Raw genomic sequence first — 248,887 nt, forward strand, 5'->3', positions numbered from 1 at the left:
CAATAAAGTGCATTTGCATGCCGGGCCGCGAGCTACCTGTTCACACATTCTCCTCTGGTCAAGTCTCGCAATCGCGCTGTAGTGAGATTGTATGTGACATGTCGATGACATAAGCGGCGAATGGTGAGTCGGACCGCAGTACCGAATATGTAAATGCACGGTAAAGGTGCGCACACTGACACTGTGCGTCCACACACTGCTCTACTCGCGCAATTGATCGCGACGCCGCCGCACTAGGTCGCTTGCCTTTGCAATGCGATGGAGGTCGAAACTGCGGCAGCGTACGCGCTATTGCATACTTACCGACAAAATAGGGACCGATGGGCATGAACGAGGAACATGCGAGTAACGCGGCCACACTACGTCTCTGCCTCCGTTCCTCGCTTCTTCCCATGCCACACGGGCAGTGTGTGGACGGGGGGACACGTTCGAGACGAAGCGTGAGATATTCGTTTATACGAGTACATTCCTCACTACTTTCACGTCGCTGACACTTTTGGCGAGTACACGGTAATATCGCGATTACTTCAAATAGAAGTACTTTCTCTCTTATAAATTATTATCTATTTGTGCATTATTAGCACTGTCATCTGCTCTACCAATAAAAACAATATACTATTATTATGTTATCATTATTCCTAATCCCAAGCGATTACGAACAAAATTAGATTTATGAATTGTTTAACCTAGTAGATTAAAGGGCAACTATTTAAAACGATTTTATTTTATTGAAAAAACCATCGATCGTAAATCGGATTAAAATATTTTCTGTATCGCATCACTAGTAGGTACATTAACGAAAATAATTATCCGTTCCATGTTATAATTAAAAGCCTGTTAAACGAAGACAGTATTTACCCTGAAAGATTTATTTACCATGAAATTCATGCACGATCGGGATGCCCAAGTTTTATTTTGTGAGTGTTCGCGTAGTAAATTAATTAAAAATAAGAGTTTGTCTTGAATTCATCCACCAGGGATGTAAAAATACTAAAAAATAAAACAAAACCAAAATATTGTATTTTTCTTATGGCAAAAGATTTCACTCGTAAACTGTGCCTTCGTTCATACGAAGTTTTAATTGAAAGATTGAGTTTTAATATCAAAATATAAATATTCTATCTATACCTACAAGATATTTTACTTACTATTTCCTGCTAAGCCAAAGTGGGTTAGCTAGTTTATACTATACAATTTTTTCATGTAAATAACAATATCGTTTTATGAGTGCTTATTTAATCTGCTAAATTAAAAAAAACGCGTCTGTGGTGAGGTACCTATCATGTCACTGAATCAAATGAGATGAAAATACTATTTAGATAAAATAACCGGACTTATAATTAAGTAGGTACCTACTACTGAAAGTACTTATATCTACTAATGTATTTTAGCTCTTCCGTGCAGCCCAAGCACAATCAGTGCGACAACGCTTTCTCACGGCTCTTGCATCGATAAACAATTACACAAGCCGCGAGTAAGTATTGTCGTATTGACTGCTATTAGATAGAGTGTGTCTAATGAAAGATGATAGTTGAAACCTGCAACACTATGGAAAAAGTCACTTTTTGTTTTTATAAAGTCACCTGGTTTTGATACTAGGTAGATTTATTTAATAAATATATTTTATACTCAATAAAATTCTGTAGGACTTATAATTATTAGACCTGGTCTACCAATATAACCATTTAAAATGTGAAATCTAACAGTGAATGAAAATCGCGTGGCATCGACAAAATTATTCTGAAATAAGTTTTTTATTTAAAAAAATCGAAGTAAGTATTTATACCTATATTATTATTGATGTAGTCCAGTTAAAAATCCTGTGTTTCCTGCTATGAGAATAAAATCATGATAAACAATCAGCGTATTATACTTTACAATCTATAAGTACCTATATTAAAAGTATGTACCATCAATTATTATTATAAGTGCAGATTTTTACGGTTATACTCATACATATTTATTCGACGTAAGCCCGACTACTTTCAACATATAGGTATACCTACTTACAATTATAAAACAATCCGAGTAGTAGGTAAGTATAGTAACAATACTTACTGTAATGTATGTGATAATTTAATGGAAATCACTCACGATATTTTAAACGTTAAAGTATCAATAGTAATTATGTTAGAAATAGACCAAGTTTTATCAAGCCGCAATTTCTTACTATCAGTCAGCTTTCACTAGACAGACTCTTATCAGCTGCAGTGACCTATTAGAACGCTCTTTTACTCTAAGTAAAATGATATTTCCGTAATGTATCGAACTGATTGGCAATCGTGAGTGCAGTGATGGTAATATCGCTGGGTAAAAATACCTATAAATTCATATTTTTATGACTCACAAATAATATTAGTAAGCAATTTGAGTCAGGTGAATTAAATTCACATAGTTATTGTTTTTTATTTTTTAAGTGAATTCTAGTCTTTTATTAATAAATTCACCCTCAAAAGTTGATGGTGTGATTTGATTTGGTACCATGCGGTGGTACACGTATTATAATAGTAAATTATAAGAATGTCCAGAAAGTGAGAAATAGAAGTAAACTATTAAGCTTGATATTTAAGACTATCAAATTATTATACTTATCTATAAATATATCACAATAATACCTATTTGTAAATCTTTCAAAAACTTTTTGCCTTCATTGTTACTAACCTTTTAAAATATAATCTATAAAGAATATTCTATTTAAACTGAGATTATATGTAATATATTAAATTTAAAATATTAATAATTGATATATTTATGCTTTATAGGAACGGAAAGGTTAAATTAGATCTTTCTATAAATTGTATCGACTTAACAAGTATAGGTAAGTAAACGTGATGTAGGTAAGGGGCAGAAAAATATTCGTAAAATGAGCTCACGATTAATATTTAATTGCGAATTAATTTACCTAAAACTAAGAAAAGAATAAACGTGCCTAAATTATTATTATGAATAATAATAATTGGTATTGAAAGATTTTTGAGATGGGCAACATACCTTAGTGCTAAAATATTATATTTATTTTGAAATGTATGTTTCCGTTGAACCTGTACTCTGTTATATATACTTCTGAGGGTTGTGGTGTTTTCTCAGTGTTAGGAATATATAATAGTACCTAAGTTCACGTGTCCTATATCAGTATTCTATCTTTTGAATCGGTATTAGGTACCTATTAAATCTTTTATCAACTTAGAACTTGTTACTTGACTTTACCAAGTTTGTGCTATATACCTTGTGATCTCTTTCTATAAATTATATATTCTTGACTGCTATTCTATGTCTAAGGCGAGAATAACGTGCGACAATACTATTGTTACCTTCTATGCTAGCTGCAAATAGGCGTTACTAAAGGTTTTTTCATGTACCTATAAGATCGCTGGGGAACTGTCGAGGGGGTGTGCCTACATGGTTATGTTTGTATGTTCTTATGTACGGTCTGCTAAGCGAAAGGTTGACTAAATGAATCAATATGCTTCCGGATAGAGGGGAAAACTTCGCCCCTCATTTGCACTACCAAATAGGTCGATAAATCTTCTACTGCACAGGTACAAGATCAGAGATCATTTACAAGAAACTAACTGCACCTACTTACAGCAGCTAGCGAAGAAGGTTCTTTTAATAACTCTAAGTAGATAAAAATATCAAGTTTGAGCTTATCCTAAAGTACATATAATTATATATAATATGATATAATAATATACCTACTAATGATTCTAATTGTTGTTATTTTCATTATTATTATAATAAAGTATGGTCGGCAAGAACATCGACACAATTCAAAATAGTATAAACCTAAACTAAACTAATTATGCAGAATTTACAGAAATCGCTGATATTTTAACGTGAATAATGATGCAACGCTTATTTCGTGCAAAGCGTTCGATAACACTAATTAGTACAAATTTTCAAGAATATTGACATATTTTGTAATTTGTCGATATTTTCAGCTGTGTTATTTTATATTAATACGTCTGCATTTTGTAGTAGGTAAGATTGATTGAATTATATAAGAAGTTTAGAATAATAACCATAGTCTGAAAGAGGCCCTTAGGTATGTATTAGGTTTGATATTTCTATAAAGCACCGCAACATTCTTTAAATATTTGTTTTTATATTATAAAACATCTTTAATATCATAAAGTTATACCGACAATAAATCAGCAACATTTTGATATTTTCTCAGATAACTTAGATAAATAATCAATAAAATGTTCATACTGTGAAATCGATGATTTTTAGTTGCGTCGATGTTCTTGCGGACCAGCGATAATATATATTAATCTTTTGTACCGGAACTGTTACTTTAGAATTATTTGTCATAGCTATATTATAATATTATCTACCTGAACATCTATGACCTGGACTCTGCAACTCAGATTTCATAAATGTCTCACTGTTGTCATTACTGTATTCGATGTAATATCATTACTATGAAACTATGTAGACAGGGCAACATTCACTCCTACTCCTACTCATATAAGCATGTGTTATGTATCCCATAATATATTTCCAGTAGATTTTATTTAGTAACGAACGCCGCTCACCAAAACTGGTGGTAGGTAGCGCATGTTATTTTATACCAACCTAAGATTAATATTAAAAAATAAAAATAATTATAATCGAAATAATATATTGAATGTTTTGACTTATTATAGATATATATTTTGTTGTCACTCGCCGTTCGATTTATGTATACGTGGAAGTAGAGAACAAATAAATAAATTACATTAAACAAAGACTTACGCAGTTTTATTTTTATTTAGGGATTTTTAAAAACCTAAATCCACGCGGGCGAAGCCGCGGGTATCGTCTAGTTATTTTATAAAAGGTGAAAATATATCTGCGTACTGTCCCCAATACAAGGAAGAACGATCAGCGTGTATGAAGTTAGGATCATAGTGGCTTTGGGAGATAACAGGTAAAAAATGTGTAAAAAACCTTACATCGAAGTAAGTAAAATTCTATGATAAATAAAGTGTATTTTTTACATGTTCTTCGGAATAGTATTAGAAATGACGTCACGCATTGCGAAACACTCAGTGACTGCGCAATATCATCATAACCCCTATAACACTGTAGTTATTACTGCCGTAGTAAAGCAAAACACTGGCTCTCTAGTCTCTACTGAGCATGGATCTCCTCTCAGAATGAGAAAGAATTGGCCGTAGTCGACCACGTTTACCAAGTGCGATTTTGCAGACTTAACACACCTTTTAACATAAAAGAGAACTCTTAGGATGCAGGTTTCCACGCGATGTTTTCCTTCACTATTAAAGCAAGTGACTGATTAAAACGCACATAACTCCACACAGTCACAGTTGCGTGCCCGGAATCGAACCCCCGACCCGGCGAAAAGATCGTGCCGAGGTCAATATAGGTTATCCACGCTTACTAAGCTGTTCGATGATTGCATCTAGAACGAATATACAGGACAGGCTGTAACCAGAATGCTAGCAAAGAGTTAGCGTTATTATACTACTTACACACATCCCAATGCCAATAACCTTAATAAGTATTTTGAAGTTTTAATGATTTAGTATTTTTCAATCCCGCAATACATAGCTGCAATTTTTTTTTTGTTCAGACAGATGTTTTATTTGCAATATATTGTAAACTTTCACAAAATACAGGTTTTTTCCGCGTTTTTGACGCGACAACGTCTTATAATTCGATAGAGCCGGCTGTACGCACGAAAAAACATGACTCATGCGGCGTTACCTCGCTCTGAGGCGTTCCTGTAAGGCTTGAAGTGCAAGCGAGAGCGCGGAACGAGCGACAAAGAAGCACAATCGGCCTTTGTTGTCACGTCGTCAGTAAACCGACTTTACAGACAACCAATTTTTTTTTGTGGTATCTTATCCATAGACATACGAATTTTCTGATCTTATCAGTATTATCACCTATCTTCGTTTTTGCTAGTTTTGGTTACATTCTATATACACACGTGCGTTGATATAGCACACACGAGACATTGTCATATTTTGCATCATCAGCGATATATCGATATCTATATTTTTTTTATTCATTAGAGGCAAGCGCTTGACCACAATCACACCTGATGGAAAGTGATGATGTGGTCTAAGATGGGACGCGTTCACCTAGAAGGTGCCTATTCACTCTTGTTTTAAAGATACCCGGATTGTAATTGGTAGGAAACACGGATCGCGGAAGAGTATTGCAGCCAAGTGGCATTTTCCACTATATTTTATACTAGAGGATGCCCGCGGCATCGCCCGCGTGGATTTCGGTTTTTAAATCCCGTAGGAACTCTTTGATTTTCCGGGATAAAAAGTAGCCTATGTCCTTCCCCGGGATGTATCCCATGTCTGTAGCAAATTTCATTAAAATCGGTTCAGCGGTTGGGCTGTGAAAACGTAGCAGACAGACAGACAGACAGACAGACAGACAGACAGACACACTTTCGCATTTATAATATTAAGTATGGATTAAGCGGTAATAGCCTGGTGGTTAAGGCGTCGGCCTCCTAGTCAGAAGGTCCGGACGCTCCTCTAACGTTTCGGAATCATGTGTGTTTGCGCCGAAATCTGCAGAATGTCAGGCGTGCAGTTCTCCATGTTCTCAAAGGTATATGAAGTCTGATAATCCGCACTTGACGAGCGGACTTGGTGGACTACTTATGGCTAAACCTTTTATCTTGAAAAGTGATCCGTATTCGGAGAAAGTCGTCGGATTGATAAAGATGAATTTACCTATAACAACTTACGTAAGTCTGGCTGGAAAAGTCCCGGGGGTTGATTCCCGGTACGTAGGTAGGTATGGTCAATTTGTTTTTTTTTTAATTGGCTCAGGCCCTGTCTGGTGAGAGGCTATCAATTGAGCCACTGCCACACTTCTGGCAAAGCTGTTCAATTATTAAGCCATCGGATGTGATACCGTATAAAAACATTATAATCTCCGATAAGAATAATGAGCAGTCTACAATTCGTCTCCAAATTAGTCCGCTGCTTTTTAGATTGTCGTGAATCGTCACTTAACATCAGGTGAGATCGTAGTCAAGGGGCTGATTTCTCGTCAAATAAAATATTTTGAAAGCGTTATCGTCATTGTCAACCGAAGACATCCACAGCTAGACACAGGTCTCTTGGAGGGATTTCCATACACCACGCCAGCGGCTCTCTGCGACTCCTTTGGCGTCGTCTTTTTATCTTTGACGTCTACCCTGTTTTCATCTGGCAACGATACAGACTTTTGCTGAAAACGCGCCAACCCTATAGCTGAGATCTAAAGAGCGCACTTTAACTTTGCTCAGACTTAAGACACTGTCAAAACGAGACAGCTCTACCAGCATACCGCTGGCATAAATCTGTCTTGTTTTAACTGAAACTTAGTCTATTAAGTAAAGTCAAAGTACGCTCTATAAATTTTCTTATCTTTCTCAATACAACCAGCACCAACAATTATAGATTAATATTAGTATATATGAATTATAATTGATAATTATGATGAATTATAGATTAATATTAGTATATATGAATTCGGTAAACTATGTATTTGTAACTTCTGACTCGGTATGCGATTTGGCGTTGCTGTAAGCATACCGAGGACATCTAGAAATCTAGATGTACTAATTTTCTAACGCTGCGCTTTCTGGTGCGAGGTAATACCTTGGGACCCCAAAGGTCTATTGGTTTTCGAATAATGTGCCCTGCCCAGTGGCACTTCAGCTTCGCAACCCGTATGGCTATGTTAATTACACTGGTTCTACGGATCGCCTCATTTTTAGGGTTCCGTAGCTCAAAAGGAAAAACGGAACCCTTATAGGATCACTTTGTTGTCTGGCCATCCGTCCGTCGTGTCTGTCAAGAAAACATATAGCGTACTTCCCGTTGACCTAGGGTGAGATTTATAGAGCGCACTTTGACTTTGCTTAGACTTAAGATTGAATTAAAACGAGACAGATTTATTTGAGAGATATACATCTGTTTCTTTTTAACTTTGTCTTAAGTCCAAGCAAAGTCAGAGTACGCTCTATAGATCTCACACCTAGAATCAAGAACTTTGGCAGGTAAGTAAGTCTAATAGCACAAGTAAAGGAATAAATCTGAAAACCGTGAATTTGTGCTCACATCACAGAAATAAAAATTAAATGTTTTAATTTTCAAATTAAGATAACTATACCAAGATGGGTATCATATGAAAGGGCTTTACTTATACATTCTAAAACAGTTTTTTTATTTCGTTTTAAGCTTATTAGTTTTTGATTTATCGTGCAAAATGTCGGAAAAATACCCAAGTACGGAACCGTCGGTGTGCGAGTCTGACTCGCACTTGGCCGGTTTTTGATCACGTAGAGAACGTATTGCACTCTCCATCGCCCGCTGAGTGACTCAGAGCTTACTTATGAGCTTTGAGGTAGACGCACTCGACGATTCAAAAGTACCTACTTGTAAAGGTTTAATTGAATAAAAATATTTAGAATTTTGAAAGCGTGGTCCACTCGAATAAACTTACAATAGGCAACCTGATCAAACCAACTAAGTATCTTACTAAAAACTTCAGGGCGCGGTTTAAAACGGAATAGACGTATTAATCTCTGTTCAAACCGCATCTAAAGTTTTTGTGGTAAGACAGATATTTTATTAGAATTAGAAAACTGAGTAGGTAGGTTTGCTTAAATAAAACACTTATTTACATGGATTCTTTATTTATTAACTAAGTGAGCCACTTATAATAAAAAAAGGCAAGTGACAACAGTACCAAACGTTTTAAAAACCTATCTAGAATGGGCGTTTATCCATTGGGCGACAATGACACCGGCATGGCATACTTAACCTAATGACAACGCATTAACAATATTATATATGTAGTAACCTCCGTATGTAGTGACGCCGACCTCTCTCAATCATTATCATCAGAAGCAAATGCGCGAAATTATATTATGGCGCGAATTTTGCACTTTCCGACCACACGGTCGACGGCTTCCAAACAATTCTTTGTCGTGCCAGCCAATGGAAAATCGCCCAGGAAAAGAAATTATTCATTCTCTTTAGTCACTGATAAAAATGAGTACAGATTAAATAATCATTTTTTTCATTCAAAAATTAAATATTCAAGATAACACAATAGGCTAAAATTTCTTCGCAATAAGGTTCTCTCTTATATAGAATTTACGAGAAATGTTGTCCGAGAATACACCTTATTACATTACAATTACTACATTATTAAATTATAATTAATTTATTTTAATATGGTATGTTTAAAATGAAATGTATAATATTATATTGTATAAATGTTAAAATGGTTTGTTAAAAATCATAATTCATTCAGGGAAAATAATTCTTCGAAGTTATCGAACGTCACATGATTTTTCAAGAATGGTCCTATTTACGCAATAAATTACATTTATTTTAATATGGTATGTTCAAAATGAAATGTATACTATTATATTGTATACATGTTAAAATAGTAGTTATAAATCATTATTAGTAAATTCAATCATTTTTATACAGGGAAATTTCATACAATGAAAAGAACTCTTCGAAGTTTTGTTCAAGAATAGACCTATTTACACAGTAAATTATATTTCATTTAGTTTAATATTATGGTAGGTACGTCAAAAATAAAATATATAATTTATGTTAAAATTGTATATCAAAAATTATTAATATTTAATAAGCAAATTTTTCACGCAGGGACCAGAACACTTCGAAGTTATCAACTGATTTAGAATGACAATAATTGAGCTCATATAAATGTATTTACGACATCGATGCTACTATTACATTTAATGTTTATCTGGATTATAATGATAAACTCTCTTAAATGGCGAATACGTGAAATGCAAATGCTCAAAATAGTCCAAAAACAGTTGTCCGAAAAGTAAAAATTAAAATTATCTTCATATTTTTCTTGAGTTAAAAGCAAAAATACAAAAAAAAGATTGGAGACAATAATAATAAAATTACAATAATCTTTTTCATTAGTTCACATTGGAAGATGAAAAATAGAAATAATTATGTAATAAGTGATTACATATTTATTTTTATTTGCTGGTGCTGGTTTGACAAGGTAGAGGAACATTTATAAAACAAATATATTTATAATCCAAGAAACATTGCACATAGTCTTACTACGTTTCTTACTTCCTTGGATAATAATTCCTTCCTCGTAGAGAAAGAAAAATTTAGAGGTACTGAAGATTTGCATTTCAAGCGATTACTGTTACTAATGAATATATTCATACTAATAACATAGAATTATTATATTTCGTAGATATATTAATGTTAGTATTTTGATTGAATTCATTAAATCTAACATCCTGAATGTATCGTCAACAAATTGTACTATAGTATACGTAAACACATCGACAATGAATGTCCAAATACATATATGGTATAAAAAGTACGGGCTGGGTTAAGGTGGTTCCACATAGGTATACAGGAAACATCAAATTGACAAAAGTTCACGTTGAGAGCTGGCACGTACATACGGCTCTTTTACGTCAAAGCAACAACATATGCAACAATGCCGCATACTATAACAAATGAAAGCATTAATTTTGCGGCCCAATACGCACGCGGAACTCTATTTTATGCCGATACAATATCGAGCTGTAGAAATGTAATATAACGGCACGATAGTCAGGCGATGACTGTTATATTTTATTATACCATGCAGCTCTGGGGCATGCCGCAATGTTGCTATGGCGTAAGTATTATAAATATGAAAGTGTGTTGATTTGTTTGTCTATCCTTGAATCACGCCACTACGAAGCAACGGATCGACGTGATTTTTTGCATGGATGTACCAGCTAAAGACCTGGATACTGATATAGGCTAGTTTTCTGGAAAATCAAAGTTTCTATAGGATTTTAAAACCTAAATGCACGCGGAAATCGCTAATAAGTTAATGAATTTACAATATGCAACTTATAGATGTGCCCAGTGTGTGCGTATCAGCTCTGCAGCGCGTTGTATTAGTATCGATCTAAGGTCGGACAAATCTAACATCTACGGATTACATCTATGGTCAAAATTTTACAATAATGTTTTTTGAATATGGCGAGTAAAATCTGTTATCAATTATTTTAAATACAACTATATTATGTAAGTTTAAATAGGTTATGAAGAATTTATTTTAAATAAAATCTCGCTGTTTACAACATTTCTTACTATGGAAGCCTAACTGCTCGATCCAGGTAGGATCGCAACCTTAGATACTGAAGTATTCAATATATTCAATCTCAAAAGTAGATCACTTTTGAGATTGAATATATTAGACGCCCAACTCTTTAATGTTATTACGAAATTGCATGATAAAAAGACTGTATAAAAAAATTAAAATCTATATACAGGGTGTTTGGTAATTAGTATATAATGACGACACGTACCCATGCTACTTTGATCTGATGAACACAATGCTGAAGTTTAATGACGAAATAAAATTATAAAGATTTCCATACAAAATTTAAAAAAAAATTATGTCAAAGTTTTCATGACCCTACCGTGCCCTAACTCACTGAGATCGTTGGCCACGTTAGTTAGGGCACGTTAGGGCCATGAAATAAAATAAATTTATAATTTTGTATGGAAATTATAATTTTATTTCGTCATTTTACTTCAGCATTGTATTTATCAGATCAAAGTAGCATGGGCGCGTGTCGTCATTATATACTAATTACCAAACACCCTGTATATATTGCTCTAGACAAAAAATCAAGTAAAATGATGTGAGAGTCGAAAACAGACGTAATCTGTTCATATAGTAAACTTACATAATAAAGTAGTTTTTAATTCACAGTAATATAATTGTTTACGTTTACAGACAACACATTTTTGTGTATTGGTTAACAAGTTAAAAAGTTAACTGTTTGAAATAATGTACTATAAATTGAATTCATCTATAATGAAAGTGATAAAATGAAATAATTTTTTAAGTCATAAATTGTCAAGGTGTAAAATAAAATAAAACATTATATACAGTGTGTATTATATAAAGCTATTAATGACGGTGCTTTTAACTTTTTAACTTGACCCAATCGCGAGTACTAGTTTTTGGGAAGTCCTTTAATCACCGTTATTTTCCGGCGACCTCCGCGCATTAGTCCTAAAAAAAAAGAAAACAATTGTTATAAAACCTGCCAAGCGAATTAGCGTTAAGCTGGCGTCTTGTAAAAAAGAGTAACAGCATACATACAAGAAGTATGAACACAAAATTTATCAATTTTACTCTGAAGTTATAGTATCGAAATTCACAAAACCACTTTTATGAACAGTATTGTTAACTGGGCTGTTAGATCCATAATATATCATAGAATTATGTAAGTACTAAAGTGCGTGTGCATTTGCGTGCGTGCGTGCGTGTTTTTGGTTTTGTTAAAGGGTTGATGATGATGTTACCTGGGCTGGTTGAGGAAGCGCGCGGTGGCTGCGAATCGGCGCGGCTCGTAGTCGCGGCTGGCGGCGGCGCGCGCGCGAGCTATGCTGCGCACGTGCTCGCGGAACGTGGCGCGCAGCTCCTCGCCCGGCACTGCGCCTAGCGGCTCCGACACCTCGTTCACGCTCTCTGCATCGAGTTTGTAAAAAACACTTTAAACAAATGTGGCTTGGCCAAGTACGTAAGCCAAGTGCGAATGTGTAATGCCGCCAACAGTATCTGGAGGGAGATCGCAGGGGCGCAGCGAGAGAGGACTCACGACCACGACTACTCTGCTTAGAGTAAATATGAGAAGAATCTAATGAATGCTTACCAGTGATGAAAGCGTTCAACGTTGTAGGCGGTCGGGCCTGACGCACGCAGCGGCGCTTCTTGGGCGGCATGCCTGTCAGATAGGCGTCGCTGTACGGTTCGTCGGGCTCGGCCGCGCGCTGACGCTGCAGATCGCGCGTGAACGCGGGCACCCACTCCTCGCCCCAGTGTTGCGCTATGTGCGCAGGTGGCACCTACAACAATGGCGGAATACAACCCGAGCCGACTTGAATTCGGCGGAAACTACACAGATCAACACATAGTGTGCGTCCTGAGTGACGGCGCACCGTGTATGGCGGATTGCGGAACGCATTCACACGTCGTACCTGTCCTTAGTGCACGAGGGGAATAGTACGCCCGCTGGCAGAGATTCAAACGTCGAACATTCAGTGCGCCGCCACTCATGAGGCCGACATAGGGAGGACACCCACGGCGACTTTTTGCAGCGATTCAGTAGCGATACAGTCACAAAAAGACCGCGATATAGTCGCTATAATGCTACTGCTTGTCTTATACTTTCGCCCACGTAACAATGATTTTACATCGCTACCTATCGGGCTACAACATCAATACAGAGGCGACACAGCACAGATACTGACATGCGATATAGTGACTACCTCTGAACGCCTGTGGTTACAAGATGGACTCGGTCGAGTCACGTTGGTCATGTTCTCTTGGTTGCTGTTTTTATGGAAGCGTTATCGAAACACGCTGTTGAATCGCTGCAAAAGGCGACTTCATATAGGTATTTAAACATTAAGCCGACCGCACTTTGGATGCTTTTCTACGAATCGAGCCACGAAAAATCCCGAACCTCCGAGTATTATTTAAGAGCGCGCAGACTGTGTGCGAATCAGTCGTACTTATACGTGCATGATTTTTGATTTTTTGACGTCACAAGTCAAAAAATCAAAAAGTTATGATAAGATGTGACTCGGCAAATGATAATATGAAAATGGAATCTGCTATGAAAAACTCAATCCATAAACTAACAGTCGCGCAAGTTAAAACCAAAAACCACTGCTGCGATTGACTGGCGTAATTCATGATATTACCGACGAGCAGATTGCGGATGCAGTAGTCAAACAAAACTCGAATATCATTGCAAAAGTTAGCCCAGACGATAGTCAAATTAAAGTTACACGGAGTGTTCAAAGGGAGAACCAAGGAGGTTAACAACGTAATTATTGTAGTCACTTCCTGCTTGTGGAACCTTTCAAAAGACAGAAAACTACCTGTTAGATATCAGGTGATAACCTCAGATCAATCCCTCATAGTTCATTGTTTTCAATGCCTAGGCTTTGGTCATGTGGCGCGAGATTGCCGCAATAGAGTTGCATGTGGATATTGTGCTGATAATCATGGCACTAAGCAATGCTGGGGGCAAGAGATGCTAGACCAAAATGTACTAACTGTAAGAAAAATAGCAGGGAAATATCGGACTACTTTCACGGCGCAGGATGGCGCAAATGAGATCGGATAGCGAGAGATGCTATATCTTACTGCTAAATATGTAACACCGCCTAATAGCAGTCGTAAGAGTACAATTAAAGTAGCGCAATGCAACTTCGGGAGAGTTGACTCCGAAAGTCCGAAAACAATTTGAACTTGGGATTTTTAAATGCACTTTCGTGCGGTGAAAATGGAGACAGAATAATTGATTAAATTGGTTTACGTAAATAAATGTTAGTAGTGGGTTCAAGTTGGGATCAAAGAAGAGAATTATCTTGAAGATACAGATTGTTCATCATGCACCAAAGAGGACTTCATAAAAGACCAGTATTTATATGTTTACGTACAATGCGAATTCGCCTCCAAAGTGCGGTTGATCTTATGGTACATTCGAACGCTACAAATACCATCCATGCTGATATGGCATTTGTTTCACACATAGTTAGAAGTAAAAGAACGAAATCGCATCATAGATTCATGCAAGTGTTCTAGATAACTGTAACAGCGAGGCATTGAAAAAATGTTGTTCCTGTTTTGTCAATTTTACGAATTATTAATGTTATCGGCGTTTTATAAATTACTTTTCTTTGACTATTATTTAACTTCAACTACTTGGTTGCAATCACACTTAACAAGAAGTGATGATGCGGTCTAAGGTAGAACGCGCCTGCCTAGAAGGTGCATATTCACTCTTCTTTTGAAGATACCAATATCTAGCGGGAAAAAATTGAAGCCGGAAGGGCGTTCTATATTTACTTGTAGCAATGTGTATTAGAAATGAGGAATCAAATCGCTTGAATGATTTCAAGCATTGTATAAAACAAAGCTACGATACTGGAAACATACTTTTAGTTAATTGTATCTTGTTCTAATATAAGATTGTTAAAATATAAGACCAAAATACATTATTAAACATAATTATTGGCAGGTATCTGTTATGGAAAATATTGACATAATACGCAATCATGTAAAATGCATACATCTTGCCAGTAACATAAATAAATAGATAACACGAAGAGAAGAATTTTTTTTTGAATTATCAACACAAAAGACAGAAATCACAAATGAACTGTCATCGTTACCTTACTAGAACAAATTCCTCCCAAAGCTCGAAAGGCAATATTTAAGGCATACTTCAAAGGACATAACGATTAATAATAAACAATGTATTTAAAAATCCCATACCATACAAATTTTACAATCCATTTTTCTCAGTCAAACAAAAAGAACTGACGTACTCCAGACTAGCGACAATTAAACAGTCATTAACGTATTGCTTACTATTAATGATACGCGATACTTGATGGATGAATATTTATAAGTAGTTTGCTGGTAGTGATGAATTTGAATAATTGGTTATCAAATCTTTAACGGTACTATCGTAGTTCTATTGAATTTAACACAAGTAACCAAATTACGTGTAAGTATGTAGTCAAGTTAGTAGTTCAATTATACTACTAATTAAAGGATATTCAACTAATCAAATATAATTGTATTATACTTACGAAAATTAAGTCATCCGTAGAATTTTCCGTAGTCGAGCCGGACTTTGGTTGTCGACTGGGCCTGAAAATAAATGACTATGAATATTGAAAGAAATATAATTAATTTATGTTTAAAATGTAATATTTCACGATTAATTTAGTCATATCCGAACTTTTAAAGCTGCGTCTACGTTTGGCGAACCGAGCGTACGGACGAGTTATAAGGTTACATCGACAAAAATTGTGATTCCTATTGTTTTTCGGGATATATTCTATTCATATGTTAAAAGGGGGTATTAGCTATAAAAGGTGGATTTCACTACTTTAACAAATTCTCATAAAATCGAGATATACACAGGCAAAAACCTTGACCATTGACGCGATTGGCTGGCGAATGGCGTTCGCACGCGATTGGTTGATCAGTCGGCGCGAGTGCACGCGACCGGATTCGCCAACTTTCCCCTACTACACTGCTACAGATCCAAGTTGTTTGCCGGGCACTACACATAGTTTCATGGTTTAAATTCACTTTTACGAGCCTCAAATGAGCTCGTTTTGATCACGTCTCGAGCATTCAGTTCGCAGTCAACGCGTTCCGTCAATTGTCAGTTTTTTGACGAACACAAAGGCCTTTGTATCGCACTCGCAGTACCTATGTGGACGTGTTTAGTGGCCGTATGTTCGACTCGCCAAGTGAGGACGCAGGTTGAGGGGCATAGAACACACTGGCTCAACGCGCTAGGCGAATGCATTTGATCAACAGGACTACTAGTTCTGTGTTGTGTTGTCTTGCTGTTGGAGGTACGATCATCATATTTATTGCTTCCCAAATAATAAAGCGCTTAAATACGTATATAAATATACCTACAAGTATAAATGCGGTTAGCATGCTTGTTTGCTTTCTACACTAAAAAAATATTCGTAGAAAAGGGTTTTTTTTAAATAATACTGTTCATCCTACGTGCAATTCTATTTCCATTTAACACTAGTGCTATTAATATTATGACAAAATTATCACTAGGTGGTGCAAAGACCGTGAAAAATTTTTAAAATAAGGTATTTATAATAAATCAAAAACACCCACATAGTATACAACCCACGTGTGACCAGCGCAGGCCAGCATACTGACTTTTGTGGGTTTGTATAAGACATCAAAGAATCCTAGCATAATATACAAGCGGCGATAACACGATATCCGGCATTCGCCGAAAGCATTGGGCCATGTGCATTGGGCAGCAATTACCTGTACCGGCCCCGGCTGTGCATAGTTGAGACGCGTCCATTTTGGTCGATACGGGGGCTAACCAACCCATTTGGAGGGCCAACCGGGACGATCGGACCGAGCGGAGCAGGTGCTGACCCGCTACTTTGCCCCTCCGAGGCAGGACGTGAAGTCTCTTGCCTAATTTCAGTATAAATCTTAGATTAGACGGGATTTCAGAACATCTTGTTTCATATCAAAGGCTTACCCTTATGGTATTTAATGCGCCGTTTCGATTGACTTCTTACCTGAATCGTCCACGAATGGAATCGACGCGTACTGGCTGTAATTCCTCAAGGCCAACAGGCTCTAGAGGAGGACTCGGAGTCGCTCTATGAGCAGCGCCTGCTACGTCCGCCACAATGCTATGCCCCGACCCGGGGTAGCGAAGCAATTCCTTCCTAATATTAGTATACAGCGTTAACATGCTTTTAGCTTTAACAACCCACACGCAATTGTACTTTTAACAGGTGCGTCATTTATTTAACTAAAATAGCAAATAAGCGACGACTCAAACTGATCACATATTAGAGGCGAGCGGCACTTACCGCAAGGGTTGCGTTTTTCGATTTTGAAAATGTTAGATAGAAGCTTATAGGAAAAAAAAATTCAGGATTTCAGCACTGGGAACGAAAAGTGTGAGTCAGAACCCTCGCGGCTGTGCATTACTGCTATAATCTGTGATCAGCTTTAACTCTCAAATAAAGTACAGATCAATTAACAAGAGCTGGGACGTTTACAGTATTCACACAAACGCAATTTTAACATACAGCATGTTCTAAAAAATAGATTCAAAATCGATTCATATTATTTTGATTGGGCACAACCCAAGCTATTTTCGGCGCATTGCGTGCCACTACTTTTGAGATAAATAATAACCCTTTAAATAACATATCTCTGTAAATGTGGGTAGTTTGAAATTCTTCATAAAATATAACTTCCATCACGAGTTTATGTTTTGCCAGATCCAATTTTTTACAGAAAACATTTATTCTAAGTTCAAAATAAGCAATTATCGGTTTACTGGCGGATGGGTTTAGAAACAAAAATCACGCTGAATTTCATAATAGTAGTAAAAAAAAAAAACAAAATCTTTTTCAATCACGCTAATATCCCGTCAGCGTGCGAGAGAGACAGGCTTTTCATCACACTCGTTTATTCAGTCTCTACCCAAGTGCAATGTGTGAAATGTTGTACGTGTCAGCTTTTGTTAACACGGCTGTATTTACCTGAACCTGCCACGGTTGTGCATAGCGGAAACGCGACCGCGTGGATCATAAGAGCCGCCGTCGTTTTCTTCAGGTACTTCAGACCAATCCAGACCACTGTCGTCTTCGTTTACCTGACTATACTGCTCAGCGTTACCGTCCGTGCCGTATTGGGGTTCATCCCTCCTAATGTAGCATGAAATGTTAAGCAAACCGCTTTTATGAGATGTCAAGCCTCAGTTTGAATCTAATGTGTAAATGGAACAAGCATATCACTTATTTTGAACTGTAACTTCTTTAGGCACGTTGGAGATTTCGGGATGGATAAGAACTTTAAGTCTCGTCAGCAACATGCTAGTGTTACTGTGGCATATGTGGCACCCCCTTATAGCGCTTTCCAGTCAGTTTCAACAAAAAAAACACTCCAAAAAGGCAGAGCACGCCCGCGAGCCAACACCAACACAGACGAAGTCCTACTTAATGTTTGCGATTAAGGAACACATTTCCTTATACCTTCTTATAGGTATTTAAAAAATTGTTTTTGCTGTGGGATATATTTTAATAGTATATCTGTAGCTATAAGTATGACATGTTATATGCGTTGACGTACCTATAAGTTTTAATACTACAGTTAATTTGAAAATCCGAAAAGAAACAGTGCTTTTTCATAGTTTTAATTTTTCACTTCTGTCAGCAATACCCATTGACTGCCAAGTTTTTTCTTTTAGTGTTTTGGTTTTACAAAATCTAAATTTAGATTTGACAACTATATACATGTGCAGCTCTAGTTTTCTAGAGTCCCTTACATAGCGACGAATAATGTCACTAAATGTTGTCTTTTGAAACAAGATGGCGCAGTTTTTTTAATGCTTCAGCGCTATGTGAAAAATGCTCACAAAGCGTCGAAACCAGAGCTTTTGACTGGTAATCTACGTTACTGAGAAAAAATTTACATGTAAAGTTGTTTTGAGAAACTAAAGAGATAATACCTGAATCGGCCACGATTGTGTGTAGGGGAATCGTCTGCCGGCATCTCGATGTTTCCAATATTGTCCGAGGCATTCTGAGCAGAGCTCATATCCTCACTATGTATGCATGAAATTAAGTATACAGCGTTTATGAAATGTCAAGCATACGAGTAATGAGATATGGATATATTTTACTTTAGACCGTGAAAACTACTATTTGTTAGTTACAATACAACTATATAGTCTTAGAAAGAATCTATCTCCTTACAGTAACTAATTACTTTGTGAAAAACGCTACATGCAATGACTCGAGTGCCTAACTGCCTTCTAGTTGATGATTTTATACCTTATTTTTGTTAACGGGGGGCTCTTTAAGATATCAGACTGTTTAGCGAAAAAAATCGGGTTACGTAGGATATTTACCTTGCAGAAATAAATTACATCCCCATGTATGTATGCCTGGTATCTCCCACTGACTATTATTCAAGATAATTTCTACCTCGTACATGCAAATTGTGAAACCAGCTTCCAGCAGTGTACATCAAAAATACGCGGGTTCTTTATTCCGGGGTTACTTTCTCGCACCTAGACAATGTGAGAAACTACTACTATGGACGTTATTCAAGTTGCTGATAATTTCTTAAAAGGTTACAATACATTGGCAGTTCTTCTTTTGCTGGTGACCCACCTGTAAGTTTTGTTTAGTATGTATGGAAAGAATACTCACTTCACTCGGCCTCGGTTTTGGGTGACGATGACGCGAGGTACGGCCCCGGTAGCAGAAACGGGCGGAGAGACATCGGGCGAAGAGTTCGCAGCGGGTTCTGTGGTTTCACTGACTGATCCCTCAGTGGGCTCGACGGTGGGTGCCGCAGGTGACGTTTGCATAGCATCAACTTGGGGTGATAACTCCATAGGACTTGAATCCTGAAAGAACCAAATATGAAATACGAGTTGGTATATCAATGGCTCGCTGCGTGAATTTGTTTTTCAACAAGGATCTTTGGCCCGTGGTCAAAATCGGAACTAACGCGGCCATCTTGTGATGTGTCACGCTGTCCCTCTGTATTTGGTGTTGCTAAGTAAAAAATCTGAAATTTACTATGTGCTATCAATGGTTTTTATTATTTTTTCTCGCTGTGAAAACAGGGTTTCCAATTTCTCATTCAGTTAAAATTAGATAAAACTTACTCGATTTTTAACATAAACATTTTCAACATATTCTCTAAAATTGAGGGGATTTTATTTGCTGGCAGCCTTTGTTCTACAACTACGCCCGTCTGTCAATGTCATTCAAATGCCAAAAGATCCTTGTCGTACTGTATATTCGTGCATGAGTACACGTAAGTGCATGCGTACTGCGTACGTCCATGCGTGCTTGTGTAGCTGAAGAATCCTGGTTAACTGTATGTGTTTATGGATTTGTATGGATATGTGGATGTTTTAATTGACTGATTATTATTTATATTATAATAGTTTCCAATTGATTTTTATTTTTAGTGTTAGAGTATTTAGATTCTTCTTCTTTTAAGGGGCAGATGTTATACACCTCACGAGCATTCGCCACTTCTCTCTGCTGGCCGATAATCTGGTACATTGTGCACGGCACCACCCACAGCGGACTTAATTGGGTCGGTCCATCGCGTAGGCGACCTCCCTCGCACTCTAGTATCCTCTGGAATATAATACATAATTGCTTTTACCTGTGCTTTCTGAGTCTCCTCCGTGTCCTTTGTGTCTTCACTATCCTCAGTGTCTTCTGTGTCATCCGATTCGTCTATGGGCTTCTCTGGTTCGTCCGCTTTTGGTGATTCACTGTCCGAGTCGATGCTCCTTAGGCCTCCAAAGTACCTTGGCTGTCTCGTACCAAGTGGTCGTGGTGGTTTATTGACTCTAGGCTGTTAATAAATAATTACATAAATTAGTATATGGGTAAAAGATACAACGGGGACAGCTGATTGATTCAAAAACCGAGTGAACCATAAGAGGTAGAGAGTTGAAATTTTGACAGAATGTGTATTTCTATTGTCAATTTTGAGAGGAGACTCAACAGCGAACCAGTGATGGGTTGATAATGATATGAATAATAAAGCTCACTTACCGAGCACGAAGCCTGATCTCTGCGGCGTATAAACTGCGGGTAGTGTATCTTGTTGCTCTCCACGCGAATGATCGCAGCGTTCAAGTTCTCCATGGCAAGGCTGTGCAGCAGATCGCGGACTGGTTCGTCCACATTTTGAATCAAATCGGTCTGTAGAACAAGTTATAGTCATAGCACACAATACATATCAACTGTTTCTATAAAGCTGTCAAAATTAGTATTTTTTTTTTAAAGAATATTAGTATGACACTGGGCATTAAGTTATAAATTCAGTTTGAAAACATAATTTCGTTTGTGATTGACTCAAAATGGCCCGCAGTCACACTGTCGTTTCGTTCGTAGGAGATTACGTAACAGAGAGAACCCTTTAGTAGCTTTTTTTAGGAATAAAGTATAGTGCGTATTACTACATAGAGCTAGTCGATCTTTCCAACTGTACTCACCAGGAACGAGCGATATATCTTCCTCAGTCCCTCAACTCCCTCCAAGCAGCAGTACGATATGACTCCGCAAAGCTCGTAGAACATGCGCGGGAAAACGATGCGGAATCGACGCGAGAACACATCGTTGTTCTCCATATACAGAACCACCATCGCTTCGTTCAGAAAGCGGATGAATACCGCCTTCATGGATGCAGTCACGTCGACGTTACGACGCATTGGGGTGATTGTTGCCTGAAAATATAATTTTATAGGTATCCAGAGCGGTTTCATAGGTATATGTACGGGTAATTGGAAATACTTATCATAAAATTTTAATAAAAGTTTGATCGCTTAAGCGTTGAACTGAACACTACTTTGATTTATTATCTATGACACCAAATGTGTCCAATTTATATTTGGCAGAAAAATATCCTAACTATGACACAGACGCGAAAACGGTCAAAAAAAATTGCTTATCAGTTTTGTTTACATTCGCTCCATTAAATAAATAGTAAATAGATGTTGCCGCTGCTCACAGTAGTTACGTATTCCACCGGCATCCTCATGAGAACCCAGGCACTGTCCCCAGGCAACGTTAGTATGTCTATGCGCTACGTATGGAAATTCGCCGACGCAGTAAATAGCATCACCGCCAATTCCGCTCGCATCTGTACGTGATCTCAACGTAAACAAGAGGAAGAGAGGAACGTACTATAGGATATTGACTTAGTTACGTAAGCGGAAGCATCCAGATGCTTCCGCTTACGTAACTAAGTCAATATCCTATAGTACAAAACAAACTGTACTTACAATGCGCTCAATAAATTCAGAGTGTCGCTCGAAAATGAGGTCAGCCAGCTGTTCCTGAGTGCCCACTTCGTACTCGCCCTGCATCATGTCGCGCATGTACACCTGCAGACGCTGGCGGAGAGGCAGTAACTCATCCGGATCAAGAGTGCGTCCTACGGAGAACGAGGTCGCCTCGCGCTGAAAATAAGGCAACTGGTAAACAGACTGTTTTACCCGTTGTTAGGGTTTCCTGTCTGTGTGTTGTCTGTCTGTCCATCTGTCCAGCTGTCGTGTCTGTCAAAAAGACCTATAGGATACTTCCCGTTGACCTAGAGTTATGAAATTTGTCAAATTTCATAACTCTAAGTAGGTAGATTTATAGCACAAATAAAGGAAACAAACCGAAAACCGTGAATTTGTGGTTACATCAGAAAAAAAAGTGTCACGAAAAGATTAATTTACTAAATCGCACATAGATGGCGCTGTTGTCATTAACTTTGCTGTGTTGCACATAAAAATATTAAAATATCTTATACTATGGTACAGGACCCTTCATATGCGAGTCAAACTCGCACTTGATCAGTTATTTTACTTTATAAAATAACAATTTAAAGGGAAACAAAGCACGTTTCGTTTAGTAACCATTTTGGCGGCTGTCCTTTAGTTGCATAATCTTTAGATAATCAAATAGATAACAAAAGCGGCAAAAGTACTTGTATGTTCTGCTACAATATTCATTATTTAACCCTGCTATATAGACAAGTATTTATAAACTCAGGCACTTACCAGTGTCACTATAGCAGCGATCATCAATGACTCTTGGTCAATTGCATGCCTATCGAACCTCTCAAACAGAGTTTCAACGTTGTTCTGAAAAATTTCACAAGATTTTTAAATACAATACAGGATAAACTTCAGAATCGTGAACTAAGTGAAGCAATGATGTAATGATCTAAGGAACCATAGCTAATATATACATATCAAAGAATGGAATATCTTACCTTAGTCTTGCTATAATACACATGATGCACAAACAAACTTGGTGATATAAACATGGTGGCATATACAGGCAAAGCACGGCAAAGAAATAAGTATAGCCAGTGGTAATGGAAAGCAAGCAAAACGAAAAAATTTAAATTTACAATAAGTTGCCAAAAGACTTTTTTGACTGCTTGGCACTCTATAAATAAGATAACTGACACGTATAATAACGATCAGCCAATTATGTTAAATGCTGTCAATAATATTTGAAAGTTTAAAAATTGTTTACTTTTAATATAAGTACAGTCAAAAGCCATAAGTCGTTTAGCACCTCAATGATCCTATTTGTGTAGCACGGTTATGCACATGCGCTAGGGGTGTGGCGCGTTCATAGAAAAAGGTCATTAGTGCGACAGGTTTTTGATGCGATAGTTTCGTGGAATGGCTACTCGAATTCTGAGGCCAACCGTACTTATAAAATTGTTCTTTATGCCAATAGTTAGGTCATATTAATTGTGATGGAAAATGGTAATACTGATAAGTAATACTGATAAGTAATACTGATAAGTAATTAATAATAAGTTTTAGTAGAATTTTGGATATTAATTAATGATTTATGTATCATCATGGTATGGCAGATTGTGGCTCGAAACAAAAAACTATGGTATCTACGTTCACTTTTACGTGCGTGCGGATTGCTAAAATGCGCGTGCAAATAAAACCTTCGTTGGCCGTGCACGTGGATTGATGTGTCAAGAAAAAAGCTAATTTCATTCTATCAAAATAGGTATAATGCATACATTTTGAGAGCTCGCTCGCACGCACGCACTATACACTTTTTGATAGTCAATTATCGCATAAGTAAGATTTATTGGTGTAATGGTGATAACTAATTATGTTTACTTAAAACTAAACAAGGGTTCTAAGTGCGCCTTGGGTGGCTATCACTGAGATTCAATGCCTATGACGTCATCTCAGTTAGCAACTGTGAACTGACGTTAGCGAATTGAAAATTTGAATTCGACATTTAATTTCGGAATATTTTTTTAAATACATATCAAAAATTGCGAAACCCGAAGGATTTGAGATATGTATTTACTCAGTACTGAAGCAACTGTTAATGCCATCGAGTAGCGATACTTTGCAGCTATCGAAACTACTTCCAAAGGCCCATATTATAATGCAGCTCTTTGAACGAGAAATGACATATTGCTTTTTATTATATTGCACATAACAGGACATTTAATTTATTAGTGGGCAACTAATTGTTTAGATATAGGCACTGAGATACGGAATAAAGGACTGGTCTGAGAAAAGCTCACAATAAACTCAGCCGGATATTCTTTACTATCATCATTCCACGATAGCACTTAAAACCTATTAGAACTACCAAAGCTGCTAAAGCAAATCATTCTCAAGTTTTTTATCATAAATAATACAGAATTTTTCAGGACAGAGGATAGCAGAAGAAATAGGATTTTTCAATACGTTTGTTTTATAAAAACTTTTTAAAAAAAGTTGCGTAAACTTTAAGCGTTTCATAGTATATATAGCATGTATATGTATGTATAATGTAGATATATATAGTATGTATAGCACCTGTATTCGAGTGGAGCTATTATCGCGTAGGAGAGGTCCGCCAGCCTGGCTGCTCTCTTCCCTTTAAAATAAATTGCCAATTACTGACAGTATTCGCAGAGCACTTAGGTTTATCAAAATAAATCTATTTCTTTTTCGACACAGAATTTCTTCAACTGCATCTTAGATTGCATTGTCGTCAACAGATGATATCGTGATCAAGGACTAACTTGTCATCAATATAAACCCGGCCTAGTGCGAATACGAGTTCCGCTCCCAGGGTGCCACCCTACAAGTATACGTGTATAAATTATCTCTACTTCAAATGAAAGTTTGTAATCGTAAAAAAATATGTTTTTATGTAATACTAGATTATGCCCGCCACTTTATCCGCGTGGATTTAGATTTTTGAAAAATCCCGTGGGGTCTCTGATTTTCCGGGATACAAAGTTGCCAATGTCAATTTCCGGGATGCAAGCTACCTGAGTATCAAATTTCTTATAAATCGGTTAAACGGATGGGCCTTTAAGAATCCCTTGGGAACTCTTTGCTTTTCCGGAATAAAAAGTGGCGACGATAATAAATGGTCGTATTATTTTATTGCGTGGACAGTCTTTTATTTCAACGCCAATTTCATATAAATTTCAACTTGATACTTCTACGCGTACCTGAGAAAAAAGGTCCTGACTTCCAAACACATAAAAAAATATATTTAAATGACATACGAAGTGATCCTATACGGGTTACTTTTTACCGACCTCTGCGACGCGAAGGCACCCTAGTGTCATTTTGAGGTACACAACTCTAGAACTAGATACACACCGACGTCTTTGCAGTTGACGCCTAGCGTGAAGACTGTCGCACGGCAAGAACCTGTCGTAAACCAGGTTGAAGATGGACACGGTCTGTGAATGGGCCCTTGGGCCACGGCTACGAGCTTCTGTAAAAACGACACATATGTAAACGAGAGATGTTATTCCAATCATCATACCCACAAATGACCCACAAGCGCTAGTGACACGATAATTTTTTCCTTGGATGAATAAGTTTTTTTCACAATGTTTCTTGTGACAGATTTGCTAGTATTAGTAAGTACCAATACTTGAACAGGCAAAACTTAGATTTGCAAATCGATTTAATAAAATCCGTTTATATTTCCGATACTACAACATTCGAATCTTATAAAACATTAAGTGTTATCCTGTCTATCATCCGTCATACAAAGATGACACTCAATCTTCTATCCATTAATATTCGAGTCAAAGTGTCGAAATATAATCGATGTATCATGTCAATGAACTAATATGATAAATCAATATTTAAGAGCAATCATATAGTACGAGTATATAAGATATGTTTGACTTTTTAGTAACGTTTGCGCAATAAATACTGGCACTAACATTACATTGCATCTATGGAAGCTGAGTTATTAGAAATCTAATGCCCCTGTTTGATCAGCAATACCATACAATAATAAATTTCTTAACATAATAATTAATTAGCTGCAATTAGAAATGACCATAATTAATAAACTTCATTCTTCTTCAAATCCAAGCCTTGCATTGAAGGTACCTAAAGAAAATACGTAGAACACATACCTGCTAAAGATGCCACGGAAAATCATCCAAGACCGTTATCCTACTTATATTATAAGGCGTAAATACGCATGACAGGAAAGGGCCCTACAACTGGTTAATGAGGCCAGGTACAAATCTAATTAACTCGAAATCTAAATATTAGGAGAGCTCCATTTTGGCGGACATCATAAGCGCGCATTTTCGCGACGCAGTCCGACAAACATTGAATAATCAGAAGCGGAATTACCGCACTGAATTTAAGCCAGATTTGTCCCTAGCCTAACATAAAACATCAAATGGCATTGAAGCTCGTAAAACAGAAAGTATAGATTGACGGATTCATCAAGGAATAGAGCCCGACATGCAAGCACATGTATTCTACGCCCGAAACACGCATGCATATGCAATAATCCAGTAGCTTTAGACGTAAATTTAACTTTGATGAATAACTACAAGATGAGTTACAGGCGTCAAAAAGTCGTCAAACCAATCCTCTCAGCCTCGATTACTACCTACCTACTATATTTTGTCCGTGACGACGTATCTTCAAAAAACGATACTTTATCTAAGAAAATAAACCATCTATAAAAATATTAACTTTTTTTTTCTCTCTCGTCTGGCTTTACAAAGATTAGCCAATGTCAAGTTTGTAGTTATTTGTAACAAGTTAGGGAAACTATACAAGTATGACCCCGTCTGTGCCGGCACTCGCCGACACACGCACGGCACCCCCTTAGAGCGCTTTCCAGTCAGTTTTAACAAAAAAAACACTCCACAAAGGCAGAGCACGCCCGCCAGCTAACATCAACACAGACGAAGTCCAAATATTAACTTTGCCTTTAGGTGCATTTATAAGGTCTAGTTTTCTGATTAGGAACAAACACTATTTTAATAAGAAGCTTTTTTTCTTTAGTTCAAATATGTGAATAAACAGGTGAACACCGATGTAAGAAATAGTGACGCAAAATGTGCGTCCTTCAATATGTTCTTACCGCTAACAAACGTCGAAACCGTTATATTAGTGAAAAATAAAGTAAATTCAAACTTGGTTTACATAACAAAAAAAATTATAATATATACCTACCTATATATTAAAAAAAATACTAAGGGACATTTTATTTAAAAATTCGATGTGTCTGTACGCACATATTTACTACTCAAATTACACCTAAAATTGCTAGATTATATAAACATAAAAGCAACATCGTATCGTGTATCATTTTGAAAACTTTAACGTGCCTATCTCAAGAGATCCGTCAATACTCTTTTACGCATCCAACGTCGATGAATTATGATTGCCAATAATAAATGCTCATTAATTTCAAAGGCTTTTTTTTCTAATTAGTCCCTTGCTAATTACTTACGTACGACTAATACATGGCTAATACACATTTTTGTAAAAAAAATTGACGAAGCCATATGGTTTGTGTAAATTTTTCTTAGTGAGAGCCTTAAATTCTGGCTATACATACGTTGCCTTGGTTGGTTGGCGCTTGCCGAATTCGCGTTTGCGTTTTGCTCGGTATTGGGCTGATTCTCTTGAGATTGTTCCTGGGTCGGAGTCTGATTTGGGGCCTGGGATTGGTTTTGAGCCTGAGGCTGATTTTCAGCCTGGGACTGGGTCTGGGCCTGGGCTTGGCTTTGGCCTTGGCCTTGTCTTTGGCCTTGGGTCTGACTTTGACCCTGGACCTGTTGCACTTGAGTGTGCACCACCCCTTCCATTCCTGGGACTAGACCCTGACGGAACACTGAAGCCACAATGTTGTGTAATATGTCAGCAGTCTGGGCCAGGTACACTGAAAAATTTCAACGCACATTACAATCATACGGTTTGTAACTGATCATGCACTGTCGCATAGGCGCATGAGCGGCAATTTCTCGTTGTAAATTCAATTATAATGCGGATGATGTTGGCAACTGCGGCATTTATTTCTGAAATTTAAACGTACGTTGACGTTTTGCGCCTCTAGCGACAGTGTGCGATCAGCACAGTAATGGAAAGGAAATGCAAAAGCAAAAATAAATATTTTGTAGGATAATTAAAGACATTTAAGCGAAACAAAGATTTAATTTTATTTAAAATAATTCAAAATAATAATTTGATCACATCATTTTACAAAATCGTTTCATATTATTGTTTGAATTTGCAATTATTATTTTTTACAAAAAATATCGCTCATAAAATATTTATTAGAGTCTATTTCTCTTTAATATATTAAGTATTCTTATATCCTATTATTATTAAAATATAGCAAGGAAGACATTAGTATTGCATAAACAAAATAACTTTAAAATTATTTTTTTACATGCAATTATCTAAATTATTCTATTCAAAATTTGATCACAGTAGTTTACATTTGCAAACAAATCAATATAAATCAATAAATTATATCAGTTTCTTCTTAAAAAATATTTCCTTTCGACAGCCTTAAAAATCACTTTTCAGTAATCACTTTTCAAATTGCAATTTAATAAGCATAAATGATCATGGAGATGAATTCGTGAGTAAATACGTGAGAATGAACCCACATGTTAGTCTGCAAAGAACAAATATTTTTGAAGCATAATGAATTTATAGGAAATATTTTCAAACTATAAAGCCGGGTCTGATGCGCCATGTTACAAACAAAATATTTTAACTATATATTTTTACTAAAGCGAACTGTGAGTGTTTAACATTAAAATCGCCGGATTTGCCAGATATTGCCATATTAGACGAGATGTGGCTTTGGCGAGTAGAAATACGAAATAAAGGACATTACCCCCTTCCCGCCCCCCCCCCCCCCCCCCTTCCCTATCTCCAGGCGAACGCTGTAAAGTTACCTTTTTAACTCAACAAACAAAACAGCGAACAAAACAGCATAGCATAACACGATTACATGGCGCAGCGCACCCGGCTTAAGATTTGCAACGCATGAAACAAAAAATACTAACTTTGCGGTCCAGATAATGATCGAGGCTGATTATTACCTCCGCCCTCGGTCGGCTCAGAGCCCTCAGCTGCCGAGTTGTTGTTATTGGCACCCCCATTGCCCTGTGGGATCTCCTCCATACTCATCACGACCTCCACTCCCTCGAGGCTGCCAGCCTGTCTCAGTCCCCTTATAATATTCTCAAACTCTACAACAGAAAATGCGCACAGTAACACAACAATCCATTGCCCCACGCAGTGTAGCTGTAACTAAAGAGATGCAACATATCTACACCATTTCAATACAATAAAAAGCTTCAGTCACCAATACAACCAGACAAACTTTTATATGTTATAGTTATTCATATTTTCAACTCTCTTTTTAGTAAACCTTTGAGCATTTCGGCAAGTTGTATTGCTGTTCGAAGAGGAGAGTTCAAAGTGTGATGGATTATGCGTTTAAAGCCTTATCACACTGGATATCTGCAAGTGGGTACAGTTGTTGCATTTCACGAGTGTGCGTGGCTTGCTTGTGTTTAAATCTTTGAAAAGAGCAACCGCCGAGTTTCTTGCTGGTTCTTCTCGGTAGGAAAGGCATTCCGAACCAGTGGTAGATGCTTTTGACGATTCAAAAGAACTTGTAAAAGTCTAATTGAATAAAAATATTTTGAATTTTGAATTTTGAATCGTATCGGTATAAGAGTAAATTCCTTCCTCGCGATTGATTGGTCCGACAGCCACGCACACTTACGTCCGTGTATACGACGCGATCACAAGTAAAATTCATGTGTAAATGAATTGTAACAACTATATACTTTTATACACTACTTTATTACAAGCTGGATACAGCTTTAGGATGAAACATGTAACATAAAACGGGTAACACAAAACAAGCATGCATTAAAGGTAATCAAGCAAAATACATTTTGATATATAGTTGCGATATAGATCACAATTTCATTTAGTTACCTACAGAAAATAAAGCAGGATTCTTTTTAGATTCCCGTGTCACGATTTTCAAATATTTAATAGACTTTATGTTTTCAAAAAGATACCTGCCTCATCATTTTACACAATTCCTCAATATCCCCATTTTCTTTTAAATATAAATATATAAAGGTTTGATTGTCTATAAGATAGTTATTGGATATTGTTTTTATTCTAAGATATATGCCAGATATGCGTTGCGAATTGCAATGCATCTTTTGATTGAACAGCTAACGCGATTGTGCGCTGTTGGTAACATGTCACTTTCACGCAAGTGCCAATAATTACTGTACTAGGTTTCAACTCAACCAGATGAACGCTGCGCGAACGCACAGGTTACGAGCGAACATCCAACATTATCTCAATATATAAAAGAAAGGGTTGTTGAAAATCCAACCACTAAGGGGGTAAAATAGGGGTTTCAAATTTGTTTAGTTCACACAGACAAAGTTTTTTTATTTATTTATGTACAGACTTAGTGAAAAGTGAACATTTTACACCACACTTTGTGGTGTAAAATGTGGATAAAAACTGAGACTGGCGTTTGTAATTTGCAGCCCAAATAGACCGTAGTCTGTGCTAGGGCTGACATAAAATTGATAAAATTTAAAGACAAAAGTTGCAGGTATATGATAGTTTTTTATATATGTATGTATAGAAAGATAAACATCGAATAGATGGTTGCTGAGTAAAAAAATACACAAGTGTTATATGCCCTGATCCGAGAGTCCTAAAAAGAATCCTCATGTTAGTGATTACTTATTACTTATTCATGTACCGAACGCACTTGTACCGCCACCTTAGCCCATGCCCCTTGCGCGTGTTAAGTAGCATTAAATCCTAGGGTTTCCTCTTTCCCTAACTGAATAAAAAGGAAAATCTAAATATCAACGTACAGCTCGGGCTGAGGGTAGCTATTAAGATATAGACATCCGCTAAGAAAGATTTTTGAAAATTCAACCCCAGGGGTTTAACCAGGGGTTAACAATTTGTGTAGTCCACGCGAAGTCGAGGTACTAGTAAGACAAAAGTGCAATGGTTGTGGTATTGAACCTGTGAGCTTTCAGATTTCAATCCTCCCCATACCGTTAGGCTATGAGGCTAAACTTTTTTTTATTAAACACCTAGGCGTGCTATGGGCTTTGGTGGCGGGCGACAAGTGTTTTGGCATTTATCATATCGATATTAGAACTGCATCACCGGGTTGCCTGAGCAAATATCTTACCGAACATGATTTGACGGCGATCGTTTGGTCCATCCTGATTGGGTTGAGCAGCATCGTTCTGGTTATGCTGTGGCTGGCTTTGGTTGTTTTGGTTTTGATTATTGGGATTTGGTTCGCCCTGATTAGTATTAGTACCGTTCATAAAAACATTTTCGATGTTGATCGGTATAGGTACCGCGGTTTCAATCTCTACTTGATATGTGACAGGATCAGGCTGAATGTTTATATTGACAGTCGGTTGGGTAGTGTGCCTACCGGCTAGTCCGGCGCTGGTCTGGGCCTCTTGAGCTTCAGTGGGCTGCGCTTGGCCCGACCCGTTACCGGGCGCAGTGACATTTACCGAGCGTCGTGTAGGTACCGTTTGCACCACGTTTATGTGAGCCTGCGGAGAATGTTTGCTGTTGCAGACAATATTATTTTTATTTTAGATTAAACAATTTCAATACCCTAACCAACCAACAATTTCAACCTAACATCCCAATTTGCGACTCCACAATGGTGGAGGTGCGCATCAGCGGTCCTGATGGGATTCCAGCAATTGTCCTGCGGAACTGTGCCCCAGAATTGTCTCCTGTACTGACACGCCTGTATCGTCTCTCACTATGCAAAGCTCGAGTTCCCAAATCCTGGAAGATCTCTAACGTACAACCTGTGCCAAAAAAAGGCAGTCGTGCTGACCCGGCTAATTATCGACCTATTGCCATCACTTCCATACTCTGTAAGAGCATGGAGCGCATAGTAAATAAGAAGCTCCTAGCATACCTGGAGATCAACGACCTTCTCTCAGACCGCCAATATGGGTTTCGCCAGAAGCGGTCTGCCGGAGATCTTCTAGCGTATGCCACCCATGTCTGGGGTGAGGCTATAGAGAAGCATGGAGAAGCACTAGCTGTCTCTCTAGATATTTCTAAGGCTTTTGACCGGGTCTGGCATGACGGCCTTCTTAGCAAACTTCCGGCATACGGTCTTCCATCGAGCTTGTGCGACTGGATATCTGACTTCCTGAGCGAAAGATCCTTCCGAGTAGTCATTGATGGCTGCTCGTCTGAACTCATGGTTACCAATGCCGGTGTTCCTCAGGGGTCTGTTCTCTCCGCTACTCTCTTTCTGCTGCATATAAACGATCTGCTACGACCCGGAATCGTTGGGTACGCAGACGACAGCACAGTAATGGAGAGATACATATCCAGCCCACGCGCTAGTAGTTCGGAGATCAATGAACTCAGGGAGGCAATGGTACTGCGGTTAAACTCTACCCTGAAATACGTTTCAGATTGGGGAGATGCCAATTTGGTAGAGTTTAACGCTACTAAAACGCAGGCGTGTTTACTCACAGCAAAACGGAGTCCTTTTACCTTGACTCCCACTTTCCGGAATATATCTATTAATATCACTGATCACATTGATCTCCTAGGTCTCGACGTCTCGGCTAACATTAACTTCGGAAGATCCATAGAAGCCAAAGCCAAGACTGCCGCAAAAAAACTAGGCATTCTTAACAAGGTCAAGCAGTACTTCACGCCGCGCCAACTGATTACTTTGTATCAAGCACAAGTCAGGTCGTGCATGGAGTACTGCAGTCACCTCTATGATGGCTCTGCTAAGTACCAACTAGCAGCTCGTCGAGCTAGGAGACTTATAGGCGAAGACTCTCCTTTGATGGCGAAACTTCAAAGTCTCGATCACCGCCGTAAGGTCGCCGGCTTATCGGTGTTTTATAGGATATATTTCGGAGAGTGTGCACAGGAACTTTTCGATCTTGTCCCCCCTTCACCATTTTACCACCGAACCGCAAGACGTCGGGCGAGTTTCCATCCTTATGTCGTCGACATTCCATCTACACGCACGAAACGTTTTGCGACTTCATTCCTCATACGCATGGCTAAGGTTTGGAATACTCTCCCGCGATCTGTGTTTCCTACCAATTACAATCCGGGTATCTTTAAAACAAGAGTGAATAGGCACCTTCTAGGTAAGCGCGTCCCATCTTAGACCCCATCATCACTTTCCATCAGGTGTGATTGTGGTCAAGCGCTTGCCTATAGTGAATAAAAAAAAAAAAACAAACCTACTCAAGTATAAATTCATATTTTTCTATGGACTTATTCATATGTACCTACCGGCAAAGGATAGCGCATCAAATGTGAGCGGCGAGTTTTAGTTGGTCATGAGAAATACGAATCCCTACTTGTGGGAACGAAGAACGTAAAAACTTACATGTACCGGCAAAGGATGGCGCATCAACGCTTCAGAGGTGAGCCGCGTGTTGCCGTGGTTCATGAGGAGTCCGATGTCGCTTATTACGTGATAAGCGTGCGAGAATGAGTGGTACAAACCGGCGCATATGTCCGCCATTCGCTGCCTATATTGCAAAACGTGTTCGGAGAGATGGACCTGTAAAAACGAAACGAGTTACAATCATTATCAGAACTTCACAATCTCTGTACTGAATTTTGACGACCTCTGGCGCAGTGGCAAGCGCTGTAACTTGTGGGGAGTCCCGGGTTCGATTCCCGGCAGGAAACACAAATACACGTTCAAATACCCACTCACACACATGGCCTGTCAATAAATTTAAAACAACGGTATATTTACCTCCGGATCGCTGGCGTCACGTAAGGTGTTGATGTAGAATTCCCTGAAAACCCCGAATTCGGCTTCCAACTCGTGCACTTGTTCAACGATCTGACCGAAGTCGCGTGGCGGGGTATGGTAGCCGGGACGCATCGAGCGAATCCTGTGAAAAACAGTCCAGTATTAACATAATCTACTGTTAACAGGGAAGGTTTTGCACCACCTGCTGTCTTCACTCAAAACTTCGATGTTACCTCGAATATTTTTTTAAAAACCTAGGTTCCTAATAGAGTAACAAGGAAAACATGGTTTCGTTTGTGATAGGTCTGTCGTTTAACAAAACATAAAGATTTATGTTTTTGTTAGTTGCATGATAGTTATTGTCTTGATGCCATAACTCAATATACTTAGTGAAGTACTGGAGGTCTTCTCATTACACACCTCTGTAACCAGCCCCAATTCCCACAGGTTGCTCACTCAAAAGTGCTAACGCCCACTGACTATTCTGACTTTGTCATTTGTATGGGATTGCGTAATAGAGAGAGCCCTATGAAATTAAGTTCTCTACGAGGATAGAGTGTAAGTCCACATTACTGCTTTGCATTAAGGACTGAATCTTATTTTTCAAAAAAAAAACTTACCTGCGGCCTCTGCCTCGCCTGCCACCTTCGATTTCATGATCGAGCTATAAAAATAAAATTAGTCATTACATACAGAAGCCCAACAAAATATACTTTTGAATTTGTAATAAGAAATTATTATTAAATATCGTATTTAGTGACTTTAGTGCAAAGTTTGCTACAAATTTGTAAATTCAAGTATGCCAAAAAATATTTAAGTTTCACACAAATCTATCCACAAGTTCCAAATCTCAATACAATGAGTAATATAGCAATTATTTATTGTTATTTACATATGACTTTGTACTTTAAGGCCGCGCTCTCAAAAAAATCAAAAATTTTTAGATTTCAAGTGCCACCACAATAGGAAAATCTTTCACATAATTGAATACATGTTTAAAATAAACCAATTTTTCGTATTGACATTTAATGTATCATATTCAAAAAGACTATTTTGTTTATTGCGTGGCTACTTATTGCAATTTGGAGTGATGTTTATTATTATTTTTATGTTAGATAACATTAATGTATTGTTACCAAAACTACATAAATAGATTCGTTAAAGAACATAGTTTATTTTCACATAAATTTTTAAATGAAGTTATGCTTTATTCCATACAAAAAATCGTGTCAAACTTGCCATATAATTTGCAAAAATTAGTATTAATAAAATTAGTATTAATAGTAATTTTTTTCGAGTAAATCAGATGATTTCTAAGGACAGATTTAGGGCTTCAAAGTTGAGTCTGTTACTGTTTTCATTAAAACTAGGCGCGGGAGATTGATCACTACAAAATAAATAAAATAATTTTCGCAAAAATGTTACATTAACTGTCAATACGAAAGATTGATTTATTTTAAACATGTATTCAATTATGTGGAAGTCTTTCCTATGATGGTTAATTTGGAGCTCGAAAACTTGCATTTTTTGGTTTAAATGAGAGCGCGCCCTTAAAAAGTACCATGCTAATTAGGTTTTAATTTGTACACAATCCGCTAAACTGATAGATCTAATAGTAGTGCCTCTTTTTCCACATAGATAGACAAAGACAGCACTAATTTTAGACCTGTAAATTAACAACCCAATTCATTCCAATATCTGATACTTCACCCAAGCGTTCTAAGTAAAATATTCCATAACCGTATGATCCCATATGATTGTTATATTTCGCAATTCATATTGCATTCACCTTCTTTGTACCATGCCTTTCAAGACCCCTATTCATAAGCCATCGTATGTAAAGAATGAGACCAATTAACTGCTTTTGATTCCTATCGGTTATTAGAATAGAATAGAAAATTAAATCGAATGCTCAAGTTAATCTACCATACTAATTATATGTATTGTTATCAGACCCAGCAGGCTATTTAGGTACAAATGATGCTGATTAGTTTACACGCCAAGCTGTAAAATGACAAGGCTCAAATAAGTATAATCTATCTATAATTTTTTAGATAATTATAGATAGATTATATATATATATTATATATATTAATCTATATATAATTTCTTAGAGCTTTTTTGACCGAAAAAGTAAACTTATTTTAGAGCCGTCAATGTAGCTGAGTTACTTAGATTTTCGTGCAATAAACTAGTATCTTTGACCTCAATACACTGAAGTTAGATACTCAACAGACCAATGAAAAACTTCACAAATTCGGTAAATATTGATGTGATGATTCCAAAAAATTATCTCTTTTATCTCAATCTAATTTAGATGTTTGGATAAACATTTTTAGAGCATCTTACTAACGAAGGCCATAGTAAACTTTATTGTCCACATACACCCGCGAGTTAATTGCAAATATCGCACTCTCGATACAATGTTCCAAGGGCATTTAGGGCCGATTTCTCAGTCGTCAAATAAATTTTATGTAAGGAATAAAGACGTTTCAACAAATTTCTTATAGAAAATATGTCAAACCTCAAATTTATTCCTCAGATAAAAGTTATTTGACGAATAAAAAATCAGCCCTCAGTGTGTTAAGTTGAAGTAGCTGAAAATTATGTGACGTCACATGGCTAATAAATAATTGTACCGATATTTTACTGAAACTATCTAAAATATAGTAAGAATTTTTGAGACTGTGTACCAATGCTAGGTAAAAAATGAACATAAATCAACATTCAAAATGTTTACAGTTCCTCATATCTAAAGTGCAAGTAAAAAATTTAAGTTTGTGAACGTCAAAATAGACTGTAACTTGTATTATTACTAATTAATAATTAATTAGTAACAATAGTTAGATTATTTATTAGCTCTGTGAAGGCACGAATAATATTTAAGAATCATCCATGAAACACATCACTCACTTGAAAAAATAATGATAATATGACATTTATTAAAGACAGGGTGAACTGTGTAAGTTAATACGTCCGGATGTGACAAGTTACAATTTACGTAAATTTACGAGTACAAGTAAGTGGAACTAAATTCAAATTCAAAATATTTTTATTCAATTAAATTTTTACAAGTACTTTTGAATCATGAAGTGTATCCACCACTGGAAAACCCTAATTAATGTCAATCTGCTGTCGAATGTCCGTCCTTACGTCACGGGACTTTAGGTCATAGACGTAATGAGACGTTACAGGTCTGAAAATGTGTAGAATCCGGAACCAAATATTGAATTTAAAATTCAATTCAATTATTATTTTTCAGGAGATCTCGTTGATTTTTCGGGAAACAAAAGAGTGTCAGTCCATCCGCGGGATGCAAGCTATTCATGTGCCAAAATTCGCCAAAATCGATATAATGCATGAACAATGAAAAACGGACAGACACACTTTTGCATTTATAATATTTAGTATGGATGAGCCAATTTCAGTGACGTATTGACCAATTGAGATGGGAGAAAGGAACTAGAAAGCTATGCACATCAGGTTACTATTAGCAAATATGGATTGCAACATAATAAAAATATGACGTAAAACTCCAAGCGAATGGAGTGGTCAAAAAACTACGTAATTAATGGATGATCCTTTCTGAATAAAGGTCAGTATATATAAAATAATGGTATGCTAACATTTGCGAATAAAATTTCCACTAATGGAACCTTTGAATTTTTTTTTTCTGTACACTACTATTTTTTAACTACCATAAAATTTTAAGGGTGAATATAGGAAAAAAATGTGTTTGAAAAAATGTGTGAAAAATATGTTTTGAGTGTGCAACCGGATATTTTTTTTGAAACTGCATAAACGTGTTAAGTATATCAATTCATTCGATGAAGCAGATTTTTTACGGTAATTAAAAATTAGAGGTATGGACCTTGTACCGCCGGGTTGAATGCTGACCGAACCCGGCGGCATGTGTGGATCCAGAATAACACCTCTCACGAGTATATACCGACGTTTATTCTTTGTACGTGCTACTGCGTACTCTAAAGCCATGCGCCCCACAATCTAAATGATAAAGATTGGTTGATAATATTTACGAAAACAATATTATGTATGATAGATACTTTCCAACGCTAAACGATATGTTACAAATATGAAATACTTGCAACTAAAGGCGCGTGATTATTTATAACTAATGAAATCTGAAATACAATAATCAAGTGGTCAAAAAGTCGTGGATCAAACGAAATAGGGAGATAGAGGAGGTCATTTCCAGCAAAAAAATTTCTACAGCATGGCCATATTTAAATTGCCCTAAGAGTTATGAATATTTTTTGGTTTTTTTACAAAATACCAGATTCTCTTACAATTAGACTAATTAAAAAAAAAATGAGATAAAAAACAATAAAACAAACGATGTTGTGTCATTACTAGATAATGTATCAGCACTACAAACCTTCTATTGAGGCTCTGGCTACCAAATTACAAGAGCAATTAATTTTTTTCCAAAATTTTTAAAGCGTTACCAAAAATTTAATGTCACTTTAAAAGCGTATGTTTGTCACTCCTTCACGCAAAAAGTACTGAACGGATTTGGCTGAAATTTGGAATGGAGATAGATAATATCCTGGATTAGCACATAGGCTACTTTTTATCCCGGAAAACGTAACGGATAGCGTATATGCACCTAATAAGTATATCCTTTCCGGAAAACCTACCAGTATCATGATTAATGGGAAGGGTTACGATCTTTAGCAATGATGGATACGACGCAAAATAATACACGTAACTTATTATTATTATTCAGTGAAATTCAGTTTTAATTTTGATTTACTATTTAATATTTGGTAAGATTTTAAGCTGAAACCTGATGACCTAAATAGCCGATATACGTCATCAAGACTGAAATCAATAATGCTCGTTAAATGGACCAAGTATAGAATGTGTAGGTGTCACCACCCACATGCCCGCCCGAATTCAACACCTAGGTAGGCTCCAGGGGGGGTAGGTAAAAGCATTTCCCAGGGAGAAAAATGCTGGCGGATATTGTTCCGATCTCTGATTTTGCATCCTGAATACACTATAAACATGCGCACTTTTATGTTGCAAAGTACTGATTGAGCGAAAAATCAACCAATCTTAACCAAATAGATCGCGACTATGATCAACCTGAAAGAGAAGCGGTCTATGATGTTGGATGTGACACATCACCTCTTGCGCCATGGAACTACACGCTCCAGTGCTCGTTGACTCCAGTGGTTCGTCGGGTGGATAAGTACGTGCTTCCTATAGGCACAACAGTATAATAACCATAAACAAATATGCAATATACATTTATCCGCGAGATCTTCCTTTGAAGTTATCCATAATAATTCAAAAATCAAAGTCAAAAAAATTATATGAAAATAAGGAAAATTCTTTTATATTTTTCAGTTAAATACAGCACATATTTTTTTTAGTATACGTACGTACTAAATAACTCCGTTAAATCTGCACCGTTTTCAATATTTTTTTCCGAAATGGTATACCATCAGACGGTTCCGCTTAAACAAAAATAGTTCTCTCCATGGGATCTCAGGGAATCTATCCAGACAAACTTGTAAAGTAAACACGAAGTTTCATTTAAATCGTTAGAGCCATTTCGGTGGAACCAATCATATCCATATCCATAATCAATATTATAAATGTGAAAGTGTGTCTGTTTGTCTGCTAGCTTTTCACTGTCCAACAGTTTAACCGATTTTGGTAAAATTAGGTACATAGCTTACATCCCGGACATGGACATAGGCTACTTTTATCCTTGAAAATTAAAGAGTTCCCACAGGATTTTTAGAAAACCTAATTACACAAGTTGCAGGCATCATCTATATTTATAAGAATAGCTCGTTTAAAGTTTAAGACATGAAGTTCTTAGGTGAGTGAGGACAGAACTTCAACAATCAAGTACAAAGTACTTGCGATAATGTTAAAGATTTTTAAATATACTTTTCAACCACACATAATACCATGGTCAAAAAGTGCTGTCGGTTGGTTTTTTATATAACAATAAAATTAAAAATTTAGTTATCGACTCATTAAAATTAAAAAATAATCCATAATTATAAGTTTATGCTGAATTATATACAAAAAATATTTAAAAAAAAAAGTATTTAGGTATTTAATCTATTTAAACCCCAAGATGATGTGTTCTGTTTATGTGCCCTTTTAATGACACTTCTCAACCCTTTGTTTAATAATTCATATAATCTTACATCACGTTGGATAATTCTTAAAGCAGATATGTGCGTTCTTATCTCCGCAATCACAACGCGAAGAAACTCCAAGCGGGATGCTGTGGGTGAGAGGTTGGGCCCAGGCTGCTCCTCAATCTCTATTCCATGGGCGGTGGCTGCCAATGCCTGTGGGAAAATTAACTATTATCATCCATACTTATAAAAATTTATAACACCCCCGACAAGTGAAGGTTACAGTAATGACTAGAAAAGAGCTGATAACTTTCAAACGGCTGAACCATACTTACCACAAGCCTTCTGAGCTGTTGCCGAGACATGTTATTTATATTTAGAGATGGCAAGTTTATCGGTTCTGAAGTAATAGTGGAACCGTGACTTGTGTATGAGTTATCTCGTTCTCTGTCCCGCATGGCAGACATCTGAGCCTCCACATATGGAGGCGCCCTTTGCACCATATGAATAACTTTGCCGTGTACACCTACAACATTAAAACAGTATAGTAAATGGAGCACAGTAATACACTGGAAATTCTTGCAGGCTCTTCTAGAATATAGAGATAGAAAAGTAATTAAAGTAAAATCTAGAATATTCCTTTCGAATCAGTGGTAGTCTCGACATGTCACAATAAGGCCTAATTCGCACGAGCGTTAAAAAAGTGTTGCGTTAAAACCAGGCGTTGCGCTGAAATTACAAAATACGCGTTAAAAAAGCGTTGACGTGTGAACAGATGCTCGGGAATGCATTTGTTCTATTTGAACGTTTTTAACGGTCGTTAAAAAAGCTCTCGTGCGAATGAGGCCTTAGGGTCTGCGGAGACTACAGGCTATTGTCCACGGAGGGCAAAAATTGATCACTTAAGAACTCCATCGCATAACACAAATGATGGATTAATAGTAAAGGCGAAAAACATAGTCAAAGATGACTGACTTTTATCTTCCGCAGACAAAAAAAAAGGTCTACATAACATATTATTAAGAAGAATCCGTACAAGTATTGCAAAATTTACTTTTCCTTCATTGATTCATCACAATTGCTGGTAAATGAAAACTTTGCAGCTGTACCTATGTATATTGTATGTATGTTATAGACATACAAAAACCAAGTACACTAGTTTTATATACTGTACCATAGTCAGCTAATTTTTTTTCATCTTGAAGGACCCTTCCACAAAATATGAGACGCTGAAGTCCAATTTCAACGCCCATCTGGTCTAATACTTTTTCCTTAAGCTGCTGTACAGTAATCTGTTAAAACAATAAACTTATTTGTTCTACAATCTTTGTATGATAAATTTATAGAAATCACTAACTAATCAGTGAACCAACTAATTAACTAATATAATACCGAGACTGTAAGCTCTATAAATCAGATAGACGTACATAAATAAATGATGTTATTAAGCATTGAAATACTTTAGAATTTAGCATCTCAATAAAATAAATAATATCATTTAAAGTTTTGTTGTTAATAATAACAATGAAATGTTTAGTTGATGAATGAGATTTAGAATTGATTGTTTAATAATGTGTTTTTGAATAGTTATAGTTAAAGACTGATTGTGAGCTAGGTATTTTTTGTCTTAGAAAATCTTAATCCCACAGGATTATTAACAAGTGTAAATTAAAAATTTATAACACCCCCGACAAGTGAAGGTTAGAGTTACTAGAAAAGAGCTGATAACTTTCAAATGGCTAAACCGATTTTCTTGGATTATAGCTAACAACACTTTCGATCAAGCCACTTTTCAAACAAAAAAAAAATTAAAATCGGTTCATTAGTTTAGGAGCCACAGACGGATACACAGATATGCACATGTCAAACTTATAACACCCCTCTTTTTGGGTTGGGGGTTAAAAGCCTAAATGGCAAATCTACACAAAGTCACTGGTATCACCTAGTATAATATAGCATGTTACATATTAGTACATTATTAGTACATATTATTATAGTATTATATTTCGCATTAGCATTTACTACTTAACTTTCGCCTTATGCAGTTGCATTTATGTAGTCCCCTAAGTTTCTAAGTTATGAAAGATTTTTTTAATCATTGTTTATATATTATTATATTTATATTAATCTGTACTTAATATCTGTCTGTAACCTATTTGATCAAATTTATCATAGAGATAGCTTCAATCCTGTATGATAGCTAACTTCATATAGGACTTGTTTTTACCTTGAATGGCTTTTAAAAACCTAAATCTAAACTGACAAATTTGCAGGCATCAGCCATGTTTTAACACGCTGACATTATATGTTTACTTTTAAAAGTACCTAATGCTTACTATAATTTTAAGTTTTTACCGAAGTAAAGACGGAGTTGTTTACAGACTACACAAAGCTAGCAGGATTAACTCAATTTGAGTATCAATTATTGTAACATACATGTACATGTTTTTTTTTTAAAAGAATATTAGTCATGCTAATCATGACTAATACTCCCCTTTCCCCTCCAATTAAACGTAAAGCTTGTGCCAGGAGTGGGTACAACAGTAGTGCAACGGGTGGGGCACACCTTTTGGAATTCAGTCTGCTCCTCAACCATTGAGCTATCGAGGCTCTGTATGTTGATAATGATACTCAATATTTTATTTATGTTAAAATCTATCTATCTAACACAGAAAACATATTAATGCAAAGCTTAAAATATATTGCTAAAGCAGTTGTACTCTCAATTTCAATTTCAAATCCTTTATTTATTCCTTACATTATCTCAATAGTTATTTACATATTTTTAAAGTTATACTTATACATTTCATATCTTATATCAATTATTAATATTTATGTTAGTCTTTTTATTTAGTATAGGATAGTGTATGAAGTGTGTGTGTGTGTGTGTGTGTGTGTGTGTGTGTGTGTGTGTGTGTGTGTGTGTGTGTGTTTGTATGTGTATGAGTGTGTGTGTGCGCGTGTGTGTGTGTGTGTGTGTGTGTGTGTGTATGTGTGTGTGTGTGTGTATTCATATCTGAATGTATACTTATGTGCCTGTGAATGCAAGTGTTTGTGAGTGTGGAATTGTGTAAGTTTAGTATGTTAGTAAATCTTAGTATATATACCTCTTGGGTATAGGCCTCCTCCAGTTATCTTTTTACAGGTATAAGCAAGTACATTGTAGGTACAAATTTTTAGAGATAGTTCTTAATAAGTTTGTATTTGTTTGGGAGGCATTTATCTTTATTTCACTACGTATAACTGGAGGGGTTGGTCGTACTCCTCCTCAGTGACCAGCCGTGGAGGAGGATTACTCTCAATTACAAACAATTTAGACTACATCATTGTTTTAGTGGTTAGGTTATTTAGCAGTGGATTATGAGCTCTTAGGTAGAGCTTAACTACATATTTATCGAAGGATCTAGTTGGCCACAAGCAGTTGTTTAGTATTTAAAACTATCTAGCCACAAGCTTTTCATTAGCTTTTAAAATTTGTTAAGAAAATAACCTTTTGGATAAATGGACACCACTGTTGATACAGTCGCTCCAGTGGTTGCATGTGGTGTGATGGTATAATATTGCTTGGCAACTAAAGCTAATTGGTTTCAGAAAACCAGTGCATATGTCAATAATCATGTATTTGGTTGACAGTGGTAGAGCCTTTTATACTTTATAACCTTTCTGATAACTTTAAATGGCATTTGATGCAAAGAAAAAAGATAATTAGAATAGGTGTAACATAATTTTAAAATGGCCGTCAAAAAATGCATAAAAACGCATTTTGCATGTAATGTATATTTTTAGTATCTTGATTAGGAGGGTACCGTCATTTACATCCAGAAACATTTGATACGAAACTGTGATATATTTTGCCTTGATTATGCTTTGGTCATTTGTTTAATAGCGTTTATATATTATAATGTAAACGAAATAGCGTTTCATCTACCTACTTTACAATATTTTCATGAAAAGCACTATCGCATTGTCTATTATATATAAGTAGGTAGGTAATACATAGATACATAGATGGCATTACGCATACCATTGCTAGAGCACATTTTATAAAACTCTCACATTTACACTTACCTCATCATCCACGGAAAAGCGGTGATCCTTTGAATCCAATGTTTTTATCGTGAATTCAATCATTTTGAAAAAAAAACATGGACAACCTCCGCAAGTTGGTGACACGTGATGAAGAACACCTACGAAATACACTAGTTTTAGATGTCGAAGTTGATTAATTTAGCACATAAGATAGTCTATTTTCTATTATTATACCCACGCTTATACGGAAGTTTTGTAATCCAAAAGAAACTATTAAATTACTGTTACTGAACCACGAACCTTCCTCACACGAACAAGTACAACAGGAACCACAACCACAGACAGACCATAAGCTATAATTGCTCACAGACGAATAAGATCTCCGTGGTGAAAAATGCAAAAATATTTTATTTTAATGTTGCTATCCTCATGTCTCATCAATCATTCTCAACACAGATTCTATGAATTTATAATAGATTTCCAAATGAATCCAACTCTAGATACAAGGAAATCCGCTAAAATCAATTCACTATTGAAATTTCTATCTATTTAAAATGTAATCAAAATAATATCATATCTAACAAACTAACTAGTTAGTTATCAAAGCTAAAAACTTATTCTCTGTATTTTATCTTGGGTCACACTCACAATAAATAATAATAATAATTATTATTTTATGGAACTTACGTAACAAACACCATTTACATAATCTTAAAATTTATGTGCAAAACGTGAATACATTATGTGACGCAAGCGCGTTTATATTGATCGGCGATAGCCACGTGACAACTGAAAGAAGAGGTTCCTACCTCGGTACTCTTTAAGCTATACCAGCTATTATTTTATTATCAACTCAATTAACAAGCTAGAGGCGATAGCCACACTATACTAATATTGGATGCTCAATCCACAGCGCGTGCTTTACAGAGGTCTTGAAGAAACAAAAATGAGAGAGGGATGGATTTATTCACTGTAGTGTACTAAAAAGAGATGGCTTAAAGCTATGTTAGCTGCAAGGAAGCAAAAGAGCATTTCTAAAATAAACTCTTCTTTTTCTTTATGTGCCTCTCTATTACTGAAGGTCAGCAGTCAGTTTTTTAAACTTCTCCTTGTCCATGGCTAGCCGGAATAGTTCTCCTACTGTTTTTATGCCAGTCCACTCCCTTATGTTACGTAGCCATGACTTCTTCCTTCTTCCCACCCCTCTTTTTCCAGCAATTTTTCCCATCATAATTATCTGCAGCAGGCGGTACCTATCGTGTCGCAAAATATGGCCCAGGTACGAGACCTTACGCTGCTTGATGGTTAATTTGTTTAAGTTGGTTGATTAACTAACTCGGTCTTCTTCTGCATCCTGGCAAGAACCTCAGCGTTAGACACCTTAGCCGTCCAGCTTATGTGAAGCATCCTGCGATACGTCCACATTTCAAATAAACTCATTGGATGTTATAATAACTTAATGATTAATCAATTATTTATTCATCAATTAACTACTCTATTTTTTCAAATATAATTCAATATCAATTAACTATTTTAGAATCAATTTTGACCAATAACATGTTAGACCTCCGTAGCTTCGTAATAAAACAGCAACGGGGTGAGTCTTTTGACGTAGCCCATTTCCAATCTTGATCTTTAGTCATCATCACTATCATCAATATCTTCATCATCCACCCCCTCGCAAAATAGAATTAAAATCCCACCGCCTACTTCTCCAAGAAAAGCTCCTTCGAAGAGAAAAACAAGAGTTAAAGTCCAGAGCCGTAAAGCAAGTAGAAAAAAAAAAACGAAAAAATTGGTCACGACTTATCAGGCTGCATCATGGACGTAGTCCTATAATAGCATAGTATAATAGCTTTATGGGCTGCATGGTACCTGAGTATATATTTTTTTTATTTTTGTTCACAGACTGTATATAAAGATTTTTTCCGAGCTGTTACCCCATGCTCGGACCTATCAAAGTCACTACGAGACCTATTTTAAGCCTATTTTTAATTATATATGTAAATACTGTAGATAAATTGTAATAACTTTAGAGTAGTTAGCAATTTTACAACTACATATTTTTAGAAAGGCCTATCCAGTAGTAATATCCAGGGCCAAATAAATAATACTCTTTGCCCAGCATAGAGATATGATTACATACTCTTTGCTCGAGGGTTGGTCTATAGTCTGTGGTTTTGTGAATTTTTGTGGAGCACGGTCGTAAAATTGAATTTTAATATAATAGTCAAAATTAAACATTGAATGAATTAAAGTGCTGGTTGTTCGCCATGTCTTGGTTATTCGGGTATAGTCGCCCCCAACAGCCACCTCCGGAGGATTCCCCTGCGGGCGGCGCTGGTTCAGCCGCTCCTCCGGTTAACCTAACCAGTGCCGAAAAGAAAGCCATGGAAGCCTATAGATTTGACTCTAGCGCTTTGGAAAGAGCTGCACAAGCCGCTCGAGAGCTGGAGAAATCGAGTAAGTAACGAGCTTTATCAGTCACATGTTTGTTAGCTATTGCATAATCAATAATGTTGTCTCATAACCTAATATCACACTATCGCTATCATTTTGTCCTGCTTTATGGAATACAATTGTCCACATTTTTATGCAATTCAGTTTTAAGTAACCTGTGTTATTGCTGGTAGTAAAGATTTACCAGATAAAATTAGGTATTGTGTGATTTACATGATGATGGTTTTCTTACTTGTACTTACCACATAATATATTTTACACATGATTTCTCATTACAAAACTCAGTCCAGAATTGAGGCAAGTCTTAATTATTAAGACTTGCTTCAGCAGAGTTTCCACTAAGGTGCTTTCCTGAGTATTACACATGTACAGAACCCTCGATGCGCAAGTCTGACTCGCACTTGGCCGGTTTTTTTTGATACAACATCAGCTTGCCAGTATGGGTGCATCATACTTACGGGATACTTACACTCGTTGTTCCTGCCCACTCGCCAGCATGTCAACTACCTCAAGGAACACCTTACCGGTACCGATACCTTGGACAGGGATGTATCGGGAAAGGAAGAAATGAAATCACAATAATTATGATCATCTGACAATCGCTGGTTTTAATCAGAACACACCACAGTCGCTACAGTGGTGACCCCAACGTGATATGAACACGCAACCTTCTGATCTGGCATGTTACAGACATTACCTAACACCTTGTGTAAGCATTCAGCGCAAAACACTGGGTGTTGAAACTTGAGATTCTGCATGTAAGTTTTCTCTGTAATGTAGATCTCCATTAAGAAATAATTTCTAGAAATTCCACCTGAGTGAAAAAATGTTAGGTCAGTTAGTTTAAAATAACATTCTTACACGTGCACAATCTTCACCAGAACATGCAAAAGATGCGCTGGAGCTCAGTAAGCTGCAAGAGAGTACACGCCAGCACGAGCAAATGGCCAAGATCAAGGAATATGAAGCTGCCATTGAACAGTCTAAAGTGGAACAGAGAAGAGTTGACTATGAAGAGAGACGTAAAACACTTCAGGTAAAAATTTCTTTACAACATTACAGCAACAATTGTTGCATTGCAATTGCAATGTAGGATTGGCACACCACAAATCACTCAGTCGCTCACCTGTGGACTTAGAAACTATTGTTCCTAAAACTCTCACACTGTAAAGTTGCATAACTTTTTCATTTGTTAAGATATATTATGAGTCTTTCCTGACTGTTATATTTTACTTATATTTTTACAATTCATTCATTCAAAATTTTCAAAATTCAAAATTCATTTTGATTGTTCCAAGCATACTCTTATCAGTTGCATCACATACAATGTGCACTCTTTTGCTGGTGACTGCTCTGGTGCAGTTATCCCATCCATTTCCTGTATTGCAACTGCAGTTCAACTGTCAACTACTCAAGCCGCTTGAGCAGTCTTCATTTAGTAATTCAATGATCAACTGTTTAGGTGCCTGGGATTTTGTTCTTACTATTTAATCATGGAGATGACAATTGAGTCAATATGTATAATTATGTAATGCTTCTCATTTGTCAATGTCAAATGAAAGTGTACAAGAGAATTAGAGAAACAAACTAAATTATACTGTAATACTATGTAACATTATGTAAACAACACCTGGAGAAAGTTCATTGAAGAAGACTTTAAAAGAGTGGGACTCTCGTGGGACCCTGTCAAGGCAGCAGCCAAAGATAGGGAGACATGAAAACAACTGCTGAGAACTGCAAAAGGGCTGCAGCCCTAAGATCCATGAAGGAATAAAAGGACTTCATTTTCATCATGATCACTATGTAAATAATAATATGTCTTGTTATACAATATCTCTTTGTTCATTTTGTACTTCTATATGCAGGAAGAAACAAAGCAGCACCAAATGAGAGCGCAATATCAAGATCAGTTGGCCAAGACTCGCTATGAAGAACAGTTACTTCAGCATCAAAAGTCACAAGAGGAAATATTGAGAAAGTATGTTTTCAATGATAATTTAAATGTGTACCTGAATGTACAGTTGATCTCCAGGTAAAAAGTAGAGAGGGTTATATCTAAGCATGGGTACTCTTCACTCGTAATGTCTGGGAAAGGTTGATTAACAATATTGAATAGACACTCGTGCCCCTGCGCCTTCACATTACGAAATAAATCGGTGAATCACCTAGTGTGCAGGTATAACATCTGAAGCTTTTTTATGTGAAATGAACTGTACTTTTTACGTGAAATGAACTGAACTGTATTTATCAAGCTTTTCGCTCAATGCTCGACGTAAGTCTCTTATAGGGACTTCCATACACCACAGTCTCTATGCCACCTGAATCCAGTGAATTCTTTATCCAAGTTTATTTGAATAAAAAAATCTTTCAATTTTTATATAGGCAAGAAGAAAGTGTAGCCAAACAAGAGGCGCTCCGCCGTGCGACCATTGAACATGAAATGGAATTGCGCGAAAAGAATAAGCTAAAAGCCATCGAGGCGGAGGCTAGAGCTCGAGCCAAGGCGGATCGAGAGAACCGCGATATCACATTGGAGCAGATACGGCTGAAAGCTGCCGAAAACAGGACTACTATATTAGAGAGCATACAGTAAGTTATTTATGCACACTTTTACAGTTCCATACCTCGAAAGGAAAAACGAAACCCTTATAGGATCACTTTGCTGTCTGTCTGTCTGTCTGTCTGTCTGTCTGTCCGTCCGTCCGTCCGTCCGTCCGTCCGTCCGTCTGTCCGTCGTGTCGTTAGGTATAGGATATATTAGGATAAGGTAACGTTTTAGGATAGGGTAAGAAGCGGCGAGACGCTAACCCGTCGGGCTCCTGTTCGGAAGGTTTCAATCCCAGGACGCACCTCTAAATTTTCGGATTTATCTGCACTTAAAAGTCTGCCAATCTGCACTTGGCCTGCATTGTGGACTATGGCCAAGCCCTTCTCATTCTGAAAGAACCTGTGCTCAATAGTGAGCTGGCGATGCTTGATTATGATGATGATATTTACCTGTACATTAATTTACCAGGACAGCAGGAAATGTGATAGGCACAGGCCTGAATGCTCTAGTGACTGACTGGGATAAGACATTGGCTGCTGTGGGAGGCTTGTCCTTGCTTGCTCTTGGTGTCTACACAGCTAAAGGAGCTACGTCTGTGACTGCTCGATTCATTGAAGCTAGGATTGGTAAGAATAGAAATAGAATAATAGCTCAATAGGCATAACTACCTGCAGACCCCAGCCCGATCTGTCCACTAGTTTGAACCATGCTTTGATAGGTCTGTCAGTCAGTTAGCTTTTCCTTTTATACAGGATCTAAGCAGATCGCTAGCAAAAACTTATTATTATAATACCTTTACAGAATCCTATGCCATTTGTCTTATTTTGTAGTTTTAATGATTTAGTACTTTTCAAATCCGCATTGTATAGCGTTCGAAACTCGGGTCGGGAAACAATGCCACACCTACGACGAGACATTGACTTTGAGTGTTCTATTTACAGAACGTTTGTTGACCTCTACCGTCAGTCAGATGTTTTTTTTTGCATTTTTTGCACTTTTTAAAGTTAATATCTCAATTGTTAGATAATCCAACTGAGAAATAAATTTGACAGATTTTCTGAGCAAAAACTGTCAAAACATCAAAATTTCTTAGTTAAAGATTTATTATTGGTGATTGGAAAATCGATCCTTAGAATATTTTTTCTCTTAGGAAAGCCTGAGTTAGTCAACGAAACTTCAAGATTTTCCTTGCTAGAAGCCCTGAAGCATCCTATTCTAACAATGTCGAAAGCGGTGGCGAATTTTAGGAAACCCTCGGATGCTCTCGCCGGCGTCGTTTTGGCACCAAATCTTGAAAAACGTTTGCGAGATATCGCAATCGCCACAAAGAATACTAAAACAAATAAGGGCTTCTATAGAAACTTGCTCATGTATGGACCACCTGGTACTGGAAAAACTTTATTCTCAAAGGTGAGTATTATGTCTTCTTAAGATTTTTACCTTTTTGCACGACTGCCCAAGAAAAGAGTAAAAATATTTTTAGGATTATGTATGATCCTGAATATAAAGATGAATACGATTTTCTTTGTTCCGCCATAACTTCTGAATACCTAAAAAGATGTTTATGTATTATCTTTAGAATCTTTATCGAAGTATAGAATCCTTATGTCATCCCAAGTGACACTGGTTAATTTTTTTTGAAAAAAAATCTATATACCAGAGCAGTTGTGTGTTAAAATTTTTTTAATGACTACCTGGCTAAGTTGATATATCCAAAATCCAAATTACTAGCTTTTGCCTGCGTCTTCGTTGGCGTGATTAAGTTATAGCCTAAAGTGTATAGCTTAAAGATCTTTGTATTTAATGTTTTTTTATTTCATTTTATATTATAGAAATTAGCTAAGCATTCGGGCATGGAATACGCAATAATGACGGGCGGTGACGTGGCTCCGATGGGAAAGCACGCAGTGGCCTCCATACACAAGATGTTCGACTGGGCCAATACTAGCAGGAAAGGTAAAAGCTTTCTTCAATACAATTGCTTGTAAAGACATTAACGCACATGTGCCATAATATATTTAAAAGAAAGAAAGAAAAAAAATCTATTGATTTCATTGTAGCCACACAATAAAATACTTTTAAGTTTGAGTTATCCCAGCGCTTCCACCATTCCACCATTTGTTCAAATGAAAATAAAAAATAATATAAATATGTGAGAAATATGGCCGCCAAACAGAACAGCTGATTAGATTAGTTTATAGGACCATGTAAGTTTATAAAGGTTAAACATACTGAACTAACATGGTACTTTAAAAAACCTATGTTACTGGTGATAATGTGATCATATTTTTATGATAAACGTGCACATTGAAAATTAAACCCTCGACGGCATGCGAATCAAGCTGGCCTGCTGCGGCTTGGGTATGTAACTTTGCACCTCAACTATAGTTTCCTAGACTAATATATAAATGTAGCATCCGCCTAGGGAAACACATCTTATACCCTGAGGAAGCTACTCTAAGTCAGAAAAGTGCTGCTGTATTTGGCGGTCACAAGTGTAGACAAGGACCTGTAAAAAGTGGCGTCGATCACAATGGATCAGAGATGGCCAAAGTGGTACAGAGAATCCTAGAATCTGTATAGTTGCTACTTTGCGCTTTAATTTGTAACATATTACATCTCTTATTATTTTATTATAGGTGTACTCCTGTTCATTGATGAAGCGGACGCGTTCCTTCGCAAGCGTTCGTCTGCCGCTATAAGTGAGGATCTGAGAGCGGCTCTAAACGCGTTTCTGTACCGTACATCGGACCAAAGCAGTCGTATCATGCTGGTCTTAGCGTCCAACACTCCACAACAATTCGACTCGGCGATTAACGACCGTCTCGATAAGATGATCGAGTTTGGACTACCGGGCCTGGAAGAGAGGGAACGACTGATCAGATTGTACTTTGACAAGTTTGTGCTTCAACCGGCTTCGGAGGGCAAAAGGTTTGTGGGTTACACCGTTATATTAAATAGCTTGAAATCATGACTGAAACAGTTGTATCATGTTGGTCTTAGCGTCCAACACTCCACAACAATTCGACTCGGCGATTAACGACCGTCTCGATAAGATGATCGAGTTTGGACTACCGGGCCTGGAAGAGAGGGAACGACTGATCAGATTGTACTTTGACAAGTTTGTGCTTCAACCGGCTTCGGAGGGCAAAAGGTTTGTGGGTTACACCGTTATATTATATAGCTTGAAATCATGACCGAAACAGTCGTATCATGCTGGTCTTAGCGTCCAACACTCCTCAACAATTCGACTCGGCGATTAACGACCGTCTCGATAAGATGATCGAGTTTGGACTACTGGGCCTGGAAGAGAGGGAACGACTGATCAGATTGTACTTTGACAAGTTTGTGCTTCAACCGGCTTCGGAGGGCAAAAGGTTTGTGGGTTACACCGTTATATTATATAGCTTGAAATCATGACCGAAACAGTTGTATCATGTTGGTCTTAGCGTCCAACACTCCACGACAATTTCTACTCGGCAATAAACAACTGTTTTGATAAAATGGTCGAGTTTGGACTACCAGGCCTGGAATGTAGGAAACGATCAGGTTGTACTTTGACATGTTTGTGCTACTGGCTTCGGAGGGCAAAAAATTAATGAGTTATGCACAATTTGAATAAAAATATATTCTATACTATACTGTTCTTACTGGCTCTGCTTAGTAAACCCACATTTCGGGCAGTGGTAGTCAGACATATTATAAAAGCTATAACTACATGTAGTAATAATTACTTAATTGGAGCTGGAGAATAAAACGGTGTAATATTGCACGAAATGAAAAACAGCAGCAGCAAAAAACTGAGTGGAAGCTGGCAAAACTTCGTTTTGATGGAAATCACGAACTTTGCACTTAATTTCAGGACAGTTTAGGCTGTTTTGTTTGATAATTAGTTCAGATTTGCATAGCCAAAAAGGTCCCAGATAAAGCTATCATAAATTCACAAAATTTTATTTGATCGATAACAATAAATAAATAAATAAATATACTTTTATTCGGGACTATAAAGTTAGGCGCAAACACAGTACATAGAATGAAAACACATAAAACATAAAAACTAATAAATTAAACTTAAAAACCTAAATATTTATCTAAAACATAACTTACTGAGCTTTCCATGCATTTCGGCCGAGACGACCACCGCTATTTCGTAGTTCTAATAAATAATAAACTTGTACTGCAAAGGCACGGTGATCCTCTGAGCCGAAGTGCAATAAAAATTTTGTATTTCAAATATTACCGCGAAAACCCTAGCCGCCATTTTGTTTAGGATCATGAGCTTTCGTGACGTCAGACAGATTGGTAAATACTGGCACTTAGGGAAATATGACTACAGTCCATGTGACGAAATCTTTAAAATGAATAATATAATTCATTGAGTAATTTTATCAACTGAAACTAACATTTATCGATTGCTTATTGCTAATACTTGTATCTTGTGTATACATTTTTAGATTTTTTTCGCTTGTTGTAAAATAGCCTATTGTTTTGATTTGTAGACGCTTGAACGTGGAGCAGTTTGACTACGGGGCGCTGTGTTCGAAGCTGGCGGAAAGGACGGCCGGCATGTCTGGTCGGGCCTTGTCTAAGCTGGGCGTCGCTTGGCAAGCGGCCGCTTACGCGTCTGACGATGGCAGGCTCACTGAGCAAATGTGCATCGAGATATGTGACGATGCAGTGCAAGATCATCGACAGAAGGTATATGCATCATTCAACCCATCGCCGGCTAATTACTGAGCACGAGCCTCTTCTCAAAATGAGCAATTAGGGCCACCACGATGACTGAGTGCAGATCAGCACGCTTCACCAATTTTGAGAGCAACAACCTAGCATTTATTTATTTGAAGACGAGATGATGCCTGCAACTTCATTCACGTTTAGGATTTTGAAAATCCCGCTAGAACTAATTGATTTCCCGGGGTTTCTAAAGTAATTAGATTAGCTCAAGTTAGGCCCACAACAAAACCCATTACCCTGTAGGTTCCTCCAAACGAGAAAGATGGTCCAGTAGGTAAAGCTGAATGAAGGGACATTGTGTAATCTGAAGTTTATCTAGATAAAGCGAAAACTAACGTATTCATTAATAGATACACTAATGTTCAATTGTTATATACATTTTGTAACTTGATTATTTATTCATCTCAATATTCTCTTGATTTTTCTAGATGGAATGGTTATCCGCTGAAGAAAAGACCCGAAGTATGATGCCATATCTCCTAGACCTACCCCCGCTAGATAGAGTCGAAGATAATGCACAGAAGGCGTCCATCAGTGAAATTACTGAAACCAAAGAGGAACCTCAGAACAAGCAATCTACGAAAAAAGCCAAAGAAACTGATTTGGAGAAGTGACATATCCATACAAAAAACAATATATTGCACACAAACAAAAGTGGTGACTGTGATAGTAAACAGTGCATATATGACTTTACTGTTACTAAAACTCAAACGTACGTTATGTTATCTAACAGTGACATGCAAATATTGCGTCATTTGTCTGCGAGGTTAAAAAAATAACCTCTTTTCCAATTTTATTTTACTGTGGTGTGAGAATATTATTATTATCTTCATGTTTAAAAATGATTAATGATTGATTGATACTATTATTTTTCTCCAATAATTTTGACATTGTTTTATTTCTGTGTTGATATATTATTACATTTATTATTTCTGATAAGTTGGTTTTATACGAGTTAATTTTATAATATTATTATTTTCATTAATGATTGACTGAAACAATTTTTAATTTCTCAAATAATTTTGACACTTTTTATTTCTGCATTTATACTTTTAAAGGATGTTGTGTGAGAATATTAATTATTATCTTCATGTACAATGACTGTTTGAAACAGTTTTTGTTCTCAAATTATTTAGTCATGTTTTTATTTCTGCCTTTATAAATAATAATTACATTAATTAGGGATTAAAAAGTTCAAGACCATTAATAATATTGATGTCAATACCAAGCTACTAATTTTTGTGATCGTAATAATTTTATAATCTTTTAGCTACCGGTACATAGACTAAGGTAAAATAAATCTTTCATAATAATACTAATTGTTTGTTTGAAATCTTTGAAAGTTTAAAAGATAATTTCTTTTTATCCTGATTTGTTGCATTTATCTTAAAACTAGCTATTGCTCGGCATGCGTTGCAAATCGTCGCTAAGTTCTAACACCACAGACATTTCTGGCGGTTTCAACATTTCGACGTCCAACAGAAACTCTTACAACCCAAACCTCTGGAAACAGCAAGTTTTTTCACTCTCCTGTGAAGTTGCTCATTTTGTCTAGAACTTAAGCGACGAAATGCTACTCGCGCACTACCTATTGTACGTCGATGATACTTTGTCAGAAACTTTGCCGCAGACAAACAGACGGACGGACAATGGAGGCTTATACTCTATCCGCGCTCCCGTTACAAAAACCCATACAAATGATAGACAAAAATATCGGTGGGCGCAACCAGTTCAAGTGCAACAAACGAAACTAGTTTTGTAATTGAATTTCGAATGATTTTTGAAAACATGTTTGTGATTGGTTGGTGGCTCAAAATGATTAAGCACTCTAAGATATTTGTCTCTATCATTTGTATGGGATTACGTAATAAAGAGCGCTATAATAACTTCTTGCCGCGGATAGAGTATAGTAATGGGTTCTGTTGGCAGCCTTTCAGGAATGGAAGTTATGGAACCCTAAAAAAGTCGCCACAAACATATTGTTTATACAATCGAATTGAAACTTTTTAGTTGTTGTTGACACTTGCCTGAAAGTTTCTATCACAGCAACGTATAATATGTAAATCCCAATGCAACGCATGCCAATCATTAGATGGTCCTTCATACAAATAAGTGGAAATGTATAAACGAATCTGGCTCAGATATATGGATGTTGTTTAAAATACCTACTTTGTTATTTAAAGTATATCACGCGACAGGTCGAGATCCCGGTCGAGTCGGGTACGAGGAGATGATCACCCCGATTGCCATCTCGACCTGTCGCGTGCTATAGGTATTGGGTTGTTGTCTTATCAAGTAGAGTATGTTAAATAGACTTAGAAATTTCTTGGTTGATTTTTATTTCATCTGTCCCAAACCCTTTCTCCTATTCCTATCCTAATCCTATTTTTAACCCCAGACCCAAGAGGGGTGTTATAAGTTTGATGTGTATCTGTCTGTGGCATCGTAGCTCCTAAACTAATGAACCGTTTTTAATTTAATTTTTTTTTTGTTTGAAAGGTGCTTGATCGAGAGTGTTCTTAGCTATAATCCAAGAAAATCGGTTCAGCCGTTTGAAAGTTGTCAGCTCTTTTCTAGTTACTGTAACCTTCACTTGTCAGGGTGTTGTAAATTTTTAATTTACACTTTTATATAGTAATCAGCTTTTAGAAATCGCATCAAGTGGGCAATCTTTTGTAACAGGGTAAATATGGTATTGATGTCTGATTGTTTTTTCAATAAAGTACCTACCTTTTACAAAAGATGCTTGAAGAAGCTATGATGGTTTGAAAATACGACGAAACGCTTGTAGGTATGAATTATTTGGAATGCTAAGGATGCAAATGTACTAATTTAATTTCCAAAGTGTTTGTTAGTAAAACCATTAAATTTTAAACATAGGTACCTGTTATAATCATATTATACTACAGTGCAATTTTTAACCGACTTCAGAAAAGGAGGAGATTCTCAATTTGTCTGCATCTTTTTTTTATTTGAAATGATTGGAGTCTATCTTCTAAAATTGAGAAAAACATCATTCATTACATTTTATTAAATACAGTATTTCCTACATAAATAATAACACCAATGTTTAACATCAATTTAATTAATTAATTTAATTCACATGTCATAAATAGAATATTTTATAAATACATTACAATATAACATAATTGATAATATACTATGTATGTACATATTTCAAACAAATTTGTAATAAAGATAAACAAAGACATCCATTTTGAATTCTACACATTGTAATGAAACTAAATAGAAATATATTTTATTGAAACTATTTTGCTATAATATAATAACGATTTCAATTATTATAGTTAGGTTATGTATGTTTCAGTTTCATCAAAAGAACTCAAGTATTGATTTACACAAATTTGTTTGAAAGAGAATAATATACAAATATCACCAGTTTAGGTACTCCTGTTACCAGAGCAACATGAGGACTGTGTTGGTGTCTCGTCTTCGACAACTAGAACTCTCGCTGGTCTGTTGTTTTCAGTCTGGGAGTTCTTTTCAAATCGGTCGGCCATATCTCGGGTTAATTCTAGAAATAGTTCTTCTACTCCTTGATTTAGTTTCGCTGATGTGTAGAAGTGTTTTGCACCGACCATATTGGCATAACTGAAAAAATATTAGCATAAGGCGAACAAAATAACGAAACAGTGAGGCTGCTTCTAAACTAACTAGTATCAGTATAGGGATACTGATACTATTTTGTGGAATCCACAAGACCGCTTAAGGGGCATGAGACCATGAGGTCGCTTCGCCCTTAAGCAGAGCTCAAACCCAGCAACAAAATTGCTTTGTCCTCAACAATTTAATTTCAATCACAATTGAAGTAAATAAAAATTTAAATCACTTATTGGCAGAAAGCCTTATAAAGTTATGATATAACAATTTATTTGTTAAAACTTTTTACCTTTCTGCTTCTTCCAAGGGCACCATTCTTTCATGTTCCAAATCAATTTTATTGCCAGCTATCACCAACACAATATCCGATCCAAGCATCTTTTTTAATTCCTTCACCCAATTTTTAACCTAAAAGCAAATGTTAAATATGTAATTTAAAGTAACAAACTGTACAGACAATGATTTAATTCTAATCCTACTAATATTATAAATGTGAAAGTGTGGATGTTTGGATGTTTGTTACTCAATCATGCAAAAACGGCTGAACGGATTTGGAATGACCCTGGACTACACACATAGGCTACTTTTTATCCCGGAAAATCAAAGAGTTCCCGCGGGATTTTGAAAAACGTAAATCCACGCGAACGAAGTCGCAGGCATCAGCTAGTAATATTATACATCCAAGATAAAACAGACAGATGGACAGATAGACAGCGGAGTCTTAGTATTAGGGTCCAGTTGGCATATTTCAGGGTTGGAACCCTAAAAATCCATAAAATATTTAGAAATTCATATAAGTACCTTTCCAAAAGATTCTTCATCTGTGATGTCGTACACCAGAATAGCACCATTTGAATTGCGATAATATATGGGGCCAAGTGCATGGAACTTCTCTTGACCAGCCGTGTCCCAGATAGATAAGTTGATGCGTTTCCCATTTATGTTAAGCTTCTTATTTAGGAATGTTGCCTGTGTACAAAATATACTGTCTACATATACTCAAGTAAATCCATACAAAATTGCATAATATAGTCGCTTAAGTTCTAAAACCATGTACATTTAGACACTTTTTGCTAGAAAATCGAAATGGGCATAGATAGTTTCAGTCAATCAGAAACAAGAAACCATCTGATAGAAATTCTTAAAGAAAGAAAGTAACAGCACTATCTAAACCCATGGAAACAGTGCATAAGTCAGTTTAGTTTTTAACTTACCTGTAGGGTGTCTACTAACTTTTCCCATTTTTGGTTTCGAAAAGATTTCGCACTTGCTAAAGTTACATTTTGACTTACATGGTGTTAGAATTTAAGCGACAAATGGTGTTCTTTTTTCACAACTCAAATCCTGAACCACGGACAGACGAACGGACAGACAGACGAACAGACAGATAGACCTTTTGAGGTACAGTACCGTAACAAGGTGCATTCCCAGTATTAAAACCCTGATCTCCAAAATAAGAGGCAGACTTTGTAACCACTAGGCTATCTCAGTACTTCCTGGCTTGATTCTTGATATGATTACACAATATTAAAACTCAAACAAGTTTAGATTTTTTTTGCCAATCTCTTTGCTCAGGCACTTATTATTATCTTTAATTAGCTTAACTAATTGTAATAGGACTTTCACTTGTAAGCAGATGATTTTGGAGAAGTTATATATTAGCTATGCAAATTGTTTTTATATAAATTTATGGACTATCACTAATTGGCTGCAATTGGACCTAATGGCAAGTGATGATGCAGCCTATGGAGCGCCCATGCCTCGAAGATGACTATACTTAGATACATTGAAATAGCTTAGTACTAACTACTATACTATTAAACCAGACATTTAAATATAATTTCACAATATATACATAGAATGTCTTTTTGTATAAAATCATTAAAGATTCATAAGAACGTAAGCATTGCTGACCTTTAAATTGGATTATATTTTCTATTGTCATAACATACCTGCAATGTTGTCAAGTGTTTATCGTTAAACTTGTCTTCAATGTATCGGAGAAGGATTGATGTTTTACCGACGCAACCCTCGCCCAGTAAAACCACTTTGAAATTGTGTGTCCCACTCGGTGCCGCACTCATTGTTAAAGTCTAGTTGTAATACTGTAGTAATTGGATACTTTTGATCACTTGCTGTTCGCGTTTTCACATCAAGTTAACTCATAAACACTTTGACAAATTGTTTAGAATTGAACTCTAGATCAATTTATTAGAATTGCTTACGTGTAATTCCCATTAAAGGGGCAATTAATGTACATAAAATGAGTAAAACTGGTTATTTTAACTTTGCAGTGCAATCATTTTCTCAATCAATCATGCGATGTCGTAAACGAAAACTTTTTAGATTGTCAATGTCAGTTGACATTTGACATTTTACAAATGTAGACTTTGACATTGACAGTTCTATATGTCTTTACCACAGAGTAAAGAATAGATTAGAATCAAAGTAGATTACACAAAAATAGACAATAATCTTGCCACTTCAGTCGCCACGGGTAACATTGTAAACGGATAATAATATGTGTCACTTCATTCACCACGGGTAACATTGTAAACGTATAATAATATCTGTCACTTCAGTCGTCACGGGTAACATTGTAAACGTGCTAGCATAAAAAATTAAAAAACCGACCAAGTGCGAGTCAGACTCGCGCACCGAGGGTTCCGTACTAGAGTCGTATATTTTCGACATTTTGCACGATAAATCAAAAACTATTATGCTTAAAATAATTTAAAATCTGTTTTATAATGTACCTACAGGTATAGTCCGTCAGGCCGTCAAAGTTCTCAGTTTTAGACCATCTTTGTGACGGGGTCTATCTATTCTTAAAAATACTAAACTAGTTAGGAATATTATGAAATTTCGGAATATTATGTATACCATATACCTAGAGTAAAATTTTAAGCGACAAATAATGAAAACAAACGACTTTTAAAATAGTTTGTGTGACTGTGATTAAAACAAACGAACATTTTTTGAATTATCTTTCACGATTTATTGCGATGGTAGATGTTCTAAATGTTGAACGTCGCAATCTGCGTTTCGTCCGTAGCACAATTAATATAATATCCATCGATAATCGAAATTCTTATCACATTTTTTATTAGCACAGTTCTAGATAATGGAGTATCGTCTAGTATGGGTCTTCAATCCCGCCGAGGGAATATGATACTGCAACTGTTATTCTCTTTAGTATCAACTTCTATAAGAGCAACGGTGTTGGGTCCATTGAAACTATATCCGGTTACAAAAGTCATAGGGTTTGGATAAAATATAATAATTTCTTTTATCAGCAACACTTTGCTATCCCTTTCGGCGGCCTGGCAGACTTGTCCACAGTAGGTAGTTTGTAGTAAGAATATAATTTGGTGATACAGACAACATTGATTTGGTTTCGGCATACCTCCTTCACAGCGAAGTCGTAATATGATATTTATAGAAATACCTCGGGAAACGTCGATAGCAAGAAATAATAGTACACTTGAAATCAGTGAATTCATGGCGATACGCAGTTTACTAAGCTATTGTTATTGATTTACGAACATAGGCAGGTACCTATATACTTACACATTATAAATAGGTACTTCTCTGACATGTTTATAGGTAGGTACCGATGCATATAATAGCGCGTGTGGATGCTCGTTATAAACATGGATTTATTCCAATTACCATCATAATATACTTAAACATAATGTTTAAACTGGTCTAAAACCCGGTGAAGTGCGAGTCGGGCCTCGCTCTGTTAAGGTTCCGTACATTATAATTATGAACATCATGTTTTGGGTGTGTGTACTGTGTAATATTTATTTTGCGAGCTACAACATCGCAATAAACCGTGAAAGGATACCCCCAAAAAATGTTCGTTTGTTCTGATCACAGTTTACAAACTTCCAGGATGAGTCCAAACTTACAAATTATGTTATAAATCGTTGTTTTCAGTATTTGTTGTTTAAATAAAGTATATGGCTCTTAATATACCTACCGAAATTTCATATTCCTAAATAGTTTAATTTTTGAGATAGCCCCTGTCACAAAAATGGTCTACTCAATGAGCTCTAAGCAATGATACCCTCCTTGCTAGGCAAATTTTCATGTCCTTTTTCATGTATGGGAGCCACTCTGAAAAAATAATTTAATTGAATTTCTAATTCAATATCTGTTTTTGGGTCAACGTTCTACACCAAATACAGACGGACGGACCGACGGACGCACAGCCGGATAGATGGACAGACGAACAGACAGAAAAGTGACATTAATAGGGCTCCGTTTTACCCTTTGGATAAAACGGAGCCCTATTAATTTGGAACTATTAAGTTTGGAACCTTAAAAATAGTTGATATCATACATATCGCCCATTTACGTATAAAATCATGTAGGTACCAACCTATGCCACTTTGTAGGTGCTACGATAGATTTATTTGAGCCATCTATTCATATGCATATCAATTTGACTTATTTTAAATTATTAATTTTGTTGATTGGTGTCAAGGAGCCTTAAAACATCTTTGGAACAAACAACTTCTACCATCTTTGCCGTCAATTTGATGGGAAATCTAAGATCGATATAGCTCCCTACTTATCTTCTACTTATCATTTTCACTGTTTAATACAATAGAATAGAATAGAATATATTTTTATTAAAGTAAACTTTTAGATGTGCTTTTGAATAATCAAAATAATATACCACTGGTAGAAAGAGACTGGTACAATAATTATTGTTAAGGGTGATAGATTAGCAGACTTCACACACCTTTTGAGAACATTGTGGATCAGGCATAATGATTTCTTCAAAGTTAAAGCAAGTGATAATTTATTACTTAAAACGCACATTACTCGTAAAAATTAGAGGTGCGTCCGACCCCCGATTGGAGGCGGACGACCTTTAGCAAATTAAGATATCCAAGCTTCCTAGCTAGAAGACCTCATATAAGTGGTTAATTATAATAAAATTCATGATTATCGTTCAAAAGTCCCATTCGAATTCTAAATCATGTTAAAATTAGTACAAATATTATGTTAAAGTTTTTGGAATCAGAGGGCCCTATGAAAAATTATAGAGTGAAAATTTATAAGTAAGTATGGAAAATAAGGATTATGGACAGGGGATGCAATTATTGCCCCACAAAATCAAAGAGTTCTCGCATTTTGAAAACACCTACCTTGCATTCCAGGGATGGGTTACTACAGATAGGCTACTTTTTGTCCTGGAAAATCAAAAGTTTCCACGGGATTTTAAAAACCAAAATCCACGTGAACAAAGTCGCGGGCATCATCTAGTAAGTAATATATCTTTAGTTGGTATCTTAATTTGTAGGTCAACAAAACCGATTCAATGATTCTCAGACAAAGTCGTTGGCAGCAGCTAGAGTACCCTGTATCTATAAACTTCAAATCATAATAGGTAACTGTTATCAAGAAAAACAATATCTATTGGTCTAATATGAACATTAATGTATTACGTATGTACGCAGGGCGCCGGCGCCGCTCGCGCATTCCACGCAATCCATAGAAAAGTGCATCCATGAATACCCTCTCAATGAACTCGAATTAAGACATCACGCGCCACCGCCTCGAAATAGAGACGCTCCATTCATAAACAATGCATATCAGCCAATTCTATCAGATTTGACTAAAGCAGCCACGCAACTGGATTTTGGCAAGACAAGCGAATTGACACAGGTTTTTGTGTATTAAAATAAACTTATACTAGTGCTTTTGAATCGTAAAGATATAATCTATACTAACAGTCACACACAACACGCAGCAAACCCACCACTGAGACACTACGTGCCTCCAAAAACCGTTAGAGGCATGCCGGAAACACAGCACGCCAACCAACTCGAGGACCACACTGTGACCGACGACGGTCCGCGCCGTCTCTATCATCCACATAAGTTCTCCCGAGGGCTAGGGTTCGCGGGGGGGGGGCAATTTCCTCAACATCTCCCACGCCCGTCACCAAACTGGACACGGACGGGAAACCGGTGGGGCAGTCAGTGATTCGATGCTACACCCTCCGTCCCCGGTGTAATGCTCATGGGTGCGACTACTGCGCCCTCTGCTCGGGGCACTCAGAGGGACGCGTGAACAACACCCCCTCCCAGGTCAATTAGCCATGGCTAACAATATTCCATAAAGAGAAATTGTTAACCAGGTTACCAGGGTACATCGGCCCTGCTGTGCAGTGCTGCTGTTACCCGCAACACTCAGGCACACGGGGAGGCTACCTGGCTGGTACCCCGGGGCGGTTACCCCTGCTGTAACTTTAAAGTTGAATAAATAATCATTATTTAATTTTGAAGTGTCCTCGTTTCAATGAACAGCGACGTGGTAGGCGTAGCTTTAACGCATTACCATTAAATTAACCATTCGGAATTCGATATTCTGACTTATGATTCCAGTGTAAGCGCAGGCGGTAAATCAAGATAACGCCGGCCAGCTATGCGGATGGGCAGCCCATTAAAATGCCAGTAATATGCCAACTTCAATTGCAATCAAATAGTTCCGATACTAAATAATAAGCAACTGACGTCTTTCGTGCGTAGAAGGTTACGCCAACGACGAAAATCGTATGGCGTCATCATCTTTCATATCAAAACATACCTACCTACCCAGCTGTTACAGTGGTACAAAACACTGTGATCCTTATTACTTACCTACTTCTTAGAATCTACTGCTTTGTAATAAAAATGTATGCAGAGCATTTAAGGTGAGCGATAGAGAGGCGCGACACTTTGCATATTTTAATATTGCAACGCAATATACTTACTCGAAATGTTACATGTCGCTACGCCGCGCCACCGTTGTACCCGTAAGTCATTCATGCCCTTCCAAGGAAAGTCCTACGGTTTTTTTTAAATCAGACTTTTGCAATGCAGGCTTTAACAAAAGCTGAGAGTCATTATTTAGAATTTTTAAAAACCTGAAACGCTGCGGAAAAATCATTTGTTATTTTTATCACTTCACCTTAGCCTGACCTGGTTTTGATACTAGATTTATTTTTACTACCTTTACTATAATATGATGCCCGCAATTTCATTCGCTTGGATTTAGGTTTTTAAAAATCTCATAAGCACTCTAATTTTTCGGGATAAAAGTTACCATCCTTTTTCCTTTTCTACCTCCTTGGAAGGGCATGAGCAGCACCACCTAATTAAGGACCTGGAATGTCCCTTATTAAAATAAAGCGAAAGAATAAAATGAAACAAAAAATATATTTTTTGATGTATTTATTAAGTACACATATCCAGTAGGTACTTACATTATTAGGTAAATTATTGCTCATGATACAGTATAAATGTTAAAATCTAAAATACTTTGAACTTAGGTGATCCATAGGATTCGTGGGGAATGCCCTGACTAGTGGAAACAAGAGTTGTTTCAAAAGTGGATTCATCGCTTGAGCTATCTGAACCCAAACCAGTAATGAATTCACTGGACCCAGTACCAAAATTAGTAGATCCAGAACCAATACCGGATGAGGAAGAACCCAAAGTAGTGCCAGAACTAAAACTGTTTGAACCAGAGCTGTAGCTACCAGAGGATTGACCGTTTCCAGCACCGCTAGAAAGGCCTAAGGCCGGTGAGACAGTTCCGGAAGAACTTAAGGCTTGACTAGGCTTATTAACTAAGGTGCTACCACTAATAAAGTTTGATGAAGGCTTATAGTTGCTAGTTGTAGAAAAGCTGCTACCCAAGCTAGAACCAAAACTACTACTAGAGCCAGAACCAGTGCTGCTACCAGATGAAACACCGCTATCTTTGTTCACAAATCCGGATGGTAAGCTACTGCCAGATACAATGAAAGAAGAGCTTGGACTAGAATTACTGATAGGCTTGGAAACATATACACTTGTAACCTTATCAGAATTAGAACTGCTCGATAATACCGTATTGCCAGAACTAGAGCTAGAACCATAATTACCGGAACCACCAATGTTGGAAGAGCTTAAGGCATTAGGGACTGGAACAAAAGTAGAGCTTACAGTAGTAGAAGGAAAAGTACCAGAACTTAAGCCAGTGTTGCCACTCGACTGCGAACCAACAGTACTACTAGAGGTATAACTGCTACTGAATTTAGAGCTACCGCTGGAAGTACTAGGCCCTGAACCAAAAGAGCCACTGGTTACGACACTGTTTCCTTTGCTAGGTGTACCAACAGCACCTAATAGTACGCTACTATCTGAACCTGTACCAAAAGCTGAAGAACCTGTTCCGAAGCTGACACTAGGCTTAGAGCTTACAATGTTGCCACTAGTAGCACTGCTACCAAATGGAAAACTACTGCCAGATGATGGAATGTTGCCAAGGTAGGATGAAGTAACAGGAACTGGCGTTACACTACTGCCTGAACTAAAGGTATTAGAGCCTGAACTAAAGGTGCTGGTAGGCTTAGTTATGAGTACACCAGTGTTGGATCCAGACGTGGAGCTACTTCCAGATGAATAGCTGCCGCTAGATCCAGAGTTTGATCCAAAGCTAGGATTTGAATCTGAGACAGTGCTGAAAGAAACACTAGGTTTTGCGCTGAAAGTGTTGCCAATAGTGTAACTACTACCAGAGGATAAGCCGCTACTAGCCTTATCCGAGCTACCTGTAGACAAAGTGCTACCAGTGCCTGAACTTTCACTCACGCTACTTTCAGAACTTCCAAAGCGATTGTCAAATACTGAGGCGAATTTATTAGGTGATAATGTACTACCAGAACCATATGATACACTACTAGGAGTTGTTGAAGAAATTCCGCCTATTGATGTTCCAAAAGAGCTTCCTGCACTAGGATTTTGTCCAAAAACAGAGTTAAAAGAGCCAGATGAGACACCACCCGAATTTTTATTAAAATTGTTACTTGTTGAAGAAGATAACACTGAACTACCGGTCTTGTAACCAGAACCAGATGTGCCTAGCACACCACCTGAAATTCCAGAGAATGTAGCTGATACTCCTCCTTTGTTATAGTCATTGACGATGTTGTCAATTAGATATTGAGAATCTTGTTTATCATTGTATTTAATGAAGAAAACATCAGGTTTACTTGGAGCTTTTGGCTCAAATTTAGGAAGTACAATATTTTTAGCATCCTCAGGTTTGTTAACAAGTACATATACAATAGTTTTTTCATCAGTTTGTTGTGGAACTGGTATCACCTGTGGTACTGCAGGTTGTTGCGTTGGTGCCTTGATGAAGATTATTTTATAATGTTTTTGTGGTGGAGGTAAAACTATTTGTGGCCTTGGCTTAAGTGGTTCAACATCTTCTGGCGCGGCATGTACGTAGAAGTGTTTATATATTTGTGCAGGTTGTTGTTGTATTATATTGTAGTAATCTTGGTAATTCTGAACGGCAGCGGTTTGGTACTGATTTGATGAAATAAATTGATTATTTGCGCTAGCTGTTTGGTAGTAGTTTCCTATATTATCTAAACCACTAGTATCTACCGTCGTCTGATAGTTTCCTTGGTTTTGTCCAAAAGTAGATCCTGGGTACACTCCTTGTTGATTCGCAAGATTGTAATACGATCCGCTGCCTAACGTATTGTAGTTGGAGCCAGAGTTTGATGGTCGTTGTCCTTGAAGATAATAGTTTGAATTTGAGCCTGTTGATCCAACTGTATTATAGTTCGTATCAGTTCCGCTCCCAGATAGACCAGAACCAGAACCAGCTCCTCCAATAGTACCAAAGGTATTGTAATTTGATCCAGTTACATAGTTAGTGCTTAAAGCAGCGGGTTTAGCTAATTTATAAGTAGAAGATCCAGAACCTACGCCAAATTTAGATGCTAAACCACTGGAGCTATAGTCTCTATAGTTATAACCTTGTCCGTATGATAAAGGTGATACAGTTGATCCTTGCCCCAATCCAGAGGAGCTGCTTGAGCTTTGTCCATATTGCCCATTGGAAGTTTGACTAAAGGTTGTAGAAGGTACAATCAAGCCTTGTCCAATAGATCCAGTGTAACCACTTGAGCCTTGACCTTGTCCATAAGATCCAGATAAACCACTCGAGCTTTGTCCAAAAGAGGTTTGTCCTTTAGAGATTTGACCAAAGGTTGTGGCAGGTGCTATTGAGCCTTGTCCAAAAGATCCAGATAAACCAGTCGAGCTCTGCCCGAAAGAGGTTTGTCCTTTAGAGCTTTGACCAAAGCTTGTAGCAGGTACTATTGAGCCTTGTCCAAGAGATCCAGATGAACCACTCGAGCTTTGTCCAAAAGAGGTTTGTTCTTTATAGCTTTGACCGAAGGTGGTAGAAGGTACTATTGAGCCTTGTCCAAGAGATCCAGTATAACCGCTTGTGCCTTGACCTTGTCCAAAAGATCCAGATGAACCACTAGAGGTTTGCCCAAAAGAGGCTTGTCCTTTATTGCTTTGACCAAAGGTTGTAGAAGGTATTATTGAGCCTTGTCCAAGTGATCCAATATAACCGCCTGTACCTTGGCCTTGTCCAAAAGATCCTGATGAACCACTTGAACTTTGTCCAATAGAGTTTTGTTCTTTATAGCTTTGGCCAAAGGTTGTAATAGGTACCACTTGTCCAACGGATCCAGTGTAACCACTCGTGCCTTGGCCTTGTCCAAAAGATCCGGACGAACCACTTGAGCTTCCAAAAGAAGTTTGTCCCTTATACCTTTGACCAAAGTTTGCAGTAGGTACTATTGTGCCTTGTCCAAAAGATCCAGTGTAACCACTTGAGCCTAAACCTTGTCCAAAAGATCCGGATGAACCACTCGAACCTTGTCCAAAAGTTCCTGTATAACCTAACCTTTGTCCAGCAGTTCCAAAGGATACAGCAGGATTTGAGGTGGTGGAATAGGTGGCTTTATTGTAATATTTATTGACTTGGGAAGATGAACCACCGAAGGGGTTGACTGGAACTTGATATTGGTAGCCAACATCTGCTACCACCACGCTTAGCGTGAACGCCAATACCTGCAAATAACGAAAAAACAATATTTTATTATATGTCACTTCAAAACTTTAGTATCTGATCGTGGCATCATTCCACACAAGTTGAAAAGTTGACGGTTTGCATAAAATAATTCATAAAACATCTAATTTTTGCTTTAGGTATGTTGTTTTAATTTTGCATGAATTTATTATGAAATTGAAATGATAAAAATATTCAAGGTTTGTTTTGACCTTATAGTTATTAAGAAAGGTAATCTATGTAAGTATATCTATTGTAAGTGTAACTTATATAGTGAAAGAAAAGCATTCTCCAAGAACAATGACCTTATATTGCATGCTAACTAAACCTCACGGGACTGGTTTAATAAACTCCCGGTTTTGGACCCGAGCGTCGAAAGTGAAAATAAAAGTTTGAAAGTGATTGTATGTATTGGAACCAAAAATACTCGTAAAAGTTTTTTTTTAACATCCCATTAATATTTAAAAAAATGCAAGGCACATTACCTACATTGTCGAATCATTCAAAAAGGTTTTTGTTAAGAGGGGTCTCTCCGTCACTCGCTCTATACAAACGTAATGTGACGTTTGTTTGTTGGAATGTAGGTTTTTTAAAAATCCCGCGGGAACTCATTGTTTTTCCGAGCTATACCTACCTATCTTACGCCAGAGGAAGATTTGATTTGCTAAACTTAATAAAATTTGCCAAACACATGACCATTCGCCGCAGGTATTCCGAACAGTGCAGTGTGGCCAGATGATTTGACTTTGGACTTTGAATTCCGACCTCCCTGGTGCAGAGGTTGTTAGCGCTGTCGTCTTATAAGTGAGAAGTCCCGGGTTCAATGCATGGCAGAGGTCAATCGGAAATTTATATTTTCTAAATTGTCTCTGGTCTGGTCTGGTGGGAGGCTTCGGCCGGGGTTACTAACCACCCTGCAGGCAAAGCAGTGCCGCCAAGCGATTTAGCGTTCGTTTACGATGCCGTGTCAGGTGATGAAACCGATCAGGGTTTAATGAAACTACCATACACCTTCTATGTTAGCCCGCTTCAATCTTAGACTGCATCACCAGTTACCATCAGGTGATATCGTAGTCAAGAGTTAACTTGTATAAGAATTTTAAAAAAAGATAGAGGAACCGTACAATGACAAGTTGTATAACTTTTGAACTCTCACATCTTTCTCTTGGTTGCGCAATAGGCGCAAAGAAACCTTGACATTGAGACAAGGTGAACGAACTTGAGACAGGTTAATTTAATTTTAATACTTACTTACTTTAAATAAAAACAGACGGAATAATTTAATGTTATAAATTAGAGAAATGGAAAGAATAATAAAGTGAGCTTGAAAACCGGTACCTATAGTTTATGGATTTTTAAATGTTAGGCAAGTAGGTAATCAATTCAAATCTTCGGCTTTATAGCCAGTCTGTTTATCCTTAGAGTTGGTTTTTTATTTTTTCTAGATATCTAATAGATAATAATATGTATTGTGAAAATTGAAAATTGTATGTATGTGTAAATCTTAATAAACATGTCATCCTTTAGCAGAGGACTCTCCGTCCCTTTTTTATAGTTTCAAATCTTCTAAAATTGAAGGAAATTCCTACTTTTTTTTGACTGTATCATGAATCGCAGAACTGGCAGGCATTGAGCCTTCATCCCTTTAGATTACTTAGATGTAGAAGATGCGTAGCTCGATGAAGCTACGAGGCAATTCTTCGCGTAGAATATCTCGGAGCCCCATTTAGGGCCAGCACAAACAGACTGAGTGAAATGTAGTCAAGCTTTTTTGAAACTATCTAAACTCAGCTTCATTTTCTTTGATATGTTGAAATCGGTAACTGGAAACAATATTCGAAGAACTCTCCTCCTCTATCAAAGGACTCCGACCCATCCGTAGTAGCCGCGCACCACCCGCCGTTATGCCAGTTATGCCAAAGTAAAATTGGAATACCTTCCTGGGTCAGGCGTGAGCGCTGTGGTCTTATGAGTGAGAGTTATTGGGTTTGATTTCCGGCAGGAGCGAGTACAAACCGATAAGGCGTATGGGTGTAACAAAATCTACCATATCCCTTCCAAGTTAGTCCACTACCATCATCACTTTCCATTAGGTGAGAGCGCAATCAAGGGCTAACTCGTAATGGAATAAAAAAAGCTTACTTAGTTTGAATTGTGAGGAAAGAGGCACGCCCTGATTAGGCCGGCATGCCTTGCGTTGTGCAATACTTAATTGCTTTGAAAGGCTCATAACTATAATAGGTAGGTGTCTGTGCCCGCGATCCAGCCCCAGACCCGTCACCCCCGAGTACAAGTTCAAGCCTTAATGACTAGATAGCTTAATTATATTATAATTTGTATATAATTAAAATCGGCCAAGTGCAAGTCGGACTCGCGCACCGAGGGTTCCGTACTCAACTTTTTTTTCTGACATTTTGCTCGATAGTAAACGATTATGCATAAAAATAGATAAAAATCGGTTTTAGAATGTACAGTTAAAGCCCTTTCATATGATACCCCACTTGGTATAGTTATCTTACTTTGAAAATGTAAACATATTTTTAATTTTTTTTTTAAATTATGTAACTACAAATTCACGGTTTTCGGATTTATTCCTTTACTTGTGCTATAAGACCTACTTACCTGCCAAATTTCATCATTCTAGGTCAACGGGAAGTACCCTATAGATTTTTTTGATAGACACGACGGACGGACGGACGGACGGACACACAGACAGACAACAAAGTGATCCTATAAGGGCTCCGTTTTTCCTTTTAAGGTACGAAACCCTAAAAACATCTATGTATGGATTGTTTGTCTTTAAGTCCGTAAGTAGTTAAAAATATTATATTTTGATGACATAATAAATATGTAAAACATTATTTAATTTATTAAATTACATAACTTAAAGAAAATACATAACATGGACTGCAGCGATTTTGTTTTATAAAATATTGATTAAAAAACTATTTACGTGTAATTCTCACTGTATAGGCCTAGTTCCGATTCTAATGCGGAATCTACGATAAAAATGTAGTCTAATAGAAGGTATATGTGTACCTATACACAATGATGATGTAATTGTTAAATTATTTTTTATTAACTCTAATACAATATTAGGTATGAGTATATGATCATAAAACAGTTCAGCTGTGCACTCAAATGATATTTTATTGATTTACTTTACATTTTGTATATATTAAAAATGATGATTGATGTGGTGACCTTTAGAAAATATTTAGATTTTGATTGAAATTTATTGAACATGAGTTTTCAACAGGATTTAAAGAATAGGTACCATAAAATTAATTCAAAATTAAATCTAGGGTTTTTCATGTACATACGTAGTGAGAGGCGTCTGTGGTTCTGAAACCCACCAAGAGCATCGCATTTTACCCAACCAAGGAAGTGTATAATATGTTTTGACATTATTTGTAAGTTTGTGAGTCAGTGCACTAGTTTCCTTATTACTATAAAACTACTCATTTCGATAAAATGAGGCATCGTTGGCTTTGTCCGCCTCCATTTGGAAGCCTGACAAAGCCAATGTAAAAATCTTGAATGACAAAAAGATCTTATATTAGAAGTAGAAGGAACATTTAGCTAAACCCATTGAACTCTTTACCCTATGTCCAGAATCCAGATATGTATAATTTGACCGATCCAATTACCGTTTCCGTATCGCCGACACGTATAATGACCGCGTGATGATACGCAGGCATGATACGTACGCGTTTTCGATACGTCACTCTGACATGATACGCGATACGCCACGTTCCAGGTCAAGTCAGCTTTTGTCCAATCATCTTAGGAGATACTGATACAATTAGATCGAGAGGTGACTATTTGATACGCGATCATGATATGATAATAATTATGGTGTAAGTTGAAAGTTGTGCACAATGAGATATGATATATTTTGTAAATTGTTTTTATTTAATGTAAATTTATGTAATTTAATTTAATGTAACATATTGCATGCTTATAAGCAGAATTTGGCTGTACCTTTTTGTCTTTGTAACATCTCCACTGTTTACCCAAATTCGCAATAAAGAAATTTGATTTGATTTGATTTGATTTGAAGCTAGATATGGTGCGACGAATGATACGTTGGTCGGAACAGGCAAATCATCAGAACAAAGCATCGGTGCCTGAGCTAAGATGAGGTAATATTTCTTCTCTCAAAATCATTTTTAACAACGCATCTGCGTGCAAAACTGGTGGAATGAAATCCTATAGCTTCAATCCCTAAAACTTAAGACCAATACAAAAAGTATGGGCGCCAAGGCTTGGCAGTTGCAAACAACAAAATAAAAAAGACCATTTACATTAATTTTCATTTGCTATCTTTATGAATATGGATATTTAATATTATATCGGATCTATTTTTATAGCAAATAGTCAACAACTTTGTGGTCAAAATGAGCGGTCAAGGTTGACGGCCAAATATTTTTTTTACAAATAAAGTATACAGGATATTGGAATTGTGATCGTTAATAAAGATCTGACCTTCGCATGCTTCAATGTTAATCTTCGAGCATCCGTAAAATGTTAACACTTGAGGGTATTCCCACACGTGTCATGATTTTTTTTCGAACAAAGAAAGATATTTTTCTCTCTCGTTCATGTATAATATTTTTTATTAATAAATATCTCTATATATCTATACATGTAATATTATGTAACGAACAGCCGTGCCTCCACCATGCATTTAGTTGGCATAATCGGAATTGTAAATAGAAATATTATCTGCTTTTCGCACGCTGCGTACCAACGTAGTTTGATTCTCATTTCAATATTCAAACAATTGAAATGAAATTCGGTAGAAACGTTTTCCAAATTAAAATATATTATGTGTCTATCATATCCCAGTTATTAGTAAAAATATAGTATAATTTCCAAATGACGCGGCTTACATAATTTGTATGTACCTACATATTATGTACATAGGCACATAATATGCGTATCTTTGAGCTCGAGCATCTTTGAGATCCACGCTGCGCTTTTCTGATTCCCACAGCACCGACTAATAGCCAAAATTATTAATAATCAATCCTATCTGTAATTCAGACATAAGTTTCTTTCCTGGTTGTTATTACAAAAATTATATTTTTTTTACACAAATTTTTATTTAATTTTATTTAAAGGTACACAAAACAGGTTGTAACTCTAGTCTTAAGTGTTCTAATAAATATGATGACTACTTTTCAAATCAGCAACTTTTTATCAAACGTGAAGACGCTCGCTTAGTATGGGAGCTAGTATGAAATACGCAAATGTGACGTCATACACATTTGACGTAAATTGACATACTTCTTAAGTTAAATCGATGGTTAGCTTAGCTGGGTAGCAAAGTTAAAACTAGCAGGAAATGTGGATTTTACGAATTTTGGAAGACGCTTTATTTAATAATTCCCCATATAAAAACAAGAGATTAGAATCTAAGTAACGACCTGTAATAGATGAACATAACATTAAATAAATATGTCTAATGCATTTAACAAGATTTATCCATTTAGACATAGAATTTGTAAAATGTAGGCTTAACAGTTTGTTTTACAATAATTTTTAATATAAAATAGATTAGGTATATAAAATAGGAGCTAGAAGTTCTGTTTGTTAAATTGTGTGCAAAAATTCCCATTGACTTTGATATTAATGCTACCAGTATCCGGAAATATTTGGTTATAAATTATAGTTTTTTTTTTTTTGTAACAAAAATGGTGTTGTAATGATCTTAAAAACATGTCTTTAAGGTTATCGAGAGCACTGCTGTATACTGGTATGCGGATGCAATCAGGATCTGAAAGCGTCGCATCGAAAAAGTTCAAGTTTTTCCTTTGTTTTCCTTAAGAGGAGTTTATTCGTAATGAGCTCCAAACAAACGTAATTTGGCTTTGATTTGAATACTAACTAGTCAAATTCAATGATATACGTTCTAAGAACTAATATCTGTGTATGTGTGTGTATTAAAGTTAGGTGGGCTCAAGAATTTGTATTTTCAAACCCTGAACGGGTTTACTATTAGATCTAGAAAATATTTACTTACGGGTAAACATTAAAAATAAATAATATCTTTCTGGAAATCTTGCAGACCACACACACAAGTTTTTAGGACGTGTAAATGAAATTGATTGTTTAGTATTTAAATGAGAACTGATCTAAGTTTGTACGGAGAGCGCTAGGGAAACTTCCACAATATTTTTATATTTCAATTATATGTAGGCGCCTACGTTGAGACTCGTATGTACTATGTCAATCGATATCTCTTCTTTGGTAATAAATTACGCTTTTTTACATTTATTTGAAGCTGGAAGATTCAGTCAATTATTGTCTAAACCATGTAAAATTTTTGAGTAGCAAGCCTAAAAAATCAAGCGGAACGGCAACGCGGCGCAAATGTAGATCGTAATACAGAACGCGCGCGTACGCGTGCATGATTCTGTATACAAGGATCTTTTTCGCACGTTGTAGTACGTTGTTTTGGCTTACCCGCAAGTGCGAGATATTTCGCGTTTCAATAAATCGTATGCTGGGCACACGTATACTCCGGTATGTTCGCTCAAACGAGTGGGCCACTTGTCAGTCAGTACAATATGAATTGGTATCTCTTGTACGACACTGGCTCGGTGACAAAAGGAACATGATTTTGTACGTCCAAAACGAGCTTACATGCGCAAAAAAACCCCGCCGCCAAATTTCCTGATTCTAGGTCAACGGGATGTACCCAATAGGTTTTCTTGACGACGCGACAGACGGACAGACGGTGAGACGGAAAGACGGACAGACGGACAGACGGATAGACAGACAACAAAGTGATCCTATAAGAGTTACGTTTGAAACCGCTGTAGTAGGTTTTCATACAACTATTCCCGTGTGTGTATTTCAGGCTTGGTATCAAAATAAACAGAAAAATGCACAGCAACAAAATCACTTCCTTTCCGTCAAAAATTAGGCGATACATTTTAGCGGAACTTTTCCAGAAATTCCTAGAATGGTTTTGTAGGCACTTATTTACACGTTTTTACATTTCAGAATTTCGCAAAGCAAATCAATCGCGTTCCTAGTATGTATATATATATTTGTGTTTCATAAAAATTGAATATTTTATTTTATATCCAATTCTTTTAAAATAAGATTATCTAATATCTAACTAATTTTAAATTTTAGTTTCGAAAATTTTTTTGCTGTGTTTTAAAAACACATGTTTTACTGTTTTTTAAACACAGCCACTCTTATAAATATATATAGTACACTCACTGGCACAATAATTAGTGGAACATAACGGAATAAATAAAAATGATAAGTTCAAGTTAAAAAAAAAAGAATCTGACGAATTGAGAACCTTCTATTTTTTGAAGTCGGTTAGTAAGAATAGATCAGTATTTTGAGTCCCTCTCATAATGCCAGTGCGTTTACTAATATTACGCATTCTAATTTATAAAGAAGAGCCATTTTAATAAATCATCTACTGGCTACTTAACTATGTATGGACACCCATCATTTTATTTAACACTAGCTGATCCACCCAGGCTCAATCGGGTATGATATGCCTGTATATACATAATATATAGCCTATGTTATGTCTGAATTAAGAAGCATTTTGATAGTGAAAGAACTATCAAAATTAGTTCAGTAGTTTCAGAATGTATTGATTGCAAACAAAAAAAAAAACAAACGTTTCCTCTTTATAATAATTTTAAATTAAACAAAGAAAACACTATTATTTTACAAAAAAATTGTGTTTCTATAGCAAAACATGATATTATTTTAGAAGTTATGCTACAAATATAAATGAAATTAATTACCTACTAGATTTAATATTTTTAAGATTGCGAACTGGACTGCAAAGTTAAGTTTGGCTTTTTTTTTCTTGCACTGTAGCATATATATATATATTCAGCAATAACTCTTAAAAGTGGTCAAGTGGTCTATTAAATTGGCTCTACAGTGTACACCCTCTTCATGTATGATATATCAAAGTTAGACGAGTATGTACGCACCAAAGTCGTGAGCATCGTTGATCCGGCGGTCTCCGTGTCACGCACAACAGACCCGAGAATGTGGTCTCGGAGTCGAAATCTCACTTATATAGGTTCAAGATGAGCTTTAACGTCCGATGCGTCAAGTACCTACAAGGTCATGTCACGCTTAAACCGGTAATAGACGAAAGCTCTATGAAAAGCGACGAAAGCTTTAGTTGACACCGGCTCTTCTAAAATCAATGGTTGACATGCTCGAATTAGGCTTTTTGTTTTAGCCCTTTTTTGCGATTGACTGTGATTTTACCTAATTTAAGGGTTCCGTACCTCAAAAGGAAACGAAACCCTTATAGGATCACTTTGTTGTCTGTCTGTCTGTCCGTCGTGTCTGTCAGGAAATCTATATACTTCCTGTTGACCTAGAATCATGAAATTTAATAAGTAGGTAGGTCTTATAGCACAAATCCAGGAATAAATCTGAAAACCGTGAATTTGTGGTTGCATCATTTAAAAAAAATTCAAATGTGTTTCAATTTTCAAAATAAGATAACTATACCAAGTGGGGTATCATATGAAAAGGCATTCTAAAACAGATTTTTATTTATTTTTATGTATAATAGTTTTTGAGGTATCGTGCAAAATGTTGGAAAAAATACCTAAGTACGGAACCCTCAGTGCGCGAGCCTGACTCGCACTCGGCCGGTTTTTGCAATTAACTGTAATTTTGCCTAATTTTTAGTTTCCTTCTTTATTACGATTATTGATAAAACACTCATTGTTACTATTATTATAAACCTTTATTACAGACACATTATAATTAGCAATTATAATTGTCACAATTTCATATAATCACTATATTTTCACAAAACTTATCGCTTTATTTTTCTTTTATGTTTCTCTGCAACTACTGAGCCTCAAATTGGAAAAAAATCTAAAAATTAGTATTTACAGATTACAGGAAAATTTATGAAAGGCCTATTAGTCTTAAATAACATTGTAAATCTGTCAATATTGTGCATGCAAACCATATACGTTCATGATGCAAACTCATATTCATATTGTACGGAGCCCTCTCTCTCTACGCGAGTTCAATTCGCACGCATCCGGTTTTTTTATATGTAATAATTACAAGTGTAAATTAAAAATTTATAACACCCCCGACAAGTGAAGGTTACAGTAACTAGAAAAGAGCTGATAACTTTCAAACGGCTGAATCGATTTTCTTGGATTATAGCTAAACACTCTCGATCAAGCCACCTTTCAAACAAAAAAAAATTAAAATCGGTTCATTAGTTTAGGAGCTACGATGCCACAGACAGATACCACCCCTCTTTTTGGGTCGGGGGTTAAAAATTGAGCATTATTTATTATGGCATAACGGCAGCGTCCGTGCCCTTCCAGTTTTTTTCTTGTATTTTTTCATCGTACCATTCTCAATTTTTATAAATCCCAAAATTGCCTTTACCGGCATCATCATGATGTTGTCAAATTTACAATGAAAATTACTGTTAAATATCACAAAATAAATAATAATTGATAATATATTAAAGAATATTATGCATTGAAAAATTGCTATTAATATATATTTCTTACGTTTATGATGATTATCTTAATCCTGATAAATGGTATAAGCTAGAAATTAATTCATTTTGTTTGTAAAATGATTCGAAGGAAGGTGAGGAGTGACGACATTCATATTTTAATTACCTTATTACGGGTACGATTGTCAAAACACATAAATTGCATATAAAAAGAACCACAATTTTTGTCTATTTCTAAGAAGTATTAAATTATAACATTTTGTTATGAAATAAATAAATTTATTTTAAAAATTTGTTCCCTTGGTCCGTGGGGTCTTAGCGCTATAAGGCTTTTTAGGGAAATATCAAAAATGTTAGTCGACATCACAGGAGACCGAAGAGTCCGCTACCTCGGACAAAGAATTAGTCTAGCCATTCAAAGGGGGAACGCTGCCAGTATCTTCGGAACCTTGCCTAAAGGGACTTCTTTTAATAATTTATTTTAGTTATTATTCTATATTTTTTAAGGTTTTTAGTTTAATTGTTTTAATAATTTAGATTTTAGATGTTCTAAAATTATATTATAATAATAATCATCTTTATTACAGATATTACATCCATTATAAAATAAAATTAAAATTTAAAAAAAAAAAAAATAGTTTTTATGTACCTAGGTGCATGATATTGTAAGCGATTATATTACGCATTCAATTAACAAAAATATAAATATCAGAACATCATCCTATTTATCATTTCAATCTATAGTCATTTGTAGATAGGCAACGTTGTTTGAATAAAATTGCATGGTAATTTTTGACAAACAACGTAGGTAGTTAAATAATTAATTATAGGTCTAATTCTTATTATAGGTAAGCGTTTTTAAAAGAAAATTTCTAAATATTAAAAAATAATAATAATAGTCAAGTAATTTATCAACAATACAGATTTGAAACCCGACGTATAAAGCTATCGTAAAGCGTACCGGAGGATCCTTTAAGAGTTTGCACTTTGCTATGTCCATTTCAATATTTTTCAGTTCCAACGAACTTCCCCTCATGCATGGTCTCTGCAACTTCATCTTGCGGATGGGATCTTTGCTGTCAGTGCAACGTTACTGACAATCCAAGATTTACCTACAGATCTATTCATGTTGAATTGTTTTTGAAAATGTACAAAAAACTTGCAGCTAGGCTTCAGCTAGGCTAATCTAATTAGTAAATACTGCACAAATCGGAAGCCCGTGCAATAGCTTACAAATTGTTATGCAGTATATTGCATAATATTATTATATAATAAAGCCTTTAATAAAGAATACTAAATAGTTTAGTTTATAATATTGTCGAGTTAATTATCATATTTTCACGGACGGGCCTTGACATCAATCTTATTTTGAACAATATTTAGGTAGGTAAGGATACTGTTGCCGGGTAGTAGATAAATAATTAGGTATAGGTAAACAATTAGGTATCATTTTACCTGCCTCAAACAAACAGTGATTACGTCTTTGTATTTTTAACCCCCGACCCAAAAAGAGGGGTGTTATAAGTTTGACGTGTGTATCTGTGTGTCTGTGTATCTGTGTATCTGTCTGTGGCATCGTAGCGCCTAAACGAATGAACCGATTTTAATTTACTTTTTTTTGTTTGAAAGGTGGCTTGATCGAGAGTGTTCTTAGCTATAATCCAAAAAAATTGGTTCAGCCGTTTAAAAGTTATCAGCTATTCTAGTTTTCTTGTAGAAAAGAAGGTTAGATAACCCTTAGGTTCATAATATTCAAGTGTCAATTGACAAATGTCAAGCTGTCAAGATGGACGTTGCCTAGATATACATAATTATTTATTTGAAAATGATTTGTCGGGGGTGTTGAAAATTTCTTAATTTACACTTGTTATTCTATATTTTAGAGAAAACAGTTTTCGCGATTTTTGGTTTCTTTTTAGGGCTCCGTGCCGAAGCATGCCAAGGGGTCCCTATTGGGTACTATGCCCCCGCTTTTCGTCCGTCTGTCCGCCCGGCTGTCTGTCAGCGGGCTCTATCTCGTGAACCGTAATACATAGAAAGTTGAAATTTATCCATATTGTATATTTCTTTTGCCAAAACAAATAATAAAAATTTTAAAATGGTCGCGATGAAAATTTTATAAAATTAAAAGTGTTTTATTTTGTACAGAAACCTTCGTGCGCGAGTCCAACTTGTACTTGATCAATTTTTAGTATTCTTCATAGTGAAATAAAATTGAACAAGTGTAAGTTATTCTTGCACAATCAGTGTTCCGTAATATAAAAACCCCGGCCAAGTGTTGGTCAGAATCGTGCTTCGAGGGTTCCGTACTACAGAAGAAGTCAAACAGTGAGAACTTTTGTTAAGTAACCAGAAAACTAACTTTGTTTGTAGAGATATCAAAAACTATTTTTGTCATTTTGCATGATAAATCAAAAACTGTCATGCGTAAAATAAACAAAAATCTGTTTTAGAATAAACAGGTAACGCCCTTCAATATGTTTGAAATTTCAAACCCCTAATTTTCCCCCTTTTTTATAAAATTAAAAATATTTTCGTTTCGTTTCCAATGATGTTGGGTCACTATTTTATACAACTATTCAAAATTTCATGTCGAAAGCTTTAATAGTTACTGGAATAATCGACTGTGACAGACAGATGCGCGGAGGATGGAGGAAGTCGCACTTTTAGGTTCCAATTATTTTTTCCATTTTGTTACGGAACCCTAAAACACTTTTTGGGAGTCAAAATTTATAATTTATTTATTGTAAACAAATATATTTTTAGTTTACTCTATGCCGAGACCAATACCAAGTTATACCAAGTTTACTTGATCGATTCGTGGGTAAAAAAACTTACGGAACCTTTACGGGGCGCAAGTCATCGTCCCACTTAACATACCTACTTGGAAGACTCGCTGAATATTAATTATTATAATAATAAATTTGACGAAAAATTTCATATCATCGGTGAATTTTTCAAACTAGTTTTCGACAAGAACCTGATATATATTTTAGTGTTTTTCTTTTCTTTTTAAACTAGTTTCTATGAAACGTTTTTAAAGAAAAACATTCGTAATCAGTTTTAAAAATACCTTAAAGCAGGCTTGGGTATAAATTAATGTATTTGAATTTATTAGACGATTTCGTTAGGTATTATTGTAACCTATAGCCTACATAGAGGATCACGAGGCTAAAGTTATACAAGTGTAAATTAAAAATTTATAACACCCCCGACGATCCAAAGTATTTGAGTTTTCCAAAACATCATTTTCAAATAAATAATTATGTATTTAGGCAACGTCCATCTTGACAGCTTGACATTTGTCTATTGACATAATATTATGAACCTAACGGTTATCCAACCTCCTTTTCTACAAGAAAACTAGAAAAGAGCTGATAACTCTTAAACGGCTGAACCAATTTTTTTAGATTATAGCTAAGAACACTCTCGATCAAGCCACCTTTCAAACAAAAAAAACTAAATTAAAATTGGTTCATTCGTTTAGGAGCTACGATGCCACAGACAGATACACAGATACACAGATACACAGACACACAGATACACACGTCAAACTTATAACACCCCTCTTTTTGGGTCGGGGGTTAAAAAACTATAGACAGATGATAACTCATATCCCCATGAGTGGCATTAGTAACATAACATGTCACAAGCAACAGTCTAGGTATATCGTGCAGCAAACACTCATGGTAGGTACGTGAATCAAAAACTATTATGCATAAAAATAAATAAAAATCTCTTTTAGAATGTACAGATGAAGCCCTTTCATATAATGATTTTTGTGATGAACTAACCACAAATTCACCACTATTTCCTTTACTTGTGCTATAAAACCTGTCTATCTACCAAATTTCATGGTTCTAGGCCAACGGGAAGTACCCTATAGGCTTTATTGACGGACCCGACAGACGGACAGACGGACAGATGGACAGACGGACAGGCGGACAGACGGACAGACAGACATACAGACTACGAAGTGATTCTATAAAGCTTCCGTTTTACCTTTTGAGGTACCTACAGAACCCAACTTATTAACAAGCTGTGATAGCCTAGTGATTAGGACGTCCGCCTCCTAATTGGAGGTAAGGGGTTTCAATCCCGGACACGCATCTCTAACTTTTCGGTGTTATGTGCGTTTTAAGTGATCGCTTGCTTTGACGGTGAAGGAAAGGTGAAGGAAACCTGCATGTCTAAAAGTTCTCCATAATGTTCTCAAAGGTGTGCGAAGTCTGTCAATCGTGGTGGACTATAGCCAAAACCACCCCCCCCCGAAAAGGAGGCGGATGTCTTAAATATTAGGCTATTTCCGCATTTTATCCCTAGAATAATAATATTCATAGTGCATAATTACCTATTCTTAGTTCCGTCTCGTCCAACCGTGATAGGTTTTGAGAAGGTAAACATAAATTAATTACCGATTTTATATTTCTGAGCGTAGATAACCATAATGTTATACATATACTAATATCCATAGTATACATACTAATATTAAAAATGCGATAGTGTGTTTGTCTGTCTGTCTGCTAGCTTTTGACTGTTAACAGTTTAACCGAATTTAACGGGTAGGTACAGAGTAAGCTTACATCCCAGGGACGGACATAGGCAGGACGGACGGGCTTTATCCCGAAAAATCAAAGTTTAACCATTTATATAAAATTTGGTACAAAAGTACCCTGCGTCTTTTTATCCCGGAAAATTAAAGAATTCCCTTGTGATCTTTAAAAACCTAAATCCACGCGAACGAAGTCGCAGGCTCTATCTATAGTCACACATAAAACATTTCTGTTTTCTTTGGTTCAACACTGAACGGGTCTTGTTGAAATCTGGCTTTTATCCTACAGTCGCATTTAAGAACTATTTATCTCAAAAAATAAGAGTATCTATTTAAAAAATATCTATACGTGGACAAAGTGACGGGCCTTAACGAGTCTTAAGTGTCAATTCAATTTCCTAGTGACATATTTATCTTTGTAAAAATTGTAATTATAGACACATAGTTAACAGCTGTATGTAAACTGTGACGATATGACGTAAAACTTGTTTTTATTATATGCTCGTTAATTTTTTTAACAAATCAAAGCATTTAGTTAGTTCCGTTAGCAATGCCATAGCTCATTCTGGCAATGCCACGTAGGTAGTAGCACAAGTACAGGAATAAATCTGAAAAACCCGAATTTATGGTTACACGATTTAAAAAAAAAAAAACGTGTTTCAATTTTCAAAGTAAGATAACTATACCAAGTGGGGTATCATATGAAAGGACTTAACCTGTAAATTCTTAAACAGATTTTTATTTATTTTTATGCACGATAGTTTTGATATATCGTACAAAATGTCTGAAAAAATAGCCAAGTATGGAACCCTCGGTGCGCAAGTCTGACTCGCACTTGGCCGGTTTTTTGAAATAAGGTATCGGTATGATGGTTGTGAATTAAGTCAAAAAAATCGTCCCATCTGAGAACTTCCGTGGCGTGCGTTGCGTATATGTTTAATTGACACCAAAGCAATGTTTAGTGGAGTAACTTCTTTCAAGCTATCCATGCAAAGTTTAGCTGGGTTGCTAGTGTATTAATAAAAATTGACAAGTAAAATTTAGATACATCAAAACCTTCCGATACAACTCGTGTACTCATTCCTACTAAGTTGATAAATAAAATTGACTCATCCATTAATTTTGAATTCATCGAATTAATTGCGCCATGGACTACCTACCGATTTCATACCGATATATGTCTATTAAGCGTGAAGTTTGACTGTTGACCTTCACCTTTTTTTATTTTTTCTCAATCTAACGTTTCCTTATGAAAAATAATGACTTCTAATTGAGCCAAATCTTTATATTTGTCGCAGTATTTTGATGAAACCAGAATTTGATCATAAACCTATTAAGTATCCTGATCAACAGCTGGAATATTGTGATACAAGTGTAAATTAAAAATTTATAACACCCCCGACAAGTGAAGGTTACAGTAACTAGAAAAGAGCGGATAACTTTCAAACGGCTGAACCGATTTTCTTGGATTATAGGAACACTCTCGATCAAGCCACCTTTCAAACAAAAAAAAAAGCTAAATTAAAATCGGTTCATTAGTTTAGGAGCTACGATGCCACAGACAGATACACAGATACACACGTCAAACTTATAACACCCCTCTTTTTGGGTCGGGGTTTAAATATAGTCTTATCCAGTTCATCCAAATCTGTAACTAGGTAACTATATTTCATCTGGCTACAAACAAGCTCGGCTTTTCATAACTGGTTATATAATTACTAATAAAGAACATATTTTAATCCGGGTTCGAAACAAAATAAGATTACCTATTAGTTCGTATTTTTGTAATCAAGTAGGTATTCCAAAGGTACATTTTGATAATTAAAATACCAAAGACTAATTGTCAATATTATGCTTGTGAATCCTCGGCAAATTTTAGATTGGGCCCAGACTGAAGTCAGAATAAAATGAGATCACTCGACTAACTCCATTTGTAGAAGTAGGTCGTATGTAGCCTAGGGCTAATTCATGATATTTGGTCCAATCCCGAGGTTATAAAACTCGAGCTGGCAGGTGCCAAATGTAGGCTATGAACGACTGTGTGACATGGTCCGTCGTGGCAGCGCAGCGTGACAAAGAAATTGAAAAGTCTTTGGTTTTAATCCCACTTATTAATATTATAGAGGCTAACTCTGACTGGGCTTGCCTCTCTGCTGGTGTACCTCAAGGCGGTGTACTATCCCCTCTTCTCTTCTCAATTTTCATCAATGAAATCACCAAAATTCTTACTTCTAACTACCACCTATATGCAGACGATTTGCAGCTCTATAGGCATGCAACACTGTCAGACTTGGATACCGAGATAACAGCTTTGAACGCAGATCTAGTTGCCATTAAAAATTGGGCTGACTCTTTTGGTTTATTAGTTAACCCTAATAAATCTCAGGTTATGATTATTGGAAGTAGGCCGCTAAGAAATCGTATTAACTTCAATGATTTGCCTTTGGTTTCTTATGATGGCACACCCGTTGCTTACACATCCACAGCAAAAAACCTAGGGTTGACTATGGATGGCAACCTCGCTTGGGCAGCACATATAAGCTTAGTAAACGTTTGCATTATTCGATCCATTCCTTGAAGAGACTGCAGAATTTTCTTCCGCTACGTACCAAAATCATGCTAACACATTCTCTGTTGCTTCCAATTCTCGACTATGCTGATGTGTGCTACTTAGACGCCACTGAAGAGCTACTTGACAAACTCGATCGGCTTCAGAATTTGTGCATACGGTTTATATACGGACTCCGCAAATTCAATCACATTTCCGACTACCGTCGTCAGCTAAAATGGCTCCCTATTCGCTTTCACCACAATTTGCATATTTTGACTGTTCTCAATACCTCTTCCTCTGGTTATCTGCGAGAGCGATTTCAATTCTCGCTCCCTCCTACTAGGCCTATGCGGTCGTGTGTCTCAAAAAATCCTCTCGTCACTCCCCATTGTAACACAGTCTTCTATAGCAAATCTTTCACCGTAGGTACTAGCCATCCATCTTTGGAACTCACTTCCTGAAAATATCAGAGAGAACTGCCACCGCTCAGTACATTCTTTCAAATACAGAGTGAAGCAGTATTACCTATCATTACAATAGAGTATTTTATTATATTTTATATATATTATATTTATTCGTATTTGACATATTATATTATGCATAAGTATAACTATTTATTATTATATTATTATTGTATGTAAGTATTTTATTTTAGTATTTATTGAAAGATATTTGTGTAACTATTATTGTATAGCACTTGTATTAACCATTTTATAAATCTAGTACCATGGGACCTATTCCACGTATTTATGCACCTTACTCACAATCTGCACGGGGAAGCTGGAAGAAATCTCTGTTTAGAGATAAGCATTTCCTTTGTACATAGATTTATTTATCATAACTTTCAATTTTGGTACATGAAAAATAAATATAATATATTAGTAATATATTATACTTTCACGCCAAAACTACTAGACGGATTTGGCTGGAAAAAATAGAGATAGATATTATACACTGGATTAACACATAGGCTACTTTTTATCCCGGAAAATTAAAGAGTTCCTACGGGATTTTAAAAAACCTATAACCAAGCAAATGAAGTCGCGGGCATCAGCTTTGCCACACTGCCTTATAACTGCTTCTCACGGTGCGTGATTCGGCGGGTTATCACACAAGGCTCGGATGACAACGATGACGCGTCTGCGCTACCACGGAGGATACTCTCCCCATGGTGCTTCGTCGGTACGGGTTAGTCTGCGGCCGTCCACAATATCACGCACCGTGGGCGGCCAGTATTAGACGGACCACGTCAGTATGCCATTTCATAGCCTATTTTTGACGCCTGCCAGTGTAGCTGAAGCGTCGTTTGTGTGCGTGCTTTTTTAGCTTTTGGGTCCAAGATAAACAGCAGTTGTATTTGGTTGTATTAACAGAAACCAGCTTTGCATTTGCAAAATGCATTATTACAGCAAAAATACCATAAATTCAGATGATCACAATTGAGATTGTAGCAAATGTGTTTCATCAAAACATTCGCGATCGGCAAGCCGGTTACCTTTTGCTTAAATATATGTTACTTCCTTTAAAACTTAAATGTTTATAGCATTATAGCACGATATTGCTACTACGAATCGCCATGATTTTTATTTTTAGCTTAGCTTGAATATATTTTTCTTATTAAAAAAATCAATATAAGTAAGCAAGGTAGGTATTGTCATCTTGTCTCTTAGAGTCTACAAGTAAGTGATCGGAGGGCTAGCATTTTAGTTTTATTTGAGTAGTTAGCTGCGTTATGCAGCCAACGTTCTGGGCACTTTGCCATACTGAGTATTTTTATCTTTACTTACTTTCGTCATCAACAACTTATCGCCGGCTCAGTACTGAGTACGGGTCCCCTCTCAGTATGAGAATGAAGGTCATGGTCCACCACTCTGCTGATCAAGTGCGGATTGGCAGATTTCACACACCTTTATGGAGGGACTTTCAGGTAGCTTTCCTCACGTTTTCCTTCACCGATAAAGTAAGTTCTATTTTTGTTTAAGACGCACATAACTTCAGGAAATTAGTGGTGCAGGTCCGGAATAGAACCCCCGGCCTCTCAAAAAGAGGGCAGACGTCTTAACCATCTGTTACCGCTCTAACTTACTTAAATTTCCTTTAATAATTTATTAATTATATATTTTATTTTAGAATATAATGGGAATGTCTTATGTTTACTGTCTTATTTACAAAAAAATGTAAGTAAATACCTTTCTTGTTTCCGATTATGTATATTTCCATCTACTCTATTTATGCATTTGTTCTTTCTAAATTCTACGCCTCCTAACATATTATTTAAAGCAATTTCTATGCTTGATTAATATTTATATGATGAAGTGCCAATTTTCATTTTTTAAATAACCCATTTTACAAAGCGATTTGTGATTAATACAATTGATGGATTATTATTAATATTAATAAAATTAATTACAAACACTCTTAAATATTTAATAGGATTTTCTTATCCGCAGAAGCAAAATCGCACCTAGCATAATATTGATGGCAAATTCGGTAACATATTATATTTGAACGAACGATAACGTGAACCAAAAGAGACACCCAGAGGTATCTCAGTAAGGAATTGAAAATTGAAAATTAGAGGCAGATTAACCCTTACGCGTACGAGGCGCTAGCATCAGGTCTTTGTATGGACCTCTAAATCTCGAAAAATCCTCTTTATCTCTATCCTCCATATACTGAGCGGCCACTGAAAAATCAGATTTGGGACATCTGGTACCTTAGATTTTCGCCATAAAGGTTTGTGTCTAAATTTGGCGAAGATCAGATAAATATCTTCGGCTAAGGAGAACGGAACTCCTCAATGGATAAGAGTTTTTTAACCAGGCATTGCATATTTTATTACATTACTACTAAAAAGTGTAAAATAATAATTTTTCAATCGGTACCAATGTGGAGGCCCAAAACAATGATAATAAGAATAAACGCTTCGTGTGGCTTATAATTGGCACCGGCTCCAAAAAATATTATTATAGAACTATGTATATTACCTAACTCTTGTATACATAATATATTCGGTAATAAATTAAATTATTTTAAGCTTTTACTGTTTGTGGCTACTGAAGTCGGTTTTTTTTAAATTTTAACCTCTGTTTTGCACGAGCCCAAGGCTTTATGAACCTCTGATAAAACACATTTTAAAGATGTGATTTAAAACATGAATACCATGGTAGTTACCAGCTAGTATTAAAAAAAGTTAATAATTGTATTATGTAAAGAAAGTTAAGGGTGAACGTACTATAACAAAATAATTTGAAATATATCATAAACGTTCTTCGATTATGCGAATGTTATCATTCACTACTTATTGGTTATTTTCTTGGAATTGTTATGTATTTCTCGTGATGTAATTTCGTTATCAGTCCCTATATGAGAACTACTATATACTAATAATAATAATATTCAATTTGACTTAGTAGTTCGTGGTTAATTAATTTGAGCTTTATAATCAAACATTTCAATTAGTAATATTTCACAGTAAGAACTACACCTTGGTCAAATACCATTTCCTCCAGCATCACACTTATTTTGTTACGTAAACTAGCGAAACCTTCCCGGAAGTCTCAATAACTAGTACGAAGTTTTATCGAGAGAGAAAAACCTGTCAAGTGCGAGTCGAACTTGCACATGAAGGGTTCCGTTATCCGTAGCATCGTACAAGATATGCCTTACACTTTTATGTAGCACTCCGCAGGTTAATGACGAACTGCGCCATCTATATATACTTATCTAATTTAATTAATTAATTTTTTAGTGAACATATTTCAATTTTTTTGTAATGTTACCGCAAAAATTTAAGGTTTTCCTTTATTTCTGCTATAAGACCTACCTATCTGCCAATCTTAATGATTCTAGGTCAAGGGAAGTACCCTATAGGTTCACACGACAGATAGACGGACAGACGGACAGGACTAGGAAGTTTAGATCTTGGTGGGTTTAGTGGCAAGGCATATGAAATATTTCGTCAAAGAATAAAGTTTAATTTTTTATATTTTCTTCTGAATAGTATTCATAGTAGGAATCAAGTCATGTATAGCCAGACACTAGTATTGCTGCCAAACATCCTTAAACTTTAATATATCTTAGGTGTCTAGCAGGGGGGCTGCCACGATACATGGCGTGATTTCTAAAACTATTCCGAATAAAATATAAAAAAACCGGCCAAGTGCGAGTCAGACTCGCGCACTGAGGGTTCTGTACTCGGGTACTTTTTCCAACATTTTGCACAATAAATCAAAAACTATACATTAAAATAAAAAAATATCTGTTTTCGAATGTACAGGTAAATCCCTTTCATATGTTTTTCCTTTTGAGGTACGGAACACTAAAAATAGACTTTATACTTTGAGGAGCGATTTTATTTGGCGACAATACGTAGAGAAACTTTCAGTTTTTGTGAAAAAACGAAGGTCTGACCCTAATGGGCTCTTAATCCATATATGTGTTTACAAAAAAAAATGTACGGTCTTAAGAATATCTAATAAGCACAAAAATGAATAAGGTATACGTAATAAATATGTATTTACATTTTATCATGTTTTCATGTTATAAAAATGTTTTATATTAAGCACAGATTAAGACGTGTTTAGATAAAATTCGTCATGATTTTATAAGCGGAACTTTTGAGGTTGCACCAATGCAGAAAAACTGAAGGAGAGTAAGCTCCAATAGTACGAAGAAGCGATGATTAACTAATAAAGAAAGTACAGAATATCCCCAAAAACAACGATGGAGACGAAAACCCCCAGCCACAAGTCCAATGCCGAGAGGGAATGACAACCCAAGACAGAAAATCCTATCGCTTACGGACGGCCCGACCCCAAATGAAATGGGACATGGGTAAGAGAAAGTAGAAGAAAAAGCAGTCCAAGCCTAGTTATTACTATACAGGCTTCAGGGAAGATCGGAGCTTTCTCTAGGTACTCAGCATGAAGTGACATCAAGTTGGGGCGCCTGTTTGAACTTTATCTTCACTACATAATGTAGGTAATAGGTACTTCTTTTGTCATTTTCATAGAGAAACTTCAGTGTTCTCTTAAGAGTTACGTCAGTAAGTAGGTACGAAATTCTAGTGCATGATATTTACAGCCATTTACCTATTTATTCAACAATGCAATAAATTACCTAAATAGTTAAGTTTATGTGAAACTTTAACCTGAAACAGCTTATCTGATCTGGGTTTTTCTATAGTACCTACCTTCAAGACTTTTAAGATAGACCCGGATTTGACATAAATTTTTTGCTATAAGTTTAAATTATATTTGTGGGAACATTAAAAAGGACCTACCCAACGTAGGTATTTTTTCAGTCCTTGCCGTTTTCGTTGTACCTAGTCGTACCTACTCTACGGTACCAGTCATGAATTATAAAGTGTACGTGAAAGAAGGTGTGATAATTGAATTGTATGAATGGTAGATAGCGTAGTAGGCGGCGCACGGTGGTGTGGAGTGATGGGTAGAGTTCGGTGGTAGATGTAGACGGGGCGGTCGAGTGGACGCGGCGATAGCGGCGCGGGTGCGGCGCGGTCCGAGCGCGCGTCGCGGGTGCGTGCGCGCACGGCAAGCCGCAGTAACGCGAACAGCCCCGACCGGCACACACGATGATCGCGTTCGCGCTCGTCGCCGCCCTGATGTGCGCGCTGGCCGGCCGCCTCGGCGCCGGGGCCAGCTTCCACTGCGCCATGCGGCGCGAGATATCCCCCTGCACTTGCCGAAGAGACGATGTTGGCACTGGCGCCATACTCGTCGTCTGCCAGCGCATCAGCACTTACGAGGACATCGCGCGAGCCCTCACCGGCAAGTTCAGCCCCGAGACCAAGATCGGTCTCGACATATCCTACTCTCAGCTCCCGGACTTCACCGAACACAGCTTCCGAGAACTCGGCCTCTCGATAACGAGACTCAAACTCAACTTCGACAACCTCAGGCAAGTCGTTTTAACAATGCCATCGACTGTGTTTTCCTTCTAACGAAATGTGTAAGTTCTTTGTTAGTGTAAAATGGTCTGACAAATTGAATCGTAATAATAAAACATCAAAACAGTGCGTGAGTTGAAAGAGAAACAACAGGTCTGTGATAAGAGAAGCGACAGCGATGAGGATCGCTTCGTTATCGAGAGCGTGGGCGGTACCCTCTCCAGGGCTGGCTGCGAATCCACTGGGTACCTACTTCGAAGCCACGGGGAAAACCGAATGATAAACTCGTAACGACTCTTTGTAATTTTTCCTCCACTGAAGTTGTTTATAATCATAACAACGTCGATTAATTTCTACGAGTCATGAACAAATGTGAGAAAATGATTATTATAATGAAAAAATATTCTAGAAAAAAAGGCAGCCAGTTATAACTAATCAAACAGCAAACTCAACTGTACCTAACACTTTATTCTGGTGATGTTTAGAAATCCAGATCTAATTTATCTAAAAAAAAACAATTAAAAAAAACAATCAACCCGACCCCTATTGGGAACATTATTTAAGATTCTGGTGATAGGTATTTCTAAACACAATAATTATTCATCTTGCTGTAGTCATCAATATAAATATATGTAGATTTTAATTTCTCTGATATGCAACTGCTACTGATTTATATGGAATATTGTGAGTCATATGAAAGTACCAGTAGGTAGATACTCAGTGCACCCGTTTGCGGGTCATGTACGTAATTACATATTAGATAAAAATCCTCGCTTTTTGTCTTCAATTAATCAGAGAGTGATTGTAAACATCAACTAATTATCCATGAGTTGGCAAAATGTCGATACGAGAGGAATATTTCATAGTAGTCTCTGAGTCGGAGTAAATTCCACAAACATTATGGGGATCACTTCTAGGAGACGCCGAGCGATAGGTTGCCGGGTTATCGCAGGTCGGTTCTAAAGCAGTAAAATTGAATGATATCACATTGGTCGTGTCATATTCACTATATTATTTACCCATTAATGGTGTACCAACAAATTATAGTGACATTGTTTGTCGTGTTATTGTTTGACAAATGAACAAATCCAATTAATTGCAAGTAGAGATGGGCCAAGTACGGTATTTCCCGACTAGCCGACTAGCCGACTAATCGGTTTCCAAAATACCGATCAGTCGGCCGACTAGTTAGCAATGCACCAAATTTATACCAAACAAACAAACAAACAGAGAGAAGAAAGTCATCCAGTTCCAACCTATGTTTAAAATTTCAAGTCTCTAGCTCTTCGGGAAGTTAGTTTAAAATCAATTGTAAAATTTGTAACCAAACAGAGGAAGAAACAAACAAACTAATAAATAACGAGGCATGAAAGCGAGTAAATATTGAATTGCCATTCAGTTTAAATCTAGACGGCATGTTTCAAATTTTAAGCCGCTAACTCGACGAGAATTTAGTTTTAAATCGGTTGCAAAATTTGAGAAGAGAGATTTGAACAGAGAGACTACAAAGCGAGTTATTGTCATCAAACAAATGTTGTTTAAAATTTCAAGCCAGTACATAAAGAAATAAGTTTAAAATTGATTGCAAAGTACCGAACAGACGAACAGAGACATAAACAAATTAACAAACACAGAAACAAGAAAGCGTGTTAATAATGCATAGTTATCCAATTTCAGGGTCATATTTCAGGCATGGCATATAAATTTCGTGAAGATCTGATGAATATCTTCGAAGATAGAAAATGGAACTCCTCAACAGATATAAGAGTAAATTTCTCGCGATCAGTGTAATAGCCTAGTAAACAGTGAGTTTTTAACCAGTCCTAAAATTGTGAAATTAAAGATTTTCAAAATTAAATACAAACCGACTTCAATAACCACAAATACTAAAAATTAAACCTGGTTCGCACTGACTCCAAAAAATATTATTGTAGAACTACATTAACTCTTGTACATGCGTAATAGATTCGATAAAAAATTAAGTTATTTTTGATTTTTTTGTGTTTGTGATTGAAATAGGGGGGTGCTTTTCGAAAATATTTTATTCACATAAGCTCTTATCTCTTAACTCTCACTTTTTATTTGTATTTACCTGTTGACCGGTTGCAGCAATTTCAATATTGCTGAATTTTTATTTATCTCTACTACACTCTCTCTACACAGTGTGGCTTTTTCTAGCTAGGACTCCATGGGGAAATTCAAAACCATAGGAGATACAAGAGAGTTACCTACTGTTTTAGGAATCAGTAAATCCTTTTTAACCGACTTCAAAAAAAGGATGAGGTTCTCAATTCGTCGGAATCTTTTTTTTTCTATGTAAATACAACTGACTAATTTTTTTAAATCCTCATCGACTCAATTTTACGTGAGGATCATTATATTTTCATTGTAGCGAAAGAAAAAAATCGGGACAACAGAAGTTTTTTAAGAAAATGTTTTTATACTAATTATTTTAAGTAACTAAATGGTAGGTCTTCTTATTATATTTTAAGACCATAAAAATCACTTTTTTAACACTTTTAGGCTTTATGAACACGCATACTTCGAAAATTGGGGAAAAAGTTCCACACAAAAAATGTTTTAGGGAACCTTTTGAAATTGAGCTTTTGAAATTTATGAATGTAGACGATTTTTGTCTTCAACTAGAAGATGTTTTTTTTTTAGTTGTTTCAATGTTCCGCAATTTTTTATATCGGAATTTTGACTGATTCATAGTTTACGAGTACCTTTGAGGTACCCGAAGCTCATTTTCCATGTGCAGCTCACTCTCTATATTTCCTGACCTAGAATTTTTGACCTTTATACTCATTGATTGAAAGTTTGGTAAAAAGGGAAGAATACAAAATTGTTCAAAATTGTTGTTGTATTGGGGAATGGATGAATCCGTTACTTCAAGACGCTATATAATTATTAAATTAATATTAACCTTCTATATTGGAGGTTAACAAATGTCAATACAAACACCTATTAATTATATTATAACTGCATTCCATACTCTTCCTGTATTATGGCTATTTCTACTGATTTTAAATATAAAATATAAATATACCTACAAGCTGTGATAGCCTAGTGGTTAGGAGTTAGAACGTCCGCCTTCTAATCGGAGGTCGGGGGTTCGATCCCGGGCACGCATCTCTAACTTTTAGAAATGATGTGCGTTTTAAGTAATTAAATATCACTTGCTTTAACGATGAGGAAACCAACACGACCATTTTATTTTACGGAGTTATGGATTTTGGAGTGTTTTAAACAATAAACACTTAATTAGTGAGATGGACTATGGCCAAAACCCTTCACATTCTCAGAGGAGACTCGTGCTCAGTAGTACTTCGGCGATGATGCTGATGATGATGATGACATGTTACCACTAAAATGCTGCAAAGACTAAATAATCCAAAAATGTAGCTAAATAACTAAAACAAATCGTTAAATTCAAATTCAAATTGGCTTCATAAGTGACATTAAAATACAGTCTTTTTATTTTTTTATCTTTTAAAAGGAGATCTTGAAGATGAAAGTTGAAAACTATTGTTGAAAAGATACTGAGTTTTGGAGCGCTACTACCCCTACATTGATGAAGCATGAAGGCGGGGTAGGCGCGCCGCAGGCAAGAGCCTCCGCTCATGTTTTTCAGATGTTTTCACAATATGCAATTGTACTATCAACGCTTGCAACAAAATATTTATTGTGCTACTTTTTATCATAGCTGGCAATCCAGTACTTGAATGGTACTTTATAATCAATCCTACTGTTAGGAAGATGTAGACGATTTTTGCTTTAATTTTCGATTAATAGTGAAGTTGTGACGGTTGTGTGCTTAATACGTAATTCTATATTACGATAGTGTGCAAAGCGCAAAGCTTTCATACAAAAGTGATCCCATCAGTTTTCTACGGTATTTGAATTTCTATGGAATTATCTAACGGATTCTGACATTTTGATAGATTCCTAATATAAAAACTGTCATGATCATAGACATACTAGTTTTCGCTAATATACTATCTCTATGGTCATAATGTCATTCGTTTGCGTGCCCCGTGTTTTTTTGACAGTATTTGCAACTTTTTTATCCTGAGGTAATTTTATGAGATATTTTCTTATTTCAGATTCTCAGAAAGTAAAATAAAAACGTGATTTGTTTATAAATATTGCACAGTTCCAATCGGTTACACATGTTTATTTCTTTACCACGGATTTATTAAAAAGCACGTTCTCAAAATTCTCTCGTTAGAGAGATGTTTAGATTCTGCTTTACGTAGATATTATGTCAGTTTATCAGGTTTCCTGGTTTTCCTTTTATTTATATTATATACTCGTAGGTAAATTAGCTGACTACACCCAGCCCATGTGAATTTTTGAAAATCTGTGAGTGGGTGGAATACCCAAGAATCGTATAATACGTACTTAAATTCTGCTCAAAAGTTAAAAATCAATTTTTGGGGATATAACTTTAAAATGACATACTTTCACACAAACTTTGATCCCCTATTTAATTCTCTTGGAGAGCAATTTCTGAAAATCCTGAACCATGTGTTTTGTTGATTTCTAACCAAAATATAAATTTTCATAGTTAAAGGTATAAACCGGCCAAGCGCAACACAGACGCGCGCACCGAGGGTTCCGTACCACAGTCGTATTTTCTCGACATTTTTCACGATAAATCAAAAACTATTGTGCACAAAAATAAATAAAAATCTTTTATAGAATATGCAGGTAAACCCTTTTCATATGATACCCCACTTGGTATAATAATCTTACTTTGAAGGTTGAAAATACTAATTATTTGTTCATGAACACATTTTAATTTTTTTTGATGTAACCACAAATTCACGGTTTTCGGATTTTTCCCTTAGCTGTGCTATAAGACCTACCTACCAACGAAATTTCACTATTTTAGGTCAACGGGAAGTACCTCATAGATTTCTTGACAGACACGACAGACAGACAACGAAGTGATCCGTTTTTTTTTGAGGTACGGAACCCTAAAATTGATTGACTTTCATACAAACTTTCATTCCCTGTTTAACCCCCCTTAGGGATGGAATTTCCTAGAATCCCTTCTTATTCGCTTGCGTCATAAATTGAAATTTCTGTTATTTCGAGTTTCCAACCCCTGCGGTTTTTGCTGTCTTCAAGTCTTTTTAACCCCCGACCTAAAAAGAGGGGTGTTATTAGTTTGACGTGTGTATCTGTGTATCTGTCTGTGGCATCATAGCTCCTAAACTAATGAACCGATTTTAATTTAATTTTTTTTTTTGTTTGAAAGGTGGCTTGATCGAGAGTGTTCTTTGCTATAATCCAAGACAATCGGTTTAGCCGTTTGAAAGTTATCAGCTTTTCTAGTTACTGTAACCTTCACTTGTCGGGGGTGTTATAAATTTTTAATTTACACTTGTTATAAATATAAATATTACGTGAGACAAATAAAATGTTATTTTAAGACATACATTACACGTGAATATTAAAGTGGGGTATTTATTATAAAGTGGTTCTTTATCGATGCATTTACTAACCAATGTAGCTTCTCATCGCCGTCTAAAGGTCACAATTATCTCTCTTCGGTCATCTCTTAATCTACAAAAACATAAACATACGTTCTATCGATCTATTTGTATACCTTAGTAGGTATGTTTAAAGCGAGGAAGTATTATGAACTGTATATTATATGACATAACATTAGAACATAGTAAAAATTATTTTAAAATCTGGAACTGGTACCTATTTTTTTTAAAGAATATTAGCCATTTTAATCATGACTAACATTCCCCTTTCCCCTCCAACTAAGCGTAAAGCTTGTTCTAGGAGTGGGTACGACAATAGTGCAACGGGTGGTTTGAACCGCTAACCTTTCGGACGCTCCTATAACCGCTGAGCTATTGAGGCTATTTTGAGAGTATCTTAAATGTTTTACAAGCTTTTCAAGTTTAAGACATGACAGTTAACATATAGAGCATATATAGAGCAAATATGGCGAGTGCGTTCTCAAAATGTATGCACTTTATTATAAGTAATTAGATTTATAAGTAACAAGTGTAAATTAAAAATTTATAACACCTCCGACGATCCAAAGTATTTGATTTAAATTTTTTTCCAAAACATCATTTTCAAATAAATAATTATGTATTTAGGCAACGTCCATCTTGACAGCTTGACATTTGTCTATTGACATAATATTATGAACCTAACGGTTATCTAACCTTCTTTTCTACAAGAAAACTAGAAAAGAGCTGATAACTCTTAAACGGCCGAACCAATTTTTTTAGATTATAGCTAAGAACACTCTCGATCAAAGCCACCTTTCAAACAAAAAAAACTAAATTAAAATCGGTTCATTCGTTTAGGCGCTACGATGCTACAGACAGATACACAGATACACAGATACACAGATACACAGACACACAGATACACAGATACACAGATACACACGTCAAACTTATAACACCCCTCTTTTTGGGTCGGGGGTTAAAAATCCTCAATCGCACTGTCGAAGTTTTTATGCACTGTAGGTTTATTATAAGAAAATCTGTTAATAATAATAATAATAATCCTCCGCCCGGTACAAATATGTATTTATGTAAATGTATATGTAGGTTTATTTATTTTTAACCGACTTCCAAAAAAGGAGGAGGTTCTCAATTCGTCGGGATCTTTTTTTTTTTTATTTTTTATGTATGTTCCCCGATTACTCAAAGAGCCCTGGACCGATTTGGAAAATTTTTTTTTTGTTTGAAAGGGTATACTGTGCAGGTGGTCCCATATAAATTTGGTGAAGATCTGATGAATATCTTCGGAGATGGAGAACAGAACTCCTCAATGGATAAGAGCAAATTGCTCGCGATCAGTGTAATAGCTTAGTAAACAGTAGGGTTTTAACTGGGCATAGCATATTATAGTACAGTGGGGCCACTAAAAATTGTGAAATAAAAAATTTTCAAAAGAAAAATAAAACCGACTTCAAAAACCAAAAACACTAAAAAGTAGAAAATAATTTTTGTTTAGCTACACATGTAATGTACCTAGGTATGAAGTCGGGCGAGCTTCACTCTTGGATTTCTAATTTTGTTTTAATATGCTCGCTCGACTTCATACCTAGGTACATTACATGTGTAGCTAAACAAAAATTATTTTCTACTTTTTAGTGTTTTTGGTTTTTGAAGTCGGTTTTATTTTTCTTTTGAAATTTTTTTTTATGTATGTAAGTATATTATATTCCCCTTGGCTTTTATATATATCTATTTTGTAACCGGGCGTGAGAGTAAGTTATATAGATAATAATAATAATAATAATCTTTTTATTTCAAGCTACTATGGCTCAATTTGTTAGTATACAGACACTTAAAAACCTAATGTTAGTACCTTAAACTATATTCGTGGCAACAGACAGAAATAATTACAAAGGTGGCCTCACCAACACTTTAACAATGTATTTAAGCATTGGTGAGTCCATCTTGCTCGCAAACATGTTCAGGATGCTGTTGGAACCTGAGCGCAGTCTTTTCAGCAGTGATGCTGACTTCTTCCGCATTATTGCAAAGAAGTCATCAGTCATAAAGAAGTTATAGTAACTGTCAGGAATTCAGTTTCGACACGGCGTGTCTCTACTCTCTACCTCGTGATCACACACAAATGAGTGATGAATTTTAGTTACATATATATTATATACTAGCTGTGCCCGAGACTTCGTTCGCGTGGAATAGTGAATTTTCGGGCAGCATTCCTTATGGCAGCGGCGCGGCTCTCAGCGCGCTTTTATATAGCCACGGACGCTCAGGCGCGAGGCGTGTAGTACGTACTCTGTACGTTAAAAATGTTCGCCGTGATTCTTTAACAGGGCTCTCTCCGTCACTCGCTTCCACTCGTTTCATACAATCGTAGTTCCAATTTCATTTGAATATTAAGCAACCAAAGTTCATGAAATTTTGCAGACATATTCTAGAAACTAATATTTGTGTCTGTGGTGTTTTAGATTTTTCTAAAAATATGTAGTTTTAAAATTACAGGGGCTCCAAGATTTGTATGAAAATTTTAAGACCGCGTAACTTTGAAACCGAATATTTTAACAGAAATCTGGAAAACCACAGACATAGATATTAGTTTCTAGAATATGTCTGCAAAATTTCATGGACTTAGGTTGCTTAATATTCAAATGAAATTGGAACTACGATTGTATGAAACGAGTGGAAACGAGTGACGGAGAGAGCCCTCTTAAATTGACATAACTTTTTTATTTATGAACTGATTGACATGAAATAAACACTAAATGTTAAGTGAAGCTTACAATGATATATTAGTGAAAATCGTATCTAAATCGAATAAGCCGTTTCTGACACACAGACAAACAGACAAACAGACAAAAAAAAAATTAATTACAATTTCGGGTTCGGCATCGATATAATAACAACCCCTGCTACTTTTTTTTATATATTTCCATTGTACAGACACCACTTTTCTACAATTTTATTATATGTATAGACTATACTATAGTAAGTAGGTCAATTATTAAGTTAGTTGCGGGATGCCTATGTATGATTAAGGGTCGTTACGTGGAGCAACTTACACGTAAGTTATAATGAGTTTAATAACGTGATTCCTGATTAATTTGGATACTTTGACAACCTTTTTAAAACCCGAGGGGTGTTATAAGTTTGACGTGTGTATCTGTCTGTGGTATCGTAGCTCCTGAAATAATGAACCGATTCTGATTTAGTTTTTTTTGCTTGAAAGGTGGCTTGATCGAGAGTGTTTTTAGCTATAATCGAAGAAAATCAGTTCAGCCTTTTGAAAGTTATTAGCTATTTTCTAGTTTTCTTATAGATATTTTTGTGTCGGGGGTTTTTTAAATTTTGAGTTATGCTCACTTTAATTATTTACGCAACTATTGTTCACAGAAGAGTAAGTATATATTTTACTTATTCACTTGGGCTGATGGCATTTTCAGATGGCAATATTTTTCCCTAACCTAACGGTTTTTCTGTAAAGATACGGTGTGGGTACTATACTCTATGAAATATAAAAACATTGTTTATCGATATATTATGTAGTACACACTCCAGTTATTTTCCCTGGCACAAATAGATAGGAAAAGAAATAACTAGGTAATTGTATAACTACAAAAAATGTATTGTGATTTTTACCTTCACTAACTGATTTATCCCGGCTTCACACGATGGCCGCGTATAACTTGGTGTGGTAGATGTTAAAACTGCGTTGAAATCTACCAAGAAGTTTTGATATTATGAGCGACTTTACTGACAAACAGTTGAAATCAAAGAGCTCCCACGAGATTTTTTAAAACCTAAATCCACGCGGACGAAGTCGCGGATATTCTTGGTACGAGTGAAAAACTTAACTGAAGAAGCGGCAAGAAAATCGTGTGACAATCGTGTACCAGTTTCAGTTACGATGAGCTAATAACGTACTAAAACTGCCGCCATCCTTAGCAGCAATAGCAGCATCTATAGGTCATTAAATTATACTTTTTTTAAACCCACAAATGATAACAATATGAGTGCTAAAAATATCTTCACACTTCGATAACAATACAAAAATAGGTTTAACTTCATGTATTAAATTTACACCATCATCATCCATTTGATAATAAATTGATAAAGGTTTATTCTATTTAGTAAGTGTCAACTTTTTTTAGGTTTTTAAAAATCCCGTAGGAACTCTTTGATTTTCCGGGATAAAAGTCTTCTATGACAAGTCAGTTTACGGTAGTACTTATGTAAGTTACCGCTGTAAAGGGTGTCATATAAATCAGTTAAACGGATATGCTTTTAGATCCCCATGGGAGCTCTTTGATTTTCCGAGGTAAAAAGTAGCCTATGACCTTAAAAAAGCGTTCAAATAGAATACATGCATTCCCAAGTATCTGTTCACACGACAACGCTTTTTTAACGCGTGCAACGTTTAAACCACCAACGCCGGGTTTTAACGCAACGCTTTTATAATGCTCGTGTTAATTAGGGCTAAGTTCATTTATAGTCAACTATAGTAATTAATATAAGTTCATAATGAGCCTCGATAGCGCAACGGTTGAGGAGCGGATTAAATTTCGCAAGGTCGGCGGTTCTAAACCCACCAGTTGCACTATTGTCGTACCCAGTCCTGGAACAAGCTTTATGCTTAATTGGAGGAGAAAGGGGAGTATTGGTCATGATTAGCATTTCAAAAAAATAAAAATAAATTAATGCTGCTCTCTTTTAGGACTATACGAATTTCGGCATTCCTGAATTTCAAAAATCTTTTCTGAGCGGATGTCTACGTCAATAGCTATCTGCAGCCGAATTTCAGCCCGATCTGTCCAGTAGTTTAAGCTGATAGATCAGTCAGTTAGTCACCATTTCCTTTTATATATTTAGGTTATTTATATAAAGAAATATATTTTCGCTGCGCGCCATTGCCAATGTGTCAATGTAGGTCTCAGTGGCCAGTACAACCGACTACCGAGTCGGACAGGCCCGAGCCTAGCGCTGAGTTTAATTGGTCCCGTTTTGTAATTTAATTACCCTTTGGCCTAAGCCAGCGACAATTATGAATCGTTCTCGACTGCGGCCATACATGTGCCACAGCGTGTACCTACTCATTTCCTCCTTTCCTCGTTACAAATATTTGAAATGAAATGTATTTCTTTCACGTAGAACAACCTGTGTCACTTATATTATGTTATACTAGCCAATTTATAATAGCTATGATGCCCGCGACTTCGTCCGCGTGGATTTAGGTTTCCGAAATCCCGTGGAAACTCTTGATTTTCCGGGGTAAAAATAGGCTATGTGCTAATCCAGGATAATATCTACCTCCATTCAAAATTTCAGCCAAATCCGTCTTGTGGTTTTTGCGTGAAGGAGTAACAAACGTACACACACACACATACACACAAACTTTCGCCTTTATAATATTAGTGTGAAGTGTGATAGTGTAATTACTGATTAGTGTGATGTAACTATCACCGGTCTGAAAGCAAACATTCTACTGAGAATTTAATTTACATTACATTTTTAACCCCCGACCCAAAAAGAGGGGTGTTATAAGTTTGACGTGTGTATCTGTGTATCTGTGTGTCTGTGTATCTGTGTATCTGTCTGTGGCATCGTAGCGCCTAAATTAATGAACCGATTTTAATTTACTTTTTTTTTTGCAAGGTGGCTTGATCGAGAGTGTTCTTAGCTATAATCCAAAAAAATTGGTTCAGCCGTTTAAAAGTTATCAGCTCTTTTCTAGTTTTCTTGTAGAAAAGATGGTTAGGTAACCGTTAGGTTCATAATATTTTGTCAATTGACAAATCAACGTCCATCTTGACAATGTCAATTGTCAAGATGGACGTTGCCTTGACATAATTATTTATTTGAAAATGATGTTTGGGAAAACTCAGATACTTTGGATCGAAGGCGCGGAATAGTCCAAGAAAATCGGTTCAGCCGTTTGAAAGTTATCAGCTCTTTTCTAGTTACTGTAACCTTCACTTGTCGGGGGTGTTATAAATTTTTAATTTACACTTGTTATTGCAAGATTGACGTCAATCTTCCATATCTATGCAATCTTCATCATCATCATCATGATCAACCCATCGCCAGCTCACTACTGAGCATGAGTCTCCTCTCAGTAAGAGAAGGGTTTCATAGTCCATCATCCTGGCCAAGTGCGAATTGGCAGACTTCACACATCTTTGAGAATTTTATGGAATACTCTCAGGCATGCACGTTTCCTCACGATATTTTCCTTTACCGTTAAAGCTAGTGATTTTTTTAACCGATTTAAAAAAGGAGGAGGTTCTCAATTCATCGAAATCATTTTTTTTAACCCCCGACCCAAAAAGAGGGGTGTTATAAGTTTGATGTGTGTATCTGTGTATCTGTCTGTGGCATCGTAGCGCCTAAACGAATGAACCGATTTTAATTTACTTTTTTTTTTGTTTGAAAGGTGGCTTGATCGAGAGTGTTCTTAGCTATAATCCAAAAAAATTGGTTCAGCCGTTTAAGAGTTATCAGCTCTTTTCTAGTTTTCTTGTAGAAAAGAAGGTTAGATAACCGTTAGGTTCATAATATTATGTCAATTGACAAATGTCAAGCTGTCAAGATGGACGTTGCCTTGATACATAATGATTTATTTGAAAATGATGTTTTGGAAAACTCAGATACTTTGGATCGTAGGCGCGGAATAGTCCAAGAAAATCGGTTCAGCCGTTTGAAAGTTATGAGGTCTTTTCTAGTTAGTGCAACCTTCACTTGTCGCGGGTGTTATAAATTTTTAATTTACACTTGTTATGTTTGTTCCCCGATTACTCGAAGACGCCTAGACCGATTTGGATTTTTTTTTGTTTGAAAGGGTATTTCCAGGTGATCCCATATAAAATTCGCGAAGATCCGATGAATATTTTCGGAGATGGAGATTAGAACTCCTCAATAAATAAGAGTAAATTGCTCGCGATCAGTGTAATGAATACTTAGCTTAGTAAACAGTGGGAGTTTAACTAGGCATAGTCATAGATATGTAGGCATAGCATATTTTATTACGGTAAATTATTAATTACATATTTTATTTTATCACTTAAAATTGTGAAATATTTTTTTTTTTTTCAAAAAATGACCGACTTCAATAACCACAAACACTAAAAAGTAAAAAATAATACTTTTAGTGTTTGTGGTTATTGAAGTCGCAAGAAAATGGCGGGCATGTAGGTAGGCCAGGCTCCATACTAAAATATTCAAACCCCTTTTTTAGAAATTTACTCAGTATTTGGTTGCTAATTTCCTGGTCGCTTATCATATTATGGATAATAGTTAAGGCAATCAATTCAGGCTCGTTTCAATCGCATTTATATTTCATTAAAAAAGTATTTTTACTTCTCTGGGGTTAAATCCGCGCTAAAAGACATAACAGAGAACAAATGCCTTATTAATTAGTGATGGCATAAGACAATTTTATTTTTACCTATCATTCATCATCATAAAAATAAAAAGGCAAGTATGAGTTAGACTTGCGCACCTAGGAGGGTTCCGTAGTTTTAAAAATTATCCTTTACTTAACTAGGCAATTGTTTCAACCGCCTCAAAAACAATTCTGTAAATATTTAGAATTTTTCCATGGTATTAGCATGTGTAAAGAATTTGTACACTTTACATAATTTCAATAATTTAAAATACGACTGTCCTGTAATAAAGCTACCATAAAATTATAGCCCGTGTCACTCGCGATGATGTAAGGATTCGAACAACTTACATCTAAATCTGTTTAGGTATTCAGAAGTTGTGGTGGAATAAAAAACTTACACACAAACAAGAACTTTAAAAATATTACACCCCTTTTTTGGGCAGTCATGTAATACGGGGTGAGAGTTTGCTGAGGTTTAAACAAAAAATGGGTTAAAGACTTGGATGACTACTTTTACTTCCTTCATGTATCGCTTTATCTTATCACTCAACCTCACCTTGTACGCACGCGCATCTTAGTACACTTTTCCATTTTTCTATATTGAGCTGAAACATGGACTTTAACAGGGGTCTCTCCGTCACTCGCTTCATACAATCGTAGTTCCAATTTCATTTGAATATTAAGCAACCAAAGTCCGTGAAATTTTGCAGACATATTCTAGAAACTCATATCTATGTCTGTGGAGTTTTAGATTTTTCTAAAAATATGTAGTTTTAAAATTACAGGCGTTCAAAGATTTGTATATAAATTTTTAAGACCGCGTAACTTTGAAACCGAATATTTTAACAGAAATCTGGAAAACCACAGACATAGATATTAGTTTCTAAAATATGTCTGCAAAATTTCATGGACTTTGGTTGCTTAATATTCATATGAAATTGGAACTACGTTTGTATGAAGCGAGTGACGGAGAGTCTGGAAAAAAATAAACGCCTTCAATGTGGTGCTGGAGGCGAATATTTAATATCACTTGGATTGAGCACAGAATCAACGTCTTCATTTCAAAAACGCTAGGCGTAAAAGCTCGACTATCTACCACCTTTCTGAGAAAATTACTCTAGAACTTCGGTCATATAGCCAGAAATGATGCAACAATACCTAACACGAAATATCGAATACAAGAGGCCACGCGGACGTAGCCCGAGATGTTGGACGGACCAGGTAAAGAAAGCACTTGACCTGGCATCTACTGTGCTTACAGGCTACGTTGGGAAAATGTCATCAATAGTGTGCTATCAGAAAGAAGCTACGATCTTCGGAAATGAGGGGGCGACGCAAGTTGGATGAGTATCGCTTATCATCATGGTGTGCTTTAACATTTTGTGGAATTGCAATTTGCAAAATTGATGCAACGTCAGAAACTTAGTAGTGCGTGCGCGCCGTCCATGCGACCATTTGGCGCCGCCCCTACAACGATAACCCCGGCACATTGACCCCGCGTGTGTGTTTACTAATGTGCACAATAATACTAGTCGCCTTGCACTTGCACCTGCTTGCGTGATTTTTCCGTGTTTCCAACACTATAGCACTTATAGGCGTTTGTAACAACTATAATAGATCACGAAATCCGTTCGTTCTAAACCATGCGGCTGAAGCCGTGGCCATCATCTAGTAATTCAATAATTAAAAATGATATTTTTAGAGTTCCAATATCTAGAGAAAAAAAGGGACCTTTATAGGATCACTTCGTAATCTGTCTATCTGTCGTGCCTATCAAGACCCGTCAATGGGATCAAAACCCATAGGGTACTTGACCTTGAATCATAAAATTTGGTCGGTAGAAATTTCCTGAAAGCACAACTAAAGCCAAAAATCCGAAAATCACAGATTTATAATAATAAAATCAAAAAAAGTATTATTTCTTGTGGGATGGTAAGAAACCACAGAAATCCAAATAAATACATAAGAAACCCATAAGTGCGCGAGTTGCAATTGAACGGTTTTCACCTGCCATCGGCAAAGCCAAAAGTCTATGTATGTATGTATCTATGTGTGTTCCAGCGTAGCGCCTAAACTACTTGGCCGATTTTCACTGGATTCGTTGCTATGGTCCGGGTGACATAGGCTACATTTTATACTAACAAAATCGTTCAGACAGATCACATCCAAAAAATGGGGCTCTCCAAATTTTTTTGTGCTATTGTATCAAATGTCAAATGAAAAAAGAAAAATACTGAGTTCATAATTTTTTTTTTTTTTTTTGATATTTCTAGGCTATCTGCAATCAGTCATTTGCCGACTATAATCAGATTATATGAGTGCGTATAAATATAATTAATATACCATAATATTAAAATTATACCAAGCGACAGAAACGCAATTTCACTATATATTATAGAAGATGAACATAACGCCCGCGGCTACTCCCGCGTAGATGTAGGTTTTTAAAAATCCTCTAGAAACTTTTTTATTTTCCAGGACATAAATTAGCCTATCAATAGTAGCCCGTACCTGGAATGCAAGGTATCTGTTTAACATTTAGACTGATGATTCTTCAAAAATCCTGTGCGACTACCACGATTTAGGAATGGAATTCCTTACAGCATCAGGGTTGAGGAGTTGGGTCCTCAAGTTTAACGACATAGTTAACGTATAGAGTTTAGATATAGTTTTATAGCTATACACACCTATATACAGACCTAAGTAATTAAACTTCTTTTCCAAAAAACGCGATGTTCATAGTTTATTTCAAAACTATAAGCCAAATGATAAAAATCATTGTCCTTTTATAGTGAACTAAAGGAGAGCGTTTTCACGAAGCTGGACTTACTCGACTACTTCAGCTTGGCCGACAACTCATTCACGGAAATGCCAAGGCACGTGCTTCGCCATATGCCGCACGTCAAGACCCTCGACTTCTGCAGGAATAAGATTACTAAATTGACAGAGGAAGACTTTAAAGTAAGTACAGGTTTTTCTCCTTTAGGCCATGGAAAAATGTAATCGAAAATCGCACGCCGACTTCTGCTCAAATACATATGTACTGTATGGACGCTATAATGCAAATGATGAAGAAAATTTTAGAGCGTGAATTCTGTTCAATTTGCTGTTTGTTAAAAAATTTGATAAGTGATTGCTGTATCTACCGGTCCTTTAACAGTAACGGAAAAAAATCATAAGGAAACCTACATGCATGAGAGTTATCCATAATGTTCTCAAGGGTGTGTGAAGTCTGCTAATACGCACTTGGCCAGGGTGGTGGACTATGGCCTAAACCCTTTTCACTCTGAGAAGAGACCCGTGCTCAGTACTGAGCCGGCGATGGGCTGAGGACGATAATGATTTTGAGAAATTGGGAAATTGTGGGAAAATTGCATTGAATTACCTACATAAAAATCTCAAAATTTTATCTAACTTGACACTATATCTTATTATAGGATATTCAAGAACTGGAGCATCTAGTAGTGGCCGACAATCAAATATCCAAGATCGAGAAGCACGCAATACCGAAGGGCTTAAAGCATGTTCATTTGGGAATCAATAAATTGAGCTCTTTAAATGGAGCTCTTAGGGATCTTGATGATTTAGAGTGGATTTTCATTAATGCTAATAATTTAAAATCTATCGACAATGAACTGCCTGTGGTAAGTACATGACTATGAACTACAGCTGTTATAAAAAAACTGTTGAAACACTTTGAAATATTTTGAAAAATTTCTTATTTGTAGTCATAGCGGCAACAGAAATACACATTCTGTGAAAATTTCAACTCTCTTCCTATTCAAGCGATATAGCCAGCTGCACGGCTCAAAATAATATTACTATAGAACGACATTACCTCTTGTATACATAATAATTATATTCGGTGATAAATTATACTATTTTTAACTTATGAATGTTTGTGGATATTGAAGTCGGTTTTTTTTGAAAAAATTTCATTTTACAATTTTTAGTGCCCCCACTTTATTAAATTATGCTACGCCAGGCTAAAAACCTACTGTTTAATAAGCTATTACATGGATAGCGAGCAAGCATATAATACTCTTATGCATTGAGGAGCTCTGTTGTCCATTTCCCAAGATATTCATCAGATGGCCCCAAAACCCAATCTGAAATGGGGCCAACCCTCTGAAGTCTGAGGTGGGGCCACACCTCTGAAGTATGACCTACCAAACAAAAACAGAATTATCAAAATCGTTGTTTTCATTGGAACTATAACAATATATCTAGAATATTGGAACCCTAAACATATTATAACTTTAGATCAAAATAATGATTACGATGTACCCATTTAAAATTTCAGAAAGCCAAAAGGATCACGCTGATACACGCTGCTCATAATGAATTGCAAACTTTGCCTCAAGATTTGCAGCAAATGCCGTCTTTAGAAGCTATGTTTTTCTATGACAATCATATCAAATCACTCGACGGAGCGTTGCAGAAATCGAAGAGGCTTACGAGGATAGGCTTGTCATTTAATAAAATTGAAAGTGTAAGTTGTTATTGTATGGCTGCAAATACACCTGTAGGTAAATTTTACTCATGTAAGTAGCTTACATGATTAACATACGAATTTACTATTGTTTAACACTCTTTTAAGTTTCATTTAAAAGTTCATTCTAGTAAAGGTCTTTGAAGATTTTGGCCTACCTAATAGTGCGCCATTTTTCTTTTTAGGGCTCCGTACCTCAAAAGGAAAAACGGAACCCTTATAGGATTACTTTGTTGTCTGTCTGTCTGACTATCTGTCTGTCTGACTATCTGTCTGTCTGTCGGTCTGTCCATCTGCCCATCTGTCCGCCTGTCCGTATGTCGTGTCTGTCAAGAAAACCTATTGGGTACTTCCCGTTGACCTAGAATCATGTTTGGCAGGTAGGTAAGTCTTATAGCACAAGTAAAGGAAAAATCTGGAAACCGTGAATTTGTGCCTACATCACAAAAAAAAGTCTGTTTAAATTTTCAAGGTAAGAGAACTATTACCAAGTGGAGTATCACATAAATTAAATGCTCTTTACCTGTAGGTACATTATAAAACAGATTTATTTTTATGCATAATAGTTTTTGATTTATCGTGGAATATGTCGGAAAAAATACCCGTGTACGGAACTCTGGGTACGCCAGTCTGACTCGCACTTGGCTGATTTTTTTTTTCAAAATAGCGGCGTCGCATAAAATCTGTACTATTCAATAGCTGACTGACATCATTAGTGCAACAGTCTAGCCACCAGTACAATATAGTTCATATCTTGGAAAGTGACACTTTGGAAGATTTTGTGTTATACAATACTGCTTTGTACCTATTGATGCATTGACTTATTATATTAGTAGGATAATTGTTGCCAGCTATTGATTAATGTAGGTTTTATACATGATCACTGTTTTGAAAAAAAGAAAATTGCGAACATGTAGATTGTAGGTAGGCATGCATACTAAAATATTCAAATCCCTTTGTTGTTAATTAATTACGTAAGCTACTTACGTGAGTAAAACTTACAGATGCAAACGCAGCCTATGTTTTACTTGGCAAGAGTTCAATTGAAATGTCTTTGTCTAACTGTACAAACTGTAATGTCACTTTTTTGAATTCATTTGTTTTTTATTTCCTCGTAAATGGGAGAAAAGTATAACTTGTAAAGCCGGCTCTACACTCGCACGTGAAGTCGTGCCGTTTTTTCACGTCGTGAATGTATGCCGCGATCCACGCGTGAACTGTGTCCCTCCACACTCGCAATCTTCGCAGTCTTGTTCGTGACGTAGACGATGCGTTCACGTTCGCGCGCCGCAAACCCTTTGTCGCGGACCAAAAACCGACACTGATCGGGGAAAGGCGCGAAGCGCGAACGCAAAGGCGTGAACAACATCTACACTCGTGATTCGCAGTTGTCGTGTCATTGTCGGTTTTTGGTCCACGACAAGCGGCGCAAACGTGAACGCATTGTCAACGTCACGAACAAGACTGTGAAGACTGCGAGTGTGGAGGGACACAGTTCACGCGTGGATCGCGGCATACATTCACGGCGTGAAATAACGGCGCGACTTCACGTGCGAATGTAGAGCCAGCTTAAGATTATGCAAGTCTCGGCCAAGACATGAACTAACAGATACTTAGTCAGTTAGTAGGATTACTCATCCTTCCAATATTGCTCGACCGTAATCCGGTCTGGATAGTAATGCACTAGATACTAGGTATTGATCAGTTATGTTATATGTTGTTGCAAATTTTTTATCTCAAGGAGCGTGACTGCAGTATTTGCCTGGAGCGCTAAGTTTACACCTGGTAATAAATGAATATGAATATGAATTTGTAAGAAAATGTTTATCTATTTTTACAGTTAGCTGAAGATGAGTTTGCTGAAACAGAAATATTATCTGAATTGGATATGGCATACAACCAACTTAGGATCCTAAATGGCTCTCTAAGAAGTCTGAAATCTCTGCGCTATTTAAATTTAACTCATAACTCCCTCACTGAGTTCTCCTTACAAGAAATTAAAGGACTCAAGCGCTTATCTGTAATAGATCTCTCTTACAACAAAATAAGCAGCGTAACTGGAAATATGGTAAATTATTTTTTTATGTTATTCACGCAACTCATCTAATCTAGCTGTTAATGAGGTATTGCATAAAGCTGAATCTATAATGCTTACCCTATGGCAAAAATAAATTCATGTACCTACTTCTTGAGATATTTTGACTCTATTAAACTATTAGTTTATAAGGAGAAAAAATTATAGGAACTTAAAATTAATAAAGAAAATTTTGTACGAGATATTATATACTGCCGCGCTTAATAGCCTACGATCACCGCGATTAAAAGCCTCATCAGGTGACAGAAGGGCTGGCTCATGTTTTGTGCAACGGATTAGTCTGGATGTCCTGCGCGAAAAAGCAGCCAGTATTCTTGGCACCATTCCAGGCGGACATTATTTGTATAGTAATTAGATAAGGCTAGCTTGAAGTTTTATTGTAATATTTTCAATAAAACCACATAAAAAAAAAAGAAAAACAACCGTCGTTTCTGCAGCCTACGTCCCATCAACTATGCATTTACATTTAACATGTTACAGAATCTTGTGGATGTTGAAACACGAGTATTGGAGTTGCGTTTGGACCATAATTATATTCTTAACTTGGGCGGAGCACTGATGGGTCTTCGTGGTCTGTTGACATTGAATTTGAGCAATAACCAGATCCAAAAAATATCACCTGATGATCTTATAGGCCTAGAAGATTTGAGACTACTGGATGTATCTCACAACCACATCACAACTTTGGAGGAAACCTCGAAGGTTTGTTGTAGTAGCGATGATGTGGACACATTTTGGCTTGCGAGCATTTGCGAATCACAAATTAATGCTTGCGAATACACACCTTGTTTTCTTATTGCAACTTGTATTAAATTTCTTCCAGACGTTTTTGCCGTCGCTTGAGGAATTGATCGCTCACCATAATAATATTACGATTTTGGACAAAGATTTTCATGGCCTGCCTTCGCTCTGCAAAGCCGATCTATCCTATAATAAGATTCAATCAGTGAATTTTGAAGTTGTTTCCAAATCAAGATGTACGATCAATGGAGTGCCCAGTATATTAAAGATTTATCTTCAAGGTTGGTTCAGTCTTCTCTCAATACTACATTTATTTCCGATTTTATTTTTATATGTGCGCACTGTACAGTGTCACTTTCTAGTGATTTAAATGATGTTTTGTATTTTTGTGTTGTTGAATTGCGAATGTACATTGTATTGTTTTATTTTGTATCTGCTGTTGCGAAATTTTGTTATATTTGCATACCTTAATGTATACACAAGCATGATTTATAATGTAACAACCAACAAACACTTTTACAATTTATAAATTCGCCTTATTAATTTGCTACAGATATAGTGGAGTCAATGGAGGCTTTTCGTCGGAAGTCCTCAGAAACAGCTCTGATTTTGATGAACTTGCGAGTTTAATCACAAAGTCGTTGCTTGGTACCTACATTATCAATTTACCACCGAAAATCCCAAATCCTTACGGCTTAGTAGCTGTACCTTGCAGCATCAGGATTGAGGAGTTGGGACCCGAATTAAATGGTATCGCTCGGTACCTAAAATTATATACTTATCACCAGCAACAGTTCCTGAATCCCTTTAGTTTAGGAGTGCTATACCTTGCATCACCAGGGAAGAAGAGTTGGAACTTGGAGTCTAATCATGAAGTCGTAGCCTGGTGCTTACAATATTAATTTACTATAAATAGTTCCCGAATCAGCATATCTTATTCAAAATATTTACGGGTTGAATAAAAAGCCAACTCCTTTTTGGAAGTCGGCATAAAATATAACTCACTAAAACATATCTTTGAAAACGAAATATTTGATACGTACTTTCAAAAAATATACATTAGCAGACGTAAACAAACATGACTTTTTTATTCAACTTAAATAGATTTTTTGTGCCAGAAACCATCTCGGGGATCCTCAAAACACCTCACCAAAGTTCCATTAGTACAATCTGATCAGTGGTTTAGCAGCGCATAGAATACAAACATATTTTTTTGAAAATTTAAGCGTTTTAAGAAAATTTTCCCTTGTGCTTTTATTTTATCGTTTCTTTAGCTAATTTTCAACTTATTACAGAGTTTTGTACTTTACTTTACCACTTTCTTTAGAGATAATGTGCAGGACAAAATATTCAGGTAACTTAAAAAAATAGCATTTTTGCCAAAGTAACCAAATAGAAATTATGAAACTGGTGCAGTTTCGGAACCCTAACTGGAGAACCTATGAGGAATATTTTTATTTCACTACTTACTAAGTAGTTAGTTACTACTAGTTATTATCTAGTTAATTGGGATGTCTGCCACTTAGAAACAATAAAAAGTTGGCAATATGCTTTAATTTTTCAAAATTAATTTTATAAGAAACAAATACGTATTTTTTCTGAAAACTATCAATAAATCAAAATCGGGCCCATAAATTGCCCATAGGTATTTGGAGGCCACTTGATAGCATTTGACTTCCTCTGGTAACTCTCAAAGAGAAGGTAATGTTTTACTGGACATCATGTATAAAATATATCATCATACATGTGGATTAAAAAATATTACAAATTATTTCCCCGCTTCAAAACTTTCCTGATTTTAAATAGTATTTAAAAGACAAAAATTAAAAAAAAAACATCAAAATCGAATTTCTGAGGACTTCCTAAGATTGGCTGTTTTACGGCTTCATTGACTCCACTCCACTAATAAGTAATATTATTGTTTGAGAGAATTAATAGAGATTGTGACGATTTAATTGCTGGCTGTTCTACTATGTAGTTGTTTATTACTTACTAATGTCGGTGTTTCAGATAATCCCGTGTTATGCGACGAGCGAATGTACGAGTTAATCACGATACTAGGAAGCTTGAACGCGCGAGTTAGCGGCGTATCAACGTGCGTTGCTACGCAAACTTCGGCGCCCGTTCTGATGCGAGCGCTCAATGATATAGTCCCCGCTACTCCCGTAATCGTCGTCACACAACTAGGCCCTGGAGTCCAAATCGTGGAAGGGCGAGAAGTAGTACCATCTCAGCTCGCGTATCAACGAGTGGGCGCGCTAATCGGGCACATCATACCCGAGAGCGACGGCGGTCTGGTGCTGGTAGACCCTCCAGTAACGCTGCCTCCAGAAAACACCAATGTGGTTGTCAAATGGCCGGATGAAAGGAGAGAAAAATCTCACCCTCTCGCGGATCACCTGCGTCTACGTGATCTGAACTCCTCGCCACAGTGAAAGAGTGTCCAGTGCCGGCTCCGCACGCCGACATCTAAGAACTGAGTGCTTCGCCTTACAAAATAATATGCTGCCTTTGACGTAAACTAGGGCAGAGTGTCTTCTGATATGTTTGGATGTATAGTTTGCACACAATTATTAGCCTTCGCCATGTATATAGGAGTCATAATTCGAGGCGTCCTTAACATTTGGAATCGTTTAACACGACGAGCGATGCACATACCTAAGATTATACCTAAGCATAGAATATTGAACATGAACGTGTAGATAAATGATTTATTGCCGATGTTTGTTTGTGTGATTGTGTTTCCGATGTATTCGTAGCAAGTTAATTTGATTACTTATGTCGTCTATTAGGCCTGTTTTATGCCGGAGCGGAGCAACAACGTGCGACAATTATGCATAATAAATATGGCAACATTAATTTTGGGGTCTTAACCAGAATGCGTAGTTTATTTTATGGCGAGACATAGTGCTGTAGAATCGTAAAATTATGGTGCGATAGTTTATCGACTACATATTTATTCTTGCTACGTTTTAAATGATTGTGCCATGCGGCCCTGTGACTTGTTGTAGCATGCCGCAATGTTGCATTTTGCTTGTTTTGGCGTAAATGAAGTTTTAGAATAATATTAATAAACAAAAAATTAGTGTCTCAAGGTTTATTTCGTGTAGAAAAGCGTCGCACTCTTCAACTATTCTAATAACATCACAAAATACTGTATAAATCGTAAAAGTTGTACCTAAAATAATTTATGTAATGTATATTATTAATTTTATTATTATAGAATAAAGATGTTAGTGTAATTTATATTGGTAATTAACATATTATGTAGGGGAAAAATAAAATATAATTATTATGGAATACAGGCTCACTATAAAATTTTGAGGTGTTTGATAAGAGTTGAAAGTTTGTAGGTGATGATTTTTCTGTGACGCCTGATTATACTTTTTAAAAGAAATAGCAATGCCAAGTGCTGACTTGTTTTCAAGTTAAAAATTGTGACAACGGAGCAACCTAAGTTTATCTGCAACAAATTGTATTCCGACAGAATCGTCTGGACTACATTAGATTAGATAGTTTTTTTGTAGTTTGCGATATTATATTGTTATTATTATTATTTATCATAGACTAAGCATCTTTCGCTGATACGTCTATATCGAAGTGCTTCGAGTTTTCCAAATGTTTGTCCAGTTTATTCTTGAACTGGTTAACAGAGCTTGAGGTAACCACACCCTTGGGCAATTTATTCCATAGGTATATGAACAACTCTCTTGGTCAGAACGTATTTTAATCTATTTGACGATGCCAATTGATAATTAATTTGTAGCTTCATATCATGCCCCCCTTAGTCTAGGATTGCTCCTTCCTGTAAACATGCTCTCAAAATTTGGGACATTATAATAATTATTTAGGATTCTCTATGTTTCAATTAAATCGCCTCTTTCTCGCCTGCTTTGAGGGCTGAATTCAAGCTTTGTAAGTCTTTGTTACTAGGGAATTTTTTTAGTTCCCTAGGCAACTTATTGGCTCGCCTCTGTGCCCTTTACAACAATTCTATAGCTATGCTTAACCTTAAAAACTTTAAGCTTTTATTAAGCACTTCCACAAAGTGTAGACTAATAGGTTATATTACTAGGACAGAAATAAATATCTTGCTTCTGAACATTATGTACCTGTTACCTACCATGATACCTACCATTAGGTTATGAGGTTGAAAACAATTTCGTATTTTTTTACTGTCGATAAACACGCGTTTTATGTATTTCTTCCAATTACTTGTATACCAATACCCTACATACGTAACAGTTACTCCTTTACCTATAATCGAAACTTGAAAAAGCCAAATATATTAATTGTTTGTAGCTATAATTGCCACTGTATGGAGATAAATAAGGATTGTAGTTGTTGTTTGGAATAAATAATACAAAAAGAGACGTCGTTTTCCTTAAAAATTATTCTTATCTCAGTTTTAAGAAATAGGTAAGTACCTACATGTTCCTCAGTATTAAGCATCGATTTTGGAACACTTTTAGTAGTCAACATGTTGTCAATAGCTGTGGTAAGCCTGAGCGTAGCAAAAAATTCGTAAGTCTATGGGTAAGCTAATGAAAGTTAAAACTAAAGTTACGAGGCTTCCAAACGCGCCGTCTGAAAAGAAGCCCGCGATAAACTCAGCCGGTTATTGTTTTTACTATCACAATTTCACTTAATTAAAACTTATTAGAACTATTAAAGCTGAAAAGGCAACTCATTCCCAAGCTTTTGTATTGTAAGTTGGTCAGTGGTAATTATCGTGAACACCTTCCACAAACGTACCTATTATACTTACCATCTTACCATTATGTTATTTTAATACTAGCTGATGCCCGCAACTTCGCCGGTTGGCCTCAGATTTTTAAAAATCTCGTATGAACTCTTAGATTTTCCGGGATGAAAAGTAGTCTATCTGTTGCTCTATAATATGGGTAGCAAAATCATAAAAACTCTCTTAAACTAATGTTACCTGTCGCATTGTCGGCTGTCGCCATCGTTAGTAGCCAAATGGTGTGAAGCTTGTGTAATAGACTACAGGCCCATGCCCAAAAAATTTATGGGTCATATGAACCACCAGGTGACGCATACAGGACGATATAAGAGCATAAAATAATAAGATTCAGCACTATGCCGTCACTTGTAAGCTGTCCAACAGAGTGCTGGTGAGAATTGAAAAGTGCAGGTAGAGTGAGTACATTTTGGTCATATATTTTTGTACGGCATTTTTACCATCGATAGATCCATGAAAAATAATAAGAAAGCGCGCAGTGCCGTAAAAAAATGGTGCGCCACAAATTCAGTAATTTTTTTTTGATTTTCTGACAATTTCCAGGGTAAAATTGGTCATTTCATTCTGTACGGCATTAGTTTCATACTGTTTCTATACAGCCTCTAATCCATTATTCCGCAACGCCGTACAAAAATCATGCGACAAGGGGAAAAAATTGAGGGTAGCAACCCCTTCTCTTTCCGTGGTCCGGGGGGTGATTGGAAAAAAAAGGCAGCGAGAATGGAGAGGAACAAAAAAGAAACCTACTCAAAAGTAGTTTAAATAAGTAGTGCGAGTTTCCCTCCACTCCCAAAGCCTCAGAGCCCTCAGACATATCAAAAAAACCAAACTACATACTCACAGCCTAAGCAAACTACACAGACAAAGACAGAAATTTCACACAATGATATTGTAAATAACTCTAAGCTTTTAGGAGCCATAGTAAACACTTTGGTTACAATAGGGAACTCTAATAATATTAAGACTACTAATCAAATCAAAGAAACATTTTTAGAACATTTAAGTAAAATATAATGGGTTCTCACCTAACTATTGTGCAGCATAATATCCAAAGTATTAACAATAAGAAACCCTTGGTTAAAACATTTTTGGAACAACATAATATTGATATTTTGCTATTAAATGAGACCTGGCAAAAAAATACAAGTAATCCTATTAGATTTAAAATAAAGTTTTTATTTATTACAACACACGGCTATCTTTTTTCAATATTATCCTAGCTAATCTTGGAAATATATAGCTTTAAAGTTTTCTGTTAGACAAAGAGCGCGCTACTGAAGTGTGACATCACAAGACAGTAGCTACATACAATTTTCATAAAAAATTGGTTTTAGAAAGATACAACCAAGTAGCATACATGCTACTACATATAATAATGAATATCAATAATTTTTGGCAACAATCAAATGACCAATTTAAATCAAAGTAGGGAGCAGTGTTATTTTAAAAATTAAAACTTGAGTGAAACTTTTTTGTCTTAAAATTAGCAATATTTTAAGTATCATAAAATAGTAAGTATAAAGCAAAGAATCAACATAAAGTTTTTGTACAAGTTGGCTGTGGCTAGTTACCGCTTGATCGACAAAGGCCTACTGCCAAGCAATTTAGTGTTCCGGTAATTTGAGGATAAACTTATTATCCCCTTCCAAGTTAGTTAGCATCCACCTAAGATTGCATCCTTAACACTGTTGAGTATGACCTCTACTTTGCAGATAGTGCTGAAGGAATGATTCAGCAATATCTGCTAAGTGATTCAGTACATTGGTTCTGTTGTTATCCGCCTCTATTCTTCTGCCTTCATTCGCCACCCGTCGTTCCTCCAATTGAAGACGGCGCTGTTCAATAGCCGCGAACTCCCTAGCTGCTCGATCGAACGGCGTTAGCGTCCGCCTTCGACGCGCACCCTCACGTCGTCGGTGAGGAGATGGCTGCAGTGATGGAGGTGGGGTGAGGCTCGGCGTGTAGGTGTGTGATGTGTCAGGAGCTGTTGGCTGGTCTTGGTTAATGGGAGAACGTGTGGGCGAGGGAATTACTAATAATGGAAGTGGCGGAGATGCAGGCGGTTGTGAGGTAACATCCCTTCCTGCAAATTCATAATTACATTCTATAAATATCCTATACTACTTATAGTTTTTATCTAATTTTTATCTACATAGAACAGCCTGTATAGTGAATAAGTCCGGTAACGAGCTGGCTAGCATCGCCTCGGTGCCGAGCGCCACAAATACCTACCTAATGTTCGTGCGCTGTGCAACCGAGTAGGTACCCTTCCTTGCATAATATAATATTATCTTATACCGACATAATATGGTAGTGAGTGTACTGAGTAGTCTCACCCGTATATCATACAGTTAATTTTTAGAGGAATGTGCAGCGCCCAGACAAGTCGCCAAGACTTCAGGGCGCTAAGAATTCAATGTAAATAGTTTTAGAATATTGTAAATACAATAAATAAAAATAAATAAATCAATCAAATTTATATATTTCAACAATGTGCCTTATAAAAACAAGCAAATTATTAAAATAGAAAAAAAAACCTGACTGCTTGTATAAATATAATAGGTAGTGTTTTCATACAAAATTTTATAGGTGAGGAGATCAATCAGTCAGTCAGTCAGTCACACAGGAAACAATGTGCATTAACTTATTTTGTTATACTATAAAACTAACACTATTAACACATACCATTTTCAACACCATCACTGATTCCAGGTACAGCTGGAGGGGGATATTATAAGACGTTATGTATCTACCAGATTTATATTATTATAATAGTTGATACTAATGAGAGAGTGAGTTCTATTAAGTACAGACTTGTGGAGCAACCCCACATCCATCTATTATTTTTTATATTATACTATGGTAACTAGTCAATTAAGATCTAATTATACTTACTAACATCAAATCCTTGTTCTTCTATCTCCTCATGCCCCTCCACAGCCAATACTCCAATAATTCCTAACAGCCTTGTTTCCAAAATAGTTAGATTCAGTCCTCTACCACCTACTAGGGCCACCACCAGTGCCGCTAGCATGGCGCCGAATCATGAGTGCCTTTTTTTTTTGTTTTCCACTTCCAGTCCGCCCATACCTTCAATTTAAGTTATAGTTTAAGCACAGTGTGTTATTAGGTAGTTAATAACAGCTATTTTAAATTGAAGTTTATATAAAATATGTACAAAGCACAGTATATCAATAAATCCCCTTTTCTATTTTTCTGGAGTATTAATTACCCCACCACCAATCGAGTTTAATAGGTTGCCCAACTCTTGCCATAAACGGTCGGCTCTTAATCGGCCTTGAGCACCAGGCTGAGGTTTGGACAAATCCCCGTGGCTGAAATATGAGTTACAGACTCAGTCACTCATTGTTTACAGTACTCATAAGCACCATACGCCTGTATAGGATTTCAACTTTCTTATACAATATGACGTATTGAACAAATATTTTAACTTCCCATGTATTCCAAAAGAGCCGAAAACTGCTCACCATTAGCCCGTGCTCTTGGTTCCATTTCTACACGAGAAAATAAAAACATTTTGTCAGATAATTGTATTTAACAATTTCGTATTCCTTAATTGCCTAGATGAAATCATAGGTATACATATTGATTGTTTTATAACATAAAAGCACTATTTTACTTACCCAGAAATATTGTGTAACAAAATTTAAAATTAATTAGGTTGAACTAAGTACTAAAAACTTCGAATTTTGATGATACATACAAATTTGTTGTTGTTGATAAATACAAGATACAAGTGATTGCAAGTGATTTGACGTTTGACGTTTCATAACGAAAGACCATAGACAAAAGTTATTTTTTATCGAAAAGACTAATGGAATAGGTGATCGCTAATCGCAGGTAACTTTGTCTAGCAGTCGAACGTCGCTTTCGTTAAAGCGATAGCGAATAAGAAATGGAATCGCTCAGAATCGAATGCCGTTTGTCTAGGCCCTCAGGACTCGTTTCTTGCTCGTCGCGTACCGGTTACCGACCAATAGCGTCACTAGTAGCTATGTGTGCGATACGCTATTGTGATCAATGCAGTGAATGTTTTTAAAAACATTCCCAATGGAGGTCATATTTGGAGATAGCTATTTGGATTTGGTCATATTTTCTTTTGCGTGGGAATTAGGTAGGTTAGATAGCCCGGACTTACTTATCTATCTTTTATTGATATCTACCTAGGTATTTACTGTTACAATTTAGGAATAGGTACAGGTGTTTTACCTAGCTTAGATTCTAAAATACCTATTTGATGCTTGCGTTTTTAACTTTTTTTGGTTTGCACCTTGTACGGAATCAAACCCGAGAATCACAGATCACTATATACCAGCCGAGAATGGTCTGGTCATATTGCAAACAATATGACCAACCTGACCAAACCAATGATACAGGACACAAAATATTATCTATTTCTGAATAAAAACTTCGGTTGACTTTGAAAAAACATGAAAATGTGCTTAGAGACTAATTAAAAATTAATTACTAATACGTATTTAATTTCTTCAATATGTAAAATCACAAAATATACAGTAAAATCAGGAAAATTTATTGTTTACGATGACGGCTCCATCTGTGTCATTTGGCTAGACTATCGAACTACGAGGACACAGTTCTGCCATTTATATCAGCTCTGTAGAACTACGTCGAAACTTTTGTGTTCGTAAATCGCTGGCCAATGACAAGCCAATTATGGATAATGCAGTAATATTTAGTTTGCTCAGTTTTAACTAGATGGCTTTGAAATCCTGAAAACGTTTTTTAAAAAACTTAGCACCGCAGACCCACCAGTTAAATAAATACTGTACGTGGACAGAAGGAAATGAAACGAATCGTAGGGAACCGCTGGATTCACGCGCAAAACAATATGTGAAAGGAAAGAGGGAAGTGAAATCCCGTACACGCCATGCTGGGTACCTACCTACTCATGTTTCTTGCAAATTCTAAGCAATATCCCAAGTAGGGAGATCCAGCGAAGACCAGACCTTCGTTATTTTACAAAAACTGAAAGTCCCCAACACACAGAGGACGATCAACGACTATGAAGTTTGGATCATGGTGGCTTTAGGAGATAATAGGTGAAAAAGGTGTAAAAAAGCTTACGTCAAAGTTTTTTACCTGCTATCTCTTGTTATAGGGTCAAAAGGTTATCAGATTTAAAACAAATTGCGTTTGCACGACAACTAAAATGTCTATAACGATCAAATATAGAAAGTTGAAAGAAAAATTTATATTCTTAGCACGGAGTTAGGTAATGTTGATTTGTAAACTGTCTACGAATTGTACGAACCAATAAACGTGACCATCCAAAAAATGGTCAAATGACAACCATTTTTTTTTTTTTTTATTCACTATAGGCAAGCGCTTGACCACAATCACACCTGATGGAAAGTGATGATGTGGTCTAAGATGGGACGCGTTTACCTAGAAGGTGCCTATTCACTCTTGTTTTAAAGATACCCGGATTGTAATTGGTAGGAAACACAGATCGCGGGAGAGTATTCCAAACCTTAGCCATGCGTATGAGGAATGAAGACGCAAAACGTTTCGTGCGTGTAGATGGAATGTCGACGACATAAGGATGGAAACTCGCCCGACGTCTTGCGGTTCGGTGGTAAAATGGTGAAGGGGGACAAGATCGAAAAGTTCCTGTGCACACTCTCCGAAATATATCCTATAAAATATTTACCTAATCAGAAACTGTATCAGGTGGTTGATCAATGATCAGTTGATCAGTCACTGACTAGATATTTCTATACTTACTTCTTACTTACTTACGATTTTTATTTTTTAGTAGGTATTAAAGGTAAATAAAATAAAATAAATATTTATTTAAAGAATAGTTATTCAAAAATACTTAATCAAAGATAAATAACTCCAAAAAAATGTTAGGTAGGTACTTAAGTACTTAATATTTTTTTAAACTCTGCTAGCGTAGACGGCATAGTCTGCTAGGGTTCTTCCTAACTTTTTTTTTTGAAATTGAATAGGTTTCAAATAAAAGAATGGAAACAGAAAATTATTTTTATTTATAATTATTATAAGACTTCATTCAGTAACTAAAGAAAATAGGTATTTATCACCTGAAGTATAAACACAAACTTCAAATAAATAGGTATCATTTAGATTAATGTACCTAGTACTACATTAATTCAAATAAAATTAATTAATTTAACTAGTAAGAGCTCCAAACTGGCATATCTGAGCTTTAAGCACGATTCATGTTGTTACACCAGGATTCAGAGGAAAACATCTCAAGTCTCCGTATCAGCATGTATAATCTTCTATCCCCATTAACTTACACTGTAAAGTTAAAATGGTATAATTTAATTTACGATACTGTACACATTACTAATGAACTGATTAATAAATAAAATCAGTCGAACTACAACAGATAATAAATGGTAACTATCTGGAAATCAGTGATACTTAGATTTATTTCTTCAACTGTGCCACCAAACTTAAATAGGTACACACGAAAAAACTATTCGCTTGACAGAGCATACTAATGCTCTGTACTATCTTTGTGTGTTACACTCCTTTTGATGGTCGGAATTGTTAAATTTGTACGATATAGGGTGATAATTGTTAGCTGTGCAAGGTATTTGAATTGATTTGAATGGAATGGATATTAGTGCGAATAGTCACAAAATATAGTTACTGTAGCATTGAATTCATGACATTGTAATTTTAAACTATCAGGCTTAAAAGGGTTAGAATCCAGAGCCGTAAAACTAGTTAATAAAAGAAAACTCTCTATTAATCTATGGTTACAAAATAGACCTAGCATCCACTTTTCCTTGTCTGTGTCCACTTGCATCTTTGCACATTGCGAAAAAAATTCGGAGAAGTAGACAGAGCTGTGGTGGTTTGGTGAGAATTTTTCATTAAGTGTTAGTCCTAAATTCCTGATCCCTGTTCACGAAGTAGTCAAATACACTTGTCTTAAGGTGGACACCAAATATACTGGCAAGAGAGTTTATATTATTGCGTCTCAAAAATAACACGGTGTCAATCGCCAAAACTACCTTCGCTTTTTAACATGTAACATCAGGACTCCTTTCAGAATGTCGGCTCGCAAAATATCAATACTTTACGATAACTCTCCGGATAGCCTTTTAGATCTGGCTTTGGAATGCTTCATTGACAATTTATCTATATACACCAAATGGGACCGTGAATGGGACTGTTGGGCCTTCAAGGAAGGTATAATATTGCCCGCAGAGATTTGTGAAAGATTTTTGAAGGTATATCAACAAAAGGATCGCGTTGACAATCGCTTAGTAGGCTTGTTCCGTGACCAATCACGAACTCGTTTGGAGAATCTGCACCTGCGGAATGCAACAATCTCAACCGAGAGCTTTCGCTATTTGCTGCTGGAGCACGATTTCATCAGGATGGAATTGCTGCATTGTGAGTACCTATCTTCTGAGTGGCTAGAATTGATTGCTCGATACTGTCCCCATCTGGTGAGCTTCAAAATTGGGCCAGCCGAAAGAGATCGTGATAATATGCCAGATCCGCCGCGGCTCATTCGGGAATACATGTCGTTCACCAGATCACCGCAGTTACAACAACTCACCGTCTATTGCAAAGGAATCAACACTTCTCCTGTAATATATCCGGGACCACTGCCTTATCTCACACATCTAACCGTGTGCAACTCCAATGTCCCGGGTTCAACCTGGACTTTCTCGACGATGATATCTCTAAGACATCTCGTGCTTCACAATGTGAGATGGACAAAGTTAGCGATGGATTCTATAACAACTCATCTGCGCTTTCTAATACATCTAGACATATCTCAGGCAGACGATCGATTAAACCAATACACCAATCCCAGTGAGGTTTTAGCTAGTATAGCAACAAAATTGGTATATTTAAAATCATTAGATATATCTGGTACAAACTTGGCTGGGACTGGCTCTGCCATCCCAGCCCTCAATGAAGAAGGTGCACCTGACTTAACGGAGAGTGCTCAAGTTGCTCAAGTCCGGTGTGACATACCAGGGCTTGAGAGCCGAGTCAACAATCCTCTGGAGTTCCTAGGCTTATATGGGACCCATCACGGTGCATGCCAGAGACATGACATCCCTGCCAAAGTAGTAAGTACACTGACTTCAAACTACAGTGGAGACTCCATTATCTGGACCTCAGTCATATGGATGCGCGATTATCCCGATTGTCAACTGACCAATTGTTTATGCCATATGACAATTACCAAATATTTTAAACTAAATTAAAGATGATTAAGATTGCAATAATTTAGTAATTAAAGAAAATATATGTAAGTAGATACATATGTATTACAAATTTTTATCTTTATTCTTGTAATAAACATTGATTTTTGTTGATAAGTTTGATTTGTGTTTGTGGTTTTGAATAAAGATCCTAGATCCATTATGTGTTAATAATATGTATGTTCAAAAATTGCTTTTCTTCATACATTCAATTATCCAGAATTTCCATTATCTGAATGCCTTACGACAACAATTAGTCCGACAACAATTGGTGCGGTTAATCGAGTCTCTACTGTAGTTGTTTATTTAAATAGATAATTTTTATTAGTTAATTAAAAGGAAATTTTGCAAATATGTTGATATTAATTTTGATATAATTAACCATGGTTTTTGAAAAACTTATAGAAATCTTTAATTGTCAGTCATTTCTTCACTCTTATATGTATGGTTCACCTCATTACTTTTTGATAGATTTCAGGAGACTCCAATGAAGAACAACTCCTAATAGCTGCCGAGGTTTTCATTGAGCGGCCTGCTATGTTGTCACGGGTACTCAATGACTTGTACTACAAGTTCCGTATAACGGAAAGATACAACGATTATGCCAGCCGCACCTTGTCTGTAGTGATTGATGCTATGGAACAACATGTTACAGAAAAACACATACAGATTCCGTGCAGGTAAAATAAATTTTCTCTGAAATATGTGTAAACTCTGTGATAAAATACTAAAAACGGGGAATTTTTGAAATGACTAGAGAAAATGTGGCAAATGCACTCATCAAAGTTTATGCATTATATATAAAGGAACATATCATTTTGATTGGTATAATATAGTATAGTTAAGATGACACACAGTGAGGTGGTTTGCAGACAAGCTGGTTATATAGCCATAGCAGCACCTAAAGTATGCGAAGGTCAAGATGGCAATCAGGGTATGAAGTGGGGGAACGCCCCGCACACCCGCACGGCACCCGAGCTATCCCGCACCGGGTTAGTGCAGGCACTGCGTGTGTATGTGTCCCTACCCCGATCGCAGTCTCAACCTGTCTCTTATTATATATATCCAACCTAGCGGTCCGAATATAGTCAAAGTTTGTTCTGTTGAATTCTGCCGGTTGATATAATCCTTCCTTGTCTCTGTGACTCCACAAAATTGCTCTGCCGACATCTCCATTGACCGACTTTCTAATCTTTTAGGCTGTGGTCTTATGTGTGATTTTCTTTTCAGTGCCATCCTATTCTATATAATGAAAGGAACAGAAAAGAATCGCATTGGAGTTAAGCTGAAGAAACGCATCATAATTTCGCTGCTGAATGGCATGGAAGCTTACCTAGAAGACGAGACCTTAATGCGAAATGGGTGCCTGACACTATGCCAGTTTAAGATCCCGAGCGATATGGTGAGTGGGAGAGTTACTTATGTGGGATTTGGGAATTTTTGATGGTGAATTGATACTGTAGATCTAGACACCAAGTAATGACTTCATGACTGAACTTCCCAACTCTTCAACCCTGAAGTTGCAGGGTACAGCACTCCTAAACGATAGGGGCTTAGAAATTGTTGATGGCATAATAATATTTAAGGTGCAGAGCACAGACTTTATTATTGAAGTTCAACTTCTCAATCTTGATGCTGCAGCGCTATGCCCACAGTATTATGAAGATTCAGGAACAGGATTCAGGGTAAATTATTATTGGAAGTACTGAGCAACAACTTCATGATTGAACTTCTAGTCCCAACTCGTCATTCCTGATTGCAGTATCAGTATCAATAACCAGTACCAGTATCAGGAATGATGCTGTAGGGGTACTGCGTTCCTAAACCGTGAGGATTCATGTGCTGTAGGTGCCAAGTACAGACAATGTTATCATAGAAATCCCAACTTCCCAAACATGATACTGCTGGTAACTGCACTCCTAAGTTGCGAGGAAATAAAACACTAAAAAGTTTAAATTTTGCATACTGTGAAATATTTCATTTCTTTTAAATCTTTACTTTTCAGCTGTTTGCATATGAACGCGTAGTAAGTCTTTTACTGAACGGCGTCGCCAACGTAGCTAACGATGGATTCGTACAACGTATTGCAATCTATCTCCTGAACTCTTTAGCTTGTCATGTAGATGGCCAGCAGAAACGTTTACTCGGCCATCACGATGCTATAGAGGTTAGTATCAATTGCATACTAAATTATAGCTCGCGAAAACCGGATTTGAATGTACACTGTACAGTCATAACTCTGATCTTGAACCATTTTTATTTTAACCAGGTTTATCATACTACTACAGCTTTGTTCTTGTGGGTTTTAAAAATCCCGTGGGAACTCATTTATTTTCCGAGATAAAAAGTAGCCTATGTGTTAATCCAGGATATTATCTATCTCCAAAATTGAATCTTTAAAGTATTTGCTCACATGCGATTTGTTTCTGAATCTCTCTAATCTATTATCCTATGTACTTATGCTCTATGTCTCTGTATATAATCATATTTTTTAAATCTTATACATATTTTTGTTTAATAAAAATGAACCCCCCGCGCGCCTGGCTCGTTGGCTCGTTGATATTACAGCGAGTGAGCGAACAGGTATTTGTGCCCTGCTCGTTAGGCTCGTTGGTTCGTGCATGTTATGCTGGTAAGCGGACAAGTATTTGTAACCGGTCCCTTAGGCTTGTTGGCTCTCTAACTCGCTGATCTCATATGCTTGTTGACTTCCCGTCCTACTGTGCACTCCGTTCGTGCACTTCTACCGTGACAGCTATGCTGAGTGTACTCATAGAGACGAAGAGAGATTAGGTATTTATACAAAAGAAAGGAATAGTTAGTTGAATATTCCCACACCCATATTTATACAAATTCTATTAAAATGACCTTTTAACAGATCTTATGACATAGAAATGAGTCAATTATTGATTTTATTAAACTACCTTCAACAAATCATATCATTCATTCCAAACAATATCAATTTTTAAAGATTAACAGTACCTACTGGAATTATTACAGAAAATGTTACACCTGATCGCCGACCGGCTTGATAGACGTTTATGCGACGATGTGCTGGAGGTGGCTTGGTCAACAATGTGGAACGTCACCGATGAGACTCCGCAAAACTGCAGGCGTTTTCTGGAAAACCACGGCATGCAGTACTTCTTAGATTGCCTCAGGGTAAAAAAAAAGACTACTGTAACAAAATCTCTAAACTAAGACGAAAGGTCTAAATACAGCGAGCTTGATAAATCATATACCATGACGAGATAAAATACGTAAACAAATTGACTCTTATTAAGTTACATGCGAAAGCGAGCGATTACTAGATTTCCGTCTTTCTCTCTACTTTTATCTTGTCTCATTGGCCTTATTGTACCTATGTCAATATCTTTATCTAGGTGATGCCCACAACTTTATTTATTATATGCCCACTATTTTAAAATCCTGTGGAAACTTTGATTTTCCCAGTTAAAAGTAGCTTATGTCCTTTTAAGGGACCAAGCCATCTCTGTACCATACTGGTGGGCCGTGAAAAAGTAGCAGACAGGCAAACACACGTTCGCATTTACAACATATTAGTATGGAAGTATAGATAAACCCTACAATATTCTACTCCCGATACTCTGTATTCGTCTCATTCTTTAGAAGTTTAATTTTCTGAAATTTTCACTTCTACCGCATGTGAGCGGACTGCACACATGTTTATTTTATTTATTTTTAGAATATCCATATGTGTAATTTTTAGAAATTCCCGGATAAAGAGGAATTGCTCAGGAACATGATGGGCCTTCTGGGCAATGTGGCTGAAGTGGTTGAACTGAGGCCACGACTCATGAATACATTGTTCCTGAATGTTTTCAACGAGCTTCTAGATTCTTCGAGTGATGGAATAGAGGTATTTTTTTTAAGCTTTTAGTTTTAACCTCTTAAGTTTCTTTTATTTAACTTTTGTATCAACCGCTAAGGTTTAGAATGCCCTTTCTTTGTCTGTGTTTCTGCCTGAATAACTTAAGAGCAAGAGTGAATAGGCATCCTCTAGGCAAGCACGCTCTAACCTACATCTCATCGTTGCTGTTTTAAGCATTATTGACTATTGCGCAATAAAACAATCTTCCATTTACTACCGCCAGCGTGAAATCAGAACATCATTACGGTTATCTCATAAACTCAATACTCATAACGTCAACAGGTTAGTTACAACGCCGCGGGTGTGTTAGCCCACATAGCATCCGACGGCCCTGAAGCGTGGACTGTAGATGAGCCATCCCGGGACGTAGTTCTGGAGCGCTTGGCCGCAGCGGTGGAGAGATGGGATCGTAGAGCGGAACGGAATATAAACTACCGCTCCTTCGAGCCAATATTGACTTTGCTACACGCTTATCACACTCCCCAGTGTCAACATTGGGCCGTCTGGGCTTTGGCGAACCTCACCACTGTTTATCGTAAGTGAACTTCTCATTTGAACCCATATGGTCACTATTAAACAAGGTATAATCAGAACGCTAACAAAAACTTAGGGATGTTGTTATACTACCTAAACACAATCCAATACCAATAACCGTTTGCCTTATACTTGTAGCTGTTTTAGTAATTTAGTATTTTTCAAAGCCGCAATGTCTAGCTAAAACTCGGGGTCAATGCGTAGGCGGGGCGCATGCGACTGGGCATTGCCTCCGCGGTAACTGTCTACGCGACGTTCGTTGACTTCTAGCGTCAGACAGATGTTTTATTTGCAATACTTTAAAAAAACAGGTATTTTAATTTAGCTGTCGTTTTTTTGCAGTATCTTATTAATAATAATCATCAGTACCATCACGTGTTTTCGTTTTTGCAAGCGTTCTAAGTCCACCCTGTAAGTGTGCACACCCCAGTGCATCTGAACTTTTGGCCGTCCCCTATAATAATAATAATAAAATAAAAACGTTTATTTGCAAAAAAGATTTACAAGTTATGCATGGACCCCTAACTCCCAAAAAAGTATAGACTGTGTTATGGGAGTTAGTGCCTTCCCTGTTGCATTTGCTCTAATTTAACTTAAAGTAATGTACGAATAAGTAAAAGTAAAAGTAAAGAAATTAAAATTAAGTTAATATAAATGAATAATAATGTGTGTGTGTGTGTGTGTGTGTGTGTGTGTGTGTGTGTGTGTGTGTGTGTGTGTGTGTGTGTGTGCGTGCGTGCGTGCGTGCGTGCGTGCGTGCGTGCGTGCGTGCGTGCGTGCGTGCGTGCGTGCGTGCGTGCGTGCGTGCGTGCGTGCGTGCGTGCGTGCGTGCGTGCGTGCGTGCGTGCGTGCGTGCGTGCGTGCGTGCGTGCGTGCGTGCGTGCGTGCGTGCGTGCGTGCGTGCGTGCGTGCGTGCGTGCGTGCGTGCGTGCGTGCGTGCGTGCGTGCGTGCGTGCGTGCGTGCGTGCGTGCGTGCGTGCGTGCGTGCGTGCGTGCGTGCGTGCGTGCGTGCGTGCGTGCGTGCGTGCGTGCGTGCGTGCGTGCGTGCGTGCGTGCGTGCGTGTGTGTGTGTGTGTGTGTGTGTTTGTGTGTGACACTATTGCATACCCCATTGGGCCGTCTAGCCATTTGAGACAAAAATAGCAGTATTTCACGCGTGTCACACGCCACAGTGCTAACCACTTCTCTTTTGAGGCAATAGTCAGCTATTGTAAAAAATCACACGACCCAGTGCCAATATTAGGCCATCTGGGCTTTGTCCAATCTCGATCTTCATTGCACGCGTATGTCTATTAAGCCGTCAAGACTTTGACCGACCTTTGAAGCTGACAAGTAGTAGCATAAAGTAAGATACAAAGAAAGGTTTTTGCTTTCCTATTCTTAGTTTGGACACATTATAATGGTAATATTGAACGTTCCAGCTTCCAAATACTGCAGTCTGGTAGAAGCGGAGGGTGGGATAGAGATATTATATGCGCTGCTACGCCATCGGGCGCCATACCAAAGGATCAAAAAGCTGGCCATGATTGTTATTAACAACTGCGAGGCCTTCAGCAATGTTCTGCCCGAAGAACAGGTTGTGATGTCATTATTAAATAAATAAATACCATCAGGTGTTAGTAGTAAAATAAGTTTAGATAACATAATATTATGGCATATGTTTAAATATGTCGTAAAAAATTGTAGGCTAGGCACATATTAAAAATATTTATTAGACGATTTTCGACAGCTTGCAAGTTTATTAAAAAAATGTTTTATGGCATGTGCTGTTTATTGGAAAAGATCTTAAATTTTTGGGATTTGCTAAATTTATAGTAGTATCGTTGCAACAATGTGTTTCAGCCAATAGTGAGAAAACATTGGGCAATCACAGGTGATTCCGATTGCTATAATTTCAATTGATAAATAAAATTGGCTGAATCTATCCTTATCCTTATACCTATCTATAGCCTTTCTGCTACAAGAAGACCCTAAATTCAGCCAATGACATTTATTGGAATTTTAATAATGATTGATGTAGCTTTTTGTGACTTTGTAGCTTTTAGCTGAACTGCATAGTTGCAGCATAAATACTATCAATTCAGCTAATCTCATCTATGGGCTGGATGTTTCTCTATGACCTTTAAACCTTAAGTTAATTGATCTTTAAATAATGAATCTTAGGGCCATAGCCCACTTTCGATATGTGCCGCCTATTTTAGAGGTAACTCTGCAAAGTCTACGTGAGCTATGGTTCTGCAATTTGTACAATAAATTAATGCATTGAAGTATAGACTTCTTACGGGTAGTCTATATTTCAATAGAAACTGTCAAGTTTGTTCCCTATAAATTAAAGTTATGAGTGTAAGATTTGAACGTCATAGGGAATAGCGCTCGATAATCTGTGTTGCCTTTTTCGCATAAGAAGACTCTTTTGGTCATATGATTATCATGTTAACAATAAAAGTTAGTTAAGAAGTCATAGAGCTTATCAACTTTATTATTATACAGTATACGTATTTATGTTTACTGGTAAAATGGTATTTTCTGTTTAATTAGTTCACTGCCGTTTAAATGTATGTAGCTGTTACATTTGCTTTAAGTACATTATTATTTTGTGAAACTATGATTTTTATAGACCCATACAAGGTCAAAATTTGCGATTGATCAAAGGTTAGAATTAGTATGACATGACAATATTCTAGAAAAGATATTTTAACATTCTTAAAGAAATTGTCATTTCGAAATCTCTTCTGGAAACCCTTAGTTTTATATAAGTAGATATAAATTATATTTTTTGTTGTGATAGCAAATGAATCGGAAAGTGTATCAAAATAGGCTTCTTATGTGTAAAATTCAATGGTAGCTCGTGCAAGTAGGTGCAAGAAGTCTAAGTGCAAGTGCAGGAAAACAGTCGCTGAAAGGACAGCTGTGTACCCCATCGGGTTTGATAATAGTGTTATTAAACTGAAAAACTTAATAAACAAATAGTGAATGGTTAATACTTAATAGTGAAGTGAATAATACAGGAGTTTATTGAGCTTGAAGATACAGGAATCACTGTCGAGTCAACACAAAGGATCCCATCTTTATAAATTATTTTATAAACTTTTAAGGCCCAGTATGTAATCTTTAATCATTTATTTGTGTGCATCCAATTAATTGCTTTATTTCTTATGATTTAAGTCCAATGTTGTCTAAAGCGAAGCTAGTATGACAGTATGGTGGTCTATTTTGTACAGTATGATTAAATTAACTAATAAGTCTCTTGTATAGTGCTAAGCAATGATCCACTGTAATTGTATAGTAGAAATAATTAGCATTTAATTTATTTTTCCGGCATAATTTGGCTCTCTCATACCACCTTACAAGTGTATCTTTGCTTATCTTAATAACAACATCAATGTTGGCATACATTGGAAAGTATTTCTACTGGCCATCACATATACAGGGTGGTCAAAAAGTCGTGGATCAAACGAAATAGGGAGATAGAGGAGGTCATTTCTAGCAAAAAAAAATTCTACAGCATGGCCATATTTAATTTGCCCTAAGAGCTATGAATATTTTTGGGTTTTATAATAAAATACCAGATTCTCTTACAATTAGACTAATTAAAAAAAAATGAGATGAAAAACAATAAAACAAACGATGTTGTGTCATTACTAGATAATGTATCAACACTACAAACCTTCGATTAAGGCTCTGGCTACCAAATTACAAGAGCAATTAATTTTTTTCCAAAACTTTTAAAGCGTTACCAAAAATTAAATGTCACTTTAAAAGCGCACTGTGAAAAAAAAAATGTACTACGGAAAAGTGACCCTGTATCAGAAAAACTTGCTGATTTAATGCCAATTTAAATGAGGTATAAAACATCACTCTTTGTTTCGTAATTCTGGTATTATAATCGTTTTTTCATATCAAGGTGCAAATTTCAGTAGATTAGTTTAATTCAAAATAATTTTGAAGATTATCATGCTGCTAGTTAAACTGCTAGTTTTTTGTACGTTGGAATGCTAGAAACATCACTGTGCTTGTCACACTTAAAATTTGTGAAAAGAACAGAAACTCTTCACTACCACCACATGCCAGAACTACCCAGAACGCCCTCTTTTCTAGGAAACAAAAGGATAAAGAAACTATGCCTCTCGTTCACACTAATCATCCTTTCTATTTGCATTGTTGGAATAAGGAAGGATGTGAAAGAGAGGCATAGTTTCTTTATCCTTTTGTTTCCTAGAAAAGAGGGCGTTCTGGGTAGTTCTGGCATGTGGTGGTAGTGAAGAGTTTCTGTTCTTTTCACAAATTTTAAGTGTGACAAGCACAGTGATGTTTCTAGCATTCCAACGTACAAAAAACTAGCAGTTTAACTAGCAGCATGATAATCTTCAAAATTATTTTGAATTAAACTAATCTACTGAAATTTGCACCTTGATATGAAAAAACGATTATAATACCAGAATTACGAAACAAAGAGTGATGTTTTATACCTCATTTAAATTGGCATTAAATCAGCAAGTTTTTCTGATACAGGGTCACTTTTCCGTAGTACATTTTTTTTTTCACAGTGCGCTTTTAAAGTGACATTTAATTTTTGGTAACGCTTTAAAAGTTTTGGAAAAAAATTAATTGCTCTTGTAATTTGGTAGCCAGAGCCTTAATCGAAGGTTTGTAGTGTTGATACATTATCTAGTAATGACACAACATCGTTTGTTTTATTGTTTTTCATCTCATTTTTTTTTAATTAGTCTAATTGTAAGAGAATCTGGTATTTTATTATAAAACCCAAAAATATTCATAGCTCTTAGGGCAAATTAAATATGGCCATGCTGTAGAATTTTTTTTTGCTAGAAATGACCTCCTCTATCTCCCTATTTCGTTTGATCCACGACTTTTTGACCACCCTGTATAATTTTCAAATGTTGTGGATTTATGAATACTCTCATCTGCAGACCTATTCTGTATCGGAGTGGCCATTTATAAACCTTTACAGAGCATACTTTGACTTTGCTCTGACTGAGAAGCATGGTCAAAGTGCAATCTATTCAGAGCGCATTTTGACTGTGTAAATGGCGTAGAGTAAGCATTAGTCTGTCTGTCAGCTAAACCTGCGGTGTTTTGACTTTACGTAAAGTCAAAGTAAGTCTTAACTGGCGTAAGAAGTACCAATAGGTGTGGCGTAAACACTGTAACCCAGTTTGTTAGACACTTTGTAGTATAAAACCAAATACCATGTCCACTGAGATACAGAATAGATATACTGGTTTTCCTAAGCAAGCAATAGTAAATGTACAGTAAAACCTGTCACTGTCATATTTTCATCTCAATTCAGTATATTTATGAAACCATTAAAGTTTTTAACCTTTTAAGGTAATTTTGTATAGTCAATTAAATAGTATGTAATAATTATAATATTTAATTAAGATGTTAAAGTAGATTCATGTCTATAACTAAAAATATTTGTAAGTGAGAATCTTACTATTTATTGTGTGTAATGAGAATACATACAAGTAGATAAATGGGAGATTGAAACAAGTTATGGGACGCGCCGTAAGCCGCTACTGATGGGTGTGCACGGTCATTTGGAACGCGGCTTGCGGTATCTCTTGGACATCCGAGCCCTCAATGTTACGTCCGACAGGTCAATGTACTAAGTATTACCAGATAAATATAAGTCGCAGCTGTCAGCCGCGTCCTACAATTTGTTTCCACCTTAAGGCTGCTTTCGAATTGCGACGTTCCCGTCACTGAAGACGTACATACTAAGCACTGACAAAAACATTGCACAGCATCGTGTGTTCAAAATTATTATGGCCTTACTTTTCCGATACAACTATTCACATCCAATAATAATTATTGTTAGATTTTTTGTTTCCTATTTAATAACTCGAAATAAAGTGCATTGCAAATATAGTGTGAGACATACGCAACACAAACGCGCACAAGCGCCCAATTACTTGTTAGAATTTTTTGATTTCCTATTTGATTACATTAAGGCTGCCTTCGAATCGAAGTGCAATCTTTGCGAGACGTACGCATCGCATCACAAACGCGCGCAATAAGCGCTGTCAAAAAAAAAATAGTACAGCAATGGGTTGAAAATCGTCTTAATTTTTTTTTCACATTTTACAATTGTTAGAATTTTTTTGTTTCCTATTTGATTACATTAAGGCTGCCTTCGAATTAAAGTGCATTAGTTATGTGTGAGATGCATGCATCACAATCGTGCACACTAAACGCTGTAAAAAAAAATAGAATGTTCATAGAACTGTCAAAAAATCACACAATTCACAGCATATTTTTTTTATGTATACCTTACGTTTTTGATATAACTATTTATGTCCGATTTTAGGTACTTGTTAGAACTTTTTTTTTGTTTTGCATGCGAGTTTATTGAAGATACTTTCAAAATGCAGCGCAGGGGGAAGTGGCGCAGAATTAGGCGGAAAAATTCAAAATGACATTTTACTTAAATATCATTTAATATATGTTCTGTTTTGTTCTAAGCAAAGCAAATTTTATAAATATTACAATTACACTTTTCGAAAACTGTTTTAACTTAGATGCACTTACTCAAAACTGTATTTACAACACATGTTATACATGTTTTAGCATTGTCACTAATCCAAAACGAAATAAATATCTTTGGTGTATTAATGTGCCCCTTGCATCTATCTGCCCCACTTTCCCCTAAGCAGCACTAATGCTGTCAAAAAAGATGTATCACAGCATAGTTTTTGAAATCTATCGTCTTTTTCATATAGCTATTTACGTCCAATTACTTGTTAGATTTTTTTTTGTTTTCTACACGAGTTTATTAAAGCTGCCTTCGAAATGCATTGTGAAGCGCACGCATCAATGACGTGCGTGCTGTGCTCTAATTGAAAGGCAAGAAATGTTTTATTGGCGAAGTGTATGATTCAGACTTTGGTTTTAGAGTTCAGAAAAATACGGAAATTTTGTAGTACATTAATGATCAATGCCACCTCAACTGAACTGTATGACCACCACCAAGAATCACACTAACCAGGAGAGCTATCACAAAAGATGTGTGCGATAATTGCAATTGACTGAATATTGCATTCTTGTTACAACTACATTGTAGCCAAAAGTGAGTGAGTAATATATTAACTTGATTGTAGCTGTCAATTGTGGCAAAATACAGGCATATTCTAATTGACACATTAATCGGTCCTTGGCTGTTAATAAGATTACAATAATTGCAATTTATTCTCACAAACCTTTGGTGCTAGGTCTACTGGGGCCTGATTGTAAATTGTGACATTCAATTCAAGTCTTACTCTTTACCAAATTTGTGATATCTTAGAGCCCGAGTAAGAGAATCTGAATGCCACAAATAAAGCCTTGTTACTAATATGATTAAAATAATGATAGGTGTTTTTTTTTTTTGTTGATTCTTAAGAAAAATATAAAAAAGAGAATAAATTACTTATACAAAAAGATCTATATAAAAGAGTATTTTTATTGCTACATCAGAAAATGATTTTACCCCAGATCCTGTGAAAAAGTTATAGGAGTTTGATACAAAAGCTGATAATTTAACTGCTATTGGTCCTTCAGAGTTGCCTAAATCATCGCAAACAGATGAAGTGAGCCAAGTTTTTTGACACGTTTTTATTAACTCGCTTTCTTGTCTGTCTGTTTTTTATTAGCTTTTTGATACCTACAAATTATTACACTTGATTTTAATCTACATAACTTTCTGAGTATCTAGAGACTTGAAATATATCTCTTATCAAATAACAACTAATTATTCATACTTTAACTGGCTTTTAACATAAATTTCTTAATAGATATTGATTTTCAAGGTTCAAAAATCATGTAGAGCAGGGGTCGGCAACTGGCTCAAGACTGTTGTGGTCAGTGTAAATTTTCACATTAATGTTACGAATTGTGATTTATATAATAACCTAAATGTGGCAAAGTGAAAAAATAAACAGTAAGTATAATACTTTTCTGGACCTCGAAAAAAATTTCAATAGTATTCAGACCCCACTTAAAATTACTTGCAGACAGACTTATATGTAGTGTCAAAAATCTTCCTGTACTTACTTACCTGAGGTAACTATCTTCTGTGTTTTGGACATAAAATAAACACGCTTTCAATAGAATAATATTTTATTTCAATTACAAAAAAAAAACCTTTTATAAAAGGAAATTTCCTAGCTGTTAATCTTTTTATTATCACCAATTTACAATATCACGAAGTTGAGTTTTCTTGCCAATTCTTGACTGTAAACATGAGAACTAGTTGATGGCAGATCAGTACTGGAATTGCTGGTGTGCTCGGGGCATGGGGGCCTATGGCACGTTGTTTTCGTATCCCATTGTCGTCGCTTCTTCGCGTTGCAGGGGATGATTTTGCCACCGCGCGCAGAGTTCATAAGTCCGGAGGATAACAGAGTACTCATGTGTCCTGGGTGTAGTTTCCACACGATATCCATCATGTCTCCGTGCTGCGGACGATGTTGCGGCTGCACGCAGAGATGTCAGTTGGTAGTCTCTGCGCTACAGGGATGATTAAATATTCAGCTTTAAATATTCGAAATAACTTTCACAAGTACACATACAAACAACACTGTATAGTATAATAAACAGTGGTCTACAGAGATGTACAGAGCACAGACTAATAACCAATCAAATAGAGGTTAGGGCACAGAGTATCTTGAAACAAAGAGTATATACTTCGGACACTAAACACCATAGATATCTATGGCAAACTATTTTGAAGATTCAAAAGCAAGTAGTTTACTTGAATAAAAATTATTTTCTATGAAAATTATGGTCCGTTTAGCGGCGCTACATGCTTGCGACAAACAGCAAACAACAAGCACTGGCAAGTATATAATCGGCTCTTCACGATTGTGGCAAACAGCAAGCATCGGCAAACTCCACAGATGGCTGGCCCGCCAATCCGAACGCTCCAAAGCGCTGGCAAACATACGCAAACACCCGTGACCCATCCGCACGCTTACTGTTTGCAGTTCAGTTTCAAGTTTGTCACAAACGTCTGGCGCAAGCTAAGGATGGGTGTTTGTTTGCGCTTGCCAAAGAAAATAGCTGTAGAAAACTGAAGCTCGATTCCGTAAAACCTGCATCAATAATTACAATCGCAATTGTTGTTATTGGCTAAATTTATGCTATTCTTGTTGCAACAATGCATTGCAACCAATAGTTAACGAGCGTCAACCAGTCAACATGATTACAGCCTCTACTGCATTTCGAACTTAGCCAGTTACAAAAAATATATAGTTATATAGTTTTTTCTGACCATTCGTAACTATCCATTGACTTGATATGAGATCAATGTAACTAGGTACCTAAATAGAAGGCTTTATTAAAAAACACGGGCACACGGGACTCGTAGATTCAGAAAATGAAACAAATGCCTGTTACAACAAATCGTATCATTTATTTTATAACGCTCCATAACATGTTCATTTACAATTTAAATAAAGTTTGTTACATTTCAGGCATATTCTGCATGCATACATTTTGTAAATGAATTTATAACAGAATTTACAATGAAACTACATTTTTGTGCTTAATATGTAGGGCCTACCTACATTGGTGTTTATAGTTTTATTAGGGCACTCAAGAGTTTTAGGTTCACTTATTTGTTACACCTATTTGTTTAGGCAAAACATATTTTAACCCATCTTTTAGGCATGGAACTTTATGTCCTATCTTATCCATATTATATTGGATTAAACAATAAATTATATCTAGGTATGTTATGTATTATATAATGATTTATTCATTAATAATTCAATGCAATTAGGTATTAATATATTCAACTATGTAATAAAATGAACTTGTTAGAAATAATGATATGTGATTATTTGTATACGATAAACTATTCAACATGAAAATAACAATTAATGTTTAAATATCACATAATAGTCGTAAAAATATTCTCTAAATCTTTATATAATATCTTGTGGTCCATTTTAACGCACTACTTCATATCGTGCCTTGATCTTGAAGTGCTAGCGATATACTATCAAAAATTTTACTGTTACCTATTAATTCAATTCCTCCTACAGTTTCAAGCTATAAAACATTTAAAGCTTGTTTTATACTGTAGTGATAAAATACCAGCATTTTTTATTTATTTCATATATGCGTTACATTACAAAAACATCAAATAAGGAGCAAAAATCGAGCACCTGTATTCGATTTTTACTTGATATTATTTAAGCTATTGGCTAAAAATAACAACAGCAATTACGATTAGCATTTAAAGCGAGTCCCCGAGCAAAACGCTGCTATGGCCGTATTTTTAGAAATATAAAAGAATATTTTTTCTTATAAAATAAAAAAATACATTTTTCTTGCTTATGTTGTATTCACATTAGGTTGTCTTTATATTTATATTCGATTCCAAGCATTACTTCGTAAAATACATACACATTACTTTATTGGCAACTGAATAGACAGGCAATTGAACAAAGAGCATTTTGCTCGTTAAATTTTTTTAAATGATCAAAACTGGATTTTATAAAGAAACGTACCGAAATTCATGCGCCGGGGCGCGCCCTAACTCACATAAGATTTAAGAACCCACATAATGAAAATAGTTTACATAAATCTTACGCTACCCTACATTAGTATTCGTGTATAAAATTGTAAAACGTGCTACAGACATTTTATCGATTCAAACATTGTTGCCAACTAATAAAATCTCCAAAATTATTTTTATTAAATCCATTCATTCTTCCTATAACCAACACACACGTCTTAATCGTCTATATAGATTTGTAACACATTGGACAACTATATTCGAATGACTCACAATATGTTCCTACAATCATTCTTTTTCATTTACGAAACTCTACATAAGCCTGAAACACACACATTGTACCACTCGAATTTTATACAGAACCCGCTCGATGACTTGTTTTACTAGGAATGCCGAATGCACGCAGCTGCGAACTTCGCTTTTAGAGTTCCTTGTATTACAATTTCTATGAGTCGCATTGCACACCTTTCCTCCGCGCGTTCTGTATATTTGTAGCCTAATCATACCCACATAACATATCTCCCCAAGTCGCAAAGAATTAACAACTACAACACTAGCTTCTCCTTTCAGCAAAGGTTGCCTGGTAAAGATTGCTCTAAGCAATAAGGCCGCCTTTGCACACAATTGTTTTTCCTGTTTCCTTCCTTCCGTGTTGTGTTCCATTACATGTTTTTGTGTGCAATAAAGACTTCTATCTATCTATCTATTTCCCCCCTTTAAAAAAAATGTATACTTAACCAGAAATATGGAAAAAACCCCGAAAAGTGCCAACTCGAAAGGTGCGTTGGGTATAGTTGCATTATCGTCTTTTTGTTCGCTGCTAGCTGACACGATCGGAAGCGGCGCGGTCTCCTCTCTGATGTTATTCGTTGAGGATGCAAGTCCGCATGAGGGCGTTGATCACAGCGTAGGGATCGCAGTTGGAAGCGGGCCGGCGGTCCTCGAGGTAGCCCTTCTTCTCTTCGGCTACCAAGCGAGGTATCCTGATGCTGCTTGCACGACTTGCCACACCTGAAGAAGATTCCACAAGTCGTCATCAAAAAATTCAAAAAACACGACTATACTACCAAAAAAACCAATTATAAAAAGGTAGGTGCTAAATCTCTATCACGACCCATATTATAAATGCGAGTGTTTTTGTCGGGCTATTGGTTTGTCCTTCAATCACGACACAACGGAGCAATGGATTATATGGAGAATTATATTATAATGGAGAATAAAAAAATTTCAAAAGAAAAAGAATTCCCAAAAAGAAGAAGAGTTCCCAAGGGATTTTTGAATCCCTTGGATCTGGGAGGGAATTTGACATCCGCCAAAAATGAGGTAGGTCTGTTCCTATGTCCGCTCGTTACTACACAATACTAGTCAAGAGCTTAGACGGTTTTAATGAATGATACGTCAATAGATTCGTCTTGTTTGCGAGTGTCGCTGGGAATTAGGAATTTTATGCACCTAACGTAAAGTTCTTAATCAAAATGGCAGATTTTATACGCTCTAATGAGGCTGAGAAAGATGCAGTGCTTGTTACATAATATAAAGAAGATAAGTGGTTAATTACCCGCACTGAAGTCGTTAATACTGGCAGTCTCGTGCAGGCCGGTGAGCCGGCGCTCGTTGTCCTTGCCCCCGCGCGGGTCGTACACCTTGATGTGCTTCATGTGCACCTTCGACAGCTTATCGATCGCCTTCTCGATCTCACTGTTCAATTGACAACATTACATTATTGATGATGATTAGGTATTGTAAATCGTCGCAGTTTGCAAAGAACCAAACGCGGCTATACGGCGGTTAAGGGTCAGCCTCCTATTCCTATACGGAAGGTGCGATACCGGCCCACTCACTTCTAACTTTTCAGAGTTGTGCGTTTTAAGAAATTAAATTTCACTTGCTTTAATGCTCAAGTATTAGAGGCGCCGGGATAACCTAACCCGTAGGTATAACTGGTAATGTGTGGTTAATGTACACCTTTAAAAAGTAAACGTTTTTTCTTTCTTTCTTTTTTTCTTAGTGGTGAAAGAAAACATCATGAGGAAACCTGCACGCCAGTGAGTTCTCCATAATGTTCTCAAAGCTATGTGAAGTCTGTCAATCCGTACTTGACTAGCGTGGCAGACTATGGCCTAAGCCCTTCTCATCTTTAGAGGAGACTCTAGTATTTGTAGATTTAAAATATACTTACATAATACCGTTTTCTTCCCTCATCTTCTTCGTCGAGAAGTTAGTATGGGCACCAGATCCATTCCAGTCCTGCACGGGTTTCGGGTCGAAGGTGACGATAACCCCGTACTCCTCGGCTAATCTGTGCAGGATATATCGAGCCATCCAGAGATCATCCCCGGCGCTCACTCCTACCGCAGGACCCACTTGGAACTCCCATTGAGACGGCATCACTTCTGCGTTGGTCCCAGCGATCGGAATGCCGGCGTAGAGGCAGCACCTAATAATAAACCAAGTATGTTACTGAGAAAAATGAGGAGATCCGCCAGAGAACCAGAGTAATCGACTTAACTCAACGGGCTTCGAAGTGTCAATTGACAGGGCACAGAATGTCGATCTAGCATCGGAAAGTGGGAAGCTAGGTGGACAGGTGACATCAAATGAGTTGCAAGGAGCCGCTGGATCCAGGCGGCGCAAAACCATGGCACGTGGACGTCCCTAAAAGAGATCTATGTCTCTATCGGACGCGTAATGATGATAATGATGACAGTAGTAAAATTAATCGGATTAAGACATTTCTCTTTCTTATAAAAGTGCTAAGTAGGGCATCTCATAATAATGATAATTGCAGAAGATACAACTCATCATATTTTACCGATAGCAAAAATATCCGTGATGCCTGGTCTCCTTGATTTAATTTATTCATAGTCGGTACTTTTGTTTTGTCATTTGGAAATAATTAAGTTGATGTTTTTTGCACAAAGGTGGGTAAAAGACAATATACATAATCTTTCAGTTTTATACCTATCATTAGTTTGAAGAGGACATTCTAAAGACAAAAGAACTACATTATTATGAGCCATTAGACACCTGACGTATTCTACATGTTGCTTTTATTTAAAACTAGCTGATACCCGCGACTTCGTTCGCGTGGATGTAGGTTTTTTAAAATTCCCGTGGGAACTCTTTGATTTTCCGGGATAAAAAGTAGCCTATGTGCTAATCCAGGGTATAATCTATTTCCATTCTAAATTTCAGCCCAATCCGTTCAGTAGTTTTTGCGTGAAGGAGTAACAAACATACACACACACACACTCACACACACACATACAAACTTTCTCCTTTATAATATTAGTGTGATACATATTTTATTATTAAAGACGAATATAACGACGCGACATAATACAAATTGCGAAAAACCAAATTAAATTTGAATTTCGCGGGCAGACCCGTCGCATCCACCTTAGGTTCCTTTTGCGAATGAGTAAGCTTATCTACTTAATAATAAAATTATGTTTGCGCTAGGTCGATTCACAAAGAGTGTTTAAAGTTTAGTAATTCAAGAAATCAGAACGAGGCTACTTCTCATTGTTCGTGCGCAACAACAATACATACCATACTTAGTATTTAAATAAACTGCATAACATGTTTTGCATTGTACCTACATAAATCTGTTGTTTCAAAGAAATCGTTAACCGTGCAAAATGATTGGAATTATCTATGGTTTTTTACTGTTTCAACTTAGATTTCCCGCCTTAATTCCATTAGGTACACTCTTGTAAAAAAGTACCCACTGTATACTATGTAATACATGATAGTACATTCGTTACAAATATACGAGCATGGAGCATAGTTATTTAGTACCCGAAATAAGTTTTACTATGCAGACGGCTTAGATAGGTATAGCTGTATATCGCGTAGCTGAGTAGGCTCCTGATGCAGTAGTGACAGTCTTCACAAGTTGACAAATCACTGAGCTCTCGCGTCACGTTATAAGATCCTTCCCACAACGCTCCACTAGCGCAAGAACCAACTCAGTTATGCGTTATGCCTGTAGGTACCTATCTATTAATATCAGCTGATCAACATGACGTAATGGAGAAAAACAAACCACTCTGTTACTTATGGAAATTACTTAATTTTACGCAAATAAAAATAGTTTTCCAACTGGCTGGCTGACTGATTACTACTTATTATCGGATCTATCAACGCACACCTTAATACCCGCAAAGAAATGACAGGCTTTGATGACGTAGGCACAAAGATAGGATTTCTTCAATTTTCATCCCTAGATGAAAATCTGTACGAAAACCCTTGAAGCTATGAGAAAAAATCTTAGATATTTCGGTTAGAAATGAAAGAAATGAGTGTTTCACGATTTATTGAAATTCCACCCCCAAGAGAGTTCAATAGGGGATAAAAGTTTGAATGATGATCTGCCACATACCCCATTGCCATCTCGACCTGTAGCGTACCTAATATACCTACACTTTGGTCAATGATTTATGTAAGGTGATATATGATAATAAACAGTTTTTAAGGGATCGCGAGATTTAAGATATCTAGAAATGTGGGTATAGTTTGTTACCTGTAATGTGCTTCAACGAGATCCCTGGCGAATACTTTGTTGGCCCCAACGCCGCAGTAGTAGGGGCCCTGCGGTGGGGGGAAACCGCCCGGGGGCCAGCCGAAGGGCCTGAGGTCCGAGTCCAAGAGAATGTACTCTTGCTCAATTCCGAACCAGGGCTCTTCGTCTTTGCATTTGTCGTATGCTTCTTGACACTTGATGCGATGATTGCTTTCTGTAATTTGAAAAGATAATAAATAATCTAAGTAAATCAGACTCGGGCGGCGCCGACGCAAGACCTCGGCTTTTGAAAGTCCCTACACGATACCTAGACTGTATCTAGCAATGTACGTCTATTAATTAGTTGACGATGACGATAATGATATTCAAAAGGAGAAACTGGCATATCACGTAGAGTTCAAACTTAACAGGGCTCTCTCCGTCACTCGTTTCATACAATCGTAGTTCCAATTTCATTTGAATATTAAGCAACCAAAGTCCATGAAATTTTGCAGACATATTCTAGAAACTAATATCTGTGTCGTAATATCTTTTTTTATAAGTCGTTTAAAAATACCTGTGGGTTCCATGTTGTATTTGAACGTGTCACACATGACGATGAGATGGTTGCCACGACGGAATGGATCCTTGTACAAAGCGCGGGGCACTAAGAAAGTGTCCGAGTTATGGCCATCCGCCTGTCCAGTCGAACTGCCGTCGAAGTTCCAAACCGGCAAATCTATAACACCAATAGCTGTTATTTAGGATTTACATGAAGCACCGCATCGAATCACGTGGAATCGTTTACGCCCACATGCCGCAGAGCCGACCGCATGTCCCCGATGGAGAAAATGTGCATGCCGTCGGAACTTTTTTTTTTATATCATGCTAAAAGTATGAAAAAACTAGTATTTTTCTCTTTTATTTTTAAGACTACAGTTTAGAGTGGTACACTAGTTAATAATATTTTATCTACTAACTATTTTAAATACGCACGGGGCACCTCTTTATAAGACGCCTCGACAGAATAATAATCTTAAAAACTATAAATACAGTTCCTACAAGTAGGTTATACGGCGTATGAATAAGAAAGAACTTTGTAAAAAAGTTTTAGGCTTGACATGATCTAGAATGAATGCTTAATTAGGATCAGAAAGCTACACATTTTGTGTGATACATGGACTACATTTCTACGACTGCTACGATATTGGTGTGAAACCTTTGAAATTCTCATCAAAGCTGCCCCTATTCGCTTGCTCTCTCGTATTGCATTCTACATCAAACATGCTTTCTAGAGTCTTCGGACAAAAATATGGTGGAAAGTGTTTTTTCATAACGCTGGTCTTTTTTATGGTACTCCACACTTGCAATGTAGCTTTTTCGTCTATTTCTTCGAGTATTTGTGTCCATTTTACAAAACTGTCTTAAAATCAGAAAAATATTTGATGTCATGACTATATTAAACATTTAAAAATATTATTATAACCAAATGGTACACTTCAAATTATAATGAGATGAACCCCGATCAACTGTTTGACTAACTGTCGAGCAAAATATAATAGGCGCCCTAAAATTGGATAACAAACATCGAAGTAACTGTAGCCATATTATGATAATTATGACCAAAACCTATTTACATATAAAAGATTGACCTATTTAATATAATGATGTGGGTATATGGTGCAGATGGTGTATACAAAACAGCTTCTGAATAGACTATGAAGGTCGCCGTATTACGTGATCTATGCTAATTGCAATGGTTAATGCGGACGTATTAAAAACGGACTCGTTTTAATAGGAGTGTAATGTTTCATTATTTGACGGGTTACCGAGAACCATGGTACAACTGATATAATTCTAAACTTATTTAAGACCAAAAAAACATGTATTATAATTTCTTTTTTGCTAAAATAACAGCGTTTAATAATAATAAATACTTAGAACGCGTTTGTTGTTTTGGCGATTCTCAAAAATCATCAGCGCTATTGTAGCAAACCAAAACAACGTTGGTGCGATGAATTACTTAGGCACATACGGTCTGTGCAGCCGAAAGATTGTCCGCGGAGGTCAAAACTAGTTAGACAACTAAGAATTGCATCGAATAACGAACATGGTGGACTAATAGTACGACGAAACACCGTAGTAAAAGATGAGGAACTTTTGTCCTCCGCAGACAATAGACCATTGTCTGCGCAGGCCCTTAGATCCCAATGAAGCACGGAATAGGATGTTGTGGAAAAATCGGAAGGTCTTGGACTAGTCATGGGGTGGTAGAACAGATAGGATTAGCATAAAACTCACCCTTTGGTTGTTTCGGAATGAATGTCAAAGTTCGATCCTTGCAGCGCAGGTGTTCGCCAGTGCCATCGATCCACACATACGTGGCCAGGATCCTGTCGACAGGCAGCGGAAGGTCATTGTACCGGCCCAGTAGAGTCTTGGATAATACTGCGTTTGGTGAGTTCGTCAGGACTGGCCCCGAAAGTATTTTTGGGTTATCTGTGAACATGTAATCTTACTCAATCACTGACTAATCACGAAATCTCAGGAACTAGGTTAAAGCCATGCTCGAACTATTAAAAATTATACATATAACTCAAATATAACTCATAAATTTTTCACGACACAAGAGATTTTGAGTTGTATTTTAGTTTGACAAGGATATCATAAGGTTGACAAATTAACAAATGTAACATATGCCATTTGGTTGCTATTTTTATCCCCCGACCCAAAAAGAGGGGTGTTATAAGTTTGTCGTGTGTATCGGTGTATCTGTCTGTGGCATCGTGGCTCCTAAACGAATGAACCGATTTTAATTTAGTTTTTTTTGTTTGAAAGGTGGCTTGGTCGAGAGTGTTCTTAACTATAATCCAAGAAAATCGGCTCAGCCGTTTGAAAGTTATCAGCTCTTTAAAAGTACGATATTAAAAATGACTTTACTGTAGGTATTCTATAATTTATAATAGTACTCCTTACCTTCTATCTTAGCCGAATCACTCATTTTGAATTATTTCAACGTGACCTGTAACAAAGACATGAAGAAATTACAAAACTGAAAATTATTTTAAGCAAAACGCACAATATTCCTTTTACTTATCAATAAAGGTAAGTTAAAACATCTACTCTATAGTATTAGGTATAAAGAGGTAATATTTGTTAGTTTGTATGTAGGGGGTAACCTCTCGAACTAATGCTCCCATCCCGAAAATTCTTTCACTGATAGAGAACTAGGTACATTACTAAACAACTGTAACCTATATGAAGCGGACGAAGTCATGAGAAATAACCAGTTAGAGACATAAATATGAATATACTTTACTAAATAGGCATGTTATTATACAAATTAATATATCTAGAACGGATGATTTACTCACACTATCACACTTACATATACAGGCGAAAGTTTGTGTGTATATCTATATGTGTATGTTTCAGTATTTCACGCTCAGTAATTCAGTAGTTTTAACTACTAAACGGATATGGCTGAAATTTAGAATGGATATACATTTTACCCTGGATTAACACAAAGGTTAATTTTTATCCCGGAAAATTAGAGTTCCTACTGGATTTTTTAAAAACTATATCCACTCGAACGCAGTCGCGGGCATCAGCTAGTAACAAGATAAAATCATTATGTTATTTCTGGAATCCACTGTTAGTAGGTATACTATCATACATATACTATACTAGCCGATGCCCGCGACTTCGCCCGCGTGAATTTAGGTTTTTTTGAAATCCCGTGGGAACTCTTTGATTTTCCGGGATAAAAAGTAGCCTATGTGCTAATCCAGGATATTATCTATCTCCATTCTGAATTTCAGCCAAATCCATCCAGTGGTTTTTGCGTGAAGGAGTAACAAACATACACACACACACACACACACACACTCACACACACACACACACACACACACACACACACACACACACACACACACACACACACACACACACATACAAACTTTCGCCTTTATAATATTAGTGTGATTTGATTTATGATATCATTCATTCGAAGAATTTCAGAAAAAAAACCTTTTTATTACCTTTTGATAACGATTGCGTTATCAATGTAAACAACAACTAATTGTATATAGGTTGTTTGGTAATTAGTATATATTGACGACACGTACCCATGCTACTTTGATCAGATAAACACAATGCTGAAGTATAATGACGAAATAAAATTATAAAAATTTCCATACAAAATTAAAAAAAAAAAAATTATGCCAAAGTTTTCACGACCCTAACGTGCCTTAACTCACTGAGATCGTTGGACATCTTTAGATAGGCCGAGGCCAACGATCTCAGTGAGTTAGGGCACATTAGGGCCATGAAAACTTGGTCATAAAATAAATTTAAAATTTTGTATGGAAATTTTTATAATTTTATTTCGTCATTTTACTTCAGCATTGTATTTATCAGATCAAAGTAGCATGGGTGCGTGTCGTCATTATATACTAATTACCAAACACCCTGTACATTGTACACATTAATCATTAGCTTACAACAATAATCTTTAGTAAACAAACTGCTTGTTTACGTAATTAAGTATAAAATATAATGGCAAAGCAAATATTTTTATTACTATTTGTGTTACTAGGTATAAAAAAGTATATTGAAATGAAAATCATTCATTTCATGATGGCCAACTAATGGCCGTTATGAATTCAAGATGCTAACACATAGCGAAATTTTCATGTGCAGCGACGTTTGTATACCTAAGACTGCGTATTTCGCTGTTAAAATATATGTATGTATGTCCTGCCCGTAAATATTGATTGAAATAGCATGCTACCACGCACGACCGGCGTGCTATCGAAAAGCGCACTCTTAAGACATTGGGAGCGTTAGTTGGCACCTTGCCCAGACCTATGGTAGGTATCACCCGAGTGACATTGGGAACACATATAAACAAAACTGTCCGTCTACATTTTCCTCGTGTAATCAGGAAGCTCGCTGACCAATTTCACACAAATACTAAGGAAATCGTTTATTTGCTTAAAATATCCATTTAGATAATATTCAATGAACACAATGAACAGGATTAAAACTGGTCGAGTGCGTGTTAGAAAATGCATGTTCTGTAGCCATGCTAATTGCTAAAAACTTTGGAGGTCATTATAGATTAAGAGGGGTAACGATTTCGGATATTACAGCTGGGGATGGGTTCACTTGATAAAGGTCTCTTTGATCCCAAATAATATTTAATATGAATCTGCTGCGCTGAGTGGCTGTGTTGACTAATTTTGGCGTAACTAAAAAAAATTGATTACATTATTTTATTTAAATCACAAAAAAAAAACTACTCAAAACATCAAAGAACAGGTCAAGTGCGTGTCACACTCACACACGAAGGATTTCGACTTTCGTACAAGATTATTCAATTTTAATTTACATTTTTTTATTATTATTTGTAGTTCCTTAATATATTTGTTGTTATAGTGGCAATAGAGATACACACTCTGTGAAAATTTCAAACTTCTACCTATTACGGTTTATGAGACACAGCCTGCTGACAGACAGACGGGTGGACGGACGGTGCGGACTTAACTATTATTCTATTATGTAATCGCATAAAACTACCATAAAAAAATACTGTCACGACTTCAATTAGTTAATAACCATAATCGTTAGACTGACACGACGACCATTCCAGTCTTGTCTTTACAAAGAAAGACAAGACACTTAAATGGTCTTTTGCATCGACAAATGGACGGATACATTCGTTGTTGATGGATCTATTTTCCATTACAAAGGCTAATGTAACTTTCTGAGCATATTTAAAAAAAAAAATACTAGAACAAAGTTTTAAGTGCTGAAGACACGTTTTGTTTGACTTCGGAATATTTTAGCCTGAAAGTATAATGTAAAGATCTAACCTTCAACAAAATCTATGCACTAGCACTAGACGCATTGTTTCGTAAACATATCTAACTACAGGTTCGCTTAGCTACTCGTTCGTACAAGTATTATTATCATATAAAATGAGGAAAATACGATTTGAGGTGGCGGCTGAATAAAATTACGCTTTTTTTGGTATTACCACAAAACGCGTTTTTCTTCGTGCTGTTACTATAAAATAATTTAAGGCATAAAAGGCTGCCTTTGCACCATCTAGTAAAGTTTCTTCTAATGTTTTCTGTCTATACATATATTTTTGTCTGCAATAAAGTTTTCTAAACAAAATAAAAAGTAACTTTAAAATGCAACAAAAAATAAGGAAGTACATTTTAAAAAAGTGAACAACGTTTTTATTGATTAACTAGCTGATGCCCGCAGCTTCGCCCGCGTGGATTGGTCAGATCCCCTGCAGCATCAGGATTGAGGAGTTGGACTCCAAATTTTTTATGAAACAATGTCGCAAAGTTCCTCTATCGATTAAAAAAGAAATGACGCAAATCGGTTCAGAAATCTCGGAGATTTCGGTGTACATAGGTAGAAAAACACAACTCCCTTTTTGAAAGTCGGTTAAAAAAGTAGCCTATTTTACGCCCTGGTCAATCCTCTACTTGCCTGTGAAAGTCCCGTCAAAATCGGTTCAGCCGTTCCAAAGATTAGCCTTTTCAAACAGACAGACAGACAGACAGCCAGACAGACAGACAGACAGACAGACAGACAGACAAAAATTTCAAAAACGTGTGATTCAGTTGTGGTATCGTTCAAATAACCATATGAGCTTAATATGAGGTAGTTATTTCGAAATTACAGACAGACACTCCAATTTTATTTATTAGTATAGATAAAGCTGATTCGTCCGAACGCGTTTAACTCAGTCTAAAGAGTTAACAAAAAACTGGCAAAAAAGTAACAGTTTTGTTCTTAATGGAACTCTTCTTTTTTATTCGTTTTCAATCAATCATTTTTTTCATCCACGATTTGTTTATCATTTTTTATCATCATGTTCTTGGTAGGTAAGTACATTTAAGGCAAAAAATATAAATAAACAGTAGCCGAATTTATACCTTCTTTGATCATCTTAATATTTTATCAAATCCGACATAATAATATGAAGAAACGAATCCGCTGAATTTGTAAATTGTGATATTCTGAAACTATAAAAATAACTCAAGTGCGAGTTGGACTCGCGCATGAAGGGTTCCATACCATCATACAAGAAAATAACACTTTTTTAAATTTACATAGCGGCAATTTTGAAATTTTTAGTATAGTGTTGTTATGGGGGCAATAGAAATACTCGTTCTGTGAAAATTTTAGATTTCTACTTATATGGTTCACGGGATACAGCCCGCTGACGGATGGACGGACGGGCAGACGAACGGACGGATGGAAGGACAGCGGAGTCTTAGTAATAGGGTCCCGTAAAGGAAACGTTAGGATTTTAATCTCTTGAATGCTTTTGAAGATCTTTTGCCTGGATTTTAGCCGAGCATTGAAAATGTCAGGATGCTCAATCTTATAAACATAAAACTGAATAAGAATAATGTAATTTATTACAAGGTACCGCTGGCTGAATATCAGAACTTTTCAGAAGAACTCAGGCTTTTGTTCTCAATACTGTTTTAAATTAACATCTAGTAGTTATCCATAGGTTTGTAGTTTGTACCACCTATTATATTTTAGAATTCTAATACGTCACGTTCAGAGAGATTTATGCTGAACCGAAAAATACGGTTTTATGGACTTATGCAACTACGAAATTGAAATTTTCCTATTCAGAGCGAAAACCTACAAGAATGAATTTATTAGTAGATAGGTTAATGCTGCAATATTATACCCAAAAATATGAATTTAAGTATGATTTATACTATTATACTATTCATATTTGTCTGCCAATTCGCACATGCGAGCATGACTATGGCCAAGCCCTTCTCATTCTGAGAGTAGAACTGTGTTCAGTAGTGAGCCGGATGGGTTGATTGTTGATTATTGAATACAATAATCTAATAGAGTTAGTACGTAAAAGTAGTAGGTATCTAGTCAATAGTACCTGCATGAAATCAGGGTTAAGTATTGTGTAGAAAAATAATAGCATTTTGATAATAAACACTGGGTTACACGTGTTACTTTGACAAGATGACAATCGTTTGGATACATCGAAATTTATAATAGACTTTATACCGTGAATTGTTTCACTGCCAAAAAAAGTGTTTACTTTTAGATCTGATCACACTTTAAATCCTACAAATGCATGTAATTATAAATATAACGCTATTAAATTTTTATGCCGGAAAAATCTATTAAAGATAATTCTACTCGCCGCCAGCCAACAAAAAATTCTTGAATCTACCCAGTGTCACTGATTCTACCTTATTCAACGATTATTAACGGTAGGGTCGTAGTGTAGGTAGATATTTAAAAAAAAAAGAGGGTAAATATCGATTACTCTCTGAAATCGTGCGATGTTGCCTGTAGGTTAAAGGGCTTAAGGTAAAAACTACATTGTTCATATCTGAAGAATGAAGCGAGGAAATATAATAGATGATCAAACGAACTTCTTAGTTGCGGATTAGGAAAGTTATTCCGAAAAAATGAACATTTCGTGCAGGATATACTTACTATACAGAAAATAATTGCAATTGACTTTTTAACTTATAATTCTTCGCTGTATAGGTGTAATTGTAGTCTAGTTAACAGGGCTAACTCCGTCACTCGTTTCATACAATCGTAGTTCCAAATTCATTTGAATATTAAGCAACCAAAGTCCATGAAATTTTGCAGACATATTCTAGAAACTAATATCTGTGTCTGTGGTGTTTTAGATTTTTCTAAAAATATGTAGTTTTAAAATTACAGGGGCTCAAAGATTTGTATGAAAAATTTTAAGACCGCGTAACTTTGAAACCGAATATTTTAACAGAAATCTGGAAAACCACAGACATAGATATTAGTTTCTAGAATATGTCTGCAAAATTTCATGGACTTCGGTTGCTTAATATTCAAATGAAATTGGAACTACGATTGTATGAAACGAGTGACGGAGGAGCCCTCTTAAGTGCAGTTTAAAAAGTTGAAGCTGTTTAGAATAATGATACTTTATTGAGTTTCGCCAATGACATTTGTAGCTCTTATTGTGCACTAGCCACCCGCCCCGGCTTCGCACGGGTGGACATTTATTTTTTCTATTTTCCGGGATAAAATATAGCCTATACGGATTCGGAAGAATCCCTCTAAATAATGGTAAAAGAAATTTTGAAATCGGTCCAGTAGTTTTTGAGCCTATTCAATACAAACATACAAAAATACAAAGGTTTCCTCTTTATAATATTAGTATAGATGATATACAACTTTTTTTAGATAAAACTGAAGCCATTAATAGCCTCTAATCATAGATATGTCCTCTAATAACCTATTATCGCACTAGAAAGGAGTGAAGTAAGCAATAATAAAATTAAACGGCAAAATTAGGTATACCTACTTAGTTTATCAGAAAGTCGTGTAAGCAGGTACCTACCCAACTTATCTGTTTAAACGAAAATACACTTTGATTGACGTTGCTTTTTATGTTATCACAATCAACAATCTGGATCGCGTGATAGCGGCGTTGATAATTTAACTGCAAAAGCACAAGTCCAAAGATCAAACACATTGCCGCAGAGTGAAAATCGATGCGTCTTTAATATCACAAGTTTATCTATGTAGGTAATGATGTACAAAATGTGCAGCGAAATGAAAAAGAGGAGCAAATGCGTACGTGAATGTATAGAGAGCACATACGGTTAATTTATCACTATCCATATTATAAATGAAAAAGTGTGTTTGTTTGTTGGTTTATTGGTTTGTCTTTCAATCACGTCGCAACGAAGCAGCCCATTGACGGGATTTCTTGAATAGGTAGGTATACTAAGTTAAAGTGACAAGCTACTTCTGATATTCCGGAAAATCTAAAAGTTCCCAAAGTATTTTCAAAAACTTTAAGCCCCGTGGACGAAGATAGACGCGGGCATCTGCAAATCCACACTAATATTATAAATGCGAAAGTGTGTCTGTCTGTCTGTTTATCTCTCTGTCTGTCTGTCTGCTACCTTTTCACGGCCCAAAAGTTTGACCGATTCTGACGAAATTTGGTACAGAGAGCTTATATCCCGAGGACAGACATAGGCTATTTTTAAGCCCGGAAAATCAAAGAGTTCCCACGGGATTCCCAAAAACCCATCCGCTTAATCGATTTGTATGGAATTTGGTACCGAGTACCGAGGTAGCTTGCGTCGCTGTAATTGACATAGGCAACTTTTTATCCCGGAAAATCGAACAGTTCCCACGGGATCTTCAAAACGCGGACGAAGTCGCGGGCATCCTCTAGTTATTTATAATAGGATACTGCGATAAGCTGTTCGTCGTAATTTGCAACGAATAGCTTACACCGCTAGATATTGAATTTCGAGACTGTGCAAGTCAGTGGTTTTTTATATCGTAGACCATACACCTAACATAGCTACTGTTTATTCAATACATAACGTGTCAGCTATTTAATATATTTTGTTTTAATTAATTTGTTCCTAATACATAGCGTAGGTAGTGGGCATACAGTTTACGGGGCAAGCGACGGGTCTGCCCGCGAAATTCAAATTTAATTTGGTTTTTCGCTTTAAACTAATACGACGAAGAATGCTTATGGCATTCTATTTACGACGATAACAGTATCATCCCCAACTATTTATATAAAAATCTTAAGAAATTTGCTCTAGTATCGACTGTAACTCACAGATTAGTCGACACTAGAGCTAATTTCTTAAACTGGACCTTATCAAGTAAAGAGTTTTATACTATAAACACGTGGAAATGATCCTGCCATTGTTGCCAATCCGCGAAATTCAAATTTTATTTGGTTTTCGCAATTTGTAAACTAATACGACAAAGTAGGCTTATGACATTCTAGTTGCAACAATGGCAGGATCATTTCCATCATCAGTGCCACGCACAGCGAGCTGCTGTCCCTATGAAAAAGGACCGTGTGGGTTCGAAACTAGTCGGGCTTACGTCGACTAAAAATGTGAGTATGGCCGTAACAATTTATACTTATGATACAGTTTACTCTAAAAAGAATTTCGCGCGTTGCTGCGTCTCTGCTATGTGGCTAGAGCCTATAGATACATAATTATTATATTCTGCGTAGATTTTCTACTTAGCTACCCAGCTAATCCAGCCCGCCTCCAGTCTCCATAACTGACCACTATTGAATAAACTGCGCCTTAAATACTGCGCATTTTTATTTATTTATGGTGGATATAGTAATGATATTGAAAACGACGAATCAAGACGGTTTAACTAAGTACCTATGCTATCAAAAATAGGTATATTCTTCGTCATTCGGACATCAGTTTTTAAGTGAACTTTTTTATTGAGATATAAACTTGACTGCGGTCTCTCCTAGTGGTAAGTGATGGTGCGGGTTAATTTGGAAGGGGTGTTTTATTAAACCCATGCGCCTTTGGTTTCTATACAGTATCGTACTGGAACACTAAAAGTCTTGGGGGCATGGCTTTACAGGTAGCGTGGTAATTAGCCACGGCCGAAGTCTCTCACTAGATCAGGCCAGTCGATATGAATTGATCAAATTTCCTCTGTCGGGAATCGGACCCGGAACCTTTCACTGATTAGACCACAGCGTTCATCGCGCTAAGGATGTCGTCAAAAACTTGAGGACTCTTTAAAAATAAATAATTTGAACAATTCGATCATTTTCAATATTGACCTTCAACAATAGACCTTGACACGTTGATAAAATCGGAAGTCAAGTTTCGGCTTTAATAAAATTCAATAATATAGATTGTAGAATAAAAAATTAGGTACCAGTTTAGATACCTTCTCATTCTCATCTGATTGTAAACTAGGCTTAGGTACAGGCTAAAATAGAAATGAGTGCATTGGGGAGGGCAGAATGTCGAATAATAGCCCCTGAGCTAATTTTACATTTATTTCTAATCCCTTGAAGGTTTTCTATGAAAAGCAATTTTAATACTACTCAGTAAAGCAGCAATGTAAACCCGACCAATGTCATATGGTGACTATGACCCCGCAGGTCATTTACAAATTCCCAAATTGCCCCTGTCATCGAACGCGGAAAGTACATCCCATTACAAGCATGGCGCTCATCACTGCACCACCGAGGTATACATATATGCAATTGAATTCTCTTTGTTCATAAAATATGCATGACAAAGAACAGTTGATTCATTGTAGAGTCCATTTATATTTTATATCAGTGGGTACCTACACAGATGCGTGTTTAACATGGAGATAAACATTCATCGTGTCATGGACATGTATTGGACGAGTATCAAGTAGTAAAGTCTTGGACAGATATGACGTTTTGACGCTAGCAACGCACGATAGCAACATATTATGACGTAGGTATCCTACGCATATCCTAAAACTTGTTATTCTTTTACTGCTAAAATTTATAATAATAATCAGTCTATCTGTAATCTGTGGATAAGTTACTTAGCTATTTGTCAGAAAAGACCACACAGTTGTTTGACAAATAACAATTTTGCTAAGTAGGTAACTTGAGGGTTAGCGTCAGGCAGGCGGCCGGCTGTTAAACTTCATGCCAAAACACCTTACAACATGTCATGTCGAAAAGGTGGATGGATTGCGTGAAAGAGGATATGCGTATAAAAGGCGTTGATTGATGGATGACAGAAGAGAGTGGAAGAGGAAGACATGTTGTGCCGACCCCACGTAGCATGGGATAAGGGCTGGAAGAAGAAGAAGGTAACTTGTCGACAAATTCCCATTGCACATAGGATTAATTGATGACAAGTTAGCCATTTATTGCTATTTCAGCTGTGGGGTGATTCGTTTACTTAGTGATCAACACTAAATGAGCACCGAGCTTATTACTATTGGGGTCACTCAGAAAAGCAGGTATTATTTAAATATTTTTATCGAATAATTGGAATGTCCTCTCAAAACCAACACAAAAAACACCAGGTTCAATGTGTAGAGGTTATCCGAGAGTTTTAATCTAAACAAACTAATGCCAAAATAAATAATTTAATTAGAGCGTGATTGCTATCACAACATCTAATTATCCAGTTCACAATCCAAATACCGAAAATATGCGATATCGCCCCGAATCTCGGAAGGAGACTAAACTAAAACCTTCGAAACACCCGTATTTATGCAAGTTCAATCTTGTTGGCCTCCTAGCAACAGATTGTATGACATCGAATGAGCCAAATATCGATTTTATCAAACTACCTGCATCAGGTAAATTAATAATTTTATATTATTTTTGACAACTCAAATCAATTTTTAAAAATAACCTTACATTACGGTAGCGGACTAGCCCGATAGGAGTATGACAGTTATATCAAACCAATATCCCAAAACGGTTTCTACGCAGCATCGGACCAGAACGTTATATGGCACGGCATCCCCAGTAGTTCTCCCACTAGATAGCTACAAATACAAACTAGTTATATTTAAAGTTTATAAACCGTAAACATCTTATGTGTACATACATAATAATTGTATTTACATAATCATGGAGATTCAAGAGATTTATTTATATACTGGTCTTAACTTTTAGTAATGTTTTGTAACTTACATCCTGATTTGCATACACTTTTATCTTATGAACTTTATTTGCAAACAAGTTGTGTAAAGTGTTGCCTTTTATTTCCCTCATATGGAAATTCAAGAGCTCTTGCAAGCTTATCGAAAATAATATTTGTTACGCAAAACTCATAAAATACCTACCTACACACTAAGAAAAGTTCTTTGTGCTCAAAGAACACTGGAGGCAGAGTAGAAACGAAGCATCGCGTCTTTTTTGGGTGTAACAAACGAAAGTAAACTTTATCTTGACTACTTAATATAGGTAAAAGTTTGCATGAAGCCAAAATATGTAAAATGCTTAAAATTAAATGTAAAAGGTGCAAATACTCGCGTTATCGTTGCGCGTCGATTGTTTTCGTTTTGTAATTTATTCCTCATTAAATAAAAATAAGTAAAATAAATAAAAAAATGTTCTTTATTTCAGGAAAACTTTATTTTAAAATGTATCTACATTACAATATGAAGATAAATGCAGTTTACTGTATAGTATGTATATAAGAAAAAAAACGCTTTCCGTTGTTTTCCGTTACAAGTTACAACCCTGCCACAATGTGTCTTGAGCATAAATCAATTTCATTTAGATGTATGACTGAATCAGATAATTTTGCCTACCTACTTACTATTTAGTTTTTGTCATATTTTTTATCAAATAATCTTTAATTTATAATACAGCATACTTATAATAATTAATGTTCAAGAAATATTAAAGTCTGATAAAAAAAAGTTGAAAAAACTATAACCCGACTACGGAAAAAATGAGACAACTTGAACCCGACTTGGTACAAGTAAAATAAACTAAAAAGAAAGAAACAAGACTGTGCTTAGTGCTATCATCGTCTTGATTGAGATTCAATACAAACGCCGTGGTCGTGCGTTGTCGACAGCGTATTTCTTATCCTTGATTGACGGCATTCCCAATGATTTTATTTGTCTACCAAATTAGAATATTTTCTTTTTGCTGTCAAACAATACCAACCCTGATAAATTGTTAAATGAAGTACGACCAGTATTGAAAATATAATAAAATCGGTAGTAATAGGTATAATAATGAACATAATATTAGTTATTTCAATTCTACTGCAGTGCGGCGAAATTTCGAAAATGCTGGCAAGCGTTACGATTGATTGAATAGTTTGGCTCGATACTTTTGGGAGATTGAAATAAAATACTCACAAAAGTTTATAAAATTCAAGTGTAAATTAAAAATTTATAACACCCCCGACAAGTGAAGGTTACAGTAACTAGAAAAGTGCTGATAACCTTCAAACGGCTGAACCGATTTTCTTGGATTACAGCTAAAAACACTCTCGATCAAGCCACTTTTCAAAGAAAAAAACTATATTAAAATCGGTTCATTAGTTTAGGAGCTATGATGCCACAGACAGGTATACACGTCAAACTTATAACACCCCTCTTTTTGGGCCAAGGGTTAAAAATAATCAAACAATGTCAAACTCAGTACCTACCAACAGAGTATTTATGAGTGACAGAGGACGATCTACGAAGCTGGAACTGCTGATTTTTTCTTTCTAAGTTCGATATGTACCTAGGTAATCCTTCCTGACGGAAACCGACCCCTACTCAAGGGTCTAGTAAACTTGCTTTTTGCTTCCATTAGATAGACATAATAATATAATCCTCAGATAACTCGAATTAAATGATGTTTAATGAACTTTAATAAGTACACAAAATGTAATTTTATTATCAGCATAGATATGTATTATCAGTGACACGTCGCCTGTTAATTAATGTTCATTGAACTTTGACGTTTGCGAACGATTACAAACTGTGCCGCGATAAAATAATGCTGCCAATTTGACTAAAAGCTGCGTTTACACTACACGCTCTTTCGCTGGAGGATATTTTTCTTTTCGGTGCAGGATAAAACACGTGAAGGCGTACGCGCACTCGCAAGGAATTATTAGTTATTACTAACCATTTTTTTATTTATTTCAATCACGCGCGAATCATCCGAGAGGAAATTTGTTTGTATGTTTATTTGTTTGTTTGTATGTTTGTCAAGAACAAATCTTGCAATCGTTTTTAAACAAACTTCCCGGTGAGTTAGAGGCTTGATATTTTAAACATAGGTAGGATGACAAAGCGACATTAATTTACTTCCTTGTCTGTCTGTTTGTCAGTTAGTCAGTCAGTCTAAAGATATTTGTCGAGTGATTGCGCGAGTGGGCGGCGCGGGAACGCATTTTACTTCTCATCTTTAGATGAGCCAGGAGAAACTTGCACGTGAAAAAAAAAATTAAAAAAAAATCTAGTACTAGAATGCTACGGAACCATTTGCTGTTTTGAGTTTTGACACGCACTTTACTGGTTTTTTAAATCTTTTTACGCAGAGGAGCATTGTACACTATAATTTATCTTGATAAAGAATGTATTCACATTATAATAATGAGATCGGTACCTTGTAAGTGGAACTTTGCCAAGTTTAAGGTTCAAGGCACAATACGGGAGAGTCAAGCAACGCGTCGTGATTTTTATATAATATAGATTATTAGTGGAGATGTAGTTCAGTTCCTTGGTATTATTAAAAAAAAGATGCGTTACTTTGCTTTGACTATACCGCAATGTGCTTTGAGCTTAAGACTGTCTTAGCGATCAAAATAAAGTTTTACCTACAAATGCCTATCGCCAGGATTTTTTGCCAATCACGAAAGAATGTTAACTTCAACTTTTCCAAAAAAGATTTAACACCAAATAAGTAGTTTTTTTCCTATGCGTTTTTCATGTAGAGGTCTGTTATTTTACTTATTTATCTTTGACTGATAAATTTTATGTTTAAAACATGTGTGCTAAACGTGTTTGGATAAAATATGAGATAAAAAAGCATTAAACAATATAGGTAAAGTATAAATGATATAAAAATGTATAATTCATACAAAAAACGATAAATATTTAATTTATTTAGAGAGACTTACCACGAGTACCTATGTCACAAAGAGACTGCGTGATTTTACATAGCACTTGGTGAGAAATCACGTTTTTGGTGCCAAATAATAATTATATTGTAGACGAGGGCCACCATCTTTTAAATATTTTTCGGGATAAGACTTTGAAATGTATAGGTCGCGCATATAAACGATTATTTAGCGGTATAGGGGATATTTTTGTACCTATTAGTAATTTACTTATTATTATCCAATATCTATATTTTAATATTATAAATGCAAAAGTGTGTCTGCCTGTCTACTTTTTTCACGGCCCATCCGTTCAATCGATTTTTAACCCCCGACCCAAAAAGAGGGGTGTTATAAGTTTGACGTGTGTATCTGTGTATCTGTGTATCTATCTGTGCCCTGTGGCATCGTAGCGCCTAAACGAATGAACCGATTTTAATTTAGTTTTTTTTTGTTTGAAAAGTGGCTTGATCGAGAGTGTTCTTAGCTATAATCTAAAAAAATTGGTTCAGCCGTTTAAGAGTTATCAGCTCTTTTCTAGTTTTCTTGTAGAAAAGATGGTTAGATAACCGTTAGGTTCATAATATTATATCAATAGACAAATGTCAAGCTGTCAAGATGGACGTTGCCTAAAATGGCCTATATACATAATTATTTATATGAAAATGATGTTTTGGAAAACTCAGATACTTTGGATCCTCGGGGGTGTTATAAATTTTTAATTTACACTTGTAATGATATTTGGTATAGAATTGGCTTACATTAGCCCGGGGACGTACATAGGCTACTTTTACCTTTACTTTTATCCCGGAAAATCAAAGAGTTTCCAGGAAAGTGAAATGTATTTCACGATTTTCGGAAATTCTATCTCAAGATGGATTTCCGACAAAAAATGAAAAATTTTGAACATTTTACTTGATAATGATTTCATTTTGGTGGTAGTGAAGAGTGATCATTTTGTTTTTTCAGTGTACGAGTACTATACGATTTTATGCTGGCTGAGCCCTTAGTAGTTCTTGCGTCACGGCCTTTCTTGTTTTTCGCGATCTCAAACGAGTCGGTCTTGACCTAAAGAGGAGCAACTTTATAGTAAGTATTTAAAATGAGTAAAGTCACAGCAGATTTGCACAAGATAAGAAAATAATTAGCATAGCCGAAATTATACCACTAAGTCCATACGATTTGTTAGTCCAGGATGTGGAGAAAATTATTACTTGTCTGTTTTTGCAAGGTTCCGTACCGCAAAAAGAAACAAGGATCCGTCACAGGATCACTTGTTGTCTGTCTGTCTATCTGCCTATCTGTCAAGAACCTTTTTCTGAGGAACGCGTGGAGATATCCATGAATTACTCTGGTCTTCAATTCCTTGGAGCTGTGAGAAAAAGCAAACTTCTCAGTCAATCGCAATCAAAAGATACTGCCGCTTATGCCACGCACCGAGGGTTCCGTACCTTAGAGGTACGAAACCCTTGATACGCGAGTCCGACTCGCTCCGGTTTTTTATTCATTTTTATTGAAAAATATGTTTTGAAATACGCATACTATACCTACTTACCGAATGCGATTTAAAACTACAGATAAAAGTGTAAATTAAAAATTTATAACACCCCCGACAAGTGAAGGTTACAGTAACTAGAAAAGAGCTGATAATTTTTTCAAACGGCTGAATCGATTTTTTTGGATTATAGCTAAGAACACTCTCGATCAAGTCACCTTGCAAACAAAAAAACTAAATTAAAATCGGTTCATTACTTTAGGAGCTACGTGCCACAGACATATACACAGATACACACGTCAAACTTATAACACCCCTCTTTTTGGGTCGGGGGTTAAAAATTCTACAGAATTACAACCGTTATTAGATAAGGTTTATTACCCTTATATTATCAACAAACCTGTCGATCTTCCATCAATTAATCCAGCAACTAATCTTATCTTAAAAATTCCTTTCTGGAAATATCATGTACCTTAATGCCATAAAAGAATTACCGAGTCTATTACAGATAGTCATGTTAATTTAAAAGCTAACGGATTCCTTATCAGAAAATGCGTCGCCGTTTAAATTATTGGGTCACACAGTAATACTCATACTTGACAGATAAGCCGTATCGTGTCTACCAAAGGGTATGTTATCTCTGAATTAAGTATAAAAACTGGTCAAGTGCCTGTCAGAAGTCAGAACATGCATAAGGTAAGGTTCCGTAGCCTTACCATATAGTTGGTAATTCAGGCATTAGGCTGGCTCGCTTACTTTTAGGTACCTATGGTGAAAAGGACGGAGATGTCGTGAGAGTTAGAGCAATACTCCATATATAGGGATCGGATTTGCACTTTGTTGATTAGGACTTAGCAGTCAGCTGAGTTCGGACGGAAAGTAGCGCTTTGCTCTGTTGAGCAATTTTTCGAAGCTAATTTAGCTTTACCTTCCAAGAGATCACCCACCTGGACTTTGTTCCAGAGGGCGTCACCCGTATCATCTATTGCTACGTATCTACGTAGCAATAGATGGTTATGTTATGCAACATACCATTGATATGCAGTATGAACAGCGCAGGTAATAATATTGCGCCCTGTGGAATTCCAGCAATGGTGGGCTTAGTTTATGAGTAAAAATCGTCGACAGTGACTGATGCTGTCCCCGTCAATAAAGCTAGCGATCCGATTGCACAACTGCTCAGGTAGTCCGTAAAATATGGTGATTTCGATAGAAGAGCCATATCTCGAATCCGATCAAAGGCTTTTGCAAAATTAACGCTATCCACCAGTTAATACCTTGGATGCAATAACAAACATATTATGGAGAATTCAAATTCAAATTCAAATTCAAATTCAAAATGTTTATATTCAATTAGACTTTTACAAGTTCTTTCGAATCGTCAAAAGCATCTACCACTGGTTCGGAATGCCTTGTCGGAGACGACACATAGGTACGACTATTTCGGAATGTCTGTAACTAGTTTTGAAGAATTAGGTATCAACTGGGATATCACCTTGTGTACAAAATATGTATAGGCGCGCGCCGTGTGCGTGAACTTGCTACGGTGCCGCATCGTATCACGGCACGCCGCGCCGTTTTGATTTATTCTGGTCCTAAATACCTTCATACAATTTTCTTACATTACAACTTATAGCAGCTGCGCTGGACATGTTTCCGATACGCATTCTTTTTAAGCCCGACCCAAAAAGAGGAGTGTTATAATTGACGTGTGTATCTGTCTGTGGCATCGTAGCTCCTAAATGAATGAACCGATTTTAATTTAGTTTTTTTTTTTTCTAAAGGTTTTTTCTTGGTCGAGAGTGTGCTTAGCTATAATCGAAAAAAATCGGTCCAGTCATTTGAAAGTTATCAGCTCTTTTCTAGTTTTCTTATAGAGGTTTTTGTGTCGGGGGTTTTTTAAATTTTGAGTTATATTTTGTTTGTTTTGTAGCCGTAAGTAAAGCGGGCCAATGTTTGTCATTATCGGTGCATTAATTAATTTCATTCCATCAAAGGACATAGCAGAGATAACCTAGTTTCATATTATAAAGCGTTCGCCGATCAGGCAATACTTAAGTATTCAATGTTTACATTTGATAAATAACTCAGGGTCGATACTAATTCATACTAATATTATATTATTAATTCGAAAGTGTGTATGTGTGTATGTGTGTGTGTGTGTATGTTCTTGGGAACACTTTTCACAGAGACGTAAAACGAACCGTGTAAATTACTGCATAGAGAACTACATTACCTAACCATATATTGTAGGTAGTTACCTATATCAAATCTTTGAAAAGAGCAACTGCCGAGTTTCTTGCTGATTCTTCTCGGTAGGAAAAGTATTCCGAACCAAGGGTAGATGCATTTGACGATTCAAAAGTGCCTACTTGTAAAAATTTAATTGGATACATATCCATACTTTTTTTAATATTATAAATACGAAAGTGTGTTTGTCTGTCTGTCTATCTGTCTGCTACATTTTCACGGCCCAACCGCTAAATCAATTTTAATGAAATTTGGTACATAGTTAGCTTACATAGGCTACTTTTATCCCGGAAAAGCAAAGAGTTCCCAACGGATTTTTAAAAACCTAAATCCACACGGACGGAGTCGCGGGCATAATCTAATAAAAATATTTATATCACATGAAGTTAGTCTTACTCGAGAATTTCCCGGATGGTTTATGGCGGTCCTTAGTTAAGATTTTATAAATAGCTTCCATTCGGAAAGCTGCCGCAAATACTCCAAGGGTGTGAAGGTGCGTGACCGGCACTGATGATTCATGTCTGTTTTATTTTTACGTAGCCCAATCTCCGTGGCGGGAGTTTACTGTACTTTACTATCACGCGCGAGTACCGTGATAATCAAAATTAAAATAGAGATAATGAAGACAATCGCAAACCAATCTTTCAAACAGCTAATTAGAAATTGGAATACTTTATCAATGTTTACTATCATATAAGTACATACATACACATTAATTTTATAAACGTGAAAGTGTGTTTGTTTGTTGGTTTGTCCTTCAATCACTCCACAACAGAGCAACGGATCGGGATTTTAAAAACGTCTATCTACGCGGACTATGTCACGGACATCAGCGGGCAATTAATTAATTCTTACAATAATCAAAAATATTAATAATGATTCGTTGAAACCGTCCACATGGATTTAGGTTTAAAAATTCCTTGGTATTCCGGGATAAAAGTAGCCTATGTTACTCGCCAAGTCTTTAATTATATCGATGCAAAAATCACATCAATTTCTCCATTTTTGCGTGCCGCGTGCATAAAGGGCAAACCAATAAACAAAGACACACTTTCACATTTTTATAATAAGTAATCAATTGGCTAAAATTTTACTAATAAAATTAAAAGTTAGTACTTAGTAGGTACCTATCTAGCAACATTACTATTATGGGGGAAAAAACCAGTTTTGTATATCTTGTAAGAGGGCTCTCTCCGTCACTCGTTTCATACAATCGTAGTTCCAATTTCATTGGAATATTAAGCAACCAAAGTCCATGAAATTTTGCAGACATGTTCTAGAAACTAATATCTATGTCTGTGGTTTTCCAGATTTCTGTTAAAATATTCGGTTTCAAAGTTACGCGGTCTTAAAAATTTTCATACAAATCTTTGAGCCCCTGTAATTTTAAAACTGAATATTTTTAGAAAAATCTAAAACACCACAGACACAGATATTAGTTTCTAGAATATGTCTGCAAAATTTCATGGACTTTGGTTGCTTAATATTCAAATGAAATTGGAACTACGATTGTATGAAACGAGTGACGGAGGGAGCCCTGTTAACATCAGATTATTTGTGACACGCATTTTTTCTATTATAATTGCTAACTACTATCGCTACTCATGTGCTACTATCGTACTTTACATATTGACGTTTTTTTGTCGTTACCACTTTGATAACTGAGTTAGGTACTGTCATCTTCATCATAAACTGTACCTACCGTACCGTGAATTTCCTTTCATTTATGAGCAGAAATTACTACTATTATTACTTACGCGATCAATTGTAAGTATCTTAAATATTAAGAACTAGAGGATGCCCGCAGCTTCGCCCGCGTGAGTTTCGGTTTTTTTAAATCCCGTAGGAACTCTTCAATTTGCCGAGACAAAAAGTAGCCTATGTCCTTTCCCGGGATGTATCGCAAGTCTGTACCAAATTTCATTAAAATCGGTTCAGTGGTTGAGCCGTGAAAACTTAGCAGACAGACGGACAGACAGACAGACAGAAAGACAGACACACTTTCGCATTTATAATATAAGTATGGATAGAAGAGTAGTCATTGTTGCTATCAGCCAAAATGACAATAACCGAGTTGCTTCAAAAACAGGTCGCATGTTACGTACCTACTACGTACGTAATAGTGTTATTATATATACGTATGGAGTAGACACATACCTACTGACTGACTGACTGATCTATCAACGCACAGCTCAAACTATCAGACGTGTCGGGCTGTTTAGCAGATCACTGTTATGACGTAGACACTAGACATCCTATAAGCTAAGAAAGAATTCTTGAAAATTCAGTCACTAAAGGGGTAAAATAGGGGGTTAAGATTTGTGTAGTCCCCGCGGACGAATTCGAATATAAAAAAAAAACAAAACGAGATAATCTTTGCAACAGTCAATGCACCTTATTCTTGCATACATGTATATATAATAGTATTTAACCTCTAAGTTTGAATACGATGCCGTCCACGCTAGCGCAACGTGATCTTATGCCGTCACCCGCGACCCAATGAAAATTGTTCGAAAGTGCGGTGAATTGCCAAAAATTTATTGAAATACTAGGTGATGTCCGTGACTTTGTCAACGTGGATATAGCTTTTTAATTCGGCGGGAATTCTTTGATTTCCAGGATAAAAAGAAGCACATGTGTTAAGTTAGGGTAGGTACCTATATGCCAGGGTGAAGGAATAGCAAACATCCAAACTTTGACATGACACGACCGCCCAAAAAAAGGGGTGTAAAGCCTGCTTTCATCTTTGCATCATCACTTACAAGACAGGTCAAGGGCTAACTTGTAGAATAAAATAAAACAAAGACTTGATTAATTGCCACGTCCAAAGGCAGAACGATGATTAGGAGACTCCAGAAAACGCTTATGGTGTCGTGTTTTAAAATGTTTAATGCGTCCTATTATTTAAATTTTAAATGAATTTATTAATATGGACAATAGACATTAAATAGTTAAGAAGATACTTAATATGTATTTATTAATTCATCAAACGTTTTTGCTGTATTTTATGACTTTAGTAAATCAAGGTAGGTACCTTGATTATTACCTACCTATTTTACACTGCGCGTTTATTTTGATTCTGTAAGTAATTCTTGTGATTCATGTTTTATACCCCTTTGTGTCCATCCAAATCACTTGATTATCGTTTCTCATGAAAATTAATAATATCCAGCTGGTAAAACTGGTTGACCGAACGAGGCAAGATTTGTGAGTCTGCTTGGGTGAATTTGCGTTTGTTCGTCAATGTCACAAAGTTCCTCTATCGATTAAAAAAAAAAATACGCAAATCGGTTCCGAAATCTCGGAGATTTCGGTGTACATAGGCAGAAAAACACAACTCCCTTTTTGAAAGTCGGTTAAAAAAGTAGCCTATGTTACACCCTGGTCAATCCTCTACTTGTCTGTGAAAATCCCGTCAAAATCGGTTCAGCCGTTCCGAAGATTAGCCTTTTCTAACAGACAGACAGACAGACAAAATTTTTAAAAACGTGTGATTCAGTGTTGGTATCGTTCAAATAACCATATGAGCTTAATATGAGGTAATTATTTCGAAATTACAGACATACACTCCAATTTTATTTATTAGTAAGTATATTAGTATAGATTTCAGTAATTTTCTGTAGGTAGCTAAAAACAAACACTAATTTGGCAGTCATTTCTCGAATAGAAATAATAAAAATGAATGTACTTTTTCCTTGCAAAAGTATCGAATTTGCCAATAAGTACAAATACACTATATAGTCGCATTTATTTTTTCTACTTTACTAGTTTACTGCCCCCGCTTGTATAGACAATAAAATGATTATTTATAATATTTATAATTGTAATTCAAGTTCAGTAACCACGGTCGAACTAAATAACCTTATTAATCATCTTGCTATTAAATTATTGTGGTCTGCGGTAGTTCTAGTATTCGGCTTCCTTTAATGGCTTATTTTCGAAGCGGAATCTATACAAAATTAGACAGATAGTTAAGTTTGCAAGTAACGATAACGGGGTGAAATTATCTTCCTATTTGAAACACATAGCCAAAAAACCTAAATCCACTCGGACGAAGTCGCGGGCATCAGCTTGAAAATAATTATTTTGGCTTTACAAATTAAGTGTAATAGTCGTCCAACTTATAAAATGTACTTGGAGTTTTATTTTCAATGAAAATTCCTTAGACTGTTAGTTGTGTAAAACAGCGGGTAATTATAAGTTTATGGACCATGTAAAATGATGGAAAAGGGCAACTAAGGAATCCTACACTGCGCGTGGCCCAACACGCACTTGCCCGGTTTTTATAAATGCGAGCAAACGAGCATGTGGGTCAAATTCACAAATTCCCGAAAAGCCGCCATCGCATTGGCGATTTCTTGGGCGCTGCAAATGTTTATGGGCGGCGGTAATCACCTGATGTTCAAATCACTTAACCTGATATTAAAATCACTTAACCTGACGTTAAAATCACTTTTCCTGATTGCCACTGCGTTGCCGGCTTTTCGTGATTTTGTTGAATCGCCTTTTGAATAAGCCCATGTTGAAAACCAGAAGTAACGCCGTAGGGAATTGGTACCTCAATAAATTGCACTTGGAAAGAAAAATCAATCTGTGAGCGACGTTGTTATTAATTTTGTCAATGTTATTATTAGTATATTAATTAGTCTTTAATCTAAGATAGATATCCTGTTTTTATGATGAATAAAAAAGTTGCTAAGTAACATATAGATAATAATATAGATCATAATGATACAAATAAGATCTTAGATTGAATTACAGATAGATTGATTATATTTTGTATTGGTAGGTATGTAGAACTTAATAGTTTGGATCGCAACTCGCAATAAGGGAAATAGTGCTTACCTATTTCTATAGTAATATAATAGTAAAAGTTGAGGTATTTCAAGGTAAATTCTCATAAATGAATGCAGTTTTCAGTCATAGTGCCGTCACTATCATATTTATGTCTAAGTACATTGAGCTATTTCTGATAATATAATTCAGCTTAGTGATTTTCCATGGAGTAGGTACGGCGTGACGCATGATGGCATATATTATGTAACGATAGGCATATGACTGGTACATATTAGTACCAGTCATATATCATCATGTAGTAAAAGTCATGGTAGTAAAAGTATGTAATAATAATTAGATATAAATAATTTAAGTTAACTTAGCTATCGCATTAGGTTAGCCTGTAATGATAGTTTTAAGTGGTCAAAATAAATAAATAAAATAAATATTACACTAATATAGACTTTTTGGCTGTATTTACCTAGGTTTTTCGCTAAACTATCGAAGATTTACATGTGGCGGTCTCAATTGCGCAGCGTCGCATGCAAAAGTACCCCGGATAGGTTGGCAACTAGTCGGGTTTACGTCGACTAACCTACTCACGTGGTCAGCGGATATCAGTTATATTTATAACTGATTTAACTAAGTAAAATTTAAGTTAGTTATGCCAGTTTTTTGAGGCATCACTAATTATTATTATCTGTAACTATGATAATAAAAATACGCGATTTCCTAATGAGGTATGCCACGCTCGAATCTACAAGCAATATTTTATATAAATATTTAATATATTTAATATATGAAAAACGAGCTGACTCGCCCCGGTTTCACTCGGGTGGAATTTTTGAAAATCGGTGAGCGGGTTGAATTTCCAGAAATCCGTTCTTAGTGGATGCCTACGTTATAAAAGGAACCTACTGTCAACATTTCATGTTTTTAACCCCCGACCCAAAAAGAGGAGTGTTATAAGTTTTACGTGTGTATCTGTCTGTGGCATCGTAGCTCCTAAACTAATGAAGCGATTTTAATTTAGTTTTTTTTTTGTTTGAAAGGTGGCTTGATCGAGAGTGTTCTTAGCTATAATCTAAGAAAATCGGTTCAGCCGTTTGAAAGTTATCAGCTCTTTTCTAGTTACTGTAACCTTCACTTGTCGGGGGTGTTATAAATTTTTAACCCCAGCGGTTTAGGCTGTGCCGGTGGATATATATATCAGGCAGTCAGGATTTTTAATTTTAAATATACTTCCACTTTTATGTTTTCCGTGTTCTGTTAGAAAATAAATAGTTAAATAAATTCTAATTATTAATTTTGTTTTTTTTTATTATTTTTAAGATACTTTTACTTTATAAATGCTTAATAATGATGAGATCTAGGTTGAACCGGTCCAATTCACTCTCGCCTTGAAAGTTTATCTAGATATTATACGGTTTAAGTCTATATACAGTAGTTAAAATGTTGCAATTAGGCACGCTTGACTTATCGATATAAATAAAGAACAAAATAAAGGCTATTATTACTATGTATAATATAATGACAAGTGTAAATTAAAAATTTTCAACACCCCCGACCAGTGAAGGTTACAGTAACTAGAAAAGAACTGATAACTTTCAAAAACTTGGAGTTTTCCAAAACATCATTTTCAAATAAATAATAATGTATATCTAGGCAACGTCCATCTTGACAGCTTGACATTTATCAATTGACTTAATATTAAGAACCTAACGGTTATCTAACCTTCTTTTCTACAAGAAAACTAGAAAAGAGCTGATAACTTTTAAACGGCTGAACTAATTTTTTTGGATTATAGCTAAGAACACTCTCGATCAAGCCACCTTTCAAACAAAAAAAACTAAATTAAAATCGGTTCGTTCGTTTAGGCGCTACGATGCCACAGACAGATACACAGATACACACGTCAAACTTATAACACCCCTCTTTTTGGGTCGGGGGTTAAAAACAGCTTACACTAACGAGTTGAGCTATCCGATCCATACTACTTTGTTACTACTTTTCATTCAGACATAACGCAAGAAAATACTTCATAGCTTACATAATTATTTTTTTATTATTTTTAACCTTAGAATAGTTATACCTGAATTTGTGAACCGAGTGACAAATAAAAATTATAAACGGCACATTGTTCATGCGAATTACGTACCCACGAACACGATACAGGATTACCTAGTGTGGGTACCACCAGACATAGAAAAGTACAAGAATTTGAATTTGTTAAATAAACATTTTTCATTTTTTTCAATTTTTCATTTTCACAGGTACATCAGGCTAGACTCTAGAGTAGCCTTCATCATACAGGTAGTCATAATTATTCACAACATAACATAATATATAACTATCTTTAAAATGCGTATAAATAATGTTATTTAGACAAATTACTTAATTTACAAAAGGTAGGTATTTAGAGATAAATTGTTTGAGTTTTATGATAGGAAGCAATAATGTAATCGGTCTGTTTTGTTGAACGTGTGATAACCTAACAAAGATTTTCAAAAACATTTGTATTTACAAAGATACTAAATAATTAATTATTATTATATAAAGAATAATGAAATCTCATAATAAACAACTTGAAACCTAGTTAACAATAAATTAATCTTTAGCGTTTCAAATATCGTGATTGATATCCATTATAGCGAAAGAGCCAGCAAGGCCAGATCTTCGTTATTTTATAAAAGCTGATAGTTTGTCTGCGTAACAGGGAATAATGATCAGAGACTATGAAGTTTGAATCATCATTCGGGCTTATTTTGAATAATCACGGGAGTTTAGTCGGTTATTATCATAATATAATGATATTTTCTTTATAATAATGATTCTGTTAAAACTAAATCTCGTACCTATGAGATTATTGTGGGTGCCTATCTAATAGGCAGGGTTTTGTTAACAGACTCATTATACTCCTCACATACCTACTCGTAGATAGATACTCATTATAATAATAATGGATCTATTATAACTAAATGTCGTAACTATGAGATTATTGTAGGTGCCTATCTAATAGGCAGGGAAATATTTAAATAGTTTGAATTTATATTACAGCTTAAATAGGTATAGCTTGTCAATCTATTTACGTATCCCAGTCAAAAAAAAATACCGACACGACGCGCACTAGGTTCTTTGGATTTCTGACTACCCCCATTCATTACAAGAGGCCTAATAAATTAGATGGCTAATTAGGGAAAGTTACTTTTAGATCCATCGAGCCCTGGTTGTTACATTGTTTTTTCCCGAATTAATGGTGTTTTAGATTAATTTATTTTGTGAAATGGTGATAGTAAAAAGAATACCCGGCTGAGTTTGTTGTGGGCTCTTCTCAGACTTGGGCGTGTTTGTAACCCTCGTACCTTTAGTTTTAAGTAAGTTACGTAATTAATTATTACCTTTACATCATAATCTTACAACTTCGACAATTGACAGTAAAGAAGTGTAAAATGGTACAAACGTTAAATAAATTGAGTTTGATTTGCTTCACTAGAAGTAGGTGTGAGTAACTAACACGATTTTATATAATCTGTTGTTAACGAGCCTGGTGTTTTAATTGAATACGTAATTAATATAAACTATAATATGCCAGGTAATAAGGACAATTACCCACATAAGTAATTTATCATTTTTCTTTCGAAACGGTTAGTAACAATAATGCATATTTTACCCCTCGCTTTTAAATCATCTGTTGTAAAAATATTTAATTGAGTTTGTAGTGATATTGTATTTAGATTGTTTAATTTATTTACTGCATTAGTAATTATAATAACATAATACATATCTAAGAAGCTGTGACAATGGTGAGTCATATTCGAGGTCTATTTGTGATAAAGAGATTTTACTTTACTTTGGTATTACTTTGGTAAATTGAAGTATCGAAATCGAAACCCACAACGATGAGTTCCGACCCCGAAATGTTATTACATTCCCTACCAGGGTCACCATGACAACACTAATTAGGCCATAGTTTTAACAGGGCTCTCTCCGTCACTCGTTTCATACAATCGTAGTTCCAATTTCATTTGAATATTAAGCAACCAAAGTCCATGAAATTTTGCAGACATATTCTAGAAACTAATATATGTGTCAGTGGTGTGTTAGATTTTTCTTAAAATATGTAGTTTTAAAATTACAGGGGCTCAAAGATTTGTATGAAATTTTTTAAGACCGCGTAACTTTGAAACCGAATATTTTAACAGAAATCTGGACAACCACAGACATATATATTAGTTTCTAGAATATGTCTGCAAAATTTCATGGACTTTGGTTGCTTAGTATTCAAATGAAATTGGAACTACGATTGTATGAAACGAGTGACGGAGAGAGCCCTCTTAATAACATCGATATTTAGGTACTTCTAAATGTGAATGATGTGATAGCTTTCGTTCATTCGATTCTTTGTTATTTTTCTGCCATCGTGAGTTTTTTAATTTACTATGATACGTGGTAAGCATCTAAATGATGATAGGTAGTTTCTGACAAATGTTTTTAAATTACAGGACTTTACAGGAATTATTGACAGGACTCGGCCTACTTACTTCATATTCCCGATGAATTTTATATGGTAGATACGTAAAAATATAGTATGAATAATTATATTTAAAAGTTGAATAATTAAATATAGGCAGGCATACATAATATCTGAAAGGCTAAAGGTATTACTAGCTTCATTATGTTAGACCGGTGTGAGTTACATTTATCATTAAAATCATTTCAAAACTTTAAAATACTGGTTGATGTTTATAATGATTGCTGATCAATAAAGAGGTTGATTCCTTGTAATCATTTCTACCTTTGTAATTTGCGCCTTGTTAAGCTGCTTGATACGTACGAGTATAGTAAGTACCTATAGTGCCTACCTGAATAAATTACCTACATTGTAAGAATAATAAATTACATATTATTGTTTTGTGTATTCACAAATTAGGTCAGTCTAACCACCTATTATATTAATTTAACGAGTTGTCACAAGGATATATATTATTTATGCAATGGGCATTTTCTAGATTTCAATTCACGTTGTCAATTCCCGTTTATAATTCCACATTAAAGGCTTTAGGCAGAAGTTTATATTAACCCCCGGATCTTAACAGGATCCAACTAAGTTATTCCAAGTCACTTAATATTTCTTGAGCAAAATTGTAGTAACATAAAAATTATTAACACCACCGATAAATATGTAAATAATGACCTGAAGTAAAAGTTCGCAAGGCAAATGATATTTAAGTTGGTGTCGCGAGCGTTTTCGTGGTACCCGTGTGTATTTTGGCCGAGAATGATGCAATTCGCAGTGCAACGGACTATACGCGGCATGCACTGCCTGCGCGTACCCACTGATGAAGATGTCATGGTTCAAAACTCACTCGTTTAAAATTAAAATAAAAACATGTTTACAATACCTTAATGAATTCCCACGAAGTCGCGCGCGGAGCGTGCGTATATACCGCGATGCGTACTAGCGTCGTATACAGTCGTGCGCGACGTATGCCGCTTTGAAATTGACTGATGGCTGCACAGCGTGCTGGTGAATATATGCGCGCGCATCTCTTGCGGATCGCGCGTGCGTGGAGGGAGAACTGTTTACGGAGAACCACTCATTGCTAGTCAACTGCCCATTCACGATCAGCTACACTTTACAACATCCTCGTTACCCACCCTACGTTCATCGGCGACATCGGATGTCCCATACCATTAAGCTGTTCTGCCAAATTGGAGCTGGTAATCTATTATTTTCCCACTACGAAACCATTAAAGGTGATTGTTCGTGAAGTGCTGTTCAAAGGGGTGCCCCAAACGTCAATTATGATTGAGAAGCGAAGTGAAACAATCGACTTCTTCAAGAGATCGAGTCCTGACCAATGGAACATAAATAATATTAAAATTGTAATACAGAAGTCAATAGGTACAATATTGTCTTTTCTTCTAAAAATCAAAATAATCCTTTCTAGCGTAAGTAGCGTGCTGAGGAGTTCCATGATTGACACCACATCGATGTTGACACCCCATCATCAGATTCTGCCGAATCGAAAGTCCAAAGCTTATAATAAACAATGATATTATCTACTAAAAAACAATTCAGTTTTCACTTCAAAATCAGACCCTGGGTTGGGAGTCTAATTAAACCTCTCAGGAGCTCATCAAGACTCCAGTTGTAATGGAGTGTAAAGGTTTCAAAAAGATAAACCGAAATAGTCCAAACATTTCTACTATTATCAATCGAAAATTCCGTTTCCACTCCATCATCACACCCTGAACTAGATTCTGATGATGGAGTCTTAGCCATCTTTGCAGACGATTTGAAGAAATCAAAGCATTACTGTTATAGCTGTATTGTCCAAACTCTACAGAATATTTAGAGCTCAGAGGCGCAAGTATGAAAACCTCGATTGAAGTTTCATATTTGTGCCTTTTGGAGTCGAGACCTAGGGGCCGCGGGGCCAAAGGCTCCACCACTTTTTGAAGAGATTTCAAAAAAGCTTATCGAGTCTACCGGGAACCCAACAGCTGGCAGCTATACCTTGGCTAAAGAATTAGTTTTGCCATCCAAAGGGGCAATCCTGCCATCAATTTGGATGCCTCGCTGCCTGCGGTGATTCCGATTAGGTTTTCGATTTAATTTTTTTTTTTTTTTTAAATTATATAGACTAGCGCTTGGCTGCAATCAGACCTGCTAGCAAGTGATGATGCAGCCTAAGATGGAGCGCGCTTGCCTAGAAGTTGCCTATTCACTCTTGACTTGAAGGTACCCATATTATAGGTGGAAGGGAAAACTGATGCCGGAAGGGCGTTCCATATCCTAGCGGTTCGAATTAGGAAAGAGGAAGCAAATCGTTTCGTACGTGTTCGAGGAATTTCGACTACGTACGGATGCAGACCTTGACGATGCCTGGCAGTACGATGATAGAAAGGTGAAGGAGGAACCAGGTTAAAGAGTTCTTTTGCACACTCTCCGAAATATATCCTGTAGAATACCGATAGACTGGCAACTTTACGCCGATGTTCTAAACTTTGGAGTTTAGTTTTCATCAGTGCTTCGTCACCAATGAGTCTTCTAGCTCGGCGATCCACCGAATCCAATGCTTCGAGCTGGTACTTGGCAGAGCCATCCCATAAATGGCTGCAGTACTCCATGCACGATCGAACTTGAGCTTGGTACAGGGTGAGAAGCTGTTCCGGCGTGAAGTACCGCTTGACTTTGTTGAGGATGCCAAGTTTCTTGCCAGCTGTTTTTGCCTTGGATTCGATGCATTGTCCAAAGTTGAGATTGGACGAAATGTTGATTCCTAGAAGCTCAACACTATCGGTAATCGGAACGGGTATACTTCGGAAAGTCGGAGTAAGTGGGAATGGACTCCGTTTCGCGGTGAATAAACACGCTTGCGTTTTGGTGGCGTTAAATTTGACAAGATTGGCGTCCCCTATTTATGACTAACTTTTTTATACCTAAGTCCGCGACTTTGTCCGCGTGGACTATACAAACTTGAAACCCCTATTTTACCCCCTTACGGAGTTGAAACTTCACAGATGCTTTCGAAGCATCAAGCATGCTCAGCTTAATCCGTCCAGTAGATAAAGCTGTGAGTTGATAGATCAGCCAGTCAGCTTTTCCCTTATACATATTTAGATAAACATATATGAAAATAATAAAGACCATTAATCTCTATAATACGTATCCCATTACGTCTTGAGTGATTTGTTGCGTAGTAAAATTTTCAAGCACCGCGCGTAGTTCTATTTTTTCCATTGTCGCCAACAAGCTAGAATACGGCTACAACAAACAGCAATCAAACCTTAATCAAACGACCCTAATTTTAAAAACAAAAGGTAATCAGTTTTTATTTGGTATCTCGCCTCCAACCTACAAAGAACAATATTGTTGTTCGTAAACCTATCAGATAAGAATATAATCCAAGTTTCCAATCATTACTTACTTTATACCTAACTGCCAATAAAAATTTGTATCGCTTTGTCTCTTTTTTACTAAACGCCCTTCTTACCTATATTGTGATTAGATGACTAGATCTACTGCACAAAAAGTAAAATAATAATTAAGTTCTTACGTTAATTTATTTTAAATGAGACAGTAAGCCCGAACGTTATTCGGAAGTCTTAATAACAAACGCATTCATTGTTACTAAAGTATGTATTTTATTGTTAGATTTAAAAATAAATTAGTTAGCCAGCTAAAACGTTAACTTAAATGTGTTCCTGGAAAATAGAAGGTTATAATAGACAAAAGAAAAAAGTTAGATAGAAATACAATCCGTTAAATATTAAAACACGTTCGTAGAAGTGATTAAAATAAGTTGACTACTCTAGATACAACTTCCGCTTGGGTAGAGTTATCGCAACCGTAAGCACTATAAAACATTTGAGAAGGATAGCACAGACTAAAGGAAAAATTAGACATACCACCTAGTATATACCTAATATAATAATTCAAATAAGCCGGGACGTGGGAAATCATATGTCTGGCATCTTAGAATCGTTATTTATTATGTTATATCTTGTTATTTGACATTAGGAAAGCGTGTAGGAAGATGAACGATAAACGAAAGAAAAAATGAAAGTTTGATGTTTTTTCTTCGACTTTTTTAGGTTCGGAGGCAGTGTTATTTTTTCTTTCTTTTTTATTATTGAAGAGACGTACAACTGACTGTGTATCTGTGTATCTGTCTGTGGCATCGTAGCTCCTAAACGAATGGACCGATTTTAATTTAGTATTTTTTTGTTTGAAAGGTGGCTTGACCGAGAGTGTTTTTAGCTATGATCGAAGAAAATCGGTTCAGCCGTTTGAAAGTTATCAGCTCTTTTCTAGTTTTCTTATAGAGGTTTTTCTGTCGGAGGTTTTTCAAATTTTAAATTATTATCATCTACGAGTTAGGTAGCTACGATATGAAGGTAACTACATAATACAATCAAGTGGTGATATTCTTTTTGAGGTGATGCCTAGCAGTTTAGACGTCGGCCTCCTTTCGGATTCGGGAGGTCGTTAATTTGATCCCAGGCACGCACTTCTAACTTTGTGGAGTTATCTGCATTAAGCAATTAAAGATAACTTGCTTTAAGCTTTAAGTAAAACATCGCGACGAAACCTGCATGTCTGAGAGTTCTCCAACGTCATGTTCTCAAAGTACTATGGCCTAACAGCTCGTTCACACAGGCTGCGTATGCGTCGCGTAAGCATAGACGTAGCGCGTACCATTGCGTTGTAATGTATGGAATTGTATGAGACTTGGCATACCGCTTGCGTGGCGTGAACGTTCACGTAGACGTAATGCGTGCAGTTACGTCTACGGGTTCACGCGCGTCGCTACGCACGTGTCACGTGACCGTGCTGCATACGCAATTGGTGTGAATCGGCCTTTTTATTTATTTAAAAATCCAAACATCCATCCATCCAAATTAAACGAGGGCCTGGGCCTAGGGGGTTGGTTCTCATTAGGTAAAGTGCAGGTAAACAAAATACTACGCTAATGTTTCGCATCGTTTGTGTAGCTTGTGGTGGCTGTTAGGTAATTGTTTTCCTACAAGTCTTCATACTGTACGTTTATAGTGAGTAAATATCTATGAAATGCCTAGGACAAAATCAATCCTTCCAAGTTTACTGAGGAAATTAATAGAAGGATACAGGTGAGAGTCTAACTTTTGTATACGCGACTAGTTTATGCTCGCGGCTTCTTTAGGGATTAAATTTTTTTAAATCCTTTCTTAGCGGATGTCTACGTCGTAATAGCTTAAACGCTTGCCTAGCGTCAAATTTAGGTAACATTTGACGCCTGCTAGTGTAGATGAAGCTCCGGCCTTCGAAGTTTAAGTTCCCTAACTGTTGAGAACTTTGCTTTAGTCTATACGGAGTTGAGACATAGGTAATATATCATATAACTCATATATAACTACGATGTAAGTACGTCAAAGTGTAGTTAATTGAGGAAGCACGCGCCCTACATTCTAACTGTAATATTCCCTAATTTAGTTCATGTGTTTTATTTTTAAAGTTAATCCTTGAAAAACAGTTTAAGTTAATCAACATTTCAATTTATATCTACTTCTACCTTTTTCATAATAATTTTTAAAGGATGTTTATTTGCCTGTTTATATAAATCTATGTTTATATAAACGAGAAGAAATAACATTTTTTTTCGTGGCGGACATTTTTCAATTTTTAGGGTTCCGTACCTCAAAAGGAAAAACGGAACCCTTATATGATCACTTTGTTGTCCGTCTGTCTGTCAAGAAACCTATAGGGTACTTCTCGTTGACCTAGAATCATGAAACTTTCATAATTTAAAATGAAGAACTTGTGTTTCATGATTTGTAGGGTTCCGTACGTCAAAAGAAAAAACGGAACCCTTATAGGATCACTTTGTTGTCTGTCTGTCTGTCTGTCTGTCTGTCTGTCTGTCTGTCTGTCCGTCCGTCCGTCCGTCCGCGCGTCGTGTCGATCAAGAAAACCTATAGGGTAGGTACGTCCCGTTGACCTAGAATCATGAAATTTGGCAGATAGGTATGTCTTATAGCACAAGTAAAGGAATAAATCTGAAAACCGTGAATTTGTGGTTACATCATTAAAAAAAAAAATGTGTTTCAATTTTCAAAGTAAGATAACTATACCAAGTGGGGTATCATATGAAAGGGTTTTACCTGTAGGTACATTTTTTTCTTATTTTTTAGATTTTTTTACAGATTTTTATTTATTTTTATGCATAATAAATTTTGATTTCTCGTGCAAAATTTCGGACAAAATACCCGAGTATTTTGAGGTCCAATTCAAGAGGTCGGGGGTTGGATCCCTGGCACGCACCTCTAACTTTTCGGAGTCAAATGCGTTTTAAGTAATTATTAAATATCACTTGTTTTAACGGTGACGGAAACCTGCATGCCTCAGTATTATCAGTTCTCCATAATTTTCTAAAAGGTCTGTGAATACTGCCAAGGCCTAATAGGCCAGCGTGGCAGACTAAGGCCTAAAACCTTCATATTCTGAAAGGTGACCCATGCTCAGTATAGTGGACCGCGCGGCGAGAGGTTGATCATGATGATTGTGATTTCTGAGGTAATTTGTAACTATAACAAACTAATGAATTCCTTAATTATTTAATCATCAAGATTTATTATAACAAAAGGTTATTTTAATAAAACTATTTACTAATAAGTTATCAGTTGTTATCAAAAAGACGTCAGTGAGCTGAACCTATACCTATTTCTTTTTCCCAATCTCGTAACTAGTTGCAAGAAAAATAATATGTGTTAGTATGTTATCAACAATATGACTAAATTTTATTATTTTTATAAATAGGTATACATGCTATATAAAACATTATAAATAGAAATACGTCTACTCTATCTTATCCTATTTTAGTACGCTAAGTCTACGCTCAATTTCATTAGCACGTATAGGAAAAACTTTTAAATATAAATTAATTCATAGTAGGTATAGAATTCTATCTTTACAAAAGTCAATTTGATATGTATCTAGGAGCTTTATACTAGCAATGGGATGGTACTGTGGCTTTTAGCTTAGTTATTTTAGTTCATTCGTACCTAACTTGGGAAAGAATCGTGAAGTCCGTGAAAACTTTTAAAATGAGGTGAGGAGTTGCGGCCTTTTTGCAATGAGGTATTTATGATTTATGATGATACTAGATGATACCCATGACGACTAAATTCGCGTGGAGGTTTTTAAAAATCCCGAGGGATCCCTTTGATTTTTAACCGACTTCCAAAAAAGGAGGAGGTTCTCAATTCGTCGGGATCTTTTTTTTTTTTTTTTATGTATGTTCCCCGATTACTCAAAGACCCCTGGACCGATTTGGAAATATTTTTTTTGTTTGAAAGGGTATACTGTGCAGGTGGTCCCATATAAATTTGGTGAAGATCTGATGAATATCTTCGGAGATGGAGAACAGAACTCCTCAATGGATAAGAGCAAATTGCTCGCGATCACTGTAATAGCTTAGTAAACAGTAGGGTTTTAACTGGGCATAGCATATTATAGTACAGTGGGGCCACTAAAAATTGTGAAATAAAAAAAATTCAAAAGAAAAATAAAACCGACTTCAAAAACCAAAAACACTAAAAAGTAGAAAATAATTTTTGTTTAGCTACACATGTAATGTACCTAGGTATGAAGTCGGGCGAGCTTCACTCTTGGATTTCTGATTTTGTTTTAATATGCTCGCTCGACTTCATACCTAGGTACATTACATGTGTAGCTAAAAAAACATTATTTTCTACTTTTTAGTGTTTTTGGTTTTTGAAGTCGGTTTTATTTTTCTTTTGAAAATTTTTCTGATTTGACTGTGCTAATGTGGACAAGTCACAAGCTCTCACTGAAGAAAGCCGCGATCACAAGCCAGTATTCAAATCTTATTATTTTTTCCATTACCTACACACAATGTATCAACACGAGTAACAGGCGTGATGTTCGGTAATCTATGCTAATAGGCGGCGAGTGCTTTGTGATAAACATTGTGTGCATAGCCAACCGGTTCTAACTGGCTAGATATTTTTGGTCCTCGATTAGAACAATTTTGTTGCTATATACCTGAATATAACCAGCAGGGCATATAGTTCGGAAACGGAGAGATGTTCGGGTCCAAAGGTGATAAAATGGCGACCTTGCACCGAAAAGCGCATAGCGTTGGAAGAACCACCATAATCAATCTATCTGTAATCTGTCAATAAGTTACTTAGCAATGTTGTTTTTCGTCAAAAGTCTTTTTAACCCCCGACCCAAAAAGAGGGGTGTTATAAGTTTGACGTGTGTATCTGTGTATGTCTGTGGCATCGTAGCTCCTGCAAACGAATGAACCGATTTTAATTTAGTTTTTTTTGTTTGAAAGGTGGCTTGATCGAGAGTGAATTTAGCTATAATCAAAGAAAATCGGTTCCGCCGTTATCAGCTCTTTTCTAGTTATAGAGGTTTTTGTCGGGGGTTTTTTAAATTTTGAGTTATATTATGTATGAAGATTATAATCCATCCAACTACCATCTAACTACTGAGCAAGATTTTTCGTCATAGTCGGGGTTGTTAGCTAAAATCATGGAGCTATAAATCAGCTTAACTTAAAGGTTAAAATAATGAATTATGTACTAACATAAATTAAATTCATAAATCAAACTAAGTAATAAACATAATTTTAACAATTTGATTGTTCTATTATGTTGTACGTTTATGCGATTTTTTTCATCTGTTTTATTCTGTGACCGTGGTTCTCTAAAATAATATTATATTAAATTATTTTTCCTGTATATGACCTTATTATATAAACTTTAAATTAAGCCCACAACTTTGTGCGTGTGTAAATGGATTAGAATAAATTAAACTTATAATTATAATTAAAAATCCCGTATAAACTCTGATTTTTGGGGATAGGTAGGTACTTACTAGACATAAAGCAGCCTCTGTCGAACTATATTTGTGCCTCGTCAAAGACATTACAGCTCGGGTGGTCAAACTGACACACTTACTTTCGTATTTACAAAATAAGTATGAATTACATTGCGTTGTATATTTAAATATTAATTAAATAATAATTTAATCACACTAATATTATAAAGGCGAAAGTTTGTATGTGTGTGTGTGTGTACGTTTGTTACTCCTTCACGCAAAAACCACAAGACGGATTTGGCTGAAAGGAATGGAGATAGATAATATCCTGGATTAGCACATAGGCTACTTTTTATCCCGGAAAATCAAAGAGTTCCTACGGGATTTTAAAAAACCGAAATCCACGCGGGCGAAACCGCGGGCATCTTCTAGTTTAAGATAAACATACTCGTAAAAGGACTGAATTGGGCACACGTTTTTGCGATTTTCCGTAAGAACAGCGTAGCAAAATACATTATAGTGTAATGAAACGACGCCCTTGATATTTGAGGATGAGCCAATTTTACGGTCGTACTTATTCGAACGATTATGTTTTCGCAAATTACTTAAATACATTTTCTTTTCATCAATTCATTTAATACCACTAATTACTAAATTCGGGGGTTAATAAAAAACTTCGGTATGGCCGCAAAACTAGAAAATTAGTCGACCGATTGACTTGAAATTTTTCACATTTAAACGTTGCGATTCTATATGTGTACAAGAGTATAGCTTCTCTAAAAAGCAGAACCCGTTGCACTATATTGTCGTATCCACTCCTAGCACTTCACGCTTAGTGGAAGGGGAAAGGGGAAGTTTTAGTATGATTAACAGGGAAAAAAGACTTTGTTTTGTGTACTTTCTATCTCAAAGTTTCAATGGTGAGGCAAATCATTTATTTCCTTAATTAATATCTGACTGAGCCACAGTGTCATAACTACAGTATAAGCACATAAGTATGATATAGGTCCTGTATAACTGCTTTTATATAAAAAGGTAACACTTACCGCTTAAATATAACTGTACCAGACGACCGGTCTGCAATTGCATCTTACCTTGTGAGTAAAACCTGTCAGAGTGTGGGAAAACCACACTTTCAAGATTTTGACTGGTAGACCATGAACGTCATGAGCGAACTTCTGAGCTTGGTACCAATGGAACTCGTTGATTAGTACCATCTTGATACTAAGTCATCATCTCAATCATTATGAACCGATTGACTTCCACGGTTAGACATAGACCTCTTGTAAAAACTTTCAAGCCGTAAATGCGCCGCCTGAATCCAGCGGCTTCGTGCGTTTTTCAAACTATATGCCCTGCCCTTGCCACTTCAGCTTCGCAACCCATTGAGCTATCTGAGTTACTCTGGTTCTCCTAAGGATCCACTACTTTCTGATTTGATCATGTAGAGAAACTCCAAGCATAACTCTCTCCATTGCCCTCTGACTTCCACTGAGTCTAAGCTTTTTTATCACGGGCGCCCATCCATATTATGTCATCACTCGCAACACGCACTCTTTGAAGGCTTTGGTCTTCAAGAACTGAGGAATTTTGGACGTTGGAGTCCGACGCTGCCCAGCTGAGTTGGATTGGATATAGGATAAGTATTCCTATTCATATTAAATATTATAATTACGGAAATCAGTCTGTCTCTCTGTTTGATACCTTTTTATGGTACAACCGCTCTACCGATTTTGACGAGCACAATGCTAATTTGTGCCTTGGAGACGGACACTAGACATATTATCACACTTTATCTTTATCTCGGGAAATAAAATATATAGTTCACGTGGAATTGTTATAACCTAAATCTACGTGCGAAGACGTGTGTATCAACTGTACGATATAATATATAATAATTTTATGGAACTTTGGTCTCGTTATTTAATTTGGAAACTTACAGGCCATTATCGGTCTACGTTTAGTACAGAGATATAAATATACGAATATTTTGAGGATAAACAGATTTGCCTCATTTTACGGTGAAGGTCCTTAAAGTGACCTCTCTTGAGAAAGGCAATCAATAAGATTAAGACAAGGAAAGGCTTGTTATATCACCGTTGTAAAGGATAACTTGAGGATAACGCAATCAAAATCCTCATACAGGAAAACAGAAGAATTAATTGACGAACAAAACGAAGTTTTTGAATCTTCTTAGGTTTTGCAAGCGTCTTTTTTTCTGCCTGTATGTCTGTCCGTCGCTTTGCTCGATTAATTAATAGGAACTTGTATGTCTGTCAGTCAAATTCACGGTTTAACTATTTAACTAATCTTGATTAACTATGGCATATAGATAGCGGACATCCCGGAGTTTATCCTGGAAAATCAATAGGATTTCAGGGGATTTTAACAAAACTTTAGTGCATATAAATAAAGTCACGAGTTTCAGCTGGTAACATAATGAATATAAATACTAGTTTGTCTGTCTGTTACCATTGTACAACCTAACAACTTTAGCTATATGCCTTGTATAAGAGATAACTGCCATCTTGGAGACGGACGTAAGATAATTTTCATCTCGGAAAGTCAAAAAAATTTAATATTCCGTGATTCAAATTACGGTTAAGAGGGCTCTCTCCGTCACTCTTTTCATACAATCGTAGTTCCAATTTCATTTGAATATTAAGCAACCAAAGTCCATGAAATTTTGCAGACATATTCTAGAAACTAATATCTATGTCTGTGGTTTTCCAGATTTCTGTTAAAATATTCGGTTTCAAAGTTACGCGGTCTTAAAAATTTTCATACAAATTTTTGAGCCCCTGTAATTTTAAAACTACATATTTTTAGAAAAATCTAAAACACCACAGACACAGATTTTAGTTTCTAGAATATGTCTGCAAAATTTCATGGACTTTGGTTGCTTAATATTCAAATGAAATTGGAACTACGATTGTATGAAGCGAGTGACGGAGAGAGCCCTGTTAATGTATCAATGAAATTTTTAAAAGCGTAGTCCATACAGACGAAGTTATGGACATTATCAAGTAAGTATGTGTAGTATAATGAATAATTAATGAAACAGCTTCAAGGATACCTAGGTATTACCTACTCTAAATGGTTTAAAAAATCCTTGGGAAAATCTGGCACATTCTGCATCGCATGATTTGCTTCTTCTTATCTTATCTTCGTAAGATAGGTGTCTCTTACTGCAGTCAACAACTCAAAAATAAAAGTTATCTTAAAAATGATCTGTTACCTTTTTAGATAATTTAGGTAGTACCTAAGTACTGTAACTGTTGCATAATAGGGGTTATTAAAATACAAGTATGAGTTTACAAACCTAGCCGTAGACGAGGTTTTCAATATCACACGTATCACGCGAGTTTATAAATATGAAATACTTAATTATGTGTAATTTCATAAACTACTTTTTGTAAACTCATATCAAAAAATTCAATCTACTTATAAAATTTTGGTAACATATTTTATCAAAGGTTGTTCGCCGATTTCGTTGCTACTTCCAGAATGTGAGGTGTAGTCAAATTCTTCTACTTCTTTTAACCGTTTTAACTGTTCTTCGTAACCCCGGAGTACGGGTCATTCTGAACAAAAAAACCCGGCCAAGTGCGAGTCAGACTCGCGCACTGAGGGTTCCGTACTCGGGTATTTTTTCAAACATTTTGCACGATAAATCAAAAACTGTTTTACATAAAAATAAATAAAAATCTGTTTTAGGATGTGTCTAAAGCCCTTTCATGTGATACCCCACTTGGTATAGTTACCTTATGTTTAAAATTGAAACACATTTTAATTTTTTTTTAATGATGTAACCACAAACTCGCGGTTTTCAGATTTATTCCTGTACTTATGCTATGAGACCTACCCTACCTACCAAATTTCATGATTCTAGGTCAACAGGAAGAACCCTATAGGTTTCTTGACAGACACGACGCGACGGACAGACAGACAACCAAGTGATCCTATAGGGGTTCCGTATTTTCCTTTTAAGGTACAGAACCCTAAAAATTGCGACATGCAACTTGATTTTACTTAAGCACAATATTATGATAGGCCCTGCTCTAGACCTATTATGCGTCGTACTTGCACATCCAGTATGACATCCTGCCATGTAGCTTACATCACGCCGCTCTGTCGTAACGCGTTTTGAGTGTTACAGGCTTATCCTCTGAAGTAAAGATGACATTGGACGATAAAGGTTATCGCCTGTTTGTACAGTTTCACAATTCATTCGCACTGAACAATGGTCCACTTTTAGTTTAGTAAGAACGACATAACTTAAAGTGGACCATTGTTCAGTTCAGGACCTTTTAAACATAAGTAAATTGTCCGCAAACACATATCTGTATAGTTACATATTATAAAATTTTACCGACTTTCCGCGATTGAGGGTTTTAAGAATCACGTAAAAGTCATTCACTTTGGCTTGTATAGTTCTTCACTTGATTCCGAACCTAGTACAAGTAATAACAATTTTTTCTGATATAAAAACAAATTGAGGGTATCGGATTTTTCTCTTTACCTACTTGTGCTATAAGACATTGCTCTCTGCCAAGTTTCATGATTATAGGTCAACGGGAAGTACTCTATAGGTTTTGGTTCCCTTGACGGGCCTTAACAGACAGACGGATGTTCAAAGTGATCATAGAAGGGTCCCTTTTATCCTCTGGAGTTACGGAACTATAAAAACTTTATTAGACGGACACGTTTCTTTAGGGTGGATAAAAGTAATATGCCAATATACCTAGCTTCAGTCTGGAAAGTTTAGCCCGGTCTCACAGACAGATAAAATGATGGGCCTTAGTGATAACTTATAAATATAATCATAGTAATATTATGAGCTAAATAAAAGTAAGTTACCTATTTCGAAATCTGAGAGATACAATACACTTCAATTTTATTTATTTCAAGTATTATGTTGAAGATAAAGTTCAGATAAGACTATTATAGCAGTTATTTCGAAGCAAATAAATGTACCTATACTTCTGCTAGGTCACATCACTCACATGTCTATCATTTGTTTATCAGCTATTGTTGCTGTAAGCTATAGTAGGCGACAGATTGAGATGGCAATCGGGGTTCGAGGCGGGGTATATTATGCTATATATTTGACCTTTGAAATGGAGACAGTGCCGTCTGTTTCAAATTATGTATATAATAAACATTCAAACTGACGACTGAAACTTTACTATCGTAGGGCAATCCCTATTTCACGTTTCAGATACTTTCATTTGGTTTGGAAAATCTATGAAAAACTTAAAACACAAGTGTAAATTAAAAATTTATAACACCCCCGACGAGTGAAGCTTACAGTAACTAGAAAAGACCGAAAAGACCTGATAACTCTCAAACGGCTGAACTGATTTTCTTGGACTATTCCGCGCCTGCTATCTAAAGTATCCGAGTTTTCCAAAACATCATTTTCAAATAAATAATTATGTATGTAGGCAACGTCCATCTTTACAGCTTGACATTTGTCAATTGACATCATATTATGAACCTAACGGTTATCTAACCTTCTTTTCTACAAGAAAACTAGAAAAGAGCTGATAACTCTTAAACGGCTGAACCAATTTTTTTGGATTATAGCTAAGAACACTCTCGATCAAGCCACCTTTCAAACAAAAAAACTAAATTAAAATCGGTTCATTCGTTTAGGCGCTACAATGCCACAGACAGATACACAGATACACAGATACAGATACACACGTCAAACTTATAACACCCCTCTTTTTGGGTCGGGGGTTAAAAAATGCAAGCGGTGCCAGTGGTCGGCTTTTTCTGTCATATTACTTGCTGATTAGTCTTCGAAAATATTATTATGCCTTATAATATGAAACATTTATCTATATCGCATTCGGATATTTTTTATGTCGGACTAGCTGATACCCGCGACTTCGTTCGCGTGGATGTAGGTTTTTTAAAATTCCCGTGGGAACTCTTTGATTTTCCGGGATAAAAAGTAGCCTACGTGCTAATCCAGGGTATAATCTATCTCCATTCTAAATTTCCACACACACACACATACAAACTTTCTCCTTTATAATATTAGTGTGATAAGTCGATAGTTTTGGTTACGGTTAGGTACGGAGTTCCATAACACCCCTACTGTAGGTATCAACATAGAACATGATTGTGGTAAAAAAAAAGTTTTATTAATAATATGTACGTCTTGTTTCGGTCTGCTCATGAACAATAAATAGCCAGACATACAAGTATTTACGCGTAATTCCAATTTTTAACCGACTTAAAAAAAAGGAGGAGGTTCTCAATTCGTTGGAATCTTTTTTTTTTATGTATGTTCCCCGATTACTCAAAGACCCCTGGTACGATTTAGATTTTTTTTGTTTGAAAGGTTCCCATATAAATTTGGTGAAGATCTGATGAATATCTTCGGAGATGGAGAACAGAACTCCTCAATGGATAAGAGCAAATTGCTCGCGATCAGTGTAAAAGCTTAGTATAAACAGTAGGGTCTTAACTGGGCATAGCATAAAACCACAAACACTAAAAAGTAAAAAATAATTTTTGTTCAGCTACACGTGTAATGTACCTAGGTATGAAGTCGGACGAGCTTCACCCATGGATTTCTAATTTTGTTTTTTGTGATAAGATTTTTCGTCTTTTAAATTTTGCGACATTTCTTATATATTCACATATCATATCTTTAAAAGTGCTCGTTATTTTAAAGCCGTATCTTTTGTAATCTCGTTACTTACCATGCGTAACTAGGTAGGACAGGGCAGTGAACTAACTAGCTAGTGTTTAAAAACTAACTTACTGAGTGGTAGATAGCTACCTATAAATAACAAGATAAAGTTAAACAGCACTAAAACTATACTACATAGTACATACCCGCAAATTGCCGATAGATAGCAATAGATTAGTAAAATTGGTTTTCTGCCGCTCGGTGTATAAGACTTACCTATCTGCCAAACATGATTCTAGGTCAACGGGAAGTACCCTCTAGATTTCTTGACAGACACGACAGACAGACAGACAGACAACGAAGTGATCCTATAAGTGTTCCTTTTTCCTTTTGAGGTTTGGAACCCTAAAAATGGGCTTTTAACCTTAGCCCTACGTTTAGGTAAATAGAAGAGGCATATTTACACCGCATGTCATTACGTAGGTACTTATATCTAAATTCTAAACTAGCTTATTAGTTACACGCACAGACCGCAGAATGTCCCTGCATGCATTGCATGCGGCTAGTGCATTAAGACCAATTGATCAATTAAGGTAAACGTTAGCTCTAAAGTCTAACAGCAGTTGGATAATGCTTTTCTACCTTAGTATTTTGTATCTAATAAGTAATGATAGAGATGTAGTAGATATAAAACAACAACTGTGTGCATATTTTGTTTTTAAGTAGACATTTTGGTAAGAGATACATATTTTGTTTACAAGATAAAGTTAAACTGCCGCGAACTGCCGATAGATAGCGATTTCTTTTCATTTCTCAAGCCACCTTTCAAACAAAAAAAAACTAAATTAAAATCGGTTTATTAGTTTAGGAGCTACGATGTCATATATAGATACACAGATACACACGTCAAACTTATAACACCCCTCTTTTTGGGTCGGGGGCTAAAAATCGGATCAGAAGTTTAGACACTTCGGTGGAACATACATAAATACAAACCTACATACATAAAGGGACTGCTAAAATCATAACCCTTCCCTTTTTTTTGGCTTTGCCGTAGTCGGATAAAAATTAACTAGCTATACCTATGTCTATATATTTTATTTTTAAGTAGACATTTTGGTAAAGATATTTTGTTTAAAATAGAGCACGGGGATGGCCTAATGGTCTTTGTCATCCATCCGGGAATCTGAGGTTCGATCCCGGGCACTCACCTCGAACTTTTTCGGGGTTTAGTGCGTTTTAGGAATTAAATATCACTTGCTTCAACGGTGAAGGAAAACATTGCGAGGACACCTGCATCAATGCCTGAGAGTTCTCCATGTTTTCAAATGTGCGTGACGTCTGTCAATCGGCTCTTGATCAGTGTGGTGTTGTATTAAGGCCTAAGTCCTTCTCATTTCGACAGGAGATCGTGGCTCAGTAGTGGGCCGGCGATGGGTTAAGAATTGAGATGATATAAATACAATTTCTCCAAAAATCTTGCGAACTCTCCAGAGGCTATGGTCGGTACTGCATCAGATTAGGTATTGGCACAGATTAGGCATAAATACCTGTACTATTTATTCATTTTAGTTATATCGTCAACATCTTCACACGGTATCACACGTATACCATTTTTTTTAGTTTCAATTAGATACTTGTTGCAAATTAGCCAAATTTTCCTTCCATATCAGTTGATATCTGATAAAAACCACTTTTGTGAATGCGTTAATTCAATCAATCCAATCTAGACTGTTAATACGTTGATCACGTACCTATGTAGCTATGGGGATATAGTTACTTATTGGCTGTATCAATAAACCGTAAATTATAATGCAATCGCTGATTTATTGCTGGCAGTGTACCAAAATTATGTAAGGTAACTAGATGAAACCCGCGATTTCGTCCGCGTGGATTTAGGTAATTAAAATTCCCGTGGGAATTATTTGCTTTTCCGGGATAAAATGGGATACAATTTCCGGGGCGCAAGCTACCTCTGTACCTTTCATATAAACCGGCTGAATGGATGGGTGTTTGAGAATCCCGTGGGAACTCTTCAATTTTCCGGAATAAAAAGTAGCCTATATCCGTCCTCGGGATGTAAGCTAACTCTGTATCAAATTTTAATAAATACGGGTTCGTTTGGTACAGGGAATGAGCATTCCTTTCAAACAAAAAAAAAACTAAATTAAAATCGGTTCATTCCTTTAGGAGCTACGATGCCACAGACAGATACACAGATACATACGTCAAACTTATAACACCCCTCTTTTTGGGTAGGGGTTAAAAACACGTTTCCTTCTAATGATAAAATATGGGATATGAAGGTAGATAGGTATATACGTCACTGCAAGAGAGGAGTCAGCGAGCGAAGATAAACTGGATAATTGGCATGAGGGGAGCCACTGTAGTGACCTCTAACCTAGAACAGCGACATCCGTTCGATATAATATAAACGTACCCACCTACTCGATACAAAGTAATAACATGAGAAAATAATACCTATCTATACTTATGTAAGCTGTGATATAGCCTAGTGGTTAGAGTGTCCGCCTCCTAATCGGAGGCTCAGACTTAAGACCCTGTTAAAACGAGACAGCGTTATACCGCTGGCATAAATCTGTCTCGTTTTAACTGAAACTTAAGTCTAAGCAAAGTCATATTTGGTCTATAGATTTCAACCTTATCTAGTTCACTCTGTTTTGGTGTTCCAACGGATCTCTGCATTTCTGATTTATCACATAGAGAAACTCCAGGCATAGCTCTCTCCATCACCCGGTATAAGCCCCAGGGTGGGTAAGCCGCTGCATGTTTACTTAAGGGGCATGAGACGGGCCTGCCCGCGAAATTCAAATTTGATTTGGTTTTTCGCAATTTGTGAACTAATACGACAACGTAGGCTTATGGTATTTTAATTGCGACAATGGCAGTATCATCCTCACAGGTTTACATAAAAATCTTTACTTGAAAGGGTCCAGTTTAAGAAATTAATTCTAGTATCGACTAAAAGTCGATACTAGAATTAACAAGTATAAATTAAAAATTTATAACACCCCCGACAAGTGAAGGTTACAGTAACTAGAAAAGAGCTGATAACTTTCAAACGGCTGAACCGATTTTCTTGGATTATAGCTAAGAACACTCGATCAAGCCACCTTTCAAACAAAAAAAAACTAAATTAAAATCGGTTCATTAGTTTAGGCGCTACGGTGCCACAGATACACAGATACACACGTCAAACTTATAACACCCCTATTTTTGGGTCGGGGGTTAAAAATAGGCAGGCCCGTCGCGTCCACCGTAATGAAAGATTCTCAAGCGTGCCGGTTTCCTCACGAAGTTTTCTTTCACCGTTAAAGCAAGTGATATAATTTATTTAAAACGCACTTCGCAAAGCTATAGGTGCTTGCCTAGGATCGAGCCCCCGACCTCCGAATACGAGGCAGACTTGTTAACACAAGGCTATCATAGGGATAGGGAATGTGGGATTGGGTTAGTTCAAATATAGAAAGTAGGTATATAATAGTACGCGACAGGTCGGCGTACCCGCACGTCACCCGCGCTATCACGCACCGGGTTAGTGCGGGGGCTGTGCGGATGTGCAAGGCGACCCCACCCCGATTGCCATCTCGACCTGTCGCGCACTGCACGTATGTCTAGAAATCAAAAATACTTTTCGTGCAATCGGTAACAACATTTAATAAGTATGTAGTACACACACAATTCAATTCATTTATTCACAATAAAATGTTAGTACTTCTTTGATATAAGTTAAAAATTAATAATTAAAATTACTATTAGTTATAGTCGTCAAAAAGACCACCCCTGGTTGCCCCTGGACCAAAAGTGCCCATCAAGCTGGCAGCATTGCCCCGCTGAATGGCGATGGACAACCTTTGGACCAGGTAGGCCCCAGAGCGTGGATCGCAGCCTCTTTCTCTTAGACGACGGCCAATGTCGCGCAAAAAGCCCCGCGCCTCCTCACCCCAGCAGCCCATCGTCTCCACCGCCAAAGGGACGAAGAAGTATTTGGCCATAAGTGGGGCGTATTTAGTCTTTTTACGCGTGGCAGCGGACTCCGCGGCGGCGTCGGCAACTCGCGACGTTCGGCTGAGATGGCTTGGCGCGAAGGTAACAATAAAATAAATCATTTTTAAACAATGCATTTTACGGGAGGAGAGGCAACGCGTCTTTTCTAAAATGTCACGAAGTAACCTGGACTCTCTGATCTACTACGTCTGGACTGTTATAATATTATCACAAGTGTAAATTAAAAATTTATAACACCCCCGACAAGTGAAGGTTACAGTTACTAGAAAAGACCTGATAACTTTCAAACGTCTGAACCATAGACATACAATTTTCGCTTCGCTCAAAGACTGACAAAGCGTTGGAGCGAGAGGTAGTCAGATAAGACCCACTGCCGCGAGCGAAAGCGAGATAGCGAAACAAGATGCCAATAAGTCATTGTTTACGTGAGTAACGGGCCGTAAGAGTTCAGCCTGTTCCAAGTCGACGTGATTTTTTGCATTTACTAAATAATTTTACGATTAAAACGTAAAATCTAAGTCTTGCTACCATGGTGTCTTGTTCAGAGAGCGAATGTGACGTTACAAGACGTTATAATCCGCGTAAATACACGTTTCACAGGTAATTACTGATTATTTATACTAATTGTTTATAATCATTATTTCATCATTTGTTGTTTGAAAATTAGGCAAAATAGCTATTGGAAGCTTAGATGATAGGTTTCCCTTAAGACTTATCATCAAATTACATTGCTAAATGAAGAATTTTTGGATATTTTGTGTAAAATTTAAAAACGTTTGTTTACGATAGGGATTGACAAAGTAATGACGTCACAAGTATCGATAGTCGATAATCGTGTCTACCGGTAGGTTTGATGTGATAGGTTTCATGTGATGTATGTAAAATACAATATAAAACACTAGGTACTTTCCAATAAAAGAAAAGAACGAAATAAATATTTTCACTAATTTTTATTTTATTTAGCGTGACTTAGATTTCATATACAGGGTTAAGGGTAACCCGTACATTACTGTATTTAAGTGCTTATCGGGGAGGTCATTAGCTATGAATTGAGCGCCATATATACTATTTATTTTTATTAACTTGTCACTTAGACATTATATCAGAGTGTTATTGTAATTAATCAAATTAAATTTACTTGCACCCTTTAAAAAAATAAAGGTGGAAAACCAACAAATTCCGGTAATTTATATGAAAATCCCAAAAATTGCTCTATTTCTCAAAAAAAGATTTTTTTAAAACGTCTTTTAATAGTTTTCTATCGAAATATCAATAAAAAATGTTATAAGGGGTTAAAATAACTATAAGTATCTCAGAATTCATTAATAAATTATTTATATAAAATATTAGAGTCATTTCATTAATAAATAATAATCTGTTACCTAGCTTTAGCTTTGTTACTATTTGTGTATTTGAAATGTATTTGATTTTTAAGATTATAAGATGCTTTTTAATTCACTTCGTTAAACTAACTCATTAGTGTCCTATGATTTCGCCAGTAAGACTATCGATAATACAAATGCTAAAGTCAGGACAACTCTATTTCACGCACACATTTACGTTTCATTTTTTGTAACACCGTTAATCTGTCACTGTTAGTCTTGTAAGTCTTTGGTCTGAACCGATTTTCTTGGATTATAGCTAAGAACACTCTCGATCAAGCCACCTTTCAAGCAAAAAAAAACTAAATTAAAATCGGATCATTAGTTTAGGAGCTACGATGCCACAGACAGATACACAGATACACACGTAAAACTTATATCAGCCCTCTTTTTGGGTCGGGGGTTAAAAATACAGTTGACTAGATGATGCCCGCTACTACTATAGAACTACTATACAGTGTTTTTTTTTAACTTGGACAGTATGGGGAAATCTGAAACTATAGAAGATACATGGAAAGCGTCTTAGGAACCATTTGCTCTTTTTTTATGAAAACAATTTTGGTGGAGTAAATTTTTTGGTCAAGCATGAGTTGTCCATAAAAACCAATGAAATTGACAAAAAAAAATTGTTTTCATAAAAGAAGAGCAAATGGTTCCTAAGACGCTTTCCATGTATCTTCTATAGTTTCAGATTTTCCCATACTGTCCAAGTTAAAAAAAAACAGTATAACTAGGTTTCTAAAACTTAAACCTGTATTATAATGCGAGTAGAGAGATCTTTGATGACTGTCCGGCCAATAAATGCGTATTGGAATAGAATGCTCTCGTGTACAACTTGAAGCTACTCTTTAAAGTGAGTTACATACTATAGCAACATAAACACAAAGTGAGGGTATGATATTACACCCAGAGTTTCCACAAAGCCGTCTAGACAGAGCAATCGTGCAATAAGTGCAGGACGAAGTTGTTAGGGGTTGTTGCCTACATAGTTAGGGCCTTATATTCAAGGGTCATCATGTGTCTCACTTTAAACTGTGCTACAATATTTTCTTACATTTCTATAATATAATGCAGTGGCTTGTCGGTCACATTGCAGTCTACCTTAATTACAGATTACCTTAATTATATATCTTAAAAATCATAGTGCTTCATTTACTTTAGACATAGGTATAATTAGTTTGTTGTAATTTTATATAATTGTATTAAATTTTTTATAGAATAGAATTTGATATTATATGGAAAGAATACAATAATCAACATTGAATAATATACTATACATGATTTGTTATAGTACAAATTACCTGTAGAGTATTATTAATATTTGCATGCTGAAGTTTCAGTAAATATGCAGGGACTATTTAGACTTTTGTAAGCCACCCATATTAAGCAAATAAACAAATTTCATTTCATTACCTACCACATAATTACAGTATAACCAACTCAATTTTACAATACAATCAACTTAACTACAAACTAAAAGCTGAATGTAAAAATGGCAGAATAATCAAAAAGTTACCAAATTAAGCAGTTCTAAGAATGATGTGAACACCTGAGTCAGTATCTACCGGTCCGCTAAGTTGTCCGACTTGTAGTGAAAAAGCCACCAACTCAAATGGCTTCTGCATTTGGCCCTTCTTGAAACGTCCCAAGTCTCCATCACGCTTGGCCGATGAACAATCAGAATACGCACGAGCCAACTCTTCAAATGTAGCCTCTTTGTTTATGATTTTTTGGCGATATTCTGTAAAATAAATACAAATTATTCAAAACTATTTCATAGACCTTGCAAGGTATGCTAAAGGTGCAAGTGCATCCCACCTTTGGCTTCATCATTACTTGCCAGCAGATTTGATAGCAGCCAGCATGCCTACATAAATGATAACTTAAAATACTTCCATTAATAAAATTAATAGTTTGTGTTAAGGAACAAATAATAGCTAGTAAAATAATGATGTCGGTAATGTGATCTCAAAGTTTTTAGCCATTCCAAAATGAACCTAAAGTTTTCAAAACAAAAATTAATTTTCAAGGTACCTTTGACAATTTCCAAAGCCTCTTCCTTGGTCCTAGTGATATGATCTTCCCGCCAAGAGGAGGGTCGGCGGCTTCCAGCGTGCTTGACAAGCAGGTGGCTACACTGCACTTGACTGGGAGTTCCGTCGTCATCATCTTCCGCATCTACCAATGGAGCTGGCTCATCGGGCTTATCCCACTGGGATTTCTTCGTATGTTTATTCAAATAGTATATCATACCTGTAATAATTAGATAAATAATATAATTTTTATCCCATTCAATGTTGATGTTGGTCTCACGGCCAAAATTGCTTGATTCATATTATGATTTGTATTCATAATTATCATTTAGTATGTACATTTGTTTGTACACAATTATTTCCTAAGTTATAATAAGTTATTATTTTTTGTAAGTTCTATAGCATTCATGATGTTATCCTAATATCCTAATCCTAATTAGTATTATAAATGTGAAAATGTGGATGTTTGGATGTTTGCTACTCAATCACGCAAAAACTACTGGACAGATTTGGTTGAAATTTGGAATACAGATAGATTATACCTTGGATTAACACATAGGCTACTTTTATCCTGGAAAATCAAAGAGTTCCCGCGACGTAAATCCACGCGGACGAAGTCACGGGCATCAGCTAGTTTTTATAATAAAAAGTAAGCTCTGTTGTTTAATTTACTAAATTTGACATAAATAATGAAGTATGATTTGTACTAAAGTATAACATATAAATAGAATGGATCTGTAATTTTTTGGATAATAAGGTATTCTTTTGTAAAAAAAATGTGGACTATAGGGAGTCTTATGCAGTATTTCATAATCCAACAAATTCGATAGTTCGACACTGCCCTGCAAAACGTTTGTCGGATTACCGGGGGTCCACTGTATATATGTATACCAAAAAACTTTTGAAACTGTTTTTTTGTGTACTTGTAATCAATAACTCTGTTTCATCAATGTTTGTTTCATTTTTCAGAACGAAATCTGAGTACCAAAATGTAAAATTTGGTTTGGTTAGATTAGAGCATAAATATTCATGGGCACTCAGGTTCTCTTGGGCAATATTATCATTATCAATTAGTGTTTCGCTAGACTAGAATTTGATCATTCTGACCACATGTAGTCTTATCTAATCTATACTTCCCCTAGAGTATTTTCATGAAGAAGAAAGTCGGTCAGTTCAGTCCATCATTACATTTCACAAAATATGCTCCATATTCTATGATATCACTAGATTTGTTTAGTGAAATGGTCTATGGGAGATTATGGCGGCTTGTACCATATTCTTTTATAAAACAGCAGCTGATATGTATCACACTAATATTATAAAGGCGAAAGTTTGTATGTGTGTGTGTGTGTGTGTGCATGTGTGTGTATGTTTGTTACTCCTTCACGCAAAAACTACTGGACAGATTTGGCTGAAATTTGGAATGGAGATAGATAATATCCTGGATTAGCACATAGGCTACTTTTTATCCCAAAAAATCAAAGAGTTCCCACGGGATTTCAAAAAACCTAAATTCACGCGGGCGAAGTCGCGGGCATCGGCTAGTATATAATAATAATAATATCGTTTATTTGCAAAAAAGATTTACAAGATATGCATGGACCCCTAACTCCCAAAAAAGTATAGACTGTGCTTTGGGAGTTAGTGCCTTCCCTGTTGCATTTGCTCTAATTTAACTTAAAGTAATGTACGAATAAGTAAAAGTAAAAGTAAAGAAATTAAAATTAAGTTAATATAAATGAATAAAAGTATTTGTGTAGTATGGTATGTGTGTGCGTGTGCGTGTGTGTGTGTGTGTGTGTGTGTGTGTGTGTGTGTGTGTGTGTGTGTGGGTTGGTATGCCTATGGTGCAGATTAGCATGTTACTCTTAACTAGAACTACATTTTTACTATCCTGTAAGTTGAGACTAGCCAATTCAAAGCAATTCTTGGTATTTGGTAAAATGGCTTTCACCAACCAAGTACAATGGGTTTCTTTGCCACTTGCCAATCGATTGGTATACTTTAGATCAAGTATAAGACAAAACGTGGCACGCAGTGCAATTTTTTCTCTAAAGGAATGGTCATTTCAAAAAGCTTTTTGACTGGAATAATAACAATTATTTAGTATAAATCCCAGGTCCCAGCGTACCCAAATTAGAAACGGTTCTACAATGCAATAATATAATAAGATAATTAGGATAATAAGAGTTACTAACCAGTACTTCTGCTTTCGCGTGCTTCCCATCCTTCTGGAAGAGTTTCTTTGTGACTCGATGCCATTGTTTCAAAAGCCTCGCAAAGCAAAACAAGAAAACGATGGAGTTTAAATAATCGTCTAAATCTAACTAGCTCTTCTTGAAGTGATTCTTTTGGACACTTTTAGTTTTAAAATTAATTTTAAACGATTTTACAGCCGTGATGTGATTTACACAGACTATAAACTCACCATAAACTTAGGCAATAGAGTAGGTATGTACTCCATGGTCACCCATAGATTTTTGACAGTCGAATAATCTTATAGTGAACGCATCAATTCTACATGCGTTCACTATTTTATCGATAAACATTGTACATTGTAGAATTTACTATAGCTACGACAGCACCAGGGTTAGAGCCGTAGACAATTATGTTATTTTGTGGCCTGAAAGCCGTAGAATACCAGTAGAATACGGTAGGTAATTATCTGACTTAGACCGAACCTTTCATTATGTACTCACGACCTACCTATATCTTTTTTTTTCTCTCGTCTGGCTATACAAAGAACGTCAAGTTTGTAGTTAACTATTTGTAACAAGTTAGGGAAACTACATAATTATGGACTTCGTCTGTGCCGGCGCTCGCCGATACACGCACGCCCCCTTAGACCGCATTCCAGTCAGTTTTAACAAAACAAAATACTCCAAAAAGGCAGAGCACGCCCGCCAGCTAACACCAACACAGACGAAGTCCCGACCTATATCAGTCATTGCATATCCTTGGTAGGTAACCTGTGCTATAACAATGCTTTATTAATTTGTGAACCAATGTGTCAATGTCAAACGTGGTATATATTTTGACAAGTGCCTTAGGGATGGCGATTCTTTCCGAAAAACATCGATTTTTGAATCGATTCAAATCGTGACCTAATGAATCGATTCACAAAAAATCGAGGTCTATAAGATCGATTTCTGAAAAATCGATCTATTTTCAATTTTTGTTTATAATGTAATATAAATCTATTTTATTAAAAACAAGATACATATTATAATTTAACGATCTCTATCGAACAGAAAATAATAGCACGAAAGTAAAAAACAAAATAAAGCGGTGTACTTACCTATTTAGTCTCAATTAGTTATTATTCCGCAACAAATACTACATAAAAAACAGTATTTATTTCGCTTTATGAGAGTCACTCAATCAATCAACAATAAACAAATGAAATACCAAAAATAAATGTCGGCATCACGTAAATAATGTCAGTCCAGACGCAGATACAAAAAGTCAAAGACTACAAACGTTAGTTTTTTTATTCAAGAGACGCGAAGGAATCTAAACATACAGCCATCTCGCGAGTTTTTGAATAATTAATTCTTTAACGGGCAGCACTTTTATAATACGAGTACATTCAATTAATTGTAAATAGTTTTATGGTTAAAAAAAAAATCGAACGTCGATTTTCAAGGGTGAAAAATCGATTCACTGAATCGATTCAATACATTATATCGATTAAAAAATCGATCTTTTTGGCTCCAAAAATCGATTCTTTGATTTATCGATTTCAGATCGCTATCCCTAAAGTGCCTATTATTTCCATGTTATTTTTCCTACCTATTATTTTTTTAGGATCTGAATCCAACCACCCTGCGGATACTTGATCTATTTTGTACATACAAAAGAAATTCTGTAGATTCGCCTGCCGGTTCATCATGCCAAACAATAAAAACGAAGGAGGAAGGAGCAGCAGTGAAAGAGATGAAGGTCCTGTTGATGTAAGTTATTAATTAATTTGCATGTGCATAGAAAGGTTATGCAGGTGTTGTCCTTTTATCAATAATATTACTAATAAAATCTCTTTTTAGGGAAGGACATAGCTACTTTTATCCCAGAAAATCTGAGATTTAAAAAAAACCACTTAGACAAAGTCTCAGCATCATCTATCTCGTTTTGAATAAAGCTTGACTTAGATTTCTTTGCAACCTCATCATCGTCATGATCATCCCATCGCCGTGCTCAGTGCAAAGCATCATCTCCGTAGCAATCTAATGCATTAAAATTCATCTTTTTGTTTCAGCGTAACCAACCTCCGGAAAAAAAGGCCAAAATGGACGCCAAAAAAAAACGTAAAGAATTCAAATGGGTTCTACAAGGAAAGAAGTTAGTCAAGATCCGAGAATTTATGGGAATAGTATATATAGACATAAGAGAGTTCTATGAAAAAAATGGTGAAATGTTTCCGGGCCCGAATGGAATCAGTCTGACACCAGATATGTGGAAAAGGCTGTTATCATTAAGCGATGAAATAAATAAAGCTGTTAGATCACTCCATTAAGTTTCACTGTTTAATTTATATTAAGTAATTCATTATTAATTGAAATGGTGAATTAAACAAAACATTTTGTTACTAACTGCCTTTTATTTTCACCACTGGAACCGACCGACTGGAACTACATACCGACAAACTAACATAAAAATGATTACTATATTTTTTACTCATTAATTTCTTGGCACACAAGTTATAACATAAATGTTCCTTTAAACGTGGCACTTCATAGTAACAACATGTTCTAATTATCATCGTTTTCCACACTCCTGTCAATCGTAATACGCTTTAGATGCAATTGGTTTTTAAAAATTAAACACGTGCCATATAACTCTAAATTACATTATTCTTATTATCGTATTTGAGTTGATATTGATGTGCCTTACAGTGTACTCTAACAGCTGTATTCACAAACGTAAAGGTACTGTTACACATGCTCATTTCAAGCATGAAAGCATGCTTCTATTGAGCAGTTGCTACTTAGTAGCATGTGTGTCGGAAGGTTGCTCAAAATTAGCATGCTCATTTCGAGTTTGCTTAAAAATCAACAGGCGTGCGATTTTTGAGCATGTGTACAGTACCGTTACTATGAGGTCTCACAGTGCGCTTGAACGCATAGTGTAAGTTCCAGCAATCACATCATTGTAAATTGACGTGATACAGTCATCTGATTGGTGGAACGGACACTGTGCGTTCGAGCGCACTATGAGACCTCAGTAATGTTTGTGAATACGGGTGTTATTTACTTAAGTTCATAGAAATACTGTCAGTTTATGATTGGCAGGAGTGTATCACAGATGTTTGTCTGAATTTATTACTATGAAGAACTAGTGGAACATTTATATTATACTGTAAATGTATGAATAATCTAGACAATCTGTTGTTTGAGTGGGCAATACATCTGACACAAAGCATCATGAATGAGGAGTTGTAGTTGAGTGAATTGGAGTTCATATAACTAGATGGGACTAGATGGGGGGAGAGAGTATTCATACAGAAGTGCCTAAACTATTGTCACATGCACATCTGTATATTAACATTTGCATGTGACAGACAGTGTGTATGTTTGTCTGTTACCTTTTCAAAGCCTATCCATCACACATTTTTGACGAAATTCTGTACTGCTTGCATCTTGGAGCTGTCCGAATATATAGCCTACCTTTTATTCCAGTAAACCAACAATTTTAATGAGACCAAATTCACAGGGACCGGGTATCATTTGAGTATAAAATAAGTAGGTATATAATTATTCAGAATAATGCCTAAATAAAATTCATTTATGGTTCCTTAGTTCCTATATTAAAGGTGCCTACATTTATAAGTAGAATTATTGCCCTACTAATAACCTTGTATCCATTGCACCTTGTTATCAAACAGGTTGATAGGTATTACCGTTGTTGTCTAGAAGGAATCTATGGATTTTATTATACCTGTGGCTATTGCTATTATAAACACTAGGTCTAGCCATATAGCTCTAACTAGTTTTTGCTCGGTGCGCGAGCTGCTAAAGCAGCTCACGTGACGTGGTAAGGTTAACTTTATTATATGAAACCAAATTGATTTATTAAGATACATAATTCACCCCGAAAAACCCCATAAAATGACAGGCATTTCTATTTTTTGTAGAAAATGTAAGTCCGCCATCTTGGATTTGAAAATAAATGTCATTATCAAAATCAGCACCCTGGAAAACCCTGAAAACGATATCCATATTATTTTTTGTAAATTAGGATAATAATTTAGTAGGGTGCGTGGGTGCGCGGACCACTAAAGTGGTCCGCGAGCATGCAGAGTTTGTTTCACCGAGTAGACCTTCGGACCCTGATCATCTTTTGCCAAGAAACCACTCTTCCATCTTTTATAGCCTCCGAGATAGACACCGACGAAATTTGCACGGCGGCCATCTTGTTTTTCCAAAATTTTCCACTTTTTCTGTTAATCGTTTACTACATTCTTTAAAGATTGCGAGTTTCAACGAAATCGGTTGGAAAACAAAAGAGTTGCAAAAATCATATAGGCCGCCATCTTGTTTTTCTGAAATGTCATAATTTTTCCTTACTCATATCGCGCACCAAAACATATCTCCCATACATCAATGTATCGTTTTCTGTCTCTTTCTAGGAGAATGAGACATTCAATATTCGCCATACAAAATGTATGGAAAATTAAATTCCGCCATTTTGAATTTTTTTTCTATTCATCGAGTAGACCTTTGGGCCCTGATCATCTCTTGCCAAGAAACCACACTTCCATCTTTTATACCCTCCGAGCTGGACGCCGGCGAAATTTGAATGGCGGCCATCTTTTCTTCGCCATTTTGAATTTTTTTTCAGCTTTTTGGCAATTGGATGACGTCATGAATGACATTTGCTCGAGCACCCCCCACCTATCTTCAATACCTTAAGCGGGCCCTTCACCCGTCTCCGATATCCTCAATCATCAGCTCTCTTCATAATTTTGGCTTACTAAGTTTTTGTTTTCTATCTGACACCATCAGTGAAAAAAAAAATTTTCATACAAAATTTTACAGGAGTTTCTTAGTTGAAAATCTCGAAAATCTCCCCAAAAGTGGCAACACCGGTTGCATATCTCCATACTGCAAGCCGAGATACACAATCGATTCATACAAATTGACTTTCCAAAATGTTGCCAACTGCCTCAAAAACGTGATCAAAATTTAGAAAAATTAAAAAAAATACAAAATGGCCGCCAACTCGTTTCACAGAAAGATTTTACACGGTTTCATAATTTTCCTATTAACTACAGGATATACCGCGTCCGATGACGTTTCAATCTCTCCTCTCGCTCGCACCCACACGAAAGGGGATACCGTGAAAAAGATCGTGTCGAAAATCACTTTTACTTTGATAAATTCCAGTGTTGCCAGTCTCCGGTGACAAAAGTACCCAAATGTCATTTGTACAATCAAAACACATAATCGCTCATACTCGGATTTTGCTAAAAGTCCGTATTTCGATTTTTTACAATTTCCCGAAAATCTTGAAATTTCCCTAAAAATGGGGTAATTTTTTCCCACCGATCTATACCTCGAGTCTATACGTACAACCGCTTCATAGAAGCCGAATCGCTCCGATGTTGCCAACTTTGAGATATTTAACTTTTAAAATTGCGTTTTTTCGTACCTCGAACAAAACGGCCGCCATGACAGCCGCCATCTTGAATTTTTAAAAATCACTCCCGTTCTGTCAAAATACAGGATAATCGTGGGCGAAACAAGAAAAAACAATTATCCTCGATTACCCCGTTTCGGATCTGTGGCGCCGCGGTTCGGGGTCGAAAAATCAAAAATTTTGAAACGCTACGGCTCGGCCGCCATCTTGTTTTTCCAATTTTTTCCACATTTTCTGGTAACCGTTTACTTCATTCTTTAATAGTTGCCAGTTTGAACGGAGTCCCTTAAAAAACAACGGAGCTGCAAAAATCACCTCGGCCGCCATCTTGTTTTTCCGAAATGTCATAATTTTTCCCCAGAGGACTCCCGAATCCAACCACATCTCCCCTACATCACTATATCATTTTCCATCTCTTTCTAGGAGAACAATTATGTCAATGAGTCAGTGAGTCAGTCAGTGGTAATTGAGCTATATATAGTATAACTAGTGTTTCGCTCGGTGCGCGAGCTGCTAAAGCAGCTCGCGTGACGTGGTTAGGTTAACTTTATTATATAAAACCAAATTTATTTATTAAGATACACAATTCACCCCGAAAAACCCATAAAATTACACCCATTTCAATTTTTTGTAGAAAATGTAAGTCCGCCATCTTGGATTTCGAAATGAATGTCATTACCAAAATCAGCACCCTGGAAAACCCTGAAATTGACATCGATATTGTTTTTTGTAAAAACGGGGTAGTTGAGGTTAATAAAGTAGGGTGCGTGGGTGCGCGGACCACTAAAGTGGTCCGCGAGCATGCAGAGTTTGTACCACTGAGTAGACTTTCGGACCCTGATCATCTTTTGCCAAGAAACCACTCTGCCATCTTTTATAGCCTCCGAGATAGACACCGACGAAATTTGTGCGGCGGCCATCTTGTTTTTCCAAAATTTTCCACTTTTTCTATTAATCGTTTACTACATTCTTCTAAGATTGCGAGTTTCAACGAAATTGGTTGGAAAACAAAAGAGTTGCAAAAATCACGTCGGTCGCCATCTTGTTTTTCTGAAATGTCATAATTTTTTCCCTACTCGCCTCCCCCACCCGAACACATTTTTCCTACATTATTGTATCGTTTTCCGTCTCTTTCTAGGAGAATGAGACATTCAATATTCGCCATACAAAATGTATGGGAAAATAAATTCCGCCATTTTGAATTGTTTTTCTATTCATCGAGTAGACCTTTGGATCCTGATCCTCTTTTGTTAAGAAACCACACCTCCATCTTTTATACCCTCCGAGCTGGACGCCGGCGAAATTTGTATGGCGGCCATCTTTTCTTCGCCATTTTGAATTTTTTTTCAGCTTTTTGGCAATTGGATGATGTCATGAATGACATTTGGTCGAGCACCCCCCACCTATCTTCAATACCTTGAGCGGACCCTTCACCCGTCTCCGACATCCTCGATCATCAGCTATTTCCAAATTTTTCCTCGATTTTTTTTTTGTTTTCTATACGAAACCATCAGTGAAAAAAAAAAATTCATACAAAATTTTACAGGAGGAGTTTTTGGGGAAAATCTCGAAAATCTCCCCAAATGTGGCAACACTGTTTACATATTTAGATACTGCCGGTTGAGTCACACAATCGATTGATACATGTCGACTTTCCAAAATGTTGCCAACTGCCTCAAAAACGTGATCAAAATTTCGGAAAATTTGAAGAAAATACAAAATGGCCACCAACTCTTTTTGCAGAAGCAAATTAGATAATTTTACAACTTTCCTATTAACTACAGGATATACCGCTCCCGATGACGTTTCAATCTCTCCTCTCGCTCGCACCCACGCGAAATGATCGTCCCTGAAAAAAGACAATGTCGAAAATCACTTTTTTTTTGATAAATTCCAGTGTTGCCAGTCTTCGGCGACAAAAATAAGCAAATGTCATTTGTACGAGCAAAACGCATAATCGCTCATACTCGGATTTTGCGAAAAGTCCGTATTTCGATTTTTTACATTTTCGCAAAAATCTTGAAATTTCCCGAAAAATGGGGTAATTTTTCCCCACCAATCTATACCTCAATTTCATACGTACAATCGCTTGATAGAAGCCGAGTCGCTCCGATGTTGCCAACTTTGAGATATTTAACTTTTAAAATTGCGTTTTTTCGTACCTCTAACTTAGCGGCCGCCATGACAGCCGCCATCTTGAATTTTTAAAAACCACTCCCGTTTTGTCAAAATACAGGATAATCGTGGGCGAAACGTGAAAAAATAATTATTCTCGACTATCCCGTCTCGGATCTGTGGCGCCGCGGTTAGGGGTCGAAAAATGAAAATTTTGAAAACGCTCCAGCTCGGCCGCCATCTTGTTTTTGCAATTTTTTCTACCTTTTCCATTAACCGTTTACTACTTTCCTAAATAGTTACGAGTTTAAACAAAATCGGTTGGAAAACAAAAGAGCTGCAAAAATCACGTCAGCCGCCATCTTGTTTTTCCGAAATGTCATAATTTTTCCCCAGTCATCTTCCTCACCCAAACACATTTCCCCAACATCACTATATCATTTTCTGTCTCTTTCTAGGAGAACAATTGTATCAATGAGTCAGTGAGTCAGTGAGTGGTAATCGAGCTATATATAGTATAATATAATAACTAGTGTTTTGCTCGGTGCGCGAGCTGCTAAAGCAGCTCGCGTGACGTGGTTATGTTAACTTTATTATATTTAACCAAATTTATTTATTAAGATACACAATTCACCACAAAACGACACCCATATCAATTTTTTTCTTAAAAAGTGCATGTCCGCCATCTTGGATTTCAAAATAAATGTCGTTATCAAAATCAGCGCCCTGGAAAACTCCGAAAACGACATCCATATCATTTTTTGTAAAAATGGGGTAGTTGAGGTTAATAAAGTAGGGTGCGTGGGTGCGCGGACCACTAAAGTGGTCCGCGAGCATGCAGAGTTTGTTTCACCGAGTAGACCTTCGGACCCTGATCATCTTTTGCCAAGAAACCATTCTTCCATCTTTTATAGCCTCCGAGATAGACACCGACGAAATTTGTACGGCGGCCATCTTGTTTTTCCAAAATTTTCCACTTTTTCTATTAATCGTTTACTACATTCTTCAAAGATTGCGAGTTTCAACGAAATCGGTTGGAAAACAAAAGAGTCACAAAAATCATATAGGCCGCCATCTTGTTTTTCTGAAATGTCATAATTTTCCCCTACTCATATCACGCATTTAAACATATCTCCCATACATCAATGTATCGTTTTCTGTCTCTTTCTAGGAGAATGTGACATTCAATATTCGCCATACATTTTCTATGGGGAAAAAAAATCCGCCATTTTGAATTTTTTTTCTATTCATCGAGTAGACCTTCGGACCCTGATCATCTCTTGCCAAGAAACCACACTTCCATCTTTTATACCCTCCGAGCTGGACACCGGCGAAATTTGTATGGCGGCCATCTTTTCTTCGCCATTTTGAATTTTTTTTCAGCTTTTTGGCAATTGGATGACGTCATGAATGACATTTGGTCGAGCACCCCCCACCTATCTTCAATACCTTGAGCGGACCCTTCACCCGTCTCCGACATCCTCGATCATCAGCTATTTCCAAATTTTTCCTCGATTTTTTTTTTGTTTTCTATACGAAACCATCAGTGAAAAAAAAATTTTTCATACAAAATTTTACAGGAGGAGTTTTTGGGGAGAATCTCGAAAATCTCCCCAAATGTGGCAACACTGTTCACATATTTCGATACTGCTGGTTGAGTCACACAATCGATTCATACTTGTCGACTTTCCAAAATGTTGCCAACTGCCTCAAAAACGTGATCAAAATTTCGAAAAATTAAAAAAAATACAAAATGGCCGCCAACTCGTTTCACAGAAAGATTTTACACGGTTTCATAATTTTCCTATTAACTACAGGATGTACCGCTCCCGATGACGTTTCAATCTTTCCTCTCGCTTGCACCCACGCGAAAGGGGATACCGTGAAAAAGACCGTGTCGAAAATCACTTTTACTTTGATAAATTCCAGTGTTGCCAGTCTCCGGCGACAAAAATACCCAAATTTCATTTGTACGAGCAAAACACTTAATCGCTCATACTCGGATTTTGCGAAAAGTCCGTATTTCGATTTTTTACATTTTCGCAAAAATCTTGAAATTTCCCGAAAAATGGGGTAATTTTTCCCCACCAATCTATACATCGAGTCTATACGTACAATCGCTTCATAGAAACCGAATCGCTCCAATGTTGCCAACTTTGAGATATTTAACTTTTAAAATTGCGTTTTTTCGTACCTCGAACAAAACGGCCGCCATGACAGCCGCCATCTTGAATTTTTAAAAACCACTCCCGTTCTGTCAAAATACAGGATAATCGTGGGAGAAACCAAGAAAAATAATTATCCTCGATTACCCCGTTTCGGATCTGTGGCGCCGCGGTTCGGGGTCGAAAAATGAAAATTTTGAAAACGCTACGGCTCGGCCGCCATCTTGTTTTTCCAATTTTTTTCACATTTTCTGGTAACCGTTTACTACATTCTTTAATAGTTGCGAGTTTGAACGGAGTCCCTTAAAAAACAAAGGAGCTGCAAAAATGACGACGGCCGCCATCTTGTTTTTCCGAAATGTCATAATTTTTCCCCAGAAGGTTCCCGAAACCAAACACAACTCCCCTACATCATTATATCATTTTCCGTCTCCTTCTAGGAGAACAATTATGTCAATGAGTGAGTCAGTGGTAATTGAGCTATATATAGTATAATAAAATCTATGTATGTTATATTTTCTTCAAAAAGTAGGCATCCTTTGTTCTAATATCTGTGGATGAAATTAATAGATTCATCCTACATCAATAGTTTGATGATAACAAGGTTGTATAGAATCAGGCAGTATTTTGTGGAAGTCCATGATATCATTCATCAGCCTGTAAGGCCTGAAAATTGACATAGGCCTTTCCAAGAGCGCGCCACCAAACACCAAACTCCGCCTTCCTCATCCACCCGCTCCCCGCCACCTTCTTCAGGTAATCGGTCCAGCGAGCAGGTCGTCCAATTAGTGCAAATTAAGCTTTTGGTTCCTTGGATAACAAGGTTATAAATTATTTATGACGCATAATATTACAGACTCCTCCTCCTACTCTGGTCCTGAGTATAGCTAATACTCCAGGTTAACATACAGATAGTTTTATATCCGAAAAAACTCTAGTATTTACTGTTATTGTATGTTTACTGTTTATTAGGATAGAGAATAACTTTTTTGTTGATGTTGCCCCTCAAGCAATATACTACTCTTGCTCCTTAACTTTGTCAAATCTTGACTGATTTTAACAATACTTTTGTTGTACTGTCAGTACCCCATCTTGTTCAGCCAGGGCACAGCAGGTCAACTTAGTCAATAACAAATACCTGTCAGCATTGTACATAGGTGCAAAACTTCACCATAGGTAGCTATTAGGTCATACATAAATGAAAAACATAAGGTAGGTATGTAGGTAATTTTTGAACTTTAATATGCACTTATGTACCTATACAATTAATAAGTTAATAACAGCTTAGTATCAAGCCACATACATGTTTAGTTACATACAAAATGTAGATTAATTATTTCTAAATATTTAAAATTTAATTTATATTATAATAATAAAACTATATTATGCTAGTAATTAAAATAAATTGTAAGTCTATAAAAATGAACTAATTTAAGCTCACGTAAACAATGTTAACAAAATAAGATCATCTTGAAAACTAAAGTGTTTGACACTAAATAAAAATTAGACAACCAATGGGCGCTTGCCTAAAAAACCAGGTTTTCGGTGCCGACAAGTCTGTGTGGGTCGGTACTGATCAATGAGGGTAAAATAGGTTCAAATAAAATCTTATGAGGTCTCACATAAAGAGACAGATAGGTCGGTGCGGATCCATACTGATTGGTGCGGCTAAAATAGCCCCATATTAAGAGATCCCATAGAAAGAGACAGGTATATATAATTATTATAGTAGGTATATATATTGATGGTGATGGATATTGTATAAGAGTGCCACCCCCCCCCCCCCCCGGCCAAAGTCTTCACTCCAGCCATCCAAGCACGCTCCAGAAGCCGATTAAACCAGTAAGCACCCTTACATGACGCTATTTTACCCACACTGACTTGTCGATTACAGAAATCTTTTTTTACACGCACGCTAAGTAGGTATCAAGAGTCTGATTAAAATTTTACAAAGTAGACAAGTTCTCTAACCTATAAACATATTAATACATTCAAATTAAACTGTGATAGATATAAGTAGGTATATAGGTAAAAATTACAAGGCAAGTATTAATCTTATGGCGCAGAGTTGAAAGTAGTACTGAAGTTAGCTTCTGAACTCACGACATCGTTTGCCTGCAATGTTACGCGTTCTAATGAGTAGATGTACTCAACTAATAGTTGTCCAAATTTTTTTCAGGGTTGGTTAATTTTATGACATTCATGTCTGCAATCGACGAAGTCGCGGGCATCCTCTAGTTTACATATAATTTGTAAATGCTCCTGATCAGTATGCAACCCAATCTGAACATTTAAAAACACCATACACAAATGTCCGACAAATCTTTAAATACACTGAGTTTCTGAGATCCTTCTCAAGTATTAATGAGCAACATCATAATATATGAAATAATGAAAGGCATATTTAATACTTATACATTATAGTAATCGAAGAAAATACAATATGATCACTGGAGTTACCAGTCCATTTACAGTCTCTATATGTAAAGCTGCTATGGCACATCTAACTGATTTTGTCATCGAAAAACCGAGACCAAACCTTTGTAATCTATAAAGCAGCCGCTTTCGAGAAACACAATATTTGTAATATAAAATAAAGATACAAAATATAGATTCAAAACTGACTCCTCTAAAGGTATGCCTCCACTATCGGGATTCGGCAAATGATTAGAGTTCGAACACATCTTACGACAGTACGGCAAATCAACTGGTTACATTATGGATATAACTACGGGGACTGTTTTATGTTTAGCGAATTTTTACAGACGCCACATTCTGTGACAGCGAATAGTTCTCTTCGCGCCAACCATTCGGGTTAGTGTAAATGTCACTATAACACGAATCATTTGCCGAATGCCGCTAGTGGAGTCGTACCATAAAACAGACTAGCAGATGTGATTCATTAATTCAAGTACATAGACGCAGAAAAAATATTCAACATATTAAAACACTTATTCACTTATCTTTACAATTATTCTTTTAGCTTCTTCATTCAAAGAGTGATGTTTTAAGGATTTGAACACCTGGTGTAAATCAATCAAAGGCAGTGGAGGTTTACAAGAAACTGGTTAGGTTTGAAGAAGGAAAAAGAATCAAATGGTGTTACTTGGACCAGCTTCATATTATTGGCTGTTATATTTTAAAGGTAAATACTAAAATGGTTACAAATTAACTGTATTTAGAGGGTTAAAAAAGGAAAATGCCTTCCTAAATTAGTAGGTTGACGAAAACTGCCTAGCAACTAAAAAATTAAACATCAACAGGATAATTAAATACTTAAATAAAACTATATGTGGAATCAAGTTATTTATTATGGGCGTAATTAAGTTAGGGGCTTAGGGCATCCATAAATTCACTATTGTGGTTCTATTTATATTAAGTAAGATTGAAATCAAAAGAAAATATGTATGTATATGTAATTTGCAAACAGCTTACAAATAATATGTATTATATTAGTGGTCAATAATTTGAAGTGTTTGCAAAGTACATTAAATTACTGTTTAGGCCGGAAATAAAGTTTAGAGCTGAGTAATAACAAAAGACAAGGGGCAAGTCAAGTCGTAACTATTAGTCGTAGTTCAAGTTTTTAGTCGCCGGCAAAATAATTTCCTCTATTCAAACAAGAAACAATCACAAAAGTTGAAAAACACCAACTTCTTTCTTTGTTCTGCCATAATCAAACTTTTCTCAAAAAATTATAGGTAGTTTCACTCAGGAATCAGGATAGTGAAAGGATTCTAACTTTACCCCGTATATCCAAATCTGTTCCGGCGTTCAGAGGTTATGGTGAAATAAAAAAAAACTCACATACATACACAAACCCTGAAAACATTACACTTCTTGTTTGGGCTGTCATGTAATAAATACTAAAAGTTATCGTCTGTAGCGCCCAAGATATGCACCGCAATTAGGACACGTGTGGTGAACATCCATGCAGCTGCCGATGCAGCATGGGATCAAACAGCATCCACATACACCTCTGTAATATGAAAACATTTTCTTAATAAAACTTTTGAGCTTATCCATACTAATATTACAAATGCAAAAGTGTGTCTGTCTGTCTGTATGTCTGCCTGTCTGTCTGTCTGTCTGCTACCTTTTCACGGCCCATCAGTTTAACCGATTCTGATGAAATTTTGCACATGGTTAGCTTATATCCCGGGGACGGACATAGGCTACTTTTTATCCCGGAAATTCAAAGAGTTCCCACGGGATTCCTAACAACCCACCCGCCTAACCAATTTGTATGAAATTTGATACTGAGGTAGCTTGCGTCCCTGTTATTGATATAGGCAACTTGTTATCCCGGAAAATCAAACATTTCCCACGGGATCTTTAAAAACCTAAATCCACGCGGACGAAGTCGCGGGTATCCTCTAGTTACAATATAAATAAAAACCGGCCAAGTGTGAATCTGACTCTAGTTCCACTCCTTACCATTGTGCAATATTATGTACTTTTTAAATTTACATGGCTGCCATTTTGAAATTTTCATAATTTGTTGTTTTAGTGGCAATAGACATACATACACCTTAAATTTTTTAACTCTCTAGTCTCTACATATTACGGTTCATGAGATACAGCCCACTGAGAGACAGATGGACAGACGGACGGATAGTGAGGCTTAGTAATAGGGTTTCATTGGCACCCTTTGAATACAGAATCCTAGTTTTAACATAGTATTATAACTTCCAGGGTAGTCTAGTACCCTTCGTGTGGGAGTCAGACTCGCACTTGACCGTTTTTTTATTAATTAATACAGAGAAAAAGACCAGTAATCACATCAGCATGCAATGAGAAAGCCTTAAGGTGCATTCTCATGAATCTAGTTTCAAGGTGCTGATGACGTATAGTTGTTCAACAAAAGTGTACTATAAGTGAAATTCGCTTGCTTAAAAAATATTAACTACTAGCCGATGCCCGCGACTTCGCCCGCGTGGATTTAGGTTTTTCGAAATCCCGTGGGAACTCTTTGATTTTCCGGGATAAAAAGTAGCCTATGTGCTAATCCAGAATATTATCTATCTTCATTCCAAATTTCAGCCAAATCCGTCCAGTAGTTTTTGCGTGAAGGAGTAACAAACATACACACACACACACACACACACACACACACACACACATACAAACTTTCGCCTTTTTAATATTAGTGTGATTAAACTTGTGATGAAATAATATAGATCCAAGACATAGTCGCTAACTATGGGCCTCATCAATAAATCAGAAATAAAGAGATTCATGAGAGGACTAGAGTGACTGACATAGCTTAGTGGGTCGCGACATTGAAATTACTGGGCAGGGCACATAACTATTTCCATCATAACCCATAGATGCTGGGGTCCCAAGGCACTAAACCTCATACTAGGTGGATAGGCAACATCAAATGAGTCCCAGGGAGCTGCTGGATTCAGGCTATGTCCAGCAGAGGACGTCTATCGGTTGACGATGATAATGATGATGATGAGCTGTAGTATAAGAAAATATTTTCTTACCCTAACATAAATATGATGGTCCCAGCTATATAAGCAATAAGTCCTGGCTTGGTCTGTGTATCCGTATTCATTTCAGCATGACAGCTTGGGCATATCATGTGAGTCGGTTGAGGTCCCACTGGCACCACTGTAGTCACTATTGCAGGACCTGACGCTGATTATGTAACAAAAATTTTGGTATCAGACACATAATCAACGACAATCATTTATTGAAGCGAAAACTTCTATAGAGCATAGAGGTTTCTTTACAATTTAGATTTTGGGATGGGTAAAAACTTCAAGGTTGTGTCACCAACATGCCAATGTTATTAGCTTTATTAGCTTTTACTGGTACCTTAAACACTCAAGTTTAAAAGCATTTTAGATGTACAGTAAACAACAACTTATTCCCTTATTATTAGTACTTAATTCCTTCTATTTACCATTTTTATAAATGGTCAAAAGTTATCAAATGGTTTTTACACTGTACTGTATGTTCTGCATTATTAAGAAACTTCAGAAATCAATAGTTATTTTAAAGATATTTTGAAAAATGATTCAATAATGAGTGCCAGTATTATTACTACAGTATTAAACACAAATTATTGCTTCACCTTCACTTCAATCAGAAAATGGAAACTGTTACAAGGCCATATATTAGTCATAACGCCAAATATTTTAAGGTCAAAATAATGCTTTTCAATAAAAGTCTCATACTTACAAGGGTGGTATTGAGGTGTGTATGGGCTGGAAGGTCCCACACCTCCCACAGCCTGGGAATAGCTAGGCGGGGCGGCCGGAGGGGGTTGCATTGTGTGCCCGTTACTCCAACCATATGGAGGAGGATAACTGCTTTTCTCCATTTTTGAAGACTAACTACAAAGAAAACAAGTAAACAATCTTCACTTCAATGGCTTGCGCACACAATTTAACTTCTTGTGATGCAATACAATCGTGTTGCTATTTTTAGGTATGATTCCAACATGCGATAAAACGCAGATGCTCACAAGTCACATTCGTGGTGTCTACGCGTTCTTATTCTATGAATACTGAACGTGAATTCATACGATATAATTAAGAAATTGAGGAGAGATCGTACCTACAGAGCTTTAATATTATGTAGACTAAATAATGACTACTTTATTTTTGTATTTACAATAATATTTTTTGAACACAGTTTTTTGGTCACTTGATAGTGAAATCACAGATCATGAGATCTGAGATGATCTAGTCCTGTGTCAGTCACGACCGATTCGGTCATTTGACTGAGGTCGCGCAAAAGTACTGATGAACGAGTCAGTCGTTTTTGACCGATCCGGTTCAACCAGTCGCCACGAACCGAGAACCACCGAGAACGAAGAATGAAACTAAAAAATATTGAAAGAAATGATTGGTCTACAGATCGTAGTAAAATAGTTATAGTAAGTAATAATATATAGATATGGACTAGGTAGGTAGGTATATTTTCCCAATATTTAGCCTTGTTGTTATGTTCATTGTAAAATCGTAGGTATCTACCTACTTCATTTAGGCAACACGTGTATATGAGATGCATAAGGTTTTTATTATGTATAAATCTTAACATAATGATTAAACACGTTTAAAAATAAAAGCTCAATTAAAAAGATAGGTAATTACATCATAACAGTGCATACAATCGGGAAAAATATTACAATAATGCAGCGATTTTGAACCCGCGTCGTCGGATGACCTATAACGAAACGCGAAACTATACGAAACGAGCGTGCGCAATCGAGACTTGGAGTCTCATCGTCCGATTCACGACTGACGACTGAGACTGAGTACCGAATACCGATACATTCGTGAGGAACGAAGAGCAATCATGACTGATTGGATCGAAGTACCGAAGTACCGAAAAGTACCGAACGACTGATGACTGATGAACGACCGAAAAGATCTCAGTCGTTGCTGTAATCAGTACTTGAACGACCGAATCGCAGAGAATGAACGATTGACACAGGACTAACCAGTCTAATTAGTGGAAATTATGGGGCCTATGCCAAAGCAGTGTTACCAGTGGCAGATAGTCAATTGTAACATGAGACAGCTCAAAATGTAACATTTTCACGAGAAAAGTAACATTTCCTTATTTTATGTGAAAAATGAAACTAATAAGGTACACAGGTTAATATGGCACTTTATTATACAAAAAAAAAACAGTTTTCTGTCCCATTAATTAAGCTTAAGGTGGAAGCGACGGGCCTGCCCGCAAACTTCAAATTTTATTTGGTTTCTAATAGGGAAAAAGCTCTAAAGGGCTAGAAAAGGGACCCATGACGACTTTAAGGCTAACTCTACAGAGTACTTTTTACATGCTAACTCGTACAAAAAACTAGGATAAAACCATGGTAAAACCAACATCGTGAGTGGGAACACTTTGTCTGGGTGGCTCGGAGGCCGGAGCAGTTTTCCCAACTTAGAGGTTTTCCCCCCTTTAGGGGGTAAATAAGTGAGGTGGGATTTTTTTAGGGGTGATATATTTTTAGGGATTTTTTGACATCTTACATTATTTTCTTTTTTTTTTTAATAAGAAAAATGGAGGTATAAAAATTAGGACCTGGAGTAATATTTGATTTAGCCAATCGTAGGTATTTATTTGATGACCTGCTTAGCGACATCTAATAATAAAATAAAATAAATAAATAAAATCGTTTTATTGCAGGTTAGGGACCCATATAAACAGTAAAAAATACAAAATATAATATAAAAATTAAAATAGTTTAAAATGAAATAGTTAGTCATTTTACGTTAGGGATCTGGTGTACCCGTAGCCAGTGTTTATAGAACACATTGTCAGGGGACGCCTGAGCGACGACTTTAAGCATCTTATTTTTAGAATTGCGGACTGTTTCCCAGAAACCCGCAATTCTATTTCGTATAATGGCGTAGTAGTCCGGGACTCCAGCGTCGGCGAACATGCCCGACGCACTACAATACCTTGGCATTTTTAATAAAATGCGAAGGGCATCATTATACTGTACCCTGAGGATGTTAAAAGATCTTTTGGTGTAATTGATCCATAGTTGTGAAGTATAAAAACTCATACAATAAGCTTTAAACAATGTAACTTTAACATCCTCAGAGCACCGAGCAAATCGGCGAGCGAGCAATGTATAATGTATATGTGTAATGTATATAATGTGTATAATGTATATGTAATATGATTCCTTAATACTGTGCGGAATTGAATGAAAAACAAGTGTCGCCATAGTGCTTACCATCAGTAATTTAAACACGTAATATATTATAATCAAGGTTACCAAAAATATACTCACCCGATTCTAGTAACCTTTAATACAACTACTCTGTGATGACTGATGGCTACGTTGACTATGCTTGCTGGAAATACGTTGATTTTATTCACTTATTTGATTTAAATTTACTATTGTAGTTACTGCTGTGTCAACAAACAATTTGTTAATTATGCCTAAAGAAAAAAGAAGTACAGTCAAAATTTCACACAGATTTAGGAAACAGATCCAAATTTATTAACTAATAAATAATTATTAATTTATTATTTACTAATTATTATTGGTTATTATCAACTGAAAATTAACTATGTATTTTAATTTATTATTTATATTTGTTTTAATATTTCTTTTTAGTGGGCTTTTCATGTAATTGTCATGATTTAAGGGGTTTTTCATTTAAGCTTTGGGGGGAAAAAAATTGAGAGTTGGAACACTGGGCCGGGTCTCCATGCTAATTGCTGTCACAGACACAGAGTACATAGCCGCACGCGGCACGTGGTTTCTAATAAAATTATTATTTTTACCAGTTACATTGCTTTGTTTGAATTTTCGAGTTGAAACGAAATTCTCAGACTGGACTTATAAGGATACTGGTACGTATGTTTTAAATAATAGTTAAGCCACAAACTTACGAATACCTTAAGGCTATAAGTACATAATATATTTTTCAATACATGAGGGTATTGGGATCATAGATCATGATAAGTACATTTTGTTAATAATTTTTCGATGAAAGTTCTTTGCACGTGCTTAGAAATTTCATACTTAAGGGGCATGAGACAGGCCTGCCCGCGAAATTCTAATTTAATTTGGTTTTTCACAATTTGTAAACTAATACGGCAACGTAGGCTTATGGTATTTTAATTGCGTCTATGGTAGTATCATCTTCACAGGTTTATATAAAAATCTTTACTTGAAAAGGTCCAGTTTAAGAAATTAATTCTAGTATCGACTAATTTGTGAGAATAGTCGTTACTAGAACTAATTTCTTAAACTGGACTTAGACCAGATTATATTAATAATGCCAGATGACCCCTGGTCCATTTAAAAACCAAGGCATATTATCACTTGGGCCAGGCAGTATGAATGTTCCCTTCTGGCTCTACTATGTAAGCACTATTACTAAACTACAATATTACTACAGAAATTACATAAAGTACAGTGCAAATAATTAACCTCTTTCCAGTGAATATTACCAAATTATCAAAATAGTAAGTAATCAAGTTTTCCATAGTGGACTATTTACAATGTCAATCATTTTACAATTTTATATCCCTGTAAATATGTGATGAAGTAACTTGAAGTTAATTGTGGTTTCGATGCAGAGCACACTCTTCTAACTTGTCGGAGATATGTTTTTTGAAGGGAAACATCTGAGATATAAGTTGGCCAAAGTCAGATCTTGGTGCAGGAAGCGAAAACCTGTCTACTACTAAAACATAAGCTACTTTCCACATGGCAGCGGTGATTTAATCTTCTTATTTTTATTTACACTTGACTAGGAACCCGCCCAAGCTATTGTGCCAGCGAAACATCAAAGAATATATCCCGCCCAGTTACCCAGAATCCTGAGTACCAAAAATATCAGCATACATAGAGGTGTAGTAGTTACACACAAATCAATGCAGTGATACAAAAACGTAACACAATATCTCCAAAGAAAAATAACTACAACACAAAAAGTCCGGAAATAACTTTACAGGATAAAATGGATGTGAACATATCCGAGGATTTGCCAAATACAGATGATAACAACAATTGTTCCAATATCATTAAATATCCTGATGTAACAGGTAAAAATGTATTTAATAATAGCTTTTGCCTGCAACTGCATTTTGTGGATTTAGGTTTTCAAAATCCCTGGGAATTCTTAATTACCCTTAAGCCTTTGTCAATTTCTGGGACGCAAGCTACCTCTAGTCTATATAAAATTTCATATAATTTGGTTAAACGCATGAGCATTTAAGAATCCCATGGGGACTCTTGTTTTTCTGGTATAAAAAGTAGCCTATGTCTGTCCCTGGGATGTAAGCAAACATCGAAATCTGTTAAACTGTTGGGCCATGAAAAGCTAGCAAACAGACAGACACAGGTACTATTGCATTTATAATATTACGCTATGGAAGTATGGATGTTACAATAAAAGTTGAGGTTTTCAGAACTATCTTGTTTTAGATTTGATTGAATTTCAGGTATCAATCCCATAAACATAAGTACAGGCACTAAAGATTCTGCATCTGATATCCAACTAGTAGATTATGAAAAGCCACAAAAAAAGCAGTTGAAAAGAAAAGCAGATCAGAGGAATGTACCGTTGCCCAAAACATGTGATGATTTCCAGCAGTTCAGCTATATGAGAGATCCTACACAGCCCATACAAGGCGGTGCAAGGCGTAAGGTACAAGCCGGTGCAAGGCGTAAGGTACAAGGCGGTTCAGAGACTCTTTATAATGGTAAGTTAATACTTTATTGAAATAGGGTTTGAAAACTTTTGGCACAGTGAACACTCCGCCATATTCTTATTTTTCGGAAATAACTTAAAAAATGACAGACTTTCATACAAACTTAACCCTCTTGGGAGTAAAAGTTTCAAAAATCGTGAAATACGTATTTTTTATTCTAAACGAAAGCTTAAATACCAATTTTCATAGATGTAAAAAATTGATGTACTTTTGATTGACTTGTATACAAACTTCCATCCCATATTTAACCCCTAGGCGTTGAGATTCCAAAAAGCTTTACTTGGTGGGTTCTTACGTTATAAAGTTAATATTAATTTAAATAACAGGAACCTACTGTCTTTCATGTTTCTGACCCCAGCGGTTTAGGCTGTGTGTTGATAGATCGGTATGTATGTATATACTTTATTGCACCACAAAACACAAATGACAGAAATGATCATCAGACGTCTTTGTACATAGATTATTTTCTTATCTTCTGTTTCAGTACCAAGTGATCCAACACACGTGGACCGCAGCACCATCGACACGTCGCCGGAACCTCTGTTCAATATGCAAACAAAAACGCCACTTCAGCAAAGCAATGTTAACAACACCAGCCTTGATTTCACTGTGCAAACTGTTCCTACTGCGTAAGTTCCTACCTTTTTAAAGTGTTTTAGTGAATCTTAATATCCAAACGGACCATCGACAACAGCCACCCAAGGTGGTCCATCTATTTGTAACACTTCTTATGTAGCGAGTGGCCACCACCGGTGTTATATGGCGGACACTAACTCTCTGGTCTAGGAAATCTATAGAGCGCACTTTTGACTTTGCTCAGACTTAGGATAGTTAAAACGAGATAGCGTTATACCACTGGCATAAATCTGTCTTGTTTTAACTGAAACTTGAAACTGTCTAAGTAAAGTCAAAGTGTGCTCTGTAGATTTCAACCTGAGTCGCGAGTGGACGCCCCTCGCTACACGTGTTCGGCTATTCTATACAAAACTTGTTAAAAGTCATCTAAAGTCTAAACTACTTGTCGCCAGCCACCGGTGACTGTGGTCGGTGGCCCGTTTGCGCGGAGCCTAAAGCTATTTACGCAGAACCGTACCGTGACAGGGACGTAGCCGGACCGTGATTTGTCATTATCAGCCTGTGAACGTTCACTGTTGGATATAGGCCTTATTATTAGGATAGGATGAGCGCCACCACACCCGGTCCCCAACCTGTCACATCCAAGCATTTCCCGCCACTCTATATCTTCACTGTTTCTTATTTCAGCAGCGAGAACAAAGGACCCCCTTGTAAAAGCTCTCAGCAGCATGCCACTCCAAAAATCAGCTTTACATGCAATTGTACTCTGTCTTTATAATGTTTCGATGTTCTATCAAGGGTAATTAGATGGTTTGAGATGTGTCAATAACCTTGATTCTCCTTCCGATTATTTCATTTTCTATCTTATATTCGAGGAAATTTTTAATTACAGTCAAAATTATTTGCCTTGTGTATATACTGTGATTTGTTGTGAAGTCCTATAAAATAACCAAATTTAATTTTTGATTAATCAGGTCCTTGGCACGTTACGGTGATATGTGAATTGACTTATAATTATTTAACAAATCATTTCCATTTGACGATTGATTTAAAAAAGGAATATAATGGGACCTATAAAGTACCTTGAAGGACACCATGACGTATTAATGACGAATATGATGTAAAATCATTTCTTACTTTTTGGCCAATACATTTTCAAAGTATTAAGTTATCATGAATATTTTGGTCTAAATCTAAGCTTTGCTTTAAACCACCTTTTAAATGAAACAATATTTCTGGCTTCATGGCGCATCACTAACATGATGACCCGAGTTGGATTCTCGCATAAGCTTAGACCAGGGACGTGCGGGATTCCGTGGGCCAAAATTCTCTTCAGCGTTTTGTTCGCACAGATATGTAACATAACATAATATTCTAGTGGAGTTTCGTCCGAGACTTTCTGCTCTGATAGGAATGGTGCCTACTAGTCAAATCAGCAACTTTTTATCAAACATCAAAACGCTCGCTTAGTATGGGAATTGTATGATATATATAGATACTAGGAGATGCCCGCGGCCTCACCCGCGTCGATTTCGATTTTTTTTAATCTATAGGAACCCTTTGATTTTCCGGGATAAAAAGTAGCCTATGTCCTTCCCCGGGATGTATCCCAAGTCTGTACCTTTCATTAAAATCGGTTCAGCGGTTGGGCTGTGAAAACGTAGCAGACAGACAGACACACTTTCGCATTTATAATATTAGTGTGGATGATGTCATAACATCGACTTCTTTTTGTCGAACTTTTTAGTTAAATCGATAATTTTAAATTTACGAGTTTTGGAAGGCCCTCCATTTACTAATTAATTACTAAGAAATAATTTATTTTTGACATAGGCACCATCCCAAATTGTCTTCAACCACATTTGGAACATATTTGGAACTTATTTCTTCTGAATTAAAACTACCTTGTTATTCTGGTGGGAGATTTTAGGCTTGTTACTTATTTTAAAATAGTCCACGTTAATTTTTATTTGCTTTACTTGTGTATATGTTTACATTTTCTTTTTATTTTGTGCTAATAACAAGAAGCCTGAAATTTCACACACTTTATTTAATGCATAATGCCTACTTCACAGAATTCATTTAAAAAAACCTCAACGTACATATTTGTGAACTTTTCTTTAAACTCCACATAAAAAGTCAGTCGAAAAGGGGATCTAACCTGAAATGGATTTATTATACTCATCATTATAAACAATTTTTACTATGGGACCAAATTTTAAATTTTGTGGAACAAATATTCCGGCCTATACACTTTGTACCAAAGATTTTTCATGAATAAATTCAAATTCGATTTATCCAGTGACGCTTATCCTATGTCAAGACTCAAGAATCTTGAGTCAAGATTTTGAGTACAGCTGATTGCAATGCCTAATGCTTCCATGCTATTTTGTCACTGAGGTTACACCTCTTATTCGGTTCACCTTACTAAGCTATTATTCTATTATTTGTTGCTCTTTATCTAAAACTAAGCCAAAAGTCGATTTATCTCTCCATTATATAATAATAACCTTGACTTAGTAAAAGTTGGTCTCATCGTAAAAGTTTATAACAACGACAGTAATTCCATGGGTTAGGTTACCCTTTTCGAATTTGCATAAAATACAGTACCCGGCAAGAAAGATTACAACATCGAGCTTTAGCTACTGTTCCTAATATCTTCGTAAGCGATTACACCTGTAAGTTTTACTCACGTAATATTAAGTACTTTACATTAGTAAATTTATTGTCAATGAATTACATAAGCTACTTACGTGAGTCAAACTTACAGGTGTAATCGACAGTATCAACAGAGATCAACAATAGCTTCGGCTTCGTATTTTCGCTTCTGTCACTTTGTTGCCATTGACTTGTCAGTCTCAACGAGAGAGACAACACTCTACGAAACGGAAGCTATCTGTTTCTAAGCTCGATGTGTAACAATCTTTTCTGTCGGGTACTGTGTCTTAATCGACGCTGGGTATTTTTTGGACATGTTTCTTTGCTTTCACGACCACGTTGGCTTGGCATTAACGTTCACGTGCACGTTGCCGTGTGGTCCGCTTGCGCGCCCTTTGCTTGCATGTGTGGCTCGCAGCACCGCGCTCCCAGACTCGGCGGGGCCCACTGGTGGTGCTTTTGATGTTACTTGTAAGTCACAATCAGTGATTAGTTATAACTGTGCTTACACCCGTATTTACAATCAATATGAACCCTTGGAATGTCCCAAGGGTTCGGATTGAGCGTCGGAAAGCTGAAATTTAAGATCACAACATTCAAGGGGCGGATCAACAAATTTCTGAAAGGACGGTGACGCTTTAGCTTTTAATGCTAAAGCGCTAATTTTCAAGGACGGTAACCACTTAACATCAGGCGACCCGCCTGCTCGTTTATCGGCTATTAAAAAAAGTTCCCACGAGATAGGGAGTAAAGAGGATTTATATTATCGCTGAGTGAAGGGCTTTTGCCAGTCATTACTACATTGTGAATACGGGTGTTAAGCCGCGATTACATTGTGCAAGTTCTTGTATACAGGTGTGACGTCACATTTGCGTGCAAGTTATTACTCGTCGGGGGTGACGTGCAAGGTTTTACTTGCAAGTGTTTGTGCCAGAGCTTGAACCGCAATTCCATACTGTTCTATAATCCATACTTAATTATATAAATGCGAATGTGTGTCTGTCTGCTAGCTTTTTCCAACCCAACAGTTTAACCGATTTATAGGCACAGAGATAGCTTGTGGAAGGACATAGGATACATTCTATCCCCCATAATCAAAGAGTTGCCACGGGATTCTTAACAACCTAAGTCCATGCGGACGAAGTCGCGCCATCATCTAGTTTCTGCATAAAACTTGCACGCAAACGACAGCTTTTGCTTACAAGTTCAAAGCCAACACAGGTTGCAAGTTTACGTTTCCACTACTCAGGTAATCAAGCTACATGCAACTTTAGTCATACGTCTTGTACCTTGTATGCAAGATACTTGTGCAATAGTACTGATTCTAATGGCAACTAAATTTTAGAATATTCGCATCTTTTTCTCACCAATGTAATAAGAAAAGGACAGTCAAAAAAAACGTTCAAACCTAGTGACTTTCGGTGCCAGTCATAAGTGTAGTAAATTTGTAGAGTGGCACTATGTATTTAGTCTTAATTAAAAATTCATTTTCCGTCCTTTTTTAGCAATATCAAAAAGAAAATAAAGCAGATACTCTAAATTTAGTTTAGAGAAATGATATCTTATAGCTGTATCTGATGTGGTATCTTCTCTTTAGCATGTTCCCGGTTTTTGATTTCCCCTTGCTACAAGCACTAAACTTGAGTTACTTACAAGTATTTTAAGTCATTTTTGTGTATCCCAATGTATCCATTACCAATTGACCTTACCAAAAACATGTGTGTGGGTGTGTGTGTGTGATTGCGTGCGTGAGTACGTGCGTGTGTGAGCGTGTAGTTACGAGCGGACATAGGAACGGACATACATACATATAGGTCAAACACACAACCCTCCTTTTGGGCTGCGCCGCTCTTTCGGCGACAATGACAGAGCGAAAACCTAAGTGGGCGCTAACCATTTTGAGTCACCGACCAATCACAATCATGTTTTTAAAATACATTCAAAATTCAGTTCAAAAATGTTTTCAAAAACAAATTCGAAATTTAATTTGAAAACATTATTTGTCTTTTGATTGGTTGGTTGGCAAAATGGTTAACGCCCACTGAGATTCTTGTTTCCGTCATTTGTATGGGATTACGTAACAGAGAGAGCGCTATTCGCTACTTCTTGCCGAGGGTAGAGTCTAGGATATTTTCTTTGTCTCGAACACTTCGAGCATTATTGGTACTGATTCTAAGTGCAGATAAATTTTTGTTTTCAGCGCCGCTACCGGTCTTGGAGCTATGCGATCTAAAAATGTTAGGTAGGTGTACAGTCACTGCATGAAAGGACGCAATCAAGATGGTGCCAAAGATACTTGCTTTGATTGTATAGTGCAGAGGTTCCCAAACTTTTTTCTCGTTTTAGTTAGTTAGTATGGAACCCCCATTTTTTTGTTACGCTAACGTAGACCCTTGTCGAGTTTCCCGTAGACCCCTGGGGGTCCACCTGGACCACTTTTGGAAAATGGTATAATGTATACATTTTGAGAACGCACTCGCACACATATTGCGCTAAAGTACGATTAAGAAAGAGAGATCGTACTTTTGACATGTCATTTATCACATAAAGCAGATGTGCGTACTCAAAATGTTTGCACTATACAGGGTGTTTGCACTATGCAGGTATAGAGAAACACCAAACTATGTGATCAACTCTTTTTTTTTAAATTCAGACACAAGTTAGACCTTGACTGCAGTCTCATCTGATGGTAAGTGATGATGTTGTCTAAGATGGAAGCGGGCTAACCTGGAAGGGGTATGACAGTTTTTCTCAAACACAAACCCCTTTGGTTTCTGAACGGCATCGTATCGGAACGCTAAATCGCTTTGCGGTACGCCTTTGCCGGTAGGGCGGTGACTAGCCACGGCCGAAGTATCCCACCAGACCAGATCAGAGAAAATTTAGAAATTATAGAATTCCAAATTTCCCCGGCTGAAGTTTTTTTTTTCTCGAAAAGAACAAAAGTTTAATTCCATGAGAACAATTCTAAATATAAAATATAGAAGTATGAGAAGAAAACATAATCTTTAAAGGTATGGTGACTTTACACAATAAATAATAATTCAAAACGCGTTATAAGTTAACTATAGTTCTTGGATTATAGCTATCTATTGTGTTTGACTGTGTTTTTTTAATGCAGTTTTTTTTTAATCATAGATCTCATCCAATCAGATTTGAGCTCTTCGTCAAGTGTCATGCCAGACTCGGCGGGGTCCGCTGACGGTGCTTCGGATGTTACTTGTAAGTCACCAACACTGATTAGTTATAACTGTGCTTACACCCGTATTTACAATCAATATGAACCCTTGGAATGTCCCAAGGGTTCGGATTGAGCGTCGGAAAGCTGAAATTTAAGATCACAACATTCAAGGGGCGGATCAACAAATTTCTGAAAGGACGGTGACGCTTTAGCTTTTAATGCTAAAGCGCTAATTTTCAAGGACGGTAACCACTTAACATCAGGCGACCCGCCTGCTCGTTTATCGGCTATTAAAAAAAGTTCCCACGAGATAGGGAGTAAAGAGGATTTATATTATCGCTGAGTGAAGGGCTTTTGCCAGTCATTACTACATTGTGAATACGGGTGTTAAGCCGCGATTACATTGTGCAAGTTCTTGTATACAGGTGTGACGTCACATTTGCGTGCAAGTTATTACTCGTCGGGGGTGACGTGCAAGGTTTTACTTGCAAGTGTTTGTGCCAGAGCTGGAACCGCAATTCCATACTGTTCTATAATCCATACTTAATTATATAAATGCGAAAGTGTGTCTGTCTGCTAGCTTTTTCCAACCCAACAGTTTAACCGATTTATAGGCACAGAGATAGCTTGTGGAAGGACATAGGATACATTCTATCCCCCAAAATCAAAGAGTTGCCACGGGATTCTTAACAACCTAAGTCCATGCGGACGAAGTCGCGCCATCATCTAGTTTCTGCATAAAACTTGCACGCAAACGACAGCTTTTGCTTACAAGTTCAAAGCCAACACAGGTTGCAAGTTTACGTTTCCACTACTCAGGTAATCAAGCTACATGCAACTTTAGTCATACGTCTTGTACCTTGTATGCAAGATACTTGTGCAATAGTACTGATTCTAATGGCAACTCAATTTTAGAATATTCGCATCTTTTTCTCACCAATGTAATAAGAAAAGGACAGTCAAAAAAAAACTTCAAACCTAGTGACTTTCGGTGCCAGTCATAAGTGTAGTAAATTTGTAGAGTGGGACTATGTATTTAGTCTTAATTATAAATTCATTTTCCGTCCTTTTTTAGCAATATCAAAAAGAAAATGATGCAGATACTCTAAATTTAGTTTAGAGAAATGATATCTTATAGCTGTATCTGATGTGGTATCTTCTCTTTAGCATGTTCCCGGTTTTTGATTTCCCCTTGCTACAAGCACTAAACTTGAGTTACTTACAAGTATTTTAAGTCATTTTTGTGTATCCCAATGTATCCATTACCAATTGACCTTACCAAAAACATGTGTGTGGGTGTGTGTGTGTGATTGCGTGCGTGAGTACGTGCGTGTGTGAGCGTGTAGTTACGAGCGGACATAGGAACGGACATACATACATATAGGTCAAACACACAACCCTCCTTTTGGGCTGCGCCGCTCTTTCGGCGACAATGACAGAGCGAAAACCTAAGTGGGTGCTAACCATTTTGAGTCACCGACCAATCACAATCATGTTTTCAAAATACATTCAAAATTCAGTTCAAAAATTTTTTCAAAAACAAATTCGAAATTTAATTTGAAAACATTATTTGTCTTTTGATTGGCTGGTTGGCAAAATGGTTAACGCCCACTGAGGTTCTTGTTTCCGTCATTTGTATGGGATTACGTAACAGAGAGAGCGCTATTCGCCACTTCTTTCCGAGGATAGAGTATAGAGGGGATAGAGTAGGATATTTTCTTTGTCTCGAACACTTCGAGCATTATTGGTACTGATTCTAAGTGCAAATAAATTTTTGTTTTCAGTGCCGCTAGAGTTCATGGAGCTATGCGATCTAAAAATGATAGGTACGTGTACAGTCAGTGCATGAAAGGACGCAATCAATTCCCAAACTTTTTTCTCGTTTTAGTTAGTTAGTATGGAACCCCCATTTTTTCGTTACGCTAACGTAGACCCTTGTCGAGTTTCCCGTAGACCCCTGGGGGTCCACCTGGACCACTTTTGGAAAATGGTATAATGTATACATTTTGAGAACGCACTCGCACACATATTGCGCTAAAGTACGATTAAGAGAGAGAGATCGTACTTTTGACATGTCATTTATCACATAAAGCAGATGTGCGTACTCAAAATGTTTGCACTATACAGGGTCTCACAGGAAGAGAGATTTGCTTGGAGTTTCTCTATGTGATCAACTCTTTTTTTTTTAAAATTCAGACACAAGTTAGACCTTGACTGCAGTCTCATCTGATGCTAAGTGATGATGTTGTCTAAGATGGAAGCGGGCTAACCTGGAAGGAGTGTGATAGTTTTTCTCAAACACAAACCCCTTTGGTTTCTAAACGGCATCGTATCAGAACGCTAAGCTTTGCGGTACGCCTTTGCCGGTAGGGCGATGACTAGCCACGGCCGAAGTCTCCCACCAGACCAGATCAGAGAAAATTTAGAAATTATAGAATTCTAAATTTCCCCGGCTGAAGTTTTTTTTTGTCGAAAAGAACAAAGTTTACTTCCATGAGAACAATTCTAAATATAAAATATAGAAGTATGAGAAGAAAACATAATCTTTAAAGGTATGGTGACTTTACGCAATAAATAATAATTCAAAACGCGTTATATTCTAAGTTAACTATAGTTCTTGGATTATAGCTATCTATTGTGTTTGACTGTGTTTTTTTAATGCAGCTTTTTTTTGTCAATTATCTCATTCAATCAGATTTGAGCTCTTCGTCAAGTGACATGCCGATTACGACTGACAGCTTGTCCGAGATGTTCGAGAATGCGCTTCAGATCATCAGCCACGACTCAGTAAGTTGTTACCACAGTACAACCAGAATAGTAGGCTAACTAAGGCCGATCGGCGAGTTAATTACCTACTCCTGCGTTGACGCCTAGGGTTGTCACTTTTATTTTTAATTAAATATTATTTGCGTATTATGAATGACAGCACTAGGTTTTTAATTTCGTAATAATAATAATGAAATGTTTTACCAATTCATAAATGGCGTGTAAATAAAAGACGTTTTAAAAAGAAAAGACAAATTTTAAAAATTATAAATTTGTTACTGAAAAATATTTCCTCCGATTTCGAGATGTTCGGAACGCTTTATTGTTCGCCGTTAATGTAAAATAAATTCTCATCCTAACGTATAACTTTTGCAAAAAACTTTTAGGGAAGCATGGGCATGGCATCTTGAACTCTACTTCTTTTAGACGTTCGTAAATTGACGAGCCGATTTTAATATTAATATGGTCCTTTTTAAATTCATTATAAAACAACTGCTCCATCCTTTCGATATTGGCGACAAAAATTGTCATTGGCATTGGCATTTGGTATTAAGCCTTCATTTTAAAAATTCTGTGTATATCTTGTGTAATGTATATTTTATTTAGGTATAGTATTGCTGTGTACACCTATTTGGGGTTGTCACTTAGATTAGGATCTTTTGTTTTTATGTTTGGACCATTTTTTAGTAACATCCTGTTTTGTGTACCTTATCAATAAATAAATAAATAAATCATCGGGTGGTACCATGAGTAAATTTCGATCAGTACCATAATTCAATAATTAACAAAACAAAAAAGAGCGAGCGTGCAACGTAATACGCAATTGCGCGCGATTAGCATGGCGGCGCGGCCCGTACGGCCGGCCGATTGAGCCGGTTGAGACTATGCGAATGTGTGCGTGAAACTTCCGTGCGTACACGGCGCCCGCTGCTCACGCATACATTCAAACCGGCGGCGGCCACTTTGTATGAAGTTAACCTACTGTTCTGGTTGTACTGTGTTGTTACACTATTTTTCATCCAGGCGCGGATCCAGACCTTAAAAATACCGGCCGGCGAGACAGACTCGCGCACCGAGGGTTCTGTACTCGGGTATTTTTCAGACATTTTGCACGATAAATCTAAAACTAATGCATAAATATAAATAAAAATCTGTTTTAGAATGTATAGGTGGAAGCTCTTTCATATGATACCCCACTTGGTATAGTTATCTTAATTTGAAAATTTAAAATAGGTATTAATTATTATTTGTTCATGAACACATTTTAATTTTGTTTTGTGATGTAACCACATATTCACGGTTTCCAGATTTATTCCTTTACTTGTGCTATAAGACTATGTATGCTACCTGCCAAATTTCATGATTCTAGGTCAACGGGAAGTGCCCTATAGGTTTTCTTGGCAGACACGACACACGGACAGACAGACAGCAAGCAAAGTAATCCTATAAGGGTACCGTTTTTCCTTTTGAGGTACGGAACCCAATAAAGCTTGTGGTCATTTACAAAGTAAGTCAGAGGTATCAAACTTGTTGGATTATTTGTACCTTCATTATAATCTAAGAAAAGCGATAAATAATAGCATAGCGCAGCATAGCTCAGTGTTGGTTGGTCATCCTTATTGTGTATTAATAGTTAAAATGCAGTATTTCTCTATCCACAGGACTACATGGAGAGTATTGGTATGTCCAAACCAGCTGAATGCATATTATGCTGTTGGGCCGGGTCCATACTTTTGCTAGATGGCCATATTCGAAAGGTAAGTGTTTTATTTTCTTTCTCTCTGGTTGATTGCATGAATTCTCAATTTATTTGGAAAAACTATTGCACACACAAACATATCTATACTAATATTATTAAGAGGAAACCTTTGTATTTTTGTATTTTTGTATGTTTGTATTGAATAGGCTCAAAAACTACTGGACCGATTTCAAAATTTCTTTTACTATTACTTAGAGGGATTCTTCCGAATCCGTATAGGCTATATTTTATCCTGGAAAATAGATAGGATTTTTCGTGGTAGTGAAAATTGTGGAGTAAGGCGTCGAAAAAACTGCCGTACGTTAACGATTCTCGCGAACGCTGCCTAAATGGTTAGAGATGTATGGTTGACTTCTGTAGAAAAGTTGTAGAACTCAATAATGCCTACAAAAAAGTCCGCGATAGTATAAACCAAACATTTATATTTTAGCCATTATAACCACTTTTCCATAGAATAAAAGTAATTAAAATTATTAGCCTATGTTTATTGATCATATTATCGTCAAATACTTATCCTTATCCAAATAAACTATTTATTGAGATAGGCTACTTTTTATCCCGGAAAATCAAAGAGTTCCCACGGGATTTCGAAAAACCTAAATCCACGCGGGCGAAGCCGCGAGCATCGGCTAGTACAAATACATATATATTATATTTTATATACAGAAAAAATTAGTAGAAACTGTACTAGATGGTGCAAAGGCGGCCCCATTAAATTATTCAATTTAAAGTATTTTAAATGTGAATTCAGGCGAGAAATCGCAAACATCATAATGTCCCTATCCGCGGAAAGAAATTAGTATAGCGCTTTCTCAGTGACACAATCCCATACAAATAAGAGAACCAAAAATCTCAGCGGGTGTTAACCATTTTGACAAACCAACCAGTCATAAACATGTTTTCAAAAAACATTGAAATTAATTCGAAAATGTTTTCAAAAAACATTCGAAATTCAATTAGAAAACATAGTTTCGTTTGTGATTGTTTGGTTTCTCAAATGGTTAGCGCTCACTGAGATTTTTAAGCCCCGACCCAAAAAGAGGGGTGTTATAAAGACGTGTGTATGTGTGTATCTGTCTGTGGCATCGTAGCTCCTAAACTAATGAACCGATTTTAATTTAGTTATTTTTGTTTGAAAGGTGGCTTGATCGAGAGTGTTCTTAGCTATAATCTAATATAATAAATATAATCGTAGGTTCAGCCGTTTGAAAGTTATCAGCTCTTTTCTAGTTACTGCAACCTTCACTTGTAGGGGGTGTTATAAATGTTTAATTACCCCTTGTTACCTCTATCATTTGTATGGGATTACGTAACAGAGAGAGACTATACTAACTTCCTAGGGGATAGGAGTTTTTTTTTTAATTACAACATTTTACCTGTTGCTATTTAAATTGCAACATCCTTAACGACAATTATTTATTATTAAGTAATGGTAAAAGAAATTTTGAAATCGGTCCAGTAGTTTTTGAGCCTATTCAATACAAACATACAAAAATACAAAGGTTTCCTCTTTATAATATTAGTATAGATATAGAATAGACTTAGAAAAACAAATGGAGACCTTATAACTATAGTGATCTCTTCCAGTTCAGTGTACATTTATTTTATCTCCAGGATCACGCGTGCTCCATAAAGAAGACGGACAAGACGAAATGGAAAGCTACCTATACCCTCAAGAGTCTAATGCGGTGTAACGTCTGGCACCACGACTTGATAGAGTACGATGATACACTGTACCTGCTCAGCGTCAAGTATAAGCGTCCTAACTACTTCATGGCCACGTTTTCGGTAAGTGCGTCACTCACATAAGAAACAGCGGAGTCTTCTCCGTGTGACCTCGGTCAAGACGGCGGTAGGGGCCTCGAGGCATGGCCTTCTTCTTCTTTTTTGTATGCCTCTTCCTTGCCTTGAGAGTTGTTTAAACTTCTCCTTGTCCATGGCTAAGCGGAATAGTTTTCCGACTGTTTTAATCCCAGTCCAGACCGTTATGTTACGTAGCCATGACTTTTCCAGCTATCCTTGGGACCTCCTTGGTGTTTGAATATTTGATGGGGGCAAAATTGGGGTTTAAAATTTGTGCGGGTGAAGTCGCGGGCATAAGCTAGATAGCAATATAAGTAAACATCATTTCATATATACTTTCAATATCTTTTTAGTTATTATCGCTGGACCTACTGGTGCCAAAGGAACAAATGGCTAGGATGACCTTATTCAACAAACGCACTGGAGAGTCGTTCTCGTGGACCGGCCACATACCCAACTTCCCTGCCGGCTCGCCGAGCAAGGATGGCGCGAACGGCCTCATAACAAAACTTGATCTATTCGACTTAATACGGAAAAAAACTCCCGTCTCAAACGACATAGACGTTAAATTAGTCGTCCGGATTTCTAATAAAAACAAACCATAAGTGCCTTAAACTAACATAAAAAATATTTTTACACACTTTTTGTTACTTATGCTTATATGTTTATTTGCTATGTTAACTATGTTTGCTTTGTTTACTCTACAATACCTGTTGTTAAAAAATGGTCGAGAGCCTAGATTTACTGCCAAATCTACGAAAAAATTACTATTTAGTTCAACTAAATCAATACCTTATATAAATTTCCTATTATATTAAAGGTATTTCTACTAATATTTTTATAAATATTTATACCAGTAAATACTCATTTATTATATTTGTATATTGAAGTCTACAAAAAAATTAACTATTTAGTTCAACTAAATAAATACCTTTAGTAAAGTATCTATTATATTATAGGTATTCCTAAATATTACTCATATTTTTATACATATTTATATCAGAAAATACTCATTTATTATGTTTGTATATTTAAGTCTACAAAAAATTAACTATTTAGTTTAACTAACTAAATATTAAATACCTTTAATAAAGTTCCTATTATATTATGGGTATTCCTAGATATTACTATTTTTTTATAAATATTTATATCAGCAAATACTCATTTATTATATTTGTATATTTGTCTACGAAAAATTAACTATTTAGTTCAACTAAATAAACAAAGTTCTCACTACATTACAGGTATTCCTGAAAATATAAGTCATATTTTTATAAGTATTTATATGAGTAAATACTCATTTGTTACATTTATATATTATAACTTATAAGTATGCCTATAACTAAAACAAAAAAAAAAAAAAAAAACAAAAAAAAAAAAACAAAAAAACTTATAATTGAGTACTTTTTTTTTTTGCTTTAAAACTTATATTTTGATTTCCAGTGTCGATTTGTTGAGGGGAAACAAATCCTTTATAAAAATATTTACATACGCGTTTCTAAAAGTGTTGATTTTTGAGATGTTCCTTTTTCATAAATTAAGAATCATGTTATTTCTTTCTGTTACTTTTGATTTATATTATAGTTAGTAAGTTATTGAATAAGAATAAAGATCTCTTTTTTACCTCAATTTTGTAAATAGTAATATATACCTACTAAGTCTAGGTATAAGTTAGTAAAAGCCAAAAATTCATGTGCCAATTATTTTTTATTTGTTACATTATCTGAGGTAATTTATAAATATTTTCATAAGGACAAGTAGACTACTGGCCCATGCTCAAAAAAATTATGGGTCATATGAACCACCAGGTGACGTATATAGGACGATATAAGAGCATAAAATAATACGATTCAGCACTATGCCTGCCTTCATGTTAAAAATTCTGTGTATATCTTGTGTAATGTATATTTTATTTAGGTATAGTATTGCTGTGTACACCTATTAGGGGTTGTCACTTAGATTAGGATCTTTTGTTTTTATGTTTGGACCATTTTTAGTTACAACCTGTTGTGTGTACCTTTGAATAAATAAATAAATAAATAAATAAACTGTGCCGTCACTTGTAAGCTGTCCAACAGAGTGCTGGTGAGAATTCAAAAGTGCAGGTAGAATGAGTACATTTTGGTCATATATTTTTATACGGCATTTTTACCATCGATAGATCCATGAAAAATAATAAGAATGCGCGCAGTGCCGTAAAAAAACGGTGCGCCACAAAGTCGGTAAATTTTTTGATTTTCTGACAATTTCCAAGGTGAATTTGGTCATTTCATTCTATACGGCATTAGTTTCATACTGTTTCAATACAGCCTCTAATCCATTCAGCCTCAATCACCCCCCGGAACACGGAAAGAGAGGGAGTTGCAACCCTCGATTTTTTCCCCTTGTCGCATGATTTTTGTACGGCGTTGCGGGATAATGGATTAGAGGCTGTATTGAAACGGTATGAAACTAATGCCGTACAGAATGAAATGACCAAATTTACCCTGGAAATTGTCAGAAAATCAAAAAAATTACCGACTTTGTGGCGCACCATTTTTTTACGGCACTGCGCGCTTTCTTACTATTTTTCATGGATCTATCGATGGTAAAAATGCCGTACAAAAATATATGACCAAAATGTATTCACTCTACCTGCACTTTTGAATTCTCACCAGCACTCAGTTGGGCAGCTTACAAGTGACGGCATAGTGCTGAATCGTATTATTTTATGCTCTTATATCGTACTATATACGTCATCTGGTGGTTCATATGACCCATCCATTTTTGAACATGGGCCTGTAGTCTATGTTAGTTGTTTAGATTTTCAACCCACGCCTCTGAGAGGGAACATTTTCTCAGTTTATGGTGATTTCGATTATATTTGAGTATTTAAATATGATGGAAACTCAAAATCGCCATATACTGAGATGAAGGTGCCCTTAACTTGGCAAGAAAATTATGTGAAAGAGCACACACATTATATCTATTGTGTCAACAAAAAATTTACTATTTCGTTCCAAAAACACATAGCTTTAATAAAATCCTCCTTATATTATAGGTGTTCCTGAAAATAGAAGTCATATTTAATAAGTCAATATTTGTGCTCAAACTATAGTTAAGAAGTATACATAAGTTCGCTTCCACTGGTGCGCTTCCAACTTGAAAAAAAAAAGAAAAGGTTTTTTTTTTCACGTGAATTTTCTAGACTATATACATATATACAACTTTATACTAATGCAAGCGTTTGTGTAGTGCATAGATGTGTGATAGCACACAACGCGAATGCATTGCTTACATACGCATGAGTAAATAGGCATTTTCTAGGCAAGCGCGCTCCATCTAAAGCTGCGTCATCACTTGAGAGCAAATCGATTGCAGCTAAGTGCTAATCTAAAAATTAAAAAAATACTTTTTTTTTATTCTTCTCGTCTGGCTTTACATAGATTACAAAAAAAAAAATATATATAATTAGTGAGTTATTTCAATAACAATAAAGATGATCTCTTTTTAACCCCCGACCCAAAAAGAGGGGTGTTATAAGTTTGACGTGTGTATCTGTGTATCTGTCTGTGGCATCGTAGCGCCTAAACGAATGAACCGATTTTAATTTAGTTTTTTTTTGTTTGAAAGGTGGCTTGATCGAGAGTGTTCTTAGCTATCATCCAAAAAAATTGGTGCAGCCGTTTAAGAGTTATCAGCTCTTTTCTAGTTTTCTTGTAGAAAAGAAGGTTACATAACCGTTAGGTTCATAATATTATGTCAATTGACAAATGTCAAGCTGTCAAGATGGACGTTGCCTACATAATTATTTATTTGAAAATGATTTGTCGGGGGTGTTGAAAATTTTTAATTTACACTGGTTTACCTCGATTTTGTACCTGAATATAATTAAATAATGGCTAAAGCTGCGTCATCATTTGCCAGCAAGTCAATTGCAGTCAAGTGCTAGTCTATTTAAAAAAAAACTAGGCAAGTTGAAAGCACACCAGTGTAGTTAGACCAGTACAGTATTAACTTGGGAACAGGGTATTTGTGCATTTAATGCAGCTTTCATACAGTGTGTACTTTTAGATTGAAGTTTTATGCAATTTATTATATTAATAGGCATTGCGCAAAAGTTCAATCTAGAAATAATAACAATAGTACATATATTAATAACACTATTATCTATGTTTGCAACAGAAATTCGGGAGAAAAGGCTGTTTATCGAAATGTGATGGCTCTGTTGTATTTTTCTTATAATTAAGTACATTTTTTTTTGCTTTAAAACTTATATTTTGATTTCCAGTGTCGATTTGTTGATTGGAAACAAGTCCTTTATAAAAATATTTACATATTTTACATAAGCGTTTCTAAAAGTGTTGATTTTTGAGATTTTCCTTTTTCATCTATTAAGAATCATGTTATTTCTTTTTGTTACTTTTGATTTATATTAGTTAGTAAGTTATTGAATAAGAATAAAGATCTCTTTTTTTACTTCGATTTTGTACCTGAATATGATTAAATAGTAATATATACTTATACCTACTAGGTCAAGGTATAAGTTACTGCCTAGTAAAAGCCAAAAATTCATGTGCCGATTATTTTTTATTTGTTACATTATCTGAGGTAATTTATAAATATTTTCATAAGGACAAGTACTTTTTTTTGTTTTCATTTAAAATTATAGGTTGTGAATTGTTTCACTATTAAAACGTTTTTTTCAAAAGAAAACATCATTATTTTTAACCCCCGACCCAAAAAGAGGGGTGTTATAAGTTTGACGTGTGTATCTGTGTATCTGTGTGTCTGTGTATCTGTGTATCTGTCTGTGGCATCGTAGCGCCTTTAACGAATGAACCGTTTTTCAACCCTGAGCCCTCTTAAAACGTTGATTTTTAAATAAATAACAGTGAAAATAAAACAGTTTGAAATATATTACTTGTTTTATTTATTGTGAGGTTGAATACATTTTTCCATGACTTATCTGCCTTTATGACACTTACCTACATATTTGCAAGCTGTAGCAAACGCGCCTGTTGATTATGTATAATGTATATCATATGTATATTATGTATATGTTACCGGAAATGTATGTAATCCGTCATTGTATACAATTCCTAGGAAATGTATGTAATTCGTAAAATCGCACGGAAATGTGTAAAATAAATTATATTAGGCACATTTCCTAGGAAATCTATACATTGCCTAAATAGCAGTCGGAAATGTAAATATTTGAGATATCAATGGGTATGCGGGGATAGTGGGGCGGGGGGAGTGTATTGTTTTGTCTGATCAGTTAGGTTAGGTTTTTTTTTTTAATTAAAAGAGAATTCCTCTGATATGTGACAGAGTATTTTTCTAAATTTCATTTTACATGCTATATTTTCACTATATTACATCAAAAAAATTTACTGAAGTTTAATATATTTATTCTCATATTAGACATGAAACTATTGGTCTATATTTTCAGTATAATATATTAAAATTATAGACATTTAGGTACATTTTTATTAATCGAGCTCTTTCCAATTTTCGTGCAGAAATCGAGGAATGCCGTCTGGCATTTCCTGTTAGTAATGAGTATATCCAGCGTTTCCTTCTGTATTTGCATTCCCGTTATCTGCTCCAACGCATAGCGCTCTTTGCAATACTTGGGGCAGTCCAGAAGCAGGTGTAACACCGACTCCTCTATCGCTGGGTCGCAGTCGCAGGCTGAGTCGTCCTTACATTTAAACCTTTTCAAGTACTGCCCACACCCTCCATGTCCCGTCAGCACTTGAACGTGAATCGGTGTTAACCTAATCTTTCTCACTACCTCGAAGGCGCTATAGACGTCCGGTTAGGTTAGTTTAGGTTAGATTTTTATACATTTGCTAATACGATATTGGAATTATATACAATTCCTAGGAATTATGCACATTTCCTAGGACATTGATGTATTAAATAGTTTTTGAAACAATATTTTATACATTTCCGGTAACATATACATGGCCGTAGCCAGGAATTGGGTTTTATCCGGGCCTTAACCAGATCTTTTCATGAGGAAAAAAACTTTTACTCGGCTTGACGAGGTGAATACCTGGTTGGTTGGTGGAATTTTACCTTACAATTTGACAGCAAGAGCTCAACCATAACAAAATTTTATGTTTTTAAGCACATCATCCTACTTTTCTCATGTTTTTATGCCGGAAAAACAAAGCATTCCCAGGGGGTTTAGAAATTTAAAATCCATGCGGATGAAATTCCGGGTACCAAGCATTATGCTATAACCCCCAAAACCCCCCTGGCTACGGCCATGTAGGTATGTATATAAGATACATAATCAAAGAACGCGCCATACGTATACTGGTTACCGCGTGCGAAATATATGCATATTACAACGAAGGTACGCTAAAGGCGCGGCGGTAGAGTTAAATGCATCATATGAATCCTTTTTATTTAAATTCCTCTTTTTTGACATTACATTGTTATAATGACAATTTCGCATGATTACAGTATAAATCAATACATCAATATTTTGAAAAGTTACTCATAATATTTTTTTATTAAAACAACTACAGCAGGCTGATCGAATAGTCCCGTTTTTCTTTATCTTGAAGAAAAAGGTAAACAAGTAGCTTCTCGCTGGAATGCGTAAGAGGCACACTATGTATACGCAGCCGATACGACCATGTTACTGGCATCGATGTATACGGTTACCGCGAACTGGCAAAATCTTGATTTCGACCACATTACGAGTGAAAAACCTGACCTAAAATATCTAAAGCGCCGTAAAAACCCGTTTTTCCGAGACGGTTTTTACGATGCAGTTTATGCTTACTGTAAAGTTCGCGACAGGTCGACATAGCAATCGGGGTGGAGACACCCACACAGCGTCCGCGCTAACGCGGGTGCTTGATTCGTCCAAGGGTGCGGGATAGAGCGGGTGGTAAGCGGGGTATCCCTCCGCCTCATACCCAGATTGCCATGTCGAGCTGTCGCGAACTATAGTCTGGCAATGGCAAACGAAAGTAGACTGGAAAAGCGTCGCATGTTCAAAAAATTCAGTATGGCAGTCCCAAAATTAGTACATATCTAATAATAACAGACCTGGAATAGGTACCTAACCATTTGATACTTTAAAATTCCTTTAAGTATCTTTATTTCTGTTCCATCAAATAGATTATTCCAGCTCTGTTATATTAATTTTGGCGCTTCCAGACTGATATTTATTGAATTTGCCGCGCTTTTCTAGTCTACTTTCATTGGCCAGGTTGTAACCAGTTCTAACCGCATAGGTTCAAACTATAGAAAGATTTTAAAATCCGCAATGTCGGAAGCGTCATCTCAGCCGCCGCGGCAAAGAGTGCCCAAAGAGGGACCCGGTCCCAGGAGAGCGCCGGACTGCTATTATGTAAGCATTTGGTTTCTTTTGTTGTTAAGGACCAGAAAAACCATTATGATTGATGATATTATAGGCACTGGCAGAGTCCACTCTAGCCCTTAAAACCTCAAAATGTAAAAATTTATGCAGTAAGTACGTCTTCTCGCCCGAAATTCTGTGGTGAGTGGAAGACGGAAGTCCTTATCTACAAGAGTATCTATGGTACAATTATAGTGCGACAAGGATCTTTTAACGCGTGGTCAAAATCGGTATATAATATTGTTAAAAGATATAGCATAAATGTATGTATAAATGTAATCTGCATCTTATAACTATATTTAACACAGCTTAAATAATTTAAAGGTTGCAATTGCAAGTCCATAGCCTATCAATGGTTTTTATTATTTTTTCTCACTGTAGACTAAGAGAGAGCTTTCCTAATTCCTCATTCAGTTAAAATTAGATAAAACTTACTCAGATTTCAAGATTGATATTTCATCATATTCTCTAAAATTGTGCAGATTTTATTTGCTGGCAGCCTTCTACAACTACGCCTTCCTGTCAATGTCATTCAAGTGCCAAAATATTCTTGTGGTACTGTATGTACTTACATGGAACCTCTAGGCTCTATGGTACTATGTTACTGTATTTATACTCTTTGGCCTTGTAATAGAGACAGATGTCAAAATCATTTGACGCTTGACATTTTTTGGCTGACTTTTTTTTTTTTTTCTTTAAATCTGGCTTTACTCTGATTAGCCAATGTCAAGTTTGTGATATTTTCAAGTTATTGAATTTATACAAGTATGGACTCCGTCTGCGCCGGCGCCCGCCGACATACGCGCGGCACCCCTTTAGAGCGCTTCCCAGTCAGTTCCACCACCAAAAAATACCAACTAACACAAAAACCAGCCACTCTTAAAAAAAAAACACTCCAAACAAGCACAGCACGCGCGCCAGCAAACGCCATCGCAGACGAAGTCCTAGCTGACTTTATGACTCTGGATTTTAGGTCTATTGACAGATGTCTACATAGTATAATAATAATATTAAAAGAGGTGTAGATAAAAATAACTACTTTCGCGTACCCATGCGAAAGTGTATTTGTTTGTTGGTTCCCTTTTTATCCCAGAAAATCAGAGTTCCCACGGGATTTTTAAAAACCTTACTCTACGCAGATGAAGTCACGGGCGTCAACCAAAAAAAAAAATTATGCTGTTATATAGGTCTCTGACATAGAGGTAATCTAGTCCCAGCCAGGACCGCCGAACCAAGCGTCGCGGCCATCAAAGCCGTGGCGTTTGAGACTCTTGAAGACGTTTTCCACGCCATTAAAAATGGCGGGGAAGACCCACTCCTGCGCATCCTGGAGGGACTGCGACGACTCGCCGCCTTCACCGGTGAGGCCCAGCCTACCAAGGACGCCAGACAGGAGGAAGAAGAGAACCGCGCCACATAGATGCCTCGGAGCGCGTCCTCCGCACACGTCGACCACCCAGCTGGGCTTCCCACAAGCGGGTTCCACCCGGCTAGGTCGGACCACGACGGCGTGAGGACCGCTCTCAACTCCCTCTTCCTCACTGAGGAGGAAAGCCCGTAGGCCCATGGGCCAACCCAAGGACCCTGGCGTAGTCACGCCAGGCGGAAGATCCCGCATGCAGGAGGCCATTGCCTCGGACGTGCCTCTCCCGCGCCCTTGCGGGCGCGCGAGCTCACATACCGGGTAATCTAGTGATCGACTTCGTCTGCGATGGCGTTTGCTGGCGCGCGTGCTGTGCTTGTTTGGAGTGTTTTTTTTGTTAAGAGTGGCTGGTTTTTGTGTTAGTTGGTGTTTTTTGGTGGTGGAACTGACTGGGAAGCGCTCTAAAGGGGCGCCGCGCGTATGTCGGCGGGCGCCGGCGCAGACGGAGTCCATACTTGTATAAATTCAATAACTTGAAAATATCACAAACTTGACATTGGCTAATCAGAGTAAAGCCAGATTTAAAGAAAAAAAAAAATCTAGTGATCTGTGATTTCTACTGATCTATGATAAGTACCACAGACCAGTAACCACAAAAGAGCCAGTAATAATTATCTATGGTTAACAATTACCTTACCTAGTTACCTACCTACTGCAAGCGTGCCCTAGGCCTACTGTGATTCGATATTTTAGAAAGTAAATAAAAATAGCACTTAAATTTATTACAAATTTACAAGTGTAATTAATAAAAGATTAATGTTTATTTAAACTTCTAACAGGCTTTTAACTTTAATTTAAAATTTGGTATTTATAACTAAAATAGGTGATGATTCATATTGGTTCTGTTTTCCTCATTAGAAGCGAAGAAAATGTCTTCACCACGCCCGAAATCGCCGCGTACTCCGGTACTGCCGAAAAAAGAGGAAGAATCATTCTGGGACAAAATTGGCACCATTGGCCGTAAGAAACGTATCAAAGAAGGTAAGTTTGCATCTTGTAAGGAAGTGCGTAGGTTGGCACAGTTTACGTGATTGCCTCACAGTGAAACAGGTGCTACTATTTTGGTCTGATTCTTTTAACTTTGATTGTTTTGTGCAGTCCAGGAAGTGCAAGCAGAGGGGAAATATGCGATAGACTCGCCTGGGAGCCCCACAGCTCCGGAGATACCGCCTGAGGAGTACAGCTTACGTGAGTTACCAACTTACCGTGTAAACTTAATAAAGCTTGTGGCTGTGTCTGTGTGGATTTATTGAATAGAAGTAGAAGTTACTTTGCGGATTCCATAATTGAAATCCAGCGGATTGTAGCAAATTAAACTGTTAAATTCTTGTATGGATTCAAAAGCAAGAAATAAAGTCGATTGACAATCTACTGTTTAATTATAATATCACTAGTGAGATTGTAATATCACGGCTTTGACAATATACCTGCGACATAATTTGCTACAATTTTGAAAGCAGATTTTCAGCTGATTATAGTAAATAAAGTTTTTGAATCCTTTTTTTTATCAATCCTGCAGGAACTTTGATTATCCAGTGTAAGAGTATTCCATCTCCAGGACGCAAGCTATCTCTGTATCTGAAGTGGAGACATGTTCAGCAAATCAATTTTATTATTCGTAGATGTCATCTATCATTAATTTGATCGGTGAGGACATCATCTCTTAGCTCTTTTCAGTGGATAGGATCTGTAATTTTTGCTGTTTGTCTGCCCTTAGTTGATAATGAAGAAAGGGCGATCATAGAACCAAGATCATTAGAAGATCCGAGAGTTAAAGAGCTTATTCAGGTATTGATAGACTGGATTAATGATGAGCTTGCAGCCCAGAGGATTATTGTGAAGGATATTAGCGAGGATCTGTATGATGGGCAGGTGCTACAGAAACTTCTGGAAAAGCTCACTGAGACTAAGCTTGATGTTCCTGAGGTCACACAATCTGAAGAGGGCCAGCGTCAAAAGTTAGCTGTTGTACTCAGAGCTGTTAATAGGGTAAGTTTATACATCACACTATCACAGTTTGTATGTGTGTGTGCGTGTGTGTGTGTGCGTGTGTGTGTGTGTGTGTGTGTGTGTGTGTGTGTGTGTGTGTGTGTGTGTGTGTGTGTGTGTGTGTGTGTGTGTGTGTGTGTGTGTGTGCGTGTGTGCGTGTGTGCGTGTGTGCGTGTGTGCGTGTGTGCGTGTGTGCGTGTGTGCGTGTGTGCGTGTGTGCGTGTGTGCGTGTGTGCGTGTGTGCGTGTGTGCGTGTGTGCGTGTGTGCGTGTGTGCGTGTGTGCGTGTGTGCGTGTGTGCGTGTGTGCGTGTGTGCGTGTGTGCGTGTGTGCGTGTGTGCGTGTGTGCGTGTGTGCGTGTGTGCGTGTGTGCGTGTGTGCGTGTGTGCGTGTGTGCGTGTGTGCGTGTGTGCGTGTGTGCGTGTGTGCGTGTGTGAGTGTGTGTGTGTGTGTGTGTGTGTGTGTGTGTGTGTATGTTACTCCTTCACGCTAAAACTACTGGACGGATTTGGCTGAAATTTGGAATGGAGATAGATTATATCCTGGATTAGCACATAGGCTACTTTTAATCCCGGAAAATCAAAGAGTTCCCACGGGATTTTAAAAAACCTAAGTCCACGCGGGCGAAGTCGCGGGAATCGGCTAGTGTTATAATAAATTATGTACATTTGAAAGTAAAGTTACTTAGTCAAACATTATTATTTTGATGAATGAAAAATTATTTGAACTACACTCGCGAGCAATACTATGGAATCACTTATTATAATTTGCTACGAACGAGTTTAAAAGCTAAATGACTAATGAAAATGAATGAATGAATGAATGAAATGGTATCATTTTAAAGGCTATGTACTATATATCATTTTAAAGGCTATGTAAATTGTACGAGTATTTCAGGAGTTATCCTGGTTTAAGTGAAGGAGAAAGAAAAAGTGAAGGATTTGAATTTCAATCGCCAGGGGATCAGAACAAAAATAAACAAAAATTTATGGATTTTTTTTATTTGTTACTTATCAATGGTTCATGTTGCCTCCCCTAGCCCTAACTGCAGGACGAAGACAATTCCTCATGGACCTTATCTGCTTCTTGATGGAATCTTGTGAGATACCTTCCCACTCCTCTATCAAAGCGGATTTTAACTAGTCAACACTTTAAGAAGTCGGATTTCTGGATTGAATTCTCTTTTTCAGCTCATCCCACAAGTGCTCGATAGGATTCAAGTCGGGGCTGAGCGCTGGGTAGTCCAATGTGGCGACATCGAATTCACCCAGGAACTGAGGTGTCGCACGTTAAGTGTGTTATCGTGCATCAGAAGGAAGTTATCAACGACATATCCCGCACAAGGAACAACATGTTCCAGCAGAATATCGGCAGAGTATTGGTCTGATGGTAGACCGCCTTCTCGTTCCCCACCAGCCACGAAAACAAGCTCCGTTTTTCCGTCAAATGATACGCTGGCCCACATCATAGATGAACCGACCCCATAGGCTACTGTTTCAGAGAAACAGTACTGAGTAAATTGCTCTCCAGGCTGCCTACAGGCCTGACCTCTTCGGTCACTACCATTCAACCACATTTTGCACTCGTCTGAGAACAGTGGCAGGCCTTTTTGGAGTCAAGTTAAATTGTTTGGGTCTTCACCAAACTGTTCACTCACTAACAGCCACCACACCAACTTGTCTGAGCTCCAGATGGACGTCGAAACCACTCAAGTGACAATTTCGAAGAGAAGTTGACACGATTGAACGGTCGTCTCTCTCTGAATTGCACCGGCGCCATCCAGTTCTTTGTCTCTGGTTGAAGCCTCTAGTCTCCCGAAGGCGTTCGTAAACTTTCGAGACATCAGACTGGCATACGTGGATCTGCCGTGCGATAACCCGCTGGCTAAGCCCTTGTTTCAGTAAGGAAACAATTTCTGCTGCTTCTGTAAGTGAGGTATCCATTATGGTCCAAAGTCACGGGTTAAATTTAGCCGAGACATGTACCAGTTATAGTGTAACAGCGATTGATAGGAAAATTCCGATACCGAGCGCTTTTATAGGGGGTCAATGTCGCGCAACTCGCCAAGAATCGAGAAATTGAAACGTTTTTTTTTCCTACTCCTTCACTTAAACCAGGAAAACTCCTGAAATATGGGTCTAATTTTAATTTATTTGGTGTTGAGTTAAAGTTTACAGTATAGCCTTTAAAATGGTACCATTTTCATTAATCTTTACCACTCATTTAGTTCTTAAGATCGCTCGTAACATATCATAAGCAGGAGATTCCATAGTTTTGCTCGCGAGTGTAGTGTGAGTGATATTCATTATAAATAAATATAAATGTACGACGGCTAACCTCGCCTGTAAGGATCAATCCTACCAGACAAAGAAATACAATGTAACCTCTATAAAGCGAAATTGAAGGGACCTGGTATTTTTAACCCCCAACCCAAAAAGAGGGGTGTTATAAGTTTGACTTGTGTATCTGTGTATCTGTCTGTGGCATCGTAGCTCCTAAACTAATCAACCGATTTTGGTATAGTTTCTTTTTGTTTGAAAGGTGGCTTGATCGAGAGTGTTCTTAGCTATAATCCAAGAAAATTGTTTCAGCTGTTTGAAAGTTATTAGCTCTTTTCTAGTTACTGTAACCTTCACTTCTCGGGGGTGTTATAAATTTTTAATTTACACTTGTATACATTAAGTACAGTAAGCAAACATGGGCTAGGCAAACACAACAAACAAATGAACACATTTCTAAGAATTCCATTGTGCATATGAAATATGCAGGACTCTATATCATTATTGTGTCTGAAAGTCAGTGAAATTGATGTTTGTGGGGTCTTAATGAAGTATTGTTTCGCTATTGAGAGTGATTGCTATTACTTAGTATTTCAATATAAGGGTAACAATATAAACCAAATGAGCCTTAGCAATTTCTATGTTTTAAGGAGTTTTTCACTAAATAGAGTTTACACTGTATGTCGTTCACAAAATGCTGTATAATGTGTCTTACAGATATGACTATTACACTGTCATATAAATCCAAATATTTAACAGGTACTGTTCGGGACATCAAAGCCAGCTCAGAAGTGGAGTGTTGATTCTGTACATTCCAAAAATGTAGTATCCATTCTCCATCTTCTGGTGGCTCTTGCCCGCCACTTCAGGGCACCTATCCGCCTGCCGGAGAATGTCAGCGTTAATGTTGTTGTCGTGAAAAAAGATGCACCCAATCAGCTATCTCATAGGTATGTTATATTATTCATAGCTGTAGTTTTAAGTTTACCTAGTTAATTATCACTATTACACATAACAGATTCAACAACTGACAATCAAATCACTGACTGAAAACCAATTTGAATAAATAATAATTTGACTTTGACTTTGTCATACATGATCAGATTGATGAACAGTTTAACTCTTTAACAACATGTTAACTACTAAGGGCTAGTTTCGTCAAAAAATTTTAAACGAGGCATTTACTGATGTCTCTTCAAAAATAACACCAATGTTATGTTATTATACGTTCCATGAAATATTTTTGACCAAACATCAATAAATCAAGAATTATCTGAATGACTCACAAAGCATTCACTCATAGTTTAACATGACCAAAACGAAATATCTGTTCCTATCATGTTGTTGCTTTAAAAATGTACCCATTTTACATAGCCGTACAATTTTTAATTAATATACGATTAAATTGAAATCGACTTTCACCCGATGAAATAAGGAATAAAGTGGCTTGTTCTTCATTTTGTTTGTAGTTGCATGTCAAATTTTTATTTGACATAACTTTCAAAAAACCGGTCAAGTGCGAGTCTGACTCGCACATGAAGGGTTCCGTACAAGTTTTTTTTTATGTAACGACAATTCACAGCTGTCGGATTTTTCTCTACCTACTTGGGCCACAGGAGTAGAGTGCTTGGGCTATAAGATATTGCTACCTGCCAAATTTCATGATTCTACGTAAACGAGAAGTACCTACCTACTTTATAGGTTTTAATTTTTTGAAAGACGCGGCAGACGGACCAACAGACAAAACATCGTTAAGAAACCTGCATGCTTGAGAGTTGACCATAATGCTCCCTCAAAGGTGCGTGAGGTCTGCCAATACGCGCTTGGCCAGTGTGGTAGCTTCTCATTCTGAGAGACCTGTGCTCAGTAGTGAGCCGGCGATGGGTTGATCCTGATGGTGATAAATTTCAACCGTAGTTTGTTAAAGTAAATAAGCTGAGTTCAAGCAGATAAAATAAGGTAAAAGAAGGTGCTCCTAATGCATCATCCAAACCTGCGCGACAAAGCGGGAACCTCAGCCGCGCCGGGAGTCGTCGCCTCCCACAATGTTTAATCACAGTCGAGACTACAACATCTTTTTTTTTCTAAAGGTACCTACTGAACCCTAAAAATATTTGACTATGGTTTGGGGTTTTGGGTTGATTGTTCGTGGTCTTTGGTTGACTGTTAATTAATTGAATTGATGTTTTCTCGTTTAACTGTGATTATATTATTTTATAAATTAAAAATTCCGCGCCTACGATCCAAAGTATCGGAATTTTCCAAAACATCATTTTCAAAATATAAATAATTATGTATCTAGGCAACGTCCATCTTGACAGCTTGACATTTGTCAATTGACATAATATTATGAACCTAACGGTCTGTTACAACGTTAACGGATCTCCATAGCTGTCATTAAATTGAATGCCTCGTTAAGGAAGTTAATGCCTTGTTTGTGCATGGTGGTACATTCATTTCCATTAACAGTCTGGTAAACCATTTCACAGGATGTTAAATTGACAAACGGAGTATGGCGAAATTAGGTCTTAGGCCCAGTTGCATGACAAGTGGAGTTACGTTATGGTTATCATTATATTTTGACCACCAATACGAAACTCATTTCATTTATGAATTTTATCATGTTTTTTTGATATTTCTAGGCCATTTGCCAACCAGTCTTTGGTATAGATTTTATGAGAAGATGAAGAAGTTTTCAATCAATTAATCAATCATTTATTTGCTCTAAATGTAGGTTAATAAAGAAATTCATTTTAGTATCACCACATTTGCCATGCAATGTTATAAGTTGATTAAAAATTGAGTACTTAGTTCATCTGAAGAAGAATTATTGGATTTTACTTAGAAAGACTCAGTTATTATTATAATGCAAAACACATTTTTTTTTAAATGATTTGTTTATTGTTTCTATACAAGTCCCAGTCGAAGTAGTATTCAGAGCCTTGTTTTTATTACTTTGGAAGAATTCGGCGTCCAATATTTACTGGGCCGTAAATTGCTTTATTTCAGGCCTGGAGAGTAACTTACTATTATAACTTATTTTTACAGAACATACATCGAAGACATTACGACAACCTACGATGATCTCGGTATGAAATGTGAAAGAGATGCGTTCGATGCTCTGTTTGATCATGCACCAGATAAATTACAAGTTGTTAAGAAGGTAAGCTTTGTACATCTACAGTTTTTGACTGGCTACAATTTTGAACAGGAATATTGCTATCCTTTTGTATCTGGTTTGGTTAAATATGCTAGCTCACATATAGAGTGATATGACAATCTGTGGCTGATTCTGTTGTACACAACACACAATCTCTAAAGTAAACTAAAACTTTAGACTCTTAGAGCATCTATGTTTAAGATACAACAAGTGTAAATTAAAAATTTATAACACCCCCGACAAGTGAAGGTTATATTAACTAGAAAAGAACTGATAACTTTCAAACGGCTGAACCGATTTTCTTGGATTATAGCTAAGAACACACTCGATCAAGCCACCTTTCAAACAAAAAACAAACCAAATTAAAATCGGTTCATTAGTTTAGGAGCTACGATGTCACAGACAGATACACAGATACACACGTCAAACTCATAACACCCCTCTTTTTGAGTCGGGGGTTAAAAAGAAACCTTTATTTACAGTCGCTGATAACATTTGTGAACAAACACCTGACCAAGGTGAATCTGGAAGTGATGGATCTTGACACGCAGTTCCACG

General features: G+C 36.4%; 13 protein-coding genes and 1 long non-coding RNA gene across 35 annotated transcripts in view; 6 read left to right on the forward strand and 8 right to left on the reverse strand.

Annotated features, from left to right (window-relative positions):
• Positions 1-11,552: 11,552 nt before the first annotated feature.
• LOC123880542 (large proline-rich protein BAG6-like) lies at positions 11,553-45,186 on the reverse strand. Of its 11 annotated transcripts, none has more exons than XM_045928708.1 (28): positions 45,083-45,186; positions 44,435-44,553; positions 41,541-41,658; positions 40,702-40,892; positions 40,433-40,579; positions 39,351-39,467; positions 34,862-34,905; positions 34,242-34,383; positions 33,864-34,040; positions 31,647-32,028; positions 29,458-29,643; positions 27,996-28,319; positions 25,769-25,886; positions 24,968-25,028; positions 23,174-23,257; positions 22,409-22,585; positions 21,620-21,850; positions 21,177-21,326; positions 20,779-20,973; positions 19,803-20,002; positions 19,097-19,192; positions 18,129-18,293; positions 17,148-17,300; positions 16,882-17,040; positions 15,660-15,720; positions 12,704-12,896; positions 12,354-12,519; positions 11,553-12,060 (listed from the first exon to the last, which is right to left on the reverse strand). In XM_045928708.1, exons 2-28 carry the CDS (start codon positions 44,495-44,497, stop codon positions 12,021-12,023), a joined length of 4,140 nt encoding a protein of 1,379 aa, XP_045784664.1. In that variant the 5' UTR covers positions 44,498-44,553; positions 45,083-45,186; the 3' UTR covers positions 11,553-12,020. The 11 variants fall into 11 exon arrangements, with proteins under 11 accessions (XP_045784664.1, XP_045784665.1, XP_045784661.1 ...); XM_045928709.1 differs by lacking the exon at positions 45,083-45,186 and adding an exon at positions 44,634-44,893 and having other exon boundaries at positions 33,870-34,040; XM_045928705.1 differs by lacking the exon at positions 45,083-45,186 and adding an exon at positions 44,696-44,892.
• Positions 45,187-46,553: 1,367 nt separating this feature from the next.
• On the forward strand, positions 46,554-56,466 carry LOC123880550 (ATPase family AAA domain-containing protein 3A homolog). Of its 2 annotated transcripts, XM_045928728.1 has the most exons (11): positions 46,554-46,858; positions 47,737-47,891; positions 48,721-48,833; positions 49,238-49,444; positions 49,872-50,029; positions 50,554-50,813; positions 51,236-51,359; positions 52,043-52,176; positions 52,400-52,557; positions 53,903-54,101; positions 54,569-56,466. In XM_045928728.1, exons 1-11 carry the CDS (start codon positions 46,669-46,671, stop codon positions 54,752-54,754), a joined length of 1,884 nt encoding a protein of 627 aa, XP_045784684.1. In that variant the 5' UTR covers positions 46,554-46,668; the 3' UTR covers positions 54,755-56,466. The 2 variants fall into 2 exon arrangements, with proteins under 2 accessions (XP_045784684.1, XP_045784683.1); XM_045928727.1 differs by lacking the exon at positions 52,400-52,557 and having other exon boundaries at positions 52,043-52,334.
• A 741-nt stretch (positions 56,467-57,207) lies between these two features.
• Positions 57,208-60,104, reverse strand: LOC123880577 (ras-related protein Rab-21-like). The gene is made up of 4 exons (XM_045928769.1): positions 59,714-60,104; positions 58,563-58,730; positions 58,051-58,169; positions 57,208-57,752 (listed from the first exon to the last, which is right to left on the reverse strand). The coding sequence occupies exons 1-4, from the start codon at positions 59,843-59,845 to the stop codon at positions 57,542-57,544; spliced, it is 630 nt and encodes a 209-aa protein (XP_045784725.1). The 5' UTR covers positions 59,846-60,104; the 3' UTR covers positions 57,208-57,541.
• A 4,874-nt stretch (positions 60,105-64,978) lies between these two features.
• LOC123880053 (nucleoporin NSP1-like) lies at positions 64,979-76,716 on the reverse strand. Of its 3 annotated transcripts, XM_045927941.1 has the most exons (4): positions 76,670-76,716; positions 68,494-68,689; positions 67,930-68,460; positions 64,979-67,737 (listed from the first exon to the last, which is right to left on the reverse strand). In XM_045927941.1, exons 1-4 carry the CDS (start codon positions 76,682-76,684, stop codon positions 65,072-65,074), a joined length of 3,408 nt encoding a protein of 1,135 aa, XP_045783897.1. In that variant the 5' UTR covers positions 76,685-76,716; the 3' UTR covers positions 64,979-65,071. The 3 variants fall into 3 exon arrangements, with proteins under 3 accessions (XP_045783897.1, XP_045783896.1, XP_045783895.1); XM_045927940.1 differs by having other exon boundaries at positions 64,979-67,831; positions 68,042-68,689; XM_045927939.1 differs by having other exon boundaries at positions 67,930-68,689.
• A 4,790-nt stretch (positions 76,717-81,506) lies between these two features.
• On the reverse strand, positions 81,507-95,087 carry LOC123880055. Its single transcript, XR_006799154.1, has 3 exons — positions 94,879-95,087; positions 91,864-91,865; positions 81,507-81,517 (listed from the first exon to the last, which is right to left on the reverse strand). It is a non-coding gene; the product is annotated as an uncharacterized LOC123880055 (long non-coding RNA).
• Positions 90,778-115,778, forward strand: LOC123880054 (leucine-rich repeat-containing G-protein coupled receptor 4-like). Its single transcript, XM_045927942.1, has 8 exons — positions 90,778-91,214; positions 106,872-107,040; positions 107,517-107,723; positions 108,383-108,571; positions 110,412-110,639; positions 111,147-111,368; positions 111,490-111,688; positions 113,418-115,778. The coding sequence occupies exons 1-8, from the start codon at positions 90,889-90,891 to the stop codon at positions 113,840-113,842; spliced, it is 1,965 nt and encodes a 654-aa protein (XP_045783898.1). The 5' UTR covers positions 90,778-90,888; the 3' UTR covers positions 113,843-115,778.
• Positions 115,779-117,351: 1,573 nt separating this feature from the next.
• On the reverse strand, positions 117,352-120,029 carry LOC123880046. Its single transcript, XM_045927933.1, has 3 exons — positions 119,814-120,029; positions 119,065-119,684; positions 117,352-118,252 (listed from the first exon to the last, which is right to left on the reverse strand). The coding sequence occupies exons 2-3, from the start codon at positions 119,201-119,203 to the stop codon at positions 117,849-117,851; spliced, it is 543 nt and encodes a 180-aa protein (XP_045783889.1). The 5' UTR covers positions 119,204-119,684; positions 119,814-120,029; the 3' UTR covers positions 117,352-117,848.
• A 2,942-nt stretch (positions 120,030-122,971) lies between these two features.
• LOC123880212 (protein zer-1 homolog) lies at positions 122,972-131,914 on the forward strand. Of its 4 annotated transcripts, none has more exons than XM_045928203.1 (9): positions 122,972-123,045; positions 123,731-124,277; positions 124,884-125,092; positions 125,643-125,814; positions 126,418-126,579; positions 127,413-127,574; positions 128,143-128,292; positions 128,587-128,839; positions 130,260-131,914. In XM_045928203.1, the coding sequence occupies exons 2-9, from the start codon at positions 123,873-123,875 to the stop codon at positions 130,439-130,441; spliced, it is 1,695 nt and encodes a 564-aa protein (XP_045784159.1). In that variant the 5' UTR covers positions 122,972-123,045; positions 123,731-123,872; the 3' UTR covers positions 130,442-131,914. The 4 variants fall into 4 exon arrangements, with proteins under 4 accessions (XP_045784159.1, XP_045784156.1, XP_045784158.1 ...); XM_045928202.1 differs by having other exon boundaries at positions 122,981-123,585; positions 124,066-124,277; XM_045928201.1 differs by having other exon boundaries at positions 122,981-123,045; positions 123,239-124,277.
• Positions 131,915-138,228: 6,314 nt separating this feature from the next.
• Positions 138,229-174,361, reverse strand: LOC123880045 (glutamine synthetase 2 cytoplasmic). Its single transcript, XM_045927932.1, has 8 exons — positions 174,224-174,361; positions 146,841-146,886; positions 146,166-146,363; positions 144,442-144,603; positions 143,886-144,099; positions 141,540-141,797; positions 140,919-141,058; positions 138,229-140,371 (listed from the first exon to the last, which is right to left on the reverse strand). The coding sequence occupies exons 2-8, from the start codon at positions 146,863-146,865 to the stop codon at positions 140,223-140,225; spliced, it is 1,146 nt and encodes a 381-aa protein (XP_045783888.1). The 5' UTR covers positions 146,866-146,886; positions 174,224-174,361; the 3' UTR covers positions 138,229-140,222.
• Positions 174,362-195,507: 21,146 nt separating this feature from the next.
• Positions 195,508-198,683, reverse strand: LOC123880333 (putative peptidyl-prolyl cis-trans isomerase dodo). Its single transcript, XM_045928396.1, has 3 exons — positions 198,449-198,683; positions 196,252-196,470; positions 195,508-195,958 (listed from the first exon to the last, which is right to left on the reverse strand). The coding sequence occupies exons 1-3, from the start codon at positions 198,510-198,512 to the stop codon at positions 195,738-195,740; spliced, it is 504 nt and encodes a 167-aa protein (XP_045784352.1). The 5' UTR covers positions 198,513-198,683; the 3' UTR covers positions 195,508-195,737.
• A 1,119-nt stretch (positions 198,684-199,802) lies between these two features.
• On the forward strand, positions 199,803-200,835 carry LOC123880626 (RNA polymerase II transcriptional coactivator-like). The gene is made up of 2 exons (XM_045928837.1): positions 199,803-200,203; positions 200,506-200,835. Exons 1-2 carry the CDS (start codon positions 200,141-200,143, stop codon positions 200,761-200,763), a joined length of 321 nt encoding a protein of 106 aa, XP_045784793.1. The 5' UTR covers positions 199,803-200,140; the 3' UTR covers positions 200,764-200,835.
• An 8,543-nt stretch (positions 200,836-209,378) lies between these two features.
• LOC123880625 (LITAF domain-containing protein) lies at positions 209,379-215,497 on the reverse strand. 3 transcript variants are annotated; one of them, XM_045928834.1, is made up of 5 exons: positions 215,275-215,497; positions 214,736-215,003; positions 214,358-214,512; positions 213,658-213,811; positions 209,379-212,144 (listed from the first exon to the last, which is right to left on the reverse strand). In XM_045928834.1, exons 3-5 carry the CDS (start codon positions 214,497-214,499, stop codon positions 212,039-212,041), a joined length of 402 nt encoding a protein of 133 aa, XP_045784790.1. In that variant the 5' UTR covers positions 214,500-214,512; positions 214,736-215,003; positions 215,275-215,497; the 3' UTR covers positions 209,379-212,038. The 3 variants fall into 3 exon arrangements, with proteins under 3 accessions (XP_045784790.1, XP_045784791.1, XP_045784792.1); XM_045928835.1 differs by lacking the exon at positions 215,275-215,497 and having other exon boundaries at positions 214,740-214,888; XM_045928836.1 differs by lacking the exons at positions 214,736-215,003; positions 215,275-215,497 and adding an exon at positions 214,644-214,698.
• Positions 215,498-217,365: 1,868 nt separating this feature from the next.
• Positions 217,366-233,993, forward strand: LOC123880622. 4 transcript variants are annotated; one of them, XM_045928828.1, is made up of 12 exons: positions 217,366-217,501; positions 218,411-218,701; positions 219,101-219,361; positions 219,855-219,999; positions 223,023-223,075; positions 224,805-224,846; positions 225,743-225,826; positions 227,570-227,611; positions 228,481-228,572; positions 230,213-230,308; positions 231,925-232,098; positions 232,467-233,993. In XM_045928828.1, the coding sequence occupies exons 2-12, from the start codon at positions 218,617-218,619 to the stop codon at positions 232,716-232,718; spliced, it is 1,326 nt and encodes a 441-aa protein (XP_045784784.1). In that variant the 5' UTR covers positions 217,366-217,501; positions 218,411-218,616; the 3' UTR covers positions 232,719-233,993. The 4 variants fall into 4 exon arrangements, with proteins under 4 accessions (XP_045784784.1, XP_045784785.1, XP_045784786.1 ...); XM_045928829.1 differs by lacking the exon at positions 227,570-227,611; XM_045928830.1 differs by lacking the exon at positions 225,743-225,826.
• A 7,522-nt stretch (positions 233,994-241,515) lies between these two features.
• Positions 241,516-248,887, forward strand: part of LOC123880624 (beta-parvin) — an 8,110-nt gene continuing 738 nt past the window's right edge. The window contains exons 1-7 of the mRNA XM_045928832.1: positions 241,516-241,598; positions 241,761-241,883; positions 242,001-242,090; positions 242,620-242,891; positions 245,929-246,119; positions 248,218-248,332; positions 248,812-248,887. The exon at positions 248,812-248,887 is cut by the window's right edge and continues 168 nt beyond it. Coding sequence (XP_045784788.1) covers positions 241,772-241,883; positions 242,001-242,090; positions 242,620-242,891; positions 245,929-246,119; positions 248,218-248,332; positions 248,812-248,887 — 856 coding nt within the window. The 5' untranslated portion in view covers positions 241,516-241,598; positions 241,761-241,771. The remainder of the gene's footprint in view (positions 241,599-241,760; positions 241,884-242,000; positions 242,091-242,619; positions 242,892-245,928; positions 246,120-248,217; positions 248,333-248,811) is intronic.

This window comes from Maniola jurtina, chromosome Z, assembly GCF_905333055.1.
Source record: "Maniola jurtina chromosome Z, ilManJurt1.1, whole genome shotgun sequence".
Classification (NCBI taxonomy): domain Eukaryota; kingdom Metazoa; phylum Arthropoda; class Insecta; order Lepidoptera; family Nymphalidae; genus Maniola; species Maniola jurtina.

Coding starts and splice junctions, on each gene's coding strand:
- LOC123880542 (XM_045928708.1), bottom strand. CDS start 44,497: ATGATTGAATTCACGATAAAAACATTGGATTCAAAGGATCACCGCTTT. Junction 39,468..40,432: donor TAAGAATTATCCAACGTGAT/GTAAGATTATAT, acceptor TTGTGCCTATAG/GAAGCACGTACTTATCCACC. Junction 34,906..39,350: donor ATAGACCGCTTCTCTTTCAG/GTTGATCATAGT, acceptor TTATTTTTATAG/CTCGATCATGAAATCGAAGG.
- LOC123880550 (XM_045928727.1), top strand. CDS start 46,669: ATGTCTTGGTTATTCGGGTATAGTCGCCCCCAACAGCCACCTCCGGAG. Junction 48,834..49,237: donor CAAGAGGAAATATTGAGAAA/GTATGTTTTCAA, acceptor ATTTTTATATAG/GCAAGAAGAAAGTGTAGCCA. Junction 52,335..53,902: donor CCGGCTTCGGAGGGCAAAAG/GTTTGTGGGTTA, acceptor TTTGATTTGTAG/ACGCTTGAACGTGGAGCAGT.
- LOC123880577 (XM_045928769.1), bottom strand. CDS start 59,845: ATGAGTGCGGCACCGAGTGGGACACACAATTTCAAAGTGGTTTTACTG. Junction 58,731..59,713: donor AACACTTGACAACATTGCAG/GTATGTTATGAC, acceptor TTTTGTACACAG/GCAACATTCCTAAATAAGAA. Junction 58,170..58,562: donor ATGAAGAATCTTTTGGAAAG/GTACTTATATGA, acceptor ATTTGCTTTTAG/GTTAAAAATTGGGTGAAGGA.
- LOC123880053 (XM_045927939.1), bottom strand. Junction 67,738..67,929: donor ATCTGGATCTCTTGGACAAG/GCTCAATAGTAC, acceptor CTTATGGACAAG/GTCAAGGCTCAAGTGGTTAC.
- LOC123880054 (XM_045927942.1), top strand. CDS start 90,889: ATGATCGCGTTCGCGCTCGTCGCCGCCCTGATGTGCGCGCTGGCCGGC. Junction 108,572..110,411: donor CATTTAATAAAATTGAAAGT/GTAAGTTGTTAT, acceptor CTATTTTTACAG/TTAGCTGAAGATGAGTTTGC. Junction 111,369..111,489: donor CTTTGGAGGAAACCTCGAAG/GTTTGTTGTAGT, acceptor AATTTCTTCCAG/ACGTTTTTGCCGTCGCTTGA.
- LOC123880046 (XM_045927933.1), bottom strand. CDS start 119,203: ATGCTAGCGGCACTGGTGGTGGCCCTAGTAGGTGGTAGAGGACTGAAT. Junction 118,253..119,064: donor AGAACAAGGATTTGATGTTA/GTAAGTATAATT, acceptor ATGAATTTGCAG/GAAGGGATGTTACCTCACAA.
- LOC123880212 (XM_045928200.1), top strand. CDS start 123,240: ATGTCGGCTCGCAAAATATCAATACTTTACGATAACTCTCCGGATAGC. Junction 128,293..128,586: donor CTTCGAGTGATGGAATAGAG/GTATTTTTTTTA, acceptor TAACGTCAACAG/GTTAGTTACAACGCCGCGGG. Junction 128,840..130,259: donor GAACCTCACCACTGTTTATC/GTAAGTGAACTT, acceptor TGAACGTTCCAG/CTTCCAAATACTGCAGTCTG.
- LOC123880045 (XM_045927932.1), bottom strand. CDS start 146,865: ATGAGTGATTCGGCTAAGATAGAAG. Junction 146,364..146,840: donor TGATTCGGCTAAGATAGAAG/GTAAGGAGTACT, acceptor ACATGTTCACAG/ATAACCCAAAAATACTTTCG. Junction 144,604..146,165: donor CATTCCGAAACAACCAAAGG/GTGAGTTTTATG, acceptor TTGGTGTTATAG/ATTTGCCGGTTTGGAACTTC.
- LOC123880333 (XM_045928396.1), bottom strand. CDS start 198,512: ATGGCATCGAGTCACAAAGAAACTCTTCCAGAAGGATGGGAAGCACGC. Junction 196,471..198,448: donor ACGCGAAAGCAGAAGTACTG/GTTAGTAACTCT, acceptor TAATTATTACAG/GTATGATATACTATTTGAAT. Junction 195,959..196,251: donor GGCTTTGGAAATTGTCAAAG/GTACCTTGAAAA, acceptor TTTATTTTACAG/AATATCGCCAAAAAATCATA.
- LOC123880626 (XM_045928837.1), top strand. CDS start 200,141: ATGCCAAACAATAAAAACGAAGGAGGAAGGAGCAGCAGTGAAAGAGAT. Junction 200,204..200,505: donor GAGATGAAGGTCCTGTTGAT/GTAAGTTATTAA, acceptor TTTTTGTTTCAG/CGTAACCAACCTCCGGAAAA.
- LOC123880625 (XM_045928834.1), bottom strand. CDS start 214,499: ATGGAGAAAAGCAGTTATCCTCCTCCATATGGTTGGAGTAACGGGCAC. Junction 213,812..214,357: donor CACACCTCAATACCACCCTT/GTAAGTATGAGA, acceptor TTACATAATCAG/CGTCAGGTCCTGCAATAGTG. Junction 212,145..213,657: donor ACCATCATATTTATGTTAGG/GTAAGAAAATAT, acceptor TTCATATTACAG/AGGTGTATGTGGATGCTGTT.
- LOC123880622 (XM_045928828.1), top strand. CDS start 218,617: ATGGATGTGAACATATCCGAGGATTTGCCAAATACAGATGATAACAAC. Junction 225,827..227,569: donor CGGTGCTTCGGATGTTACTT/GTAAGTCACCAA, acceptor TTTTGTTTTCAG/TGCCGCTAGAGTTCATGGAG. Junction 232,099..232,466: donor ACTTCATGGCCACGTTTTCG/GTAAGTGCGTCA, acceptor ATATCTTTTTAG/TTATTATCGCTGGACCTACT.